The following is a 253,013-nucleotide window of genomic DNA, read 5'->3' on the forward strand; positions in this document are numbered from 1 at the left end:
CCAGCTTGAACACCTGGAAGTTCATGGTTCACGTACTGTTGAAACCTGGCTTGGAGAATTTTGAGCATTACCTTACAGAATGTGAGATGAGTGCAATTGTGTGGTAGTCTGAACATTCTTTGGCATTGCCTTTCTTTGGGATTGGAGTGAAAACTGACCCTTTCCAGTCCTGTGGTCACTTCTGAGTTTTCCAAATTTGCTGGCATATTGAGTGCAGCACTTTCACAGCATCATCTCTTAGGATTTGAACTAGCTAAAAGAGAATTCCATCACCTCCACTAGCTTTGTTCATAGTGATGCTTCCTAAGGCCCACTTGACTTCACATTTCAGGATGTATGGCTCTAGGTGAGTGATCACAGCATCATGATTATCTGGGTTGTGAAGATTTTTTTGATAGTTCTTCTGTGTATTCTTGCCACCACTTCTTAATAGCTTCTGCTTCTGTTAGATCCACACCATTTCTGTCCTTTATTGTGCCCATCTTTGCATGAAATGTTCCCTTGGTATCTCTCATTTTCTTGAAGAGATCTCTAGACTTTCCCATTCTATTGTTTTTCTCTATTTCTTTGCATTGACTGCTAGGGAAGGCTTTCTTATCTCTCCTTGCTATTCTTTGGAACTCTGCATTCAAATGGGTATATCTTTCCTTTTCTCCTTTGCTTTTAGCTTCTCTTCTTTTCTCAGCTATTTGTAAGGCCTCCTCAGACAACCATTTTGCCTTTTTGCATTTCTTTTTCTTAAGGATGGTCTTGATCCCTGCCTGCTGCATAATGTCATGAACCTCTGTCCATAGTTCTTCACTCACTCTATCAGATCTAATCCCTTGAATCTATTTGTCACTTCCACTGTATAATCGTAAGGGATTTTATTTAGGTCATATCTGAATGGTCTAGTGGTTTTCCCTTCTTTCTTCAATTTAACTCTGATTTTGGCAAAAAGGAGTTCATGGTCTGTGCCACAGCCAGCTCCTGGAATTGTTTTTGCTAACTGTATAGAACTTCTCCATCTTTGGCTACAAAGAATATAATCAATCTGATTTCAGTACTGACCATCTGGTGATGTCCATGTGTAGAGTCTTCTCTTGTATTGTTGGAAGAGGGTGTTTGCTATGACCAGTGCGTTCCCTTGACAAAACTCTATTAGCCTTTGCCCTGCTTTATTCTGTACTCCAAAGCCAAATTTGCCTGTTACTCCAGTTATTTCTTGACTTCCTACTTTTGCATTCCAGTCCCCTATAATGAAAAGGATATCTTATTTGGGTGTTTGTTCTAGAAGGTCTTGTAGGTCTTTATAGCACCGTTCAACTTCAGCTTCTTCAGCATTACTGGTCAGGGCATAGACTTAGATTACTGTGATGTTGAATGGTTTGCCTTAGAAATGACAGAGATCATTCTGTCGTTTTTGAGATTGCATCCAAGGACTGCATTTCCGACTCTTTTGATGAATATGATGGCTACTCCATTTCTTCTAAGGGATTCTTGCCCACAGTAGTTAATATAATGGTCATCTGAGTTAAATTCACCTATTTCAGTCCATTTTAGTTCACTGATTCCTAAAATATTGCCTTTCACTCTTGCCATCTCCTGTTTGACCACTTCCAATTTACTTTGATTCATGGACCTAACATTCCAGGTTCCTATGCAATATTGCCCTTTACAGCATCAGACTTTACTTCCATCTCCAGTCACATCCACAACTGGGTGTTGTTTTTGCTTTAGCTCCATCTATTCATTCTTTCTGGAGTTATTTCTCCACTCTTCTCCAACAGCATTTGGGCACCTACCAACCTGGGGAGTTCATCTTTCAGTGTCCCATCTTTTTGCCTTTTCATGGTTTTCATGGGGCTCTCAAGGCAAGAATACTGAAGTGGTTTGCCATTCCCTTCTCCAGTGGACCACGTTTTGTCAGAACTCTCCACCATGACCCGTCCATCTTGGGTGGCCCTACATGGCATGGCTCAGAGTTTCATTGAGTTAGACAAGGCCCTGGTTCATGTGATCAGATTGGTTAGGTTCCTGTGATTGTGGTTTTCAGTCTGTCTGTCCTCTGATGGAGAAAGATAAGAGGCTCATGGAAGCTTCTTAATGGGAGAGGCTGACTGAGGGGGAAATTGGGTCTTGTTCTGATGGGCAGGACCATGATCAGTAAATCTTTAATCCAATTTTCTGTTGATGGGTGGGGCTATGTTCCCTCCCTGTTATTTACCTGGGACCAAACTATGCTGGAGGTAATGAAGATAATTACAATATTAAAAAGCAGAGACATTACTTTGCCAGCAAAGGTCCATCTATTCAAGGCTATGGTTTTTCCAGTAGTCATGTATGGATGTGAGATTTGGACTATAAAGAAAGCTGAATGCTGAAGAATTGATGCTTTTGAACTGTGGTGCTGGAGAAGACTCTTGAGAGTCCCTTGGACTGCAAGGAGATCCAACCAGTCCATCCTAAAGGAGATCAGTCCTGAGTGTTCATTGGAAGGACTGATGCTCCAATACTTTGGCCACCTGATGCGAAGAGCTGACTCATTTGAAAAGACACTGATGCTAGGGAAGATTGAAGGTGGGAGAAGGGGATGACAGGATGAGCTGGTTGGATGGCATCACCAAGTCAATGAACTGAGTTTGTTAAACTCCCGGAGTTGGTGATGGACAGGGAGGCCTGGCATGCTGCAGTCCATGGGGTTGCACAGAGTCAGACACAACTGAACTACTGAACTGAACTGAATGAAGATGATGGCAGAAAGAACTTCTATCTGCTGATGTAGATGACTATCTCTGGAGTGCCGGGAGATATATTTTCATCTTGCACCCACCCCCCCACCCAGTATTTAGTTTTGATTTTTCACCCTATACAACTATAATTTTAAAAATATAAAACAACTACAACAATTAGCAAACAGACACACAAGGATGTAGTAATGGTTTTATGAAAAAATTGGCAATTGAGCTGGGTCTTATAGCTTGGGCATGGGACGAACTTACACAGAGGGGAAAAAGAAGGACTATGAATCAAATTTCCACACTTTCAAAACCAAGCACCACAAATGCCAGTGGAATCTTTCCTGTGTTATCCCAAGGCTAAGAAACAAATGCATGTTCCATTCCTTGAAACACACTATCTTACTTAGGAAGACTGTATTCCAAATGAATATGGTGTTCTGACTGAAACGTTTGCTGTCAATAATGTTTTGTTACCTTCTTGATATTAGGATGGAGAAAAAAAATATATATATATACCTAGCTGCTCTTTTTTTTGTTTTGTTTTGTTTATTTTTTTGCTTGTTTGTTTGTTTTAAACAACTTAGTCTTTTATTTGCCCAAGGCCAGCTGTTGTAGGCTCTGAGGCCCCAAGACTTCCAGAAGGGATGGGGGCCAGGGCGAGCCATCCTGCCTCCCAGGTGCTGCCTGCCCCATCCTGCTTCCTACAGGAGATGGGAGAGTAGATAAAGTGTGCCCTTGCACCATCAAGTATCTCCTCAATTTTGTGTGTGTGTTAGTCACTCAGTCATGTCCAACTCCGCGAACCCATAGACTGTAGCCCACCAGGTTCCTCTGTCCAAGGGATTCTGCAGGCAAGAGTACTGGAGTGGGTTGCCATTTCCTTCTCCAACCTAGCTGCTTTTGAATGTCCTCTCAATATGTAGTTCACCGCCCTGGGGCTTTTTCTCTGATGGAACCTCTGCCTGCTGAGCTGACTGCTGTTGCCTGATCCCCAATGTGGGAAGGGCTCTGAGGGAGACTCCTCTGTCCTGCAGGCTGCCCCGTCCTCTCCCACTGAAAGTCCAAATTAGAGGCTGTTAAGGATTCTGCAGACTCATTTCTGCTTAGTTCCCTTATAACTGTCCTACTTCTTTTCATGTGTGATTTTCATACTGTATCAGAAATTCCCGCAGGTTTCTGATATGGATATGGAGTCAACTCCGATTTCCTGTACTGAATCCGGTCTCTTCCCCCTGTTTTGGGATTCTTTGTTTTTTTCTGGTCAGTGTGTGCTGTGCTTTGTTGCTCATTCGTGTCTGACTCTTTGTGACCCCATGGACTGTAGCTGCCAGGCTACATGAAGAATCCATGGGGATTCTTCAGGCAAAAATACTGGAGTGGGTTGCCATGCTCTCCTCTAGGGGATCTTCCCAACCCAGGGATTGAACACAGGTCTTCCACACTGCAGGTGGATTCTTTACCGTCTGAGCTACCAGGTCAATTTAAGGGAGGGAATAAATGGAAAGGGGGGGATTCAACTTCTAAGGTCAAGTCACCATCTTTCCTAGATGCCAGCCTGAGTTATTAACGTCACATTATTAGACAATACTAGGAGCCTGTCAAAACTGGCCTGGTATTAATACATTTTAGGCAATTAATGTTATGGTATGTCCCGGTGGACAGGGAGGCCTGGCGTGCTATGATTCATGGGGTTGCGGAGAGTCAGACACGACTGAGCGACTGAACTGAACTGAACTGATGTATTGGAATTAAAAAAGAGAGTGTTTGGTTTGTTTAGTAGTGAAAGTCACTCAGTCATGTCCGACTCTTTGTGAACCCATGTACTATACAATCCATGGAATTCTCTAGGTCAGAATACTGGAGCGGGTAGCCTTTCCCTTCTCCAGGGGATCTTCCCAACCCAGGGATGAAACTCAGGTCTCCCACATTGCAGGCAGATCCTTTACCAGATGAGCTACAAGGGATGCCCCTTGGTTTGTTTAGACAGGATTCAGATCTTGATCCTACCAATCCCAGGCACTGAATTAATCATTTGGAGTCTCATTTTCCTTCACCTGTAAAATGGAGACTGTTAATAGCATCTACCTCATAGAACAGTAACAAGGGTAAAATGAGGTAGTGCCTCTAAAGCTTTGGCATGGTACCTGATAATCAATAACTGCTTAATAAATATTTAAAAGAAGTTTCCCCACTCTTTTCTCATTGCTAGATGTGGTAACTAAACTCAAATATTCCCACTAATGTTCAGATTTCACACCTGAATTTTTCCAAGAATGTTTCTTATTTTTTTTTTTAAGAAAGAATGGTTCATAGTCGAATCAAATTTGATCTAATCTGAAAAGCAATATAAAACCCCTAGAAGGATGCATCCGAGCTGTCTAGACAGGGCCCTATGGGCTGTTAAAGAGTCCCAAACCCTCTGCCTCTTACTTTCCTCATCTGGAAAGTAAAATTCCATTTTCACCAAAATTTCACAAAGCTGTATTTAGCCACCCTCCTGTACAGATGGAACTACACTCTCAGGTTATAGAGCTGTGGGTTTCTTTTAATAAATGAGAGGATTTGTGTCTTCCCAAGCTTGATATGTAGGGATGGAGCCGAGGATTAAAAGGGAGCCACACGATGAGGATTTAAGCAGATTTATTGCAAATCATTACTGGAGTGCACAAGTTACAGGCCCAAGATTAAGGTGAGCCTCTCTCAAGAACATTTTCTTCAGTAGTAACAGATAGGCAAAGCTTTTTTCTTTTAAATCATTCTCTAATGAGAAATGGTTTAAACTGGGAAATTTCTCTGCACAATAAATTGGACAGATTCAGAGACATGCTGGAAAGATCATTCAGTAACAGAACTAAAGCTGCTGTCCCTAACAAAATCACACCAGTTAGAATGAGAATGGGAGGTTCGCAGCACCTGACAACTAGCAAGCTTCACACAGTCATACTCGTATTAAATCCTGCTCCTGATCCCTCTGTAGTGCTGCCCCTCTGAACTCTGTTCCAGACCTTTAAATGGATTCCCATTTCTCATAGGAGAAAATAGCAAATTCTCAGGATGCCCTTCAGCCATGGGTAGACCCTGCAGTGCCTCTAACAGCCTCAACTTTGGCTCTGCCTCAGGGTAACGTGGTCCACCTGTCCATGCCTGCCCATGCCCCAGAAGAACACCTGGCCGGCGGCGTCCGTCCAGCAGCAACGCGTGCTCTGCACCCAGCTCCAGCCTACACGCCCGCAGCCTGGGGCCAGAGGCTGGTAGAAGGGCGACCGCGGACTCGCATAGGCGCAAGCACAGGACAGAAGCGATAGGGGCCCCGCCTGAGTCTCATCACTCCTGGGTCCGTGTTCCCCCTCAGCATGGCCTGGGCCCAGAGGGGCTCCCGGTGGAGTGCCAAACTGAGCGCCCAGGCCTGCAGCTCCGCTCCAGCTTCCGGCCCCGCGTGCAGCAGCACCAGGAGCTCCTCTGACACCCACGCGTCAGTGCATCCGCCCACCGCGCCGGGCAGCTTCACCTGGCCTCCACCCGTCACAAAGGCGGTGTAGCTCCAGCTCGAACTCATGCTGCAGACAGCGAGGCTGCTGCCCAGCGTCCTCAGCAACTCCGGGCTGGAAAAAGTTTTCATTCCAGTCCCAAAGAAAGGCAACGCCAAAGAATGGTCAAACTACTGCACAATTGCACTCAATCTCAGACGCTAGTTAAAGTCATGCTCAAAATTCTCCAAGCCAGGCTTCAACAGTATGTGAACTGTAAACTTCCAAATGTTCAAGCTAGATTTAGAAAAGGCAGAGGATCTAGAGATCAAATTGCCAACATCCATTGGATCATCAAAAAAGCAAGAGAGTTCCAGAAAAACATCTACTTCTGTTTTATTGACTATGCCAAAGCCTTTGTGCGGATCACAACAAACTGTGGAAAATTCTTCAAGAGATGGGAATAACAGAACACCTGACCTGGTTCCTGAGAAATCTGTATGCAGGTCAATAAGCAACAGTTAAAACTGGACATGGAACAAAAAACTGGTTCCAAATTGGGAAAGGAGTACATCAAGGCTGTTTATTGTCACCCTGCTTATTTAACTTACATGCAGAGTACATCATGAGAAGCACTGGGCTGGATGAAGAACAAGCTGGAATCAATAACCTCAGGTATACAGATGACACCACCCTTATGGTAGAAAGTGAAGAACTAAAGAGCCTCTTGATGAAAGTGAAAGATGAGAGTGAAAAAGCTGGTTTAAAGTCAACATTCAGAAAACGAAGATCATGACATCTGGTCCCATCACTTCATAGCAAATAGATGTGGAAAGAGTGGCTGACTATATTTTTGGGCTCCAAAATCACTGCAGATGGTGACTGCAGCCGTGAAGTTAAAAGACGCTTGCTCCTTAAGAAGAAAAGTTATGACCAACCTGGAGAGCTTACTAAAAAGCAGAGACATTATTTTGCTAACAAAGGTCCATCTAGTCAAAAATATGGTTTTACCAGTAGACATGTATGGATGTGAAAGTTGGACTATAAAGAAAGCTGAGTGCTGAAAAATTGATGCTTTTGAACTGTGGTGTTGGAGAAGACTCTTGAGAGTCCCTTGGACTGCAAGGAGATCCAACCAGTCCATCCTAAAGGAAATCAGTCCTGAATATTCATTAGAAGGACTGATGCTGAAGCTGAAATTCCAATCCTTTGTCCACTGATTTGAAGAACTGACTCATTTGAAAAGGCCCTGAGGCTGGGAAAGATTGAAGGCAGGAGGAGAAGGGGACCACACAGGGTGAGAAGTTTTGATGGCATCACGGACTCAATGGACATGAGTTTAAGTAAACTCCAGGAGTTGGTGATGGACAGAAAGGACTGGTGTGCTGCAGTCCATGGGGTCACAAAGAGCTGGACACAAGTGAGCGGCTGAACTGAACTGAACAGTATGCCCTGCGAGTTCCCACATGACCCAGACCCTGCTCACTTCCCTAGTGATCCTGCCCTCACTAGCTGCGTTCCAGCCACATTGTCCTCACATAGAACAGACTTCACTGCCACAGGGCCTTCGCAAATACTGTCCTTCTACTTGGAATGCTCTGCTCCTCTTCATGCCTCAGATCATAGTTCAGATATTTACAGTACCATTGGCTATCTCCATAATCTTTTAAACTGCAATCCATGGTTAATTGTGTAATTAATTTATTAGCATTATTGGTATTAATTCCTCATTAGAATAAAAATTTCATGAGGACAGGTACTGCATCTCTTGTACTGGCCATTCTCTTTATAATACTTACACAAGACAAATATACAATAAATATTCACTGACTATGTGAATGAATGGATTTGCAACCTCCATCAACACCAGAAGCTCAGACTATAAATCTCTAAGTGCAACAAATCTCTGAGCTGAATCTCATGAATCACTCGGCCCCATGAGAACTGGCTGACACAGACTTGTGCGATTATCTGTGGTACGCTCTGTGTGTACATGGATGGACAGCATAGATCTATATTCTCATCTTTTCCTCTGTTCTCACTTTCCCTGGGTTGCATTCGTGCTCCCAGGTCCTGTACCATGTAGCCCTTTGTTTCTTCATTCCCTTCTTTGTGTGTGTAATTACTGGTTGTTTTCAGTTTTCTGTCTCTCCCCCACAAGCCAGGACCTCCCTGTGATTTGGCGGCCTCCTTTGTGCCCACTGTTCATGGCGCCTAAGTTCCTTATTTGATGGCACTCAAAGGCAGGTTGGATCCCTGGATCAGAAAGACCCCTGGAGTAGGAAATGGCAATCCACTCTGGTACTCTTGCCTGGAAAACTTCCATGGACAGAGGAGCCTAGCGGACTATAGTCCATGAGGTTGCAAAGAGTCGGACGTGACTGAGCACACTGATAGGAAACTAAATTACTTTCAAAGGCTCTTACTTCTCTGTCAAGATATTTAGAAATTATTATTCCCAGAAAAATATTCAAAAGATAGATTTTCTCTCTCTCTTGCTTCATAGGTCTTAGGGCCATGAACAACAACAACAAAAAATGATATCTTTTTAAACTGTGGGATGAGTTGTAAGAACCCTGGGATGAGTGAATATTTTAAAACAATGACATAGCTGGCTATTCAAGAGGATAAAAACTTTATGACAAGGACTCTGGAAATGAAAGTTGTTTGGAAAATAACTGAAAATTTCATGTAATGTTATTGTGTCTGAGAAATCATTAAAGTAGGAACTTATTCATTCATTTGTTCAGCAATTTAATGACCATGTTTTGAGTGGCTAACATGAGCCAGGCACTGTGTTTCTATCTGGTTGTTGATAACAATGGTGTACAGGGCAGATGGGAGTTCTTCCCCCAGGAGGCATACATTCACATTGCAAGAAATAAACAGTAAATAATAAAATATACATTTCTGGCAAGTATAATGAGCCAGGATATTATGAGTTATTTATAAGCACTGAAAATCTATTTTCTCTTCCACAGCAAGGAAAGTACTGTTATTCTTCTTTGGCCATACTATTTGTACTGTCCAGTTGTTGCAATGTTTTCCAGTGTGAGTGAAGATCCCCTAGTGGGTCATGAAATTACATTTTACTACCATTTTAAATGAATAAAACAGAATAGAAAACATCAAAGATTACCTTACATATTAAAGAGAAGTACTGATTTTTGTTTCATGTATGGATGTACTGGTTCTGACATAGACTATGTCTCACAGCAGGTCACCATCTAAAATGTGTCAAAGCATGCCTTCTGGGGCCAGAATCTCAGTATTGTCCCACTCTGTATGAGGTGCTAAGGGACCATTTATGATGATGGCAAGACAGTTAGCTGGTTCCTTTGGGTGAAATAGCCACATTCAAATTCAGCCCTATTTCAAAGGACCTTTTATTTTTTTAGACTATGAATCAGAAAATACTATTTGGATACATACTCATGGAGAAATGAAAATAAGTTATCACTCAGCACAGGCAATTTTAAAAAATTACATTATGGGGGGAGAAGCATTGATACGCTTCCCTAATTATAGATATGCACCACAGGATTACTAAATTACTCAATTCATTCAGCGAGTCTTTATCGAGTATCTATCATGTTCCAGATACTGTGCTGAATAAATCATGCATGGTTCTTACTTTCATTAGGTACGTAATCTTATTCATCACTGTTTAAATTAGTGATCCTCAATCCTGGCAGCAAAATATAATCATCTGGGGAGCTTTCAAAAAGTACTGATTTTCATTCCCATAGGTTCTGGTTTAATTAGTCCAGGATAGAGATCCAAGATGAACCCTGTTTAAGCTATCCAGGTGATTCTAATGTACAGCCGGTATTGAGAACTAATGGCCAATAATGGTCAATAAGAATCTTGCAAATCTGTATATTATTTAACTTTCCTTAAGATACCTAGAACATTTTCTACCTTGTGGTAGTAAAATAAATTCTTCTTATAAAAGTAAGTGCAAATTCTCTAAAAATGTCAGCATCTATAAAACCCTCGAATTATTTTTATCACTATTCTCTGGCTAAATTCTGTTTAACAATCAAGTTTTCATTGTTTTAATCTTAAAATTTTTACTTTCATTATTGGTTTTGAACCCCATTTATGAAAACATTTCAATTCCCCATTATTAACCATTTCTCCTAAATGATTAATATTTAAGAATAAAAACTATCCTTTCATTTCCATCTTTAGCATCAGACTTCCCTGGTGGCTCAGACAGTAAAGCATCTGCCTACAATGCAGGAAACCTGGGTTCGATCCCTGGGTCGGGAAGATCCTCTGGAGAAGGAAATGGCAACCCATTCCAGTACTCTTGCCTGGAAAATCCCATGGACGGAGGAGCATGGTAGGCTACAGTCCATGGGGTTGCAAAGAGTCGGACAAGACTGAGCAACTTCACTTTCTTTAGTGTCAATAATCAAATTAAAGTTCCACGTGTATACACTTCTAGGTGAAATATTAAAATTTATAATCATTTGCATATTTGTTTCATTTTTGATAACATTTTGTCCCATTAATACATTAATTAATTTTTCATTCCTCTTCACATTGAATAGTGACTATCCGCACAGCCAAAGTTTATAAAAAACTTGAAAAAAAAATCTGCCTGATTCAAATCCCCATTTTCCCAGCATCTCTGTGCTTCATCGTTTCAATAAAAGCTTCATCCTTTTTTAAAAAGGCTATTCTCATCTCTAACACCATGTTTTGCCTTCCCTGAAGATAGGATTAAGGTATCTGATTGAAGAACTCCATTTTTTCTTAATCCCTTTTCAAATGAAAATGAGCAAGCCAACTGAAATATCAGGGAGTTTTCTGAATTTCCCACCAACTTAATCTCACTGATGATGATATTCTTACTATTCATTCCCTTCTTTGGAGACATCTAGAGATAATTTTCATCTTCTCTCTTTTCTTTATTTTATCTTTATGACTGCATGTGGGCTCTGGAAACATAGTTTCACCTTGACTTGAAATCTCCCAGCTCTGTGGTCTCAGTCCAGTAACTTAAATTCTCTATGGTTCAAGTATTAGACATAATGAATATTAAATACTCAGCACTCATTTCGGAGAAGGCAATGGCATCCCACTCTAGTACTCTTGCCTGGAAAATCCCATGGACGGAGGAGCCTGGTGGGCTGCAGTCCATGGGGTCACTAAGAGTCGGACACGACTGAGTGACTTCACTTTCACTTTTCACTTTCATGCATTGGAGAAGGAAATGGCAACCCACTCCAGTGTTCTTGCCTGGAGAATCCCAGGGACAGGGAAGCCTGGTGGACTGCTGTCTATGGGGTCTCACAGAGTCGGACACGACTGAAGTGATTTAGCAACAGCAGCACTTATTTATTATACTTTCCAGCATACAATAAATGGTAGATAGCATTAATATTGAAGTAGTAGGCTGCCCACAGTGTTAGTTGCTCAGTTGTGTCCAACTCTTTACAACCCCCTGGACTGTAGTTCACCAGGCTCCTCTGTCCATGGGATTCTCTAGGCAAGAATATTGGAATGGGTTTCCATTCCCTTCTCCAAGGCTGCCCACATTTAATATCAATCCATTATGTTGGTGTAGGACATACAGAATCCTTTCCTAGAGATAATTTCAGTCCATCTCTAGCTAGAGAAAGAAGGCTTAAACATTGGAGAATTGGTTCCGGAGGAGCACATCTGTTACAGGATCATTTGTTCATCCATTTGACAAATTTTAATCTGATCCTCTCTCTGTGCAGGTTCTGGGCTGGGAGCCAGGGCTCCAGCAGGGATTAGGACAGATATACACTCACTACTGTAGAACTTCCAGTCTTGCCAGGACACTAAAATTCCCATGTGTGTGCGCTTATGTGATATGAAAAGTTGCCTTTCAGTGCCGCGGGGGCTCTGGGACTGGGATGAGCTCCTCCCTGACAAACACAGAATCAATGATGATGATGATGATGATAACTGTGACCTGCATCTTTTATTTGAAAAGGTGAGGGCATTCTCTATTATCATCCCCTTTGGGGAATGTTAAGGTTCCTTTCCCTACTTATTGCAAGAGTATTTGGACGAAGGAATGAGGATTCTAGACCCAGTCTTCAGTTAACATGAAACCTCAGAATGTTGTAAGTGCTGCCCTGCTGACTTTGCTGAGGAACCCTCATTTCTGACAGGCTGACTAAAGAAGGGTTCCCAAACAGCTGTTTTCATCAGGAGTCATAGAATTTGCATTGCTGAATTCCCCCCCAGGTTTTTTACTATTCATCTATATAACCATTTTAAACACTTGTTTCTTGCTTTTTAAAAAAATACACTATGGCATGTTTTTAAACATTGATGCTTATTACATTTTTTCAAAAGCTTCTTTTAATTTGCTGCATGTCATTCACTCTTTCCCTTTACACTTAGACACTGCATATCCTCCTCCTTTAACTACTTTAAATGACACTATATTACTATGCTGTAACTATTTAGGCATAAATTTTTACCATCACTAATCATTCCTCAGATTTTGTATCTGCAAGGTATGTGACAAAGAACTTTACAACTCTGAAGTTTCTTAAAATTTATTCCCAAATTTCTGTCCAGAAAAGTAGTACAAGTGTATATTTCCACAAGCAGGGTTATGAGTACCAGATATATCATGTCTTAACTTGTTCTGAGTATATACTCACACATACAGAGATTCAGATTCTATCAAAACTACAGGAGGAACACATGTCTGCTGTGTCTCTAATTTTATGCTAGCATTTAGATACATTTTTCTAAATTGTGTGTTATAAATGGCAATCTTCTAAGTTTACTTTTTTCTTTTAGTTTATGATGAGCTCATTCTGAAAAGAAAGAATGAATCCCCATCCAAAACTGGTTTGGATGTCAAAACAGATAACATATTATCACATATACACACACTCACACAGACACACGCACACACCAAGAGGGAATAAAAAGGCTTATTATTTATATAATGAAGCTTCTGGAAGATCATGACTGATATTCTCAGCTAACCCCACGATGACTTGGGAGACCAAAGAAAGGACACTGGCTTAGGGTTTTTATTTTGATTAGAAGGTGAGACTGAGGTAAGGGTTTCTGTGCCTGGATAGGACTTGTGTGGTTTGAACTTTCAATAGGTGCCAAAGGAGAGAACATCCAGTCTTATCAGCTTGCCCAGGTGCGGGGCAAAAGGTCAAAGAAGAATGAAGCTTAAAAGCTGATAGCCGTCAAACATCAAAAAAAAAAAGAAAAAATCAGACATTTTATTAGTTTATTTGTTGAAATACTTTATATTCACCCTGTCCTCTTCTGCTCTTCGACTACTTGCGATGCAGTTCACACAGGAAAGCTAGGGAGATGCTTGGTTCTTTTCATTTATTTACTGGTTTCCAAGACAATGAAGTGGTTTCCTGTCATTCCCTGAAGGTGATTATTTTTTAATGCTATAAAATCATGGGTTTAAATATATTTATTGGGCTTCGATGGACATGAGTTTGAGCAAGCTCCAGGAGTTGATGATAGACAGGGAAGCCTGGCATGCTGTAGTCCATGAGGCTGCAAAGAGCTGGACACGACTGAGTGACTGAACTGAACTGAACTCATTGGCCTTCAATCCACTGTGATTTTCATCATTACTGAAACACAATCTGTCTCACCTTTAGCCAGTGGGAGCCTTGCTGAGTTCCCTGGAGAGTCCTTTTGTCATGACCCAAGTAGGATTTGGCAGCTTCCAAGCAGCCCCCTCTGGGTGTGAGACAGGCTGTCCTATGTCCATCTTAGCTTTCCTGCTCCAGATCTAGAATTTCTTTATGAAGCCCAAGTTACTCTTAGGAAAAATTGTATTTCAAGACCACAGTCTGGGTACTAACTCACTGCCATTGAGTTGGTCATTATCTCTAGGCTTTTAAAAGGTACACAGAACTAGGAAATATGTGCACACACACACATGGGCTTCATGAGTTCATTTTGCTACTTAGAATTCAACTTAAGTGAAAACATTAAAACTATTTCTGCACATGCTCTACACATTCTCCACATATTAGTTGCAGTTCTACTGTATCTGCATTGCTATGGCATGTAGCAATATACCAACCTCTCCCTAGCGCGCATTTTGTTTTACTTCTGTAGGCACCTATGTATCCAAAACTCACTGCAGGTCCTTAGATCTATTATCTCCCTAGTGGTTTGGTTTAAAAAAATGTTTATATGAAGACCACAAGGTTTTATATTATCTTTAGTCCTTTCCTGAGTCTTACCACCTCATTTCTGAGTTTTTCAAATTCTGACTGTACTGTTCCTTAATGTCTTATACCCTTTTCTTAATCACTTTAAGCTTGTTTTAAAATTTTAATAGGTTTCGATTTTACTCTATTTGAGAAAGTATCTTTCTGGTATGCTTTCATTGTCTGTAGGAATGCTGTTCTTCTTATTCTCTTTTATCTTATAATGACTTGGTATGGATTTGACTTCCATTTTTCCTGCTGCTGACTTTTGTGTGAAATTGGATTCCTGAACTTTGAGAATGAGACGTGCTTCAGGACAGCGTTTATAACTTGTCGGAGCACCCTCGTGGTTGTTCTGTAACGTTCAAAAATAGGGCAACCCACATCCTGAGGTCTCCTGGCTCCTCCCCTCCCGGGTTTTGTCTTTCCTTGTTCGTGTTGTCTCTCTCCTGTTCAGTTTTCATTTTACTCCCAGCAGTCACTCTTCAGGGTGGGACGTTGTCCTGATGGGAGCTCCAGCTGGCTGGTTTTAAGAATTCACAGGGGCTGGACTAAGGTAGCTCCCTCACACCTTTTTAATGTGGACTCAGCACTCAGCCAGTACTGGAGAAAGAAAAATACCTCTTCATTTCATCTGCTGCTCTCAAACCAGCCTCCCTTTCTTTCCAGTGAATATCTATTGACTGTTTTGGGTTTTCCTGGTCTCAATTCTATCAGATGCTGCCCTGTTGTTTCTTTCTTCCACAAAAATGCTAATAGTACGAAGATCTTGTGGCCACTGGTAACTTGTCCTTATCTGTTTGTATTTAATACCTCTTAGGTTTTAATATGGCTCTGAAAGACCAAAGTTTATCTCAAGACATAAGAAGATCCAGAGAATGTGGATCACAAAGAATGTGACATATTAAGATATAAGATGAAGACATAAGATCAGGTTTCGAAGAAATGAATGTACCACCTTCTGGCACACCTACTTATTTTACATTTAAGAACTGTCATCCCAGAAGCTGTAGATATCTACAAAAATGGCAAAATCTCACTAGGACAACCTAGAATGACAATGGCCATTATGGGGAACGTTCCAATTAAACATGATCGTTCTTTTAAGAGGGGCACTTGAAAGCAAGTTTCCCAAATCAAACAAATAGAATGGGATACCTATTTTAATTGGCATGCAAAAACTTCCAAAAGGTTTCAAAGTTTCAAAACAGCTTCACTGAAACATTCATTGCAAAAAGCTACTGAAAACTAAAGACACAAGAGGCAAGCTAAAACAAAAGACTATAAGACTGACATGGTTCCAATAACTCTCTTCCATCCTGAGACCCCATAATCCTCTACCTGAGTCACCTTTCCATGATGAAAAGGCTACAAAACTGCAAGTAAAAGTCTGCCAAGTTAGTATCCTTACATATGCCCCCATATCTGCCACTGAAGCAGGGACCCCATATGGGCCCCTCCCAGGCTATTGGGACTCTCAGGGATTCTCTGGTAAACTGCTACCAGTGACTCCCTTAAAGAGTCAAGGGTAAACCAAAATTAAAACTAGCAGTAAATCTTGCCAAATTGTGGTAGAAACTAGGGCTACCTCTCTACTTGAAACCCCACTCCCTGGAGCCTGCAGATGAGATCCCAGAAACAGTGGCAAAAATCAGTGAAAGGTGAGAAATCTTACCATGGTCAGCTCTCCAGGTTCTCTGTAGTGAGTGGCCAATTGAGAGAGAGAGACAGAATTTCAGGCTGTCACTTCCTTTACAAATTTAGACTCTTACAAATTCAGTTTCAGGGTACCCACTGGTTGTTGACCCTTTCTCTCCCAGGGACAGCTTTTTCCTTCTTGTCTGTCTTATTTTGTATCCTGAGAACTTGGATTGGCTTTCTGCCTGCCTGGGACGTGCCAATTGTTGGTTCTTGCATACACAGTCAGATCAACCATCAGTGCTGAGGGCCTCAAAATATGGCCAGACAGAAATGTGGGTTGCACTCCTTTTTCAGAGAGGGTCCTACCAACTGCTGCCAGCTGTCTGGGGAACTAAGTTTTCCTTTCTTTTGACTGTCTTTGGGGAATGGCTCTGAACCTTGGGAGTACAGTCTCCTTTTGAATCTTCTTTGGGGATGCCTCTTTGTCCAAAGGGCTGTTCAGTACTTCTAGGAATAGTTAACGTTTGTTCCGGCTGAAACCTGACAAGATATTTAAAAGGACTTTTCTAAAAAATAGCTCTATGGTCAGAAGTTGGCCATTTTGAAAGCTGATATTCAGAGCCAAATGGGAGTGTTTCTTAGGCCTTCTCCTCTACACTAAATGAAACCATGTACCCAGAGGGGAAGAAAAGCATTCCAAACCGGTCTAAGTCTAGAACACAGGAGCCAATGATCTCCCTAAGGTTAGCACCTTAGAAAAGGAACAGAGAATGACTCACAAAGAATGTGAGCCTGAGATGTTGTGACTGGTGAACACCACACAAAGATTCAGCAAAACCTCTAAGAACTCCAGAGTGTTAGCTGGGAACAGCTTAGCTGCTAAGCTAGTGCCTTAACTATTTTAATCACATCTCTCTGATAGGCCGAGAGTCTGATTGGGGGGAACTTTTATAAACAAGACAACAGGCCCCAAATGGATGCCCCACATCACCAAACCAAATCTTAAAGATACAGCTCTCCAAGAAATGCCCTTCTGAACCAATCAATCAGGAATCACCTAATCATTACCAGTTAGGTACTCTTTCCTGTAGACTCCTACCATCTCCTAAAGGAAAGTAACCTTACAGTAACCAATAGGGTTTAGTTTTATTTTTAAAATCTAATATGACTTCCTTGTTTCTGTTCCCTCTGCCTTCAGTCTTTAATTTTGTACAGCTCCTTGGAACTTTCAGTCTGCTAGCCTGGATGCTGCCTGATGCATGAATCACTGAATAAAACCAATATGATTTTTTAAATATACTCAGTTTAATTTTGTTTTTTAACAGTAAAGGATTTTCTAATCATAAAAGCAATGGAAACTGAAAAAAAATATTGATAGAGCTGCCCTTGCAAGAAGTATCCCTCTTAGATATCCAGTTATCATATTTCCATAGCATTCAGCAATGAATGATGCAGATACAACATTTCTGATACTTAGGATGAAATGACCTGAAGATGTCCTCTGTTGGCCATGGTCTTAAAATTGTGTTGGATTCAAGCTTGTACTGGCCAAAACTGATCTCGTGGTTTACAAAAAAGGTTAAAATGAAATGATCTGAATCTTGTTATGCAGGCTGATAGATGCCCTTGTTTATTAGCAAGATGCCAGATCAAGGACCATAGAATGTGGGAATCCATTTCTCTAGGTGGGTAATAGCAGGTTCCCAACTAATTCAGCCCTGAGAACGTAGGATCTATTGGGTACTTTAAGACACCTAAATACGGCATACAGCTTTAACCTAGAATGTATGCATGATGAATAGGAACTAAGATGAGTCATGGTTACTCTCATTTTGTCTAGCCTCCTAGTGGGACTACTGAACTCCAAGTTTATCACAGGCCTCACTTTATAGAAAATCAAAACAGGAAAACAAAAATATAAAATAGATTTGGGAGGTGATCATTAACACCCCGTGATTATTTTTCTTTTATCAATTCATTCAATGTCAACTTCTTGACATTTAAGGTTATCTGTATGAAGCAACAAAGGAAATAGAAAGTTAATAGGGTTCGAGCCCTTGCCAGTGGAAGATCCTACGAAACAGATGAAGCTTCTCAACATTTGTGAATAATATTTAGGAATATAACTGTTGGATAAATGGTCATTCAGCAGCATAACTGTCAAGGTGTCTGTGACTGGAGCACTGAGGTTCTGGGCAGGGGCTACAGTGAGGCACATGGGGAGCAAAATTTAAGGAGGCTCCTGGAGCTTACCCTGAATTTAAATAACCCTGAGAGTGAGTGCCTCCTTAAATTTTAGCCTTAGTACGCTGCTCACCTCAACCTTGTGCTAGCCCTGCTGGGACTGATCTTCCAGCTGCAACAGCAAATGGACTCTCTTGATACTTAATTTCACCCCTAGACCTTTTTCCATGCAAATTTACATTCCATAGCCCTCTATAAACCAAGTTGGAGTAAGCTAGTTATGTGTTAGCCTAAGGGGAAATTTCTCGCAGCCTGACAGGGCAACAGTGTGGGCTCCATCTAGCCCCTGAAGAACATCTTTTCTAAATTCAACTCCATCTCCCTTGAAAAGAGATGTTAATAGGAATTTGAACATTAGAAATAAGAAAGAGAGAAAAAAAATAACCCTATTAAGAAATGTGCCTTGATTTATAAGACCTGAAACTTATTGGGCAGGGGATATTTTGCATCAGATTGCATCAAAAAGGTGACTCCCACATGTCAAGCCTTTTTAGCCTGTAAAACAAATATCTGTTTCCAGTTTAGGGGTGGAATGTATAACTGTGACCCATACTCCCCAGGTTCTCCTGCTCTCCTAGAAGAATGAAATTGACTTCCTGAAAGAAGTTAATTTTGCTTGACTTTTTGCTTAATTTTGCTTAATTTTTCTTTCCTATTTCCTCCCTCAAAACATTTGTGGGCTCACATACAGGGTGTTTTATTTTTCACTGTTTTCCATTAATTTGGACTCTTTCATGTTGTTTGGAGTTCCCTGCCATCTGTGGGGAGGTGTGCTGACATGGCACATACTCAGAATGCCTGGCAGCTTTCAGACGAGATGGAAGAACACACCCCATCCTTTCCAACAAAGACTCGGCAGGAAGAGCTTTAGGGAAAAGGAAAAGGGATTTACTGAGCTGAGAATATGGAACAAAAGTGCAGGGTGGCTCTGCCTCTGAGCCCAGGATGGATATACAATTGCCAGGGAATCGATTTCTGTCACTTGATCCTCAATTTCATCTGAGGCCACCTTTTATCATCACCCTTCTCAGCCTTTCTTTCCCTGTCACACAGAGAGGAGAAAACAGTTATTTTCTCTGCTTCTATATTTCTTTCTTCAAGGAATGATTATCTTATTCTTCCCACTCACTACCTCTTCTCCTCATTATTCTCAGCAGGTTCAACATCAAAAACCTGTCTGAATCTGTCCCAGAACTCATTCTTTTTCTGGAGAGCGTGGTTTCACAGATACTGTCTGCTTCTGCAGCAAGCTTTGGGGCATATTTCTTCCTTCAAATAGCAGCCCGATTTGGCTACAAAACCATAATCTGCAGTATTTCTTCAACCAGGTCTTAATAATCCTAATGAGATGCCAAGTATAATTTCCTCTGTGTATCATATCAAATACTTTTACACTGTTCTCATTAGGCCTCCCACAATCTGGCCCAGTCCTCTCTCCAGCCTACATCTCCTGGTGTGCCTTTCTCAGAGCTAGGTTTCCCCAATTTCCCCTAAACACCTACCCACTCTCCCACTCAAATCATTTCCCCATTTTACACTTTCCCATTTCCATAGCTCCTAATCCCCAAATCCACCTCTCCCATGACAGCACGGTTCTATGAAATCCTAGCCATTCTCAGAGACCGGGTCAAGGTGTGCCCTCCTCGATGAAGACTTTCCCAAGCTTGCATTACGCCCTGTTGATACAGAATTCTGACTTTTGTCCTGAGATTCTTTCCAAATTCAGCTTGGAAAGGTCACAATTTTGAAAAGGGTTAGAGAAGGAGCCCTATTGCTCCTTGGGGCTAGTCCAGTGAAATGCACTTCAGAGCTAGATATTTGAAGATCAGTTTTTCATGTGGGACATGATGATATGGCCCTTAGTGATATGCACACAGAACATCAGGCCAACTCAACTGAATCTCCTATAGAGGTCAAGTGAAGAATAATTTAAATTTGACAGATATTTACTGAGTACCCTTCATCCATGCCCTGTACTAAGCACTGGGGATACAAGGCAGATGCCTACACTAGAAGACTGATAAATGGGCTAAGCAATTTGAGTTTACTTTCCTTCCTTATGATGAGTTAATGCAGTGATTCTCAAACATGGCTGTGCAGCAGAACCACCAAGGGAATATAATTTATGTATTTGCTTATTTATGCATCAGTTTTGAATTTCATTTTGTGGGAATAAATAATACATTCACTGGCTACAGAGTGAAAAGACTGAAAAAGGTACACAGGGACAAGTATCTCTTATGCCACTATTCTAGTCACCCAGTTTCCCTAATTGTGCCAATTTACTTGATATCATTGGGGAATAGCTTAACTCTGTCTGTCTCTTTCATCATAGCAAAGCTATTTAGACAGAGTGGAAAGGTGATTGGGAGTTTGGGGAGGTGCCGAGCGAGTCTGCCCAAGCCAAGCACAAACTGGGAAGCCAGGCTGCAGTGACAGAGATCAGGCCTGTGCCTACAGGATCTAGGCAAGACCAGAAAATGACCTCCTGAAGGTGCCTGGAAACAGGAGCTCCTGGTTGCTCATCTTCCTAAGTAGCCAGCTCCCCACAAAGTCTTCAAGATCTGTCCCCACTAAAGCCCTCAAAATATAGTGCCACACATTCTTCCATCCTTCTTAGACACGGGAGTGACAATGCATCTGTTATCTGTCACTGTTTGGCTATTCTGTGCTTGAACATGACATCGAGCATGATAATAGAGACTTGCAAATTACAGCCAACAAGTGCTGGCTCTTGTTGGCCGCAGATAAAATTCTCTTTTATCTAATAATAATGCAATAAAGCTGCAGTGTACAAAATCAATATACACAAATCAGTTGCATTTCTATACAATAACAATGCACTATCAGAAAGAGAAATTTAAAAAGTAATCCATACACTCTAGTACCCAAAACAGCAAAATACTAAGAAATAAATGTTATTTTACCAAGAATGTAAAATGCCTAAACACTGAAAACTGTTAAGAAATTGATGAAAGAAATTGAAGAAAATATAAATTGGTAAATAAAACATATTCCCATATTCATGGACTAGAAGAATCAACATCATTAAAATGTCCACACTACTCACCAGGGGTTGACCATCTCTTATGTCACCTGTGTTGATAAGCAGGTTCTTTACCACTGGCACCACTTGGGAAGCCTACTCAAAGCAATACAAAGATTTAACTTAATCCCTATCAAAGTCCCTGTGGTGTTGGAGAAAACTCGAGAGTTCCTTGAACTGCAAGGAGATCAAACAAGTCAATCCTAAAGGAAATCAATCCTGAATATTCATTGGTAGGACTGATGTTGAAGCTGAAATCCCAATACTTTGGCCACCTGATATGAAGAGCTGACTCATTAGAAAAGACCCTAGTGCTGGGAAAGATTGAAGTAGGAGGAGAAGGGGAAGACATAGGACAAGATGGTTGGATGTCATCACCAACTCAATGGACGTGAGCTGGAGCAAGCTCTTGGAGATGGTGAAGGATAGGGAAGCTTGGTGTGCTGCAGTCAATGGGGTCACAAAGAGTAGGACATGACTGAGTGAATGAACAAACAAAACAAATAAAATTTCCATTGATATTTTCATGGACATAGAGAAAAATATCCTAAAATTTATATGGAACCAAGAACAGACTCCAAGGAGCCAAAGTAAGTCTTGAGAAAGAACAAAGATGGAGGCATTACACTTTCTGATTTTAAGCTATATTACAAAGCTATAATAATCAAAACAGTATAGTACTGGCATAAAACAAGACATACAGACCAATGGAACAGAATAAAGAGCCCAGGAAAAAAGCCACCCATAAACTGTGAACTAATATTGAACAAGGGTGCCAAGAACATATAAAAAGAAATCTCATCAAAAAATAGTGTTGAAAAAACTGGATATCCACATACAAAAGAATGACGTTAGACCACTATCTTACACCATTCACAAAAGTTAACTTGAAATGGATTAAATATTTAAACACAGTAGTCTCCCCATCCACAGTTTTGCTTTCCGTGGTTTCAGTTACCAGTAGTTAACTGCAGTCTAAAAATATTAAGTGGAAAATTCCAGAAATAAACAACTCATAACTTCTAAACTGCATGTTATTTTGAGTAGCATGATAAAATCTCATGTTATCCCTACCTGGGATCCCCAACTGCCATCACTGTCTGCTCCTGACATCTAACCATTGACATCATCATGACTCAGTGATTCAAAAACATCTGAAGCAGATGATCCTCCTTCTGACATATTGTCAGAAGGTCAATAGTAGTCTAATACTATATCACAATGCCTACATCACTCATTTTATCTCATCACATAGGCATTTTGTCATCCTACATCATCACAAGAAGAGTATTATACAATAAGATATTTTGAGAAAGAGAAATAATATTCACATAACAATTATTCTAGTATATTGCTATAATTTTTCTAATTATTATAATTGTTATTAATCTCTTACTGTGCTTAATATATAAATTAAATTTTATTATAGACATCTATGTATAGGAAGAAACATAGCATATATAGACTTTGATACTATCTGTGGTTTTAGGCATTAACTACGGATCTTAACCTGGAGTAACAGGCAAATTTGGCCTTGGAGTATGGAATGAAGCAGGGCAAAGGCTAATAGAGTTTTGCCAAGAGAACGCACTGGTCATAGCAAACACCCTCTTCCAACAACACAAGAGAAGACTCTACACATGGACATCACCATATGGTCAACACCAAAATCAGATTGATTATAGTCTTGGCAACCAAAGATGGAGAAGCTCTATACAGTCAGCAAAAACAAGACCAGGAGTTGACTGTGGCTCAGATCATGAACTCCTTATTGCCAAATTCAGACTGAAATTGAAGAAAGAAGGGAAAACCACTAGACCATTCAGATATGACCTAAATCAAATCCCTTATGATTATACAGTGGAAGTGAGAAATAGACTTAAGGGACTAGATCTGATAGATAGAGTGCCTGATGAACTCTGGACGGAGGTTCGTGACATTGCACAGGAGACAGGGATCAAGACCATCCCCATGGAAAAGAAATGCAAAAAAGCAAAATGGCTGTCTGAGGAGGCCTTACAAATAGCTGTGAAATGAAGAGAAGCGAAAAGCAAAGGAGAAAAGGAAAGATATTACCATTTGAATGCAGAGTTCCAAAGAATATCAAGGAGAGATAAGAAAGCCTTCCTCAGTGGTCAATGCAAAGAAATAGAGGAAAACAACAGAATGGGAAAGACTAGCGATCTCGTCAAGAAAATTAGAGATACCAAGGGAACATTTATGCAAAGACGGGTTCGATAAAGGACAGAAATGGTATGGACCTAACAGAAGCAGAAGATATTAAGAAGAAGTGCAAGAATACACAGAAGAACTATACAAAAAAGATCTTCACAACCCAGATAACCATGATGGTGTGATCACTCACCCAGAGCAGGATATCCTGGAATGTGAAGTCAAGTGGGCTTCAGAAAGCATCACTACGAACAAAGCTAGTGGAGGCGATGGAATTCCAGTTGAGCTATTTCAAATCCTGAAAGATGATGCTGTGAAAGTGCTGCACTCAATATGCCAGCAAATTTGGAAAACTCAGCAGTGGCCACAGGACTGGAAAAGGTCAGTCTTCATTCCAATCCCAAAGAAAGGCAATGCCAAAGAATGCTCAAACTACCGCACAATTGCACTCATCTCACACGCTAGTAAAGTCATGCTCAAAATTCTCCAAGCCAGGCTTCAGCAATACATGAACCATGAACTTCCAGAGGTCCAAGCTGGTTTTAGAAAAGGCAGAGGAACCAGAGATCAAATTGCCAACATCCACTGGATCATGGAGAAAGCAAGAGAGTTCCAGAAAAACATCTATTTCTGCTTCATTGACTATGCCAAAGCCTTTGACTGTGTGGATCACAATAAACTGGGGAAAATTCTTAAAGAGATGGGAATAGGTCAGACCAAGTGACCTGCCTCCTAAGAAATCTGTGTGAGGTCAAGAAGCAACAGTTAGAACTGGACATGGAACAAGAGACTGGTTCCAAATAGGAAAAGGAGTATGTCAAGGCTGTATATTGTCACCCTGCTTATTTAACTAATATGCAGAGTACATCATGAGAAATGCTGGGCTGGAAGAAGCACAAGCTGGAATCAAGATTGCTGGGAGAAATATCAATAACCTCAGATATGCAGATGACACCACCCTTGTGGCAGAAAGTGAAGAGGAACTCAAAAGCCTCTTGATGAAAGTGAAAGAGGAGAGTGAAAAGGTTGGCTTGAAGCACAACATTCAGAAAACAAAGATCATGGCATCTGGTCCCTTCACTTCATGGGAAATAGATAGGGAAACAATGGAAACAGTGTCAGACTTTATTTTTTTGGGCCCCAAAATCACTGCAGATGCTGATTGCAGCCATGAAATTAAAAGACGCTTACTCCTTGAAGGGAAAGTTATGACCAACCTAGATAGCATATTAAAAAGCACAGACATTTCTTTGCCAACAAAGGTGTGTCTTGTCAAGCTGTGGTTTTTCCCGTGGTCATGTATGGATGTGAGAGTTGGACTGTGAAGAAAGCTGAGCACTGAAGAATTGATGCTTTTGAACTGTGGTGCTGGAGAAGACTCTTGAGAGTCCCTTGGACTGCAAGGAGGTCCAACCAGTCCATCCTAAAGGATATCAGTCCTGGGTGTTCACTGGAAGGACTGATGTTCAAGCTGAAACTCCAATACTTTGGTCACCTCATGCGAAGAGTTGACTCATTGGAAAAAACCCTAATGCTGGGAGGGATTGTAGGCAGGAGGAGAACGGGACGACAGAGGATGAGATGGCTGGATGGCATCACTGACTCAATGGACATGAGTTTGGGTGGACTCCGGAAGTTGGTGATGGACAGGGAGGCCTTGCGTGCTGCAATTCATGGGGTCGCAAAGAGTCGGACACTATTGAATGACTGAACTGAATGGATCTTAAAACATAGCCCTGTGAATAATGGGGAACTACTGTGTAGGACTTGAAACTGAAAAACTCAGAAGAAAATAGGGAAAAATCATCTTGACATAGGCCATGGCAATAATTTATTTGATACGACATCAAAAGCACAGGCAATGGAAAGCACACTAAACTAAAAAGCTTCTGCATAGAGCAAAATAAATAACTGACAAAATAGAAAGGTAACCCATGGAATAGGAAAAAATATATTCAAGCCATAAATCTAATAGTGGGTTAATAGCCAAAATACATAACAAACTTATACAATCCAACAGTAGACAAAGAAAATGTTTCAATATAAAAATGGGCAAAGGACCCAAGTAGACTTTTTTCCCAAAGAAGATATTCAAATGACCAATGCATACATGAAAAGATGCTCAACATCACTAATTATCAGGGAAATGGAAATCAAACCACAATGAGTTATCACCTTACATCTGTTAGAATGACTCTTATGAAAAAGACAAAAGATACATTGTTGACAAGGATGTGAAGAAAAGGGAGACTTTTGGGACTGTTGATGTGAATGTAAATTGGTATAGCCTTTATGGAAAACAGTATGAAGGTTGCTCAAAAGTTTTAAAATGAAACTATATTTGACCTGGTAGTCTCTCTTTGAGGTGTATTTCTGAAGGAAATGAAATCAGTATCTCAAGAGGTATTCGCACCTCCATGTTCATGGAAGCATTATTCACAAAGCCAACGTATAGAAACAACTTTCAGTGTCTGTTAACAGATGAATGGATAAAGAAGATGCAAACAAAGCGGGTGGGGAGAGAGGGAGAGGGAGAGAGAATGAAGTATTATTTAGCCACAAGAAAGAAGGAAGTCCACCTAAAACCAAATGGATGCATTGAGAGGACATCATGCTAAGCAAAATAAGTCAGATAGGCTAAGACAAAGATTCTGTGATCTCACTTACATGTGTAACCCCCGCCCGCCCAGCAAAAGGCAAACATACAGAAACAAAAAGTAGAGAACAGAATAAGAAGCTGGAGTTTGGGGGTAATGGGGAAATGCTTGTCAAAGGGTATAATCCTTTAGTTATAAGATGAGTGAGTTCTAGGAATCTAGTGTACAGCAGGGTGATTATAGTTAATAATAATACATACTTAAAATTTGCTGAGAAAGCAGTAAGTGCTCTCACCACACACACACAAAAAGGGTGGGAGTAGTAACTATGTGGAACAGTGGATGTGAGAATTAACCTGATTGTGGTAAGTATTTCACAAAATATGCTGCTGCTGCCAAGTCGCTTCAGTCGTGTCCGACTCTTAGCGACCCCATAGACGGCAGCCCACCAGGCTCCCCTGTCCCTGGGATTCTCCAGACAAGAACACTGGAGTGGGCTGCCATTGCCTTCTCTGTCACAAAGTATATGTATGTTAAATCATCACACTGCACACTTGAAAGTATATCATTTTATTTGTCAATTATACCTCAATAAAACTGAGGGGAAAAAAAGAATGTTTTGAAAGTTTCCTAAATAATCATCTTGCCTATTTATTCTCTAAGGTTCCAGGATTATATGGATTTATACACTGAATTTACAGCATCACAGGCCCAGGAGGGACCCCTGAGATAGTCAATCAACCCAAGACCTTTGCCTTACAAGGAGACCACTCTGAGTTCCAGGGATAGGGGACAGACTTAACCAGGTCAACAGTGGAAGTGCCATCAGCCACACCTGCCGCCTTTCCAGTCATCAGCAGGGCTCCTGCACACTCAACGGCCTCAGCACATTCTAGCCCTGTATTAGCTGCTAGAACTGCCAAAGCAAAATACCACCCGCTGGGTGGTTCTTAAGTCCACCGTCAAAGGTGTTGGCAGTGTTGATTTCCTGAAGCCTCTCTCCTTGACTTTCAAGTGACTAACTTCCTGTGGTGTTCTCACAGGATCCTTCCTCTGTGCCCTTGCACCCCTGGTATCTTTTTGCATGTGACTATTTTCTCTTAGAATAACATCTGTCGGATTGGATTAGTGCTCATTCTAATGGCCCCATTTCAACTTAATCACCCCTTTAAAGGCTCCTGGTCTGAATTCAGTCACATTCTGAGGTACTGAGTTTAGGCTTTCAACATATAAATGAGGTTCAGTTCAGTTCAGTTCAGTCGCTCAGTCGTGTCTGACTCTGCGACCCCATGAATCACAGCACGCCAGGCCTCCCTGTCCATCACCAACTCCCAGAGTTCACTCAAACTTATGTTCATCAAGTCGGTGGTGCCATCCAGCCATCTCATTCTCTGTCGTCCCTGTCTCCTCCCGCCCCCAATCACTCCCAGCATCAGAGTCTTTTCCAGTGAGTCAACTCGTCGCATGAGGTGGCCAAAGTATTGGAGTTTCAGCTTTAGCATCAGTCCTTCCAATGAACACCCAGGACTGATCTCCTTTAGAATGGACTGGTTGGATCTCCTTGCAGTCCAAGGGACTCTCAAGAGTCTTCTCCAGCACCACAGTTCAAAAGCATCAATTCTTCGGCGATCAGCTTTCTTCACAGTCCAACTCTCACACTGATACATGACCACGGGAAAAACCATATTCTTGACTAGACGGACCTTGGTTGGCAAAGTAATGTCTCTGCTTTTTAATATGCTATCTAGGTTGGTCATAACTTTCCCTTCAAGGAGTAAGCATCTTTTAATTACATGGCTGCAATCAGCATCCAAAGTGATTTTGGAGCCCCAAAAAACAAAGTCTGACACTGTTTCCACTGTTTCCCCATTTATTTCCCATGAAGTGATGGGACCAGATGCCATGATCTTTGTTTTCTGAATGTTGAGCTTCAAGCCAACCTTTTCACTCTCCTCTTTCACTATCATCAACAGGCTCTTTAGTTCCTCTTCACTTTCTGCCACAAGGGTGGTGTCATCTGCATATCTGAGGTTATTGATATTTCTCCCAGCAATCTTGATTCCAGCTTGTGCTTCTTCCAGCTCAGCGTTCCTCATGATGTACTCTGCATATAAGTTAAATAAGTAGGGGGATACAATTCAGCCCATAATGATTTCCTATGTTGGGAATGCTTCCCCCCTTCACTTAATTCCTAATCATCTTCTGGTTTTCAACTTAAAACATCACTTCCTTAAAGAAGCCCATCCTGACTGCCTCCTCAGTATCCAAAGTCAAGCTCTGTCCCCTTTTTTAGGTACATTTTTGATACCCTTTTACTTCTCTGATTGTGTATGTGTGTAGTTGCTAAGTCAGGTCCAACTCTTTGTGACCCCAGGGACAATAGCCTGCCAGGCTTCCCCAACCACAGGATTCTCCAGGCAAGGATACTGGAATGGGTTGCCATTTCCTCCTCCAGCCCTGTTACTTCTCCTTACCATTATTATTACCAAAGAAATGCCAGTGAAATCAGCCAATTTGCTTTCCCCTCCCTCCGTGAGACTTTCATCTCCCACAGGGCAGGGACCTAGCTGCTCTTAGTCACTGCTGCATCCTTAGAGCTGAGCCAGGCCCTGGCACAGGTAGCAATCCAGCAAGTATTTGCTGAATAAGCAAGTAAGTGGATAAGGCTTTAAGGAAGTAATTAAAATCACAGAACCCTCTTTGGAATTATTACTTTCAAACTATTCTTACATTTTCTCACTTTTGCTCATAATGTTTCTGCTAAAATTCTCCTGGGGCCCCAAAGACCAACTCAAACAGCCTCCCCTACTCATTCTCCTTACCCAAGCACAATCAATTCTTTCTTCCTCAGAAATCCTGCAGCACACTATTCATGCAGTTGGTCTCATGCTTAATCATGACCTACAGATATTAAGGGTATGTTGTTAACATGTTTACCTGCCCCCACACCAATCACACTTCATTTGAGCTATGATTGCTTTGAAGATAAGGACAGAGTTTCATTTAACTCTAAAACCCTAGCACACAGCATAATGCCTGGCAAAATAAAGAGCTAATGGTTTTTAGGAAGCAAGACCATGAATAAAGCCCAAGTAGCATGGATGGAGCCAGTTGTGAAGGTTGCACAGTCCTTCTTAATGGTTCCAGAATCACTAATGGGGCCCTTGGTTGCTCTGCACACCCCGCAGGCTTCATCAGGGCTGGGTGAGCTGCTGCTCCACATTTCCCAGAAACAGCTTGAGGAATTGGCTCTAGAGCAGGAAGGACTCAAATGACTGATTACATCAAGTCTTTGAGACCATTTTCCTTAAAAAAAGAAAAAGAAAGAAAGCCTGATAATTCTTTGAAACTTAATTTAAATTCTGACTGAACTAGCACTAGTTCTCTGATCTAGGATGACACTGACAGAAGCCCAAACAACTGAATCAGCCTGGAGAACAGGGAAGGGGCAGGGACCCAGGTAGTCCAGATTCCATGTAGTTTCCTGTGTTTCAGGCTCCTTACCTGTAAACACCAAGTAATCACATCTGCATCATACTTCACAGCAGCATGGGGGAGATGCAGATGAGACATTATAAGAAGAGAGCTTATGGAAAGTTAATGAGCTCTCCCAGTTGCAGAGGTTCTGGTTTAGTTTCAGAGTGGTTGGCAAGTGAAGACAAGACAATCACAGTTCCATGAAGGACACACCCAGGTTTGACAGGCAGTGATTTCCACTGTAAGAAGGATATGATCTTTTCCGTCAAAGGAGAGGTTACAAGAAATAAAGAAGTGATTCATTCTTAGAATAGTTAAACAAAAAGATACATAGCTGGCTTATAAATAAGATTCCTAAAATGGTGACTAGACGCCGATCCTTTGTTCTTTTCACTTCCTAATTCTCCTTCTCAAAAGAACGTTTTGGTGGGCTAATTTCACGGGCTTTGCCCTGGACATACACAAAAAAAAACTAAAAGCATGGGGGAAATAGTTAATATAAATAGTCCAATCAAAAACTTCTATAATATCCAGGAAGACTGGAACTCTGTGACTTAGCCTATGAGGAGCTGGAGAAGAGAATCTGCATTTTAGGAATAAAAATGTAGCAGACATACTGCTCCCTGTGTTGGCTCCCAAACCTTTGTCTGTAGCACATCCTTCTGCAGAAGTAAAGACTACCTTTCTCGATTGTCTGTTCTATTCCTGTGACACCATTTTGAGAGCATTTCCAACACCACTCCTCCAAGTATAGAGCCACTTGAAGCATTAGAGCATTCTGAAGTTTGAAGAGAACCCAGTTTTATTAAACTCAAGGACACATCCTTCTGTCTCCAGACTTAGCCTCTGATTACTTTCACCTCCTAGTGAACAGCACTCTGTCCTACACACCTTTCATTATCTCAACCTACAGATAGAGATAGGGATGAGGTAGGAAATAGCTGGGCTCCAGGCTGCACTGATGTTGAAGCTGAAACTCCAATACTTTGGCCACCTGATGCAAAGAGCTGACTCATTTGAAAAGACCCTGATGCTGGGAAAAATTGAAGGCAGGAGGAGAAGGGGATGACAGAGGATGAGATGGTTGGATGGCATCACCGACTCAGTGGACATGGGTTTGGGTGGACTCCGGGAGTTGGTGATGGACAGGGAGACCTGGTGTGCTGCAGTCCATGGGGTTGCAGAGTCACCGACTGAACTGAACTGAACTGACGCTGGACATTAACAATCCACCAGCTTCCTCCTTGCATTTCTTGAGATAAGAGCTAGGGAGGCTCCAGTTGAGGAATTCACAGCTTGCCCCCATTTGCATTTACATTTGCAAGTAACAACAAAAACGGGGTACATAGCCAGCCTCTGTCTCTTGTTAACACATCAAGGGAATAATCATGGCCAGGACCAAGAGAAGAAAAAAACCTGTCTGACTAAAAGATAAGGGAGACACTACCCATGCACAGAAAGGCTCTTTGGAGACAAAAGTCAGAGGATAATTCCAGGCCATAGTAAGTCTTGTTCCTCCCAGAATCCTTTACTTTGAGATCCATTTTGGCTAAGGTGTGCATTCACACCCCAAGGGAGGGTCCTGAGACAAATTTACCATGAGTTTGAATGAACTCCGGGAGTTAGTGATGGACAGGGAGGCCTGGCGTGCCGTGATTCATGGGGTCGCGAGAGTCAGACACGACTGAGTGACTGAACTGAACTGAACTGAACAACAGAAGGTGACTGGCCTGAGGGAAGACAAAAACCTGGAGAGCTGCCCCTTATAAAGGATTTACTCTTCCCAAAGGCACGACTCTCTCTCTCTGAGCTTGCCCATGAGCCTTTCTGCACGTACGTTTCAATAAACTTTTTACTTTACTCTTTACCTTCTGCCTCTTTGCCTGAAATTGTTCTTGACTAGGCAGGCAAGACTAAGGGGCCTTGGCCCTAACTGCTGGCCCCTGTGGTCAGGTGGTTAGGACTCCAGGTCTGGGAAACTAAGACCCTGCTTCCAGCTACTGCTCACTGCTGCTTGCTGCAAGCTGCCCCTTGCTGCTGTGCACATCTGAAATCAGGACAGCGTGCCAGTTGGTTAGATTCATAGCTCCTGAGGCCATTCATGCCAGAGTTCAAATCCCAGATTTGTGGCATGTCAGTTGTGTGATCTAGACAAAGCATATAATCTTCAGTCTCCTTTTATTAACATGATAAAATCAATAGTAGATATCTGATAGGATTGCTGGAACACTTAAATTAGATACTGCCAGCCCTGGGAGCTACAGAGGCTCTGACAAACAGTAAGTGCTCAAAAAATGAGAGCCTGCGTGTAATATTGTAAGCTCAGCTAGGGTTAAATGCTTTCTTTCCTTCTGGATTTGTTTTCTTGGTCCATTTTATCTCCTTCATTCCTTCTCCTTGGTCCTTTTTTCTCAATCAAGAGTGAACCCAATTCATCTCCTGAATGACATCTCTTATTGAACTTCCTGTCCTGGGTACTGTTGGTGTTTTACAGTCGCTAAGTCATGTCTGACTCTTTGCAACCACATGAAGTGCAGCATGCCAGGCTTCCTGTCCTTCACCATCTCCCAGAGTTTGCTCAAACTCATGTCCATTGAGACGGTGATGCCATCCAACCATTTCATCCTCTTTCGCCCTCTTCTCTTTTTGCCTTCAACCTTTCCCAGCATCAGAGTCTTTTCCAATGAGTCAGCTCTTTGCCTCAGGTGGCCAAAGTATTTGGAGCTTCAGCATCAGTCCTTCCAAAGAATATTCAGGACTGATTTCTTTTAGGATCGACTGGTTTGATCTCCTTGCAGTTCAAGGGACTCTCAAGAGTCTTCTCTAGCACCACAATTCAAAATCATCAATTCTTTGGTGCTCAGCTTTCTTTACGGTCCAAATCTCACCCACCTGACTCATCCACACATGACTACTAGAAAACATAGCTGTGACTATACAGACTTTTGTTGGCAAAGCGATGTCCTGCTTTTTAGTATGCTGCCTAGGTTTGTCATAGCACTAGCATGAGCAGTTTACATAACAGAAACATTTTTCAGACCATCTGAAGCTAAAGGATGAAGAAAACCAAATTCCCCCTTGATAGTAAAGGAACTTCATTACAGATAGCCCAGAGTTCCACCAGATGCCTACTTTTCTCTTCCTTCCACATCCAAACAGACCCAGATGCTTTTCCTTTGTAGACCATGCTCAGAAAATGAATAGTCAGGATGTAGAAGCTTTCAGCTCATAATTCTCAACAAATTCCCAAATCAAGATTCTTTCCGTTTTCTTAGGTATGCAGCATAGTTATTAGCTGCAGGATATGTAAAGGGCATGGAAAGTTACTCAAGCATTGAGTTGAGAAGTACAAATGTCAAAGGCAAAAAGGAAATTGTAAATATAGTCACAAACTTGAAAGTTCAAGCAGCAAAAACAGCTGTAGGACAAAATGTCCTTGGAAAAGATTCAGTGTAGGCTCAACGACAATGGGCATTGCTGCCTGTAAGTATCCCAGCACATGGTAGGAGGTAACAAAAGCTAAGTGAATGAAAGAATAAATGAATCGGAGACAAAACACATATTTATTTTAATGATATAACTGAAATGATGAAGTCAAAATAGTTTAAAAGTTATGCTCTCTCCTCAAACTCTTCCTTTCATGATATATGAATTCTATATCATTTACCTTTTTCATTATCTTATCAAATGCCTCTCAGATTTTAGTTGTCATGACCATTCAGATGGCTGGCCCAAGACAATACAACTGATAAGGTCTGGAGCTTTGTACACTTTATGCTGGAATGATCTCAGAATGCCTCAGTCCCCTAAAGATCATAGAAGAGCTTCAAACGCTGAAAGACAGTCTAGGCTCCCATTTCTCTATTCATCGCCACTCCCTGGTAAATGTGGAGCGCGTTCAGATGCCCCATGCCATTGTATTTCCACATAAAACCACTGGAGTCTCAAGCTTTATTCCATTAAAATTCCGCACCCATCTCACCTTGCTCTGCTCTTTCACATCTATGGCACTACCTACAAAGCCTCCTTTTTCTTGGTCCTCACAGTCTCACGTACTGAGTGTACTGAAGACACTCCACATACTGCTCTCTACTGAGCATCAACATGGCTCAGGCTATCATCGATGCTCGCCCTAAGTGTGCCGCTCCTAGAAACTGCCTCTTCCTGAAGATGACACCATTTAAATGACGAAATATACTTTACTATGAACCAAAAAAGAATATTTTCTTCCATGCATGTCAATTAACAATATCATCTTATTAGGAATTCCTGAATAGTGCAGACCATTGTAGAGGCAGTTGAGAAGTAAAACTGCCCATACCCAATAAAAGGCTGACTAGTCTGCTCATGTGAGATGAACGTTTTCTGACTAGATGATGGCACTTTCTCTCTCTCCCTCCTTCTCTCCTTCCTTCCCTCCCTGTAGGATGAGATAAGATCACAGGATTTTTTTTTTTTTTTTTGAACAGAGGAAAATTTATGCGTCGAACCTGGACTGGTCACTTATGATAATATACATGCTACAATTCCATTCTCTCCAATCATTCCACCTTCACCCTCTCCCACAGAGTCCCAAAGACTGTTCTAAATGCCTATGTCTCTTTTGCAGTCTCTTATACAGGGTTCAGGTTACCATTTTTCTAAATTCCATATATATGCGTTAATATACGGTATTGATGTTCTTCTTTCTGGCTTACTTCACTCTGTATAATTGGCTCCAATTTCATCCACCTCACTAAAACTGATTCAAATGCATTCTTTTTGATGGCTGAGAAATACTCCATTGTGTATATGTACCAAAGCTTTCTTATCCATTCATCTGCAGATGGACATCTAGGTTGCTTCCATGTCCTGGCTATTATAAACAGTGCTGCAATGAACATTGGAGTACATGTGTCTCTTTCAATTCTGGTTTCCTCGGTGTGTATGCCCAGGAGTGCGATCGCTGGATCATATGGCAGTTCTATTTCCAGTTTTCTGAGGAATCTCCACACTGTTCTCCACACTGTTGGTGGGAATGCAAACAGGATTTTTTTTTTAATATACTATACCTTCCTCTGTATATTGTCACCTTGCTTATTTAACTTATATGCAGAGTACATCATGAGGAACGCTGGACTGGAAGAAGCACAAGCTGGAATCAAGATTGCTGGGAGAAATATCAATAACCTCAGATATGCAGATGACACTACCCTTATGGCAGAAAGTGAAGAGGAACTCAAAGGCCTCTTGATGAAAGTGAAAGAGGAGAGTGAAAAGGTTGACTTGAAGCTCAACATTCAGAAAACAAAGATCATGGCATCTGGTCCCATCACTTCATGGGAAATAGATGGAAAAACAGTGGAAGCAGTGTCAGACTTTATTTTTTTGGGCTCCAAAATCACTGTGGATGCTGACTGCAGCCATGAAATTAAAAGACGCTTACTCCTTGGAAAGAAAGTTATGACCAACCTAGATAGTATATTAAAAAGCAGAGCCATTACTTTGCCAACAAAGGTCTGTCTAGTCAAGGCTATGGTTTTTCCTGTGGTCATGTATGGATGTGAGAGTTGGACTGTGAAGGAAGCTGATCGCCGAAGAATTGATGCTTTTGAACTGTGGTGTTGGAGAAGACTCTTGAGAGTCCCTTGTACTGCAAGGAGATCCAACCAGTCCATTCTAAAGGAGATCAGTCCTGGGTGTTCATTGGAAGGACTGATGCTAAAACTGAAACTCCAATACTTTGGCCACCTCATGCGAAGAGTTGACTCACTGGAAAAGACTCTGATGCTGGGAGGGATTGGGGGCAGGAGGAGACAGGGACGACAGAGAATGAATTAGATGGATGGCATCACCAACTCGATGGACATGAGTTTGAGTGAACTCTGAGTTGGTGATGGACAGGGAGGCCTGGCGTGCTGTGATTCATGGGGTCGTGGAGAGTCGGACACGACTGAGTGACTGAACTGAACTGATACCTTCCTCTGGCACTGATCGATAGGTTCTTTGCCTATTTTGCTGAGTAAATTTATGGTCATCTTGACTATGACTCTTCAAAGGAAGTGTGGAACATGGAATACCACACAGAAGAAAAAAAAAAAAGGATGATCTATTGCTACATGCAACATGCATGAATCTCATAGAGATAATGCTGAACAAAAGAAACTGGAAACCAAAGAGTACACGCTGATTTCATGGTTATAAAGCTTACGGACAAGCAAAACAAATATTAATATATAGTGACAAAAGTTAGGATGTGGTTATCTCTGAAGAGGTTATTGGCTAAAAGGAAGCACAAGAGGACTTTCTGGAGGCGCCCAAAATGTGTTGCATCTTGATCAGGATGGTGGTTACACAGATGTATACACATGGTAACATTTATTGGATCTTTCACAGAAGATTTATATGCTTAACTATATATATATATATATATACACACACATATAATGCCTCAATTAAGAAGTCAAAATAAAAAACTTTGCAACTTGATAATTAGATTACAGGGACACTACGAAATGTGACATCAATAAGATAAAATACAGAATTTAGCTTTCAGATTTGCCTTCCAGGTGGAAAATGTGCTTACTTCGGGTAGCTACCATATGCTGCAGTTATTAGACTAAATGGATGTACTTACTGTCCCTTATGGAATTAACTCTGTGGAGACTACTAAGGATTTTTTCCCTACTTAATACAGTTCAGTTCAGTTGCTTAGTCATGTCCGACTCTTTGCAACCCCATGGACTGCAGCACGCCAGGCCTCCCTGTCCCTCACCAACTCCTGGAGTTTACTCAAACTCATGTCCATTGAGTCGGTGATGCCATCCAACCATCTCATCCTCTGTCATCCCCTTCTCCTCCCACCTTCAATATTTCCCAGCATCAGGGTCTTTTCAAATGATTCAGTTCTTCACATCAGGTGGTCAGTGCAATACTGACAACATTCTCAGGGAAAACTGCATCAGGAATAAGTGAAATTTGAGGCATCTTAATTCACATTTCCTCTCAAAGAACATTATTTCTAATTTTAATTTATTTCAAACTCAAAGAAATTCTTTAATAACAAGAACTTATCCTCTGCGAATGTTGAGCAAACCTGAGAAAGAATCCATCTGGAAAAACTGCATTAGTGATAAAAATGACATTTCAATATTCAGAATGCAGTTGGCTCAAGAGGAAGGTTCCCTCTGTAACCACATGTAGGCTGTGTATTTTTCAAAGAGTTCAGCCTTTTGGAACTTCTGAAATCCATTTAGTCTGGAAATTACTAGGGTCTAGTTCAATCAAAAAACAAGCCTGGGTGGCTAAAGGGTACAAAAGCCATCATAGGAAAAAAAAAATCAATTTGGGGAGGCCTTCATAGCTCTCAGCATTGAAATCTGAAAGCTCACTTTCCATGAAAGGCAGCAGCTACTAGACGAGGACATTCCCAGACTCCCCTCTTGGACAGCGTGCCCCTCTGGGTCGCTGTTCTCAGAAGTCACAGAGTTTAGCACATTGAGACATGGACTCCTTGGCACCTTGCTTTCATGTAACATTCAGTCCAATTCAAATGAGGCTTTATGTTACTACTCACAATGGTAGGGTGATAAGAGAACTATAGACTTCAGTTCAAAATTCCCCTCTACCACATGGTAGTGTGTATGACAATTCAGCATTCAGTTTCCTCATTTATAAAGAGGAAATCATACTTTTTACAGAATTTCTGTGAACATCAACGATAAGGTAGAGTGTACCTCTCTGAAAATATTCAGTAATTTCTAGCTAGTGATGTTATTACACAAAGAGGCACAGCGAACTGTAGGAACCTCTGAGCATTGTTGAAATAAGGATGTGCAAGTACTAATTATTCAAATGGGCCAACATTCAACAACTAGTACTTGTACTACCAACAAACCACTGTAGAGGTCACAAAGAATCCACTCAAAGTCTTTCCCACAAAGAACCCACAATCATGGGGGTGAGAAAGACATGGTATTTGCTATACTTAGTACAATGCCTGGCACACAAATATGCTCAACTATATTTATTGAATGACTTCCTCTGTCATATTTCTATTTGCTATTTAATATGTTTCTGCTCTAATCTTCATTATTTCCATACTTGATATGTGTGTGTTAGTCACTCAGTTGTGTCCAACTCTTTGAAACCCCATGGACTGCCAGGCTCCTCTGTCCATGAAATTCTCCAGGCAAGTATACTGGAATAAGCCATTCTCTTCTCCAGGGTATCTTCCCGACCCAGGAAACAAACTCAGGTCTCTTTAATTGCAGGCAGATTCTTTACCATCTGAGCCACCAGGGAAGCCCTTTGAGCTTAATTTGATCTTCATTTTGTAGTTTCTCAAGATGAAAGTTTCGGTTAATAATTTGATGTCTATATTCTTTTAAAAAATACAGTGACCAGCAGCTATAATTTTCCCTATAAATATTGTTTTAACTGCAGTCTGTAAGTTTTGCTACATTGCATTTTATTTTTATTCACCTCAAAGTATTTTCTAATTTCATTTCTTCTCAGACTTGATAACTCGACTGATCTACAGTCATTCTAAATACTTGGCCTTACCATTATTAAACAACTAAATTTGGAGATTTTCAAAAAAAGTGTAGATATGTCTGAAATCTTGCCCACCTCAAGTTTTTCCAGTCCTTTTCTTAGTGATGCGTTGTTTTCCAGCCACATCTTTTACAGTATCTTATTATATAAGGAAAATAACATTTCCCTTGAGCTCAACTTTATAAGTGGCTTCCCTGGTGGCTCAGCGATAGAGAACCCACCCACCTATGCAAGAGATACAAGTTGGATCCTTGGGTCGGGAAGATCCCCTGGAGGAGAGAATGGCAACACACTCCAGTATTCTTGCCTGGGAAATCCCATGGACAAAGGAGCCTGGCAGGCTACAGTATATGGAGTCACAAAAGAGTTAGACACAACTTAGCAACTGAACAACAACGTCAGCTTTATAAACACATTACTCATTAGTTACAAGGAACAGAGCCTCTTCAAGGTTGCAGGAAAATATTTGCCAACACTCACGTCCATTTTTCTTACTGTCTCTCCTGCTAAGAAGATCCATGCTCATCTCTCTGTGCATCTCAAGGGTTTTATTACCACCTTGGCAACTTTACATGGAACAGCAGACTGGTTCCAAATAGGAAAGGGAGTGCGTCAAGGCTGTATATTGTCACCCTGCTTATTTAACTTATATGCAGAGTACATCATGAGGAACGCTGGGCTGGAAGAAGCACAAGCTGGAATCAAGATTGCTGGGAGAAATATCAATAATCTCAGATATGCAGATGACACCACCCTTATGGCAGAAAGTGAAGAGGAACTCAAAGGCCTCTTGATGAAAGTGAAAGAGGAGAGTGAAAAGGTTGACTTGAAGCTCAACATTCAGAAAACAAAAATCATGGCATCTGGTCCCATCACTTCATGGGAAATAGATGGAAAAACAGTGGAAACAGTGTCAGACTTTATTTTTTTGGGCTCCAAAATCACTGCAGATGCTGATTGCAGCCAGGAAATTAAAAGACGCTTACTCCTTGGAAGGAAAGTTATGATCAACCTTGATAATATATTAAAAAGCAGAGCCATTACTTTGCCAACAAAGGTCCGTCTAGTCAAGGCTATGGTTTTTCCCGTGGTCATGTATGGATGTGAGAGTTGGACTGTGAAGAAAGCTGATCGCCGAAGAATCGATGCTTTTAAACTGTGGTGTTGGAGAAGACTCTTGAGAGTCCCTTGTATCGCAAGGAGATCCAACCAGTCCATTCTAAGGGAGATCGGTCCTGGGTGTTCATAGGAAGGATTGATGCTAAAGCTGAAACTGCAATACTTTGGCCACCTCATGCGACGCGTTGACTCACTGGAAAAGAGTCTGATGCTGGGAAGGGTTGGGGGTGGGAGGAGAAGGGGACGACCGAGAATGAGATGGCTCGATGGCATCACCGACTCTGTGGACATGAGTTTGAGTGAACTCTGGGAGTTGGTGATGGACAGGGAGGCCTGGCGTGCTGTGATTCATGGGGTCGCAGAGAGTCAGACACGACTGAGCGACTGAACTGAACTGAACTGAACTGGCAACTATGCTCAGAGAGCAGTTTACTAGTCTCCACCAGCCCTTTAATTCAACAGGCTGTTTGCTGTGCTGTGCTTAGTTGCTCAGTTATGTCTGACTCTTTGCAACCCCACGGACTATAGCCCGCCAGGCTCCTCTATCCATGGAGATTCTCCAGGCAAGGATACTGGAGTGGGTTGCCATTTCCTTCTCCAGGGGATTTTCTCAACTCAGGGATCGAACCCAGGTCTCCCACATTGCAGGCAGATTCTTTACCGTATGAGCCACCTGGGAAGCCGAGCAGGCTGTTCACTTCCTCTTATTTCTTAGTAATCAGATTGTCAAACAAGAATTGACTTACCCTGTGCTCTTCAACCTCCTTCCCAAAAACATTCCTTCATTTTAGCATGAATCAAGTGTTGTTTCTGTGTGTTTTGTACTGTTATTCTCATTTTCTAGTATGTTGTGGATCATAAGATTTTGGCCATTCTCATCTAACATTCTTTGAATTAATTAAAAAAGAAAATTTCCAGATGACTGTATTTGTATCTCTCTGATGATAAATATCTCCAGCAGAGATGACCTGAAGGGGGTCCTGTTTTTGTACCAACCCATTGTGTGAAGCACTCAAGCACTGTGCTTGCAATTATTGAGCAGTTACAACCTATAATTGCAGAGTTATTTTGTTCTGCAAATTCTATGGGAAGATAGTAATCAGAGAAAATAGAAGAAAAGGCAGGGTATGAATTGGGAGAAAAAAAATTTAAAATACTCAAAGAACTGTATAAGCAATACAAATAAATTTTGTCTTTGAAGATGTAGTTTATCAGAACTGAAGACAAAATTTTCTCTGTCCTTTAGAAACACGCACATTTATACTAACCAGACACGACCAAATCTAAAAGGAATCCTCCTACAACTACTAAACAAATCTAAAGAGAAAAATCTGATGTGTTTTTAAAGAAAGATCCATAAATACACACACACACATAAGTCAAAGAATATATATTATATATTTTTAAAAAATAAAGATCAAAAGATAATCTCTGGATATGACCCTAATATTGATAAGGTCTCCCTCTTATTTTATCTGGCCACAAGTTACTTTCTCACTAATTAAGGATTTTTGCAATAATTTTATCCCTCCTTAGGGAATGAACAGAGCCCAGTTACCACTACATCTTGAAAGTTCCCTTCTCTCAGCTCTGTAAACCAACAGCAAATATCTTGGCTTCTGTAGATCACAGGCAGCATTCCAATTAGGGCTTAATAACAGTCATTTCCACCATAAATTTACAAATCTGTACTGAAAAAAGCATAAGAAGAAGATATTTTCCTCCAGGATATTTAAGTATAGGTCTGAAAAGCATGTTCATATATTGTAGCTGTTATTTAGTTGCTAAGGCATGTTCAACTCTTTGCAATCCCATGGACTGTAACCTGCCATAGGATTTCTTCGCGTATAAAAACCCCCTTTGTCCATGGGATTTCCCAGGCAAGAATACTGGCGTGGGTTGCCATTTCCTTCTCCAGGAGATCTTCCCAACCCAGGGATTGAACCTAAGTCTCCTGAACTGCAGGTGGATTCTTTATGTAGACCATGACTACGTGGTTTAGCATCTTCAAAAAGGCCACCCTTTACGCCTTATAAAATAGAGCTCTTAAATAGTCCATTCACATTTGATACTCTCTGTATATCTCAGGAAATGTACAGCTGTTTTTTCCCCAGCCAAACATTTATAGCAGAAGTACAGTGACATGAACAGCTCTTCCAAAATTCTTATCCTTATGATTTAGTGGAGAAGTTCTCCAACAACCACATTAAGTAGTTTGGAGCTTTCCTCACCTTTTAATTCAATGTAGAGAAAAGAGTTTTAGGCCAACCTCCACAGACTGAACATTACTTCTATTTTTTTTTAATTAAACTTTATTTTGAATTTAGATTCACATGCAGTTCTAAGAAGTAATACAGAGATCTTATCTGTATTTTACCCACATCTTGGGGAAACCAGGATCTGGACACTGACCCAGCCAAGCTAGGGAATGTTTCCATCACCATAAGGCTCCCTTTTAAGGCCACACTCATCTCCTTCCCTCTACTATTCCTAATGCCTAACTTCTATTTTGATGCTTATACAGCTGTGTATTGACTTATCCATTCATTCAATCATTTACTAAGTCAACAAATACTTATTGAATCTTTATATGCCAGGTACTGAACATAACAATAATATGCAAAAATTAGATGTGATTGAGCTTCTCAATCAAGCAGGTGAGGCAGATACTAACCAAATATAAGTCTTCAAATAAATGTAAAGCTTAAAATGTGTTAATACCACAATTAAGCAGCAAGTAGGACAAAGCCATAACAAAGATGAGAGTTAATGGGGAGGAAGACAGAGGAAGCTTCCCAGAGGAAGTACGAACTGAGGGTGAGTGGAAGTAACAGAATGGAAAGGTTGTGCTCCTGCCAAGGAAAGCAAGCCCAGGATAACTGCAACACAGCCTTCTCACCAGAGCTCCCCACTGCATTTCTGTCACTCCCAGTTTTTAGTCTCATAATGGAAAATTTTATGGACGTGATAGCAGAGCCTTAGAACAGGGACAGAGAGAGTAAACGTAAAACAGTGAAGCCCATTAAAATTTTTATTTCCAATCTCTGTGTAGGGTCTACTCTGTGAGACCAAGCTGCTGCTGCTGCTGCTGCTAAGTCACTTCAGTCGTGTCCGACTCTGTGTGACCCCACAGACGGAAGCCAACCAGGCTCCCCCATCCCTGGGATTCTCCAGGCAAGAACACTGGAGTGGGTTGCCATTTCCTTCTCCAGGGAGACCAAGCTACTATCCACCAATTTTGTTCCTGCCTCTCTTAGGGGAAAATTACCATTAGAGAACACTAGTGCTTACTGTTGAGACGTTCTCTTGCACGTCAAGTATGAGTTTCACTTGAATTTAATGGAGAAATTTAATATTTAAGAAATGTCAAGTGCCTTAAAAAAAACTTAACAGCTTTTGATCCTACATTTCCATAAGAATATGTCCTAAGGAAAAGTTCAGAAATACAAAAGAAAATTTACACATAAACTTTTTCATTCCATTGTTACTTCAGTTCAGTTCAGTCGCTCAGTCGTGTCCAACTCTTTGCGACACCATGAATCACAGCACGCCAGGCCTCCCTGTCCATCACCATCTCCCGGAGTTCAATCCAACTCATGTCCATCAAGTCGGTGATGCCATCCAGCCATCTCATTCTCTGTTGTCCCCTTCTCCTCCCACCCCCAATCCCTCCCAGCATCAGACTCTTTTCCATGAGTCAACTCGTCTCATGAGGTGGCCAAAGTATTGGAGTTTCAGCTTTAGCATCAGTCCCTCCAATGAACACCCAGGAAATACAATAGTATCCATGATAGTGTCAAACAGTAGGATACTGAATAAATTATTTATGGACTATGCATATGACATAGTATCACTGAGATTTTATAGCTATATTTCCAAAGATTTTTAAATAGCACTGAAAAATACTCATAAGTTTAACTAAAACAAGCAAATAAACAAAAAAATCTGTATACAAAACTAATTCCAGTAATGCTAAAGATAAAGCCAGCTGATGACAGAAGGGCAGTGGTTATTTCTACGTGCTGGGATCTAAAATAATTTTTATTTTCTTGTTTAGACTTTTATTTATATGTGCATTTATTTGATATTCAGAAAACAATTGATACACTATTGTATATTTTTAAGCCAGCAATATGACCTGTGGAAGGATGTATAATAGGGGTTTCAGCTTCACTTCATTTTTTTGGCCACAATCATGCAGCATGCAGAATCTCAGTTCCCTGACCAGGGATCTAACCCATGCCCCCTACATTGGGAGCATAGAGTCTTAACCACTGGACCACCAGGGAAGTCCCTAGTTTCACTTTTGACTTGAGTCATCATCATTCAGTTGCTCAGTTCAGTTCAGTGGCTCAGTCGTGTCTGACTCTTTGCGACCCCATGAATCACAGCATACCAGGCCTCCCTGTCCATCACCAAATCCCGGCGTTCACTCAAACTCATGTCCATCGAGTCGGTGATGCCATCCAGCCATCTCATTCTCTGTCGTCCCCTTCTCCTCCTGCCTTCAATCTTGGACTGCAGCATACTAGGCTTTCTTGTCCTTCACCATTTCAAAGAGCTTGCTCAAACGCATGTCCACTGAGTCAGTGATGCCATCCAACCATCTCATCCTCTGTCATCCCCTTCTCTTCCTGCCTTCAATCTTTCCCAGCATCAGGGTCTTTTCTAAAGAGTCAGTTCTTCACATCAGGTGGCCAAAATAATGAAGTTTCAGCTTCAGCATCAGTCCTTCCAATGAACACTCAGGACTGATCTCCTTTAGGATGGACTGGTTGGATCTCCTTGTAGTCCAAGGGACTCTCAAGAGTCTTCTCCAACACCACAGTTCAAAAGCATCAATTTTTCAGCACTCAGCCTTCTTTATGGTCCAACTCTCACATCCATACATGACTACTGGAAAAACGATAGCTTTGGCTAGATGGACCTTTGTTGGTAAATAAATGTCTCTGCTTTTTAATATGCTCTCTAGGTTGGTCATAGTTTTTCTTCCAAGGAGCAAGTATCTTTTTATTTCATGACTGCAGTCACCATCTGCAGTGATTTTGGAGCCCCCCAAAATAAAGTCTCTCACTGTTTCCATTCTTTCCCTATTTATTTGTCATGAAGTGATGGGACCAGATGCCATGATCTTCATTTTTTGAATGTTGAGTTTTAATCCAGCTTTTTCACTCTCCTCTTTCACTTTCATCAAGAGGCTCTTTAGTTCTTTTTCACTTTCTGCCATAAGGGTAGTGTCATCTGCATACCTGAGGTTATTGATATTTCTCCCAGCAATCTTGATTCCAGCTTGTGCTTCAACCAGCCCAGCATTTCTCATGATGTACTCTGCATATAAGTTAAATAAGCAGGGTGACAACATACAACCTTGACATACTCTTTTCCCTATTTGGAACCAGTCCATTGTTCCAAGTCCAGTTCTAACTCTTAATTCTTGACCTGCATACAGGTTTCTTAGGAGGCAAGTAAGGTGGTCTGGTATTCCCATCTCTTTGTAATTGGGGGCTTCCCAGAAGGCACTAGTGGTAAAGCAGCCACATGACAATGCAGGAGACATGGGGTCACAAAAGATTGAACACGACTGAAGTGAATTAGCATGTGCGCACACATGCAGTTTTGTGATTTTAGAATAGACAATTAACTCCTCATGGTCTCGGCTTCCTCACTCAGATGTTTGGGAAAATGCTCTGCTCTCTCACAGAATTGGGAATAAAGAAATTACAAGTAACAACGCTCCATATACATAAAAAAATGTGAAGCTTTGAAAGTAGCATCAAAGACAACATACCACTAAGTATCACAAGGTATGGAAACTAAAGACCTTCCACGAACCCTGCCTTGGATTCTTTGGCATTTGAATTGAAAAACTAGAGGGAGCACTGAAACGCAATAGGTAAATAAATAATGTGTCACTAATCATTCTTGACTTCCCAGATGACTCAGTGGTAAAGAATCCCACCTACCAATGCAGGAGAAGCAGGTTCCAACCCTGGGTCGGGAAGATCCCCTAGAGGAGGTAATGGTAGCCCACTCCAGTATTCTTGCCTGGAAGATTCCATGGGCAGAGGGACTTAGCAGGCTACCATCCATGGGGTGGCAAAGTGTCAGACACAACTGAGCATGCACACAACACCATTCCTTCACAGTTGGCTATAACGATCTCTGATCCCTCTATGTATCCCTGAGCATTCTGTCCAGTGTGAATATTCTGTTCAATGATTTAATTTATGCACATTTCATTTCTAAAGTATTTCCTTAGTAAATTTTCAAGATTCTAAGACTGTGGGGAAGAACCTTCCTCTGTTTTAAGAAGACTTGTTTCCAGCTAAATTCAAAACTTCATTTGTGCTAGAGAACCATGGCATGCACACCTCATTTCATAGGATAGCTAGAGGCTACAGACTTTTGAAGGAAATAAGTTTCAAGAATTTCACTATATATGCTTAGAAGCCATAAAAGTTCCCAACTTGTTGCTATCATTTTTTAATGAGATGACTATTAGTCCTGCTCTTCTGAGGAGTACCAGCCACATATACTTCTCCTTGCAGTCAGTCAGTCTAAGTGCTGGTGTAAAAGAGCCCCCAGGAAGCACATGTGGTGCCTGTAAGCACAGTTCTGTGGTTAGGGAGGTGGGCACCCTAGACAAATGTGTGCTCATCTGCCGATTCAATGGTAGCGTGAAAGCAGAAATCTTTAGTCAGGGGAAGAACTAGCTTCACTCTGATCTCAAACATGATAGTAAATAAGCAGACTGACCTCTTGAAATAAATGGAATTCCTCATAAGAAGAGCACAGAGGACGAGAACAGGACTTGAGGTACCCCTGTTTCTTAGCTGAGGGATGCTGGACTTCTAATCCTTTATCTGAAAATAGGAAATGACATACTTCAAAAGTTTGTTGTGTAGATAAATGAAATACAGAACATGAAAGCAATTTGTTAATTGACAAACACTAATCAGATAACAAGAGGTTGGACAAGGCCAGGGAAAGATGATTATTTTAGAATCAGAAGAGTTTGTGCCTAATTGGTCCTTTATAAGAGGATGAATTTGGGGGAGGGTTGCTGTTACAGATTGAAAATGATCACAAATCCTTTGCAGCTTCTCTCATCAAGAAATGGATTCTATTTCTCTACTCCTTGAGTGTAGACCGATCTTGTGACTTGCTTTGACCAACAAAGTATGGCTGAGGTGACAGTCTGGGATTTCTGAGCCTACCGTGCTCACAGCTTCATCCTCTCTCTCTTGTAACCCAGCATTCACAGAAAAGAGTGGAAATTACCTCCTGGCTTCCTGGAGGATGAAACCATGAGGTGAGAGACGGCCAGCCTCCCCAGCCATCCCTGGTGTCCTAGTTAAAGTCCCCAAGTGACACCAAGTGGAGCAGGAATGCCCCACCCCAGCTGAGACTGACTCTAACTTCTGAACCACAGAATCAAAGACAAACAAACAGACAATGATTGTCATTCTAAACTCATAGATTTCAGAGTGACATGTTATGTAAGGAAAACTACCTGATAACATCTTTCACTCCTCCTCTCTGACAAGAGTGGACTCTGATGTAAACATCTAATCAAGAACAATCTGTAAGAACTCAGTGATTTCCACTGATTTTTTTTGTCAAGATGATTAACAAGTCCATTGGGGGAGGAAAAACAGCTGAGGAAGTTCAGTAGAATCAGAGAGAAATAAAACTTTTTCTAAGCACAGTAATATCTCTTGTGTCTGGAGTCCAGCCCTGACAATCACATGACATTTCAGAATATAAGAGGAAACTGTTTTCATAGGAGAAAAGGTAATGCCATGAACTCCATGTTTTGGGATGTACTTTACTCACAACCAAAGCTTTCACTCTTTCTTTACACTTAGTTCTAACCAGCTTAACTTTTTGGTTTCTAAGCTGATAGAAAATTAGAAGAGTGATACAGAGTGTACGTCTAGTGGTGAGAAGTGATAAAAAACTACTCAAAATCAAGAAAGTGGGAAAGGGAGAACAACTGAAAGCTACAGACGCACCTGAGTAGCATGGGAATTAGCTCAGAGGCAGACATCTCTGGGGGCACAAGCCACAAAATTAAAAGATACTTGCTCCTTGAAGGAAAGCTATGACAAACCTAGACAGCATATTAAAAAGCAGAGACATCACTTTGCCAACAAAGGTCTGTATAGTACTCTTGCCTGAAAAATCCCATGGATGGAGGAGCCTGGTGGGCTACAGTCCATGGGGTCACGAGTCGGATTCGACTGAGCGACTTCACTTTCACTTTTCACTTTCATGCATTGGAGAAGGAAATGGCAACCCACTCCAGTATTCTCGTCTGGAGAATCCCAGGGACGGGGGAGCCTGGTGGGCTGCCGTCTATGGAGTCGCACAGAGTCGGACACGACTGAAGCGACTTTAGCAGCAGCATGGTTATTCCAGTAGTTATGTACCAATGTGAGAGCTGAACCATAAAGAAGGCTGAGCGTCAAAGAATCGATGCCTTCAAATTATGGTACTGGAGAAAACTCTTGAGTGTCCTTGGACAGAAAGAAGATCAAACCAGTCAATCCTAAAGGAAATGAACTCTGAATATTCATTGGGAGAACTAATGCTGAAGCTGAAGTTCCAATACTTTGGCTGCTGCTGCTACTGCTAAGTAGCTTCAGTCATGTCCAGCTCTGTGCAACCCCATAGACGGCAGCACACCAGGCTCCCCCATCCCTGGGATTCTCCAGGCAAGAATACTGGAGTGCATTGCCATTTCCTTCTTCAATGAATGAAAGAGAAAAGTGAAAATGAAGTCGTTCAGTTGTGTCTGACTCTTAGCGACCCCATGGACTGCAGCCTACCAGACTCTTCCATCCATGGGATTTTCCAGGCAAGAATACTAGAGTGGGGTGCCATTGCCTTCTCCGAATACTTTGGCTACCTGATGCTAAAAGCCATCCCATTGGAAAAGATCCTGATGCTGGGAAAGATTGAGGGCAGGAGGCAAAGCGGGTAATAGAGGATGAGATGGTTGGATGGCATCATTGATTCAATGGACATGAGTCTGAGCAAACTCAAGGACATAGTGAAGGACAGGGAAGTCTGGCATGTTGGAGTTCATGGGGTTGCAAAGAGTTGGACAGGACGTAGCAACTGAACAACAACGCCAAATAAATGGGTGCTGAGGGCACTGCTGCATTATAGCCTGGTGTAGAACTGTTAAATAATCAGTACATTTTAAGGAAGGTTTTCAACCAAAAAGCATAAACTCTGTTTGGATATTTAGCTGGGTGAGCCTTCAATGAGCTGACTGGCTCAGCCCACACTTCCCCGTGGGTCCAGCCAGCTTGCACTGCCCCAGAGACACTGAGCGAGCCCAGGTACCTGCTCATGCTGCCCTGCCCAAAGCTGGCTCCTGAGCTTATCTGTTTATGGACATCTTTCATTTCTTTCTTCTTCTCTGGGGAATTTCCCCTTATGTCTGGAAGCCTTCTGGAGAAGGCCCAGAAGGAATGGAAATGGTGTTTGTACAAAGGCCAAAATAAAAAATCCCTTTTTAGGTGCCCATCAATCATACAGGTTCTGAGTTTGGGTGGTTTGATTAAAAACCACAGAAACTCATTTTGGCAAACTTCAGCAGTAAGGGAATTTTCTAGAAGGTAAGGGGGACGACCGAGAATGAGATGGCTGGATGGCATCACCGACTCTGTGGACATGAGTTTGAGTGTACTCCGGGAGTTGGTGATGGACAGGGAGGCCTGGCGTGCTGTGAATTATGGGGTCGCGGAGAGTCGGACACGACTAAGCGACTGAACTGAACTGAACTGAAGGGGGACACTTGTGGGATCAAAGTATAGGATGAAGGGTGTGGCATGGAATATTCAACCACAAACTGAAGGACACGTGCCCTGGATTTACCACCACATCATGACGGCACACTGTGGAATGCAGTACTTTCCCAAAAGAAAGTAGGGCACTCTTATGAATGAATTATGCATGCAGAAAACCCCAAGCAAAAGCCCCACACGTTCAGGTTGCCATATTTAGGCCCCAACTGTGTCCAGCCTGGAATCTCAGGGTGGGTCCTGGCAGTGTCCACCTACCTCCAGGTCTGAAGATGGTGGATGACAGCAGACCCCCTCTGCTCAAAGTGCAACTCGACTGTACACCTGAAAGCCCTGTATCTGTAAAGGGACCTGATAACTTGGACTAGAAGCAGTTTTTCTGTTCTGGTCTCTATAATGCCTCTGTCCTCCTCTCCCATTGGCCCCTCCCACAGCCACTATAGAGGGTGATCAGATCAGACACTTCAGGACTGTTGCAAAGGGTCTGTCACGCAGACATCCAATCACAGTGGGAAGAAAGGCTTTTATCTCCTCGGGAGCCTTGGCACACTTAAACCTGGGGGGAGCAGCTCTGGGATGAAGGGAAACAGCTGCAACAACAGCTGGATTGACAGCAAAGCATCTGAGAAGGGTCAATGGTTTGCCTGGATTACACAGTGTAATTAAACATACTTACAGTTTAATGGAGCTCAAAACAAATCCCACCATTATTGACCCAGTATTGGGGACTTAACAGACCTTAATGAAGCTTCCCATTGCCTCTGCCAGATGGTCCTACTTTCATACTCCAAACTGATTTATTTCTCTTTCATTCTTCATACACTATCCCTCAGAAGCACTGATGGATACAGACTTTTCCAGATTAGTTAGGTTGAGCTATCCAAAGCAATGGATATAGTCCCTGTGACTTATATGTATTTAAAGAAAAATACTACATATACAAGTACATACTAAAAATCAGATATATACTAAAACATTACATGTGCTTAGCTGTTCAGTTGTGTCCGACTCTTTGTGACCTCATGGACTGTAGCCTGCCAGGCAGCTCTGTCCATGGGGATTCTCCAGGCAAGAATACTGAAGTGGGCTGCCATGCCTTCCTTTGGGGATCTTCCCAACCCAGGGATCAAACCCAGGTCTTCCTATTATATATACAGACAAATACTAAAAATACACAGACACATGCATATATAACACAATCTTCGTACTTTGGTTCTATCTTTTCGTTCTTTTGAGCTTCTGAGACTTTTACTCCAGGAAGGGCTGTAGTCAAGTTAAATATTAAAAAGGAAGAGTACAAAGGCATAAGAAGTTCATTTAACAAATGTTCACTTTAACCATGGTGTGTGAAAGCATTGCAGAGGATTTGAACAATGAACTAGACTTGTTTCTTCCATGAGGGAGCTCATGGTATAAAGTACAGAATAAGAAAAAGAAAAAAATCAAACACTGATTAGGGCACTCACTGTCCCCAAGGCACACTGCTAAATGGTTTCCTTTACATACAGCAAGGCAGCAGATGTACTAAAAACAACCTGATGAGGGAGGTAGTGCCCAGACTCCTGCCCATGATGCTATGCGGCCTCCTTACAGGCAGCAGGGTGAACAGAGCAACTCAAGAATGAAGGAAGCAACAATGAAGGGACGATGGCAGGGGGAAGGGAATACTTCCCACTGGAGCAATCAAAACAGTCTCCAAGAAAGAGCGGCAAATGGCTTGAGGGAGATTTTGAAAGGTGGAGACGGGAAGCACGAATTAGGCACAGTGAGAGGACACGCCACACACAGACAGCAGCGTGGGGTGTGGGACAAACAGTACGGTGGAGCAAGGGCAGGCAAGACTGGAAGGAGAAGTTGAGAAGAGGTTACACAGATGCTTAGGAGCTGGCTGGTGAACAAGGACTCTCCTGAGAGCAAGAGGGGTCTTCAAATGTGGAAGACCAGGATCTGAATGGAGCTGAGGGGAGACTGGCTGAACAGTGTGCATCTGACGGCCAGGCTGGGACAACCAGTGAAGGAGAGAGGCTCCAACCACGCGGGGAGAGACCCCAGGAGAGCAAGGCAGAACCAGCAGCAGAGCAGTACAGTTGACTGGCTGGAGAGGTGGGATTCCACAGTAACTGGAAGCTGAGATACTGCTAGTAATGAGAAGACAAATGAGAGAAGGGCTCCCCGGTGGCTCAGATGGTAAAGAATCCACCTGCAATGCAGGAGACCTGGGTTTGATCCCTGGGTTGGGAAGATCCCCTGGAGGAGGGCATGGCAACTCACTCCAGTATTCTTGCCTGGAGAATCTCATGGACAGAGGAGCCTGGTGGGCTTTCAAATCTTAGGGATGATGCTGTGAAAGTGCTACACTCAATATGCCAGCAAATCTGGAAAACTCAGCAGTGGCCACAGGACTGGAAAAGTTCAGTTTTCATTCCAATTCCAAAGAAAGGCAATGCCAAAGAATAATCAAACTACCGCACAACTGCACTCATCTCACATGCTAGCAAAGTAATGCTCAAAAGTCTCCAAGCCAGGCTTCAACAGTATGTGAACCAAGAACTTCCAGATGTTCAAGCTGGATGTAGGAAAGGCAGAGGAACCAGAGATCAAATTGCCAACCTCTGTTGAATCATAGAAAAAGCAAGAGAGTTCCAGAAAAACATCTGCTTCATTGACTACACCAAAGCCTTTGACTATGTAGATCAAAAAAAACTGTGGAAAATTTTTAAAGAGATGGGAATACCAGACCACCTTACCTGCTTCTTGAGAAAGGTGTATGCAGGTCAAGAAGTAGCAGTTAGAATCAGACATGGAACAACAGACTAGTTCCAAATTGGGAAAGGAGTATGTCAAGGCTGTATATTGTCATCCTGTTTATTTATATGCAGAGTACATCATGTGAAATGCCAGGCTGGATGAAGCACAAGGTGGAATCAAGACTGCCAGGAAAATATCACTAACCTCGGATATGAAGATGACACCACCCATATGGCAGAAAGTGAAGAGGAACTAAAAAGCCTCTTGATGAAGTGAAAGAGGAGAGTAAAAAAGCTGGTTTAAAACCCAATGTTCAAAAAACAAAGATCATGGCATCTAGTCCCATCATTTCATGGCAAATAGATAGGGAAAGAATGGAAACAGTGAGACTTTATTTTCTTGGGCTCCAAAATCACTGCAGATGGTGACTGCAGCCATGAAATTAAAAGATGCTTGCTCCCTGGAAGAAAAGCTATGACTAATCTAGTCAGCTTATTAAAAAGCAGAGACGTTACTTTGCTGACAAAGGTCCATTTAGTCAAGGCTATCGTTTTTCCAGTGATCATGTATGAATGTGAGAGTCGGACCATAAAGAAGGCTGAGTGCTTAAAAATTGATGCTTTTGAGCTGTGGTGCTGGAGAAGACTCTTGAGAGTCCCTTGGACCACAAGGAGAGCCAACCAGTCAATCCTAAAGGAAATCAGTCTTGAATATTCATTGGAAGTACTGATGTTGAATCTGAAGCTCCAAAACTTTGGCCACCTGATGTGAAGAATTGACTCATTAGAAAAGACCCTGATGCTGGGAAAGATGTAGGAGGAGAAGGGGTCAACAGAGGATGAGATGGTTGGATGGCATCACCGACTCAATGGACATGAACTTGAGCAAATTCCTGGAGTTGGTAATGGACAGGGAAGCCTGGTGTGCTGCGGTCCATGGGATTGCAAAGAACTGGACACGACTAAGCATGCACACACACAGGAGGAGGAATGGGTCTGGTGGGAAAGAAAACAGGTCAGGCTGGCATCCCAAGTGGAAGTGACTAGGAGCTGTTCTTTTTGCACTTGGACATGCAAGTGAGTCCTAGAAGTGCTGATGGGGGATCCATTTCAGTGAGGAGATGGCTGAAGCTGGGAGTGGGATTAAATGCCTCATGAAATTCCTGTCCTATAGTTAAAATCTACAGTCTCCAGACTTCCCTGGTGGTTCAGTGGCTAAAACTCCGTGCTCTCAATGCAGGGTGCCTGGGTTCAATCCCTGGTCAGGGAACTAGATTCTATATGCTGCAGCTAAAAGATCCACATGCGGCAACAAAATCAAAGACCTGAGTGCCACAACAAAGACTCACTGCAGCCAAACAAATAAATATATATATTTTTAAGTTCCACAGTTTGTTGCCTGCAATTCTGAAAGGCAAAGAGTTCTGAAAAACAAGCCCATTTATTTATTGACTTATTTGTAGTCCCAGGAAAGCTCAGTTGGCCACAAAAGACATGAGACTTATCATCTCTACTTATCCAACTGAGAGTAAGAAGTCATATATTGTGAAGACATATTCTTGCATTTGATCATGGTGTGCTGTCCAAGGGCCCACCAAGGAGGATATTTAATACATCATAAAGCAGATACAGTACAGATGCCCTGTTACCTTTCTAAAATCCCCCAAATTCTTAATTCCAAAGCATACCTGGCTGCAAGACTTCTAGGGAAGTGACCATGGGAATGTCACTTAGTTTCTGAAAACATCAAACAGAAATAATTATCATATCTAATTCTGAGGGCTACCTCTATGCTCAGAACACTTCTAAGTACTTTATTTTACCTTTCACAGCAATCGTCTGAAGTGGGGATCATGATCACCTCTATTCTACAGATAAAGGATCTGAGGGTCAGGCAGGTTAGCTGTAAGGAATACAGCTGATACTTATCCCTGGCAGGCTGATTTCTAAGGCTGCCCTCTGCAGCACACTGCCTCCAAGTTAATTTGTAGAAGTATTTAGAAATAAATCAATCCTTCTTTAGAGAACAGCAGGGAACCAATGCCTTTTACCCCATTTCTGCAATGATATAAGGGCATGGTTCAGCCAAGTAAGTCTCTCATTTACATTCTGGCAAATCAGAGGGAGCAATATGAAAGCACAGGCCAAGAAAGACATTTCTGTGCAGGGCTTCCAGTCCATGCACACAGTCTCTGTAGTTCTCCGTGCCAGGTGAAGAAGCTGGTGGTTGAGGCAGCAAAGTAGAGAGATAAGAGCACAGGCTCTGGGGTCAGATTGCTCTGGTTCTCCCTCCTTGTAGTTGGCGATTCTAGTCAAGTTAGCTAACCTCTTGGAGCCTCAGTTTTCTCCGTTATAAAATGGGATTAACTAAAAACTGTATCACAGAGTCACTGGATGGTTTAAGTGAGATAATTCTTACAAAGCTTTTGGCAGAGTGACAGGAGGACAGAGAATCTTCAGTAAGCTCTGAAGTTTGGTATTTGGCAAGACTCCTGCAGGGCAAAAGCTCCTTGTGGGAATTCTGACAACCAGTAAGCTTTGTGGATTTCCCTAAAGGTGAGGCAACTGTTTGCCAAGTCATCCTATTTTCTTCCAGCTTCTTTGAACATCATGCACATTAGTCCAATTTAAGGATCCTTTCCAATTCCACAGTCCGTAGACAGACTGGTTTAGGTCTACCTGTGGATAGTGTTATGGGCTTCCCTGGGTGGCTCAGATAGTAAAGAATCCGCCTGCAACGTGGGAGACCTGGGTTCGATCCCTGGGTTGGGAAGATCCCATGGAGGAGGGCATGGAAACCCACTCTAGTATTCTTGCCTGGAGAATCCCCATGGACAGAGGAGCTTGGTGGGCTACAGTCCATGTGGTCACAAAGATTTGGATATGACTGAGCGACTCAGCACAGCACAGTAGATAGTATAAGCCCTGACCTGGAAAGGTGCTTTTAGTGCTCCAGTGTTTTCTCTGACTGTGTAGGCAGTCGGACACAAGACTGTATCCACCCTAGTATTCTGGATTCAGCCCTGAGTGTGAGCTGAAGCAGGCGTGCCTGGAGCATCAGGACTAAGCCTAATGTGTACTGTCCCATTTCAAGTGGTTACCTGCATAGTCTCTGGATATGGGAGTGGAATTATATTTCTGCCCAATCTTATTCCTAAGATACATTTTAAATTGGAAAGGATGGTTGGGCTTTGTCCACATTCCATTTAGTAATGATGAGGCTCACCATATGCTTCACATATAGTAGACATGCAGTAAGAGTCAGATGGCACAAGATATGACCAATGAGCATAAAGTGTGGCTGATCCAGAATTTTTGTGCTCCACAGCCCTGGTTACCATGGTAATTCATTCCATGGATAGTGGTTGGTCAATGTTAAGTGATGCTGGGCTTTTCTGATCAGAGTACCTTGTTCTTTTCCAGGGAAAATTAATTGTCCCTGAGTTTGTTTTCCTTGTTGGGCTCTCCACTTATCTTCCAGTTTGCAGTATGGCTACTTGGCTTGTGATGCTTGGCTTGATTCTGACACAAAGAAAGGAAATAGAAGAATCCAGCAAACAGTTAATGGAATGCTTGACAAAGTAAAACTAGGGCTTATTCATGCAGCAGAGTAGCTGATAATTGCCTTTATTATTCTAGGCTAGATTGAGGTCATTGTCTGATGAAATTGGGCAATTTAAAAAATGGGAAAAAACGAACACAATTTAAGTTTATTTAGACACAACTTCTATATTTTCTTTTACTTTCTTATCAACGTTTCGCTTTTAGTAAGAGGGAAAGAGAGAGGAGATGAAGGAGAGTGGTAAATGGGGAGGCATGTATTAAGGAAAATAATCTTTGACACATTAAGTATTTCTTTCATTTAAAATGGCAAGTGATAAGAAAAAAGCAAATAAACATAGATAACTTTAAGTGAGTACAAATACACACTATTAGTTCCTGGAATCTAGCACAGTGGTGGTTTTACGACACTGTCATTTCATTGTCACATGTTACCCACCCAATTCTGGCCTCTCAGAATTCATCATTATGTACCTCTGGCACACGAAAGAGAAGGAAGGAAGGGAAGAAGGGAGGGAAGGAGGAAGGAATGAAAGAAAGAAAGAAGGGGGAAAGGGAGAAAAGAAGAGAAAAGCATGGGTCACAGCTCTTCCTACAATGAGAACTAGAATTTAGTTAAGTTATTCTCCACTACCCACTCCCCTTAATTAGTCATTCTGACTTAAGTCATTCTTAATTCCATCATCATTTTCCTGTCCTCCATTCCACTGATACTCAGGTTCAGTCGCTCAGTCGTGTCCAACTCTTTGCGCATCCATGGACTGCAGCACGCCAGGCCTCCCTGTACGTCACCAACTCCCAGAGTTCACTCAAACTCAAGTCCATCAAGTCGGTGATGCCATCCAACCATCTCATTCTCTGTCGTCCCCTTTTCCTCCTGCCTTCAATCTTTCCCAGCATAAGGGTCTTTTCAAATGAGTCAGTTCTTAGCATCAGGTGACCAAAGTTCTGGAGCTTCAGATTCAACATCAGTCCTTCCAATGAATATTCAGGACTGATTTCCTTTAGGATTGACTGGTTGGATCTCCTTGCTGTCAAAGAGACTCTCAAGAGTCTTCTCCAACACCACAATTCAAAAGCATCAATTTATATCTGAGGTTATTGATATTTCTCCTGGCAATCTTGATTCCAGCTTGTGCTTCATCCAGCCCTCAGTTTCTAATGATGTACTCTGCATATAAGTTAAATAAGCAGGGTAACAATAGACAGCCTTGATGTACTCCTTTCCTGATTTGGAACTAGTCTGCTGTTTCATGTCCACTTCTAACTGTTGCTTCTTTACCTGCATACAGATTTCTTAAGAGGCAGGTCAGGTGGTCTGGTAGTCCCATCTCTTTAAGAATTTTCCAGTTTCCTGTGATCCACACAGTCAAAGGCTTTGGCACAGTCAATAAAGCAGTAGATATTTTTCTGGAACTCTCTTGCTTTTCTGATGATCCAACGGATGTTGGCAATTTGATCTCTGGTTCCTCTGCCTTTTCTAAATCCAGCTAGAACATCTGAAAGTTCGCGGTTCATGGACTGTTGAAGCCTGGCTTGGAGAGTTTGGAGCATACTTTACTAGTGTGTGAGATGAGTGCAATTGTGCGGTAGTTTAAGCATTCTTCGGCATTGCCTTTCTTTGGGATTGGAATGAAAACTGACCCTTTACAGTCCTGTGGCCACTGCTGAGTTTACCAAATTTGCTGGCATACTGAGTACAGCACTTTCACTGCATCATCTTTTAGAATTTGAAAGAACTCAACTGGAATTCCATCACCTCCACTAGCTCTGTTCGTAGTGATGCTTCCTAAGGCCCACTTGACTTCGCATTCCAAGATGTCTGGCTCTACATGAGTGATCACAGCATCATGAGTATCTGGGTTGTGAAGATCTCTTTTGTATAGTTCTTCTGTGTATTCTTGCCACCGCTTCTTAATATCTTCTGCTTCTGTTACATCGATACCATTTCTATTCTATATTGTGCCCATCTTTGCATGAAATATTCCCTTGGTATCTCTAATTTTCTTTCCCATTCTATTGTTTTCCTCCATTTCTTTACATTGATCACTGAGGAAGGCTTTCTTATCTCTCCTTGCTATTCTTTGGAACTCTGTATTCAAATGAGCAGTGCTGGAGCTGAGGCTGTGTGGAACTGGAGTGACTATGAGGAGATACCCCATGTCCAAGGGCAGAGAAGCCCCAGCAAGATGGTAGGAGTGAAATCACATTTAGACTCAAACCCCATACCTGCTAGAGATGCTCAGAGGCCTCAAACAAACCTTGTGTGTACCAGGACCCAGAGACCCCACACAGACTGAGACGGAACTGTGTTTGGGTGTCTTCTGAGGAGGCACAGGTCAGCAGTGGACTGCTGTGGGGGCAGGGGCTCCGGGTGAAGTAGACCTGGGTGTGGCATAAGCCCTCTTGGAGGAGGTTGCCATTAACCCACCACAGAGCCACCAGAACTTATACAGGACTGGGGAAACAGACACTGGGAGGGCACCAACAAAACCTTGTGTGACCAGGACCCAGGAGAAAGGAGTGGTGATCCCACAAAGGACTGACATGGACTTGCCCGTGAGTGTCCAGGAGTCTCTGGCAGAGGCGTGGGTCAGCAGTGGCCTGCTTCAGGGTTGGGGGCACTGAGTATAGCAGTGCCTGCATAGGACCTTTTGAAAGAGGTCACAATTATCTTCATTACCTCCACCATAGTTTAACCTCAGGTCAAATAACAGGGAGGGAACACAGCCCCACCCATCAACAGAAAATTGGATTAAATATTTACTGAGCATGGCCCCACCCAACAGAACAAGACACAGTTTCCCCTCAGGCAGTCTCTCCCATCAGGAAGCTTCCATAAGCCTCTAATCCTTCTCCATCAGAGGGCAGACAGACTGAAAACCACAATCACAGAAAACTAAACAATCTGATCACATGGACCACAGCCTTGTCTAACTCAGTGAAACTATGAGCCATGCCATGTGGGGCCACCCAAGACGGACGGGTCATGGTGGAGAGTTCTGACAAAACGTAGTCCACTGGAGAAGGGAATGGCACACCACTTCAGTATTCCTGCCTTGAGAACCCCATGAATAGTATGAAAAGGCAAAAAGATAGGACACTGAAAGATGAACTCCCCAGGTCGGTAGGTGCCCAAATGCTACTGGAGAAGAGTGGAGAAATAACTTCAGAAAGAATGAAGAGATGGAGCCAAAGTGAAAACAACACACAGTTGTGGATGTGATTGGAGATGGAAGTAAGGCCAATGCTGTAAAGAGCAATATTGCATAGGAACCTGGAATATTAGGTCCATGAATCAAGGCAAGTTGGAAGTGGTCAAACAGGAGAGGGCAAGAGTGAATATTGACATTTTAGGAAGCAGAGAGCTAAAATTGACTGGAATGGATGAATTTAACTCAGATGACCATTATATCTTCTACTGTACAAGAAACCCTTAGAGGAAATGGAGTTGCCATCATAATGAACAAAAGAGTCCGAAATGCAGTACTTGGATGCAATCTCAAAAATGACAGAATAATCTCTGTTCAGTTCCAAGGCAAACCATTCAATATCACAGTAATCCAAGTCTATGCCCTGACCAGTAATGCTGAAGAAGCTGAAGTTGAACAGTTCTATGAAGACCTGCAAGATCTTCTAGAACTAACACCCCAAAAAGATGTCATTTTCATTACAGGGGACTGGAATGCAAAAGTAGGAAGTCAAGAGATACCTGGAGTAATGGGCAAATTTGGCCTTGAAGTACAGAATAAAGCAGGGAGAGTTTTGCCAAGAGAACTCACTGGTCAAAGCAAACACCCTCTTCCAACGACACAAGAGAAGACTCTACACATGGACATCACCAGATGGTCAGTGCTGAAATCCGTTTGATTATATTCTTTGCAGCCAAAGATGGAGAAGCTCTATGCAGTCAGCAAGAACAAGACCGGGAGTGGACTGTGGCTCAGATCATGAACTCCTTATTGCCAAATTCAGACTTAAATTGAAGAAAGTAGGGAAAACCACTGGACCATTCAGGTATGATCTAAATCAAATCCCTTATGACTATACAGTGGAATTGACAAATAGATTTAAGGGACTAGATCTGATAGACAGAGTGACTGAAGAACTATGGATGAAGGTTCATGAGATTGTAAAGGAGGCAGGGATCAAGACCATCCCCAAGAAAAAGAAATGCAAAAAGGCAAAATGGTTGTCTGAGGAGGCCTTACAAACAGTTATGAAAAGAAGAGAAGCGAAGGCAAAGGAGAAAAGGAAAGATATACCCACTGATATGCAAATCTTGTCAATTCTACCTCAAATATATTGAGTTGAAGAAAAAACTTTGATAGTAGCCCCTCAAGGCCAGAGTTCATGACGGATTCATTTTGTGTCTCTCAGCCATAACGCAGACCATCTCACCTAGCCAGCCATCAATACCCATGTTATTTATCTCATAAATATTTGGCGGAAGGTCAATGTACAGTTAGTCCTTTCTGTGCATTTGGAGAGGTATATCCTCCAACTGGATTTTCTAGCACCTGTGTGATCCTGGGTAAGTGCTGTCCCCTCTCTGGTCATTAGTACATTCTTCTATGATGCTCAAGGATACTAGACATCCTCCACCCCAAACTGCTGCTGGCAGCCTAGAAGCCCTGTTTTCTGTTCTTCAAAGCCTTCTGCTGTCTCTTTTATCATCAGAACTCTGTCAAAAGCAAAGGCCATAACCCAAGTCAAACTTTCTTAAGAGGAAGAAAAAGGAAATTATTTGCCATGGTAATTGGTAATTGAAAAGTTTGGAGAATGGTGCTAAGGAAAGTATAACCACAGGCTTGTCTGAATTTAAGTGTGAAAACCATATCACTGAAATCAGTCCCTCTTGGTCTCCATGTCTCTGTCTCTCTGTGCCGTTCTTCTCTGGGGCTCTTTCAGAGAGAGTTCTCTAAGTAAAGGCCAACAGGGCCACCAGCAACTCCAGGCTGAAGCAACTATGGTAGAAAAAGAATCTCTTTTCCAAACGGTCCACCCAAAGTCCCAGGCCTGACTCCCACTGGCCTGGGGAAGTCATCTGTTTACCCTTTAACCAACCACAGTGCCCTAAGGTATTTGGTCGTGTGCACATTCCCCAGGCTGGAGAGAGGATCAGCCCCATAAAATCACACGAGCTGAAAAGCAGGTTAGGTGATTCCTGAAGTGAAAGGGGTACTGGCACAGGGTAGGCACCAGAAGTTGTCTCTTACAAGGCCCTTCATGACATCACCAGCTAATGACTCCTACTGACCACAGCCTCAGTTCTTTCCTCCACCCTCAATGCCAATAATCTAAAGATAAATATTTCTAAAACAATGAACTACTCCAGCTAGTCCTAAAAAGTATGTAAAATTCCTTAGAAAAGTTACTTTTCCTAGAAGGACTGAAAGACAGGCAAGACTCTGGATTTATGAGCTATTCATCAGGCCAGTCCCCTGAACAGCTGTTTTTGAGTTCTGAGTAGACGGGTGGTGTGCTGCTCACAAACCCACTTAGTACCAAGGCGCCCATTCCCCCAGCTGCCAGGGGTCGTGTCTGCCTGACCACTCACAGCTGAGTCTCTCTGGGACTTGCCTTTGGACACATGGAGCTCCCTTATCCAAAGTTAAGTCAACATCTGGCCAGATCCACATTAAACGACAAGGCTACAAAGGTCTGGCCTTCTTGCCCCAACTCAGGACACTCTGAAGCAACTCCCACCATGACCCTGGCTCCAGAACTCATTAGGCCTTTGCCACAACGGCTTCTATTTAACTTCTCCCTCTGTCCACCCTGCCTCTCTGCTCCTACCCTGCACCCATAAGGATGTTCCCAAGAGTATTTTCCAATAATCTTCCTGCATACAGATCTCAAAGTCTGAATCCCTTTCTGGGGAATCAACCCAAAAGGCAGATTATGTAGCATCTAGAAACTTACACTATTGAAACAGAATGTTTTTGTCAGTAAAAACTCAAGTTTTGAAATCAGACAGTCCTAGTTTCAAATTTGCCACATACTAGCTGGGAGAGTTTAGGCAAGTTACTTAACCATTCTTATCTTCATATCCCCATCAGAAGAATGGTGATATTAATAACACCAGGATGGATGGGACTTTTAAGGGAGACATTTGTGTATAAAGTGCTCAGCTTAGGATCTGGCATTAAGAAGGGCACAGTGTATAGCTATTATTTTAAAACCCTCTAATGTAGTTAAATTAATATGTCTTCAATAAAGATAAATGTGCCAATGGTCAATATCTAGAGTTGGCAAAGGTTCAGTGACCAGATAGTTGCTCACACTGTTTGTGAGTCTGAAACTGAGGTCTAATTCTCTTTCTGGAGGGTAATTATATAATATATATAAAAAGCCCCTCAGTTCAGTTCAGTTCAGTCGCTCAGTCGTGTCCAACTCTCCGCGACCCCATGAATCACAGCACGCCAGGCCTCCCTGTCCATCACCAACTCCTGGAGTTCACTCAAACTCATGTCCATCGAGTTGGAGATGCCATCCATCCAATTCATTCTCTGTCATCCCCGTCTCCTCCCGCCCCCAATCCCTCCCAGCATCAGAGTCTTTTCCAGTGAGTCAACTCGTCGCATGAGGTGGCCAAAGTATTGCAGTTTCAGCTTTAGCATCAGTCCTTCCAATGAACACCCAGGACTGATCTCCCCTAGAATGGACTGGTTGGATCCCCTTGCAGTCCAAGGGACTCTCAAGAGTCTTCTCCAGCACCACAGTTCAAAAGCATCAATTCTTCGGCAGTCAGCTTTCTTCACAGTCCAACTCTCACATCCATACATGACCATGGGAAAAACCATAGCCTTGACTGGACGGATCTTGGTTGGCAAAGTAATGTCTCTGCTTTTTATATACTATCTAGGTTGGTCATAACTTTCCTTCCAAGGAGTAAGCGTCTTTTAGTTTCATGGCTGCAATCAGCATCTGCAGTGATTTTGGAGCCCAAAAAAATAAAGTCTGACACTGCTTCCACTGTTTCCCCATCTATTTCCCATGAAGTGATGGGACCAGATGCCATGATCTTTGTTTTCTGAATGTTGAGCTTCAAGCCAACCTTTTCACTCTTTCACTTTCACTTTCATCAAGAGGCTTTTGAGTTCCTCTTCACTTTCTGCCATAAGGGTGGTGTCATCTGCATATCTGAGGTTATTGATATTTCTCCCAGCAATCTTGATTCCAGCTTTTGCTTCTTCCAGCCCAGCGTTCCTCATGATGTACTCTGCATAGAAGTTAAATAAGCAGGGTGACAATATACAACCTTGACTCATTCCTTTTCCTATTTGGAACCAGCCTGTTGCTCCAGTTCTAGTCCAGTTCTAACTGTTGCTTCCTGACCTGCATACAGGTTTCTCAGGAGGCCGGTCAGGTGGTCTGGTATTCCCATCTCTTTCAGAATTTTCCACAGTTTATTGTGATCCACACAGTCAAAAGCTTTGGCATAGTCAATGAAGCAGAAATATATGTTTTTCTGGAACTCTCTTGCTTTCTCCATGATCCAGCAGATGTTGGCAATTTGATCTCTGGTGCCTCTGCCTTTTCTAAAACCTGCTTGAATATCTGGAAGTTCACGGTTCACATATTGCTGAAGCCTGGCTTGGAGAATTTTGAGCATGACTTTACTAGCGTGTGAGATGAGTGCAATTGTGAGGTAGTTAAGCCCCTAGAATGCCAATAACCTTTGACTCAGAAAGTCCATTTATAAGCATTTTCTCTAAGGAAATCATTATAGTATGACCTCAAACAGATAGTCTGGGGTATTTATATCAGTATTTCTAAACATAAATCTTGGAATTCAGTTCAGTTCAGTTCAGTTCAGTTGCTCAGTCGTGTCCGACTCTCCGCGACCCCATGAATCACAGCACGCCAGGCCTCCCTGTCCATCACCAACTCCCGGAGTTCACTCAAACTCATGTTACCTGATGTCAAATAACAGAGAACTGTTTCAATATAACATACAGTTAAAATAAAATGCAGCTATTAAAAATATGCTGTAGAAACAAAGCTAAAGATATGGAGACAAATTCACAACAATCATAAGTGAAAGAACAGCCCACAGAATAGTAGTATGTGGGATGTGAGCCCAGCTTTTAAATGCATGGAAAAAGTATGCACTCAATCTCGAAAAATCTGGAGTAAAGGCTAGATGGCTAAGATTAGAAATTCGATATGTGAGAAGTCATTCTTGAGTAGACTACTGATAATATCGTTTTTCTCCTTTGTGCTTCTCTATATGTCAAAAATTTTCTACAGTGAAGATGCATTTATTTTGTAAAATCTTTTAAAAGTGGTATTCCTTAAATGGCATTTATTGGATTAAAAAGCAAACCAAAAGTACTGATGGCTAAATGCCAGTAATTGTCTAATCTTACCAGGGGTCTAACTTCTAAAACTTTAGAGGCATTAAAAATACCAGCTAAATAAGGAAAAAAATCCTAAAGCCCAAGTTAGTTCCAAGAAATCCCTGCCAACCATAATTAATTCAGAGAAGCAATCACCAGAGCTAATGTTGTCTGTTGTAAAATACATAACTCACTCGCTCTCAATAATAGGTTACATTCAATATGCTCACCAGGACCAGAAGTTGATTGTTAAATATGTTTGCAGGGTCCATGTCACTTGGAGGCATTTATTTTCATGTACTTTCCATCGGATAGCCATTTTTCTGAATTTAAATTTAAGATTCACAGTCTGACAATAAAAACAATGATTTGAAATCAAAATCTCCCTGGAAGATCTAGGACATAGGTCCATTTAATTTAGGAAGCCAGACAATTAAGGTTACAACATACCCCTTCCCTAACCTTCCTTATGACATTAATCTTTTTTTCCCCTTCTTTTTCTCCCTCTTGGCCTCATTCTTATTTCCATGACCTTCTGTTTTCTCTACATTTCTTTCCCTCTCCTACAGCATAGCTGATCCTGGGCACAGATTTTCTCTGCTAGGGACTTTTAAGGTTGTGGAAGCCCTTCATGAGGCTGTGCAGGTTCTCAGGGAAGCTTTGGGGATAGTTAGCAACTAGATCAAATTTCATGCTCCTCTCCTTGTAGTAACCAAGAGCTCCATCGTGTACAGCTCCTTGCTTCCTCATCAAGCACTTGGGAAGCAAATTACTGAAAAATAGTGGTACGTGGTTATCCTTACACTACTCTGATACGTGCTGTGGATGGACCCTAACAACACTCTTCAAGACCCTGAGTAGCCAGGATAATATTGAGAAAGAAGAATGGAGCTGAAAAAACCATGTTCCCTGACTTCAGACTATACTACAGAGCTTTAGTAATCAAAACAGTAAGGTGCTAGCACAAAAACAGAGATCAATGAAACAGGGTAAAAAGCCCAGAAATAAACCCCCAACCTCTTTTGGTCAATTAATGCACTACAAACGAGTCAAGAGCATACAATGGAGAAGAGGCAGTCTCTTCAATAAGTGGTGCTGGAAGAACTAGACAGCTACATATAAAAGAACAAGATTAGAACACTGTCTAACACTACACACACACACACACACAAATTTTTAAAAAAACAAACTCAAAATAGATTAAAGACCTAAATGTAAGATTGAATACTATAAAACTCTTAGAGAAAAACACAAGCAGAACACTCTTTGACATATATTGTAGCAATATTTTTGGATCCATCTCCTAGAGTAATGGAAATAAAAATAAAAACAAACCGATGGGACCTAATTAAGTTTAAAAGCTTTTTGCACTGCAAAGGAAATCATAACTAAAATAACAAAGGCAACATATGGACTAGGAGAAAATATTTTCAAATGATGCAACCAACAAGGGATCAATTTCCAAAATAAACAAAGAGTTCATACAACTCAATATCAAAAAAACAAACAACCCAATCAAATATGGGCAGAAGACCTAAACAGACATTTCTCCAAAGAAGACATACAGACAGCCAATAAGCACATGCAAAGATGCTCCATATTGCTACTTATTAAAGAAATGCAAATCAAAACTACAATGAGGTATCACCTCACACCAGTCAAAATGACCATCATTAAAATGTTTAAAAATAATAAATCCTGGATAGGGTGTGGAGAAAAAGGAACTCTGCATCCAGTTCTGATGTCCCTTTTAAGCCATGAGCAAGGGATCCATGGGCTACCTCTGCTATTTCCTTGACTCGGGAGCATCCCTGGTCACAGCATAGGAAGTGGTGTTGGGGCTTGAGACTGAGATAAGCAGGAAAGAAATCTGACCCTCCAGTTTAGACATGAAAACAGCCATCAAGCTGCCTTAAAACTGGACCAAGCCAGAACACAATGGAAAGCAGAGGAGTCATGGGGCCTGAAGATCTTATTCTTTTACTAGATCAGAACCAGGGAAACAGGAGACTAATGCTTGATGAAACAATGTGGGCTGGCCAATATTATTGCCTGTGTTCCTCGGCTGGAATGAATCTTGGGGGGTGAGGGAGTGCTTATTCACAAGGCTGTTTAAATCAAGCTGTGAGTCTTTAATCCTGCTGTCATTTTTGCTGTGATTAAAATCCCAATGGGCGACATCACACGCAATTTTTGTTTTCTGGGGCAGATCAAAACATCTTAATAAAAACAGATCGCCATGCATGTCGAGTCTGGGATAAAGGCAAGGTTAAACCAATGGAAGAGAAAGGCCATAAGAACCAGGAGTGTTTAACTTAATGTGAAAATAACATAGAGAATTACATCTGTGTAGGTCCACAAACAAAAAAGGCTTGGATGTGTATTAAACTCAACAGGCAGGGGGAATATGGAAATATGGGTAAAGATTAAAGAACTTAGTAAATAGATTAGTCATTTTGTAATTAAGTTGGAATACAAATTAGAGACCAAGTACCTTTTATCTGGTTTTGTTGTGATTGATTAAAAAAAATGTAAATTTTAAATTTCTGAGAAATAATATTTTCAGTAAGGCTCCATGCTGTCATTCTGCATTTAGCTTCCTTACATGCTTATTTGCAAACACAGCTGTAGCTATGGGAAGGGAACACAATTTTGCAATTAGTATTACAACAGGCAAAATATCCACTTGGTCTTATGCAAGTTTCCCTGATTGGTAGGAGAAAATACAATCTTTTCTTCCAGTCTGTAGATCCTGTGTGTGGAGTCCTTAGAGGAGGAAGGATACAAGTCTCATTTTTGACAAAAATGTCCAGTAGAACCCTTTTACCCTACTGTTCCCAGGGGTTTAAATATTTAAATACTCACCCCCCAAATGCCTGCTTACTGACAAACCTTCTTAGTCTTCTCCTTTCTTTCTGCATCAGGTCGGAATATCGGCCAGCCTTGCAGCCTTACTCGGCCCATCACATGAGCCAGCCTGACTTTCTAAGCGTGTGCCAAGTGCATTCTTCTCTCTGGCTAGCTGGTCTCCTCCTGGCTCCCTGCACACATTTCTGCTGCTGCTGCTTCTCTCTGCTGGAATTGTCCCTCCCCTCCAGCTATCATGATAAGCACTTAAATCTCTGTAACAACCTGTCATATACGATTACTATTTCTATTTTATAGGTAAGGAAGTTGAGGTTCAGATTCATCAACCTGCTAACCCTCACAAGACGCGGAGCTGGGGTTTGAACCCAGGTCTGCTGCCTGCCAGGACATGAGCACTTAACCAACACCTCTCCTCTCATCTCTCCTGATCCTGGTGCAACATCCACGGTCTGGCTTAGGCCTCATTCGTCTTGGAGGCCTCAGGTTGGCCAGCCTGACCCATGTGGTTCTATCCATCCTGTCGATCAGAGCCACAGAGTTGAGTTCTAATCTGTTATTTGATTGCTCTGCATGTATGTGTTACATCCCCCAATTAAATTTTCAGCTCCTCATGGGAAGAGATTGCTCCTGTCAGACACACAGACACACATGGAGCTCTTAGCTGACTGATTTCCTTTCAAGTGAGGATCTAGGTATGCTCCCTGAGGGGGAAGAATACCATCTGCTCCTCCCTATTCTCTCCTGTCTTCCCCCGTGAAAATGAAAGAGTGATCTGATTGGCTCGGTTTCCAAGACTCTGACTAGGTTTTGTTCACTAGTGTGTGTGGTCTGTGTGAATTTCTGGGATGCCTTTTTTATTCTCCGTTTCTCCTTGTGGCTTAGGTGGTGAAGTAAGGCAGTGTCCACTCCCATGTGGGAGGAGACTCAGCCATCTTCTCTCTCTTTTCTTCAAACACATGGGCTTGGGTATTTTCTTCACTGGTCTCTTGTCCCACATGTCTGGCTAGAGCATAGATGGATTCTAGAATTCAGGTTTGAGTTAAATTTTGAAGAGTGCATTAGGTCTTTAGGCTAGCTGGGGTGCTCAAGACCAGCTGACTACTAGAAAGCTCTTCACTGAGTTCAAGCCCATCAGAAATAAACATAGTAAATAGTAAAGTAGTAGGTTGGGTTTCCTAGGTGGCACTGGTGGTAAAGAACCTGCCTGCCAATGTAGGAGACACAGGAGACACAATGTGGGTTCAATTCCTGGGTTGGGAAGATCCCTTGTAGTGGGAAATAGCCAACTACTCCCTGGTGGCTCAGATGGTAAAGCATCTGCCTGCAATGCAGGAGACCCGGGTTCGATTCCTGGGTCAGGAAGATCTCCTGGAGAAGGAAATGGCAACCCAATCCAGGACTCTTGCCTGGAAAATCCCATGGACGGAGGAGCCTGGTAGACTACAGTCCGTGGGGTCACTAAGAGTCGGACACGACTGAGTGATGTCACTTTCACTTTTCCAGTATCCTTGCCTGGGAAATCCCACGGACAGAGAAGTCTGGTCCTTTGGGCTACAAAGAGTTGGACATGACTGAGTGATCTGAACACACACATACACACAAAGTAGTACATTATCATCTACTTGGTGCTGTTTCCTGTATATATCCTTCTCTTAAGGACCTAGAAAGACAGAATCCAGGCTCCTTGGTTCCCTAGTCAAATACCACTTAACCGTGTCCCAGGCATCACAATCTCTGCAACAACTCTCTGCAAGTTCTTGGTTGTTCAGTCCCTCTTTTAATTCACAGGCTGTTTAAAGAAAAATTTATTAGAACTGACCTCTGTGGAAGGCGTGGTGTGCATGTTTGTGTATGTGTTCTCTTTGTAAGTGAAAGCAAAGTGATATTAAGCATACAGTTTTGTATCAGTCTGGGCCTTCCAAGAAGAAGATGCCAAGACGGAATGTGCAGGGACTGTATGAGGAAAATGCCCATGTAAAAAGCAATAGGAAAGAAGCCAGAATAGGCTGGAAGAGCATCAGACTTGTGAGGCAAGTCAGACCCTGGGGGAGAGAGTGAGAGAAAGCTGGGCAGATGTGTGTGAGATTCACGAAGGAAAGTTCAAAAACCCCATCAGGGAGTTCCTGAGACAAAGGTGACTGTCAGAAGTAGAGAGCTGCCCATGGAAAATGTGGCCTCAGTGCAAAACTATGGAGATTCTGAAAGAGTAGCATCTGAGGCCCTCAGTCAATTATGCTCCATCAAGTAAGAAAACGGTGAAAACAGTCTCATATTGTCACAGCTTACATCCGTCATCAATAACTGCTCCCTGCCTCACCCTTTCATTGCAAAACCATTCTCATTTCTTTCTTAGGTGTCTATTTTCAAGCAGCAGGAGGAAACACATCTTTGAGCAAGAAGTACTTGAAAGAAAAACAGAGTCACAGTTTATCTAGGAAGGCTTCAAGCTGAGCACACTTCAGACTGTGCAGAGCCTGTTTTCTTGAGTTCTTAGAAAAACTCCAGAGCATTATCCCTTCTTATAATGTTTCATATTCTGAAAAAAAACTAGGTTCTCATATCCCTGGTGCCTAAGCCTGACACCAAGCAATGTCTGCTATTGTTGGAAAGATGTGAGGCAGGCCAGGGACTCAAGGGCTACATCATATCTGAGGCATTCATTTTCTACACAGAAGAAGCTTCTGGGATCCTGTCACTTTGTGGGAGGACTCAAACAAACAGGATGCTGGGGTCCCCAGAACACTCTAGTGGTAAAAAGACGCAGGACACGATGGACTCTTGACTATTCCAGCACAGGGTCTTGCCAGAGCAGTGGAGAGGTTTGCTAATTTGGATAACTGTGTCAATGCCTTTTGGTTGGAACTATGAGAAAGCTGATCCTCAACAATAATGAGCTTCTTACTCCCTTGGTATAAAGCTTGGCATGGAGCTAATCTGGTCCTTGGCTAAACTCTGGCCAAGAGAAAGTGAGTGGGAGTAATGTGTGCCATTGCCAATCTAACCCTTACTTCCTATGTGTTCCTACCTCCCTCTCCATTAGCTGGAGGGCTGGAAAGGACTCTTAGAACCCAGAGGAGTGCAGTGCTGGGTCCCTAAATGATCAACCCTCTCTAATCTGCACCAGACTGCAATATGAGAAACATTACTGTCCTGTGTAAAGTCACTGGGAATTCAGAGTTATCTGTCACAGCAGCTATACTTATTCACCATTAATAACACAGCATTTCCCTTAAGAGTCTTGACCTGTTATAATCAGACTTTTCTATGTGTCAACTGGGTATGAAACAACCTAAGTGTAAAAATTCTATAATTTATAAGAATCAATCATATCTATTCCAAAATATGCTTATGTGTAAAAAGGTTCTAAGAGGGATTCCTTAAAAACAAATACTGATGTACAACTGACATACAAATTTTGGATATATTTAATATATACAATTTGATGAGTCTGGAGAGATGCATTCACTCATGAAAACATGACCACAATCAAGATAATAAATACACCCATCACTTCTATAAGTTTCCTTCTGCCTCTTTGTTTTTGTATTGTGGTATGAACACTTTGGGCTTCCCTGGTGGCTCAGTGGTAAAGAATCTGCCTACAACACATGAGATGCAGGAGACGTGGGTTTGATCCCTGGGTGGGGAAGATCCCCTGGAGGAGGGCATGGCAACCCACTCCAGAATTCCTGACTGGAGAATCCCACAGATAGAGCCTGGCGGGCTACAGTTCATAGGGTCACACGGAGTCGGACACAACTGAAGTGACTTAGCACACATGCATGAACACTTTGCATGAGATCTATCCTTTTTAACAAGTTTTTAAATGCATATACAGTGTTGTTAACCATAGGCACCGTGTTATAAAGCAGATCTCTAGAACCTGCCTAGTTGGCATAACTGAATATTTATACCCATGAATAACAACACTCCACTTCCACCATACCTTAGCCCCTGGAAGGTATCACTGTATTCTCTGTTTCTATGAGTATGACCATTATAAATATAAATGGAACCAGGGAGTATTTGCCTTCCTGTGACTGGCTTATTTCACTTAGCATAATGTCCTCCAGTTTCACCCATGTTGTCCCTTATGGCAGGATTTTCTTCTGTTTAAAGGATGAATACTATTTAATTGTATGCATAGATCAAATTTTCTTTATCCATTCATCTTGGCTATTTTAAATAATATGATAAATGGGGCTTCTTTAAATATTATATTCCCCAGGAATGCTGCATTCATTCACAGCGATTTGGAGCCATACCTATTTTCTGGAGTGAATTATCTCTGTAGCTGAGAAAGATGATAAACTTTTCTCATTTACCCAATTCTTCATCTTCTTTTTGACCAGAGCCTTCTAAACAAATGAAGTTTATGGCTTGCCAAAAACATACACATTTTCATTATTTTGTGGAGGCAGACTTACTGGGAAAGTTACTGCCGAGCTGTGAGTGAGGAAAGCTGATTTGCAACAGATGTTCAGGGCCTTTCTATCTATAAGCCCAAGAACTTCAGAACAAAGCAGAAATTGTTTTAGTGTGCAGTCACCTTTCCATAAAGCTTGTCAGAACTCAGTGGTCAGCAGATAAAACTTCCAAAGAAATCATTCAAGCCCCAGTCACTACCAGTACTTAGATTTCCAACATGGGTTCACCATTACACTGGAAAAATCTCACTTTTAACCAGGGCTCTCTAATGGGCCCAACATGAGAGAAAAACAAAGGGTAAAATCGTAACTCTAATGTTTATATTTAACTTGCTGAATGAATGACAGCTTCCAGAAGTGGAATTTCCACACATTTCTGAAAAGAAAGAACCGTAGGCATCTACAGCAGAGCATCCCAATGCAGAGCATCCCAAATACTGTCACACTCACCACAAATAGATTAGACGATCCCAAGATATCAGCCCCTTGGCTCTCTGTGGAGCTGATGTTGCAAAGACTTTTGGACCCTCCTTTTCCTCTGATTCTGAGCAGCATTATCCATTTACACCAGCATGTTTCAGGTTTTCCCTTTTTCTGTTATGGCCAAGAGATTAAAAAAAAAAATGAGGGCTCATGTGTCTATATTAGCAATTTATATCATTCATACTGAATCAGTCATGACACTTGGAGTGAAGTTGCAGAGACATCAACTTAAAATGGCTTGACTGGTAGGCAATGCATTGGCTCATGTAGCTAGAAGTCCACTTGGAACTGGTTTAATATTTAATGCAGATCTCTCTGAATTTCTCTCAGCTTTATCCTCACCATGGGGGCTAACTTTGTCCTCTGGCTGCCTGTCTTTATGGTACCAAAGTAACTGTAAGAGTTTCAGTCTTATCTGCAGCCTCAGCATCCAAAAAATGACACAGAGGGGAGGCCATCATTTCTGTTGGCTGGCTCTTCAGAGTGAGGAAATTCTTTCTCTAAGTACCGGTCAATCTCTTCTTAGTGAACTGAATTGAACCATGTTCTTCTCTCCCTGAACCAGTTTGGCTAAGTGTATGACTATTCCATTTATATTCTAATGATGCAGGAAACCTATAATTATTCAGCCTGCATAAGTGAGATACTGTGGCATCACCTGCTGTAGGCCATCCTGGACAATGATATCCACAGTCATGAGTGTGAGGTGATGATGTGATCACCCTGTAAAACGTATTTATTAGAAGTTTACATATTAAAGTATTTAAAAGTTTGGTCTACCACTTAATCATATCGTGGGACACCAGAGATACACATACCACATGCTGTCAATACTGAGCTCAACAGAAGAAGAGGCAAAGAGTGAACGGTGTTGGAGGGCGAGCCATGGAAGAACAGGAGGTGTAGCTCGTTACAGGGAAAGATGAGTCCCTTACTTTGGCTGTGCAGAAGAACTCACTGAGAAATGGTGGGAAATGAGAATTTAAAGAGCTGATGGACTGTAAAGGACCTTAAATTTCAGGCTGAAGAATTTTTGAATTATCGCATAAGAGCCTTTTTGAGCATTTCATCATGAAATGATAAAAAAAATCACTTAAAAGATATTAAATTGACAGGTCTGTGAAGGACTGTTTGGAGTGGGAAATCTTTGCAATAACAAAGGAATAAAGGTAGCAAAATTCAAAGTAAGAAAAAAGGGAAACACCAGATGGGAACATTTCAGAGAGAACTGACTCGAGTGGAGGAACATGATATGCAGCATGCAAAGAATGAACAGGCTGGAGTGATTCTAAGATTCATTAAATAGATTCTCTAACATAAGACCCCAGTGAGTCAATTAAATTCACTGAACTCGCACGTGTGCATGCATGTGTGTGTGTGTGTGTGTATACTTTGATTTAGATTTTTGGCTAGCCCAGAGTTAAGTTCCTTATCCAATAGACTCTTTTCCAACACATCTTTTCTCTAAAACAAAATTGTCAGGAGTGGGAAAGCTTGGCCTTAAAAGGATGGAATATGGTCATATCCCTCCCCACCTTCAAGAGTTCCAGCCCAGGGCCCTACCCGTGAAACTATGATTGACCTTTCATGCAGAGAGCAATCAGAGCCCTCAGAAATCTTCCTGATGCTTGCCGGGCATCTTCTTAGAGAAATGGACAAAAGGAACAGGTGCTGAAGAGAAGCTGCTGTGGGATCAGTCAACCTTGGTGCCGAATTGCATTGGCAGCCTTCCTGCTCACTTGCTATAGGATATTTACAATAATTTCCACCCTGTATTCTGGGTTCTATGAGTCCTATTTCTCCATATTGCTGGCTGCCAGCCACTACCGTCCTCTGGGAGGAGCCTTTGGCAGCTGCATCCCAGTGCGATAGTGAATAGAGGCCCAACTGGATGTGGCTGCCATGCTGGGACCACATCTGTGGTCTTGGAAGTCAGGAGCACGCCGGGGGCTATGCCTGCAATGAGGCAACTGAGCCCATGAGTGCCCCAGCCAGGTGGTGGAGAACTCAGGGTTCCAACTACTTTGTCTGAGGTGCCAAGAAACGTAGAACTATCAAAGTGACCTGGGAGGTCCTCTCCTGGAAAATATCTGCTCAACTGGCTGATGCCACTCAGGCAAAACTGAGTCTTGGCTTATAAACAACTTGGTTCTTCTTTTTATGAGACCATTTCCTATTATCTGGAGAAATATACAAACATAGACGGTCTCAAGTCTAACTTTCTGCTTTATCTTCTTCCTCGCTGCTATGATTAGAAATAAAATTCTGAGTACGAATAATAGTAATAATAAAAATATAATAACTATGAGTATATTCAGGTTCTCTCTGGGCCAGACAATGTACTAAGCACCTTAATTTAAATACATTATCGCAACACAACAATCTTATGAATTATATACTATTTTCATCCTTGTTTTACAGAAAAGAAAACAATTAGAAATGTTGAATGCTTTGCCTAATGTAACATAAAATAGGTTTCAGAACCAACATGTGAATTCAGGTTTGCCAGAGCCCAGAGCAAGAGCACTTACTGAGTACAGTACTAATACCACTGTGGGAAGTTAATCTACAAAACTCACCCTGTTTTTGCAATAGTCAAATGTATAGATTTTGTGTAGCTAAATATATTTTAATATAACTTTCGTCTCTTAAAAGTTAAGAGAAAATTGTCATATATTGCTGGTGAGAGTATAGATTGGGACAAGCACTTTGGGAAACCATTATTTATTAAGTTGAAGATTTTCATATTCTATGATCCAGCAATTCTACATCAGGATGTATGTCCAAGAAAGATGTGTGCATATGTGCATCAGGAGAAACGTACAAGAGTGTTCATGACAGCATTATTTATGATATCCCTAAACTGTACATTTCCCAGAAGTCTATCAGCAGGAGAATGGAAACATAACTGGGGTATATTCACACAGCGGAATGCCGTTCAGCAATGAAAGGTAATGAGCCCAGTTACAGACAGCGTGGATGAATGTTGTGCTTGGAATACATGTTGTATGATGCAATTCATTTAAACTCCAAACACAGACAGACTAGTTCACTGTTTACAGATTCATACTTAGGGGATCAAATTATGAAGTAGAGCAAGGAAACGATTGCCATAAAAGTCAGAAAAGTATGGAGGAGGAAGAAAGTGGTCATAATGGGTAGAGACTAGAGGAGGCTTTTGGGGTGCTGGCAATATTCTAGGGGTATTGGCTTGAGAAGATTGGCTTGCTCTATAATAATGGGTTAAAACAATATGTATATGTACAATATTCTACAATACAAATGGTTTTAAAGCAAGTTTAGAAGGAAAAGGCAAGAAAGGTGTAACTTTTAATTTCAGGCTATAATATCTTGATAAACAGCCCACTTTAAGACAAATTTTAACTGACAGAATCTGTCACCTCTGGAGTCAGTTCCACTCTCTTTCCTGATCTGAAGCTCCCCTACTCCCATTCTTTTTTAATCATTAATGCTTTTCTTATTAAAGAAATGTTTCCTTGCTCATATTGTAGGTGACTGAGCTCAGGTATTATTTCTCTGAGGAGGAAGAGACTGATTTTTCTGGTCTGCTCTTGCAGGAGTAATCATGACCTTTCTGCATCATCCTTGACTCAAGGATGCTTCTACAAAAGGAAAATAGCAAAAGCAAGGTTTATTGTTTTCACTGACACATCTAAATAAAGGTTTATCTGAACTAGTAATGCAGGCATCCATGATATTAGTAAAGACTGGACAGAGCTGGGATGGAGATGGGATAAGAGGAGGGACTGAGTTAAGTCCCAACAAATGACCAGTGCAGCCAAGCTTCTATGGCTTTCAAAGGTCTAAGTAGAGACCATATCAAGATATTCATTTCAGTTTAGTTCAGTTCAGTCGCTCAGTCATGTCCAACTCTTTGTGACCCCATGGACCGCAGCACGCCAGGCTTCCCTGTCCATCACCAACTCCCGCACAGGTCCATCGAGTCAGTGATGCCATCCTACCATCTCATCCTCTGTCGTCCCCTTCTCCTCCTGACTTCAATCTTTCCCAGCATCAGTCTTTCCCAATGAGTCAGTTCTTTGCATCAGGTGGCCAAAGTATTGGAGTTTCAGCTTTAGCATCAGTCCTTCCAATGAATATTCAGGACTGATTTCCTTTAGGATGGACTGGTTGGATCTCCTTGCAGATATTCATTTGGAAAACCCTAAATTCCCAGTTCTAAAGGACATGACTTTTAACTAAGAAGAATTCAAGACATATTAAAGTTTTTTTTTTTTTTTTGAGTTCCAAGTTCAACAACAGAGAAAAGTTGAGTGGTAGTAAGAAACCACATGTCACATTCTGAGAATGGCTGATTTATAATCCCTTTATGTTAGTCATCACCTCCACATTCATGTGCCTAATTGAACTAAATTTAGTATCACTGATCTCCGTGGTGAGGAACAGGAAGGAATGAAACTTTTGTCAAGCTCTATGTTTATCCATATTTCACTCCAAATAACAGAAGTACAAGTAGCAAACCCTGACTGAACACCTACTGTCTTTGAGGTACTTGCTCTGAGCTACCCCAACAGAGAATTTCATTTAGTCTTCACAGGAAACCTATGAAGCTTGTTCTATTATTACTTTATTTTACCAAGAACAAAACTAAGTAAGACATGGGGAAGTTCAGTAGTTTGTCTTATTTAACCCACACTACAGGTCATGTATGGATGTGAGAGTTGGACTGTGAGGAAGGCTGATCGCCGAAGAATCGATGCTTTTGAACTGTGGTGTTGGAGAAGACTCTTGAGAGTCCCTTATACTGCAAGGAGAACCAACCAGTCCATTCTAAAGGAGATCAATCCTGGATGTTCATTGGAGGGACTGATGCTAAAGCTGAAACTGCAATACTTTGGCCACCTCATGCGACGAGTTGACTCACTGGAAAAGACTCTGATGCTGGGAAAGGTTGGGGGCAGGAGGAGAAGGGGACGACGGAGAATGAGATGGCTGGATGGCATCACCGACTCTGTGGACATGACTTTGAGTGAACTCCGGGAGTTGGTGATGGACAGGGAGGCCTGGCGTGCTGTAATTCATGGGGTCGTGGAGAGTCGGACACGACTGAGCGACTGAACTGAACTGAACAGTTCTTTGGGAAAGAATGCAGTTTGCAAATTTGACTTACTCTGAGTTTTTCTTTCTTCCCTTTGCTTATCTAGATCCTACCCATCATTCAAGATCCACCTAAAATTCCACTTCCTTCAGGAACCATTCATTAATAGACTTATCCTTCCCTGAATTACTTATTGTCTCAAATTACACATCTTGACAATATTTATGACCCTGTCTTTGCTTTATCTCCCCAGTCTATAAGCTCATTGGAGACAAGCACTGTGGCACACCTGTCTGGACACTCTCTGCCCCACCTTGCCTCACTTCCCAAAGGGCAATGCTTGCAAACACAAGGAGTGGAATTTAATCATTGAGTGGAACTCAGTTGTGTAATTAAGGCATATTTTACTATTTTCTTAAGAACCAAGAGTAGAACTATAACCATACATAACAATTTCATAACTGAGGAGTCAGGTTAGTTTTTACTCTATAGAGTACTTCTGCGTTATTTAGATTTTTAAGGCAAAAGTGTTACTTATAAAACTCAAGGGACTTCTCATCCCTTGCATTCCTATACACTAATAATGAGAAAATAGAAAGAGAAATTAAGGAAACTATTCCATTCACTGTTGCAACGAAAAGAATTAAATACTTAAGAATATATCTACCTAAGGAAACAAAAGACTTGTACATAGAAAACTATAAAACACTACTGAATAATCAAAGAGGACACTAATAGATGGAGAAATATACCATGTTCATGGATTGGAAGAATAAATATTGTAAAAATGAGTATACTACCCAAAGTAATTTATACATTCAATGTAATCCCTATCAAGCTACCAACGATATTTTTCACAGAACTAGAACAAATAATCTCACAATTTGTATGGAAATACAAAAAACCTCGAATAGCCAAAGCAATCTTGAGGAAGAAAAATGGAACTGGGGGAATCAACCTGCCGGACTTCAGGCTCTACTACAAAGCCACAGTCATCAAGACAGTATGGTACTGGCATAAAGACAGAAATATAGATCAATGGAACAAAATAGAAAGCCCAGAGATAAATCCATGCACCTATGGACACCTCATCTTTGACAAAGGAGGCAAGAATATACAATGGAGAAAAGACAGTCTCTTTAACAAGTGGTGCTGGGAAAACTGGTCAGCCACTTGTAAAAGAATGAAACTAGAACACTTCCTAACACCATACACAAAAATAAACTCAAAATGGATTAAAGAGCTAAATGTAAGACCAGAAACTATAAAACTCCTAGAGGAGAACGTAGGCGAAACACTCTCCGACATAAATCACAGCAGGATCCTCCATGACCCACCTCCCAGAATATTGGAAATAAAAGCAAAAATAAACAAATGGGATCTAGTTAAAATCAAAAGCTTCTGCACTGCAAAGGAAACTATAAATAAGGTGAAAAGACAGCCTTCAGAATGGGAGAAAATAATAGCAAATGAAGCAACTGACAAAGGATTAATCTCCAAAATATACAAGCAGCTCCTGCAGCTCAATTCCAGAAAAATAAACGACCCAATCAAAAAATGGGCCAAAGAACTAAACAGACATTTCTCCAAAGAAGACATAAAGATGGCTAACAAACACATGAAAAAATGCTCAACATCCCTCATAATCAGAGAGATGCAAATCAAAACCACAATGAGATACCATTTCACACCAGTCAGAATGGCTGCTATCCAAAAGTCCACATGCAATAAATGCTGGAGAGGATGTGGAGAGAAAGGAACCCTCTTACACTGTTGGTAGGAATGCAAACTAGTACAGCCACTATGGAGAACAGTGTGGAGATTCCTCAAAAAACTGGAAATAGAACTGCCATATGATCCAGCAATCGCACTCCTGGGTATACACACCGAGGAAACCAGAATTGAAAGGGACACATGTACTCCAATGTTCATTGCAGCACTGTTTATAATAGCCAGGACATGGAAGCAACCTAGATGTCCATCTGCAGACGAATGGATAAGAAAGCTTTGGTACATATACACAATGGAGTATTATTCAGCCATTAAAAAGAATACATTTGAATCAGTTCTAATGAGGTGGATGAAACTGGAGCCTATTATACAGAGTGAAGTAAGCCAGAAAGAAAAACACCAATACAGTATACTAACGCATATATATGGAATTTAGAAAGATGCAAATGATAACCCTGTATACGAGACAGCAAAAGAGACACAGATATATAGAACAGCCTTTGGGACTCTGTGGGAGAGGGTGAGGGTGGGATGATTTGGGAGAATGGCATTGAAACACATATGTTGTCATATGTGAAACGAATCACTAGTTCAGGGTCGATGCATGTTATAGGATGCTCGGAGCTGGCATGCGGGGATGACCCAGAGGGAAGATAAAGGGAGGAGGGAGGTGGGAGGGGGGCTCAGGAGGGGGAACTCATGTACACCCGGGGCGGATTCATGTTAATGTATGGCAAAACCAACCAATATAATATTGTAAAATAATTTGCCTCCAATAAAAAATAAATTAATTACTTAAAAAAAAAAATTCAAGGGACTTCTCTAGTGGTCCAGTGGCTAAGACTCTGTGCTCCCAATGCAGGGGGCCAGGTTCTATCCTTGGTCAGGGAACTAGATCCCTCATGCCATAACTAAGAGTTCCCAAGTTGCAACTAAAGATCTCATGTGCTCCAATGAAGGTCCTGCATGCCACAATGAAGATAGAAGATCCTGGGTGCCACAACGAAGACCCAGCACAGCCAAATAAATAAAGTTTTTTAAAAACATCAACATTATTTTCAACTCTGAGCTTAAAGTTTCTGGCAGGAAGGAGTGTAGTGAGTCAGAAGAGCACGAACTTAAAGTGGAAATGTTGTTTCCCAGTCTTGGTTCTACCTTGAACAAGGTTTAAAGCTTCCCTGAGCTAGAGAGAAGGGACTGAGCACACAGACTCTAAAGTGCTGCTCCTGCTCCTTGATTGTAAGCCAAAGAATATATTTAGGTCTCAAAATTTCATTATTCATACGTGTTTTAGGTGATATAATCCCATAACTTTTTTCATATTACAAATTTATTGTAACAAATTTACAAATTTCCACTGCAGGGAATCAAGGTTTTATATATATATATATATATATATCTTAAAATATTACCCAGTAGGGGAGAAGGGATCTGTATACATATGATTATATTCTATGACGAAAATTAAAAAGTGATAAATTCCAAAGAAAAAAAAAGTTAATATGCTATGCCCCTATGACTCAGGTTACAGCCAGAGATGGGAAGTGTAGGGGATAGTACTGTGCTGTTTCTTCTGAACCAAATCATTCTGATGCAGGACAAATATGGAAAGAGTGGTTACTCTGCATCAGGTGTTCTAAGCACCTTATCAAAAGCAGTATGATATTCACTTCACACACTTTTGATGGCTACTGTCAAAAGAATAGTCTTCTCTGATGGCTCAGACAGTAAAGAATCTGCCTCTGAGGCAGGAGACACAGGTTCCATCCCTGGGTTGGGAAGATTCCCTGAAGAAGGAAATGGCAACCTACTCTAGTAGTCTTGCTTGGGAAAATCCCACGGACAGAGGAGCCTGGCAAGCTACAGTCAGCAGGGTCACAAAGAATCAGACATAACTGAGCAACTTTCACACACATCAAGAAAGAAAAAATGTTGGCAAGGATGTGAGTGATTTGAACCCTTGTGCATGTAATTTAGTACATTTTAGAGCCTTTATATTTGCTGTCAATGCTCTTCATTGTGTGCATGTGTGTGTTTGTACGTGTGTGTGTGTATGTTTCCTTCAACATTCTTAGGCAGAAATAAGATTTGTCAGGGCCTCAGAGTAAATTTGTTACTGCAATTTAGACACCAAAATTTTTTGCTAAGTTTTCTGAGAATCAAACCCAAAATGTGAATATATTAAGCCAAATTAGAATTATTTCTATTTAAAGGATATTAACAAAAAACAGCATTTGTTTCCTACAAAGGAACTGGTTCTATAGGATGTGTTATTTCTATCTGTAATATTTCCTGGCCAAATGTTTGCATTTGTTTAAAATGAGAATCTTTTTTTCTTTTTCTTTTTTCAAAATTTTTGGCTGTTGCTGGGTCTTTGCTGATGTGCAGGCTACTCTCTAGTTGTGTTGTATAGGTTTCTTACTGTGGTGGCTTCTCTTGTTGCAGAGCACAGGCTCTGGGGCACAAGGGCTCAAGCAGTTGCAGCACATGGGCTCAGGAGTTGGAGCTCCCAGGTTCTAGAGCACAGGCTCAATAGTTGGGGCACAAGGGTTTAGTTGCTCCACAGCATGTGAGATCTTCCTGGACCAAGGAACAAAACTGTGCCCCCTGCACTGGCAGGTGGATTCTTTATCACTGAGCCACCAGGGAAGTCCTTAAAATGAAAACATTGATCATCTATCAGTTACCTTCCAATACAGGTCTGAGTTTCTAACATGTAGAAGTATAAGGGATTTTATTTTTGTATATGATGTTACATGTACTCCAGTGTTCATTGGAGCACTGTTTATAATAGCCAGGACATGGAAGCAACCTAGATGTCCATCCGCAGACGAATGGATAAGAAAGCTTTGGTACATATACACAATGGAGTATTACTCAGCCATTAAAAAGAATGCATTTGAATCAGTTCTAATGAGGTGGATGAAGCTAGAGCCTATTATACAGAGTGAAGTAAGCCAGAAAGAAAAACACCAATACAGTATACTAAGGCATATATATGGAATTTAGAAAGATGGAAATGATAACCCTGTATACGAGACAGCAAAAGAGACACAGATGTATAGAACAGTCTTTGGGACTCTGTGGGAGAGGGTGAGGATGGGATGATTTGGGAGAATAGCATTGAAACATGTACATTATCATATGTGAAACGAATCGCCAGTTCAGGGTCAGTGCATGTTACAGGATGCTCGGGGCTGGTGTGCGGGGATGACCAGAGGGAGGATAAGGGGAGGAGGGAGGTGGGAGGGGAGTTCAGGAAGGGGAACTCATGTACAGCCAGGACGGATTCATGTCAATGTATGGCAAAACCAACCAATATAATATTGTAAAATAATTAGCCTCCAATAAAAAATAAGCAAAAAAAAAAGAAGTATAAGGGAAACCAGAGGTATTTTAAGGGTTTTGAAACTGTCAAAGGCTGATGTCCACATAGCACTTCTGTTTGTATTTTAAAAATTCATGGAGGGTCACCCAACAAGTGATAAAGAGAAAATGTGAATGTGTGTCCCCAATATAATTAGTCCAGAATCAATATGCTTTTTCTATTATCTTTTAAAATTGGTTTGCATAAGAGTTTCTTTTCCAAGCCAGCTCTTCTGAGGGTTTTTGTGACAGAGTGACTAGGGACATGATCTTTGCAATATTTCATTTTGTTATCTTATTATTGCATGGTGGCCCAGAGTATGGCATGAATAAAGCTGTCTTGTCATCAAAATGCATTCATTCATTTAACAAGTTCCTGAAAATAATGGAATGGTTGCTAAGCAATGGAGAAATTACACATTCCCAGGGATCTGTGCAGATTCTAAAAGCAAAAGTAGTTCTGGGAATAGGTTAATGTCTCTGGAACCCAACTAAATAAAACTGAGAAAGTGACATGTTCTACCTAACATCCAGGAAGCAGTATTTTTTTTTTTTAATATTTCCTTCTTTCTGACCCAGGTTTCCAAAGTAACAAGATAGGTAGAAAATTATCTATCAAAAAGTATTCTGTGTCCACTTATGGATTACAGTTTGCTAGCAAGCTTGTATCAATTTATTTTAAAAGAACTACTGTATGAAAATATATTAATTAGGAAATAAATTTATCTTAGATATATCAATCATACTTTAATTGCAGAATACATGCTTAATGTAGAAAACTTAACTTACAGATATATATTTTAAAAAGTACAATTTTTTTTAAAAAATAAATCATCGATCATCCAATCCTACTTTTTTTTTCTTCTCCAAATAGCCAATGTCAATATTTCAGGATATGTTTACCTGTCACTTTTATTGACATATGTAAAGTTACCATCTATTATTATTTAAAACAGTATGCACACACTGTATACATGCACTCATTCTGAAGGCTATGGACATAGCACTCTTTTTAAAACAATGTTTAAACATTTAGGTTGTTCCTACTTGATCACTCTTATAAATAACTCTTTATTATCCTGTACAAACATTTTTAAAAGTAAGTACTTTCTTCACTGTGAAAGTAATGCACGTAGAGAAGAGCCGCTGGAATGGAAATAAACACCCTGGGGATATTGAACAAGCTCTGAGTCAGGTCTAATAAGGACAAATGCTGTGAAGGGGGATTTTCCAAAGAGCAGCCAAATAGGTGAAATCATGACAATCTCTGGTGATAGGGCTTTTTGGAGAGCTCCAAACCCTTATCACCCCTCCAGTGGCTGCTAGGCTGCTGGGTTTTCAGTGTCTGCGGCTGTGAGGCTGCTGTATCAAGGTTACCGTAACAGATATGCAGAGATGGGTGGGAACAGTGCAAGGTGAACACAGAGCTTGCTGTTCTTAGTGCGATTCGGTCATCCTTCTTAATTGCTATACTGTTCTAAGTCTTTGGTTAATTTCCAGAATTTTCCACAGAAACAGAGCAATTGGATATTTACAGATGTATATTACATGATTAATTATAGTGACTGATTCATACAATTATGAAGACCTGTCAGTCCTATAACCTGCTGTATACAAGCAGGAAAACTAGGAAATCAGGTAATACAAGTTAACTTGAGTCTGAGAACCAGGGGAGTCAATGGTGTACATCTGAGCCCAGTGGCCCAAGAACTGTAACAGGAGCTACAGGGCAATGAAGTGATTCCCAGGCTGAGACCAAATGCCCGAGAACCAGCAGCATTTCTGTCCAGTAGCAGAGGATGGATGTCCAGGCTCAGGCAAAGGGAGCATATCCCCCTTTTCTCAACCATTTTGTTCTATTTTGTCCCTTAAGGGACTGGGCGATGCCCACTCACTCTGATGAGGATGGTCTTCTTTACAGGTGTACCTATTCAGATGCTAATCTCTTCCTGAAGCACCCTTATAGCTATACCCAGAATGTTTTACCACCTGTCTGGACATCTCTTATTCAAGGTGACACATAAAACTAACCATCACAGTTGTCTTAACATCCAAAATCATTTAGTGTAATACACCATATTAATAGAAAAAAGGACAATGAGGCAGAAGAGACATTTGATAAAATTCAACACCCTCTTATGATGAAAATCCTCAAAAAACTAAGAATATAAGGTAACTTCCTCAATCTGATAATTTATATCCACAAATAGCCACAGCTAACATTATAACTAATGAAAGACTGAATGCTTTTCTGCCCAGATCAGAAACAAAACAAGGATGTCTAAGTTTGCTCTCATAACTTCTATTCAACATTATACTAGAAATTTCATACAGGATAATGAGTCAAAAAACTAAATAAATAAATAAACCCTCCAGATTAGAAAGGAAGAAGTAAAACTATCTTTTTTTCAATAAGAAAAACCAAGCAACACACACACACACAACTATTACAGCTAATAAACAGGTTCAGCAAGGCTGCAGGATACAAAACCAACATTCAAAAAACAACTGTCTTTCTCTACACAGCAATGAACAATGCAAAACAAAGGTAAAAAAACGATTTCATTTATAATACCATCAAAAAAGAACAGAATATTTAGCAATAAATTTAACAAAAAAGTGTAAACAGCAAAAGAGACACAGATGTATAAAACAGTCTTTTGGACTCTGTGGGAGCGGGCGAGGGTGGGATGATTTGGGAGAATGGCATTGAACCATGTATATTATCATATGTGAAATGAATCGCCAGTCTAGGTTTGATGCATGATACAGGATGCTCGGGGCTGTGTGCTGGGTTGAACCAGAGGGATGGGATGGGGAGGGAGGTGGGAGGGGGGTTCAAGATGGGGAACACATGTACACCCGGGGCAGATTCATGCCAATGTATGGCAAAACCAATACAATATTGTAAAGTAATTAGCCTCCAATTAAAATAAATAAACTTAAAAAGAAAATTACAAACCACTGGTAAATTAAGAAGACCTAATGGAGAAAGCAAGAGAGTTCCAGAAAAACATCTATTTCTGCTTCATTGACTATGCCAAAGCCTTTGACTGTGTCGATCACAATAAACTGTGGAACATTCTGAAAGAGATGGGAATCCCAGACCACCTGACCTGCCTCTTGAGAAACCTGTATGCAGATCAGGAAGCAACAGTTAGAACTGGACATGGAACAACAGACTGGTTCCAAATAGAAAAACGAGTACATCAAGGTTGTACATTGTCACCCTGCTTATTTAACTTCTATACGGAGTACATTATGAGGAACGCTGGGCTGGAAGAAGCACAAGCTGGAATCAAGACTGCTGGGAGAAATATCAATAACCTCAGATATGCAGATGACACCACCCTTATGGCAGAAAGTGAAGAGGAACTCAAAAGCCTCTTGATGAAAGTGAAAGAGTGAAAAGGTTGGCTTGAAGCTCAACATTCAGAAAACGAAGATCATGGTATCTGGTCCCATCACTTCATGGGAAATAGATGGGGAAACAGTGGAAACAGTGTCAGACTTTATTTTTTGGGGCTCCAAAATCACTGCAGATGCTGATTGCATCCATGAAATTAAAAGATGCTTACTCCTTGGAAGGAAAGTTATGACCAGCCTCAGTTCAGTTCAGTTCAGTCGCTCAGTTGTGTCCGACTCTTAGTGACCCCATGAACCACAGCACGCCAGGCCTCCCTGTCCATCACCAACTCCTGGAGTTCAATCAAACTCATGTCCATCGAGTTGGTGATGCCATCCAGCCACCTCATTCTCTGTCGTCCCCATCTCCTCCAGCCCCCAATCGCTCCCAGCATCAGAGTCTTTTCCAGTGAGTCAACGCATCGCATGAGGTGGCCAAAGTATTGGAGTTTCAGCTTTAGCATAAGTCCTTCCAATGAACACCCAGGATTGATCTCCTCTAGAATGGATTGGTTGGATCTCCTTGAAGTCCAAGGGACTCTCAAGAGTCTTCTCCAGTGCCACAGTTCAAAAGCATCAATTCTTCGGTGATCAACCTTCTTCACAGTCCAACTCTCACACCCATACATGACCACTGGAAAAACCATAGCCTTGACTAGATGGACCTTGGTTGACAAAGAAATGTCTCTGCTTTTTAATATGCTATATAGGATGGTCATAACTTTCCTTCCAAGGAGTAAGCGTCTTTTAATTTCATGGCTGCAATCAGCATCCGCAGTGATTTTGGAGCCCAAAAAAATAAAGTCTGACACTGTTTCTACTGTTTCTCCATCTATTTCCCAAGAAGTGATGGGACCAGATACCATGATCTTTGTTTTCTGAATGTTGAGCTTCAAGCCAACCTTTTCACTCTCCTCTTTCACTTTAATCAATAGGCCTTTGAGTTCCTCTTCACTTTCTGCCATAAGGGTGGTGTCATCTGCATATCTGAGGTTACTGATATTTCTCCCAGCAATCTTGATAACATATTAAAAAGCAGAGACATTACTTTGCCAACAAAGGTCCGTCTAGTCAAGGCTATGGTTTTTCCCGTGGTCATGTATGGATGTGAGAGTTGGACTGTGAAGAAAGCTGATCGCCCAAGAATTGATGCTTTTGAACTGTGGTGTTGGAGAAGACTCTTGAGAGTCCCTTGGACTGCAAGGAAATCCAACCAGTCCATTCTAAAGGAGATCAATCCTGGGTTTTCATTGGAAGGACTTATGCTAAAGCTGAAGCTTCAATACTTTGGCCACCTCATGCGACAAGTTGACTCACTGGAAAAGAGTCTGATGCTAGGAGGGATTGGGGGTAGGAGGAAACGGGGACGACAGAGAATGAGATGGCTGGATGGCATCACCGACTCGATGGACATGAGTTTGAGTGAACTCTGGGAGTTGATGATGTACAGGGAGGCCTGGCTTGCTGTGGTTCATGGGGTCGCAAAGAGTCGGACACAACTGAGCAACTGAACTGAACTGAACTGAACTGAATAAACAAATCCAAAATCACTGTGGATGCTGATTGCAGCCATGAAATTAAAAGACGCTTATTCCTTGGAAGGAAAGTTATGACCAACCTAGATAGCATATTAAAAGCAGAGACATTACTTTGCCAACCAAGGTCCGTCTAGTCAAGGCTATGGTTTTTCCAGTGGTCATGTATGGGTGTGAGAGTTGGACTGTGAAGAAGGTTGATCACCGAAGAATTGATACTTTTGAACTGTGGCGCTGGAGAAGACTCTTGAGAGTCCCTTGGACTGCAAGGAGATCCAACCAGTCCATTCTAAAGGAGATCAATCCGGGGTGTTCATTGGAAGGACTGATGCTAAAGCTGAATCTCCAAAACTTTGGCCACCTCATGCGACGAGTTGACTCACTGGAAAAGACTCTGATGCTGGGAAGGATTGGGGGCGGGAGGAGATGGGGACGACAGAGAATTAGATGGCTGGATCGCATCACCGACTCGATGGACATGAGTTTGAGTGAAGTCCGGGAGTTGGTGATGGACAGGGAGGCCTGGCGTGCTGTGATTCATGCGGTCGCAAAGAGTCGGACACAACTGAGCGACTGAACTGAACTTAACTGAACTGAATAAACAAATAGAAAGACATCCCATGAACATGGATTGGAAAACTTAATACTGTTAAGATGGTTGTTGTGTTGTTGTTTAGTTACTCAGTCATGTCTGACTCTTTTGCAACCCCATGGATCATAACCTACCAGGCTCCTCTATCCCTGGATTTCCCAGGCAAGGATACTGGAGCTGGTTGCCATTTCCCTTTCCAGGGGGTCTTCTTGACCCAGGAATCAAACCCACGTCTCCTGCTTGGCAGGCATATTCTTTATCACTGAGCCACCTGGAAAGCCCTGTTAAGATGGTAATAGTCCCCAAGGTGATTTTCAGATTCACTATCATCCCTATCAAAATCTCACCTAGAATTTTTGCTGACACTGACAAGTTTATCCTAAAATTCACATGGAAACACAGGTGACACCCTATAGCCAAAAATTCTGGGGAAAAAATAAACAACTAAAGTTGGAGAACTCACATTTCCAGGTTTTAAAATTATTAATAGCTTACAATAATCAAGAGAGTGTGGTACTGACATAAAGATAAACATATATCTATCAATGGAATAGAATTAAGAGTCCAGAAATAAATGCATACATTTATGGTTAATTGATTTTGACAAGGTTGCTAAGATATTTCAACGGGGGAAAGTTTTTCAACAGCTGGTACTGGAACAATAGGAGATAGACATGCAAAAGAATGAGGTTAGACTCCTTCCTCACACCATACAAAAATCAATTCAAAACAGGATGATAGACCGAAGTGTAAAACTAAAAATCTTTGAAGAAAACTTATCGGTAAATCTTCGTAATCTTGGGTTATGGAAAGTGTTAGTCACTCAGTTGTGTCCAACTCTTTTGCAACCACATGGGACTATAGCCCACCAGGCTCCTCTGTCCATGGATTTCCCAAGCAAGAATACTGGAGTGAGTTTCCATTCCCTTCTCCAGGGGATCTTCCCAACCCAGAGATAGAACTTGGGTCTCCTGCATTGCAGGCAGATTCTTTACCATCTGAGCCACCAGGGAAGTCCCCTGGGTTATGAAAGCCTTTTAGATAAGACATCAAAAGCACAAGGAACTAAAGGGAAAAAAATAAGTTGCACTTTATCAAAATTAAAACTTTTATTCTTCAGAGGATATCACCAGAAAATGAAAATACAGCCCACATAATGGTGAGAAGTAGTTTCAAATCATATATCTAATAAGAGACTTGTAATCAGGATATACAAAGAAGTCTTTCAACTCAACAACAGAAAGACAAATTACCCAATTTTAAAATGGGAAAATAATCTAAACAGATATTTTTACCAAAGAAGATATACAAAAGATCAATAAGTACATGAAAAGATGTTCAACATGATTAGCTATCAGGGAAATGCAAATCAAAACCACAGTGAAAGACCACTTCACACCAATATGGCTAAAAAGCCAGATAATAACAAATGTGGTGAAGGATTTGGAGAAGTTAGAATTCTCATATATTTCTGGTGAGAATTCTAATGGTACAAGTCATTCTGGAAAACAATTCAGATGTTCCTCAAAAACTGAACATATAGTTATCATGTATGTGTGCTCAGTCATATTCAACTCTTTGAGACTCCATTGACTGCAGGCTCCTCTGTCCATGGAATTCTCCAGGCAAGAATATTGGAGTGGTTGCCATGTCCTCCTCAAGGGGAATCTTCCCAACCTAGGGGTCGAATCCATGTCTCCTGTGTCTCTGGCATTGGTAGGCAGATTCTTTACCACTGAGCCACCAGGGAAGCCTGCATAGTAAACATATTACCTAGCAACTCCACTCCTTAGTTACATACCCAAGATAATGAAAACATTTGGCCACAGAGAGACTTGCATATAAATGTTCACAGCAGTATTATTCATTCCAGCTAAAAAGGGGGAAACAACACAAATGTCCATCAACCCAATGAATGAATAAATGTTGTTCAATAGCTGAGTCATGTCCAACTCTTTGAGACCCCACAGACTGCAGCACTCCAGGCTCCCCTGTCCTTCACTCTCTCCCAGAGTTTGCTCAAGTTCATGTTCATTGAGTCAGTTATGCTTTCTAACCATCTCACCCTTTGCTGCCTCTTCTCCTTTTGCCTTCAATGAATAAATAAAATGTGGTACGTCAATACAATGGAATATTATGAAGGCTCAAAAAGGAATGAAGTACTGCTACATGCTACACTTTGAAAACATGCTAAGTGAAAGAAGCCAGACCACATATTATATGATACTATTTATAGGAAATACCAAAAATAGGCAAATCTGTAGAGACAGGAAGTATATTAGTTGTTGACAGATGCCAAGGGAAAGGGGAAATGGGCACAGGGTTTCTTTTGGGAATGATGAAAATATTTTAAGATTAGATAACAGGGTGGCCTGCTGCAGGGTCCAAAGCACTGAGTGCATCAGTGCCTGCATGGGACCTTTTGAAGGAAGTCACCATTATCTTCATTACCTCCACCATAGTACGACCTCAAGTCAAGCAACAGGGAGGGAATACAGCCCCACCCATCAACAGAAAATGGGATTAAAGATTTACTGAATATGGCCCCGCCTATCAGAACAATACCCGGTTTCCCCCTCAGTCAGTCTCTCCCATCAGGAAGTTTCCATAAGCCTCTTATCCTTATCCATCAGAGGGCAGACAGAAAACCACAATCACAGAAAACTAATCAAACTGATCCCATAGACCACAGGCTTGCCTAGCTCAATGAAACTCTGAGCCATGCCGTGTAGGGCCACCCAAGACGGACGGGTCATGGTGGAGAGTTCTGACAAAATGTGGTCCGCTGGAGAAGGGAACGGCAAACCACTTCAGTATTCTTGCCTTGAGAACCCCATGAAAACCATGAAAAGGCAAAAAGGAATGACATTGAAAGATGAACTCCCCAGGTCAAAGAAAACAATAGAATGGGAAAGACCAGAAATCTCTTCAAGAAAATTAGAGATACCAAGGGAACATTTTATGCAAAGATAAGCATAATAAAGGACAGAAATGGTAGAGGCCTAACAGAAGCAGAAGATATTAAGAAGAAGTGGCAAGAATACACAGAAGAACTATACAAAAAAAGATCTTCATGACCCAGATAACCACGATGGTGTAATCACTCACCTAGAGCCAGACATCCTGGAATGTAAAGTCAACTGGGCCTTAGGAAGCATTGCTACGAACAAAGCTATTGGAGGTGATGGAATTCCAGTTGAGCTATTTCAAATCCTGAAAGATGATGCTGTGAAAGTGCTGTACTCAACATGCCAGCGAATTTGGAAAACTCAGCAGTGGCCACAGGACTGGAAAATGTCAGTTTTCATTCCAATCCCAAAGAAAGGCAATGCCAAAGAATGCTCAAACTACTGCACAACTGCACTCATCTCACACACTAGCAAAGTAATGCTCAAAATTCTCCAAGCCAGGCTTCAACAGTACATGAACCATGAACTTGCAGATGTTCAAGATGGTTTTAGAAAAAACAGAGGAACCAGAGATCAAATTGCCAACATCTGCTGGATAATCAAAAAAGCAAGAGAGTTCCAGAAAAACATCTAATTTTGCTTTATTGATTATACCAAAACCTTTGACTGTATGGATGAAAACAAACTGTGGAAAATTCTTAAAGACAGGGATACCAGACCACCTGACCTGCTTCCTCAGAAATCTGTATGTAGGTCAAGAAGCAACAGTTAGAAACTGGATGGATGTGGAACAACAGACTGGTTCCAAATCGGGATAGGAGTATGTCAAGGCTGTATACTGTCACCCTGCTTATTTAACTTACATGCAGAGTACATCATGAGAAATGCTGGACTGGATGAAGCACAAGTTGGAATCAAGATTGCCGGGAGAAATATCAATAAGCTCAGGTATGCAGATGACCTACCGTCTTATTTGGGTTTCTCTTACCTTGGTCGTGGAAAATCTCTTCACAGCCGCTCCAGCAAAGTGCAGCCGCTGTACCTTACCTTGGACGAGGGGTATCTCCTCAAGGCCACCCCTCCTGACCTTGAACGCGGAGTAGCTCCTCTCGGCCCTCCTGCGCCCGCGCAGCCACCGCCTGTTGGACGTGGGGTAGCTCCTCTCGGCCGCCGGCCCTGGCCTCAGGCGTGGGGTAGCTCCTCACGGCCGCACCTCTTTGCGTGGTTCGTTGCGCCGGGGCCGGCGTCTCTCGCGTCGCGTCTGCGCCGCCGGGGCCGGCGTCTCTCGCGTCGCGTCTGCGCCGCCGGGGCCGGCGTCTCTCGCGTCGCGTCTGCGCCGCCGGGGCCGGCGTCTCTCGCGTCGCGTCTGCGCCGCCGGGGCCGGCGTCTCTCGCGTCGCGTCTGCGCCGCCGGGGCCGGCGTCTCTCGCGTCGCGTCTGCGCCGCCGGGGCCGGCGTCTCTCGCGTCGCGTCTGCGCCGCCGGGGCCGGCGTCTCTCGCGTCGCGTCTGCGCCGCCGGGGCCGGCGTCTCTCGCGTCGCGTCTGCGCCGCCGGGGCCGGCGTCTCTCGCGTCGCGTAAACGGTAGGTATTGCTAGGGGGCACCAGAGGGCAGACAAACTGAAATCATAATCACAGGAAACTAGCTGATCTAATCACATGGACCACAGCCGAATGTGGTCCCCTGGAGAAGGGAATGGCAAACCACTTCAGTATACTTGCCTTGAGAACCCCATGAACAGTAACAAAGGGCAAAATGATAGGATACTGAATGAGGAATTCCCCAGGTCGGTAGGTGCCCAGTATGCTACTGGAGCTCAGTGGAGAAATAACTCTAGAAGGAATAAAGGGATGGAGCAAAAGCAAAACCAATACCCAGTTGTGGATGTGACCAATGATGGAAACAAGGTCCGGTGCTGTAAAGAGCAATATTGCATAGGAACCTGGAATGTTAGGTCCATGAATCAAGGCAAATTGGATGTGGTCAAACAGGAGATGGCAAGAGTGAACGTCGACATTCTAGGAATCAGTGAATTAAAATGGACTGGAATGGGTGAATTTAACTCAGATGACCATTATGTCTACTACTGTGGGCAGGAATCCCTTAGAAGAAATGGAGTAGCCATCATGGTCAACAAAAGAGTCCGAAATGCAGTACTTGGATGCAATCTTAAAAATGACAGGATGATTTCTGTTCGTTTCCAAGGCAAACCATTCAATATTACAGTAATCCAGGCCTATGCCCCAACCAGTACTGCTGAAGAAGCCGAAGTTAATCGGTTCTATGAAGACCTACAAGACCTTTTAGAACTAACACCCAAAAAAGATGTCCTTTTCATTCTAGGGGACTGGAATGCAAAAGTAGGAAGTCAAGAAACACCTGGAGTAACTGGCAAATTTGGCCTTGGAGCACAGAATGAAGCAGGGCAAAGGCTAATAGAGTTTTGTCAAGAGAATGCACTGGTCATAGCAAACACCCTCTTCCAACAACACAAGAGAAGACTCTACACATGGACATCACCAGATGGTCAACACCGAAATCAGATTGATTATATTCTTTGCAACCAAAGATGGAGAAGCTGTATACAGTTAGCGAAAACAAGACCAGGAGCTGACTGTGGCTCAGATCATGAACTCCTTATTGCGAAGTTCAGACTTAAATTGAAGAAAGTAGGGAAAACCACTAGACCATTCAGATATGACCTCAATCAAATCCCTTATGATTATGCAGTGGAAGTGAGAAATAGATTTAACGGACTAGATCTGATAGATAGAGTGCCTGATGAACTCTGGACGGAGGTTCGTGACATTGTACAGGAGACAGGGACCAAAACCATCCCCATGGAAAAGAAATGCAAAAGAGCGAAATGGCTGTCTGAGGAGGCCTTACAAATAGCTGTAAAAAGAAGAGAGGCGAAAAGCAAAGGAGAAAAGGAAAGATACAAGCATCTGAATGCAGAGTTCCAAAGAATAGCAAGGAGAGATAAGAAAGCCTTCCTCAGTGATCAATGCAAAGAAATAGAGGAAAACAACAGAATAGGAAAAACAAGAGACCTCTTCAAGAAAATTAGAGATTCCAAGGGAACTTTTCATGCAAAGATGGGCTCGATAAAGGACAGAAATGGTATGGACCTAACAGAAGCAGAAGATATTAAGAAGAGGTGGCAGGAATACACAGAAGAACTGTACAAAAAAGATCTTCCCGACCAAGATAGTCACGATAATGTGATCACTGACCTAGAGCCAGACATCTTGGAATGTGAAGTCAAGTGGGCCTTAGAAAGCATCACTACGAACAAAGCTAGTGGAGGTGATGGAATTCCAGTTGAGCTATTTCAAGTCTTGAAAGATGATGCTGTGAAAGTGCTGCACTCAATATGCCAGCAGATTTGGAAAACTCAGCAGTGGCCACAGGACTGGAAGAGGTCAGTCTTCATTCCAATCCCAAAGAAAGGCAATGCCAAAGAATGCTCAAACTACCGCACAATTGCACTCATCTCACACGCTAGTAAAGTCATGCTCAAAATTCTCCAAGCCAGGCTTCAGCAGTATGTAAACCGTGAACTCCCAGATGTTCAAGCAGGTTTTAGAAAAGGCAGAGGCACCAGAGATCAAATTGCCAACATCCGCTGGATCATGGAGAAAGCAAGAGAGTTCCAGAAAAACATCTATTTCTGCTTCATTGACTATGCCAAAGCCTTTGACTGTGTGGATCACAATAAACTGTGGAACATTCTGAAAGAGATGGGAATCCCAGACCACCTGACCTGCCTCTTGAGAAACCTGTATGCAGGTCAGGAAGCAACAGTTAGAACCGGTCATGGAACAACAGACTGTTTCCAAATAGGAAAAGGTGTACGTCAAGGTTGTATATTGTCACCTTGCTTATTTAACTTCTATGCAGAGTACATCATGAGGAACGCTGGGCTGGAAGAAGCACAAGCTGGAATCAAGATTGCTGGGAGAAATATCAATAACCTTAGATATGCAGATGACACTACCCTTATGGCAGAAAGTGAAGAGGAACTCAAAAGCCTCTTGATGAAAGTGAAAGAGGAGAGTGAAAAGGTTGGCTTGAAGCTCAACATTCAGAAAACAAAGATCATGGCATCTGGTCCCATCACTTCATGGGAAATAGATGGAAAAACAATGGAAACAGTGTCAGACTTTGTTTTTTTGGGCTCCAAAATCACTGCAGATGCTGATTGCAGCCATGAAATTAAAAGACGCTTGCTCCTTGGCAGGAAAGTTATGACCAACCTTGATAGTATATTAAAAAGCAGAGACATTACTTTGCCGACCAAGGTCCGTCTAGTCAAGGCAATGGTTTTTCCCGTGGTCATGTATGGATGTGAGAGTTGGACTGTGAAGAAAGCTGATCGCCGAAGAATCGATGCTTTTGAACTGTGGTGTTGGAGAAGACTCTTGAGAGTCCCTTATACTGCAAGGAGATCCAACCAGTCCATTCTAAAGGAGATCAATCCTGGATGTTCATTGGAGGGACTGATGCTAAAGCTGAAACTCCAATACTTTGGCCACCTCATGAGACGAGTTGACTCACTGGAAAAGACTCTGATGCTGGGAAAGGTTGGGGGCGGGAGGAGAAGGGGACGACGGAGAATGATATGGCTGGATGGCATCACCGACTCTGTGGACATGAGTTTGAGTGTACTCCGGGAGTTGGTGATGGACAGGGAGGCCTGGCGTGCTGTGATTCATGGGGTCGCGGAGAGTCGGACACGACTGAGCGACTGAACTGAACTGAACTGATGCAGATGACACCACCCTTAAGGCAGAAAGTGAAGGAGAACTAAAGAACCTCTTGATGAAAGTGAAACAGGAGAGTGAAAAGGTTGGCTTGAAGCTCAACATTCAGAAAACAAAGATCATGGCATCTGGTCCCATCATTTCATGGGAAATAGATGGAAAAACAGTGGAAACAGTGTCAGACTTTATTTTTGGGGGCTCCAAAATCACTGCAGACACTGATTGCAGCCATGAAATTAAAAGACGCTTGCTCCTTGGAAGGAAAGTTATGACCAACCTTGATAGTATATTAAAAAGCAGAGACATGACTTTGCCAACAAAAGTCCGTCTAGTCAAGGCAATGGTTTTTCCCGTGGTCATGTATGGATGTGAGAGTTGGACTGTGAAGAAAGCTGATCGCCGAAGAATCGATGCTTTTGAACTGTGGTGTTGGAGAAGACTCTTGAGAGTCCCTTATATTGCAAGGAGATCCAACCAGTCCATTCTAAAGGAGATCAATCCTGGATGTTCATTGGAGGGACTGATGCTAAAACTGAAACTGCAATACTTTGGCCACCTCATGCGACGAGTTGACTCACTGGAAAAGACTCTGATGCTGGGAAAGGTTGGGGGTGGGAGGAGAAGGGGACGACGGAGAATGAGATGGCTGGATGGCATCACCGACTCTGTGGACATGAGTTTGAGTGTACTCCGGGAGTTGGTGATGGACAGGGAGGCCTGGCGTGCTGTGATTCATGGGGTCGCGGAGAGTCGGACACGACTGAGCGACTGAACTGAACTGAACTGATATTTCTGAACACACTTCTTATAAGATAAACTTCTAAAAGAATTGTTGGAGGAACAAGATTGAGTGTCTTTAATTACCTACATACCCAGTCACCACTAATACACAGTTAAATTACCTTGCAGAAATACTGCATCTAACTTCCTTTAATTTTAGCCATGTTTAAGAGCTCACGAGAAGGCACTGGCGACCCAATCCAGTACTCTTGCCTGGAAATTTCCATGGACGGAGCAGTCTGGTAGGCTGCAGTCCATGGGTTCGCTAAGAGTCGGATACGACTGAGTGACTTCACTTTCCATTTTCCCTATCATGTATTGGAGAAGGAAATGGCAACCCACTCCAGTGTTCTTGCCTGGAGAGTCCCAGGGCTGGGAGAGCCTGGTGGGCTGCCGTCTATGGGGTCGCACAGAGTTGGCCACGACTAAAGCGACTTAGCAGCAGCAGCTAAAGTTCACACTTCCTTTTACCTTCTACAGTCCCAAATATCATCATTCATTTTAATCTTTGCCAGTCTCATGTGAAATACTTATCTTTTAATTTGTATTTCGTTATGCAAGGTTAGAAATTCCATGTTTTTATATTCTTTGCCCATTTTTCTTTCAGGGTGATTGCTATATTCATATTGATTATTTCATTGTGAAATTTTTTAGATATAGAATAATGCAAAGGATAACAAACATCGATGTACCTGTCACTCAGGGAAATAAATGCTAACATTTTTATCATATTTGCTTCAGGATTTTTAAAGAAAAGTCTAAAGATATAACTGATGTCTCACCTGTTCCCTATATTACATTCTCGTTCCCCTTTCCTGGATGCAACCCCTATCATAAATATGGCATGAACCCAGGCCATTGTATACCTCATGTATATATGTTTTAGCGATATATAATATTTCTATATAAAACACATTATACTGTGCATAGCATTTGCAAATTTTTTCCTGTTTTAAACTAATACTGTTTTTGAGATCTACCTCTATTGATCAAATAGATGTATTTCTTCTTTTTTACTGTATCATAGTATGACATTTTATGAATATACTAGAGTTAATTTCTCCTTTCCTCTAATAAAGTACATTTGAATCTTTACCTGCTTTTGTTGAAACAAATAATTTTGTAATGAATAGTTTTCCTAGTACACATGAGCGTGAATTTCTCTACAATATATTCTCAGTAGAGTAGCTAGCTTATAGACTTTATCTTCAATTGTAGCAGTTATTGCAAAATAGCTTGTTCCAATCCACACTCGCATTTGAACAAGCAAGCCCCCTGACCTTACGGCACCTGCATTCTGGTGTGTGTCTGGAGTGGAAGGGAAGATTGCTGAGTCCTGCCTCTTTGCTGCCTTGACCACCCCTGGCACCATCAAACTTTTAAAGTATTTCATTGTGTTTTCAGTTCGTTTTCTTCTGATACCAGTAAGGTTGAGGGCCTCTTGATTTGTTTACTAGTGAATTTTTCATTAGAAAACATATCTGTTGTTTTTAAACATATGCCTTTACTATTTGGTACCATTCTAAATGAGCCAGATGCACAGAGCCAACGGTAGAAAAAAATATTTTGTAACAGGCATATGAAGTTGTCCGATGGTCATAAACCAAGAGAAATTTTTTCTGACATCTGGCCTTTTGAAATAGTAATACTTGATAAAAATAAAGAATCAAAGATTCTGATTAAGAGGACAAGTTAGGAAATTGATTTCTAAAGAGAGCAGCCTACACTTTTAGTTTTTTTTTTGATTGAGAGGATTTTTCTTTTCAATCAAATAAACCAGTCTATTCAATTCTGAAAAAGTCCATTCCAAAGGACCTTATACCTTGAAAATGCTTGCATTGTTTAGAATCAGGGAAGTTTGGCATGAGTTACCTCGGTACACTTGGGGGTGCATAGCATACTATTTAGATGATGGGTGTGCTACTGGGAGTGCTCCAGGCCCTGAATGTCTGAGAAGAGATAGGGAGGAGAAGAGTTTTCAGATAAAATATCTCAAACTCAAGTTCAGCCTGGAAAGAATTTCTCATTTGAACACTGTACAGAATTCTGCCCCAAGCCACTTAACTAGCATTCTGAGAGGATCATTAATTTTGATCCACTTCAAATAAATGGGCTAATCAGTGAGGGGGACTCAGTGCATAGCCCAGGATGCTGTCCACATCTTATCAGTTGTGACTAAAGTCGTGATTTATTAAACTGGCTTTTACATTCTGAGGAGGGATGTAGACACACCCCTACAGCTTTTAAGATTAGACACACCTTAGGGCTGAAGCAAAATTTCCTTAGAGCATGGAGTTATATCTGTTGGTCTCTTACATGTGGCTATTCCATTATAAAATAATGAATACTCTTTTCAATTTCTCAACCATCATTTTCAGGTCTCTGAGGGCACTACTTTCTGCTGTTTCTTGCTTAAAGATTTGCTCATCAGAAGCCCTGCTTAATGCTCTGTCTCTTTGCCCTGTACTGCCGAACGCCTTTCTGAGAATGCTATGCTCCAAGAGGACAGAACTCACTTCTGCTTTTATCCCCTCAAAGAACCCCAGCCAGAGAGCAGGTCATTCTGTCTCACAACCAAACCAATCAGATATTCACTGATTTTTCCCTGACCCTGGGTGTGACAGGACTGTCATGTTCTTACTCCCTGACCAGCCCAAGAACCCCAACTATTCAAACAGATGCCACCAACTGCTGGGGACATTTTTGCCATGAAGGCAGCCAACCGTCCAGGCAATGTGCCGCTAAGATCCTGAGTCCTATTGATCCTGAGTGGATGCTGCTGAAACCCCCAAATTTCCTCAGATTCCCTTACTGGTTCCACGGACCCATTCCTCAGCTTCTGTACTGTTTGCTCCTAGTGGCTCATATCTCCTAGGAATCATCATCAGAGAACTAACTATTGGTTACTGATGCTGCTTCACCTGGGTACTGAGAGCCTAAAACCCAAAGATGTCACATATTCCTGGAGTAAACCAATGACTGACTGTTGTAAGAGGATGGAAACCCAGCTCCTTTGAGGACATAAAGACTTTACTATCGCTCTGCAGGGGGATCAGGCAAGGCTCAGGCTTAACCTGAAACTGCCCCCTTGCCAGTGAGGGAAGGAGGACCCAATCAGGGGAAAATTACAGAGCACGTGCACTTTAGATTATATTCTTCACATGACAGAAATCCACCAAAGGGTTTTGAGGAGGGGAGTGGTGGGATTTACGTTTTGGAACAATCATTCAGATAGCTGGATGGAAACTAGTTTGTAGATGGCAACTTGGAAGCATGGGACCCAGCAAGAGACTCTCTGGTGACCAAGCCACCTGTCCTGAGCAAGGACACTTTTTAGCACATGAGAATAGCAGTGACAATCTATAAGAGGCTGAAATGTAAGGAATATTGCTGTTGGGGTGGGTGTCCAATTAAGTTGGCTTGCCAGATAAAATATAGGATTCCCAGGGAAATTTGAATTTCAGATAAACAATAAATAGATTTTTGGTATAAGTATGTCACTAATATTGCATGGAGGAAAATGACATGGGCCATTCTTATATTTTAAAAAATTATCCAATGCTTATCTGAAATTCAAATTTAACTGGGCACCTTGTTGTTATTTTCCATGTCTGGCAACCTACAAGTAAAGGTATCTAAATAAACAGGCCAAGTTAGCTAATAAAAAAATAATTGGAATATACAGAAATCTCTAAAATCTCAGTATTTCTTTATGGTCTGGGTCTATAGGTTAAAGTCAAAATGAAAGCATCATGTCACTGAAGTTAGAAGTAAGTTAAAATTATTCACATGCTATGCTCATGTGCATATATATAATTATTATTTGTTCTACTTCATGGAAAGACTTGGGCAGCCAAATGAAAAAAAAAATTCTTGATGATCCAGATTTTATACCATCCATATATGTTTCTATCCTGACCTTGAAAGTTTTGTCATATTTTCTTTCTCCTACGAAACTGTGCTGGGCTGAAAATGAGGGTAGTCATTTAAAGGCAATGTGTGCAAATGTGAGAATGACCCAGCAGGATAGTGTCTCACACTGTCTTGGCTGGCCAGTGTGCATGGACCTGAGATTGTGCCCAGGAATGCCCCGGGGTCCTGAGAAGATCTGACTCTGCTACAGAGCTCACTAAGCCTCTTACAAAGCAGAGTAGCACCATGGGTTTAGAGCTTGGGTTCCAGAGCCTACTAGACGGCTTTGAATCCCATTTTAGCCATTGAGAATCTATGTGGACATAAGGAAATTAAAGTTAAGTTTTCTCATCTGGGGATAAAAACAGAGCTATAGTATGATGTGGATTGGATGAGTTATTATATGAAAAAACATTTAGTATAGTGCTAGATTCATAGTAAAATCTCAACAATGTTACTTACCATAACTATCTTTAGCCATTAGAGCTTACAATATGATGGGACCTTCCTTGATATAACAGTTTAATTCTAAATGTTGCTATATACGTCTTAGGGGGTGTTTCCCAGAGGCAGATCCAACAACCAGCATTTGTGTAAAACTGATGTATTGGTAAAATATTCTCAGAAAGTGGGGAAGGGAATGTGGAAACTGGGAAGGAAAGAAGTCGGGTTAGGCTATAAATCAAACCAAGTCCCCTAGAGGGTAGTTCTGGCAGTTCCAAAGCAGAGCTCCTAAGATGGGACAGGTCACACCACAGACTTGCCCATCTCAGGTGACAAAGGGGCTGCAGAGCCCAGCTGTTGGCTAAAGAATGCCCCTAGGCATGTGTCCACAGGTCCCTGCCTGTGGGAGTTAGAGCAAGAGGGCAGCCCTTCCACTAAGAGACGCAGGTGCTGGTTATTTGGAGTGCATCAAACAATGGAGTAACATGGAGACATATACACTATGCAAAATAGATAGCTAATGGAAATTTGCTGTATGACTCAGGGAACTCAACCCAGGGCTCTGTAACAACCTAGAGGGGTGGGAGGTAGCAGAGAGGTTCAAGAGGGAAGGAACATATATAAACCTATGGCTGATTCATGTTGATTTTTGGCAGAAACCAACACAATATTGTGAAACAAGTATCCTTACCTTCAATTAAAAATAAATATTATTTTTTTAAAAAAGGTAAAGGCATCTAACGGGATATGGAAGAAGTATTAATAGCCTCCTTCCATTAAGCTTGAGGTAAAAAGCCTATATGGGAGAAGACCAAATATCTGTGGTTCTCGTCCATCTTGCTATGGTAAGCCTACTGAAAAAGGAATGGGGAGGCAGGTATAGATATTTTCTGGGATGCTAAGCAATGGAGAATTGCTTGTAAACTTTGCTTAATAAATGAATGGCCGTTATTAAAATTCAAGTATTAATATAAACATTTTTTGTGTTCATTAACTATGAGTCCAGGATGGTTGACTCACATAAGTTCTTTTTTTTTTTTTACTAACTCAACTATTACATAAATATTACATAGAAAATTATTGTTATTGAGATCCCCTCAAATGATGACTACTTCAAAAGGAGAAAGGTAAACATGTAAATAGAATAATGGCAAAAGGCCATGAACAGGTAGCTTATAAAAACAAAAAGTAAAAATGGACAATAAACATAAAATTACTGCTTAAATTCTTCAGTAACCAAAGAATTTTAACCTATGAGATACTAGTATTTACTTATCAGAACTGATAAGGATTTTTTAAGTAATAATACCTAAAATTATCAAGAATGTAGGGAAATCACTCTTACACAATACTATTATAAGTGTAAGTTGGTGTAACTTTTCTGGAGGACAATTTGACACTATATAACAAAATACATAAAAAACACAGACCCTTTGACAAAGTAATTAAACTTTAAGCAGTTTTTACAAGGAAGAAATCAATATGTATAAAAAATTGTTTCAATAACATTTACTGCAATGCAACTTAGTATATCTAAAAATTGAAAATACTACAAATGTTTACCAATGGATGGTTCAATTCAATGAACAAGTACCATAATTTAATGAACAAAGTACCATAATTAACTATGCAGTCACTTTCAAATGTTGTAAAAATATATTTGTCAACAGAAGATTTTAATCACGTATTATTAAACCAAAGAAAAATATTGTAAGACATGAACAGCATGATCCAATCTAAACAATGAAATAAATCTGAAAAGATATATATCAAAATGTTAATAACAGTTATCTTTGGATATCAAGGATGACTTTTAATTTCTTCTTTCTGCTTATCTGTAGTTTTCTAATTTTTCTACAGTAAACAAGTATTGCTGGAGTAATTAAAACAATGTTATAAAATAACAAGATACTTCCTCTCTGTACTTGGTTTAAAATGAAGAACTCTCAAAGATTGGGCAGCAATACATATTTTTCCATTGTGTTAATTTCCTGTCTGTTAAGTATATACAATGAACAGCCTTCCATGACTCCAACTGGTTGGAGGAGAGCCAAGAGTTATACAGCAAACAAAGAAATGGAAACCATCCATTCAGCCTCAGCAAGAAAACCTAGGCCTCAGAAATGATTGTATCACACTTTACATCTAGAAAACATCTTCAGGATTTACGTGAGATAAAGTAGTACCTGGAAAGCCACCCCTTTCTAGTAGTTGCTGCCCCAACAAATTTAGAACATTATCAGTGACTCCACAGTTTGAAAAACCCAGCAGAAAACCCCGTATGTGGTAGATGCTCAGGAAATATTTGGACTGCAACTTAATGACCTTCATTTTAAGAGTGACAGAATCAGACTTAAAAAGCTAAGATGATAAAATGTTTTGTATAGACCACTGGAAAGCCATAAAGTAGTCACATCAGTAAAGGTTATCTTTTTTCTAAATTCAAAAATAGTGAGACAGTTCTTGTCTGTTGCTTCTGTTGTCCAACTCACTGCTGCTTATTTCAAACAAAAACATCTTAGTGCTTTAGAAAAGCTGTAGGCTGAGAAGCAGAGGAATACAGAAGACCATGAAAGAGAAACAACAGCAAGGCATATCCCAGGGCCACATTTGAAGAGATCTATGTGATCACCTCCCTGCGCAAAGCAGACATCTTCTCATCCCCACCACTGCCCACATGGGAATGGGCAGTGTCCACTGTAAGTGGACGCTTACACGTCTGACAGTCTTCTCTGTCTGTTTCCTTTCTGTTCTTTTTTTTTTAAGGCGCTGCTGCTGCTGCGACCTTCCATCAATGCCCCAGCCAGTCTTTGTAAATTCTGTATCTAGAATGAATTAGAGCTGTATTTTGCCCACTAAGTAGTGAATTTCAAAAACAATTTCATCTCCAGCCTACATATAAATACATGCATTTCTTTGAGGAGTGTTCTGTTTACCCAGCAAGCCAGAATGGAACATGTTTAAAAAAAAAAAAAAAACACACACACACACAAAAAACTGTATTCCTTCAGGGTGGCTTAACTTACAAATCCCATCAGAAAGATATTTCTGCAAATGAGGCATAGCACTGTAACCTCCCCCCACTTTTCCATTCCAATAACCTGCAGGAGTCCATGTTGTCTATATACGGGTGTCTAATAATAAGTTTGGGTGAACTCCGGGAGTTGGTGATGGACAGGGAGGCCTGGTGTGCTGCGATTCATGGGGTTGCAAAGAGTCGGACACGACTGAGTGACTGAACTGAACTGAACTGAATAATAAGTTTTGAGATTTTAGTGATCTATTTTCAGATGGAAAAGCAAACAGATACAGACTGTATGACCACCCATGGTGTACCCCAACTGTGACCCTGTGCCAGAAATCTAGATTGGCAGCTTATGGTGACAACTCGGTACACACTCAGAATTAAATATGAGTGGACAAATGCAGATGACTTGGGAAGGACCAGCAAAACCATTACATGGGAGAGTACTTGGTAGTTCATAAAGACAATTATGGATACTATGTAACACTAGTCATAATGTCATTTGACACCTTGTTCTCCTTTCTCTCCCTCACCTTGGAGAAGGAAATGGCAACCCACTCCAGTAATCTTGCCTGGAGCATGCCATGGACAGAGGAGCCTGGCTGGCTAAAGTCCATGGGGTTGCAAGGAGTCAGGCGTGACTGAGCAACTATCACTCACTCTCCTTGTTCTGCTACTACCTTTCCTTCCCTTCCCTGGTTCAAGATGCCTGGAGTGTTTGAACAGGAATCAGAAGGGCTCAGGTAAAGAAGCCAGAGAAGGCAATGGCAGCCCACTCCAGTACTATTGTCTGGAAAATCTCACGGACAGAGGAGCCTGGTAGGCTGCAGTCCATGGGGTCACGAAGAGTCAGACACTACTGAGCAACTTCACTTTCACTTTTCACTTTCACACATTGGAGAAGGAAATGGCAATCCACTCCAGTGTTCTTGCCTGGAGAATCCCAGGGACGGCGGAGCCTGGCGGGCTGCCGTCTCGGCTCGCACAGAGTTGGACACGACTGAAGCGACTTAGCAGCAGCTGCAGATAAAGAAGTATCTTAGGATGCAAAGGTGCTTTAAAGACAGACACAAACGTTCACTCGCCCCAAGAAATTTCAGTCATGCTTTGCTCCAGTTTACCACTGCCCCTGCCTTTACTTAATGAATAGGGTTGTCTCGAATTCTCCTGTACTCAGGCAATTTTTCTTTAAGGAAGTAGACATATTTGTAAAGTCTGAATATCTGCAATGAATGTTTCACTCTCCGGTTGGATTAGTTTTTCCTGCTTCAATAAGACTATAAGTTAAGGTCTCTCATTCCATAATACATCTTATTAGCATATAAAGCATTATCAAGAATACGCAGGGACTCAGCAAACAGCAACCCCATTAAGTTAAAACAATCTTTCCCTCAATACTGTGCCTTATTTTAAGGTCCCAAAATACTTGTTCCAAAACTATGTGTTTCCTCATAGTTAGGTCCCAGGCATCCCATATTCTCTAGAAGCAAGGCAAAGATTTCTTACTTCCTTCCACCAAAACCTCAGGTACAGCTGCTGCCTGGTCAAGTTTCAACAGTACAGAGAAGTCTGATAAATACAGCTAGCAAAAAGGTGACTCTCTCCCTCACTTCCTTCAGGAAATCCACCACTCTGCCACATGTCACAGGAGTCCCTGCCTCATATATTATTTATTAAATCAGTGTGGATATCCCAGAAACTTCACCTCCCTAGAAGTAAGGAATAGAGCTTCAATGAACAGTAGTGGACCCTTTTAAAAAATATATTTATTTATTTTAATTGGAGGTTAATTACAATAATGTGGTGGGTATTGCCATACATAGACATGAATCAGCCACGGGTGTACATGTGTCCCCCCATCCTGACCCCCCTCCCCATCTCTCCGGGTTGTCCCAGAGCACCAGCTTTGAGTGCCCTGCTTCATGCATCAAACTTGCACTGGTCATCTATGTTCAGTTCAGTGGCTCAGTCGTGTCCAACTCTTTGCTACCCCATGGACTGCAGCACACCAGGCTTCCCTGTCAACATCACCAACTCCCAGAACTTGCTCAAACACATGTCCATCGAGTCGATGATGCCATTCAACCATCTCATCCTCTGTCATCCCCTTCTTCTCCTGCCTTCAATTTTTCCCAGCATCAGGGTATTTTCCAATGAGTCAGTTCTTCACATCAGGTGGCCAGAGTATTGGGGTTTCAGTTTCAGCATCAGTCCTTCCAATGAATATTCAGGAATGATTTCCTTTAGGATTGACTGGTTTGACTCCTTGCAGTCCAAGGGACTCTCAAGAGTCTTCTCCAACACCACAATTCAAAAGCATCAATTCTTTGGTGCTCAGCTTTATTTATGGTCCAACTCTCACATCTATACATGACTATTGGGAAAACCAAAGCTTTGACTAGATAGACCTTTGCCAGCAAAGTAATGTCTCTGCTTAAGCTGTCTAGGTTGGTCATAGCTTTTCTTCCAAGGAGCAAGTGTCTTTTAATTTCATGACTACAATCACCATCTGCAGTGATTTTGGAGCCCCCCCAATAAAGTCTCTCACTGTTTTCATTTTTTCCCCATCTACTTGCCATGAAGTGATGGGACCAGATGCCATGATCTTAGTTTTCTGAATGTTGGGTTTTAAACCAACATTTTCACTTTCCTTTTTGACTTTCAAGAGGCTCTTTAGTTCTTCTTTGCTTTCTGCCATAAGGGTGGTATCATCTACATATCAGGTTATTTATATTTCTCCCAGCAATCTTGATTCCAGCTTGTGCTTCATCCAGCCTAGCATTTCGCATGATGTACTCTGCATATAAGTGAAATAGCAGGGGGACAATATACAGCCATCTATGTTACATGTGGTAATATACATGTTTCAATGCTATTCTCTCAAATCGTCCCACCCCTGCCTTCTCCCACATAGTCCAAAAGTCTGTTCTTTACATCTGTGTCTCTTTTGCTGTCTTGCATAAAGGGTCGTTATTAAATCTGCTAATGATGTAATTAATCCTCTTGCCTGGGAAGAACTCTTATTTTCTACCAGAACTATTTGGCTTAATTAGAATGACTTATATCAGGAAATGTATTTTCAGTGACAGACAGAAATAAATGACACAATTAAAAGACTGAGATTTTGGACTTCCCTGGTGGTCTAGTGGTTAAGAATCTCTCTGCCATTGCAGGGGATATGAGTTTGATCCCTGGACTGGGAAGATCTGACATCCCGAGGGGCAACTAAGCCTGTACTGTAACTACTAAAGCCCACGTGCTTACAGCCTATGCTCCACAGCAATGAGAAGCCCATGTATTGCAATGAGGAGTAGTTCCCACTTGCTGCAACTAGAGAAAGCCTGTGTGTGGCAACAAAGACCCAGCACAATCAAAAGAAAACTCTGAGTTTTTTTTTAAGAAAATAATTCACTCACATATGTCAATGTAGGGGACCACAGAAAAAAGTGATGCGCTACCTAGCAGTCTGTTATGGCTCCTTGCGGCCTTAGTCCTAGTACATTTTGTTAAATTTATATATAAATATTTCTTGTTTCCTGATGCCTTTGTAAATCATAGTATATTTTTTAAATGTTCATTTGTTCATCACACGGAGAAGGCAATGGCAAGCCACTCCAGTACTCTTGCCTAGAAAATCCCATGGATGGAGGAGCCTGGTAGGCTGCAGTCTGTGGGGTCGCTAAGGGTCGGACACGACTGAGCGACTTCACTTTCACTTTTCACGTTCACACATTGGAGAAGGAAAGGCAACGCACTCCAGTGTTCTTGCCTGGAGAATCCCAGGGACGGGGGAGCCTGGTGGGCTTCCGTCTATGGGGTCACACAGAGTCAGACACGACTGAAGTGACCTAGCAGCAGTAGCAGCAGCAGCAGTACACAATTTATTGACCATACAATTTATTTTTGTGTATCAACTTTGTATCCTGTAAACTCCATGCTGTGCTGTGCTCAGTCGTGTGCAACTCCTTGTGATCCCACAGACTGTAGTCTGCCAGACTCTTCTGTCCATGAGATTTCCCAGGGAAGAACACTGGAGTGGGTTGCCAAGCCCTCTTCCACTGGGTCTTCCTGACCCAGGGAACAAATTCACATCTCTTGTGTCTCCTGAATTGACAGGCAGATTCTTCACCACTAGCACCACCTGGGAAGCCCTTGTTCAGTTCAATTCAGTTCAGTCATTCAGTCGTGTCTACCCCATGGTAGTGCAGGATGCCAGGCCTCCCTGTCCATCACGAACTCCCAGAGTTTACTCAAACTCATGTCCATTGAGTCGGTGAAGCCCTTGTAAACTCCATAAATTCACATAGTAGCTCTAAGACATTTTTGGGGGAAGGTGTTATCTACATATATATTTATATCATGTATTAATAAAGACCAGTTTATTTCCTGCTTTCCATTCAAGATGTCTTTTATGTTTCTTGCATTATTGCAGTTGACAAGAACTTCTAGTACAATGTTATACAGAAGGGACAAGAGAAAACATACCTCCCTTTTTCTCTGATAATTAGAGGGAAAATATTTAATCTTTCACCAATAGGTATAATATTATCTGTGGATTCTAGTACTTGCATTTTATCAGATTGAGCAAGTTCTTTTCTATTCCTAGTTTGCTGAGAATTTTTTAATCAGAATTTATTTTGAAATTTATCCAATACTTTTTTTGTATCTGTTTCTGTGATTAGAAACTTTTTCTTCATTTGTCTGTTAATTGATGAATAACTTATTGATTTTTGTTGTTGTTGATTCAGACTTTCATTCCTAGTAAAAAATCATCTGATCTTTGAGTCTTATTTTTTATTCATTCTGAAAACCTCTGTCTTTTAATTGATATTTATATGTCTTACATTTTATATACTTATTGATATAACTGAATTTGTTTTGTTTGTTTTACTCACTAAATTATGTATTACTCTTTGCGACCCCAAGGACTGTAGCCCACCAGGCTCCTCTGTCCATGAAATTTCCCAGGCAAGAATACTACAGTGGGTTGCCATTTAGGTCTACCATTTATAGTTTTCTGTTTGTTCCCCCTTCTTTTGTTTCTATGTTCCACATTTCTTGTCTTCTTTTGGCTTATTTTAATATTTTATTGCATAATTATCTATTAGCTATTTGACTATGTATCGGAATTATTTTTAATTTTAGCAGGGGTTTTTCAGGGATTAAATATAAACAAATTTAACTTTCAAAGTTCTACTTAGGGTTAATATTTTACCAGTTCAAGCAAAATATGGAAGCCTCCTAAACCTTATAGTTTCCTTTATCCTCTTCTTTCATCTTATGGCTATCAGATATATTACATCAAAAAAACCCACTGGACAGTATTACGTTTTCAATTTTCAAATGGCAATGTTAAAGAATTTAGGAGAAGAAAAATGATTTTCATATTTACCATTTCTGTTACTGTTCCTTCATTCTTGGAGTTCTAAGCTTCCTTCTGGGGTCTTTTTCCTTCAGTGCTTCTAGAAGAACAAAGATGTAGGAAACAAATTCTCCCATCTTTCCTCCATCTCATGATGACTTTACTTTGGATTTATTCCTGATGGATATTTTTATTGTTTATAAAATTCTGGGTCTTCGATTGTTTTCTTTCAATATTTTAAAGTTAGTCTGCTGTCTTCTTGCCTCCACGTTTTTTCTCATGCTGCTAAGTCACTTCAGTCGTGTCCGACTCTGTGCGACCCCATAGACAGCAGCCTACCAGGCTCCCCCGTCCCTGGGATTCTCCAGGCAAGAACACTGGAGTGGGTTGCCATTTCCTTCTCCAATGTGTGAAAGTGAAAAGTGAAAGTGAAGTCACTCAGTCACGTCTGACTCATAGCGATCCCATGGATTGCAGCCTACCAGGCTCCTCCATCCATGGGATTTTCTAGGCAAGAGTACTGGAGTGACTTGCCATTGCCTTCTCCGAGAAATCTGCAAATAGCTGTTTTAATTTTGATGGGTTAAAACTGGTCTTTTTGTCTTACATCTACTGTGTGCTTTTGGTATCATATCTAAAATGGCTTTGCCTAACCTAAAGCCTGGAGAAGGAAATGGTAACCCACTCCAGTATTCTTGCCTGGAGAATCCCATGGACGGAGAAGCCTGGTAGGTTATAGTCCACGGGGTCGCAAAGAGTCGGACACGACTGAGCGACGGAACGGAACGGAACCTAAAGCCACAAATACTTACTCTCATATTTCACATTAATCATTTTAGCTCTTAAATAATTTAATTTTATAATCTGTTTTGAGTTTACTTTGTATATGCTGTGAGACAGGGGTCCAACTTTGTACTTCTTCATGAGAATATTCAGCTGTTTAAGCACCATTTGTGAAACAGATTATCCTCTTCCCATTGAAACCTCTTGGTACCCTTGTCAAAAACCAGTTGATCATAACTGTGGGGGGGTCACGACAAACTTAAGAATGACTATCTTTAGGGTTATCTCCATAGGCAGTGAGATTGGCAGTGGCACAGCAACAAGTAGATAACTTTTTTAACTTTAGACTTTTGTATCATTTTTATGCATACAGTGACCTTACGTGACTTTATCATTTAAAATTTTAGTTTTTTTAACACACTACATTTGACCCACATTTTCTGAGGAGTAAAGCCAATTGCTAAATAGGCATCGTACCTCTGAGAGACATCTTTTCTAAAAGGAATTTTCCAGGCTGATTTAAAGGTATTTTAAGATTCATTTTGCATGTTCAAATCTGAAAACCTTTTATACAGCCATGCAACAACCCTTGTGTTTTCACTCTTTGGTCTAAGAACCACACTAAAGACACTAGAGGGACTGGTTGATATTCTGGTGGTAGATAAAAGTATTACTTGAAGAACCTGTTATGGTTCTCTTTGGCAGACCTCTCTGGCCTTTAGGATTTGTGTTGCCTGTTTTTATTTCTGAATTAGAATATTTTGGTTGACGCTTTTTGCTTAAGAATTGCCCAATCTCTCTCTCTCTCCTTTCATTTTACTTAATGAATTTAAAGTGATTTAATTTGTCCAGTGGTTTCCTAAGGAAATCTGGCATAATCAAATTCTTTTAATAATATCCCAGAAAGCTTCTTTTATCACCTAAGTGTAATGATGCCTTTCTTGTATTTATGGGCTGCTGGGAGCATTCAGTTAATTATATATATATATATTTTTTTTTTTTTTTTGAACAGAAGAAAATCAATATGTTTTGCCCAAAACTTTCACTCTTATTTTCTGGGCTCATAACTCTATAACCATTTATTAGTTCTTTCTTTCTTACCAGAGTGGGAGGTATAACGGTAACAATAAAATGAAGGTGATATAGAATAATTGATTTAACACATGTATATTGTTCCCCTAAATCATATCTTGTCCTCTTGGGACCAGTGGTCACTGCAGTTCTTGCTTTCAAGGAACTTAGATCACTGGGAAGACAGACATTAATTATACTATGACATAAGTAAATGTGTTTGCACAAAAGGAGGCGAGGAGTTTGAAGGAAATGAAGAATGCCGCAGAAATCTTTAGGGAAGACTTCCCTGAAGAAATGATGCCTTAGCTGAGAAGACTGATCAGAAGGAGGTGAGAGGATGAAGAAGGATAAAGGTTGTTCCAGAGAAAGAGAAATGCCTGTTCTCGCAAAGGCTCTACAGTAAGGGAGTACATACTGAAAGAACATCTTATGACTAGAACACAGAAAGGGAGGGAGGAGGTGGTATGAAATGAGGCCAAATAAATGAGCAAAGGCCATAAAATTTCCAGTCTTGCAAGATTCAAGTCCAGCTCTGCACTTTCTACCAAAATGACCAGGGCCTAACTAGTAAACCACTATGAAGTTTGCTTTCCTTATCTATAAAACAGGAATAACAATACCTCAGGAATAACAATACCTCAATGATGTTATGAGGAAGTCTAAACGAGATTATTACACAGAAATATACATGAATACTCAATAATTAACAGAATTACTAGAGGTTCTTTGTAACTGGTTTTCCTACTCTTTCTCTCTCCTCTACAATCAATCCTGCAGTCACTGATCCTCTTAAAACATTGCTAATCATATACCCACAGTGCTTAAAAAATAATCATCTTATCTCACTGTTTACAACAGGAATGGCAAATAGGCTTAACCTCAAGAACCATTCCTAAGTAAATTAGAGCATATTTCTGGGCTGAAGTTTCTGGACTCGGCAGTAAATATAACTACAGTTGACTGGTCATCTCTGCGTGGGCGCTGAACTCAACATGCAGCAGCTATGCCTCTCCTCAGAACAGAACCCAAGCACTTCCTTGATCCACCTCTTCTTCATTTTCAGCCTCCTCTCAACCACCTTCTGTCCTCTTTCCCAACTAAAAATGTACCTCAAAAAATGTACAAACTTATCCAAGAACGATGTATCCTAAAATAATGTGTTACTCCTTGCACATACTGTAAGTACCCTTCATTCCATTGCACATTGGTTCACGTTTTCCTTTGCCTGGAATATTCTTTCCAACTCAGGGATCTCTTGCTGCTGCTGCTGCTGCTAAGTCACTTCAGTAGTGTCCGACTCTGTGTGACCCCATAGACGGAAGCCCACCAGGCTCCCCTGTCCCTGGGATTCTCCAGGCAAGAACACTGGAGTGGGTTGCCATTTCCTTCTCCAATATTACCCACAAAATCCTTGAGTATCCTACTTGAGAAGTCTATGTCCCTGTTGTTCTAGATCAGGCCCCTTGAATGTATGCTGTCAGAGAAACACACCCCTTCCCTTCAGAAACTATCTTAGTTTGAAGTCACAGAGGTGGCAATGTGTTTCAGTGATCACCATCACTGTCCTTCACACTCCTATCTCACAAGACGGAACCATGACTGTTTATGCCTTCTCATCCACTTCTGTGTCTCCAGCACTAAGCACCTAGTCTGCCACAGGGGCCCAATGCAATCTTGTTAAATAGATTGATGGCCCCAAGGTACTTCCTTTCTCACATACCCTTTTGAAAATTTCTTGCCAACCAATTCAGTATCAATGTCAAATCTGAGGTGAGAAAGGAAGGAAAAAGACGAGTGAAGTACGTATTTTAAATGCCAAGAATCTCTTCGTGGTTCTCACATTTCAGTGAGTAGTGACTGCTGTATGTGGACCCTCCATGGCCCAAAGTCTTCCACTATCCTTGAAGACAATATCTGTCTAAATTCCCCACATCATCACTGGAATGCATGTGTCGAAATAATCTGGAGATCTAAAGAAAAAATTAAGATGTCTTTCTTTTTATCCTATTAGGCTTGTTTGATGTGCTCATTTGTTATATGAGAAAGACAGAGGTTTTCTCTCATTGTGACTGCTAAAGATCAAAATGAGAATTCTAGTCTGTATCCATTACTAATTCAGGATTTACATTGAGATAATTTTAGGTAGTGTATGGAGTCTATTGGTATCACTAATACCAGAGGTTTGATAAATTAAAATCTAGGAGAGAAAAGATATAGAACATACTCTTCTCGGGAGAATTCTGGTTCAGTCCCTGTGTTTGCCAACTAATAAAAGAATCTGTCTGCCAATGCAGGAGGAGCAAGAGATGCAGTTTCGATCTCTGAGTCGGGAAGATCCCCTGGAGAAGGAAATAGCAACCCACTCCAGTTTCCTACCTGGAAAAGTCCATGGACAGAAAAGCCTGACAGGCTACAGTCCATGGGGTTTCAAAGAGTTGGACACGACTAAGCACACACATGGCATGGCAATGGCAAAATCCCTCTACCAATAAATCTTGGATTTTATTGACAATAGAGTTCTAGTTCTTAGCAGAGAAAAAGCAATTGAAATAATGGTGAGGCTTTACTGGAAAGTGTACGCTGAGAATTTTTCTATTTTATACACTTAGGGTCACCTTGAGAATGACTTCCCCCAGCACTACATTTTGTATTATATGCAGGTTATTTTGAAACTGACAAGGAAATCAGAAAAGTTCCAGTCTAATAACATTTTTGTCTATAGATGAGAAAACCTGGAAGTAGTTAAATCAATATGTGAGACACTGTAAAACAGCATTTTTGAAAGAGTGTTCCTTGGAGCCTAACTTTTGCCAGATGTTAATATTTGTTTTACGAAAGAGGGAGAAAAGAATGTCACTGAATTTGTCTAGGAAATGCTGATTTAAGCGAAGTCCACCCAGTACCTACTACAGGAATTCTCAGAGTCTTTAATTTGTTTGTAGATGGTGAAAAATCTCCAAAAGAGAGAATACCTCAGTGTCACAGTTAAAACCATTTTTTATAACTGTTTCTCAGCACAGTGGTTGTTGAAAAATGTTGGGCAAGAAATGCTGCTCTATCCCAAGTATAAAGGGATTATACCAGGAGAAAGCTGAGGACTGGAAAAGCGAAAGACAGCCAAATTATTTGAGCCTCTGAACTGACTGACTAGCAAAACAAGACAAAAACAAACAGTAAAATCATTGGTTAACCCAGCAGTCTGGGACCAGGAGTCAAATACCTTTCCACGGAGGGACTTGCACCAGTTGCACTTGTTCCCCAAAAAGGACTCAGGATGGAACCCAGAGATTTGTATAATAACAGGACTCCTTAATGTCCCTTCACATGGGATGTAAAATGGAGATCAGGAGCATTTGAGGTAAATTGCATTCTCGACTTAAATCAATTCTGCCTTCGGTTACAATTGGATAATCCTGCCTTCAACTGTTGTCTAATGTATCCGTGGGCTGTTAAACAGCAAGTGCCTTTCATTTCATAGGAAATGGCTTTTAACTGTATAAAGCAATCTTTGTGGAAGTTTGTATTTCTCTTAATGCTTGTGAAGTGCTTTGGGACAGAGGTCAGTATAAAATCTGAATTTATTACTACTATTAGCAACAGTGAAAGTGTTATGAGGCCATTTATTCCGTGATTGATCCTGATAGCTGAAAAAAGCCAATTCTCCGATGTGGAATGAGAACTCAGCCTCAAATTATAAAGATTCATCTTCTCCATGTGCTCTAGCTTCCAGCTGCAGGTATAAAGAGAGGACTGAGGCTTTTGTCAACTGAGCTCTAGAGCTTGGGCTTCATACAGTTGAGAGCCACACCTCCCTAAGTGGGTGAAGCGATGGGATACAGAAATGGAGTCGCAGAACATATCCAAATCCAATGCTCATTCTAAACCATCAGAAGCAGTTTTACTTTGGTACTCAGATTTTTTTTTATCTCCATTTTATTTTATTTGTCTTCACTAGAACGATTTTAGCAAAGTTAGCTATAGGCTTTTACCAGAGTTCAGAGTAGAAAGACAAAATGTTATTCTACTGACTCACTGGAAATTAGATTTTAAAAGTTCTATTCTTCAGATCTTTTGAGTCCAGGCTGGCCATGAACCATGCACCCTGACACTGCCTTTTCTTATGCATTCTTCAGCTAAAATTCTTCCTTTTTCTCCTTGATGAAATGAATAATTTCCATTCAAATATTAGGTTGACCAAAAGTTCCTTTGGCTTTAAAGTGACAATAAAAGACATATTTTTAATCATCTTTCATTTTCACCAGAACTTTATTGAACAAGGTATTCATTTTGTTCCACTATGCTCTGTGATATTTCAGGCAACTTCATAATTTTATCTTCCCCAAATTTATCTTTTTGAGGAAAAAACTGTTCTAGGTGCCTTTTACAGTCTTCCAAGGAATTGAAATTTTTTCCATTAAAAGAATTGTTAAAGACTGAAATACACAGGAATCTGAAGGTGAAATGTATAGTGAACATGGTGGATGAATCAGAACTTCCCAGTCAAGCTGTAACAGTTTTTGCCTGGTCATCAAAGAACATGAAGTCTTGCGTTATCCTCGTGGAAGATTATGTGTTTTCTGTTGACAAATTCTGAGTGTTTTTTGTCAAGTGCTGCTTTTAATTGGTCTAATTGGGAGCAATACTAGTTGGAATTGTTTGGTTTTCCAAAAGGAGCTCATAATAGAGGACTCCCTTTCAATCCCACCATATACACAAAATCAGCTTCTTTGGATGAAGACTGGACTTTGCTGTGGTTGGTGGTAGTTCATTTTGCTTATTCCACGACCTCTTCATTCCTCATTAGTGTACAGTATACACTTTTCATCACCTGATACAATTTGTTTTAAAAGCAGAATGTTTTCATTACATTTCAGTAGAGAATCGCATGCAGAAATAGTCAAGAAGGGTTTTTTCCTCCTAACTTCTGTGGAACCCTAACATCAAAGTGATTAACATAATCAAGCTGGTACAAATAATTTTCAGCACTTGATTTGGATATTTTGAGTATGTCAGCTATCTCCTGCATGGTTTAACATGGATTGTTCTCATTTAATATCTCGATTTGATCATTATCAACTTTAACTGGTCTACTTGACCACTGAGCACTGTCCAGTGGGAAATTTCTAGCACAGAACTTCCCAAACAACTTTCAACAGGTTTGAGCAGTCCCAGCAACATCTCCAGACACTGCACAATTCTTATTTTGTATTTCACTTGCATTTTTACCTTTCTTGGAATAATAAATGATAATATGCCAAAAATGTTGCTTTTTATCTTCCATCTTCAATATGAAAATAGCTACACAAAAATTCACCAATTTCGATGTTTTTTAAAATGCACACCAATATAACAGTTGTCACAATACAATCTAATAAAATTGTTTCAAATGAAGTCAAAGACAACTAATACTACTAGACCTATCTTACTTTTCGGCCAACCCAATATGTGCCATTGAGGAGAAATAAAGAAAGACACGTCTTGCAAAAAGGTTAACTTCTAGGTGCGGTTGATGAAGAATCCACTTGCCAATGCAGGAGACACAAGAAATGTGAGATCGATCCCTGGGTTAGAAGATTCCCTGGAGTAAAAATGGCAAGCTACTCCAGTATTCTTGCCTAGAAAATTCCCTGGGCGGAGGAGCCTGGTGGGCTACAGTCCATGGGGTCACAAAGAGTTGGACATGACTGAGCATGCAGCCAATGTCTTGCATGAAAGTTGACTTCTAGCAGCCTTTAATAACTTATTTTGTTGAGCTTGTTAATTTTGTTGATAGGAATGGAAGTGTCGTTTCAGAATATATTAGCAAACATTTTAATACAAGTGTCAGTCCATGAAGTCTTATAGTTCTTCCCAGGTGTTACAAAGGGTTAAAGACACATGTTTTCCTCATTGCATTAGCTATCTCAACAAAGTCACCATCCCTGACATGGCATTACAGTAAATTATAGGAAGCAGAGTGAGGCTGGAGCTGTTCAGGAAGAGATGTTCTTAATTTGGGAGAAAACAGAACACATTAAAGCACTGCCAAGAAGATCAAGACATATCACACTGATGATGCAGGGAAGAGCAGGAATAATTAACAGCACACGGCTCCTGAGAAGATGGAAGGGAGGGAATGAAGAGTACAAGTGGAGTGGAGAGGAGGAGGGCAAAGAGGCTTGCAGATAAGGAGCCAGGCACTGCTCGACCATGCCTTCTACTTTCTTTTTAAGATAACATCATCTGCTAAGAGTATGAAGGGCACAGCAGGAAATTTAGACATCTTCTACAGATGCAAGAACTGGATGAGCCAAGACAAGTCCACATTAAAGGTCCAGGTGAAGCTGTAACCATGAATTTATAATGGAACTAACTTGCCAGATGGTATGATTTCATGACTTTTCAGATACTAGTCTAGAGAAGACAAGTGGATAGGTTACTGATCTCCAGCAGTATTCAGGATCAGGAATGTTCAGATGAGGAATGTCAACTTGTGGAAGTATGAGAAGTGAACCTAATGAAATGGAAAAGAGGGGAACAATCTCCTTTCTTGACCTTGAGAATCTGTCTCTGACTCCCCTCAGCAAGAGAAGTCTTGGTTCAGGAGTGCCAAAGCCAGAGATCCACAATGAAGAATCCCAGACTCTACTTCCCTCTAGGTGTGGATATGAGAGGGGAAATGCCTATAGCCTAGTAGGAGCTCAAAAAACAGCAACCGAATCAGTAACAAGTCTGTGATATTCTTTTTCAAAAAGCAACAGTAGACACTCAGAATTCTTTACGCTATTTAGTGTGAGCAAGGGACTATTTGTATTAACAGCATTTTACCTTTGCTGTAATACTTCTCAAAGGAATCATGCTTTTCCCCCTTTGCTGATAAAAATAAAAGGAAGGAAGAATAAAAGAACGGAAAGAGGAAAGAATGGAGGGAAGAAAGGAAGGAAGGGTGGGACAGAGGGGAGGTGAGGAGGAAAGAGGAAGGAAAAGTGAGAAGGGGAAGGGAAAGGAGAGAAAAAGAGAAGAAAAACAATTTCTGCATGTTTTGAAATATGACTGAGAAAATGACTAATAAAATGGTTAAATGAATTCTTCAGTAATTCTAAGAACTCAAACTGTCACCAATCATTATGAGTTTGGACTCATGTTCAAGTCCTGTAAAGCTCTTGCTTGGCCTCATTACTTTTCTTTATGTACTCTATTTCTTGACAATATAGCTTTTCCCACATGGTAGCCCGTACTGTGCATTAGTTTTATTTTACGTGAATTTTAAAGATTTAGAGTCACAGGAGTTTGGTGGATAGAGAATGGTCCAAAAATGAAGGTGCATTAGATCATGTAAAGGAAATTCATATTTTATTAATTATGTTTTGATATATTAGCACATGATTTTTTTTTTTTCACTGCCAGAGCAGCTCCTTTGCCCTAGCCCTGTATTAGGTATAGAATATAACAGATAGCCAGACGTTTAAGTACTTAACTATAATTCAGAATGTTGCCATTTTAAAATACAAATGTGAGTATTTTTATTCTCCTGATTAAAAGGGCATTTTGTTTTCTTTAGCATGCCTTCCTTAAGAATTATTTTGAGTTATAGTGATGAACAAATCAAGGAAAGCATTTTAAGAAGACACAGGATGCCTGTTTTAAATGGGTTATAATTGCAGTAAAAAGACTTGGCTCCACTGGATCTGTTTTGCTTTTCCTTCATCATTAGAGCTGAGTCGAGATTCTGACAACATTAAAAAACCTTGAAGGATACATTGATTTTTACTTCTTCAACTCAAATCTAAAGGCAGTTACACAACAGCCATGCATTTATGCACTTGCTATTATATTTTATTGATCTGTGGTTGATTTACAAAGTTGTGTTCCTTTCAGATATACTAATAGTGATTCAGTTTACACACACACACAGAAACACACACACCTGTACATATACAGTTGAATATATACACATACATCTTCTTTTTCATTATAGGTTATTACAAGATATTAAATATAATTCCCTGTGTTACAAGTAGGTCTTTGTTTTCTATCTATTTTATATATAGTGAAGTCACTCAGTCATGTCCAACCCTTTGTGACCCCATGGACTATAGCCTACCACCCTCCTCTGTCCATGGGATTTTCCAGGTAAGTGTACTGGAGTAGGTTGCCATTTCCTTCTCCAGAGGATCTTCCCAACCCAGGGATCGAACCTGGGTCTCCCTCTCTGTTGTAGGCAGACTCTTTACCATTTGAGCCACCAGGAAAGATTATTTTATATATAGTATATGCTAATCCCAAACTCTCAATTTATCCTTCCTTACCCTTTTGCTTTTGGTAACCCTAAGTTTGTTTTCTATGTCTGTGAGTCTACTTCTATTTTGTAAATAAGTTCACTTGTATCACTTTTTCTAGATTCCAAACATAAGTGACATCATATGATAACTGTCTTTGTCTGACTTTACTTAATATGATAATTTCTAGGTCCATCATGTTGCTACAAATGGCATTATTTCATTCTTTTTACAGCTGAGTGAAAAAGCAAAGGAATTCCAGAAAAATATCTACTTCTGCTTCACTGACTATGCTAAAGACTTTGACTGTGTGGATCACAACAAATGGTGGAAAATTCTGAAAGAGATGGGAATACCAGACCACCTGACCTGCCTCCTGAGAAATCTGTATGCAGGTCAAGAAGCAACAGTGAGAACCGGACATGGAACAACTGATTGGTTCAAAACTGGGAAAGGAGTATGAGAAGCCTATATATTATCACCCCATTTATTTAACTGATGTACAGAGTACATCATGTGAAATGCCAGACTGGATGAATCACAAGCTTGAATCAAGATTGCAGAGAGAAATATCAATGACTTCAGATATGCAATTGATACCACTCTAATAAGAGAAAGTGAAGAAGAACTAAAGAGCCTCTTGATGAGTGTGAAAAAGAAGAGTGAAAAAGTTGGCTTAAAAGTCAACATGCAAGAAACTAAGATCATGGCATCCAATCCCATCACTTCATGGCAAACAGATGGGGAAAAAGTAGAAACAGTGACAAGTTTTCTTTTCTTGGGGTCCAAAATCACTGCAGATGGTGATAGTAGCCATGAAATTAAAAGATACTTGCTCCTTGGAAGGAAAGCTATGACAACCCTAGAAAGTGAAAGTTGCTCAGTCGTGTCTGACTCTTTTGTGACCCCATGGACTATATAGTCCTGGAATTCTCCTGGCTAGAATACTGGAGTGGGTAGCCATTCCCTTCTCCAGGGGTTATGAAGATCGAACCCAGGTCTCCTGCACTGCAGGCAGATTCTTTACCAGCTGAAGCACAAGGGAAGTCCAAGCATACTGGAGAGGGTAGCCTATCCCTTCTCCAGCAGATCTTCCTGACCCAGGAATTGAACCAGAGTCTCCTGCATTGCAGGCAGATTCTTTACCAACTGAGCTATCAGGGAAGACCATGACAAACCTCGACAGCATTTTAAAAAGCAGAGATATCTTTGCTGACAAAGGTCTGTTTGGTCAAAGCTATGTTTTTTTCTAGTAGTCATGTACAGATGTGAGAGTTGGACCATAAAGAAGGTTGAATGCTAAAGAACTGATGTACTGGGGTAGACTCTTGAGAGTCCCTTAGATAGCAAGGAGATCAAACCAGTCAATCCTAAAGAAAATCAACCCTGAATATTCATTGGAAGGACTGCTGGAACTCAAGCTCAAGCTTCAATACTTTGGCCACCTGATGTGAAGAACCAACTCATTGGAAAAGATCCTGATACTGGGAAAGATTGAAGGCAAAAGGAGAAGAGGGTGAAAGAGGATAAGAAGGTTAGATAGCATCACCAACTCATCAGATATGACTTTGAGCAAACTTCAGGAGAGAGTGAAAGACAGGGAAGCCTGGTGTGCTGCAATCCATGGTGGTCACAAAAAGTCAGACACAACTTAGTGACTGAACAACAACAAATATTCACTATGGGCTTCCCAGATGGCTCAGTGGTGAAGAATCTGCCTGCCAGTGCAGGAGACACGGGAGATGTGGGTTACATCCTTGCATCAGGAAGATTCCCTGGAGGAGAAAAAGGCAAACCCAGTCCAGTATTCTTGCCTGGAGAATCCAATGAACAGAGCAGTCTGGCGGGCTGCAGTCCATGGAATTGCAAAGAGTTGGATATAATTGAGCAGCTGAGCACAATGGCACAATATTCCATTCCATATATATATATATACACACATATATATGTATGTGTGTGCACATGTGTGTATATATATATGTAATATTTATGGCTGAATAATATTCCAGTAGGGCTTTTCCAGTGGCTCAGTGGTAAAGAATCTGCCTGCCAATGCAGCAGATGAGAGTTTGACCCCCAGGTCAGGAAGATCCCTTGGAGAAGGAAATGGCAACTCACTCCAGTACTGTTGCCTGAGAAATCCCATGGACAGAGGAGCCTGGTGGGCTACAGTTCATGGGGTCATAAGAGTGGGACACAACTTAGCAACTAAACAACAATATTCCATTCCATAAACATATATATATGTAGTCACATATTCTTTATTCATCTCTTGATGGACATTTAGGTTCTTTCTATGTCTTGGTTATTGTTAATATTGCTTCCATGAACACTGGGATTCAAGTATCAAGTTAGAGTTTTCTCCACATATATGCCCAGGAATGGGATTGCTGATCATATGGTAGTTCTATTTTTACTTTTTTAAAGAACCTTCATACTGTTCTCTATGGTGGCTGTACCATTTCACATTCCCACCAACAGTGTAGGAAAGTTCCCTTTACTCCACACACTCTCCAGCATTTATTATTTATAGACTTTGATGATGACCATTCTGATGGGTGTGAGGTGATATTTCATGGCACTTTTGTTTGGCATTTGTCTAATAGTTAGCAATATTGAGTATCATTTCATATGCTTGTTGGCCATCTGCGTGTCTTCTTTGGAGAAATGTCTATTTAGCTTTTTTGCTCATTTTTTAATTAGATTTTTTTGTAGTAAGTTGTATGAGTTGTTCATATATTTGGAAATTGAATACCTTGTTGGTCACATCATTTGTAAATATTTTCTCCCATTCTGTAGGGTATCTTTTTGTTTTACACTTATGATAATATAAGATAAGATGTTAGTTTTATGAGAGTTACTGGACTTTTACAATTTATTGTACTATCAGTTCAGTTGCTCGGTCGTGTCCAACTCTTTGTGACCCCATGAATCGCAGCAAGCCAGGCCTCCTTGTCCATCACCAACTCCTGGAGTCTACCCAAACTCATGTCCATCAAGTCGGTGATGCCATCCAGCCATCTCATCCTCTGTCGTCCCCTTCTCCTCCTGCCCCCAATCCCTCCAAGTATCAGGGTCTTTTCCAATGAGTCAACTCTTCAGATGAGGTGGCCAAAGTATTGAAGTTTCAGCTTCAGCATCAGTCCTTCCAATGAACACCCAGGACTGATCTCCTATGCTGCTGCTGCTAAGTCACTTCAGTCGTGTCCAACTCTGTGTGACCCCATAGACGGAAGCCCATCAGGCTCCCCCGTCCCTGGGATTCTCCAGGCAAGAACACTGGAGTGGGTTGCCATTTCCTTCTCCTATAGTTTTTATTTATTCTAGCTAGGTAGAATGTCCTGGTATTTGAGCGCTGAGTTTCATTGGTCCCAAATGTCACTTTTATTTTTTTCTGATTATAAAAGCAATACATGCCTGTGTTTTCATCTTTTGACCAACAATAACTGTATATGTTTCATAGAGAGGAACTAACTACAGTGATTGAGAGCAAAATTCAGGAATCCAGGGAAAATGTGGTTGCAATCATGCCCCTGTCATTTATTAGGGGAGTTATTTTAAACAAACAAGTAACTTAATAGTGCCAAGATTCAGTTTCTTTATCTGTAAAAGTGAGCTAAAATATTTATCTCTTGAAATTATTGTGAAGCCTCAGTTAAAGTGTTTAGCACATGCTGAGCACTGGTGAGTGCTCAATAAATGCCCTGTCTTAGCAGGGATGGGGAGGAGCTTAGAGGAGCTTTGGCCCTTCCTTTACTAAGCTGTCTAAGGCAGGGTCTCCTTTCTTGGCTTCTCCAAGTATCTGGGATTCTCAACTGAAATAGCAGAGATGCATCTGTCTTATCAGTTCTGCAGTTTAAACCTGATGGACTCTAGACATTAAGCCACCTTTTAGACATGAATAATCCCTAATTTATTTTCCTACTTGTTATTAAAAGAGCAAAATAAAATTAGCATTGACTAGGCTGTGCCTGCTTTCCAATGCTATGCTGCTGATTTCAATTTTGATTCAATATATTGTCTCAGAAGTTCCCAATGTCACTAGAGCAAAGCTACTCCCTCCCCCGTGAAAATAATATCTTGACAAGAACACAGTATCTTGATATGCAAAGTGTTTTTCAGTTTACAAAGCATTTTCACACTATTGTATCACAGCACCATGGAAAGCCATGTGAAACCCAAGTATTAGAACCAAACTGACCAGCTCAGGATCCCAAAGCTAATGAGTGGCAGAAGCGGGTCCAATCTCAAGACTTCCAAAGATAAGTTTTCTAATTTCTTATTCACTACCTCTCTCCTCAGCCGTTCAGACTCAGGGCAACATCTTGGCCAGCAGTTCTCAGATTGGGGTTTATACAAGGATCATCTAAGTAGTCTGGGAAAATGCAGTTACACAGGTCCAAGCTTTAGAGATTCAGATTTACTAATTCTGGCATGAGGTCTGGGAATTTGCAGGTTTCATCAGCTCCCAGTTAATTCTGATATGGTGGCACACCAGGAGAAAGCTTGAATTCTTATAACTCTGTTCTCTGTCTAAGCCATGACACCACTCCTCTGAGAATGTTATCAGAGAAAACCAGACTATTTTTCAATACCCTTCACAGATACAGAGACAATGTCAGTCAGCTTAGGCTAAGTTGTGCAACAATAACAAGACTCCCAGCAGCAATGGCTTACAAAGCGAAGGCTGATTCACTGACTCACAATTATATCTCTATGAACTGGCTATGAATATACTACATTCCCCTTTCATCTGGGGACCAAGACTGATGAACAGTCTCTATGTGGGATATCATGATGTCACAGTAGAGGGAAAAGAGAGATGGCAGAATCTCATGATGGCTCTTTAAGCTTTTGCTTGGGAAGAATGTCATATGTCATTTCTGCTTACAGTTCACTGACCAAAGAAAATCAGATTCCCAAGCTTGCTGATAAGGAGTCAGGAAGTAAACTCCTCCCTTAGAAACAGGCTGGGAGCTAATAGCTCTCGTGCTTATTTTCACAATAATATAATGAATGGATCACAGGGACCTCATCTGAAGTGTTGAGTAAGTCTAACTGCCCATTTTCCTGGGCTAACTAAGATTCCTTCTTCAAACCAATTATCTGCTGACTAATCTTAATATTTTGCCACCCATAATGCCCTCCCACTTTTAATTTAACTATCCTCTTCAGGTATTATGTTCTACCATGTACTGTCTTATGGCTGAATACTTTTGATTATTTAAACATCTAGGGGTCTAAATTTCAAATTCTAAAGAAATTTATAACATTGTTAATATTCCCCCATGTTAAGAAATGTGCTTTAATATATTTAAGGATAACTCTGGGTCAGACAGTGATCCTCTGTATCTTATAATGTCTATTTCTGTTTTTACAGCATACCAGTGGCTGCTGGCCACATGCTTCAGTCAAAGGCAATTTTCCTCTCTCTGTTTAGCTCTGGTTCCCAGCCAGCAGAAAGAATAACTTTGAATCTTTCCCATTTTCGTAATAAACAGGCACTTCAAATGTTAGTGTCCTGTTCACCATTATAATTCATCTTACATTTTCCCCTTTCCCTGCACCCTCCCAGGCAGATGATGGTTGGTTCATGATAAAGTTGAAGTGTCTGTTTTGTCCCTGGGTCTACAAAGAATGAACTTTGCCAAAGTAATCTTTCTTATTTTTTCTGCTGAGTAAATAGGTGTTGGATTATATATGACTCGAATACGTCTATAGAGAATATGATCAGTAAAGCTAAGACTTACAAGGCATACCATTAAATGCACCTCACTTCAAACAGACACATTTTTTTTTAAGGCAGCTGACAAAGACTGTGTAAGAGTTTTCATGATAAGCTATATTTATTCACAATGTGATTTTCTGTCATGGGGGAATTGCAAATTGCATTTGAAATTGTGGCTCTAACCTAATAAAATACATATAATCTTTGTAAAAACCACTGTAAAATGAAAGTGAGCTCTGAAATACAAATACATATTCATTCTGGCTCTTGTTTTTTTCTTCTTTTCATCTTTCCTTTAAAAACTTAATAATATTTCCAATTATTTTATTAATGAGCTCTGATCCATCCAATCCATAAAGGTATACTGAATGTCTATTAGGTATCAGGCCCACCTCAGGACACCAGGAAGCATGTGACAAACAAAACTCAGCTCCTACCCTCTTGGAAATTACATTCTAATAAGTATACACATCACCTTTCATCTTGGTTTTTCTACCCATAATACACATTTATTTATAATATATTAAACAAACCTTTACTGAACACTTACTATGTGCTAGGCTTACTAGTTTGAAATGCTGGAGATAGAGCATTGAATAAAACCAACAAAAATCTCTACATTCTTGGAGCCTGCATTTAGTGAGAGGATATTGATAATGAAAATATGTCAGAGGTATGTAAGCACTATGGAGAAAAGTAAGAAAGGAGAGGAGAAATAAGGATTTCTAGGGAGTGCAATTTAAACAGCATGCCTGAAGTTGATGAGGAAGAGAATGATGCAAGTATCTTAGCTAAGAACAGTCCAGGGAAACATAACAGCAGGTGCAAGAGCCCTGAGGCAGGAAAAGAGCATTTCCAAAGGGCAGCAAGAAAGTTGGTGAGCTGAGTTGGTGAGTTGAGTTCTTTCTCTCAAGAAAGGTGAGAATATACACACATATAACAGGAACACGTCTAAGCTGGCTTCTATTTGTGGAATAATAAACATTGAATCATCAACTGGAATAATGCAGAAGTGGGCAGACAGCACAGGATCGAAGCTGAAAGGATCTTGCAATTATTCTTATTACCTAAAACAGATACATGATGATAAAAAGGTTAATAGAAATGACTGTGTGAAAGGTCTTCATAACCTATCTCTGAATGAATAGCACCCTTCTAAGAAAACATATTGTATCCAGATGTTGACTACAAGATGAGTAAAAACCACTATCCATTTTAATGCAGATGTTTAAAGTATTTAGATAAAGAAAAACAAGCACTCTCTGGAGCCAATCTTATGTAGTCAGTATTGAATATAGTACAATGACTCGTCTCCCTTTTTTATTTCCTTTTCACAAAGGCTATAATTCTCAGGGAGCTCTATAATTTCCTAGGTGTCTTATCCTCAATTTATTCCTATTTTTCTACATCTTTTGTAAAATAAAATAAACAGTTCTCTAGACCAACATCCTGAAAGAGAGTTGGTGGTATACCAAATGTCAAAAAAAACCCTAAATTTATATATTATAAAATCCTAAGTAAAATTTCTGACTGTAATAATTACTATAAATGATTATTTCAGTGCTGCAATTCTACATCAGTATTTTGTGTTGGTTTATAATAAACAAAACAGTCGTTGTGGTGCTATCATTATTGTTGGTAGAGGTGGTGGTAGGAATTCAAATTTTTTGTTAAATAAACTCCTTCACACTTTCCTTTTAAAAAGCTCACCACTGGAAGGATGAGGGGAAGGCACAGTTGGGAAGTTTGGGATGGACAGGTACACACTACTATATTTAAAATGGAAAACAACCAGGACCTACCGTATAGCACAGGGAACTCTGCTCAGTGTGAGGCAGCCTGGATGGGAGGGGAGTCTGGGGGAGAATGGATACATGTAGAGGTGTGGCTGAGTCCCCCTGCTGTTCACCTGAAACTATCACAACATTGCTAATTGGCTATGAAAAGTACAAGTGTCAGTCGTGTCTGAATCTTTGTGACTCCATAGACTGTAGCCCGCCAGGTTCTTCTGTCCATGGAATTCTCGAAATAAGAATACTGGAATGAGTAGCCATTTCCTTCGTCAGGGGATCTTCCTGACCCAGGGATCCAATCCAGGAATCCAGCATTGTAGGCAGATTCTTTACCATCTGAGCCACCAGGGAAGCCCCTCCCCAATACCAAATGAAAAGTTTTAAAAAATAAAAAGCCCACAACTATTAAGCATTTTAGGATGATGATTAGAGGTATACTGATAGTTCCTACAGTTTTATCGAAGTAACTAATAAAAATATTCAGTTCAGTTCAGTCGCTCAGTCGTGTCTGACTCTCCGCGACCCCATGAATCACAGCACGCCAGGCCTCCCTGTCCATCAACAACTACCGGAGTTCACTCAAACTCATGTCCACAGAGTCGGTGATGCCATCCAGCCATCTCATTCTCCGTCGTCCCCGTCTCCTCCCACCCCCAACCTTTCCCAGCATCAGAGTCTTTTCCAGTGAGTCAACTTGTGGCATGAGGTGGCCAATGTATTGCAGTTTCAGCTTTAGCATCAGTCCTTCCAATGAACACCCAGGATTGATCTCCTTTAGAATGGACTGGTTGGATCTCCTTACAGTACAAGGGACTCTCAAGAGTCTTCTCCAACATCACAGTTCAAAAGCATCAATTCTTCGGTGATCAGCTTTCTTCACAGTCCAACTCTCACATCCATACATGACAACGGAAAAAACCATAGCCTTGACTAGACGGACCTTGGTTGGCAAAGTAATGTCTCTGCTTTTTAATATACTATCAAGGTTGGTCATAACTTTCCTTCCAAGGAATAAGCGTCTTTAAATTTCATGGCTGCAATCAGCATCTGCAGTGATTTTGGAGCCCAAAAAACTGAAGTCTGACACTGTTTCCACTGTTTTTCCATCTATTTCCCATGAAGTGATGGAACCGGATGCCATGATCTTTGTTTTCTGAATGTTGAGCTTCAAGCCAACCTTTTCACTCTCCTCTTTCACTTTCATCAAGAGGCTTTTGAGTTCCTCTTCACTTTCTGCCATAAGGGTAGGGTCATCTGCATATCTGAGGTTATTGATATTTCTCCCGGCAATCTTGATTCCAGCTTGTGCTTCTTCCAGCCCAGCATTCCTCATGATGTACTCTGCATATAAGTTAAATAAGCAAGGTGACAATATACAGCCTTGACATACTCCTTTTCCTATTTGGAACCAGTCTGTTGTTCCATGTCCAGTTCTGACTGTTGCTTCCTGACCTGCATACAGGTTTCTCAAGAGGCAGGTCAGGTGGTCTGGGATTCCCATCTCTTTCAGAATGTTCCACAGTTTATTGTGATCGACACAGTCAAAGGCTTTGGCATAGTCAATGAAGCAGAAATAGATGGTTTTCTGGAACTCTCTTGCTTTCTCCATGATCCAGCGGATGTTGGCAATTTGATCTTTGGTGCCTCTGCCTTTTCTAAAACCTGCTTGAACATCTGGGAGTTCAAGATTCACATATTGCTGAAGCCTGGCTTGGAGAATTTTGAGCATGATTTTACTAGCGTGTGAGATGAGTGCAATTGTGTGGTAGTTTGAGCATTCTTTGGCATTGCCTTTCTTTGGGATTGGAATGAAGACTGACCTTTTCCAGTCCTGTGGCCACTGCTGAGTTTTCCAAATTTGCTGGCATATTGAGTGCAGCACTTTCACAGCATCATCTTTCAAGATTTGAAATAGCTCAACTGGAATTCCATCACCTCCACTAGCTTTGTTCGTAGTGATGCTTTCTAAGGCCCACTTGACTTCACATTCCAAGATGTCTGGCTCTAGGTCAGTGATCACGTTATCGTGACTATCTTGGTCATGAAGATAGGAGACCACAAAGCATTGCTTGGAAAAAACAAAAACATGTACCTTGAAAATGGACCAGAATTTGGATGCCAATACTGATACTTAGAAGCTGTTTAATGTTGGCAGTTACTCAATTCTTCTGACCCTCTGTAAAAATGAGGAAAAACATTATACCTGTCCCACAGAGCTCTACAGAGGAAAAGGGAGTCTTACCTGAAAGATGCCATACACAGTTCCTGTGCTCAATGGATGTGAGCTAATATTGCGAATAAATAACTTGGAGATATTTGCTCATTTACACAAGGGTCTGGGCAAAAGTCATATATGAGGGATATTACTTTTACCTATATCTTTTTCTGGGTCATCTTGGGTTTTTTTCTTTTGGGGGAGGAAAGGGGTCAGAGGGCAAGGAAATCCTTCAGGGTTTCACGAATAGGACATTGAGCACTGTATTAATTTCATCCTGGGCTGTTGATCATCAGAGGGAGCCACACTTTCCCAGACTTGGTTTTGTCCTCCCAGTAGGAACACATATCCACTTTGTGAAAATGAGATTTGCCCTTTGTTAATAAAATTCCACTTTATCTCAAATCAGAATTCTAAAGTGTATTAGTTTTAAAATGGTTAAATCATTTCTTCAATAGTTTAACTTCTTTTATACAGACAGTATGCGAGAGGAGAAGCATTATTAAACACTCAAAAGGGGGAGGAAAAAAAAAGGTCTCTCAAAGCAGGACTGGCTGTTTAATAAATAATCCATTGAATTCTTGCAGCCCTTTCTTTCAGATAAAAAGCAGCAGCAAGGCCTGTTAAAGAAACACATCATGGCAAAATCCACACCCAACAGAAAGTGTCTAACAGAGCAAGATGACAGCACAAAGGGCTAGGAGCAGCTCCTCTTTGTGGAGAGAACAAAGGTGTCTCCGGCAATTAGAAGCGTGTTTGTCTGCTTAACTGTGCTTGAGGGGAAGTCTGGGGAAGCCGTAGTTTTGGGGGGTGCTGTTGAGGTGCCCTTGCCCTAAGGCAGGTGGCAGGAGCATATTAGTAAAGGGAAAACATAATGATCAAATCAGCCAAGTTGGTATGGAGTGATTTTAAATACCTGACAGCATAATGGTAGTCTCATGATTTTTATTACCCAGCTGTTTTAATGTCTTATTTTTATCTGTTAGATAGATATATTCTTGTATGCTGATATTGAGATAAGCCACAATGGAAGTAAAATTCTAAAACAAATTCACCTCCTGGGGACCTTTGTTCATCTGGCAGCCAAGACTCTTACAATGTAGGACGGTTCTCCCATTTTAGAGTCTCTTGTCTCTACTTTCACATCTGCATCCTACACTCTGGCCAGACTGACAAGTTTGTGGTCTCCAAATAAGACATTTCCTCTGAGAGTTTCAGCAGCGGCTTCCCGCTCCTGGCTGGCCTCCTCCCCACCCACAAGCATCTTCTCTTACCAGGTACATGTATACCATCAAGAGGCCTTCCTCACCTCCCCACAAAGAGTTCCTTGTTCCCTGCTTTCTCCCCGGGGTACCCAGTGCCACACTCTCCTCAGAGCTCAGAACCCTGTCAGCCCATTAACTGCAGATATTTACTAATGTCTCCCCGTGAGACTGGAGATAGTCACCTCCCCGTGCCAAGATCCAGCATAACCTTGACACAGAAAGAGCCTCAGTCAATAAATCAATGTAAATGAATTAATCCATCAGTGAGTACAAATTAAAGTATAAAATCTATCTTCATAAAATAATATGAAGATTTGGGTTTGTCTTTATCCTTCCTTAAATTAGCATTAGCACCAGTGCTTTATAGAAGTAAAGCTGTTGTAGGCAGTTTGGTCTGGGCAGTTAAGGATTTGTGATACCACTATCTTTTCCCATCCTCCCCAAAAATAGACCAAGTTAGAAGTTGCTATCAAGGAAGGGTCTGTGGCAGTGAGGCCAAAGCCGACCCTCTCTTTTCTGACTAAGTTTGAAAAAACTAATTTATGAAATGGAACAGAATTCAATCTGGGGTAATTAAGTTATCCCATTTTGTTCACTGGGAAAAAAATATGTATCCAAATCTTCAATAGATTGGTGTGAAAGTATTAGTTGCCCAGTCATGTCCAACTCTTTGTGACCCCATGGACTATAGCCCACCAGGCTCCTTTGTCCATGGAATTCTCCAGGCAAGAATACTGGAGTGGGTAATCACGCCATTCCCTTCTCCAGGGGATTTTTTCAACCCAAGGATCAAACCCAGGTCTCCTGCATTTCAGGCAGATTCTTAACCATCTGAGCCACACACACACAAATAGAATTTCAGATGTAGGACTGTTAATATGAATAACTTCAGGCCAAGAGTGAGAGTCTTGAAAAATGAAGGCTAAAGGCATTCACATGGAGTTGGATGTGATTCATCTGTAGCTCTCAAGCCACAGTCCCTGAGAGCACACAGAAGCTGGTGGGGAGACATGGGACACAGAGATGAGAGGCCGGCTCAGAAACACCCTAACAAGGTGTCCTGAAACCGGGAAAGCCACCAGCTGCTCTGGTGAAGCAGAGAGACTTCCTCAACACAATCCTTCCTCACTCAGAGAAAAGTATTAGATAAGGAGCCAAGGTTAAAATAGCAGCTGTCGGACCACCCTGCTTTTCAGCTTGCCCCAGAAAACCTGGTGGTCTTGCCATTTCACATAAAAATATTTATTCAATATCTGCCCCCAAGTGGAAGCCCTGTGATGCCACAACCATGTAGCAGGAGGGGCTGTCAGTCTAGTAAGGGGAAACAGACAAATGAACAAAGTAATACAGTAATGTGTCCTGGAAAACATAGAGGGTTCAGGTTGCCATGGGCCATTAAGGAAAACTCAGATTCTTCATCAGGGTGTCTTAGAGGGTCAGGAAAGAGTCCAAAGAGGAGACAGCTCCAGAATGAAGGTTTGAGAAATGATGATGGTTGCTACAATGCAGGGCTCGGGTGGGAGCAGAGTCTGAGTGGGTGAAGGGGTACTACAGGGCAAGGTTCACTCTCCAGGAGAGAATGTTTAGGGGACTTCGAACAGTCAATGGGAATACAGCATTGAGTGTGTGAGAAGAGAACTGTTGAGCTGGGGTAGGTAGGAGGCTGGGTGGGTAGGTGAGCCTGATATTTAAGGCTTCCATGTGCCAGATTGGGTGGTCTGGCCTCTAGCCTATAGGTGATGGCAGTCCCTTAAAAGAATCAGAAAGGTGAGAGGGCTCCGAAATGAAAGAATTTCTTTATTTTTAACTCACATGTCATCCCTTGGCCCTCAGGCCCTTTTATAATAAGAATTTGAGTTAAGCAAGCACTCATGCTAAGCACCAGAAGCTTTCAACATCTATAACTCATTTCCACTCACTTGCTTCTGTCCTATCTAATCTGCTTGACACATGCTTTTAATTGTCTGAGATACCTGATTAGCTCAGCACCAAACCTGTCCCTTCCTCCATGATGGTATGGTCTCCCAACTGATCATGGAATACTAGAGAAGATTTATTTCCCTCCTTTTGCCTCAACACCTCATCACACAGCTTAAAGACAACATTGATTAAAACCTTGGCCTGATTTTCAAACTCTTGCATTTCACTAACTCTGAGTCCACCTTGTGCCATAATATACCCAAAGCCATGCACCAGGCATTTTATCCTAAGTTGCACCTGCATCAGGGTTACCTAGCCCCTACCCAGACCTCCTGGATAAAGATGAATAGGAAGTAGGTCCTGGGACTCTGCATCACAGCAAGGCCCCTAGGACCTCTAATCTCACTCATGTATGTCACCAACTGATCTAGAGTTAGGCAAACTTAAAGGAAAACATAGCCTCCTGAGTATTTTGAAAGCGACTGGCTCATGAAGGAAAAATGATTAAGGCATTTTAGGGAACTAGATGTTTACAGTTCCCCAAAATATGAAGTTCCTAATCTGAAAACATAGTAATTACTACAAAGGCCTGTGTTGTTTTGCCAAATTAAATGATCCCTTGGGGTCTCACATCTCCCTCCCTCACTAGCCTCACTTCTGATGTTGAGGTTACTGACTTCACACCTCTTCTTTCCAATGTCAGTTTCTTTCACCAGAAGTCTTGCTTGAAAGCGTCAGGAAAACACGTTGGTCTCTTATTTGCTCACTGCAAAAGTCACCTATTCAGGAGGCTGCTGTTAACTCAATCAGGTATGCTTGGCTCAGCTAACCCAGGTGGGCATTAAGGGGGGTGCTTAGGAGCTAAGGGATAGGCTACCCACCCTTGTGGCTCAGCTGGAAAAGAGTCCGCCTGCAATGCGGGTGACCTGGGTTCGATCCCTGGGCTAGGAAGATCCCCTGGAGAAGGGAAAGGCTACCCACTCCAGTATTCTGGCCTGGAGAATTCCATGGACTGTATAGTCCATGGGGTCACAAAGAGTCAGACACGAGTGTGTGACTCTCACTTAGGAGCTAAGAAAGACGGGGAGAATAAAGAACCTGAATGTTCTCAGCTCACTGAGAATGAGGAATGTGGGCAGATCCTGGGAGTTCACACAAAGAAGACACCCTGGCCAGGGGAGGATTGAGAGTATTGACCTTAAGACAGAATGTGGCATAATGGGAGTTAACAGCAAATTTAATATTGTGCAGTGTTCAAAGAAGCTTTTTTTTGTGGAATGAAAATGAAGCTATTCCACTGGATATAAAAAAAATGGCAATATTTCTGACTGTCCTTGTGTATTTTTAGCTGTCGAGATGAGATGACTATCTTATAACCATAGTTAATGCATGATTTTCAATGGTTCAGATTTTCCATGTTGCAGATTTGGGTGTGACATTTTGGGATCTCTTTGTGTTGAGGGAAGATAGATGTCTTCCTTTGTTAATGATTTAGAATAAATTTCATCTAAGTTCTAACAGATTTTGTTCTTTTCTAAAATGACAAAGGAGAAGGAAAAAAATAGGGTTAGATGGCATTTCAAAGCCATCTTGTCCAGTCCCCTTCCCCAAGTGGAAAAGGAAGCCAATTGAGCCATTTCGGACACTAATTCGTTTGGACATAAATGCCATGACATTCAAACAGAACACCCACGTCTGGGCTGCTTCAGACACCCAAATACAAGAGGTGCTAAAATGAGGGACACATGAGGCTTTGGGCATAAAACATATGTCAAGTCAAGGCATAAATTTACTGGTTTATTGATTTTAAAGAGTTCATGCTCACTTCCAAGAACTGTGGTAAAAGGACACCTTTTTGTGATCAGTCATTCCAACAGACTGATACAGTTTGGTACTGCATCTCCATACAGCACAGTGTTAGAACACTGGGAATAATTTTGTTTTGCAATTCAAAAAATGTATATGACAGATTTTTAAAGGCATTTTGAAAGGAGCAGATCTGTGTTAGATAAAAGGCACTCTCATAGTCTGCTTGTGGGAGGATAAATTGTACAAATTCATGACATTATAAACTTTATGAGGATAGAAACTGCCTCATTCACATGATTTTTCTCCAGTGTCTTTTACTGCCTGAAAATTACAGGTGCTTAGAAATATTTGCTAAATACATACATAAATCAATGGGAGTTCGGCTATAAGTTTGGACCCACCATTTAGCCTTTAGAATGCTGCTGCTGCTGCTAAGTCGCTTCAGTCGTGTCTGACTGTGCGACCCCATAGATGGCAGCCAACAGGCTCCGCCATCCCTGGGCTTCTCCAGGCAAGAGTACTGGAGTGGGTTGCCATTGCCTTCTCCTTAGAAAGCTAGTCTAAAGAAATAAACATGAATGAGATCAAAGATTCAGCTATGCAGAGTCTCATTGTGATGCTGTTAGTGATGTCCAGAAATGTATGAGGGATAAATGTAAAAATTGGGGTGGGGGTGGGAATAACGGTCCATCTGTGTAGTAGGGTGCTAGCAAGGTTATGAAAATGGTATTATATTAAAGTATCTAATGATAAAGCTGAAACTCCAATACTTTGGCCACCTCATGTGAAGAGATGACTCACTGGAAAAGACTCTGATGCTGGGAAAGGTTGGGGGTTGGAGGAAAAGGGGATGACAGAGAATGAGATGGCTGGATGGCATCACCAACTCAACGGACATGAGTTTGGGTGAACTCCAGAAGCTGGTGATGGACAGGGAGGCCTGGCGTGCTGTGATTCATGGGTTCACAAAGAGTCGGACACAACTGAGCGACTGAACTGAACTGAATGACAAAAAAGATGAAATAGGTTGATAAAAGTAGATTACCAAGTTTTAACAACTATATGATTTACCAAAAATGACTACAGCATTTATCACAGGATCCTAGAATACTTCCTCATTTTTGTTTATTCTCTACTTTCTATAAATATAATGAATATGTATTATATATATTTGTAGCAATAAAATATTTTTAAAGGTATAATATAATTTAAAATCTTCTGCCTCTCTCTAACTCTCACCTCAAAACTGCACCATGATTCCTGAAATTAATACCTCCACTTATTAAGCTATATCAGAGATCATTAATCAGTTTCTTAGTATTATTAATTTGTTCAGTTTAGAAAAAATTTCAAAGAAAGACTAAGAGTTTAAAAGGTACAAATGGACAAATGTTTTAATATTTATTAAGAAGCACTTCTGAAGTCACGTAAAAATTTTGGTGCCATTGGGAAACATAGTAACAAGCCAAAATTTAATCAAACAAAAGGAGATTTGACTGTAATTCAGAGACCTGAAGAAGGGAAGACTCTACTTTGTGTGGCATGTTCTAAGAGCATCCGCTGTGGTTAGCCAGGATCTGAAGTCCCCACCTGCAGGGGCATGATGCCTCTGGTGGAGAGATGTGGCTGTGAAAGACCACTGTTAAGATGCCTGGTGACTATGTGGGAGGATCACTGTGCTCAGACCAATGAAATAGGTGGATCAGCACCAATGGCCTTGCTTTCTTATCAGATGGCATCAAGCTCACTGTCTTAGCTTGGGGCTACCCTGGTGGCTCAGACAGTGAAGAATCTGTCTGCAATGAGGAAGACATGGGTTTGATCCCTGGGTCAGGAAGATCCCCTGGAGAAAGGAATGGCAACCTATTCCAAATTTCTGGCCTGGGAAATCCCATTGACAGAGGAGCCTGGTGGACTACAGTCCATGCAATCACAAAGAATTAGACATGACTGAATGGCTAATGCTCACTCACTGTAACTGGGTGGCTTAAACAACAAACACTTCTTTCTCACATTCTAGAGGCTTAAAAGTCCAAGGTTAAGGAGCTGGCCATTTCCATTGGTGGAGGCACTCTTCCTAAATTGTAGACAGCCACTTTCTCTCTGTGTGCTCACAGCTTTTGCTCAGGGCATGTAAAAGAAAAAGTTTTGGTGCCTCTTCTTCTTACTGCTGTTGTGTTCAATCGTTGAGTCGTATCTGATTCTTTGAGACCCCTTGGACTACAGCACACCAGGTTTCCCTGTCCTTCACTATCTCCCAGAGTTTGCTCAAACTCCTCTTGCTATAAGAGTACAAATCCCACCATGAGGGCTCCATCCTCATGACCTCATCCAATTCTATTTACCTGTCAAGGCAAAATCAACTAACACTGTCACACTAGGAGTCAGGACTTCAACTCATGAATTTAAGGGGACACAAATATTCAGATCATTGCACTAACCCTTCCTTTTGCTACTTTCTAGTCAGTTGTAGTTGAAAACACAACTTTGAAGAAGGGATAAATGAATTTTGCATAATGGGCACATAATAAAGTCTAGGATATGGAGCTGGCTGGTGCACAGCAGAGAGCAGGGAAGGAAGCATGCCACCGAGAAGGAGGTAGCTATACTGAGAACCTTGTCAGTACCAAGCATGGCTTCTCGTATCATGTGTTCCAAACCTCACATTCTTTCTAGGAGCTGGAATTATGGTTTTTATGGTCCACATTTTCCCCATGAGGAAAATAAGGCTCAAAAAGTTTTGGTCCCACAGCTAAGATATAGGTGGAACTGACTGCAGAAACTAGAGCTGGCTGACTCTGAAGCTAGTGCTCTTTCCACTTAATGTAAATCACTGGAACTAAATTTCTATGAGAGCAGGGATCTTTGTCTGAGTTGCTTACCAACGTATAGCAAGCATTTAGCACTATCCACATAGCGAGTGTTCAGAAAGTGTTTGCTAATCAAAACAAAACTACAACTGGCATGGAAACATCAACAGTCTTACATCTTTATTCTTGAGCTGAGTCTCCATAGAGGTTACAGACTGAACCCATCAAAACTGGTGGCTGTGCCAAGAGTTCAGAAATGGCAAAACATGCACATTATCAACACTGTTCACCAAAGTAATTAATTGCTAAAAGATGACCTGGCTAGGGGCTTCCCTGGTAGCTCAGCTGGTAAAGAATCCTCCTGCAATGCAGGAGACCCCAGTTCAATTCCTGGGTCAGGAAGATCTGCTAGAGAAGGGATAGGTTATCCACTCCAGTATTCTTGGGTTTCCCTGGTGGCTCAGCTGGTTAAAGAATCCGCCTGCAATGCGGGAGGTCTGGGTTCAATCCCTGGGTTGGGAAGATCCCCTGGAGAAGGGACCTGGCTAGGGAAGGATTCATTCTGGTTGGAGGGATGATTCCCTGCAGAGCCCTGACTCTGCCAGCTCTCTTGTTCCCCTGAGACTGCCCATTCAGTCTCTCACTTGCCTTCCCTACAGCTGCCCACTGGGACAGGACTGCTGCCAAGCAGAGTAAAGTCCAGGGCAAGCTGCCATCACTGCTGCAGCTGACCTTATGTCTTACTTCTTTGCAGCTGGCTTCACACTTTTTATTTCAGCCCTGTCCTTGAATATGGTTCAAGTGAAAATGGTTTAACATTTTAGTCAGTCCCTAATTCAGCACATTCTCAATTCAATTTAAACAATGCCAAACAGTATTTATAGTCATCTCGCATAAACTGCTCCTTAGAGCAACTTCATTGGAAATACTCCTCCATGCAATTTCTGTTAGAGACTTTAGGACTGTAGAAAAGACCAGAATTGACTGAATTCTCATAGATCGGTGCTTCCATGTGTGTTGAGGATAAGGCTAGACCTCTGCACCTGCATACATTTGCATTGGGCACCTAGAATCAATAACCAGAGCAAATTTTCTTTATGTTGTTTGAAAGCCAAAATACAACTCAACTGTGAACAAAGTACTTGAACTCTATAAGCTTCAATTTCTCATGCTGTCAATTAGGGCCAACATAACCTTATAAAATTCTTGTCAGTATGAAATGAAATAATGCAGTGTCTGGAGTTCTCTCATTACTGGATCCTGAGAGGACACGTGGCTTCCTCTATTACACAGCATGAGGTGGCCCCTCTGGAATTAGTACCCAAGTCTTCCAACTCTGTGTTCACATGTTATCCTGTTGTGCTGTGTTAAATCACTTCATTCATGTCCGACTCCTTGTGACCCTATGGACTGTAGCCCACCAGGTTCCTCTGTCCATGGGATTTTCCAGGCAATAACACTGGAGTGGGCTGCCATGCCCTCCTCCAGGGGATGTCCTCAACCTAGGGATCAAACCCGCAACACCCACGTCTCCTGCATTTTCCAGTGTATTCTTTACCACTTGTGCCACCTGGGAAACCCCCATTATCCAGTGGCACCTCCCCAATTTCTGATAGGAAGTAGAGCACATTTTGTATCTTATCCTGGCAATTTTCAATCTAAAAAGACAATTGAGTGGGGTTTTTTTTTTTTAAGAAAGAATAATGCATAGATTATATTTAAAATAATTTTGTTCTTTGTTTTCAGAATGTTGAAAGAGAGTTGGCCCTCCATAACCAGTTCAACCAACTGCAGATCCCAAAATATTTTAAAAAATATTCTAGGAAGCTCAAAAAATCAAAATCTGAATTTGCCATGCTCTGATAACTGATTGCAGCCATGAAATTAAAAGACGCTTACTCCTTGGAAGGAAAGTTATGACCAACCTAGATAGCATATTAAAAAGAAGAGACATTACTTTGCCAACAAAGGTCCGTCTAGTCAAGGCTATGGTTTTTCCTGTGGTCATGTATGGATGTGAGAGTTGGACTGTGAAGAAAGCTGATCGCTGAAGAATTGATGCTTTTGAACTGTGGTGCTGGAGAAGACTCTTGAGAGTCCCTTGGACTGCAAGGAGATCCAACCTGTCCATTCTAAAGGAGATCAATCCTGGGTGTTCATTGGAAGGACTGATGCTAAAGCTGAAACTCCAATACTTTGGCCACCTCATGCGACGAGTTGACTCACTGGAAAAGACTCTGATGCTGGGAAGGATTGGGGCGGGAGGAGAAGGGGACGACAGAGAATGAGATGGCTGGATGGCATCACCGACTCGATGGACATGAGTTTGAGTGAACTCCGGGAGTTGGTGATGGACAGGGAGGCCTGGCGTGCTGTGATTCATGGGGTTGCAAAGAGTCGGTTACGACTGAGCGACTGAACTGAACAGAGCTGATAACTATTTACATAGTATTTACATTGTATTTACAAGTATTTACATTGTATTAGAAATTTTAAATAATCTAGACTGATTTGAAGTAAATGGGAGAATGTGTTTAAGTTATATGCAAATACTATGTCATTTTAATAAGAGACTTGAGCATCCACAGATTTAGGCATCCTCAGTAGTTCCTGAGAAGGCAATGGCAAGCCACTCCAGTACTCTTGCCTAGAAAATCCCATGGACGGAGGAGCCTGGTAGGCTGCAGTCCATGGGGTCGCTACGAGTCAGACATGACTGAGCGACTTCACTTTCCCTTTTCACTTTCACACATTGGAGAAGGAAATGGCAACCCACTCCAGTGTTCTTGCCTGGAGAATCCCAGGGACGGGGGAGCCTGATGGGCTGCCGTCTATGGGGTCACACAGAGTCGGACACGACTGAGGTGACTTAGCAGCAGCAGCAGCAGCAGTAGTTCCTAGAACCAACCCTTTGCAGATACAAAGGAACAACTGTACTTCAGTCTCCCCCACCCCCATTTGTTGGTCATGAGCCTGGAGTATAATTATTTTTGTGTTTTTCAATACAAAGGAATAGTAACTTGTCCTTAATTCAAGTTACTATAGCAAAGTGATACAGTCATATATATATATATATATATATGAAATAACAAAAGCAGTTCCCATCTTTTGATGGGGAGCTCGTGGTTTATAGTATAAATGGCATTATTTTGAGAGAGGGATAACTTAGGTATGGCACTGGATTTTTTTCTTTTTGCAGCTTGAGGCAGGTGTAAAATAACTTAATGTAGCTTTTTGCAACTGTGTATTCTATAGTATTTTTTTCATTTGGTGAAATTTTAACTGTTAATATTTATGGCATTGTGGTTTGTACCATTTATTAAATAAAAAATTTTTAAAAAAGGAATAGTAACTTGTCCTTAATTCAGAAAGAAGATGTATAGAATTTTTTATTTTCCTATAAAAAAAAAAAGCTGTGATTTTTTTAAATTCAAAAAACTGATTCCTAAGCCTGATACTGAATTAGGGATAATTTGTGCTGCCAGATATTTTAGCAATCATTTTCATTAAATCAAAATATTACTCTAATATGCTCACAAGAAATGCCTAATAGGTAATAATAAAAAGAGTCCACTGTGGGCTATTCGGTTTTATTGGTGGTCAATTTCATTGCAGAATACCCAAATGAAGTGTCAAGCTACTTGACATTAGAAATTATCATGGAAATTCGAGGAACAAAGGAACAGGGTAAGGATGAAAGTGACTGCCAAGGATGAGCATCTGTGGAACTCTCAACATTGCTCTGGGCTTTGCTACTGGGAAAGGTGTCCCCATATCTAAAGGGTAATATGTTACATAGTCAGCAAGTAGATAGTACTCTGAGGTTGGACAGGCCTGGCTTTGCTTCTAACCAGCCCTGTGACCTTGAGCAAATGAACATTTAAATGCCAGTTTTCACACTCCTGATGGGTATTATACTGGTAGTCGCACAGGGTTACTATGATAATTAGATGAGATAATACAGGATAAAACTTAGGAAATCTGTTAGCATATGTGCTCAGTTGCTCAGTCCTGTCCAACTCTTTGCAACCCCATGAACTGTAGCCCACCAGGCTCCTCTGTCCCTGGGATTTTCCAGGTAAGAACACTGGAGTGAATTACCATTTCTTTCTCCAGTTAGCACATGGCAAGTGCTTAAGAAATGCCATATATTTATTTATTTGAAGTCTGCTTGTTTGTTTAAATATCTGCTAAATACAAGGCTGGCTACAAATCCAGCAGGCATATTCATGAAACACCTCCAATCATCCTGTCCATCCTTCCTGTTCCAGAGTCTGATCAAGGCAGACAGACTCTATGGAGTGCCACCTCTAGCGTTTGAGAGATGTGGCACCAACTTGTTTCAATTCACATTTGCTGGTAACTTATTAGCTCCAGGTTGGGGCAAGTCATTTAAAATTTGGATTTTGGGTTTCCTCATCTGTGAAAATGAGGAAAGTCTCTGAGAGATGTCATGAAGACCGATCAAAATAATACACATAAAGAACCAAGAACAGTGGTAACAAAGTTTTGTCAAGCCCTCTTGTAACCTTTGGTTAGCATTATAATAAGAGTCACACCTGTATTATTTCTTTAATGTTTTAAACTACCAAATATCATACCCAGTTTACAGGAGAGGAAATGAATGCTCAGAAAAGTTAATTTCCATATCTGAGGTCATACAGCTCATAGGCACCAGAACTAAAAACTGAACCCACTCTGTCTTACTCCAAAGGCCAGTGAACATTACCCCTTCCTTACACCACCTCTCCTGACCCCTTAAATAATATGGGTCACAATGTGATTCAGTGTATAAAACAATAGATTCATGAGGCATTTGACTGATTCTCTGAATGGCACCCTCTATGAAATTTCTTCAGTCTGAAATCAATATCAATCTTTGGACCAGGGGAGTGTGCATACCAGGACTTTCTCACTGAATCTTATCATAGTATTACGTATAAAAGATGTGTCTGTCCCTTGTTCTGGGCATGTGAAGTGTATCATTATCATATTGTATCTAACAAGTGGTCTATTCTAGACATGCTGGGAAAGGGTTTTCAGAACCTCTGGAACTGCTTTCAAAATCAGTGTGGCACCAGGATGCAACCTCCCCCCCCACCCACTCCCAACACACAACAAGGAGTAGGGACTGGCTGAACTCATCAAAAATGGTATTTGTAGGAAACAATACAATTTACTGGAACTCTGGAAATTAGCTAAATTTCCTCTAGAAATCCTTCAGCCTTTAGGGTAAACAATAAGTTGTAGGAAAATATAAAAGTAACATCCTTCTGCTGTGGAAAAATGTTATTACCTATTGCTAATGGTGGAAGAGGAACTCAAAAGCCTCTTGATGAAAGTGAAAGAGGAGAGTGAAAAGGTTGGCTTGAAGCTCAACATTCAGAAAACAAAGATCATGGCATCTGGTCCCATCACTTCATGGGAAATAGATGGAAAAACAGTGGAAACAGTGTCAGACTTTAGTTTTTTGGGCTCCAAAATCACTGCAGATGCTGATTGCAGCCATGAAATTAAAAGACGCTTACTCCTTGGAAGGAAAGTTATGACCAACCTAGATAGCATATTAAAAAGCAGAGACATTACTTTGCCAACCAAGGTCTGTCTAGTCAAGACTATGGTTTTTCCCGTGGTCATGTATGGATGTGAGAGTTGGACTGTGAGGAAAGCTCATCACCGAAGAACTGACGCTTTTGAACTGTGGTGCTGGAGAAGACTCTTGAGAGTCCCTTGGACTGCAAGGAGATCCAACCTGTCCATTCTAAAGGAGATCAATCCTGGGTGTTCATTGGAAGGACTGATGCTAAAGCTGAAACTCCAATTCTTTGGCCACCTCGTGCGACGAGTTGACTCACTGGAAAAGACTGATGCTGGGAAGGATTGCGGGGGGAGGAGAAGGGTACGACAGAGAATGAGATGGCTGGATGGCATCACCAACTCGATGGACATGAGTTTGAGTGAATTCTGGGAGTTGGTGATGGACAGGGAGGCCTGGCGTGCTGTGATTCATGGGATCGCAGAGAGTCGGACACGACTGAGTGACTGAACTGAACTGAACTGAATGGTAAATGGGAAGAGCTTACACTACCTAAAAGATGTCCCCGTGTTCTTAACTTTCTTCAGTTTGGAGCCCAGCAGTGTCTGTTTTAACCACAGGAGTTCCCCCCCCCCCCCCAGTTTTTGTACCCACTGGCAGGAAAAAGATGGAGTCCTTTGGAGAAATACTGTGCTGAAATCTTCTCTATACATTAAGCTGGAACGTTTTACTCAATCTTATAGCTCCATAAAACTTGAATTAAAAGGATGAGTACTACTTGCTCACTTCCTGATCCATCTTCCTGGAGAAGGGCAACATTCTTCCTGGTCATTTCAAAACTCTCTTGTTTTGACAGCAACCTAATTTGGAAGCAGTGACTGCAAACAGTTAAGAATTCCGCCTTAGTAGTTTTGGTCCAGCCCCACAGCCATAGCTTACTCAGGCAGCTGAGAATCCATCAAATGGAAGATTGTGAAGGGTGGCCATTAATCCCCACAGGGTTTCCTTTTCCAAAATATTTTAGTCCTGGCATTAACATCTTGGTTCAGGATACTGTATGCAGCCAACTCGAATGACCAGAAAAATCCCTGCAGGGTGGGTACACAATATCTACATTGATAAAATACTACTCCTGATAAAGATGGAGTGAAACCTTTAGAAGTTTCTAAAGGTTACCAAGTAGAAGCCACAAATTGTATGTAATTTAACAAATATCTGATGATTATCTACTAGCTCTGATACACAAAGTGTTCTTGGCCTTCCCTAATCAATAGAAATTGACTAGAGGCCAGACAAGAAATTCAGGCAAGGCTTTATTGGGACTCCTGCTGTAGCAGGGAGCAGTGAGAACAAGCAGCAGGACCCCTTACTGCCTCTCTGAATGGGGGTGAGCTGGGGTGAGGCCAAGGGTATGACCAGGGATGGCTTAGGTTATTCGGTGGTGTTAAGTATAGGAGGCATGTGCAGTATCCTGCTTTTGCTCCCAGCTTTTCAGAAGTGGCAGTTGGGTTTTTTGGCCTTTCTGTATCTTTTTCTCCAGAATCTGCCCTAACTGCACATCCGTTCCGTTCCGTTCCGTCGCTCAGTCGTGTCCGATTCTTTGCGACCCCGTGGACTGTAGCCTACCAGGCTTCTCTGTCCATGGGATTCTCCAGGCAAGAATACTGGAGTGGGTTACCGTTTCCTTCTCCAGGGGATCTTCCCGACCCAGGGATCGAACCCGGGTCTCCCATATTGGAGGCAGACGCTTTAACCTCTGAGCCACCAGGGAAGCCCACTAACTGCACATACATGTGGTTATTTCCAGTCCCATATAGCAGGGGCCCCCAACCTCTGAGACCTAAAGCTTGATGATCTGAGGTGGAGTTGATGCCATAATAATAGAAATAAAGTGTACAGTAAATGTAATGTGCTTCAGTCATCCCGAAACCACTTCACACAACTCCAGTCTGTGGAAAAATTGTCTTCCACAAAACCGCTCCCTGATGCCAAAAAGGTTGGGGACCACTGCCATAGAGTTTCTTTGCAATTTATACCTCGAGGAGACATTTGTCCAGGTGCAAGCTTTACAGCCCTGCCTGTCTCAGCTCCACATTACCTATTATATATGTGAGCACAGCACTTGAGAAAGTTACCCAAATTTCCCAATCCTCAATTTTCTCATCTATAAGATGGAGAAAATAGAGCTCCTCATAAAGTTCTGTGTGACTTAAATGAGATAATCTATGTACATAAATATTTGTAGGTGCTTAGAATAATGCTTATTGGAGAAGGAAATGGCAACCCACTCCAGTGTTCTTGCCTAGAGAATCCCAGGGATGGGGGAGCCTGGTGGGCTTCCGTCTATGGGGTCACACAGAGTCAGACAGGACCGAAGTGACTTAGCAGCAGCAGCAGCAGCAGAATAATGCTTGATACATGGAAAATGCCACACAAATGACTGTTCATTAAATAAAATGCTTTGTCTAATGACGCAGCAACTGAACAAGTGCCTGACAGATAAAAAGCATTCAGTAAACGCTTGATGCTATTTTTTTTTAATTGGAGGCTAATTACTTTACAATATTGTGGTGTAAACAATATTTACTTTACAATAAACAATGAATTTGTTTATTATTTTGCCATACATTCACATGAATCAGCCATGGGTGTACATGTGTTCCCCATCCTGAACCCCCCTCTCACCTCCCTCCCCATCCCATCCCTCAGGGTTATCCCAGTGCACCAGCCCTGGGCACCCTGTCTCATGCATCGAACCTGGACTGGCGATCTGTTTCACATATGGTGATATACATGTTTCAATGCTATTCTCTCAGATCATCTCACCCTCACCTTCTCCCACAGAGTCCAAATGTCTGTTATTCTGTGTCTCTTTTGCTGTTTCACATATAGGGTCATCATTACCATCTTTCTAAATTCCATATAAATGCATTAATACACTGTATTGGTGTTTTTATTTCTGACTTACTTTGCTCTGTATAATAGGCTCCAGTTCCATCCACCTCATTAGAACTGATTCAAATGCATTCTTTTTAATAGCTGAGTAATATTCCATTGTGTGTATGTACCACAGCTTTCTTATCCATTCATCTGCCAGTGGACATCTAGGTTGCTTCCATGTCCTGGCTATTGTAAACAGTACTGCGATGAACATTGGGGTACACGTGTCTCTTTCAGTTCTGGTTTCCTCAGTGTGTTTGCCCAGCAGTGGGATTGCTGGGTCGTATGGCAGTTCTGTTTCCAGTTTTTTAAGGAATCTCCACACTGTTCTCCACAGTGACCGTACTAGTTTGCATTTCTACTAACAGTGTAAGAGGGTTCATTTTTCTCCACACTCTCTCCAGAATTTATTGTTTGTAGACTTTTGGATCAGAAAAGGCGATGGCACCTCACTCCAGTACTCTTGCTGGAAAATCCCATGGATGGAGGTGCCTGGTGGGCTGCAGACCATGGGGTCGTGAAGAGTCGGACACGACTGAGCGACTTCACTTTCACTTTTCACTTTCATGCATTGGAGAAGGAAATGGCAACCCACTCCACTGTTCTTGCCTAGAGAATCCCAGGGACGGGGGAAACTGGTGGGCTGCCGTCTATGGGGTCGCACAGAGTCGTACATGACTGGAGCGACTTAGCAGCAGCAGCAGCAGCAGCAGACTTTTGAATAGCAGCCATTCTGACCGGCGTGAGATGGTACCTTATTGTGGTTTTGATTTGCATTTCTCTGATAATGAGTGATGTTGAGCATCTTTTCATGTTTTTGTTAGCCATCTATATGTCTTCTTTGGAGAAATGTCTGTTTAGTTCTTTGGCCCTTTTTTGATTGGGTCATTTATTTTTCTGGAATTGAGCTGAAGGAGTTGCTTGTATATTTTTGAGATTAATTCCTTATCAGTTGCTTCATTTGTTATTATTTTCTCCCATTCTGAAAACTGTCTTTTCACCATGCTTATAGTTTCCCTTGTTGTGCAAAAGTTTTTAAGTTTAATTAAATCCCATTTGTTTATTTTTGCTTTTATTTCCAATATTCTGGGAGGTGGGTCATGGAGGATCCTGCTATGATTTACATCAAAGAGTATTTTGCCTATGTTTTCCTCTAGGAGTTTTATAGTTTCTGGTCTTACATTTAGATCTTTAATCCATTTTGAGTTTATTTTTGTGTATGGTGTTAGAAAGTGTTATAGTGCCATTCTCTTACAAGTGGTTGACCAGTTTTCCCAGCACCACTTGTTAAAGAGATTGTCTTTTCTCCATTGTATATTCTTGCAAGAATATATATAAGGTATATATAAGAATATATATACTTTATATATAAGGTATATATAAGAATATATATACTTTATATATAAGGTATATATAAGAATATATATACTTTATATATAAGGTATATACAAGAATATACCTTATCATTTGTCAAAGATAAGGTGTCCATAGGTGTGTGGATTTATCTCTGGGCTTTCTGTTTTGTTCCATTGATCTATGTTTCCATCTTTGTATATCATTGTCATCATCATCATCTCAGGCACTATGTTAGGCATAATGAGTAGAAACGAAAATGAAAAACGTAGTTCTTCCACTTAAGGAGCTTCCCGTTAGTGAGGGAGTAAAACATGCAGCATATGAGAATGCATCCTGCTGGTCACTGACCTTGAAAGTAGAACCAGACTATGACAGTCCCTCCCCAATCCTGTCACAGTAATCAGCTGTGATACAATGACACCACACCTCAAATAACTAGACGCAGGAGCTGCTATAACTTTCAGACTTATGGTGATAGTGAAAGTGAAAGTCGCTCAGTGTGCCCAACTTTTTGTAACCCCATGGACTATACAGTCATGGAATTCTCTAGGCCAGAATACTGGAGTGTGTGCTGCTGCTAAGTTGCTTCAGTCGTGTCCAACTCTGTGCGACCCCATAGACAGCAGCCCACCAGGCTCCCCTGTCCCTGGGATTCTCCAGGCAAGAACACTGGAGCGGGTTGCCATTTCCATCTCCAATGCATGAAAGTGAAAATTGAAAGTGAAGTCACTCAGTCATGTCCGACTCTTAGTGACCCCATAGACTGCAGCCCACCAGGCTCCTCCGTCCATGGGATTTTCCAGGCAAGAGTACTGGAGTGCGTAGTCTTTCCCTTCTCCAGGGGATCTTCCCAACCCAGGGATCGAATCCTGGTCTCCCGCATTGCAGGCATATTCTTTACCTGCTGAGCCACAAGGGAAGTGATAAAACAATGATGATATGGTGATAATGGAAGTGCAAAACAATGGACGTGTAAGGGAAGAAAAGATTAATTCTGACCTTATCAGGAGATTCTTCAAGGAAGAGGTGGCCTTTAAGAGAGTCTTTGAAAGATGACAAGAATCGAAACACATTGTCATGCTGCGATTTCTTTCTCTGGCTATGATGAAGTTATTGGCCCTGAATTTCAGTGGACCCCCTCCCCACTGAAAACAACCATGAAACTAGACAAAATCTATGAGGCAACTGTTTAGACACTGACTGACAGTAGTGAAATTATGTGATGCACAAGGGAAGGAGAACTTATGAGATGAGTTACATGAAAGCCCTAATCATCTGCTTAGGAATGACATCCCGACCACTGCACAAGCAGAGCATGGCAGTTCCACTGAGCTGATGAGAAAGAGATCAGTTTGGGCATTCACAGCTACTGAAATCTGAACAGCAGAGTCCATACACATGGGAATTGTGCAGAAGGGCCCCTAGGAAGCATTTTGGGGAGTCTTCCACAGGCTTCAATCACCTGAAGACTGCTCTGTGATTATATAAGGTAGACAAAATGAGGCTTACTGGTTGCTACACAGTCAAAATCAGAAAAAAGATAATAGAAGTCAAGCATACTAGAGAACATTGGTCAAATCTAGCCTAACAGGACAAAATTCATTAGCGTCCCAGATATTCAGCCGAGACAAAAGAAAAGCTGAGCCTAAGAAGTAAAGACTGTATCCTAAAATAAAGTATACTCTAAACCTATCCTAACAAAGCCTAACACCAGGACCTGATAAGATCTATAAGGAAAAATAAAGTTTGGGAGCTTAGTCTTGTCAAGTTAGAGAAGCTAAGCAAACATCTCAGGATTTGCACAGATCCGTACTACATAAATCATAAAATCAAGTCTACAAGGTTGAAGGTGATCAACCAATAAATGAACTATCTAACGGAACAAAATTAACAGTCCTCAAAGGAAGATAAGACCCCAGAGTGGCTAAATGTATCATTACCCATATTCAGCATGCCACCAAGATTTACACACCCAAGACAGGCAGGTGGGTGAGGAAAAATGGTAATGTGTGACCCATACTAAATAAAGTATATATTTATACTTTATTAAAATAAACAAAATTTATTATATTAATAAATATAATAACAAAAATCATCAATAAAAATCAGCTTAAGATGTTAGATTCAGCACACAAAAATATTAAAATACACATGATTGCTATGTTTAGAGAATAGTCGTGTCTGACTCTTTGCAACCCCATGGACTGTAGCCTACCAGGCTCCTTGGTCTGCGGGATTTTCCAGGCAAGAGTACTGGAGTGGGTTGCCATTTCCTTCTCCAGGGGATCTTTCCAACCCAGGGATTGAACCCGGGTCTCCTGCATTGTAGGCAAACGCTTTACCATCTGAGCTACCAGGAAAGCCCAAATAAAATTTATTATATTAATAAATATAATAATAAAAATCATCAATAAAAATCAGCTCAAGATGTTAGATTCAGCACACAAAAATATTAAAACACACATGATTGATATGTTTAGAGAATTAAATAAAAATGTTTAAATAATTAAAGAAATACTGTCTTAATAATATCAGCTCCTGTTAGGAAACAGAATTCTTTCTTATCAGTTGGCATCAAGCACTGTTAAGAGAATCAAAAGATAAGCCACAAATTGGGAGAAAATACTTTCAAAATGTATCTGGTAAAGGACTTGTATTCCAAATACACCAAAGACTCCGAAAACTCAACAGTAAGAAAATAAATAACCAAAGTAATGGAATTCCCTGGCAGTCCAATGGTTAGGAATCTGCACTTTCACTTCTTAGGACATGGCAAGGGTATGGATTCAATCCATGGTAGGGGAATTAAGATTTCACAAGCCATGCATGTGGCACAGCCAAGAAAAGAAAAGAAAAGAAACCACCAAATGAAGAAGTAGACAAAAATTAGAACACCAAAGATACACAAATAACACAGAAGCATAAGAAATTACTAATATATTTAACATCATATGTCATTAGGGAACTGAATATTAAAACAACAGTAAGATACCACTATACACTTACTGGAGTGGCAAAAATAAAATAAGAGTAGCGCTTATTACAGTGGCAGAAATAAAATAAAAACTAAAATTAAATTTTTAAAACCTGACGATACTGATGGCTACTGAGGATATGGAGTAAAAAGAATTCTCATTCACTACCGGTGAGAAATGAAAGTGGCATAACACTTTAGAAAACACCTTGGCAGTTACTTACAAAACTAACCATAATTACCACACAATCCAGCAATTATACTTCTAAGCATTTACCAAACTGATTTGGAAATTTACATCCACACAAAAGCTGCACATGAATGTTTTTAGTAGCTTCAAACTGGAAGCAACCAAAATGTCCTTCAATAGGTAGGGACATTTTTTTGTGAATAGGTAAACAAACTGATATATCCATACAATGGAATAATACTCAACAATAAAAAGAAATGAGGGTAGCTCCCAGGCTCCCACACCTGGAAAGACTGTCTGGGAAACGAGCAGTTGCCTGGAAAAACTGTTCTCCCACCCAAGCGAGGAAGCTAGGACAGAATCCCACTGTTGGGGCTTTTGGGCTCCCCTCTGACCAGACAGGCTGCTGAGAACTGGAGGCTGTGCAGCCAGTGGCACTGAAGCTGAGAGATGCTAGCCCACAGACTGTAGAGGAAAGCCAGTGGACTATAGGTCCATTGATCAGGAAACTTGGGACATGCGTCCACTTGAGTTAAGACAAGCAAAGAGCTACCTCAGCTTTAGAGCTACTTCCCCCACTGCACCCAGGAAGGGAAGCTAATTTCTAGCCCTACTCATTGCTGAAAATATCCTCCAGTCTGCCTGACCAAGGAACCAAACACAGGAAACTGCACAGCCCACTGCACTGCCAAGCCTACTTTCAGTGGCACTTGAATGGAGAGCACAGCCCATGGCTTCCTTGAACTGCAGAGCAAAACCAGTGATCTCACCTGATCAGGGAATTCAGTGCACACCCTTATCTGATTCAGATCCCCAAATGACAAGCTATAGAAGCCCTGGGTTCTGTCCCAATGCCCTGCCAAGGCAAAGAATCTAATTCATAGTCCTACCTACCAATGAATACAGTTTCCAGTTCTAACCATGTATTAAGTCTGACCAGAGAATCCACACAACCAAAAAACCCATCCTAAAGCCTCATTTGGGAAGGGAATCATGACAGAAGTCCCATCCAATTGTTACCAGCCAGGGCACACTCCCTACTATGCCCAGTCTCAGAGCTCAGCTTCCTTGACCAAATATATACCATGAGAGCAGGTCCTACCTGCACAAGGACTTACCAGGAGACATGTCTGGAAACCCAGACTGAGTAGACTGATGAAGATCTGTCTCTGCTAAAGCGAATCTGTAAAGTCTGGAAGAGGACGAGAAAGCCAATTAGTCAAAGGTGCAGATAACAATATATGAAACCATGGATCACAGAAAAACAGGTAAATATGACATCAAAAGAAAAAAAAAACAATAAAGCTCTAAAAACTGATCACAAAAAATGAAGACATATGAATTGACATGGGTTTCCCTGGTAGCTCAGTTGGTAAAAAATCCAATTACAATGCAGGAGACCCAGGTTCAATCCCTGGATCAGGAAGATCCCCAGAGAAGGAAATGGCAACCAACACTAGTATTCTTGCCTCAGAAATCCCACGGACAGAGGAGCCTGGTGGGTTATAGTCCATGGGGCCACAAGAGTCAGACGTGACTTAGCAGCTAAACCACCACCACCACATGAACTGCAGAGAGCAAATTAAAAATAAACCTCTTAAAGAATTTAATGAATTACAAGAACATACAAACAACTAAAGAAACTTTGGAAAATAATGCATAAACAAAACAAAATGTTCAACAATATAACAGTAACCATAAAAAAAAAAAACCCTAAGAGAAATCCTAGAGTTTAAAAATACAATAAATGAACTGAAGAATTCAATGAACTTTCAAAAGCAGATTCAACCACATAGAGGAAAGAAATCAGTGACCTAGAAGATAGGACATTAGAAATTAATCAGTCAGAAGAAAGAAAAGAATGAAAAAGAGTGAAGAAAGCCTACCAGATGCATGCAACACAATGAAAAGAAACAGTATCTGCATTATGGAAATTACAGAATAAGGAAAGAAAGAGTAAGGGACAAAAAGTATATGTAAAACAATAATGCCTGAAAACTTCCCAACCTGGAAAAAGGGATGAACATCCAGATCCATGAATAGAATATAAGTAATTCATGGGGTCACAAAGAGTCGGACACGACTGAGCGACTGAACTGAACTGAACTGAAAGAAACTTAAATAAGTTAAACTTGACTAGGGCTACACCTATTATAAGGCACATTGTAATAAAATAGTCAAAAGTCAAAGACAAAGAAAAATTTTTAAAGCAGCAAGAAAAAAACAGAATTTTCACATAGGGGAACATCTTGGTTCCTCAAGAGAAACATTTCAAGCCAGGAGAGAATGGGATGACATATTCAAAAGCTTGAAAGAAAACAAGTGTCAACCAAGAATATACACATAACAAAGCTGATTTTTAGAAATGAAAGCAAAATGCTTTCCCAAACAAAAAATCTCAGGGAGTTCATAACCTCTAGACCTGCTTTATAAGATATACTTAAGAAATCTTTAAGTAGAAGTAGAAAGACATTAATTAACACCATACAAGCATAAAAAGGTAGTATAAAACTTATGGTAATAGTAAATATGCAGCCAAAGTTAGATACTGTAATTTAGTAATAGTGATACATAATTTGCCTACATCTCTAGTTTAAAAGTTTTTTTAAAAATGAACATAGAAAAAAAAACCCTAACTACAATAATCTGTTATTAGTTACACAACATAAAAATATGTAAAATTTAACAATTACCTAAGATGTGAGGGAGAAGAGAAGTAAAAATGTGAGATTTGAGAACTCTACTAAATTTTAAGTTGCTAACAGCTTAAAATAGGATGTTGTAATTTTTAGATATGTTATGTAAGCCTCATGGTAATCACAAGGGAAAAACCTATAGCAACTAAGCAAAAGAACATGATAAAGAAGTTAGAACATAATGACACCAGAAGACATCAAAACAAGAAAAAACAGTGGGATAAAAATAAGGAAAAATGGATCTATAAAACAACCAGAAATAATTTTAAAATGCCAATAGTAAGTCCTTACCTATCAATAATACTTCAAATGTAAACAGATTAAATTCTCCAACCAAAAGACAGAGAACAGTTGAATAAATTTTAAAAAAAATCAAGATCTAATACCTGGTCTACAAGAGACACACTTTAGCCTTAAAAGACAAGCATTGATTGAAAGTGAAGGACGGATAAAGTCATTTAAAAAAGGCAAAAAGAGACAAAGTAGATCATTACATAATGATGAAATGGTCAATCCATCAGTAGAGATAAATAGCTATAAACATTTGCATTCTCAATATCAAGCACCTAAATATAAAAGGAAAGTCTAATAGAACTAAAAGCACAAATAGTAATATAATCATAATTGGGGACTTAAGTATCCTACTGTCAATAATGGATAGATCACCTAGACAGAGAATGAACAAGGGACTAAGGAAGACTGGACACCACTCTAGATCACAGGTACTCAGAGAACACTCCATCCACAACAGCAGTACACACATTCTTCTCAAGTGCACAAAGAACATATTCTATGACAGACCATATGTTAGGTCACAGAACAAGTCTTAGCAAATTAAAGAAGACTGAAACAATACCAATTATCTTCTCTAACTACAGTGGCATGAAATTAGAAATCAATAACAAAAGAAAAACTGGAAAAGTCATGAACACATGGAAATCAAACAACAAATACTGTTCTGCACAACCAATGAATCAAAAAAAAAAAAGTGGGGGGATGGATTTAAAAGTTTCCTGAGATAAACGTGATAGAAACATAACAAACCAGAACTTATAGGATGTAGTAAAAGCAGTTCTGAGAGAGAAATTCATAGCACTAAATGCCTACATTAAGAAGCAAGAAAGGTCCCAAACAAATGTAACACTACATATTAAGGAACTAGAAAAAGAAGAATAAACTGAGCCCACAGTTAGCAGAAGAAAAGAAATAACAAAGATCAGAGCAGAAATAACTGAAATGGAGAACAAGAAAAAATAATAGAAAGGATTAATCAAACTGATAAGTTGGTTCTTTAAAAAGATAAATAAAATTGACAAATCCATAGCTAACTAACCAAAAAAACTGGAGAGAAACCAAATCAATAAAATTATAAATGAAATGTAGACATTACAACTTATTCTACAGAAATACAAAGGATCATGAGATTACTACAAACACTATATGTCAACAAACTGAACAACTAAGGAAAAAAATTAGAAATGTACAACTTACCAATACTGAAACAGGAAAAAAAGAAAAGAAAAATCTGAATAGAATCATTAGTAGTAAAGAGGCTGAATTAGTAATCAAAAATTTCCCAACAAAGAAAAGCCCAGGACTGGAATGGCTTCACTGGTGAATTCCAATCCCAAAGAAAGGCAATGCCAGAGAATGCTCAAACTACCACACAATTGCACTCATCTCACATGCTAGTAACATCACGCTCAAAATTCTCCAAGCCAGGCTTCAGCAATACGTGAACCGTGAACTCCCAGATGTTCAAGCTGGTTTTAGAAAAGGAAGAGGCACCAGAGATCAAATTGCCAACATCCGCTGGATCATGGAGAAAGCAAGAGAGTTCCAGAAAAACATCTATTTCTGCTTCATTGACTATGCCAAAGCCTCTGACTGTGTGGATCACAATAAACTGTGGAACATTCTGATAGAGATGGGAATACCAGACCATCTGACCTGCCTCTTGAGAAACCTGTATGCAAGTCAGGAAGCAACAGTTAGAACTGGACATAGAACAACCAACTGGTTCCAAATAGGAAAAGGAGTATGTCAAGGCTGTATATTGTCACCCTGCTTATTTAACTTATATGCAGAGTACATCATGAGGAACACTGGGCTGGATGAAGCACAAGCTGGAATCAAGAATGCCAGGAGAAATATCAATAACCTCAGATATGCAGATGATACCACCCTTATGGCAGAAAATGAAGAGGAAATAAAAAGCCTCTTGATGAAAGTAAAAGAGGAGAGTGAAAAGGTTGGTTTGAAGCTCAACATTCAGAAAACTAAGATCATGGCATCTGGTCCCATCACTTCATGGGAAATAGATGGGGAAACAGTGGAAACAGTGTCAGACTTTATTTTTTTGGGCTCCAAAATCACTGCAGATGCTAATTGCAGCCATGAAATTAAAAGACGCTTGCTCCTTGGAAGGAAAGTTATGACCAACCTAGATAGCACATTAAAAAGCAGATAAGTTACTTTGCCAACAAAAGTCCATCTAGTCAAGGCTATGGTTTTTCCAGTGGTCATGTATGGATGTGAGAGTTGGACTGTGAAGAAAGCTGATCGCCGGAGAATTGATGCTTTTGAACTGTGGTGTTGGAGAAGACTCTTGAGAGTTCCTTGGACTACAAGGAGATCCAACCAGTCCATTCTAAAGGCGATCCGTCCTGGGTGTTCATTTGAAGGACTGATGCTAAAGCTGAAACTCCAATACTTTGGTCACCTCATACGAAGAGTTGACTCACTGGAAAAGACTCTGATGCTGGGAAAGATTGGGGGCAGGAGGAGAAGGGGACGACAGAGAATGAGATGGCTGGATGGCATCACTGACTCGATGGACTTGAGTTTGAGTGAACTCTGGGAGTTGGTGATGGACAGGGAGGCCTGGCGTGCTGTGATTCATGGGGTCACAAAGAGTCAGACATGACTGAGCAACTGAACTGAACTGAAAGAAAAATTAACTTTGCTTCTCAAACTCTTTCAAAAAAATTGAAAAGAATGGAACATTACCAATTCATTTTGCATGGCCAGTATCACCCAGATACCAAAATGAGAAAATGACACTACTAGAAAGAAAACTAAACCAATATCCCTGAAGATTATAGATGTAAAAATTCTCAATAAAATACTACCAAATTCAATTCAGCAGCACATTAAAAGGATCATTCTTAATGATCAAGTGTGATTTATGAGTGGGATGTAAGGATGGTTCAAAATACATAAATCAATTCATATGAAACATTAAATTAATATATTAAAAGAAAAATCATAATCATATCAACAGATGCAGAAAAAGCATTCAACAGAATTCAACATACATAGATGATAAAAATTCTTAACACATTAAGCATCGAAGGAACATATGTCTACATAATAAAGGCCAATGTATGATAAGCCCACAGCTAACATCATACTCAATGGTGAAAGGTTAAAAGATTTTCCTCTAATATAAGGAACAAGATCAGGGTGGCCTACTCTGCCACTCCTATTCAATGCAGTACTGGAGGTAATAGCTACAGCAATTAGACAAGAAACATTATAAATTATCAGAATCAAAACAGGAGGAGAAAAATTGTCTCTATTTGCAGATGACATAATTTTATACATAGATAATCAAAGACTCAACCAAAAAAGCTGTTAGATATAAATAATCAATTCAGTAAGGTTGCAGGAAACAAAACTATCATACAAAAATCATAGTGTTTCTATGCACTAAGAATGTATTTTCTGAAAAATAATGAAATTGATTCCAGTTAAAATAGCATCAAAAATAATAAAATGCTTAGAATCAAATTTAGCAAAGCATATTGTTAATGTTACTGTATGATATACATAAAAGTTTTTAAGAGTAAATTCTAGGAATTCTCTTCATAAGGAAAATTTTTTTTCCTTTTTTCTTATTCCTTTTCTTTTTATGGTATCTATGTGCAATGACAGATGTTAACTAAAGTTATTTGGGCAATCATTTCATAATATATAAAAATCAAACCATCATGTTATAGGCCTTAAAATTATACTGTGATGTATGTCAATTGTCTCTCAATAAAACTGGAATAAAAGGAAATGAGCTATCAAGTTATGAGAAGACATGGATGAATCTTAAATGAATATTGCTAAGGGAAAAGAGCCAGTTTTTAAAGAATTCCAATTATCTGACATTCTCGATCAGACAAAACTATAGAGATGGTAAACATATCAATGGTTACATCCAAGAGGAGGAAATAGGGCTAAATAGGTAAAGAAATGGAGATTGTTTACAGTGGTGAAACTATTCTGTGTGATACTGTTACACTGAATGCATGACATTAACACATTTGTCAAAACCCATAAAACATTTCAGCATAAAGCATGAGCTTTAATGCTGTAAATTTCAAAAATTCATGTAGGAAACTGGCAGATTCCCAAGATGAAATGTTAGGAATGGATGAAATGTAGAATATGACAAGATAATTAAATGTTTTACAAATGTATGTAACAACCTCACTGAAGGGGTTAGGAGTGAGTGGCACTGACCTCATTTAAGTAACCCTTAAATGAGTAAAATCTTTAAGCATAAAGCAAAAGAAAACTATACCTAAGTACTGTGTTCCAGCTGATAAAGTTGTTCCCCAGGGAGTTCAGGTTAATAGTTATGAAACTGCTACAAAACTGTCGGTCTCTCCCATCAGGAAGCTTCCATAAGCCTCTTATCCTTTTCCATTAGAGGGCAGACAGACTGAAAACCACATCACAGAAAACTAACCAATCTGATCACATGAACCACAGCTTTGTCCAACTCAGTGAAACCATGAGCCATGCCGTGTAGGGCCACCCAAGACAGACGGGTCATGGTGGAGAGTTCTGACAAAACGTGGTCCACTGGAGAAGGGAATGACAAACCACTTCAGTATTCTTGCCTCGAAAACCCCATGAACAGTATGAAAAGGCAAAAAGATAGGACATTGAAAGATGAACACCCCAGGTCGGTAGGTATGCTACTGGAAAAGAGTGGAGAAATAACTCCAGAAAGAATGAAGAGATGGAGCCAAAGTGAAAACAATGCCCAGTTGTGGATGTGACTGGTGATGGAAGTAAAGACATTACTTTGCCTGCAAAGGTCCGTCTAGTCAAGGCTATGGTTTTTCCCGTGGTCATGTATGGATGTGAGAGTTGGACTATGAAGAAAGCTGATCGCCGAAGAATTGATGCTTTTGAACTGTGGTGCTGGAGAAGACTCTTGAGAGTCCCTTGGACTGCAAGGAGATCCAACTAGTCCATTCTAAAGGAGATCAATCCTGGGTGTTCATTGGAAGGACTGATGCTAAAGCTGAAACTCCAATACTTTGGCCACCTCATGCAACAAGTTGACTCACTGGAAAAGACTCTGATGCTGGGAAAGGTTGGGGGCGGGAGGAGCAGGGGACGACAGAGGATGAGATGGTTGGAGGGCATCACCAAATCGATGGACATGAGTTTGAGCAAGCTCCAGAAGTTGGTGATGGACAGGGAAGACTGGCATACTGCAGCCCATGGGGTCGCAAAGAGTCAGACACAACTGTGCAACTGAACTGACTGACTGACTGCTACACATGTATATTGGAACTGAACGATTAAGTAAATGGTCGGTGGATTGTGGGATAAAAGTTTCTGACTATTGGAAGTTATAGATATACAAGAAGAGTCTAGAACGTTCCATGAAGTAATGAATCAGAGTTGGAGGCCTCAGTATGAACTCATGTTTGCCTTACAGATGAGGCAAATCAGAAATATTTATAGATATGTGTATATAAACGTTACTATCCACACATAGTTTTCTTGTTCTATTAGCTGAGAGGCCCTATAAAAAACAGCATCTAGCAGCAATGAACACATCAAGCACCCAGATATCAGAATTTAATATTCTCCTTTTAAGAAACCTGTATTCTTTGGGGAAATGTCTGATTTTAGGTCTGAGGCAAGAAATACAGAAAATGAGCCTTGATCATTTTGCAGCACCAGAACATAAGGAAGTACTTTTTAAAAATAAGTACACAATGATAGAGGTATGTCAAAGGGATTTGGGGGCCAAATGAAAGAGATCCCAAAGCCCAAGACTGAATGAATCTGAGCACCAAAATAAGTAAAATAGTATTGGACTATAACCTGAAGTTAAAACAGTATCTGTAAATTTATACTGAAAAAAGGGTTCTGCACAGCAAAGGAAACTATCAGTTCAGTTCAGTGCAGTTCAGTTGCTCAGTCGTGTCCGACTCTTTGCGACCCCATGAATCACAGCACGCCAGGCCTTCCTGTCCATCACCAACTCCCGGAGTTCATTCAAATTCATGTCCACAGAGTCGGTGATACCATCCAGCCATCTCATTCTCTGTCGTCCCCTTCTCCTCCCACCCCCAACCTTTCCCAGCATCAGAGTCTTTTCCAGTGAGTCAACTCTTCGCATGAGGTGGCCAAAGTATTGCAGTTTCAGCAAGGTGAAAAGACAGCCTTCAGAATGGGAGAAAATAATAGCAAATGAAGCAACTGATAAAGGATTAATCTCCAAAATATACAAGCAGCTCCTGCAGCTCAATTCCAGAAAAATAAGTGACCCAATCAAAAAATGGGCCAAAGAACTAAACAGACATTTCTCCAAAGAAGACATAAAGATGGCTAACAAACACATGAGAAAATGCTCAACATCCCTCATAATCAGAGAAATGCAAATCAAAACAACAATGAGATACCATTTCACACCAGTCAGAATGGCTGCTATCCAAAAGTCTACAAGCAATAAATGCTGGAGAGGGTGTGGAGAGAAGGGAACCCTCTTACACTGTTGGTGGGAATGCAAACTAGTACAGCCACTATGGAGAACAGTGTGGAGATTCCTCAAAAAACTGGAAATAGAACTGCCATATGATCCAGCAATCGCACTCCTGGGCATACACACCAAGGAAACCAGAATTGAAAGAGACACATGTACTCCAATGTTCATTGCAGCACTGTTTATAACAGCCAGGACATGGAAGCAACCTAGATGTCCATCTGCAGATGAATGGATAAGAAAGCTTTGATACATATACACAATGGAGTATTTTTCAGCCAACAAAAAGAATGCATTTGAATCAGTTTTAATGAGGTGGATGAAACTGGAGCCTATTATACAGAGTGAAGTAAGCCAGAAAGAAAAACATCAATACAGTATACTAACGCATATATAGGGAATTTAGAAAGATGGTAACCTTAACCCTGTATCAGTTCAGTTCAGTCGCTCAGTCGTGTCCGACTCTCTGCGACCCCATGAATCACAGCACGCCAGGCCTCCCTGTCCATCAGCAACTCCAGAGTTCACTCAAACTCATGTCCATCGAGTCGGTGATGCCATCCAGCCATCTCATTCTCTGTCGTCCCCGTCTCCTCCCACCCCCAACCTTTCCCAGCATCAGAGTCTTTTCCAGTGAGTGAACTCGTCGCATGAGGTGGCCAAAGTATTGGAGTTTCAGCTTTAGCATCAGTCCTTCCAATGAACACCCAGGACTGATCTCTTTTAGAATGGACTGGTTGGATCTCCTTGCAGTCCAAGGGACTCTCAAGAGTCTTCTCCAACACCACAGTTCAAAAGCATCAATTCTTCGGTGATCAGCTTTCTTCACAGTCCAACTCTCACATCCATACATGACCACGGGAAAAACCATAGCCTTGACTAGACGGACCTTGGTTGGCAAAGTAATGTCTCTGCTTTTTAATATGCTATCTAGGTTGGTCATCACTTTCCTTCCAAGGAGTAAGCGTCTTTTAATTTCATGGCTGCAATCAGCATCCAAAGTGATTTTGGAGCCCAAAAAAATAAAGTCTGACACTGTTTCCACTGTTTTTCAATCTATTTCCCATGAAGTGATGGGACCAGATGTCATGATCTTCGTTTTCTGAATGTTGAGCTTCAAGCCAACCTTTTCACTCTCCTCTTTCACTTTCATCAAGAGTCTTTTGAGTTCCTCTTCACTTTCTGCCATAAGGGTAGTGTCATCTGCATATCTGAGGTTATTGATATTTCTCCTAGCAATCTTGATTCCAGCTTGTGCTTCTTCCAGCCCAGCGTTCCTCATGATGTACTCTGCATAGAAGCTAAATAAGCAAGGTGACAATATACAGCCTTGATGTACTCCTTTTCCTATTTGGAACCAGTCTGTTGTTCCATGTCCAGTTCTGACTGTTGCTTCCTGACCTGCATACAGGTTTCTCAAGAGGCAGGTCAGGTGGTCTGGTATGCCCATCTCTTTCAGAATATTCCACAGTTTATTGTGATCCACACAGTCCAAGGCTTTGGCATAGTCAATGAAGCAGAAATAGATGTTTTTCTGGAACTCTCTTGCTTTCTCCATGATCCAGCGGATGTTGGCAATTTGATCTCTGGTGCCTCTTCCTTTTCTAAAACCTGCTTGAACATCTGGGAGTTCACGGTTCACATATTGCTGAAGCCTGGCTTGGAGAATTTTGAGCATGACTTTACTAGCGTGTGAGATGAGTGCAATTGTGCGGTAGTTTGAAGAAAGTAGGGAAAACCACTAGACCATTCAGATATGACCTAAATCAAATCCCTTATGATTATACAGTGGAAGTGAGAAATAGATTTAAAGGACTAGATCTGATAGATAGAGTGCCTGATGAACTCTGGACAGAGGTTCGTGACATTGTACAGGAGACAGGGACCAAGACCATCCCCATGGAAAAGAAATGCAAAAAACCAAAATGGCTGTCTGAGGAGGCCTTACAAATAGCTGTGAAAAGAGAAGCGAAAAGCAAAGGAGAAAGGGAAAGATATAAGCAACTGAGTGCAGAGTTCCAAAGAATAGCAAGGAGAGATAAGAAAGCCTTCCTCAGTGATCAATGCAAAGAAATAGAGGAAAACAACAGACTAGGAAAAACAAGAGATCTCTTCAAGAAAATTAGAGATTCCAAGGGAACATTTCATGCAAAGAAGGGCTCGATAAAGGACAGAAATGGTATGGACCTAACAGAAGCAGAAGATATTAAGAAGAGGTAGCAAGAATACACAGAAGAACTGTACAAAAAATCTTCACGAGCAAGATAGTCACAATAACGTGATCACTGACCTAGAGCCAGACATCTTGGAATGTGAAGTCAAGTGGGCCTTAGAAAGCATCACTACGAACAAAGCTAGTGGAGGTGATGGAATTCCAGTTGAGCTATTTCAAATCTTGAAAGATGATGTTGTGAAAGTGTTGCACTCAATATGCCAGCAAATTTGGAAAACTCAGCAGTGGCCACAGGACTGGAAAAGGTCAGTGTTCATTCCAATCCCAAAGAAAGGCAATGCCAAAGAATGCTCAAACTAATCCTGTATGCGAGACTGCAAAAGAGACAAAGGTATAGAGAGCAGTCCTTGGGACTCTGTGGGAGAGGGTGAAGGTGGGATGATTTGGGAGAATGGCATTGTAGCATGTATATTATCATATGTGAAATGAATCACCAGTCCAGGTTCGACACGTGATACAGGATGCTTGGGGCTGGTGCACAGGGATGACCTGGAGGGAGGATATGGGGAAGAGGAAGGTGGGAGGGGGGTTCAAAAAAGGGAAAACATGTACACCTGGGGCGGATTCATGTCAATGTATGGCAAAACCAACCAATATATTACTGTAAGGTAATTTGCCTCCAATAAAATGAATTACAAAATTAAAATAAAATTAAAAAAAATAAAAATATAAAAAAAGGGGGGTTAAAGAAATAAACATAATGAGACACAGATCTCCTGTGCAGTATAATTCCAAATAATTCATGTGGATACTTTATCTTGAAGAAGAGGAAGCAAAGATACCTACTCCTTAAGTGTCAGCTACAATAGTGACTTCTAGGAAAAAAGAATAACTTTACAGTAGAGAAATTTGACACATACTACACACACTACCCCAGCCAGTGGAGCAAAGTCAACATCAACAGTGACAAATATGTTGATCATTGGTACACTTGGCAAAATGTGATTTTCATGGCCATTTACCTCTGTGGTCTTTCTTCCAAGAACACATTACGCTAAACTAATCATGAGAAAACATCAGACAAATGTCCATTGAGGGACATTCTATAAACTACTTAACCAATACTCATCTAGACTGTCAAAGTCATTAAAAACAAAGTAAGTCTGAAAATTGTCACAGGCAAGATTAATGAGATATGACTACTAAATATACTATGGTATTCCAATTGGATCCTGGAACTAAGGAAATCTATTTAAGTAAACAGATTTTACTCAACGATAATGAATCAAACTTATTTGTTAACTGTAACAAATTCATCCTACTAAGGTAAGATATTAATAAAAGAATAAATTAGGTGAGAGGTATATGGGAATTCTTTGTACTATCTTTGTTATACTTCTATAAATATAAAACTATTCTAAAATAAGGTATTTTTTATAAATACAATATAATTTACAACAGCATCAAAACCATGAATATTTTTGGAGTTCAAGAAAAGATATAAGACTTTTAACCTAAAATTTAAAAGTCGCTTCTGACAGAAATTGACCTATGCAATCAACATACTCCTAATAAAAATCTTAGAAGCCTTTTTAAAAATAGGAATTGCCAAGCTGACTCTAAAGTTTATATGCAAACTTAAAGAAACTAGGATTCCAAAAAATGGCAGAGAGGTCAGGCTGAAACAATGAAGGTGGCTGACCTATTTCCTACAACCTCCCCCACATGCACCCCTACCTCAACAGGGTGAATGCTCCAGCATCACATGCTTCACATTGCAAATCCATTTTAGAACAAAGGCTGCCATGACCAAGGGAAAAATATGGCCATGAAATGCTGAGGTAGCTCAAACCCTAAGCAGAATCTGAGCAGGAAAGAGATAGCCATTATTGCCTACTGTGTAGGTGACGCATCAGAGGCACTCTGGATCTTTGACTTTGGTCAGACCAAAACAATCCATGCCCCAGCCCTTCCAAACCAGCCCCTCTGGGGTGAGGGTATTGGTGCTGGGAGCAGGAACAGCATATACTTAAAACTGAATCAGCTCAAATCCAACCCTAAGAACTTCTCTTCCAGCGACTTAAGACATACCCCACCCCAAGTATGACAGTGATAGCCAGTGAGCCGAGGGAAAGCCCCTGACAGTACGTCCTATGGAAGGTATGACTTGTGTTCACATCAAATCCAGTTCTTCCGCCAAAGCCACTGGGCACAAGCAGACTGTGGAGAGATGCTCCCACATACCCTTCAAGACTTCCACAGGTAACTGCTTCATCTAATTTCATAGAAATAGAGAAAGATAAGCAAACTGAGAAGACAGAGGAATTCCTCTCAACTGAAACAGCAAGAGAAAACCACCAAAAGTGAATAAAACAGAAGTAAGCAATTTATCAAAGAATTCAGCCATTAGTAATAAGAATGCTAACTGAATTAAGAATAGATAAACAACCTGAGAAAAATAGCCAGTCAGATATAAAAAATACAATAACTGAAATTTTAATAAAACACACACTGGAAGAAATAAGCAGCAGACTAGGCATAAGAAGATGGAGAAGGCAATGGCAAGCCACTCCAGTGCTCTTGCCTAGAAAATCCCATGGATGGAGGAGCCTGGTAGGCTGCAGTCCATGGGGTCGCTAAGGGTCGGACACGACTGAGCGACTTCACTTTCACTTTTCACTTTCACACATTGGAGAAGGAAATGGCAACCCACTCCAGTGTTCTTGCCTGGAGAATCCCAGGGACGGGGGAGCCTGGTGGGCTTCCGTCTATGGGGTCACACAGAATCGGACATGACTGAAGTGACTTAGCAGCAGCAGCAGCAGACATAAGAAGAAGAAGGCATAAGAGATCTGGAAGATATTACACAGAAAATCACCCAATGAAAATAGCAAAAAAAGAGAAACAAATTAAAAAGTAAGAAGAGTTTAAGAGATCTTTGGAATAACGTCAAGTATATGAACATTCACACAGGGCTTCCAGAGGAAGAAGAGGGAGATGAAGGGGGCCCAAAAATGTATTTAATCAAACGACAGCTGAAAACTTCCCAAGCCTGAAGAAGAAAAAAGGGCATAGGAAGCACACAGGCTCCCAAACAAGATGAACCCAAACACAATCACACCAAGAGATGGTGTGATTATGATGATCTAATTATGGTTAAAATGGCAGAAGTTGATGACAAAGATAGAATTCGAAAGTGTCATGTATGAGGGAACTCCCATAAGGCTATGAATCAATTATTTAGTATAAGCTTCACAGGCTAGAAGAGTCAAATGATATATTTAAAGTGCTAAAAGGGAAAAATCCTGAAACTTAGCATACTCAGAAAGATTATCATTTAGAATTGAAGGAAAGAGAAAAGAATTCTCAGAGAAGCCAAAAATAAGGGTTCATCAATACTAAGCTAACCCAAAAAGAAATGTTAGATGGACTTCTCTAAGTCGGAAAGAAAAGCCTATAAAAAGCAGTAAATATCTTTAAAAAATAAAATTCCACTAGTAAAGGCAAATATACAGTAAAGGCTGAAGACCAACCACTTGAATAAGCTAATATGATGATGATTAAAAGACAAAAAACCCCCATAAAATCAAGAATAACTATAATAATCAGTAAGGGTATAAGTATGAATATTTAAAATATGCCATCAAAAACACAAAATGTGTGGAACCATAAAAGACCCAGAACTGCCAAAGAAATCCTGAGGAAAAAGAACAAAGCAGGAGATATAACCCTCCCAGACTTTAGATAATACTATAAAGTTACAGTAAATAAAACAATGTGGTGCTGGCACAAAAACAAACACAAAGATCAATGGGACAGGGTAGAGAGCCCAGAAATAAACCCACACACCTACAGTCAATCAATCTTCAACAATGGAGGCAAGAATATACAGTGGAAAAACCGAGTCTCTTCAGCAAGTGGTGTTCAGAAAGTTGGACAGCCACATGTAAACCAATGAAGTCAGAACACACCCTCACACCAACACAAAATAAATTCAAAACGGCTTGTGTGTTAGTCGCTCAGTCGTGTCTGACTCTTTGTGGCCCCATGGACTGTAACCTGCCAGGCTCCTCTGTCCATGGAATTCTCCAGACAAGAATACTGGAGTGCGCTGCCATTTCTTTCTCCAGGGAATCTTCCCAACCCAGGGATCAAACTCAGGTCTCCTGCACTGCAGGCACATGCTTTACCATATGAGCTTCTAGGGAAGCTGGCTTAAAGACTTAAATATAAGACACACCATCACCAAACTCCTAGAAAAGCATATAGACAAAACATTTGCTGATATAAATCGTACCAATGTTTTATTAGGTCAGCCTCCCAAGGTAATAGAAATCAAAGCAAAAATAAACAAATATAAACTAACCAAACTTACAAACTTTGTAAGATTTCAGTCCTGTGGCATTTTTGAGACTTGTTTTATGGCCCTCACATATGACTTAACTTTGGCAAATGTTTCATGTGTACTTGAAAAGAATGTGTGTTCTGCAGCTATTGAGAAATTGAATCTAAAATGAGGAAAATAATAGGCATATTTAGAATCTGGTTTATTCTACCAATAACTTGCCTGGAGTCTTTTCAAAAGTTAGTTATAATAAGCAGCTAATTCACACACAAAAAATTCAGACTTGTCTAGATTTAAAAAGACCAAAACAGTATCAGTTCAGTCACTCAGTTGTGTCTGACTTTCTGCGACCTCATGGACTGCAGTATGCCAGGCTTCCCTGTCCATCACTAACTCCCAGAGCTTGCTCAAACTCATGTCCATTGAGTCGGTGATGCCATCCAACCATCTCATCCTGTCGTCCCTTTCTCCTCCCGCCTTCAATCTTTCCCAGCATCAGGGTCTTTTCAAATGAGTAAGTTCTTCACATCAGGTGGCTAGTTTCAGCTTCAGCATCAGTCTTTCCAATGAATATTCAGGACTGAATCCTTTAGAATTGACTGGTTTGATCTCCTTGCAGTCCAAGGGATCCTCAAAAGTCTTCTCCCACACCACAGTTCAAAAGCATCAATTTTTCAGCACTCAGCTTTCTTTATGGTCCAACTCTCACATCCATACATGACTATTGGAAAAACCATAGCTTTAACTAGATGGACCTTTGTTGGCAAAGTAATGTCTCTGCTTTTTAATATGCCGTTTAGGTTGGTCATGGCTTTTCTTCCAAGGAGCAAGCGTCTTTTAATTTCATGTGCAGTCACAGTCACTATCTGCAGTGATTTTGAAGCCTAAGAAAATAAAGTCTCTCACTGTTTCTATTGTTTCCTCATCTATTTGCCATGAAGTGTTGGGACCGGATGCCATGATCTTTGTATTTGGAATGTTGAATTTTAAGCCAACTTTTTCACTCTCCTCTTTCACTTTGATCAAGAAGCTCTTTAGTTCCCCTTCACTTTCTTCTATAAGGGTGGTGTCACCTGCGTATCTGAGGTCTTTGATATTTCTCCCGGAAATCTTAATTTCAGCTTGTGCTTCATTCAGCCCTGCATTTCACATGATGTACTCTGCATATAGGTTAAATAAGCAGAGTGACAATATACAGCCTTGAAGTACTTCTTTTGTACATCAAGGCGTACAGGTCTGTTGTTCATGTCCGGTTCTAACTGTTGCTTCTTGACCTGCATACACAGTTCTGAGGAGGCAGATAAGGTGGTCTGGTATTCCCATCTCTTTAAGAATTTCCACAGTTTGTTATGATCCACACAGTCAAAGGCTTTGGCCGAATCAATAGTTTTTTCTGGAATTCTCAAACAATATAGAGTAGTATATAAATTTGAATGGATCCTGGATCAAAAAGGTTTTTTAAAAAAGACATTTTGAAAATAGTTGAAAAAACTTAAATATGGACTGAATGATATGATATTATTGAATTTTGTAGGTGTGATAATGCATTTCAGTTATGTAAGAGAATGTTTTTATTCCCTGGAGTTGGATGCTGAAGTATTTAGGGGTGATGAATTTAAGCACAATGTCTGCAACTTATTTTCAAATAGAGTATGTGTAGTAGATCAGTCCTGGGTGTCCATTGGAAAGACTGATGCTGAAGCTGAAACTCCAATACTTTGGCCACCTCATGCAATGAGTTGACTCACTGGAAAAGAGTCTGATCCTGGGAGGGATTGGGGGTGGGAGGAGACGGGGACGACAGAGAATGAGATGGCTGGATGGCATCACTGACTCGATGGACTTGAGTTTGAGTGAACTCCGGGAGTTGGTGATGGACAGGGAGGCCTAGCGTGCTGTGATTCATGGGGTCGCAAAGAGTCGGACATGACTGAGCGACTGAACTGACCTGAACTGAATAATTTCTCTGAACTTCACTCCATTTCTTTGCAAAATAGGACTAATAAATATAATAACTGACCATAAGAGTTAACTAAGGTAGCGGATATAAATCCACAGTGTCAAGTATTGAATATTTAGTAACTTATCACTACTTCTTTGAAAAAAAAAAGTGTTTTCCTACATAATGGTAATATTAATAACTGCGTTGAAAAGAGCCATGGTAACATTTTCTCAGGTGGAATGTGTGATAGATCTGTCCCCCAAAGTAGGTGTGGTAGATTTGTATTACATCAATTTAGATTAAAACTAAAGTTCGCAGAATTCCCATCCCTGAGTAATTCTGAATCATTTGGGCACTGGGAGGCATTTCACAAGAGCGGTGGTGGGTGGAAGTGAAACCACAGACATGTTCTTCATACCTAGAAGGTGAGTGCAGGGCATGAGTGCAGCCTGCTGCATGTTGGATGCTGCAGCTGATCTACTGATTCACCTCCAGCTCCTGTTACATTTCCGCCTTCATGTTTCTCTAACTCCTGGATCCAGAGATGATTGGTTCTTTGATGAAGGATGCAGGACATCTCCACCATCACAGTAGGAGCGTGGAGGCAGTGAGAGACTGCATGGGGCATTAGTCCTTTCTGCTTATCCTCATAGGTTCCAACTTTTCCATGCTTCCAGATTTCCCATCTGTCTTCTCTTTCTAATTGCCTTGTCTGCAGATTTAGGCTCTAGTACCAGAAAGAAGCGGGTGGAATAGTTTCATGTCAGCTCTTTAACTTGCTCTCCCAAATTTGACATAAGGTCAAATCCCTGATTCATCTTCTAATGTATCTAATCTGTCGTATTGCTTTTGCTTCTCTAATAGCACCTTGTCAGATGTAACAGGCAGTGAGTTTCATCAGAGACCTGCATATATCAAGCTTGATACCTCTCAGCTATTAGGACAGTTCAGTAAAAGACTACCATTTTCTGGGGTGTAAGAAGTGAGGCTTTGTGCTCAGACCTTCAAGTTCTCTTTGCTTATGGAGTGTGTGGAAATATATCTATTTACAGTTATAACTCCTTTGAATCAAACTAATTCTAAGATGGTGTTTTCAACTCCTTCAATGATTACAAGCCATAATGATAGCCTTTCCTAATGTGGTGACAAAACATCACATAATTTTGCAGATGTTGCTTACTGTGGAAATTTCTAATACAGGCATTGAATGATTTGTAGAAATCAGTGTATGTCAAACTGCCAATTTTCACATTTTGAACATACCATGTAAAAATAGTACCTTTTACAAGATAAGATATGCACTATAAATAATAATAATAATTTTTTTAAAAAAACCTGAGTGAAAATACAAGCTCAGAGAGACAGTTGGATGTCGTAGTTTAGAATGTAAAACAGTACCACACAATTTGGAGTGTTGCTTATTAGCTCTGAGCTTGCTAATTATGTGATGCTGGGTGATTACTTAGCCTGTGCTTCAGTTGCCTCATCTACTGTCCCAGGGTATGATGGGAGTGGTTCTGATAAATATGCAGTTCTTGGAGTAGTGCATGGCACAGTGTAGGCAGAAGCTTTGGTTTGGTGGGACTGATTCTCCCTTATGAAGAAGAAACTATTCGTTTTCCCATTCCATGAGGGCAGGGACCGCATCTGTCTTCCCTTGTGTTCCTTACTTGACCTGTTGAAGGTGTGTGTTGTGGTGTCCCACCCAGATCCCTCTTCAGGATGCAGGTGCTTATTCTTGTGACTCCTGGGATGTCACCTCCTGAGGCCCATGACTGAGTCTATCACTAGGAATTGCCTTGGGTCAAAGGGAGATGGTAAGATTAAGCTCCTCCCTGGGGGGGAATCCATACCCAGTGACTGGTGGGAGTGGGGTACAAAGGACAGGCTCCCTGAGTAATTTCAGGTGAGGCAACCCTGAAATGCTCCACTGGGGTCGGCTGAGTTGGAGCCTCTGTTGTGTCTACATCTTAGTTCAACGCTGCTCTTTCCTCTCTCCAGTCCTGCTGTTCTCCCTTCCTGCACAGGTGTTGTTTCCAAGAGTACTCTTGGATAATCCTACACACAGGCCTTCATTTCAAAGCCTGTTTAAAGGGGGTATAAGGAGAAAACTTTTAGGGGTAATTGATGGTGGTGGTGGTTTAGTCGCTAAATCATCTCCAACTCTTGCAGCCCCATGGGCTGTAACCTGCCTGGCTCCTCTATCCATGGATTTCCCAGGCAAGAATACTGGAGTGGGTTGCCATTTCCTTCGCCAGGGGATCTTCCTGACCCAGGGATCTAACGGCTTTTCCCGCGTCTCCTGCAAATCCTACAGGTATATTCTTTACTGACTGAGCCCCAGGGAAGCCCCTCGGAGTAATTGAAGTGTTCATTATATTGCTTTTGCTGATGGTTAAATGCAGGGAGAAGGGGGAGAACAGATATCAAAATTTGTCAAATTGTTCAATTTAAATATGTGTGGTTTATTGTATGTCACTTTTACTTCAATAAGGACAAAATCAGAGGGACAGTGGGAGAAAAAAATAAGTGCATTTTGGTCACATCTTACTAGTAGTGCTTTTCTAATGTATCGTTTACTCCTCAGTATGTTCTTACCTATGAACCTTATTGTTCACCACGTCAAATTCCTCTTCACTCCTCGTGTATTCTTATAGTCATTCATTCTCTTGAACAGACATTCTCTGAGCACCCTCCAAGCCCAGATCCTTTTCCATGAATAGGTACTTGGGATAAAAAGACAAATTAGGCACAGACTTTCTCCCCGGCATGGAGGAGACTGAACTGGAGGCAATTCCAATGTTAACTTTGGCATTCACGACCCTCCGTAGGTTGGCTTCAGCCTATGACAGCAGCAGTAGCACATATTTGTGACACAAAATATGATAGGTACAGAACAAAACAAAGAAGGAAATAATGATCACACTCCAGTGCACTTACAATTATTTACTTATTTGTCATTTTATGGTAAGTTTTCTCCCTTATCACCAAATTTTTGCAAAAATGATTTTTCACCAGGAAAATTATTTTCTTCCATGACTATGTACATTATGTTTTAACTGTTCTCTCATAAAACATCTGTTTTGGGGCTTTTGTTCTCATCATCACCCATGTTTCTTTGTCATTATTGTCAGAGATGTCTGGAAAAGTCCTTCAACAGATCCAGTGATCTGTGCCCATCTTTCAGGTTCCCTGGGCCCTTTCTGTTCCCCATGCTTCTACTGATTTGATTTGTGACGCTTCCCACATTGTCTTGAGCTTTCTTCCAGTAAATCACTTCCTTTCCTCTCTTTCTTTCTATTTTAATGGCATGATATGAAAGGAGCACAAGTGCCTGCTGGGAGCTGGGTACAGCTGTGAGGGCCAGAGGCAGGGAGAAGGAGCTGATGGCCTCAACCAGTGGCTAAAAATGTTATTCATTTGCTCTCCAGAAGTGTTCACCATCTCACTGGCAAAAGGGGATTTTCCCTGTTAGACAGACTTCTTTAGGGTCACCAGGAGACCAAACGAGATGTAATAGGATTTCTAATCTCAATCACTTTGCTGGTAGTTGATCAGCATTTTGGGTGTTCCACAACTTCATACTCATCCATAAAGGACTTCTAAAGGATTTAAAAGAAAAAATAACAAGGGCAATAGAGGGAAAAAATCATTAGTCCTTATGTTTGGTAAAAGGTATCAAATCTGAATGATCACTATAAATAGGGAAATTAGAAAAAGTTTCCTTGGGAGCCATAAACATCCAGAGAAACCAAGTATGAGAAACTGGAAGCTAATTATTTTGGCTGGCTCTTCTACTGAAATGCTGTGTTTGAACTTTAATCAGTGGTTCAGATTTGGAAAACGACACCTATGCCAGGACAGAAAACCTAAGAGAAATTCACTTTGTGATGCTGAGAAGCAAATGTTCATAAATTAATAATACCAACAGTAATAACTAAACAATATAAAATAAAGCCTAAAAACATTGCAAATATTAGATATTTCTTTGTAGTCTTTATGCATATTGCTGTGTATTATCTCATTTAATCCTCAGTCAACCCTATGAGAAAGGCACTTTCCCTTCTGTGCGGAAATAGGAGGACAGTAAGGCTGTATCTTGAGAGTCCCTTGGACTGCAAGGAGATCCAACCAGTCCATTCTAAGGAGATCAGTCCTGGGGGTTCATTGGAAGGACTGATGCTAAAGCTGAAACTCCAATACTCTGGCCACCTCATGCAACGAGTTGACTCACTGGAAAAGACTCTGATGCTGGGAGGGAGTGGGGGCGGAAGGAGAAGGGGACGACAGAGAATGAGATGGCTGGATGGCATCACCGACTCGATGGACATGAGTTTGAGTGAACTCTGGGAGTTGGTGATGGACAGAGAGGCCTGGCGTGCTGTGATTCATGGGGTCGCAAAGAGTCGGACATGACTGAGCGACTGAACTGAACTGAACGCTGTATCACTTGCAGAGGTTGCAGTGCTGGTAATGAGCTAGAATCCCCATTGGGGCCTGGTTGATTTCATAGTCTATATTGTTAACTCATTTTCTTTAATCTCATGGGAGAGACCATTCCTCTCTGACTCTCTTTCCAAGAGCTTGGCAAACTGAAAAACTTACGAGAGCTGTAGGTATGGACTTTGCAAAGTTGTCCTTTTGCTATTGATTTTTAATGTTGTTGCCTTGTAGTGAGAGAATTTGCTGTTCCATATCAATTGCTTGTTAGAAACTTCCTTTGTGGTTCAGAACATGGTCAATTTTTGTGAATTACCCATATGTACTTGAAAATAAAGTGTCTTCTATTTGTAGGGTACATTTGCTGGATCAATATTGTTTATTTTGCTGTTCAAGTCTGCCTGCTTGATCTATCAGCTTCCAAGAGAGATGAGTTGAAATACCCATGGTGATTCTTTGATCAATTTCTCATCTTAAATCTATTTAGTTTTCTTTTATATTTTGAGACTGTGTAGTTCATTTATACTGGATCTGGATTGTCCTATCTTCCTGGTAAATTTTAAATTTCATTATTAAGTAAGATCCTGTTTTATCCCTAAAGATGCATTTTGCCTTGGTGTACTTTGATATCACTACTATCATAGTATGTTTCTGTTAATATTTTCTTACTTTATCTTTCTTTACAGACTTTAAGAAATATTATAATAACAGGACTTTGTGTGTGTGGGGGGGGTGTTTGCTTGCTTCCTTTATTTCTGAAGTTTATGCAGAGCAGCAAAAAGGCAATAATAGCTAAAACATCCCAAAGGAAAAAATATGGTGGAGGGGATTGGCGTAGCAGATATCAAGATTTATTTTAAAGCTATAAATGTAATTTAATGAGTTATTGGTATATGGATATAAAAATAGGCCAATGAATCTGAATAGGAAATCCAGAAATAGACTTTATTTTCAGATAAACTGCAGTTGCAAATCAGTGGGGGAAAGGATAAGGTTTTCAATAAATGACACTAGGCTCATTTACATACTAAAATATATAATCAATTTCCTTTGTAAAATATGACAACAAATACAGATGAAAGTTTAAGCCATATAACTTTAGGAGACAATATTGCAGAATGTATTATGCCTTTAGGATAGAAAATGACTTAAAAGGTGGCAGCATCTCCAAACTAAATGGAAAAACTGTTATATTTTGCTACAATTTATAAAAGTAAAATTACTACAGTTTGCAAAAGCAAAATTAATGTTTTTGCTAATCAAAACCTGGTATAAACAAAATTAGAGAGTATTTACAATACATGTACTTGACAAAGAATTAATATCTAGAATATATAAATAACTCTTCTCAAGAACTCAGTAGGAAAATGGACAAAAGATAAACTGATATATCTCAGAAAAGGAACCTTAACCTGGCCAATAAGCATATAGAATGATGATCAGACTTCCCTGGTGTTCCAGTGGTTAAATCAGCCTGCCAATGCAGGGGACACGGGTTCGATCCCTGGTCCAGGAAGATCCCACACGTCATGGGGCAACGAAACCCATGCATCCCAACTACCGAGTCCACATGCTGCAACAGGAGAAACCGCCACGGTGAGAAACCCATGCACAGCAGCTGTAGTAGCCCCCACGCTCTGCATCTGGAGAAAGCCCACTTGCAGCAGCCAAGACCCAGAGCACCCAAAAAATAAATAAAATGATGATCAACCTTAGTAATCAAACCACTGCAAATGACTAGCACAATAAATACCATTTTATATCCATCAGTTAGTAAAAATTAAAACAATTGAAAACATCACATTTTGTAAAGAACTTACCATACTTTATAATCCAGCAATTCCACTCCTAGGCATATGCCCTAAAAAGATTTGTTTTTTTTATTTATAAGTTTGTTTCTCTTAATCAAAAAGATATATGATTGGGGAGAATGGAATTGTAGCATGTATATTATTATAAGTGACCAGTCCAGGTTCGACGCATAAATTTTCCTCTGTTCATTTCTTTGCATTTGTGCTTTTTTAATAAAATTCTTTTTTAGAAAAAAAAAAAAAACAACTCATGCAAATGGTTACTATGGTGCCTGGACAGGGAGGGCGGTTTCAATCAGTGTGCCTACCCTAACAACAGTTCTCCTGGGTTACTCTACTGCTCTCTGCCCTGGCACCCTTTCCCAATAAAATCTCTTGCCGTGTCAACAACAACAACAAAAAAGATATAAAAAGCCTGCAATTTAGAAATATTATTATTTCCCTTTTCTTTTATGCTTAGCTCTGTTATTTCCACACCAGTCTGTATGATGACTTACCACAATAAAGTCATTCTTCAAAAGCCTTAACTTATAGCAGGTATCTTGGTACATTTGAAGAACCATTTTCAGCTCTTCTAGATGGCTGAACGTAGACTTGTGAAAGGAGACCAGGAATGACAGCAGAGATATTCTTAATTTATAGTCTGTAAAATCAAGATATTAGAATGCAGTCATAAGCTTGAACATATGCCCTGCTCTCTCCTCCCCTTTATACTTTTCCTTCCCCTCCTCCCCCTTCTTCTATTTGCATTAAGATTTTTTAAAATGCAGTCTAAAATCTAAAACTGTTGGAAAAGTCTAGATCACAGAACACATTAACCTGAAAAATATGTTTAGTCTTCCTAGAGAAGTTTAGTCTTCCTAGAGAAGTATTTTTGAGACATCATTGATATAATAAACTCCTTTTCATTTGACATTTCATTCCAAATTTGGCATGTCAAATGCTGAAGCTCCCTCATTTCCCTGTGTATGCGTGCATACTGAGTCACTTTAGTTGTGCCCCCTCTTTGTGACCCTATGGACCATAGCCTGCCAGGCTTCTCTGTCCGTCGAATTCTCCAGGAAAGAATACTGGAGTGGGTTGCAATGACCCCCTCCAGGGGATCTTCCTGACCCAGGAATCGAACCTGTGTCTCTTAAATCTCCTACATTGGCAAGAGGATTCTTTACCACTAGCGCCACCTGGGAAGCCCCTCATTTCCTTATACCCAGTCTCTAATTTTTTCTCCACTGTTACTTTTTTATGGTATAATATCACTTGAAGATAAACTGGGATAAGTTAAAAATGTGTACTGTAAACCCCAAAGAAACAACTAAAACAGCAAAGCAAGAGTTAACAGCTAATAAGCCAACAAAGGAAATATAACTGTATTATGAAGAAATAATCCAAAAAATTCAGAAAAAGAAGAAAAGCAAGTAAAAAACAAAGAGGACAAACAGAAATCAAACAGCAAGATAACTAAAACCCAGTGGATTAATTATCATATTAAATGTAGCTAGTCCAATAAAGCAGAGATTGTAAGACTGAATAAAAAGCAGGGGCTGATAATACACTGCTTACAAGAAATGTAAAGACACAAATAGATTAAAAGTAAATGAATGGGGAAATACGTATCTTGGTAATAATAGTCCAAAGGAAGCTGGAATGGCAATATTAATATCAGACAAAGTGTATTTCAGAGCAATGAATATTACCATGGATAAAGGATAAAGAAGGTAATTTCATAATGATAAGTAGGTCAATACATCAAGAAGACACAACAATCCTAAATGTTTGTGTTACGCCTAACAACACAGCTTCAAAACACATGGCAAAAACTGATAAAACATCAGGAAGAATGAATAAGACATAATTATTGACAGAGATTTTAGTACTTGCACTTGAACACATAGGCAAAAATTCCTCGGTGACAGTAGTCACTAAGGAACTAAGTCAACATAATTTGACTGGTATTTATATAGCTCTTTCAATACCAAGAGCAGACACATTATTTCCAAATGCATAAAGAATATTCACCAAGATAGACTCCTGGGCCATACAATAAGTCTCAATAAATTTAGAAGGATTACAATGTGATCTCTGATAAGAATAGAATTAAATTATAAATCAGGCGGAGAATGAGATGGCTGGATGGCATCACCGACTCGATGGACATGAGTTTAAGTGAACTCCAGGAGTTGGTGATGGACAGGGAGGCCTGGCGTGCTGTGGTTCATGGGGTCGCAAAGAGTCGGACACGACTAAGCGACTGAACTGACTGACTGACTGAACATAAAGATCTACGGAAAATCCCCAAATAGTTGAAAGTTGAATAACATACTTCCAAATAACATGGATCAAAGAAGCAATTTAAAGAGAAATTTGAAAATATTTTGCAATTAATTAAAAAAAGACACTGAGAGAATTTGTGGGATGCTGCTAAACATCTGCATAAGAAAAAAGTAAACTTACAAATCAGTGATCTTAGCTACCACCTTAAAAACAAAAGCATAAAAAGAAGAGCGAATTAAAGTAAGAAGGAAGGAAGGAATAAAGTTCAAGGCAGAAATCACTGAAAGAAAACAAAAAAGAGGAATCAAAATGAAATAAAATGCATGTATTTGAAATAATCGATAGAATTAAGCCTGTAGCCAGATTAATCAGAGGAAAAGAAGGCATGTATTAATGGTATCTGGTATGAGAGAAATGACATTACTACAGGTTCTACAGCTATTAAAAGGATAATCTGGGTATGTTATTGACAAGTTTATACCTATAAACCTGACGGCTTAGATGAAATGGACAAATTTCTCAAAAGACTCAAAATATCAGCACTCACTCAATAAGAAACAATAAACTTGTATAACTCTACAAAAGATACTAAATTTTTACTTTAAAACTTTCTCATAAAGAAAAGTTAGTGCTTGGATGGCTTTCTGGTGAATTCTACCAAACATTTGGGTGTTAGTTCTAAAAGGTCTTGTAGGTCTTCATAGAACCGTTCAACTTCGGCTTCTTCAGTGTTACTGGTTGGGGCATAGGCTTGGATTACTGTGATATTGAATGGTTTGCCTTGGAAACAAACAGAGATCATTCTGTCATTTTTGAGACATCCAAGTACTGCATTTCGGACTCTTTTGTTGACCATGATGGCTACTCCATTTCTTCAAAGGGATTCCTGCCCACAGTAGTAGATATAGTGGTCATCTGAATTAAATTCACCCGTTCCAGTCCATTTTAGTTCACTGATTCCTAGAATGTCGATGTTCACTCTTGGCATCTCCTGTTTGACCACTTCCAATTTGCCTTGATTCATGGACCTAACATTCCAGGTTCCTATGCAATATTGATCTTTACATCATTGGACCTTGCTTCTATCACCAGTCACATCCACAACTGGGTATTGTTTTTGCTTTGGCTCCATCCCTTCATTCTTTCTGGAGTTATTTCTCCACTGATCTCCAGTAGCATACTGGGCACCTACCGACCTGGGGAATTCCTCATTCAGTATCCTATCATTTTGCCTTTTCATACTGTTCATGGGGTTCTCAAGGTAAGCAAACTGAAGCGGTTTGCCATTCCCTTCTCCAGTGGACCACGTTCTGTCAGGCCTCTCCAACATGACTCGCCCGTCTTGGGTGGCCCCACATGGCATCGCTTAGTTTCATTGAGTTAGACAAGGCTGTGGTCTGTGTGATCAGATTGACTAGTTTTCTGTGAAAAAGCAAGAGAGTTCCAGAAAAACATCAATTTCTGCTTCATTGACTATGCCAAAGCCTTGACTGAGTGGATCACAATAAACTGTGGAAAATTCTGAAAGAGATGGGAATCCCAGACCACCTGACCTGCCTCTTGAGAAACCTGTATGCAGGTCAGGAAGCAACAGTCAGAACTGGACATGGAACAACAGACTGGTTCCAAATAGGAAAAGGAGTATATCAAGGCTGTATATTGTCAGCCTGCTTATTTAACTTCTATGCAGAGTACATCATGAGGAACGCTGGGCTGGAAGAAGCAAAGCTGGAATCAAGATTGCCAGGAGAAATATCAATAACCTCAGATATGCAGATGACACCACCCTTATGGCAGAAAGTGAAGAGGAACTCAAAAGCCTCTTGATGAAAGTGAAAGAGGAGAGTGAAAACGTTGGCTTGAAGCTCAACATTCAGAAAACAAAGATCATGGCATCTGGTCCCATCACTTCATGGGAAATAGATGGGGAAACAGTGGAAACAGTGTCAGACTTTGTTTTTGGGGGCTCCAAAATCACTGCAGATGCTGATTCCAGCCATGAAATTAAAAGACACTTACTCCTTGGAAGGAAAGTTATGACCAACCTAGATAGCATATTAAAAAGCAGAGACATTACTTTGCCAACCAAGGTCCGTCTAGTCAAGGCTATGGTTTTTCCAGTGGTCATGTATGGATGTGAGAGTTGGACTGTGAGGAAAGCTGAACGCCAAAGAATTGATGCTTTTGAACTGTGGTGCTGGAGAAGACTCTTGAGAGTCCCTTGGACTGCAAGGAGATCCAACCAGTTCATTCTAAAGGAGGTCAGTCCTGGGTGTTCATTGGAAGGACTGATGCTAAAACTGAAACTGCAATACTTTGGCCACCTCATGAGACGAGTTGACTCACTGGAAAAGACTCTGATGCTGGGAGGAATTGGGGGTAGGAGGAGAAGGGGACGACAGAATGAGATGGCTGGATGGCATCACCAACTCGATGGACATGAGTTTGAGTGAACTCCGGGAGTTGGTGATGGACAGGGAGGCCTGGCATGCTATGATTCATGGGGTCGAAAGAGTCGGACATGACTGAATGACTGAACTGAACTGAACCAAAGAGTTAAGGGAAAAAGTTGTACTAATTTTACATGAACTCTTTGAGAAAATTGATGAGGAGGAAACACTTCTTAACTAGTCCCTGAGGCTAGCATTAATTGGTTAGCAAAGCAAGTTCTCTTATTAGAGAAAGTCACAACCTTATAAATTCATTTGTAATAGTCTAAAAATGGAAACCACCCAAATGTCTATCAACAGGCAGAAGGATAAATGTACTATGCTATATCTATCCAATGGAGTATTACTTAGCAATGAAAATTACAAACTATGGATACACACTATTGTGACTCTTGAAATAATTGCACTTGAAATAAATGCAGTTTTTACTGTACGTCATTTATGACTCAATAACAGTGTAAAAAAACAATCTGGAGAGATTATTTTCTTCCTCAATATACTCATGAAGAAATTGATGTTTAGAGGTTATGTTGCTCATTGTCACACAGGGGAAAAAAATCTAGCTTACGTGCTTTGCATATTTTAACTCAATCCTTATGTCAACTCATGAGGATGTGTTTTCTTTGTTCCATTTTACAAAAGAGAGAGAGAGAGAAAGATAGAATATAAGTAACTTGCCCATAGTCACATGATTTGCAGTTAAACTAGGCTCTGAACCCATATCCCTTAACTTCCAATGCCTGTGTCTTCTTGACATCTTTGGGCTCTAGACATGATCCCCAAGTTATTACATTTTAAAAAGAAAGAAAAATCACCACTAAACCTTGAGAATTTCTTTCCTAAAAAATGCCTTTGGCTTTAGGCGAAGAGGCATGTCTGAATCCTCCTCAACACATGATGAATGTTTATGTGGGCAAGGCTCTTTATTTGATATTCCTGAGATGGTGCACAATTTCCCACAGCCTCATTACACCTCCAGACTTTCTTTGTCATTCAGAAATGCATTTTAGAAGTGGGTCAGTGAGAGTGAGGCCTTGTTCATTTAACTTTTTAAAAGCAAATCATGTATAAACTTCACTAATTAAAAGTAACAGCTAACATTTGTTGAATGCCAGATACTCTCAGCACATATATATTTATATATATATATTTCATCCTATTGTCCTACTTCTCCTCATGATGTGTAAAAGGCAAGTATTAATATTATCTTTTTAAAAAAAAAAAATGAAGAAACTGAAGCTCAAGGACGTTAAGTCACTTTTCCAAAGTCATGCAGCAGATAAGTGGAGAAACCTGGGATAATAGTTGAATTCCACCATGTGCTTATCATCTATGCCAAACTTCCCTCTAGTATTTTGACTCTTGATTAAACTATTTCCCCTAGGTGATGTGAAATATTCATGACAGTAGATTGTGGCAACCCAAGTCATTTGATGTCTATCATTGAAAGAACTCTTGATGGCCCACAAATACCAACAGTCCTCAAATGGAACTCCACACACCTAGCAACATACTGCAGGCTCCTTAGGAGAAGGAGGTCTGGAGCATCAGTTTGATTAAGAAGAGCTATCTAGCCAGGAGAGGTGGAACATCAGTGACCCCTTTGGAATCACTGACTCTATCAATTGTTAGGATGGATTCGGGGAGCAGAGCAAATGGACATCATCTCTGTAAAAGCTTGGAGAAGGATATAAGCATCTTTCCTGTCCTCTGAGTGTACACTCCTTCAAAGTGAGTAATCTAGGTCCTCAAATTGGAGAAAGGCAAGGAAAGCTGGATTGCCTCTATCAGAATGACGGAATGCCCAGCCTCAGCTCCCTACTGCTTCTGGAACTGAAATCAACTTCTAGAACATTAAAAAAAAAAAAACACTACAATTAATGATTAATATGCAGTCAACACATAATGAAAGTATAATAAAACCATGCCAGAAAAAAATTTTAAGAGCATTAAGAGTTAATTACCAGATGTATGATAGGAAGCTGTCTTTTTCAAACTTACGTTTTGCTTTCAGTGGTGGGACACATTTTCAAACAAGATAGCACACATTTTAAAATGGATAAAATCTTTTTATTAATACAGATTGATTTTATATTTATACATTTGTACAGTCAATCAAGGGCTTCCCATGTGGCTCAGTGGTAAAGAATCTGCCTGCTCGTGCAGAAGACACAGGAGATGTGGGTTCAATCCCTGGGTTGAGAAGGTCCTCTGAAGGAGAAAATAGCAACCCACTCCAGTTGCCTGGAGGATCCCAAGGATAAAGGAGCCTGGTGGACCACAGTCCACAGAGTCACAGAGAATCAGACATGACATAGTGACCGAATAACAACACCACCACAGCCAGTCAACGTGGCCACTTTGATGAACATAAATAGTTGAAATTGGGTGTTTTGGTTGTGCTCCCAGACTCACATTTACTTCAGCCTCTTATGAACCTGGAAGCAAACCTTGGGATTTTTGACAACATCGATGCAGAATATTGTGCGATAGTTTGGAAGCAACAGGTTTTGACCAAAAGGGTTGAATGATCCTGAGACGGGAGCAGTTTTCTGTGACTGAAAATACAGAAAAAGCCTACAGCAGGAGTTGGTACTGGAATGAGTCTTGGAGGTGGGGAAGGGATTGTTGGTGAAAGGTAGGAGTATGGACTGGAGGTTCACATGGACTGTCTGCCTCTTCTCTGCCCTCTTGTACTTTGGGACCTGACATAGGTGTGTTCTGGCAGTTGGTATTGGTTGAGCAAGAGTCTGTTGTTTGTGTTCGAACCTCCTCCCCGCAGTCCCTTAGCCCCTTCAGGCCAGGGTCTGTGACTCATTCTTCTTGGTCCTGTGTTATTGTCTGTACTTTGTTAGGTGCTCAGTGTTCTTACTTAATGAATAGGCTCCCAGGTAAGGGAGAGGGTCACAAAGTATGAAGCAAGAGTTCATTTCTCCCCAGTTTCAAAAGGACATTTAAGTCAGGCCCAAGGGTGCCATCTTCCCTTAGCTAGCAAACAGTTTCTTGGAGCTGTGCTGTGAATTCACAGGGGCTCACTGGGACTCAGTTTCATTTGGGAGCAGCCTGGAAAATGAGCAACACATAGGCATGAACCACCTGCTTAGACTCTGACCATACAGACCCCCTGAAGTGGACATTTTGATCAACTGAAGTGCTGATTCTCTTTTTTGCAAATTTCTTTATAATCATCCCAGAATGTTTCACAGGCACTTTGCTCTCAACTTTTCAAGTCACTACCATATCTCATCTCATTCTCCAGATGAATACACTGAGCTCCTCCTTAGGTGCCGGATACTGGACTTGGTGCTTCAGGAACATCCAAAGGTTGGTGGTGTGGTGGGGACACAGGCAACAGAAAGGGATTAGACGATCAGCCTCATCGGTTTAACTGCAGTAGGGAGCTGTGACAAGGTACAGAATGACTAATTGCCAAGTGAATTATCCTGACAGTTGCTGCTCTGAGGCTTCAGAAGAGGAAGGCAAAAGTTGTCAGGGAATTTACAGAGCATGCAGGAACTGAAGAGGAGTGTGGGGCCTGGGAAAGCTTTAACCACTGGTGGTGCATTAGACAGGCCGATGAGAAACTTGGAAAGGCATTGCACACTCCCTACTCAACCAGCAATGGGCAAGCTGGTTTGGAAACAAACAGAAAATGAAATCTTTTTCTTAACCTGGACATTAAACGTCATCAACATCAACAATGTCAGTGAACATCTACTGAACATATAGTTCTTGTTAAACATTGAGCTAAATACAATAATTCTAATCTCAGTTCATTCCTTCAAAACTTTGTGAGGAAATAAGGACTCTGCTAGTCAATGCAGGAGCTTTGAGGAATGAGAAAATGGCAGACATCTCGTGGGAACGTGACTTGGAGTGACCAGACAACACTGTGCAGTGCACAAGTACTTAACAGTACGTGGTGGTGGAAAGAATCGTCATGTTTGCCAGTAACCAGGAGCAGGCTCCGTGCTGAGCGCTTCACACACACAATAACTTTCTTACCCCTCATAACTAACCATGAAGTCTGTGCTGTTCATCTCCCCATTCCAGGCAATTCCACTTTGTGGGGGTTGATGCCTGCACAGTAAGTTGGAGCCAATTATGAAGGGTCTTGACTGTAGGTTTGGGAAATAGGCACTTATTTGGTTGGCTTCGGAGGCTTTTACCCCAGTTACTTGGTGAATTCCTCGTAAGTTGTTCCGTTGCCTGGACTTCCGAGGCTTAGCCAGGATAGGCTTCCTGCCCCACTGACTATTCTTGCTGAGAGCCTGTCCACCCATGTCGTCTCTCTGCCTGTTCTCTCTGGAGTCCGCCCTTCGGATTCCTGCTTCTCATCATCACAGTCCCTGGCCTCACTGGGCGCCCCCACCTCAGGCTTGGGCGGTGGGCTCTTCCGTCCCTGTGCTCAGGAGCCCCACACAGGCAGGGGTAATGTCACTGCTTCGGCACCCACAGCACTAAGCACAGATCTTTGGACTAACAGCAGTTGTGTAGATATTCTTTGAGGAATCTCGTTCTCTTTGCATTTTCTCAGTTTAAAGAGTACCACCTCTTTGGTTGGTCTGGCTTATGGTACTTGTAGCTGCAAACTTTGTTTTCCTGCCTTACAAGTGTCCATGTGTATCAGAATCTTCACACACTCTTTTCCTGTTTCCTCTGATGCTCAGCTTCTCTTGTTATTTCTTGGCTGCTGTTTATCTTCCAGCACTGGCTGCCAGACTATTAAATGTAGTTTGTAGAATTGTACTTTTATTCCCTGGTTAGAATCATTGCTGGGTATCAATTGCTTTTTAGACCCTAGTCCTTCAGGCAGGAGGAATACGATTTTGGCTTCTCTCTTCCAGGCTGGCTGTACTAACCAAGCTATCTGGAGAAGAGGGGCCTTGGCACTTGGCCTAGGTAAGGCTATTGTTTTAGCTGGTCCACACTTGTGTCACCATCCTTGGGGTTATAACATTGAACTTCTTCTGTATTTACTAGTACATAGCCACTGCTCCAAGCCCTTCATAGGCTTCCCTGCCACCCTGCTTGCCCTGGCGTGTCGCCCAGGATCTCCGAAATCTCTCCCAATCCAGAAACTGAGGGTTAATGCTCATCACGGCAGAGCCCTAAGACTGGCTTCAGTTCTGAATGGCTAGTCCTGGGCCACACAGGTTGTTCAGTGTTTTGGATCTCACTCTTACTTTCTTGCCAAGGAAAGCCCAGCCTGCCTTCTATCATGGAGATTTCATTAGAAGAGAAAACTTACATTCTGGGTGAAATGGGGGCTGTCCTTCAGTAGGTACTCACTTGTTACCAGGTTCTGTGCTAAGCACTTCATCTGAAGCATTTTGTTTCATTCTCATAAAAGCCCTTGGGAGGCCCCTAATAATATTATGCCTATTTTGTGCTTGAGGAAAAAAGGATCATAGAGGTCAAGAACTTGCCAATACTGGCAAATAGCAAAACTGGGATTTGAACCCATGGCTGTCAGGCTGCCAAGTGCATGTACTGGGCTTTGAAAAATAGCCCTTATTTTAGTCCACTCAACTCAGGGTGGACCTCAAGGAAGACCTTCTTCAGTCATATCACTCCTTTTTGACTGCTTTGATTCTGGTGGGCATACTTGATGAAACGCTCCAGGTCACCTCGCACAAGGATTTGTCAGAGAGAGTCCCTCTTACTATCATCTGAGTGATACTATTCCATCTATTTGGCCAGGCTACATGTAGTAGAGTCCTTAAAATAATGTCTTCTTGTGTCTATACCACTTTGCAATATGACTTTCTGTCTTACCCATCAAGAGGTGGAGTCTGTTTCTCTACCCGTTGACTCTGGATTGACCCTGGGGCTTGCTTTGACTAAGAGGAATGTAGTAGCAGTGATGTTCTGAAATTTTGCAACCCAGACCTTTAATATGCCTTATGGCTTCCACTTTTACTTTCAAAACCCAATCATCATGTAAAGAAATCTAGGCCATCATGTTCTAGAGAGCCCACTTGAAGAGGGAGGTCACCTGGAAGGGAACTGCGGCACCCCAGCCTACTGCCAGCACCAAGCTCCCAGGCTTGAATGAGGCTTTCTTGGATTTTTGTTGCTAACTGAGTCTTCCCAGCTGATTCAGTGTGGAACAAACACAAGTTATCCACACCAAGTCCAGCCAACCCATACTGTGAACTTCAGCATGGCTGTTGTTTTAAACAAGTCTTGGAGTGGTATGTGATACAGCAGTAGATAAGCAATGCAGTATATAAGGGGAGAGGCAAATTCTATGAAAAGTCAAAGCCTAAGAAGCATTTATAATTGTTTATAACTTTTTATAAGTATAAGTAGACTTTACAACAATTCCACCATTCATTCTTGACTGATAATTAAACAATTTATTATACACAAAAAGTCATAAACACTAGGAAAATCAAAGAAGACCGTCATCTGTGAAAATTATTAAACAATTTGGTCCCAACATCTCTTTGGAGTCAACAGCTAAAAAGCCAGAATAAACGCTGTCCTTGAGAAAATCTACAAATGATTTTCTTTACTTAGACACTGTTTTGATAATTACTTAATTTCTTACTCTCTCAATGCAGTTGCAAGATGAAAACGTAAATGTTAGAACCTACAAAGTAAGGTGGATACACTTCTACCTTGTCTTCCTTGCATCAGACACTTGGACACATCATGGATCATCATACATATGTACATCATACCTCTATAACCTTTAATTCAATTCAGCAAAGGCTTATTGAACACTTGCTCTAAGTCAAGGTAGAATCATATTTGTATATTTGTATAAGCAGAGAGAGAGAGAGAGTCTGAATGAATCAGATCTATGTAGATTTCCTAAAGGCTTCCAAACGATGTACTGAGTCTCTACCTGTTCAGAACTACTAAACAGTCCTAATATGTTCTGACCTAGCTTCTGGAGTACCAGCTATTTGGTTGACTCTCCATAAATATTTGTCAAATGAATGAATGTCTGCTGCTGCTGCTGCTGCTAAGTCACTTCAGTCGTGTCCGACTCTGTGTGACCCCATAGACGGAAGCCCACCAGGCTCCCCCGTCCCTGGGATTCTCCAGGCAAGAACACCGGAGCGGGCTGCCATTTCCTTCTCCAATGTGTGAAAGTGAAAAGTGAAAGTGAAGTCGCTCAGTCGTGTCCGACCCTTAGCGACCCCACGGACTGCAGCCTACCAGGCTCCTCCGTCCATGGGATTTTCTAGGCAAGAGTACTGGAGTGGCTTGCCATTGCCTTCTCCAGAATGAATGTCTAGAGAAGTTGAAAAAAATAATTTATGAAGGAGAATGAGATGAATAATCCAGGAGCAGAGTAATCTAAGGGCATAATAATCTGTCTCTGGGTGATGGGAGCTGGCTGAGCCTTCCTCAGTCAAAAAAGTTGTTCTCTGAAGAAAGAGTTTTCATACCTTAAGATTTTCAAACACGAGGCTGGAGGGAAGCTGAGCTCAGATGGATATAGCAGCATGTGAAAATAAAGCATGATTTTTAGCTGGGATTTAGTGGGTGGTATCGTGGCTATAGGAAATGGCAGTCCTAACCTCTGTCCTAGACAGACTGCCCTTGCAATTGTAAGTCCAGTCATAGACAGCCCATTTCTAGGGGAGAATATCAGAGGAATACAGAAGTGGGCAGTGAGCATCTGGAAAATTCCTATGACTATTGCATAAAGGGATAAAGAATTGAAGAGTCATTTAGCTTTTAGAAGAGATTCATGGTAGAGTTGAGGATTATCTTTAGTATTTGAACTGCTTCCATGCGGAAGGGGCTCACCTTGCTCTGCATGAACTTAGAGGGCAGAGGAAGGACCAAAAGGCAGGAATTAATCTTTGTAAGATACATAATATAATATTAATACTAAGTGGGGAAGAAGCGCCAGATCCCAAGGCAGACTCTGTTCTGGAAAGATGTACTTCTTTTAGATGTTTTATGGCCCAAAGAAGTATAGCTTTGCAGTGAGATCAAAGGATAAAGATGTCTGAAGTGATGCTTGAAGGTAGACTGGAAGACATCCTTGCTCGTGCTCAGTCACTAAGTTGCGTCCGAATCTTTGCCATCCCATGGACTGCAGACCCCATGGGCTGGCTCTTGTGTCCATGGAATTTCCCAGGCAAGGATGCTGGAGTGGGTTGCCGTGCCCTCCTCCAGGGGATCTTTCTGACCCAGGGATCGAATCTCTGTTATCTGCATTGGCAGGCAGATTCTTTACCACTGAGCCACCTGGGAATCCTAGATGACATCCTTGTCAAGGGTATTAACAGCAGAGATTCTAGAGCCAGGTAGGCCTTCCTCAGAATCCCAGCTTTACAGCTTACTTTCCTAGACCAGTGACTGAGCCTCTCCTTGACTCTGTTTCCTTATCTATAAATGGGAGTAATAGTAGAACCTACCGCAGTGAGTTGTTTGAGGACTAAATAAGTTAATATTGGCTATCACGCAGAAATGCACCTGTACATGGTGGGCACTGTAGGACTGCCAGCCAGTGTTATTCTCCATATTCTCTCTATTTCTACAAGAGGGATGGGAAGCATAAACCTGTTAGCCAGGTTACCTTCTTTCGTTTCACAAGGGCATGATGCTTTACCAAGTTGTTCCACTTGTATCAACTAATTTGGTCCTCCCTGCAACCATTTGCTATAGAGTCAATATTGTTATCCCCAGAAGATGAGGAAATAGGGTCAAGGTCATAAGTGACTTAGCAAGTGAGGCAAGAGAGTCCTGGCTTGAGCTCAAGCCTTTTGTCTGTGTTGAGTGGTGATTCCCCTGCACCACATTACCTCCTTCTTAGTTTCCACTTGGGCAGTACACCTGGACAGCAGGCGCTTTAGGATGAATCTGAATAAATGACCCTATTTGATTTCAGAGAGCATAGTCATCTCCATACTCCAGCCAGACTCAGAGCAACAATGCACCTGTGATTTACATTGTAATATTTTCCCTTTAAAAGTAAATAATTAACTCATAAAGGAGGTTACCTCCTGGCACACACATTTTCCTTTTGCTATAAAATTTTCATGCCATGTATTTCAGCTACGTTGACTGAAAGTCAAATTATGAGCCTCAGGGCAAAGGCAATATGAGGTTTCCAAGAGCCTTCCTGAAATTATTGCCAGTTTCCCTGTATTAACTTCCATGAATTTATCTCAGTACGAGGGTGGAAATACAAAACATGAGATGACAAATATGTTCCCTGGTTTCTCACTTGCAGATCTAATGAGGTCAGAGCCACAGATGCCAGGAAAGATGCTCATTTCCTGTAACTTCCTATGTTCTCCCTCTCACTATACCTGGGCTGATAAGCCTTTGAGCTTGGTGGCTATTCTGTGGGGAAGAAGAGCCCTTCTATTTCTAGTGAAAAAACGAAGCCTCAAGCACTAGGTGTTGCTGCCTAGAAGATGCCACATTCTCATTGCTCAGATAGAGTCCCTCCTCTCACATGCATGCTCGCTTGTGTCCCACTCTTTGTGGCCCCATGTCCAGGCTCCTCTGTCCATGGAATTTCTCAGGCAGGAATACTGGAGTGGGTTGCCATTTCCTGCTCCAGGGGAACTTCCTGATGCCAGCGATTGAACCTGTGTCTCTTGGGTCTCCTGCATTGCAGGCCGATTTTTTCCCACTGCGTCATCTGGGAAGCCCCAGTGTTAGTCGCTTAGTCATGTCTGACTTTTTGCAACCACACAAACTGTAGCCCGCCAGGCTCCTCTGTCCATGGGATTCTCCAGGCAAGAATACTGGAGTGGATTGCCGTTCCCTTCTCCAGGGGAAGCTCCAAGATAGAGTTAAATGAGATAATGTATGTAAAATATCTAACAGTGTCTGATCATATAACTGCTTAGTAAAGGCTGGGGGAAAAGTGTCTCTCAGAAGAGTCAAGATGGTTTGTTCAGTTGGCTTTACCATTCAGGGAAAAAGAGCTTTGTTACTTCTGCATCACTTTTCTACACTCTAGTTGATAGTCCAATATGTTGTTTATTTTCTGAAATTCCAAACACTGTGAACAGAAATAGATGTATTATTTAGTCAACTAAAATTTATTGAGCACATGCTAAGTATTAGTGAAATAAATGAAATAACTGCTTCAGAAAAAGAACTCAGTTTGGTGTACAGTAGAACAAATTAAGAGGAGTGAGATGCTGTTTTGATGTATTTACTACTGTATCTGTTTATTTTTATTTTGGGGGGGGGGCTCCTATGGCACATTTCCTATTCAGACTAGACTTTGAGGCATTCTTTGCCTCAGGAAAGGATTTTTTTTTTGGCGGGGGGGGGGGGGTGGGGGGGGTCCTATGGCACTTCCCTATTCAAATTAGACCTTGAGGCATTCTTTGCCTCAGGGAAGGGTTTTTACAGCAGAGCACAGAAAGATAGCAATCAAGTCGCTTTTGAGTTTCAAAATTTGTTTGAAACATCAAGGCATAGACAGTAGTTTCAAAGGAAAGATTTGGGGCTTCCAAAAGCTTAGGAATTTGGGGTTCCAAACACCTTCGCCTTGAAGAGACTCAGAGGCTAGAAGATATAAAACCAATCAGAGTTTGGGATTTTTTTCCCCCCTGCCCTATAAAAGATCCATATTTTCTGGTCTAGAAGAGAATGGAAAGGAATGCAGTAGAAGTGGATACTGGTGGCATACGGGAGACTGTTCCCTTAGATGGGGTCCATGACTCTGAGGGTTGAGTTCCAGGGAGGATGGGTGAGAAAACTGCCAGTATATCCAGGTGGGTTTGGGGACAGCATGGAAGAAGGGTATCTGCACTTGATTTTCTTGGTGGAGACTGGAAAGATGACAGGACTCCTTGCGTTGTTCCTTGACACTCAAGGGTACAGGGACAGTGGAAATGGGGCCTGTGGTCTTGAGACGGCCTCTTAGGGCCCAGCATTGCATGTAGAACAGGAAAATGATCCTCTGTGCCCAGAGAGACACAGAAGGACCCCAGTAATGCTGGACTTGCAGAGGCAGATCATGGGCCAGAGCTGAGACCTCTACAGAATGGTAACAGAGGGTCAGAGGTGGGTTGAGCTTCACGTCAGCAGATGCCAGCGTGAGTTACTAATGTCAGCTGAGGTAATGATGGCAACTGAGGAGCAGATGTCGCACCCGTCTCTCTCCCTGCCCCACGGGTGCCTCACACTGTGCGAGACTCTCAGAGCCCAGACTCACGCTGGGGAAGTGGGGGGATTGGGAGTGGAGCCAAACTGCCTGAGAAAATATAAAATTAACTAACATTAACCGATGTGACAGAGATTAAGATTTGGGTGCTTGAAAGGAAATTAAGTTCAATTATCAGGAAACAGAGGAAAGGTGGGTTTTGTGTGTGTGTGTGTGCGCACAATTTAGATTGTAGACTGAGAAACTTACCTGCCACACAGGCCATTCTGATTCAGTGTGACACTGGCAATGATGGGAGAAGGATAAGGTCTAAGGAAGCTCATAAGAAGTCACCCAACCCAGCTTGGGATGGGAAGGAGGGGATGTCAGGGGAGACTTTCAGAGAGAAAGAGAGAGTGATGCTCGAATGAAAAGCAGTAGGAATAAGTTAACCCAAGAAAGGAGGCAAAGGTATTCCAGGCAGAGGAGAAAGACACACAAAGGTACAGAAGCATGAAACATAACCATTTTCTTTCTAAAATGTTACTTGTCCTGTGGAGTGAGAGTTAAAGCTATGTGTGTCAAGGACTGGAATGGTGCAAGTCTTATGGGTCACACTAATTTGGGAAGAGAAGAGGAGGAGTCTTTTGTAGATGTTTTGAAGCTTGAGTATCTGTACCCGCATACATGGAGGCCCAGGGGACAGTGAGTAACGAATATATAGACTAAACAGTCACCAACCCATGTGAGGAACTGGGCACCTTAACAAGTTACCAACCAAAAAAAAAAAAGTTATCAACCAGCATGCAATGGACGGATATCTGTTTTGCGTGCTAATTCTGTTCCAGCCTTGTGCTAGTTTCTTTGTGGTCATTAAATCACGCAACCATTGCAGCAATTCTTTGAAGTTGGATATATTATTTTCTCCATTTTCTAAGTGAAGAAACGGAGGTTCAGAGAAGCAACAAGAAGCAAAGCAACTTGTTTGAGGTCATGCGATCAGCACATGGCCTTGCTGGAATTGGAACTTGTTTTATCTGGTTTCAAATCTCTTGTTCTTAACCATAAGCCACCCAACCTTAGGGCTTCCCAGGAGAGTAAGCAAGGAGTTGGAGTGCTGGCTCTTGGGGGAGAGAAGGAGGTCCCTCAGTGGTTGTGTCTTAAGAGAAGCTGCTTATGAAGACTGCTCCTATCACTGGTGGGTTCCTCCTTGTTTTGGAGAATGATCTGATTTATCATAGACAGCAGTTCATGGCCATCACCATGGGGCTGAACCGTCCAATTCTAAACATACCAGGCTGAGGTGGCCAATGTCAGGTACTCATGCTACAGAGTGGTCCAGTACTGCCAGGAAAGCCCTAGACAGAACCCTCTCAGTGTGGACCAGCAGAAGAGCAAAGGTGTACTGCATAGGCAAGGTAGTGTGGGAGAAAGCTGAGGGTGCAAGCTAGAGTCATTCCTGTCAGCCCAGGACCCCTGCCAGGTGCAAGTGCCCTGACAGGCCCTTGTGGGCGATAGCCAGAGTCCAGGTGGCGCAGTGGTAAAGAATCCATCTGGCAATGCAGGAGGCGCAAGACATGCAGGTTCGATCCCTGGGTCAGGAAGGGCCCCTGGAGGAGAAAGTGGCAACCCACTCCAGTGTTCTTGCCTGGAGAGTCCCACGGAAGAGGAGCCTGGCAGCCTACAGTCCATGTCTACAGAGTCAGACACAGCTGAGCACACACACATACAGAGACGCTGAGGCAGACAGGCAGACATGGCACAGAGCAGCAGGATTCTAGCTGACCGCTGAGCTTGCACAGCTGGCCTGGTGTTTTCCAGGGGGAGCTTTGCTACAGTTTCTCTCTTTTGAACAGACTCATTCATTTAACTCAATTCTCTCTGAAACTCCCCACTTCAGTCTGATGAGCTCTGAAGAATTCTTTGGCAGCTTCAAGCCATCCAGGAAGACATGGGGCAGGGTCAGTGGTGGGTCAAAGAAATGAAACATTATTTAGAAGTTAGATCCACAGACTAAAGGGGAAAATGGCCTTGTAGCTCCTCAACTTGGCCAGGTCTCCTGGAGCAGGAGAAAGGAGACTTACTGATTCTAGAATCAGATGACCTGGGCCCTCTCCCCTGCTTGGCTACTCACTAGCTCTAGGGTCTTGACAAGTATTATAACTTTCTGTTTCTGCATCTGAGTTTCATATTTGTAAGGTGGGTGTATTAATAATGTTTTAGGGTTATTGTGAGGTGTATATGAGATGATGATGCGTGTCAGTTGGTCAGTTGTTCAAAATAGCTCCCTGCACACAATAACCCCTTCAATTAGCTTGCATTTCCATGTGTGATAACCACTACATTCGTTGTTATAGTTGCTGTTCTTACTGCTGATCTGTGGACAGAGCTGTGGTGTTAGGTCAAGGGATCACCTTGTCCTCTTCCCTGCCCAAGCCTCTCTGAGTTGTCCCCGGAGTCAAAGGTGGTGTTCCTCTCCCAGGGAAGGAGGCCTGGCCAGAGGAGAGCAGGCTCCAGGAGCTCAGGTTTTCTTTGAGTCACTTGGCCCTGAAGACAGGAGTGCTTCCCAGGGAGGCACTCTCCTGAGCCAGCGGCTGGAGTGGAGCAGATTGTTCCAGCAGAAATGGTGGTGTGGCTCCCACTGTCTCAGGAGCATGTCCTAACTGTTAGGCAGCGGAGTCCTGCCTGACACTCCGCCTGCCCAGCCCCAGATTTTGGGGGGACTTTGATGGAGAGACAGATCTTAGACAACCTCTTGGAGGGATAGTTCTCCAGAACTTGGTTTGGGGAATCAGGATGGCAAAAGAGCCCAGGGCGTGGGCTTCAAAGCCAGGCAGACCTGGAGTTAGCTTCTGATTTTGTCACTTATCAACTACGTGATCTAAGTGAGTTACTTTCCTTTTGGAGCTTAAGTTTCCTTAGCTGTAAATGAGATCATTTTAAACTGCCTGCCTTTTAGAGAGAATCGTTGTAAGAATAGTGCTTGACACACAGCAAGTACCAATTAAATGGTATTAATACTAAAATATATAGTAATTTAACAAATACTTATGTGATGCTTCCTATGTACCAGGCATTGTTCTAAGTACTTTGCAGATATTATCTTGTTGAATATTCTTATGAGGTAGGTAATATTATTGTTTTTGTTTTCCAGAGGTAGAAACTGGGGCACTGAGAAGTGAAATAGCTTTTTCAAAATCTCACAAATTGTGGATTCCAACTCAGGTAGTTTGGCTCCATATCAGTCTGTGAAGCCTTAGAGTTATGATGTTCTATAAAGGTCAATGACAAAGAGCCTTGAACTATTTATTAATGAACTATTAATATAATGATGCCCTCTCCCCACCTAAACAATATATTGCTAGCACTCACTATGGTGAGGTTCTGTTCCTTCTGGGACAGAATTAATCCACATTTCTAGTGACCAAATGGATGGCCCCTGCAGACCTAACTATCCCCTATCCCTGATTCCCCTCTAAGAAGCTATTGTTCTTAAGTGGATCAGAGAATAGAGGACCAAGGGATTGGTTTGTGCATTTCACTTTGTTTTCAGCCTCATTTGCTTGTGAGTTGGATGGATGCAGCCTTAAAGCCTCATTCCAACATCCCTCCCCCCGCCGCCCCAGCCTTGACCCCCTGCCATGTTTGCACCCCTGCCATACTTGCACCCCCACACATAGTTCCTCTGGGTCCAAAACAGTAAGAAAGCCCCAATATGCAGGAAAAGCCTGATTTGGTTCCAGTGACCAAGTTTCTGCTTTGTTCTTGAGCTTAATGCCCACCTCTGTGGCTGCACACCTCCCCGTACACACATTGCCCTCAGCACGGCCCTTTTCAGAGCAGTTGGAAATGATCTGCTTATGTGAGTGAAATGAGGTGGAGAATTTTTTGCAAGAAAAGCAATCACATGAGAAAACTATCTCTCTGCTCCTCTCTGGGCCAAGAAGACTCCTGCTATGGAGTTATTGGAGTCTCTGGCCTTTCTGAAATGACCCAGGGGAAAGCTTTGTTCCAGCAGCCACTTCTAGTTGGGAAATGGTGTTACATGTTTAGGGAATGGAGAAAACAGGAGACACCTGCATTTGGCATGCCAGGAAACCTCGGGGAGGGAGCTAGGTATGAGGATGGCCCCAGAAGCTCAACTACATTGAGGTTTAGAGGAATTTGGAGATGAGATGAGAGAAAGGGGGATTAATAAAAAAGAGGAGTGTGTATGGTAAACTGGATCTCTTGTGATATGGTGAGAGGCACGAGTAGAAATTAGAACTGTGTTTTAATTTTAATCGTTGAACTCGTTTCTTTGAAATCGCCACTTAATGAAACAGGGTTCCGCTTTGGGCCCAGGACTTGTTTTGGTTGCCTGTTTGTTTTTCCCTTATGCTGTGAAATTCTTGAGGGCAGGAACTGTGTTTTATCCATCTCCATATTTTTAGCCCCTAGGAGCCCAGCACAGAATAGGTGCATTTGTCGTAGGTTGAACTAGGGTGACCACCTCTTCCTGGTTTATCTGGCACCCTCCTAGAACCTTTCTTCCCATGTTCTGAAGTCCCGAGTCCCAGTAAAACTGCAATGATTGATACACTAGGCTGAATCAATAAAATCTGAACCCTAATACTGACTTGTTATCTTGCCCTTGGCTATCAAGAACTTGAGAGAATAAGTGGAATGCCTGGGAGAAATTCAGTCCCACCTCTGGTCAGACCCTCTTTTGGGGAGTGTCTTGGTGGCTGTATCAGAGGGAATATTGTCTTTTTCCTGCCTGATTCATTCTCATTGGGTGGTAAGTGTACAGAGAGTCTACCCTGCTGCCTGGCCCAGCCTGGTGGGTCTCTTTAAGGCCCTTGCTATGCTTCCCACAAACCCCAGCAGCTGTGGAGTGCTCATCATTGCTTTCTCAGCTGCAAGCTAGTAGTCTGCAAAAGCGATTCTTCTACTCTGAAAAAAACTGGATCCATCTCAGCGTGGAATAAACAAATTCTTTCTGGTATCAGGGTATTAAGAAAAATGATTACTGACTGTCCACCAATCACAGAATCTCATAGAATTGTTCTTTTCTGAGCCCAGTCTTACTCTCTCACCTCTGGGCCTTGCTGTAGGCTATCTCCCTTGTCTGGCTTTTATCCTTTTCTGCACCTGCTGAGCTGCTCTCCAGCATAACTCCCTCCAGGCAGCTCTCCCTAACTCCTTCTTCCATAACGATCAGCCCTCCTGCCCAATGCTCCCCAAAAGCCTGGGTTGTCAGTTTGTGGCCTGTGCTGTGTGTCCCCTGTACTGTGAGTCCCTGAGGCCCTGGTCTATATTGGAGGTGCTCTTCTCTAAGCCTGACCAGCCAAGGAGGTGGTAAAGGGAGCCCCAGGTGAGTGACAGGACAATTTGTGAACATGTCACCTCTCAAATCTTTGTTGAATCACCTGGAAATGATTATGATTATGATTTGAACATAAGCCTTGGCTGAACAGGTGCTGCAAATGGATCATGGAGATGTGAAAAGAGAAGGGCCAGTTTGTCAGAGGGAGCTTAGAGTCCAGAAATCTGATTACTAAGGTCAAGTGCATAGAGATGTATTATTATTATGTTTTAATACAAGTAACCAATACCTGGGGCTTCCCAGATGGCTCAGTGGGTAAAGAATCTGCCTGCAATGCAGGAAATGCAGGCAGATGCAAATTTGGTCCCCAGGTCAGGAAGATCCCTGGAGAAGGAAATGGCAACCCACTCCAATATTCTTGCCTGGGAGAATCCTATGGACAGAGGAGCCTGGTGGGCTACAGTCCATAGCGTCACAAAGAGTCGGACAGGACTGAAGTGACTAAACACACACACAGGAGATTAAAACCTCCCCTCACGTCTGTCTTCGGCTGGTCTGCTGTTATTCTTTCACTTTCTGGGGATGTAAGAAGCAAGTGGCTGCTTATGAGGTCTCTGCTTGTTCCATAAACATAAAAGGTGGTGTTACACTTTTCCTTCTCTAGGGATAAGCTAAAACCGTGACCAGCTGCCCAGCCAAGTCCTCTAGGATAGAAAATTGTCACATAGAAAAGTCTTCATGCATAAAGGAGCACTGCAGAAAAAGCCAGTAACCTGGGTCTTAGACCTGCCTCTGTACCATCCCATGTTACAGCCTTGAGTAATATTGTCTCTTTTGTGTTAATAATCATTGTGGGTGCTAGTCAGCTCATACTTTATCTCATTTGTTATAAAAAAAGAAAATGTCTTGCGAAGTAAATCCCCACACCTGGCCCCTGTCACTTTGTAGTTGATGAACCTGTGATTAAGTGACTCTCTAACCAGGGTTTGTTATAAAAGTAGGATGAGAAATTGGGTTCAAACCAAGTCCTTTTGACTGTACAGTTGAGCCCTTAACCATGACACAGTGTTTCTTTTGGCCTGTTTATCTGTTAAATGAGGTCTCTTCTATTTATGTCATTCTCAGATACATGAGGACAAACAGGCCATTCATATTTTTAGCCATACTCACAGATGGAAGCCCTGTCAGAAAAGAAAATACAACACAGGTGCCTTTTGACTTCGATGTTTCATGGAAAAAGTCTTAAGATAACATCTTTATTTCTCCCTCTAAGCACACCAAACATTTAGTTTTTGTACATGTCATTACTCTGCCTGATGAAAACAAGAGTCAGTTCTGTATTTCTGAGATGTCTTAATGAAATCACCTGAAAAGGCACTTTGCAACTGAAAAGTCAAAGTGTGTGGGAAAACAGAGCGAAATTCTTTAAAGATGATGAAAGATGACTCCCCTCCCTGAAAAGGACTGGTCTTTTGGATGAAAAAACTACTCCTCCAGTGTTTGCTGGGGATTCTCAAGGCTGTATCAATGCCAAGAATATTCCCAGGAACCGTCAGGTTGTTGATGGTATTCTACATACAAAAAAGGATTACTGTTACTCTCAAAGCCCAGTAGTGTGTGATGATTAAATCAGGGTTGATGGAGTCTGATAGGGGTTCAGATTTCAGATTCTCCGTGCTGCTAGGAATCAGCTACGTCCTTCTAGGCCATGGGGTAAATAATGTTGCTGCACGCCAAACCCTTCATCATCTGGTGAAGCCCATGAACTTATTTTCAAACATTGATTTTTAAATGATTAAAATAAAAAACTATTAGATTTCATAGTAAACCAATTATATTGGCTGTGAAACTATAAAATAATAAATTGTGGCTCCAAAATCATTGCGGATGCTGATTGCAGCCATGAAATTAAAAGACGCTTACTCCTTGGAAGGAAAGTTATGACCAACCTAGACAGCATATTAAAAAGCAGAGATATGACTTTGCCAACAAAGGTCCGTCTAGTCAAGGCTATGGTTTTTCCAGTGGTCATGTATGGATGTGAGAGTTGGACTGTGAAGAAAGCCGAGCGCCGAAGAATTGATGCTTTTGAACTGTGGTGTTGGAGAAGACTCTTGAGGGTCCCTTGGACTGCAAGGAGATCCAACCAGTCCATTCTAAAGGAGATCGATCCTGGGTGTTCATCGGAAGGACTGATGCTAAAGCTGAAACTCCAGTACTTTGGCCACCTCATGCAACAAGTTGACTCACTGGAAAAGAGTCTGATGCTGGGAAGGATTGGGGGCGGGAGGAGAAGGGGACGACAGAGAATGAGATGGCTGGATGGCACCACCGACTCGATGGACATGAGTTTGATTGAACTCCGGGAGTTGGTGATGGACAGGGAGGCCTGGCGTGCTGTGATTCATGGGATCGCAAAGAGTCAGACACGACTGAGCGACTGAACTGAACTGAACTGATACTTCTCTATTAATGCCTTAAATAGTGAGATCTAGTGATGATTCTAATAGGCACTAATTTTTACATGGGATGCACTATTGAAATATATCAGCTCTTCAGTTCAGTTCAGTTGCTCAGTCGTGTCCAACTCTTTGTGACCCCATGGACCGCAGCACCCCAGGCCTCCCTGTCCATCACCAACTCCCGGAGTTTACCCAAACTCATGTCCATTGAGTCAGTGATGCCATCCAGCCATTTCATCTCTGTCGTCCCCTTCTCCTCCTGACTTCAATCTTTCCCAGCATCAGGGTCTTTTCAAATGAGTCAGTTCTTTGCATCAGGTGGCCGAAGTATTGGAGTTTCAGCTTCAGGATCAGTCCTTCCAATGAACACCCAGGACTGATCTCCTTTAGGATGGAGTGGTTGGATCTCCTTGCAGTCCAAGGGACTCTCAAGAGTCTTCTCCAACACCACAGTTCAAAAGCATCAATTCTTCGGCGCTTAGCTTTCTTTATAGTCCATCTGTCACATCCATGCATGACCACTGGAAAAAACATAGACTGGACTAGATGGACCTTTGTTGACAAAGTAATGTCTCTGCTTTTAAATATGCTATCTAGGTTGGTCATAACTTTCCTTGTGAGGAGTAAGCATCTTTTAATTTCATGGCTGCAGTCACCAGCTGCAATGATTTTAGAACCCAAAAAATAAAGTCTGACACTGTTTCCACTGTTTCCCCATCTATTTCCCGTGAAGTGACGGACCAAATGCCATGTTCTTAGTTTTCTGAGTGTTGAGCTTTAAGCCAACTTTTTCACTCTCCTCTTTCACTTTCATCAAGAGGCTTTTTCGCTTTCTGCCATATGGGTGGTGTCATCTGCATATCTGAGGTTATTGATATTTCTCCCAGCAATCTTGATTCCAGCTTGTGCTTACTCCAGCCTAGCATTTCTCCTGATGTACTTTGCCTATAAGTTGAATAAGCAGGGTAACAATATACAACCTTGACGTACTCCTTTTCCTATTTGGAACCAGTCTGTTCTTCCATGTCCAGTTCTAACTGTTGCTTCCTGACCTTCATACAGATTTCTCAAGAGGCAGGTCAGATGGTCTGGTATTCCCATCTTCTCAGAATTTTCCACACAGTCAAAACCTTTGGCACAGTCAATGAAGCAGAAATAGATGTTTTTCTGGAACTCTCTTGCTTTCTCCATGATCCAGCAGATGTTGGCAATTTGATCTCTGGTTCTTCTGCCTTTTCTAAAACTAGCTTGAACATCTGGAAATTCACGGTTCATGTATTGTTGAAGCCTGGCTTGGAGAATTTTGAGCATTACTTTGCTAGCGTGTGAGATGAGTGCATTTGTGCAGTAGCTTAAGCATTCTTTGGCTTTGCTTTCTTTGGGACCGGAGTGAAAGCTGACCTTTTCCAGTCCCGTGGCCACTGCTGTGTTTTCCAAATTTGCTGGCATATTGAGTACAGCACTTTCACAGCATCATCTTTCAGGATTTGAAATAGCTCAACTGTAATTCCATCAACCATAATATTATATAAATATGCCTGTGTGTTCTATAGGTAAATATATTACCGTACTATCGGTTTTTCTGTGGATAGTTACCTGTGCTCACAGTTGAAAGATATGTTAAGTTTCTGTAAGAAATTAGTGAAAATGATGATGTAATTATTTTCTCTCATCCAGGTTTGTGGGCCCCATGAATGTTATACATAGGAACCTGTTCCTCTGTTCCATAGGGGTGAAAAGTCAGTAAGCTACATTTTCCAGTGATGATCTCCTTTATGTTCTTCCAATGGGAGAATGCTTGAGTACTTAGGCGCAGGCAGGGAGAAATGGACTTCTTTATCTAGAACTGGTAGCAGTGGCATCAGCCAGTGGCTGAGGCGGTCTATGAGCTCCTGAGTTAGCTATACTGGCAGCTCAAGGGTTAAGGGCCGTGGATCAAAAAAGGATGGACTCTGGGCAGGGGGTGGGGGTAGGGGTCAGTTAGTCCCTATAGTTTATCTTTGGATCATAGCATGAACCCCTTTTGCTCCTCCAGCTCTCCCAACAATGTTGTAACTTAACTCATCATATTTAATCCCTCTACTTAAACTGTCTAGAGGGGCTTCTGCATTTAGATTGAATTATGACTCAAAAAACAAACAAAAAGTACATCCCAGCTCTCTCTCTTACTAGTTCTGGTCCTCTGGTAAGTTAATGGATATAGCTGGGCCTTGTCAGTCTAGTACCTATCTCAGAGGTTTGTTGTGAATACCAAATGGTGCACGTGGAAAGATCTCTGACAGTACTAGCCTGGAGAAGGAAATGGCAACCCACTCCAGTATTCTTGCCTGGAGAATCCCATGGGGAGAGGAGCATTACTAGTGGGCTACAGTCCATGGGGTTGCAAAGAGTCAGACACAACTTAGCGACTAAACTACCACTAGCCAGGAACCTTTGACCCGATCAGCAGTATATGTGTTAGGATATTTCAGAGAAAGTAGGTTCACTGCCTGTAATTTATATGGAAATCATATCTACACTGAAGTAGCCCTTGAACATAATTAAGTAGGATCATGTGCTTGTTTAAAAGGACAGTATTAAAAATTAATAAAAAGTGTCATTAGAAAAAATAATGAAAACTGTTATCTCTGCTGTTGTTCAGTTGATTTTGCTAATCTCCAGTGTGACCCCTTGGGCAGTTAGGCTGTAACGACCATGTAATGAAGAAGTGGATAGGTACATACAGTCAATGAACCTTGGCTGATGCCAGTAAACATTGGATTCATTCCAATGTGCAGACCCCCCCTGCTCACCAACCAACACTATGCTTATGGCGTGGCTTTCCCAGGTGTCTTTGCTTGCAGAGACAGAATTGGATGGTATAAGTAACATCAACAGCAATAGCTGATATTTTTTGAGTGCTTCCTGTGTGCAAGGAATCGTTTTAATGTGTGGTTTTATATTAAACAATATCTTCACAATAATCTGATAAGGAAGAAGATATTTTTTAATATTTTATTACTGTCTGCATTTTACAGATGATGAAACAAAATGGAAGTCACACCACCAGATCCTAGAGTTTGCTGAAGCTTGGGACAGAAGTGTTCCAGTTGTTTTTGCTTTTATCCACCTGTTTGTTTTGATCTCAAATTATTTTATTCTTTTAGCATGTGTGGAAACACTAAATCACCAAATTTGACGGATGAAAGCTGATTTTGCTTTCTTGAAATATAGATTACATTTCCAGTTGGCTGCTTCAGAAATCCATTTAGTCAGTGGAATTGGTGAGTGGAAGCCCATACAGCCTATATTTTGAAATTCCCTTATCTGTAATTTCTAAAGCAAACCCAGCAGGCTTATTTTTGTCTCTAATTAAGGCTTGCTTTTATCCACTCCACATGATCACCTCTAGCCATGTCTTACTTTAGATGATGTCACCTCTTTCATGGGACAGCCGTCCATCTAAGTAGCCCAGGACCTGGTTTCTGTCACACTGCAGAGGCTTAGCTTTCTATCCAGACAGGGTTCTCAGTGACACCCTATTATGAGAAGGGGCTTAAGCCTGGTGATTCTGAAGGTGAGCAGATCAGCTCCTACCTGGTGTCCTGGTTTCCTGAAGATGCACATAATTATTGGCTGTTCACTCAGGGGCGGGCAGAGTGGGGAATTTAATGGAGCACGGATGAGTAATGATGGTGCCTACAACCAAAGCTATTCGCTACGGGCTATTTGTAAAATAGCTAGAAAACTCAACTTAATTTTCCTGTCCATTTCCAAAGGTTAGAAATGATATTGTTCCTAGCAATTTTAAGACTTGGTTAGCATGCCACGAATAAGGAGAGGATAACACTTTGGTTGCACAGTGATAGACCTGTCACGAGTAGTGCAACCTGTCCCTCATTCTTCTGAGAAGACTGGAGTGGCTTAACAGCCAGACAAGGGTGTGTAACACGGGGATGGGGCAAGAGGAGCAAAGGGGATGAAAATACCATGTCCATCTTCCTACCATGCACATGACCTAAAGAACACTCACTCTGTCTTATCATAGTAGTAGTCCCACGATAAAAGCATTGGAATTCCCAAAAGAGATTCTAAGTCCACTTCATTAAAGCAACTTCTATTCAGTAAAATTCCATGGCCACCAAATAACCCAGAGAAGCTTTCTGTGTCTATTGTAGGATTTTATCCCTGTATAGATATTTCAAATAATTTGTCCACATGGGGCAAGGGGCACACTCCTGAGAATTGGACTCAGTTTTCAGACATTCAAGTCTTTTGTCTCTGCACCTCTCTGACATGTTTTTAATGTCAGTTTGCATTTCATTGGACTGGAAATTTTCTTGTAGCTCAGTGTTAGAGACCAAGAACAAAGCAGTGGAACATTTTCTTTGGTGCTGTAGCTGCATGGGACCTCCCTGGTGGCTTAGTGGTAAAGAATCTGCTACAATTCAGGAGCCACAGGAGATGCAGGTTTGATCCCTGGGTCAGGAAGATTCCCTGGAGAAGGAAATGGCAACCCCCTCCAGTATTCTTGCCTGGTTCTGCAGGAGAACCAGAGGAGACTGGTGGGTTTCAGTCCATGGGGTCACAAAGAGTTGGACACAACTGAAGCGACTTAGCATGCACACAATATCTGCATACATCATTTTGCGGCAGCGTATGTTCATGTCAGACAAGTACATCAAATCTTTGGAGATTCTGTTATTTTTCTTTTACTTCTCATTAGTTTGTTTGCTTTGTAGGCAAATGGAACTAACAGCAAAGGTTAGTCTGAAAATACCCATTAACTTAAACCTTGTAATCAATGGGCACCTGGCAAGGAAGGACGCTGGGAAGGGAGAAGTGTAGGCCAGTTTTCAATTAAGGAGGCAGCATGGAGAATAATTAAGGAAAACAAATAAGATAGCCCACCTGCTATATCTGATTGTCATTGTGGGAGGAGCCTCTTCCTCCAGCTAAGGCCAATGTGCTGTGCTTAATCGCTCAGTCATGTCTGACTCTTGTGACCCCATGAACTGTAGCCCTCCAGGCAGCTCTGTCCATGAGGATTCTCCAGGCAAGAATACTGGAATGGGTTGCCATGCCCGCCTCCAGAGGATCTTCCCCACCCAGGGATCGAACCCAAATCTCCCACATTGCAGGCGGATTCTTTACCATCTGAGCCATCAGGAAGCCCAATTAAGGGCTCTGTTGTTATTCAAACTAGCAGTTTAAAGCGATGAATGTTTATCTCACAGGTTTTGTGGGTTAGGAATTCAGGAGCAATTTAGCTGGGTGCTTCTGGGTTGGTATCTTTCAAATCATGCTGTGGCCAGGGCAGAAATCACTGAAACTTGACTGGGGCTGGAGGTTCCTCTTCCAGGCTCATTCATGCAGCTGTTGGCCAGAAATTGCCATGGCACCGTCTCTTTCAGACTCCGCACGGCACAGCTTCCCTCACTATTCTAATCTCCGAAGTGGCACGCCGTCACTTCGTCTCTCTTCTCTTTGTGAGGAGCCAGTCACTAACTGCAACCCACGCTCAGGAGTAAGGAAGGTAAGCTTTCCTCGTTGAAAGCAGCAGCAGCAGAACACTCACGGGCGTAATTTTAAGGCCAAGATACTGCCTGTGTTTAGAGTAAACTGCAAAAATGTGAGGAGTGAATGCGTAGTAGGCGCCAAATGAGGAACAGGACAGATAGCCAGGAGAGAAGCTGTCCTGACCAGTGTGAGCACGAGGGTGAAAAGAATCAGAAGGGTCGTCAGAAGTCTGATGAGAGAGCAAGAGTCCAGACGCAGAAAGAGTTGATATCCGAAGAGGCAGAGGGCAGCTGTGATGGAGGCTCGGTCTACAGAGTGGAGGGCAGCATTGATGAAGGCCAGAGGGAGCAGCAGGTGGGTGGTGGAGGCGCGACCGGCTCTCAGGTCGGTGAGGAGCCACATTCGGGGGAAAGGGCTCCAGGGGCACAGCTTGGCTTGGCTACTCACCTGCTCTGAGGCCTGGGGAAATGATCAACTTGCCATTTTACCAGACAACTATAATTGAGTATTGTTCCTTTCAGTGGTCACACTGAATATTGTTTCCCTGAACTTTGATTCCTTCAGTTCTAAGATGCGGATGATAATCATCATGTCCCCTGAAGTATCAACTGTGAGATTAGAGCTCATGTGTGTCGAAGGCCCAGTTCCATGCCTGGCAGGAAGGGGACACTCAATAAATGGCAGCCGCTTTCATTATAGAGTTAGTCTTGGTGGGGGATGGCTGTAAAGTAATAGCCAGGAGGAGCTCAGGACCATTTAGCTTAGAAGACAAAGGACCAGATTCTTTCCTGATCATCACTCATTCACTTAAGCAGCCCCCTCCCCATCTGGGCCTCTGTTTCCCCACCTTTAAAATGAAGACATTGGCCTAGAAAAGCTCTCAATGACTCTTGAGATGCAACTGAGAAATTTAATGAAACGGAGCAGGGCCCTACTGGTATGCTGCTGCTGCTGCTAAGTCACTTCAGTCGTGTCCGGCTCTGTGTGACCCCACAGATGGAAGCCCACCAGGCTGCCCCTTCCCTGGGATTCTCCAGGCAAGAACACTGGAGTGGGTTGCCATTTCCTTCTCCAATACTTTATTTTCACCAGCAAAAGGGCGTATCTAACTGACAAAAGAAATAATGGTAATTCTAGCTCCAAACCTTGTTATGAACAGAAATATGTCTATGTGCGTGTATGTGAGTGTGCATGTGTGTGTGTGTTTCTGAATCTCTGTGTTCACCTGCACATGTCAGTGGGAGTAGGAGGGGGTGATGCGGAGTCTGTGGTCAGATAGGAGTCTCTCCAGACAATCACTGTGCTTCTGCTCAGCGCCAGGGCAGCAAGCTGGGGATTCCTCAGGGACAGACGGGGTGTCTGCCTTGTGGTACTGTTGGCTGGGGGATCCTGGCCACTGCTTCATTCTGCGCTCATTTTCTCAGTCTGGAAAATGGAGTTTCCAGAGCTTGGAAATAACTTCATGCCCATATTATAAGTGTTAATTATGTAGTCAGGAGCTGCTGGCACCAGGGGAGGTCAACATTTATTATTCCTCTTCTGGACGTCTACTAGGGAAGCCTCATCTGTTGGGTGGACTGGAGGCTGCAGTGATTGATGCAACACAGGAGCAGGGGGCAGGTGACCCTGAACTTGCATGCTGCAATTATCATTTTATGACTCCTCTACCCCCTGTCCTTCATTCAGAAGGCAACACTTGGCTCTAAGCCAAACTTTCCAATTACTCCACCAATAAATGTAGTGACATTGGCAAGAAAGGCAAAGGAAGAGGGTGTTTGCTGTGCCTTAGGTCTGATTTCCACCCTCACAGCCTATCACTCCTGTTGGTAGCTTCCTCATGGAGCATTTGAGGGAAAAATAGGAAATAATCATTTCATGGTCACACTGGAGATTGTTGATTTAAAAGAGCTAACATATGTTCCCATATGTACTTTTTTTAATTGAAAGATTATACCTCATCAGCTCATTTCCTTGTCAACCCCGGGAGGTGCTGAAGGGCACCTCGATCCATGAAAGGGGTCATATTAAATTCAAACTCAAGTTCATTTGGTTTACCAAAGAACTGGATGAAGCTGGGCCAGGAACCACACGCCCAGGACAGTGGCTCCTTCTAGTGTGAAGAACATTCTGGCTGTGCTGGGAGTTGCTTGCTTCTCTTGAAGATGTCTTCCTGATGTTTAAATATGTTTGTGAGGTTTTGTCTGTGGTGTTTCTTATTTTCCCTTTTCCCTTAGGCTTGGACTTCATGTGACATGGTACCACTGAGGCTTAAGAAATGCAAGAGATCTCTGAATGAATAGACTTCCAGTTGGGCATGTTAAGGTCGGTGGGGGCGAGGGCTTGTGAGCTCATTGTGCTGAGGTCACTCTGAGTATAGTCTTATTTATCTCTTCCTGAGGCAGCCACCATGTAAGTGGGAGTCCCCCGGAGAGTCAGTAGAAGGAAAGAATGGCTTGATTCCTGCCCCCATCTCCCGGCCAAAGGATCCTGAGGAAAGCATTGCTAACTCTTGGCAGAAGGGACATCCAGCAGTCAGCCATCTCTCTTGCAAGTGTTCTGGACTTCTCTATTAAAAAACAGCCCATTCATCCAGCATGTGTCAATGTGTCGTGTTCTGAGATAGAAATGGGCTTCCCTGGTGGCTCAGATGGTAAAGAATTTGCCTGCATTGCAGGAAATGCAGATTTGATCCCTGGGTTGGGAAGATATAGAAATGGTCACTAACAGCAAGTGGGGGGATCATTGAGCTTGACACATTTTAGATGACTACACGGGGCCGACACAGCAGCCCCATCCTCCATGCTGGTGTGTTGTGTATGAGATGTGTCCACGGAGCATGGGAGCTTAATGTCGCCTGACTGTCAGTCTCATGTCAATATGGCTGCTAGATTGGTAGGTGAATTGGCTAAAATTCCCTCTTCCTGAGGGGCTGAGGAGCCTCATGGAGAGAACACACCCTGAAGGCAGAAGGAACCATGCAGGGCAGACTTTAGAAGTCAAAGGCTTTTTCCCTCGTTCATCTCTTGGTTCAGGTCTCTGTTTGATGAATGACCACGTTCTGTGGTGAGCCAGAGATGTGTCTAAAGGAGGTGACCAAGGGGCATTGTTCTGGATCCCTATGAGAGCATACAGAGCCCTGCTGACTCCATAACCCCTGTGCCATTTTGAGCACCCCAGGAAATATTCAGAGGGTGGCAGTCACTTAGAAATGGCAGCCTGGTCTGGGCAAGGCATTGGGATCCTCAGAGGCCACAACTATGTCTAGCTACATGGCACTGCCCAGGGCGTGTGGTGGTACCCAGGGGAAGGAGAAGTGGAGGTCACAGGGTGGTTCTTGGCCCAAATCACAGAGTTCTGTGGTCTGATAGTGAGTTTTGACTCTCCCCTGTCTTTAAGCGAGCATCTTCCTAATATTTGTAACATCACCAAATCCTGTTTTTTCTCTCTTTATTATCCTAGTTTTACTGAGATATGATTAACATACAACGCTGTGTAAATTTCAAGTATGCAGCATAATGTTTGACTTATATACATCATGACATGATTACCAAATTGGGCCATCAGATTTATTATACTGTTTTTACTTAGAGACTTCAATTTACCAAAAACGACACTTTAATACCTGTTCCTGCCATCGTGTGACCTCATTTTTTTTTTTTTAACACCTAGCTGCATTTCCAGCAACCCATTTGGATTAAAGAACCTAGAAACATCCATGTTGGGATCTCTATGTGACAGCATTGAGAGTGTCATCTGAAGGCAGCAGGAAGTCTGACAGTCACTAAACTTGTTTTAGAAGGTAGAAATTCTATCATTTGTGAAGCTGAAGGCAGTTTGAACATTTCTGGATGAACACTGCAGTTTGTTTTTGGAAGTGAACCTCTGACCACCTTGGTGAGCCCCTTTCAGTTATGGAGATGTAGTGCAATAATAACCCCTCATTTTCCTGGGGGAAGCCCCACATGCAGCAGAGAGCTCAACGGAAGTGCTGCAGACTGAGATTGGAAGTGCTTTGTTCTCAGAAGGTGGCTGGGAGTGTGTCTTGTCCTCAGAGAGGTAGAGACCTATTTTATTTCATTTTAGCTTGCTCTTACCTCTTGATGTGGCCTGCTCATGCCTGTTCTTAGAAAACACAGACTTCTCACTCCAACATTTGCTCACAGAGGAAGGACAGCTCCAGCCAGAACAGGGGCAGGGACACAGACATCAATGCCTCTCCTTCTGGTGAGGAAAAGTGGTGAAGAGGACTGGGATCAGGCTTGGACAGGGCACATGGGACCCTTGGTGCAGCTCATGCTGTCCTTTCATCTAGTAGCCTGTGTGCTTAGTCGCAATCATGTCCAGCTCTTTCTGACCCCATGGACTGTAGCCTGCCAGGCTACTCTGTCCATGGTATTCTCCAGGCAAGAGTACTAGAGTGGGTTGCCATTCCCTTCGCTGGGGGATCTTTTTGACCTAGGGATTGAATCCGGTTCTCGTGCAATGCAGGCAGATTCTTTACCATCTGAACCACCAGGGAAGCCCAGTAAAAGGCTATATGTTGCCAAATATGCCTCTTATGACTATTCTGACTTTCTTTTCCAGGGTACACTTGTGGGTTTCCTCCTGAAGAAATTGTCAACCTGAGAGGTTAATTCTAGAGGAAGAAAGACGCTGATGTTAGGCGAGAGTGCGGAAGGACTTCTTTAATTTGGTGTCAGGAGAGAAGAGAGTGTTGGGGAGGTTATGGGTGTGAAGATGCTTGGAGCTTCCTACTGAAGGCAGTGAGCTGGGCTCTGCCACCTGGGACAGGCTGGAGATAGGCAAGGACCAACTGGGATAGGCATTGTGCGTGAAGTAGAGTCCATGCATCTTAGAATGACCAGCTCAAGGAGAAGAGAGTTGCCTTTCAGGAAGAAGTTTATGCTTCTGTAAACCTGTACTGTCTTGTTAACATCACAGCAGTGCTTGGGGAAGTTAGAAAGCACAGTGCTCTGCCTCTGAAGTTGGGAGGGTGTGGTGATCACTGGCCCAGACCAGGGGGAAGAGGCTGCTGTGTCTGACCAGACCAGCAGGTTTCAGAAGAAGAGGGAAGAGTTGGAGAAATAGCTGGGAGTTTGCCAGAGGGACTCACATTAAGTGGGGTTTACGTTGCAATATTTGGAGTTTGGTTTTTTTTTTTAAGATCACTTTGCTTTATAGTCATAAGTCAGTGGAGAATGTAAACTTGGTAGTTTCTGTGGGGTCCCCACAAATATCCACAACACATTGCTTCTCTTTTTAAAAATAAAAATCACATTAGTGTGAGGGATTCATGCCAGAGCCCCCAAATCCTGAACTCTGGGCAGGACCAGACCCACGAAGACTGACAGGTGTTAGGCGGAGATGTGCTGGGTCACACCTAGGCAAGTGGCCGTGAGGCAGGGGCAGACACTCTGTGTAGATGTGCACACCTTTGAGTGTCGCAGGGCTGCCTCCATGCTTCTCTGCTTTACTGCAAACCATCGTTAGTGGGGTGAGTTTGTAAAAGAGAACCCAACCATATGGTGTTATTCAAGATAGGATTTTGTGGGAAATGTAAGAGCTGGAAGGTGTGACTGTAAGAACAAGTTCATAAACATTTTGCCTTTCCAGAGAGTCAAATGTGAGGAACGAGTAAGAAAATAGAAATAATGGGTTTCTAAATTTAATCACTGAACTGAGAGCGCTGATGTCTGCTGCTTGTCTGAGAGGAGACTCCAGTTCTCTGAGACCTGGAGGAGGGCTCGGTCTTCTGTAGACCTGTTGAGAATAGGTCAGTAAGAGGTCAGGTTTGGCTTGCACCTGGTCCTCTCCAGCTGTGGTGCTCCCAGCCTGTGGCACCACAGCTCACTGGACATACTGATCTCTCACAAATTGATGTGCTTAGAGCACTGCCCTCGGCGACACATACCCTGCTGGCTTGAGTAGGCAAGGACTGGCTTCCAGGTACCCCAGTGTGACAAAGTGAAAGGCCTTCATTACTCTGGCAGTCTGGATGGATGCCTGATGTCCCTTTGTCTCTCTACAGCGCACCCTGTTGTTTCTGGGCATGGTACTTGGGCATCGTCCCAGGACGCTATACAAAACTGGGGATTCATTTTGAGGGTGTCAGGATCGCTGGGTCATTTCCCTCCGCTCAACTTTTCACATCAAACAGAAGTATTCAAATGCTGCTCATTCCCAAAAAAGAAGCTGGAAAGGGACATAAGGCAGCAATACTGTCATTTCTGCATGATTCCAAATCCAGAGCAGGGACGGGACCAACAGGACACCACAGGAGGAGCAGAAATTTCTCTGGAAACAGAGCTGTTTTATCATCAGCTTTAAGTTAAAAGTGTGTTCTGGGCGGCCCTTGGCCTTCATCTGCTAGTGTAGTATCACATTCTGGTTTACCAGTAGCTGATGTGTGATTCTGGGTGTAACAGTTATCTGTAATTGAAGTCATTATAAAACAAATCCACCCCCCCCCCACCCAACCTGCGCTGACTGAGACAGAAATCAACATCAGGAATTCTGTGTATACAGCACTCAGAACCCATAAAATATGCAAGATTAATTTGCTGAACTTCATTCGGGCTTCCAGCAGTGCTGTCACCTGGGACCAGAGAAGCAGCATATTAATTCCGAACCTCTGCTAGTTTCAGAACATCAAGAGCAGCCATCTTTGTGTAGATGTCTTCTGCAGTGCTTCTCTGCCTTTGCAGATACTTTCTGGAAAAAATCAAAACAGCTAGAATGCAAAATTCTGTTTAGCCACAGAGAGTACCCTGGTGTCTCTCCTGGCTCCCATGACTTCTTCCTTCCTTCCCATCTCAGTGACCCGCATTTCCTCCTTCAAATCCCTGAAACCACAAACTAAAAAAGAGAAAATCCTGACTTTGGTCGGCACATTGGAAAATCCCTCTTAGGTATCAAATGAAGAAAGAAGAAACAACTGATGGCCAAGCATTAGGATTTGCATCAGAAAGTAGATCTAGAACCGACTCTGACACTAACTGCCATGTCTCCTTGCACAGATTGCTGCTCTTCTTAGGCCTTAGTGCCACATTAAAATAAAAAAAAAAGAACTCTGAATTGCTAAAATTTCTTCTAGTTGTTTGATACTTTGATTTCACAAGAAAGGCTGGCTAGATGCTTTTATGTTCTACTTTCCTCTCTGTCTAGTCCAGTTTGTTAGTTTCCTTCCACAGTATTTGGCATAATAAAAATATTATTGATAACTCTCTGTCTACCTCTATTCTCTTAAGCCTTGCATATCATACTTCTTTTGTTCCTTAACTATTATTTTTTGTTTTGGTGAAGGTAGCCATCAGTTTATTATCCTTGTTCAATCCACTGTGTTATCCATGATGCTTAATCTTCCAAATTAAGGTGGTTCTATTAAGATCTAACTCTTACTGAGGAGGAAAGAAAGTTAAAAAAGAAGTTAAGAAAATAGCCAAAGCCATACAGTGACAGCAGAGATTTGAACCCAAGGCTGCCTTTTGCCAAACCCATGTTCTTGGTTACAAGGCTGTCCTAGCATCATGGGTTCTTTTGCAGATGTGCTGGGACTCCTCTTGGTGCACTGGAAATGCCAGGATTCTGAGCTATAAAACTAGGAAAGACCAGGGACCATGGTGAAAAGCCCAAAGCAGAGGATATTGTGACAGGAGAGGGCCTATCTGCCAGCCTTTCCCTTTGCACATCACCACATGTACAGAAAGAAATGCATCTTTTGTCATAATTTTAAATTCTGTATGTAAAATACATGCTCATCTGCCCCCCTTTGCAGTAGTGACTGGAGTCAGAGTGAAAAAAATAATGTAGCATTAGATTTAAAGCACGTTCTTTCTTATTCTCTTTTTAGATTGAGATTTCTGTGAGATACATATAGATTACATATACCTTTTACTCAGCTTCCTCTAATGGTAAGATGGCATCTGGTCCCATCACTTCATGGGAAATAGATGGGGTAACAGTGAAAACAGTGTCAGACTTTATTTTTTGGGGCTCCAAAATCACTGCGGATGCTGACTGCAGCCATGAAATTAAAAGACGCTTACTCCTTGGAAGGAAACTTATGACCAACCTTGATAGTATATTAAAAAGCAGAGACATTACTTTGCCAACAAAGGTCCATCTAGTCAAGGCTATGGTTTTTCCAGTGGTCATGGATGGATGTGAGAGTTGGACTGTGAAGAAAGCTGATCGCCGAAGAATTGATGCTTTTGAACTGTGGTGCTGGAGAAGACTCTTGAGAGTCCCTTGGACTACAAGGAGATCCAACCTGTCCATTCTAAAGGAGATCAATCCTGGGTGTTCATTGGAAGGACTGATGCTAAAGCTGAAACTCCAGTACTTTGGCCACCTCATGAGACGAGCTGACTCACTGGAAAAGAGTCTGATGCTGGGAAGGATTGGGGGCGGGAGGAGAAGGGGACGACAGAGAATGAGATGGCTGGATGGCATCACCGACTCTATGGACATGAGTTTGAGTGAACTCCAGGAGTTGGTGCTGGACAGGGAGGCCTGGCGTGCTGTGATTCATGGGGTCGCAAAGAATCGGATACGACTGAGCGACTGAACTGAACTGACTGAACTGAATGGTAACATCTCACACTTTAAATTTTTTTTGAAGTTCCTGAAGGTTACATTCACACACTTTACTGTGATAGGTTCAAGTAATACTGAAGTACACAGAGCAAGGCCCAAAGTTCCATTGTGAATGTTGTTCTCCTGGTCTCTCCCCTCGTCTGGGCCCTACTCTGCTTTGCTGTACCTCCTTCCTCCCCTGCACTGCTTCCTCATTGTGTTACAATGATCAAGGTCATCCTGGCATGGAATTGAATTTGGGGATTTCCGGCTGACGCATCATTTTGTTAATGGTGCATATAGATGACATCAGCAACTCTTGATCTCATCTAGTCTACTAAGAGCCTAATATCCTCTGAATTCCTTGTTTCCATGCTTTTTTACATACCCAGTCAAAAATAAATAATACATGTAATATAGATGTTTAATATCTATTCTATGTTTATTTGTATTAAACTCATGTACTAAGTATTCTATACTAAGTAGAAGACATTGATTTTATATTATTTAACACACCATCAGGCATAGTCCCTAGCATTTTATAAATATTAATTCACTTAGTTCCTGTAGTAACTCTATTCTGAGGGCACCATTATTGTTTTATTTTTTTTTCCTTTTTTTTTTTATTGGAGGCTAAGTGAAAGAGGAGAGTGAAAAGGTTGGCTTGAAGCTCAACATTCAGAAAACTAAGATCATGGCATCTGGTCCCATCACTTCATGGGAAATAGATGGAAAAACAGTGGAAACAGTGTCAGACTTTGTTTTTTTGGGCTCCAAAATCACTGCAGATGCTGATTGCAGCCATGAAATTAAAAGACGCTTGCTCCTTGGAAGAAAAGTTATGACCAACCTTGATAGTATATTAAAAAGCAGAGACATTACTTTGCCAACCAAGGTCCGTCTAGTCAAGGCAATGGTTTTTCCCGTGGTCATGTATGGATGTGAGAGTTGGACTGTGAAGAAGGCTGACCGCCGAAGAATCGATGCTTTTGAACTGTGGTGTTGGAGAAGACTCTTGAGAGTCCCTTATACTGCAAGGAGATCCAACCAGTCCATTCTAGAGGAGATCAATCCTGGATGTTCATTGGAGGGACTGATGCTGAAGCTGAAACTGCAATACTTTGGCCACCTCATGCGACGAGTTGACTCACTGGAAAAGACTCTGATGCTGGGAAAGGTTGGGGGCGGGAGGAGAAGGGGACGACGGAGAATGAGATGGCTGGATGGCATCACCGACTCTGTGGACATGAGTTTGAGTGTACTCCGGGAGTTGGTGATGGACAGGGAGCGACTGAGCGACTGAACTGAACTGAATTACTTTACAATATTGGTTGGTTTTGCCATATATTGACATGAATCTGCCCCGGGTGTACATGTGTTCCCCTTCTTGAACCCCCCTCCCACCTCCTTCCTCCCCTTATCCTCCCTCTGGGTCATCCCCGTGCACCAGCCCCGAGCATCCTGTATCATGCGTCCAACCTGGACTGGTGATTTGTTTCACATATGCTAATATACATGTTTCAATGCCATTCTCCCAAAACATCCCACCCTCGCCCTCTCCCACAGAGTCCCAAGACTGTTCTATACACCTGTGTCTCTTTTGCTATCGCGTATACAGGGTTATCCTTACCATCTTTCTAAATACCATATATATGCATTAGTATACTGTATTGGTGTTTTTCTTTCTGGCTTACTTCACTCTGTATAATAGGTTCCAGTTTCATCCACCTCATTAGAACTGATTCAAAAGCATTCTTTTTAATGGCTGAGTATTACTCCATTGTGTATATGTACCAAAGCTTTCTTATCCATTCATCTGCAGATGGACATCTAGGTTGCTTCCATGTCCTCGCTATTATAAACAGTGCTGTGATGAACATTGGAGTACATGTGTCTCTTTCAGTTCTGGTTTCCTCAGTGTGTATGCCCAGGAGTGCGATTGCTGAATCGTATGGCAGTTCTATTTCCAGTTTTTTAAGGAATCTCCACACTGTTCTCCATAGTGGCTGTACTAGTTTGCATTCCCACCAACAGTGTAAGAGAGTTCCCTTTTCTCCACACCCTCTCCAGCATTTATTGCATGTAGACTTTTGGATAGCAGCCATTCTGACTGGTATGAAATGGTACCTCATTGTGGTTTTGATTTGCATTTTTCTGATTATGAGGGATGTTGAGCATTTTCTCATGTGTTTGTTAGCCATCTGTATGTCTTTTTTGGAGAAATGTCTGTTTAGTTCTTGGCCCATTTCTTGATTGGGCCATTTATTTTTCTGGAATTGAGCTACAGGAACTGCTTGTATATTTTGGAGATTAATTCTTTGTCACTTGTTTCGTTTGCTATTATTTTCTCCCATTCTGAAGGCTGTCTTTTCACTTTGTTTATAGTTTCCTTTGCTGTGCAGAAGCTTTTAATTTTAATTAGGTCCCACTTGTTTATTTTTGCTTTTATTTCCAATATTCTGGGAGGTCGGTCTTGGAGGATCCTGCTGTGATTTATGTCGGAGAGTGTTTTGCCTGTGTTCTCCTCTAGGAGTTTTATAGTTTCTGGTCTTACATTGAGATCTTTAATCCATTTTGAGTTTATTTTTGTTTATGGTGTTAGGGAGTGTTCTGGTTTCATTCTTTTACAAGTGGTTGACCAGTTTTCCCAGCACCACTTGTTAAAGAGACTGTCTTTTCTCCATTTTATATTCTTGCTTCCTTTGTCAAAGATAAGATGTCCATAGGTGTGTGGATTTATCTCTGGGCTTTCTGTTTTTTTTCCATTGATCTATATTTCAGTCTTTATGCCAGTACCATACTGTCTTGGTAACTGTGGCTTTGTAGTAGAGCCTGAAGTCCGGCAGGTTGATTCCCCCAGTTCCATTCTTCCTCCTCAAGATTGCTTTGGCTATTCGAGGTTTTTTATATTTCCATACAAATTGTGAGATTATTTGTTCTAGCTCTGTGAAAAATACCATTGGTTGCTTGATAGGGATTTCACTGAATGTATAAATTATTTTGGGTAGTATACTCATTTTCACTATATTTATTCTTCCAATCCACGAAAACGGTATATTTCTCCATCTATTAGGGTCCTCTTTGATTTCTTTCACCAGTGTTTTATAGTTTTCTATATATGTCTTTTGTTTCTTTAGGTAGATATATCTCTCGAAGTATTTTATTCTTTTCATTGCAACAGTGAATGGAATAGTTTCCTTAATTTCTCTATTTTCTCATTGTGAGTGTATAGGAATGAAAGGGATTTCTGTGTGTTGATTTTATATCCTGCAACTTTACTGTATTCATTGATTAGCTCTAGTCGTTTTCTGGTAGAGTCTTTAGGGTTTTCTGTGTAGAGGATCATGTCATCGGCAAACAGAGTTTTACTTCTTCTTTTCCAATTTGGATTCCTTTTATGTCTTTCTCTGCTCTGATTGCTGTGGCCAAAACTTCCAGAACTATGTTGAATAGTAGTGGTAAGAGTGGGCACCCTTGTCTTGTTCCTGACTTTAGGGGAAATGCTTTTCAATTTTTCACCATTGAGGATAATGTTTGCTGTGGGTTTGATATATATATCTTTCATTATGTTGAGGTATGTTCCTTCTATTCCCACCTTCTGGAGGTTTTTTATCATAAATGGATGCTGAATTTTGTCAAAGGCTTACTCTGCATCTATTGAGATTATTATATGGTTTTTATTTTTCAGTTTGTTAATGTGGTATATATTACATTGATAGATTTGCAGATATTGAAGATCCTTGCATTCCTGGGATAAAGCCCACTTGGTCATGATGTATACTCTCCTTAATGTGTTGTTGGATTCTGATTGCTAGAATTTTGTTAAGGATTTTTGCATCTATGTTCATCAGTGATATTGGCCTGTAGTTTTCTTTTTTTGTGGGATCTTTGCCAGGTTTTGAGATTAGGGTGATGGTGGCCTCATAGAATGAGTTTGGAAGTTTACCTTACTCAGCAATTTTCTGGAAGAGGTTGAGTAGAATAGGTGTTAGCTCTTCTCTAAATTTTTGGTAGAATTCAGCTGTGAAGCTGTCTGGACCTGGGCTTTTGTTTGCTGGAAGATTTCTGATTATAGCTTCTATTTCCATGCTTGTGATCAGTCTGTTAAGATTCTCTATTTCTTCCTGGTTCAGTTTTGGAAAGTTGTACTTTTCTAAGAATTCATCCATTTCTTCCAAGTTGTCCATTTTATTGGTATATAATTGCTGATAGTATTCTCTAATGATCCGTTGTATTTCTGTGTTGTCTGTTGTGATCTCTCCATTTTCATTTCTAATTTTATTGATTTGGTTTTTCTCCCTTTGTTTCTTGATGAGTCTAGCTAACCATTATTGTTTTATAGTTGAGGTACAGAGAGGTTAGGTATCTTGTGCAAAATCACACAGCTAGTAAATGATGGGGACAGGATTCACGCCTGTCAATCTGGCTCCAGAGTCTAAACTCTTAACCACTTATGCAACTAACTTATCAATAGTCAAATAGATCACTTCTTTTTGTTCCTTTATTAATATTTACATGTTCCCTCTACATTATCTCCTTTCTTGCAGGCTGCCAGTGTATTCTAATATTTGACACCATAAGAGACAACACTCCACCCCACCCCTGGACAAATAATTAGCCTTTGTTCTGTGGCCTTGTCTTAAACTGCCATCCCATCTCTCTTTTTCCTGTGTTTGTTCTTAGCAAGCCTTGAAATGCTCTTCTGGAACTGGTGTCTCCACTTCATCATCTAACTCACTCTTGGACCCACTCCAGTCAGAGCTTCTCTCTTAACCACTCCATGGAAACTGTCTCTGTATCATCCAAACAGTCATTTCCTCTTATTGCTCCATATGTTGATGTGATTAGTTATATTAATACATTTCCTAATATGGTATCATTCTGGCACTGACATCAGTTTTCACTCTTAAACTCAGTGCTGGATTTGGTTTGCTAACATTTCATTTACAACTTTGGTTAGTATCAGATGGACGTGATATATCCTTAAAATTCAGGAACATAGGAAGGTCTTTCCAGTCCATTTAATTTCCTTGTTAATTTATAGAGGTTAGTTTTCTCATAGAAACTAGTTTTGTCTCTATGAGGTACAGCGGCTGCACTTTGCTTGAGCAGCTGAGAAGAGATATTCCACGACCAAGGTAAGAGAAACCCAAATAAGACGGTAGGTATTGGAAGGGGGCATTAGAGGGCAGACACACTGAAATCATAATCACAAAAAGCTAGTTAATCTGATCATATGGACCACAGCCCTGTCTAACTCAATGAAACTAAGCCATGCCGTGTGGGGCCACCCAAGACAGATGGGTCATGGTGGAGAGGTCTGACAGAATGTGGTCCACTGGAGAAGGGAATGGCAAACCACTTCAGTATACTTGCCTTGAGAACCCCATGAACAGTATCAAAAGGCAAAATGATAGGATAATGAATGAGGAATTCCCCAGGTCGGTAGGTGCCCAGTATGCTACTGGAGATCAGTGGAGAAATAACTCCAGAAAGAATGAAGGGATGGAGCCAAAGCAAAAACAATACCCAGTTGTGGATGTGACTGGTGATAGAAGCAAAGTCCGATGCTGTAAAGAGCAATATTGCATAGGAACCTGGAATGTTAGGTCCATGAATCAAGGCAAATTGGAAGTGGTCAAACAGGAGATGACAAGAGTGAACGTCGACATTCTAGGAATCAGTGAACTGAAATGGACTGGAATGGGTGAATTTAACTCAGATGACCATTATATCTACTACTGTGGGCAGGAATCCCTTAGAAGAAATGGAGTAGCCATCATGGTCAACAAAAGAGTCCGAAATGCAGTACTTGGATGCAGTCTTAAAAACGACAGAATGATTTCTGTTCGTTTCCAAGGCAAACCACTCAATATCACAGTAATCCAAGTCTATGCCCCAACCAGTATGCTGAAGAAGCCGAGGTTGAACGGTTCTATGAAGACCTACAAGACCTTTTAGAACTAACACCCAAAAAAGATGTCCTTTTCATTATAGGGGACTGGAATGCAAAAGCCTCTTGATGAAAGTGAAAGAGGAGAGTGAAAAGGTTGGCTTGAAGCTCAACATTCAGAAAACAAAGATCATGGCATCTGGTCCCATCACTTCATGGGAAATAGATGGGGAAACAGTGGAAACAGTGTCAAACTTTGTTTTTTTGGGCTCCAAAATCACTGCAGATATTGATTGCATCCATGAAATTAAAAGACGCTTGCTCCTTGGAAGGAAAGTTATGACCAACCTAGATAGTATATTAAAAAGCAGAGACATTACTTTGCCAACCAAGGTCCGTCTAGTCAAGGCAATGGTTTTTCCCGTGGTCATGTATGGATGTGAGAGTTGGACTGTGAAGAAGGCTGACCGCCGAAGAATCGATGCTTTTGAACTGTGGTGTTGGAGAAGACTCTTGAGAGTCCCTTATACTGCAAGGAGATCCAACCAGTCCATTCTAGAGGAGATCAATCCTGGATGTTCATTGGAGGGACTGATGCTGAAGCTGAAACTGCAATACTTTGGCCACCTCATGCGACGAGTTGACTCACTGGAAAAGACTCTGATGCTGGGAAAGGTTGGGGGCGGGAGGAGAAGGGGATGACGGAGAATGAGATGGCTGGATGGCATCACCGACTCTGTGGACATGAGTTTGAGTGTACTCCGGGAGTTGGTGAAGGACAGGGAGGCCTGGCGTGCTGTGATTCATGGGGTCGCGGAGAGTCGGACATGACTGAGCGACTGAACTGAACTGGAATGCAAAAGTAGGAAGTCAAGAAACACCTGGAGTAACAGGCAAATTTGGTCTCAGAGCACGAAATGAAGCAGGACAAAGGCTAATAGAGTTTTGCCAAGAGAACGCACTGGTCATAGCAAACACCCTCTTCCAACAACACAAGAGAAGACTCTACACATGGACATCACCAGATGGTCAACACCGAAATCAGATTGATTATATTCTTTCCAGCCAAAGACGGAGAAGCTGTATACAGTTAGCAAAAACAAGACCAGGAGCTGACTGTGGCTCAGATCATGAACTCCTTATTGCCAAATTCAGACTGAAATTGAAGAAAGTAGGGAAAACTACTAGACCATGCAGATATGACCTAAATCAAATCCCTTATGATTATACAGTGGAAGCGAGAAATAGATTTAAGGGACTAGATCTGATAGATAGAGTGCCTGATGAACTCTGGATGGAGGTTTGTGACATTGTACAGGAGACAGGGACCAAGACCATCCCCATGGAAAAGAAATACAAAAAAGCAAAATGGCTGTCTGAGGAGGCCTTACAAATAGCTGTGAAAAGAAGAGAAGCGAAAAGCAAAGGAGAAAAGGAAAGATATAAGCATCTGAATGCAGAGTTCCAAAGAATAGCAAGGAGAGATAAGAAAGCCTTCCTCAGCTATCAATGCAAAGAAATAGAGGAAAACAACAGAATAGGAAAAACAAGAGATCTTTTCAAGAAAATTAGAGATTCCAAGGGAACATTTCATGCAAAGATGGGCTCGATAAAGGACAGAAATGGTATGGACCTAACAGAAGCAGAAGATATTAAGAAGAGGTGGCAAGAATACGCAGAAGAACTGTACAAAAAAGATCTTCACGATGAAGATAATCACAATGGCATGATCATTCACCTGGAACCAGAGATCTTGGAATGTGAAGTCAAGTGGGCCTTAGAGAGCATCACGATGAACAAAGCTATTGGAGGTGATGGAATTCCAACTGAGCTATTCAAATCCTGAAAGATGATGTTGTGAAAGTGCTACACTCAATATGCCAGCAAATTTGGAAAACTCAGCAGTGGCCACAGGACTGGAAAAGGTCAGTCTTCATTTCAATCCCAAAGAAAGGCAATGCCAAAGAATGCTCAAACTACCGCACAATTGCACTCATCTCACACGCTAATAAAGTCATGTTCAAAATTCTCCAAGCCAGGCTTCAGCAATACGTGAACCGAGAACTCCCAGATGTTCAAGCAGGTTTTAGAAAAGGCAGAGACGCCAGAGATCAAATTGCCAACATCCGCTGGATCATGGAGAAAGCAAGAGAGTTCCAGGAAAACATCTATTTCTGCTTCATTGACTATGCCAAAGCCTTTGGCTTTATGGATCACAATAAACTGTGGAAAATTCTGAAAGAGATGGGCATACCAGAACACCTGACCTGCCTCTTGAGAAACCTGTATGCAGGTCAGGAAGCAACAGTTAGAACTGGACATGGAACAATAGACTGGTTCCAAATAGGAAAAGGAGTACGTCAAGGTTGTATATTGTCACCCTGCTTATTTAATTAATATGCAGAGTACCTCATGAGGAACGCTGGGCTGGAAGAAGCACAAGCTGGAATCAAGATTGCCGGGAGAAATATCAATAACCTCAGATATGCAGATGACACCACCCTTATGGCAGAAAGTGAAGAGGAATTCAAAGGCCTCTTGAGGAGAGTGAAAAGGTTGGCTTGAAGCCCAACATTCAGAAAACGAAGATCATGGCATCTCGTCCCATCACTTCATGTGAAATAGATGGAAAAACAGTGGAAACAGTGTCAGACTTTATTTTTTTGGGCTCCAAAATCACTGCAGATGCTGATTGCAGCCATGAAATTAAAAGATGATTACTCCTTGGAAGGAAAGTTATGACCAACCTTGATAGCATATTAAAAAGCAGAGACATTACTTTGCCAACCAAGGTCCATCTAGTCAAGGCTATGGTTTTTCCCGTGGTCATGTATGGATGTGAGAGTTGGACTGTGAAGAAAGCTGATCGCCGAAGAACTGATTCTTTTGAACTGTAGTACTGGAGAAGACTCTTGAGAGTCCCTTGGACTGCAAGGAGATCCAACCAGTCCATTCTAAAGGAGATCAATCCTGGGTGTTCATTGGAAGGACTGATGCTAAACCTGAAACTGCAATACTTTGGCCACCTCATGTGACGAGTTGACTCACTGGAAAAGACTCTGATGCTGGGAGGGATTTTGGGTGGGAGGAGACGGGGACTTCAGAGAATGAGATGGCTGGATGGCATCACCGACTCGATGGACATGAGTTTGAGTGAAGTCCGGGAGTTGGTGATGGACAGGGAGGCCTGGCGTGCTGTGATTCATGGGGTCGCAAAGAATCGGACACAACTGAGCCACTGAACTGAACTGATGACATTCATGTCTCTCCCCAAGGGGTGTCTTTTATTTGCCAATTGAAAGAGAAATAAACGTGCTTTCTAATTATCACTGAACAGTCACATAAGTCACTCTCTTTATACTGGGGCATGATTTAGGAAAGCTGGAATAATCTGATTGGCTTTTGCACAAGGTTGTCTTTTGAGTCCCCAGAAAATTAAAGTTGGTATAAGGAACATTGTTCAGAAAGCCAAAATATAATAATGATGATGAAGATGAAAAAAAGTTGTTTTTGTTTGTTTTTAGTTTTGTTTTTTGAAGAGGGAGAACAGTTACCATATTTTCAGAATGTAAGCTGTGCTGCTGCTGCCGCTGCTAAGTCACTTCAGTCATGTCCGACTCTGTGTGACCCCATAGACGGAAGCCCACCAGGCTTCCCCACCCCTGGGATTCTGTAGACAAGAACACTGGAGTGGGTTGCCATTTCCTTCTCCAATGTGTGAAAGCGAAAAGTGAAAGTGAAGTTGCTCAGTCATGTCCGATCCTTAGAGACCCCATGGACTGAAGCCCACCAGGCTCCTCCATCCATGGGATTTTCTAGGCAAGAGTACTGGAGTGGCTTGCCATTGCCTTCTCCAAAGCTGTGCTAGTCACTTGATTGATGAGATGTATCGTTTGTTGTTGTTGTGTCTGACTATGCAACCCTATGGGCTGTAGCTCCTCTGTTCATGGTATTTTCCAGGCAAAAATACTGGAGTGGATTGCCATTTCCTTCTCCAGGGTATCTCACTGATCCAGGAATTGAACCCATGACTCCTGTATTGGCAGGCAGATTATTTACCACTGAGCCACCAGGGGAGCCCCCATGTGTCATTTACTAGGATATAAAGTCTATGAGGGCAGGACTATGAGCATTGTACTGATGACTTCGCATTTACAACTCTATGAAGTGGGTGCTGCAGTTTTCCCTACATTACAGATGAGAAAACTGAGGTTCAGAGAGATACAGTAACTTTTCCAGGTTCATCCAGAAAGACTAGAATGGGTTGTTGGTTTTTCCCGGTGGTTCAGTGATAAAGAATTTGCCTGCCAATGCTGGAGATGCAGGTTTAATCCCTGAGTCGGGAAGATTCACTGAAGTAGGAAATGGCAACCCACTCCAGTATTCTTGCCTGAAAACTTCCATGGACAGTGGAACATGGCAGGTGGCAGTCCATGGGGTCACAAAGAGTCAGACATAACTTAATGACTGAGCACATTGGTTTTTTCCTATAAAGTCATAGCACAGTGTTTAAAAGGTACCCTCAGGTTCCTTTCAGAGAAGGCAATGGCAAGCCACTCCAGTACTGTTGCCTGGAAAATCCCATGGACAGAAGAGCCTGGTAGAATGCAGTCCATGGGGTTGCTAAGAGTCAGACGACTGAGCAATTTCACTTTCACTTTTCACTTTCACACATTGGAGAAGGAAATGGCAACCCACTCCAGTGTTCTTGCTTGGAGAATCCCAGGGACGGGGGAGCCTGGTGGGCTGCCGTCTCTGGGGTCACACAGAGTCGGACACAACTGAAGTGACTTAGCAGCAGCAGCAGGTTCCTTTATCCCCTGTCCTCCTTAAGTTCCCACTAACCCTGTCAGGCAGAGTGACCTGCAGTTCGCAGTATGAACCATTCCTATCCCTGTTTCTATGCAATGCCTTGAACCCTGCTCACCTAGCTCTCATCCACTTGCCCTCTGAGGTTTATCCAAGTATTCTCTCTTCCTTCTGTCATTCACTGCACTCCTCCCACCCGCCAGAGCTCATTTCTCTTGTGATTGTGGCCCATTAGCAAGCCTCTACATCCTTATTTGTCTCCTGTGTAAGACAGGGGACTCTCTTATTCCCCACTGGGGCCAGTGGCCCCTGGAACCTCTCAGAAGGTGTTTGTCTGGTGAATAAAGGATGAGAGTCTCCAGATGGGTCCCTCTCCAATCTGAGCCCTGTCCTTCACTGGACTGTGCTTGGTGACCTCTAATTCCCCCTCCCACCTCCAACCTGTTCCCCGCTTCCATAGTGCTGGCAAGGTTGGCTTCTATATTCTTAGACTCACAGTCTCTGAACCTCTGGCCATTTTCTGTCTCTCCAGGGAACCACTCATTCCAGAAAGCATCTTGCGTTCCTAACAAAATAAATTTACTTCACTTATTGAAGATTAAGCAGTCATATAACTCATTGAACAGGAGGCTGAGAACAGCTATAACAAAATCCAGCTGAGGCCACAGTCTCTCAGATCTGGGGGACTACAGCCCTGGAAAACGATATGAATGTCTGAAAATCCCTTCACTGTATTTTCTTGATTTTCTCTGTATTTTCTTAAAGACAAGCCACATCCAAATAATCTTTTTTTCCTCTGTGATAAATACTGTATCATTAACTTGGTCAAAATAATCTAGCTCATCCGTATTTCCAGGGGCTATCTAACTGATCAGTAAATGAGCATTTTGTTTGGAAATAAACATTTCTTTTCTGTGGAGAAATAAATGGAAAGAAATCCAGAAAAAAATATACATCCTGCTGTTAGCTCCAGAGATATATTACAATCTCTAAGAAGATTCTTATCTAGCCTATAGCAAGAATAGAAAAGAAAAAGCCTTTTTTTTTTGGTATCAATATATAAAAATAGGATAGAAATTGTGATTCTCTGCCATACGCAAATCCTGTTGTGTCTTGCTATTAATCTGCTATTAAATCCCATTTGTTTGCATGAGATTGAACAAGCAGGTCAAGATGACACAGATGCTGCAGTTGCCAATGCAGCAGAACACTGTTTTATGAAAGCAAGTGTGTTAATGTGAGAAGGACCAGTGCTTATTCCCTTGCCTGCCTCTGTAGTCATGTGTAGGTCAGGACCATGTCAGTAAGGCCCCTGACTGAATTCTCAGCCCTGAGCATTGAGCTTGGAACCTAGACAGAGTTCAATAATATATGTTGAGTGAATGAACAGCTGAGTGACCGTGTTTACTCCTCCCAGAATTCACACTGACTGATCCTTGTATATATTTTGTGTACATAATTCTTTCAGTCCTACCCATTCTTTGAGCTACAGTGCCACCATCTCCATGGCATACAAGACTCCTGTGAGCATAGAGGATGCTCCATCCTCATGCTCATGAAGCATCAGAAATGCTTCATGGAGGAAGTGCTGTTTGAGTTGGGTCTGGGTGGATTAAGAGGCAGTGAAGAGAGCCACGGCTCTCTGGGAGGAAGGAGGGGAGCTGTTGCAGGTGATGAGGGTCAAGGGAAGGGCTTCTTCCCAGAGTCCAGGAGATTAGAGCCTTGGGGATCAACAATCATCTCCCTTGAAGGCCTTTGAGAACAGAAGGGTCTCTCTGCTCCAACATGCATCAGAAACCCTGAGCTGAGAATTTCCCCCACCCTGTGAGCCAGGAGCATCCATCAGGTCTCTACTCTAATCTGCCCAGCTGGAGCTACATTCCACAAGAGCTACAAATGGCACTTGGTGTGCCCTCAGAGAGCTGTGATGAGAGCATGCAAACTGCCTTCTCCTAGAGGCCCCCACAGCAATCAGGATAGGCCCTGGTGTATTGTTGAGCTCAGTAACTATCTCTTAGATGGATGAATACTAGAATCTTGGAGGCCAGGTCATTACCACATTCCTCATCTAAAATAATCCTGGATTGTGTCTTCATTCTCTGAACTCTCAGTGGGGGGATAACTTGCAACGTTTCCATCCTCTCTAAATATTCAGACAGTGAGTGCCCAATCTGTCCTCATTTTCCTCTGAGTAGTTAAACATGCCCTACATGAGGGTTTAGCTCTTTGTCCAGCCTGCCAATAGACACTAAATAGAGTGGCTTGCTCTGCAATTGGGTCTCATTAGGATGAAGAGAGTTGATCTGGCCTTGGAGATGTAGGAGACAGATGAATTGCAAGGTTAGGTGCACAGGAATTATAATTAACTCAAAAAAAGATGAGGCAGCATGGTCATGAACAATAGTGTCCTAACCAACATGTTGTAGAAAGGCAGTCACTCCCAAGAACTTGAGGACAAGCATTGTTTTGAAATTCGTGCCAGGTGCGTTGTAGTAACAGGAAACTTGAGTGAGCTAATATTCAGAGGCATATTTCTTCCTACCAATCACAAAGCTCTGGTGCTACTTACGGTTTAATACTCTGATACATTGAATTGGCTTTTGGGGGGGGAGGATATAGTTGCTTTACAATGTTGTGTTAGTTTCTGCTGTATGAAGTAAATCAGCTGTATGCATACATATATTCCCTCCCTGTTGAATCTTCCTCCAACCTATCTAGGTCACCACAGAGCACCAAACTGAGCTCCCTAAGCTATACAGCAGTTTCCTACTAGTTATCTATTTTACATGTGTAGTGTATATATGTCAATCCCAGTCTCCCAATTCATACCACCTTCCTTCCCCTCCCTCCTCTACGTCTGTGTCTCTATTCCTACCCTGCAGATAGGTTCATCTGTGCCCTTTTTCTACCACACTGTATATGTGTTAATATACAATATGTTTTTCTCCTTCTGACTTACTTCACTGTCTATGACAGACATCCACATCTCTACAAATGAGCCAGCATTGTTCCTTTCTATGGCTGAGTAATATTCCATTCTATGTATGTGCCACATCTTCTTTGTCCATTCACCTGCTGATGGGACATTTAGGTTGCTTCCATGTCCTGGGTATTGTCAATAGCGCTGCAGTGAACATTGGGGTGCATATGACTTTTGGATTTTGATTTTCTCAGAGTGTAAGCCCAGTAGTGGGGCTTTTGTGTTATATGGTAGTTCTATTTTTAGTTTTTTGAAGAACCTCCATACTGTTCTCCATAGTGGCTATATCAACTTACATTCCCACCAAGAGTGCAAGAGCATTTTCTTTTCTCCACACCCTCTCCAGCATTTATTGTTTGTAGATTTTTTGATGATGGCCATTCTAACCAGTGTGAGGTGATACCTCGTTGTAGTTTTGATCTGCGTTTCTCTAATAATTAGTGATGTTGAACATTTTTTCATGTGCTTCTTGGCCATCTGTATGTCTTCTTTGGAGAAATGTATATTTAAGTCTTCTGCCAAATTTTCAGTAGAGGTTCTTCAAAAAACTAAAAATAGAACTACAGTGTAACATAACAGTCTCACTACTGGGCATATACCCTGAGAAAACCATAATCTAAAAAGACACATGCACCCCAAAGTTCATTGCATCATTATTTACAATAACCAGGATGTTGAAGCAACCTAGATGTCCATCAACAGATGAATGGACAAAGAAGATGTGGTACATATAGAATGGAATACTACTCAGCCTTATAAAGGAGCAACATTGGGTCATTTGTAGAGAGGTGAATGTCTCTTTTGTTGCTGTTGGGTTGTATGAGCTGTTTGTATATTTTGGAAATTAAGCCCTTTTCAGTCACATCATTTGAAAATATGCTCTCTCAATCCATAGATTGCCTTTTCATTTTGTTTATGGTTTCCTTTGCTGTACAAAAGTTTGTAAGTTTGGTTAGTTTACATTTGTTTATTTTTGCTTTTATTTCTATTACCTTGGGAGGCTGACCTAATAAAACGTTGGTACGATTTATATCAGCAAATGTTTTGTCTATATTCTCTTCTAGGAGTTTTGTGGTGGTGTGTCTTATATTTAAGTCTTTAAGCCAGCTTCCCTAGAAGCTCAGATGGTAAAGCATCTGCCTGCAGTGCAGGAGACCTGAGTTTGATCCCTGGGTTGGGAGGATTCCTTGGAGAAAGAAATGGCAGCATACTCCAGTATTCTTGTCTGGAGAATTCCATGGACAGAGGAGCCTGGCAGGCCACAGTCCATGGGGCCACAAAGAGTCAGACACAACTGAGTGACTAACACACACACACAAGCCGTTTTGAATTTATTTTGTGTTGGTGTGAGGGTGTGTTCTGACTTCATTGGTTTACATGTGGCTGTCCAACTTTCTGAACACCACTTGCTGAAGACACTCGGCTTTTCCACTGTATATTCTTGCCTGTAGGTGTGTGGGTTTATTTCTGGGCTCTCTATCCTGTCCCATTGATCTTTGTGTTTGTTTTTGTGCCAGCACCACATTGTTTTGTTTACTGTAACTTTATAGTATTATCTAAAGTCTGGGAGGGTTATATCTCCTGCTTTGTTCTTTTTCCTCAGGATTTCTTTGGCAGTTCTGGGTCTTTTATGGTTCCACACATTTTGTGTTTTTGATGGCATATTTTAAATATTCATACTTATACCCTTACTGATTATTATAGTTAGTCTTGATTTTATGGGGTTTTTTTTTGTCTTTTAATCATCATCATCATATTAGCTTATTCAAGTGGTTGGTCTTCAGCCTTTACTGTATATTTGCCTTTACTAGTGGAATTTTATTTCTTAAAGATATTTACTTCTTTTTATAGGCTTTTCTTTCTGACTTAGAGAAGTCCATCTAACATTTCTAGGGTATACAGTCAAAGCTCTGTGTTGAAGATACTTATTTTTTTCTCTGTATGATTATTATCAATCTGACATACAGTAGGTTATTTCTCACTTATATTCAAATGTAATGTCTGCCTTTTAATATTTTCTTTTTGAATATTTACAATTTTCACATGCTCAAAGTTGAAACCACATAAAAATAGTCTACTAAGAGAAATCCTACATTTATCCCTATACCCTCCACACTATCCAAAGATACACTGCAACAACATACCATTTTCATTGATACCTGGTTGATATATCCTGTTTCATTTTGGAAGAATGAGGGATTTCCTCTTCTTTTTTATGTGACAGGTAGCCTATTTTATGTACTCCGTTATATGCTGGATTTATACACAGCATCGTTATTCTTCTTCTTTGGCTACATCATATACCATTGTCTGGAGCACTATGTTTAATTCAATTACTCTCATTCAGATTGACTACAACATTTTGTTATTACAACTTATTCCTGAATGAAAACCTGACACATATGCATATTTGTGGAGGCGCTTCTCAGGACAAATTTCCAGAGCTGGAATTTCTGGTTCAAGAGGTAAATGCATATATAATTTTCTTCAGTTCAGTTCAGTTACTCAGTCGTGTCCGACTCTTTGCGACCCCATGAATCACAGCATGCCAGGCCTCCCTGTCCATCACCAACTCCCGGACTTCACTCAAACTCACGTCCATCCAGTTGGTGATGCCATCCAGCCATCTCCTTCTCTGTCGTCCCCATCTCCTCCCACCCCCAATCCCTCCCAGCATCAGAGTCTTTTCCAGTGAGTCAACTCATCGCATGAGGTGGCCAAAGTATTGGAGTTTCAGCTTTAGCATCAGTCCTTCCAGTGAACACCCAGGACTGATCTCCTTTAGAATGGACTGGTTGGATCTCCTCGCAGTCCATCTTCCATTCCGTTCTGTCGCTCAGTCGTGTCTGACTCTTTGCGACCCCGTGGACTGTAGCCTACCAGGCTTCTCCGTCCATGGGTTTCTCCAGGCAAGAATACTGGAGTGGGTTACCATTTCCTTCTCCAGGGGATCTTCCCGACCCAGGGATTGAACCCTGGTCTCCCGCATTGGAGGCAGACGCTTTAACCTCTGAGCCACCAGGGAAGCCATCTTCAGTTCAGTTCAGTCGCTCAGTCGTGTCCGACTCTCCGCGACCTCATGAATCACAGCACGCCAGGCCTCCCTGTCCATCACCAACTCCCGGAGTACACTCAAACTCATGTCCACAGAGTCAGTGATGCCATCCAGCCATCTCATTCTCCGTCGTCCCCTTCTCCTCCCACCCCCAACCTTTCCCAGCATCAGAGTCTTTTCCAGTGAGTCAACTCGTCACATGAGGTGGCCAAAGTATTGCAGTTTCAGCTTTAGCATCAGTCCCTCCAATGAACATCCAGGATTGATCTCCTTTAGAATGAACTGGTTGGATCTCCTTGCAGTCCAAGGGACTCTCAAGAGTCTTCTCCAACACCACAGTTCAAAAGCATCGATTCTTTGGCGATCAGCCTTCTTCACAGTCCAACTCTCACATCCATACATGACCACGGGAAAAACCATTGCCTTGACTAGACAGACCTTGGTTGGCAAAGTAATGTCTCTGCTTTTTAATATACTATCAAGGTTGGTCATAACTTTCCTTCCAAGGAGTAAGCGTCTTTTAATTTCATGGCTGCAATCAGCATCTGCAGTGATTTTGGAGCCCAAAAAAATAAAGTCTGACACTGTTTCCACTGTTTTTCCATCTATTTCCCATGAAATGATGGGACCAGATACCATGATCTTTGTTTTCTGAATGTTGAGCTTCAAGCCAACCTTTTCACTCTCCTCTTTCACTTTCAGCAAGAGGCCTTTGAGTTCCTCTTCACTTTCTGCCATAAGGGTAGTGTCATCTGCATATCTGAGGTTATTGATATTTCTCCCAGCAATCTTGATTCCAGCTTGTGCTTCTTCCATCCCAGCGTTCCTCATGATGTACTCTGCATATAAGTTAAATAAGCAAGGTGACAATATACAGCCTTGACGTACTCCTTTTCCTATTTGGAACCAGTCTGTTGTTCCATGTCCAGTTCTAACTGTTGCTTCCTGACCTGCATACAGGCTTCTCAAGAGGCAGGTCAGGTGGTCTGGTATTCCCATCTCTTTCAGAATGTTCCACAGTTTATTATGATCGACACAGTCAAAGGCTTTGGCATAGTCAATGAAGCAGAAATAGATGTTTTTCTGGAACTCTCTTGCTTTCTCCATGAGCCAGTGGATGTTGGCAATTTGATCTCTGGTGCCTCTGCCTTTTCTAAAACCTGCTTGAACATCTGGGAGTTCACGGTTTACATACTGCTGAAGCCTGGCTTGGAGAATTTTGAGCATGACTTTACTAGCGTGTGAGATGAGTGCAATTGTGCGGTAGTTTGAGCATTCTTTGGCATTGCCTTTCTTTGGGATTGGAATGAAGACTGACCTCTTCCAGTCCTGTGGCCACTGCTGAGTTTCCCAAATCTGCTGGCATATTGAGTGCAGCACTTTCACAGCATCATCTTTCAAGACTTGAAATAGCTCAACTGGAATTCCATCACCTCTACTAGCTTTGTTCGTAGTGATGCTTTCTAAGGCCCACTTGACTTCACATTCCAAGATGTCTGGCTCTTGGTCAGTGATCACGTTATCGTGACTATCTTGGTCGTGAAGATCTTTTTTGTACAGTTCTTTTGTGTATTCGTGCCACCTCTTCTTAATATCTTCTGCTTCTGTTAGGTCCATACCATTTCTGTCCTTTATCAAGCCCATCTTTGCAAGAAATGTTCCCTTGGAATCTCTAATTTTCTTGAAGAGGTCTCTTGTTTTTCCTAGTCTGTTGTTTTCCTCTATTTCTTTGCATTGATCGCTGAGGAAGGCTTTCTTATCTCTCCTTGCTATTCTTTGGAACTCTGCATTCAGATGCTTATATCTTTCCTTTTCTCCTTTGCTTTTCGCCTCTCCTCTTATATATCATCAAATTCCTTTGAGAGGGGTTGCTATTATTTTACATTCCCACTGGAAATGTATGAAAGTATCTGAATTTCCATAGCTTTGACAAACATGTTATCTAGATTTTGAAATATTCTACTATTCTGATAAGTGAGAAATTGCATCTCAATAAAGATCTAATTTACATTTTCTTTTGAGTAAAGTTAATATATTTTCTTGTATTTAAGGGTCATTTTATATTTTTGTGAACTGTTGAGGATTTTGTCTAGTTTATATCATATTTTGTGGGGTTTTTTTCCTTGATTTTTAAGAATTATTTGTTAGAGAAATGAGCCCTTTGACCATAGTCTTTTGATTTTTTTATTGGTCTTTTGACTTTGCATGTGGTGTTTTGCCATGCAAATTTTTTTTCATTATTTATTATTAATTAATTGATATTATCAATCTTTTATTGTTTCTAGATTTGGGACTTTAGTTTTAAATTTTCTTCACGTCCAGATCAAGATATAAATCATCTTTGTTTTCCTCTATTTTTATATGGATTCATTTTTCACATGTAGACCTGTGATCCATTTGAAATTTTTTCCGGCAATTGGTATGAGATAGAAGCAAATTTTTTTTTCCAAATGACTATTCAGTTGTCGCCAAGCCATTTATTTTAGAAGTCCATTTGAAAACAGAGGGAATCCGAGAATTATTTTATGAGTGATGGATGAGCTGAGAAGTCAAACAGGGGCAATGAAACAACTCACAGATTGGTAACCACAGGAAACCACTATCAGCCCTGTGCTAAAGTATCAAAGGGAAAAGGAAATATTCCTGAAACCCAGGGTGTACAGCTTCCAAGCAAATAACAGAAATCACAGCAGTCTGTCCAGCGAGATCTGAAGCCCTCCAAGAGCTGCCCTTGCTGCCTAAGCATGGAAACAAGCTTAAAAACACCCCTTTACTCCTGCCCTCCAATCTCCCACCAATGGTTCTGATTGGCCAAACCCAGATGGACATCAGCTAATGGGAGCTTGGGAAATGCACCCTGCAAAGTTTAGACCCCTTGTAAAATAAAACAGAGAGGGCAGAGAGGGAAGAACTGCTCTGTGCAATTCTCTGTGCAGTATAGTGCTGGCAAAGGGCCAGCACTATACTCAGTGAAAAATGTAAGAGTTCTTTATCTTTTCATTAAAATAAATTCCCAGAAGATACCATATAATTTATTAACATTTCAGCAGTAAGTACAGTAAATAAATGTAAAGACACATATATGAGTCTAAAGACAGAAATACAGTCTTAAAAGTTCAAACCATCTCTCCTAAAATTAATCTGAATCACTGAGATTTTTATTACATATAATTGACCCTCCATATCCTCTGGTACCACAATCACAGATTCAAACAACTAAGAATAGAAATACTCCAAAAGAAAATTTCAGGAAGATCCAAAAAGCAAAATTTGAATTTGTGGCATTCAGGTAAATATGTACAAGGACTTATATTGTACTTACAGCTATTTACCTAGCATTTACATTGTATTAGGCATTGTAAGTAATCTGGAGATGATTTAAAGTACATGGGAAGATATACGCAGATCATATGCAAATACTTCACTGTTTTATCTAAGGGACTTGAACATATGTGGATTTTGGTAACCATGGGTGACCTGGAACAAATCTCTTACGAGTACCAAGGGATAACTGCATGTGTTTGGAACAAAAAAAGATTGAGGAAATGAAGAGTGCGGGGATGGAACTAGAAAGATTTAAAAAATAGAAATAGTTCTATAGAAATAAGGAGCATCCAAGAGATAGAAAATGTGATAAATAAAGTAATAGCTGGAAGCAACTGAATAAAAATATTTAAATTTCATTTTAAAATAATTAAAATTGAATTTAAAAAGAAAAATTATAAGCCAGATACAATGAACACAGGGGTTTGATACTCAAAGGAGGCACAAATATCATTTTAGTCATTTAAAATTTCTCTAGGGGCTATATTTTAACATAATGCTTTTAGAAATGTGAAATTTAATGAGTCTAACAATCTATTTTATACCTCAACAAACCCATTATACTATTTATACATCCTAATCTAGCAAAATCCAAATATAACCCCAGTTTTAAAAGTCTGTTAGTTGCTGTAGAAATATTCTGATTTTTTGAAGGAATGATTTATTCTCAGAATTAGTCCAATGAGACAAGACCACTTTCTTGTAAGAAAATCAGTAATGAATCTCTGTTCAATATCCTAGAAAAATCAAGGGCTCAAAATCAAACGCTTTGCTGATTTACAATTCAGTTACTCAAGAAAGAATTCTCCTCCAGCTGTAAGGTTCACTGTGCAACTTATTTTTTCCCTTCTCTTCTTTCCTCTTGTCTCCTATTTGCCAGTGTCCTCCTCTGCACTGAGTAGCATCACCACTTTGGGGAAGGAGAATCCAAAGGGTAAATAAGTCAGCTCAAGCAAAAACGTTCTAGGACACAGGAGGATGAAATAAATAACAACAGTGTGTGAAGCACCATTAGCCATCATGGTTCTGCACACTCCCTCTCCAATGAAACCATCTTAATCCAACACCCTTAGATAATTGGTTCCAATGACTAATACATGCTCACTGATCCAGAGCCTGAGGAGTATGAGTGACAAACAATAAACCTGCTTAGGATAATGTGATTGATTGTAATTCCATTTAAAATAAATTAACAAATGGTGATGCGCTATCAAGTTAACCATGCAGCACAACTATAATTGTTAAGGCTGTTCATTTCATTACATGGTGCCCTGTCTCAGGGGAAAAAAAAAATGTTTTCTGTTCTTTGGATGAAGAATTGTTTCCCTTCGCCTGATCTCATGGTTTCCCCTGGTTACTTGGCTTTTTATTTCTCTTTGGCTTCTAGAAAACCTGGAATCTGTCTTTACCCTATGGATAGGACTCAGGGAGATATCTGCATGTTAGCTTAAATCAAGCAGTTTATGTCCCTATCCTTATTATTGTCCTATTCTTTTTCAACTGTCCCTAATTTTGCTTTGTGGTTTATTTATCCCTGTAAGTCATCTGTTGTAGGTTCTCTAGAAACAGATCAGAGATAGTATTTGGGGTTCAAGATGTTTCTTTGTAATCAATACTGGTAACAAAAAAAAGGAAGAAGTAGGATTGGGCAGAGGGAAAAGACAGGCCTGATCAAACTTTGGCCAGCCTGGAAGGGTTATGTGAAATTAGTACAGTCCTGGGCCATCCCATAATGGCTGGTATATTTCCCCTTGATTAATCACCAGAAATAGGGCCCCTTGCCCTCCACAAGGATGGGGGCTCAGGCAAGGTGGGCCTCCAAGCCAAGGCAGACTCTGATGAAGGTGAGATTATCTGTTGATTCTAATCCTTTCAGCTGGCAGCAATCCTTTCCTTAATAGGGGAGCTGGTTTTCACCCCAACCTTTTTTCTACTCCAAAATCCTACTGCACACAGGATGGAGGGAGAAGCCCCTGCAGGGGTATGGTGTACCTCTCTTCTTAAAATAAGCTTGCTGCTGCTGCTGCTGCTGCTAAGTCACTTCAGTCGTGTCCGACTCTGTGTGACCCCATAGACGGAAGCCCACCAGGCTCCCCCGTCTCTGGGATTCTCCAGGCAAGAACACTGGAGTGGGTTGCCATTTCCTTCTCCAATGTGTGAAAGTGAAAGTGAAGTCGCTCAGTCGTGTCCGACCCTTAGCGACCCCACGGACTGCAGCCTACCAGGCTCCTCCATCCATGGGATTTTCTCGGCAAGAGTACTGGAGTGGCTTGCCATTGCCTTCTCCGAAAATAAGCTTAGAAGAGAGATATTAGTGAAATAACTGCAGTGCCTAAAGTAGAAGTGGTTCTCAGGGTCCCAACAGATACTCATTATTTTCTTCTTCCACTTAATTTTTAGATTCTATTAGGCAGGGAGATAAGGGGGTGACAGAGGATGAGATGGTTGGATGGCATCACCAACTTAATGGACATGAATTTGAGCGAACTCTGGGAAATAGTGAAGGACAGGGAAGCCTGACGTGCTGCAGTCCAGGGGGTTGCAAAGAGTTGGACATGACTTAGCAACTGAATAACAGTAGTCATTGTTGGCCTAGGTGCTGACCTGTTAATATGCTTCAGACCTTCAGCCATAAAGACCCCATGCTCTTTGGCTGAGGTCACTGTACCAGCCTATTTACAGTCACAACTAAGCAAGGGAGTACTAATACAGGCCCATGTGGACCAGTTCAGTTCCACCCATACTCCTCCCCACCTCCATTGTGTAAGAGCAGCCCTATCTCCTCCAAATGATCAACCACCCTACCAAGATTAGGAGTCTTCTTGCTTTTGATACCTAACACAAGAAACTCAAAGTGCCTAAGTGAAAACTAAAATTTATGATTCATCAGTGCTCTTCCTGTGTGCCCTTGAGAAAGTATGCTCCTTGTGGAAAGCAAGACTTGTAACCTAACAGAACCCAAAAGTGTAGGGAAAAGAAACACAATGACCCTCAGCAGGTCATTGAGAGTGATGATACGTGGGGTCACTACTGTTTCAAACCCTGATTCCTGTGCTCATGTATTCCTCCTACTGGGGACATAACACCATATAAGGGTCATTAGGTCAAAGCATTGTAAAAGATGGCATCTACTCCTGTAGGGCATTCCCTCTGAGCTTCCAGTGATGTTTCAGGCTAGCTGTTTATGAGTAATGATACAGCCAGTGAATTTCATGGTCACAGACCCAATCACAAACCTTCTTTGTTGAAAAGGGAGTCCCTTGGTCTGAGGTTATGTTACACAGGATTCCCATACCAGTGAACCAGTTCAGTTCAGTTCAGTCACTCAGTCATGTCCGGCTCTGCGACCCCATGGACTGCAACACGCCAGGCCTCCCTGTCCATCACCAACTCCCGGAGGTTACTCAATCAAACCCTCTATAAGCCCTTGGACAATAGTGCTGGCTGAGGCCCAGTGGATAAGAAAAGTAAACTCATACCTAAATATATGTCCATTCCTGTGGGATGTGAAAATGAACAATTAATCCTACCAGAATAAAATGAGTTCAGCGAAGACGATCTGCCAGCAATCGTACAGATAGTCTTCTTGATTAATGGTTGTTCTCTGTTGCTGGCTGGGAAAGCCAGTGGGTAAAGAATCTGCCTGTCAGTGTAGGAGATGCAAGAACATGGGTTCAATCCCTGTGTGAGGAAGAACCCCTGGAGAAGAAAATGGCAACCCACTCCAATATTCTTGCCTGGAAATTTCCATGGGCAGAGGAGCCTGGTGGGCTGCAGTCCACAGAATCACAGAGAGTCAGACACAGCTGAGCATATGAGCTAAGGAAGGATCACTGGTGCCACAGTGTTGGGTGTCATGGGGATCTGAGCTACCTGCTCATGCTCATGTATTTTGCTTGTATCTTCTGGTCCTGATATTACTCAACCCTAGATACACCACTTTCATTTTTCAATGAATTTTCCCAGGACTCATCTGACTTTCTGACTTATGGAAATGGTAGGCTCCAACATTGGAAGAGAGGACTCATTGGAAAAGACCCTGATGCTGGGAAAGATTGAAGACAAAAGGAAAAGAGGGTGGCAGAGGATCAGATGGTTAGACAGCACCACCAATGCCACGGGCCTGAGTTTAAGCAAACTCCAGGAGAAGGTAAAGGATAGGGAAGCTTTGCATGCTTCAGTTCATGGGGTCTCAAAGAGTCAGACTCAACCTAGTGACTGAACAACAACATGATGGACAGTTCTGGACATATAGTCAATTAGTTTGGTCAAATGACCCATCTCTATCAGGACCCAGTAGCAAGCCAGAAGTTGTTTTCCTAATGGTATAAAAATTTCCACTGGAAATGGGAAGGCCATGCTCCAGAACCCCAAAGGCTTACATTATGATTGTCTCACTGGGATTTAACACAAACTATATATGACATCCTTCCCCATCAACTATAATCCCTAATTCTATTTGGTCTGCTAGAGTGTGTGGCCCAAGAGCAGGGCTATTTGCACTGCAACCTGGTCCTACTGTAGAGTTTTTTTTACCTGCTCTGGGATGTACTCAAAGCTGGCAATATTTTATGCATCCTTTATGGGGTTGCACAGAGTCGGACACGACTGAAGTGACTTAGCAGCAGCAGAGTATAGGTTGTAGCAGAATCCTCTGATATAGAATTTGCTGCCTCCAGAATCCAAAGAGACCTAGAAGTCAATATGCTTCTTTCTTTGGATAGAAGATTGTAAGGCACAGTAACTTGTTTTTACTTGAGAAGGAATGTATCAGCATGTTCTCAATTCCTGGACCCCTAAACATATTATAAACAAGGAAAACCCATAAATCTTCAAGTTTTTATCTTCAACTTTCTGGAGTAGATGTGTCTTACCAGGACCTCCAGTGTGCTGACCACCTGTGACTCATCTAGCCCAGTAAATATAATATCACCAACCCAATAAATCAATATAATGATCTTCAGTATGCTTAGGCAGTCCAGTTTACTTTGCTCTATGTTGTTATAAAGAGCAGGAAAGTTAATATAAATCCTTAAGCAAAACTAGACATATACTGTTGTCTCATCCAATGTAAATATCTGATCCTCTTTCATGATTTGGAATAGAAAACAATATATTTTCCAAAACAATGACAATGTATCTGAGGTCTATTAATTGACACCAATAAAGATACCATATCTAGTACAGTGGCTATGATTGGGATTATTATATGCTTGAACCTGCAGTATCTACAGGTATCACCCTCCCTCAGACCATGGGTTTCTGTAGGTGCTAGACTGACCAATTAAACGCAAGTATCTTGGGAGTTACACCTATGTAATTTTTAAATCCTAAGGAGTGCTATTAATCCCCACTACTTTTCTTCTCCAGGATGCCCTATTGCTTTTTTATGTTACTGTGTAGGAGGTATGAGGGATAGCCTCAAGAGCCTTCCACTTGATCTTCCCCACTGTGACAGTTCTTACCCCAAATAACTAGAACCCAATGAAGAGGTTACATGTGCCAAGTATGCCAAATTCACTTAATATTCCAAGACCAGAGAACTGGCCATCAGGTGGATTCATGGACACACTGGATCTTATTTAAGCTCTATGCTGGCCTGCACGCCACTTATCACCTGGTCATCGCATACCATTCTAACAAGCGAGCCACAGTGAGGCTTTGGGGCCCTGGGTTCTAATGTCAACTCAGACTCTGCATCTCAAAATGCCTGGACATTCCCCTTTCTCTTTTTCCTAGTGCAAAGCAATTCAAGTAAATGACCACAGGATCCTGTTGGGAAAGACTAGAGAAATCATTATCATAAAGATCCTAGGTGTTCTTTCCCACTTTTTAAATCAGTGGTTTCCGCGCCTAAAAATTGGATCAGGTTCAGGATCTAGGCAAGATCATGACCTTTAAAAAAAAAAAAGACTATTTTTCAAAGCAGTTTTAGCAGTTCATAGTAAAACTGAGCAGTAAATACAGAGTGTTCCCATATATCCTCTTCCCCCTCACATGGACCACCTCCCCAACAATCACCATGCCCAAAATGAGTGGTATATTTATTACAACTGATGAAACTACAATGGCACATCATTATCACTCAAAGTCTACAGCTTACATTAGGGTTCACTTTTGGTGTCATATATTCTATGGGTTTTGACAAATGTACAATGACAAGTATCCATCATTATAGTTTTATGAAGAATAGTTTTACTGCCCTAAAAATCTTCTGTACTATGGCTATTCATCTCTCCCTCCCTGCTAACCCCTGGCAACCACTGATCTTTTTACTGTCAATATAGCTTTGCCTTTCCAAGAACATCATATCATTAGAATTGTATGCTATATAGACTTTCCAGATCGGCTTCTTTCATTAAGTAATATACATGTAGGATCATGACTTTTTATTAAAATAACAGACTCTCAGCCTACCAGTCATCCTTTCTTGATTTTTCTACAGGTACAAACTGAATAGTATCTCAGTTAGCTACCCATTTATTTTGTTCTTATAGATACTGTTTTCTATTAAAATTTCTAAAATTTTATAGGTTATACTCTTGACTGACAATCCAGTTTTGCTGGTCATTACAATATTACAACAGTCTGGCTTAGGATGTTTAAGTAAACCTGACTCCATTGTTTCAGGGATCTATTAAGACCACTGCTATTGAGCCAAGTTCTATAACAACTATCCTACTGCTTTCAAACTGTGGTGCTAGAGAAGACTCTTGAGAGTTTCTTGGATAGCAAGGAGATCAAACGAGCCAATCCTAAAGGAAATCAACTCTGAATATTCACTGGAAGGACTGATGCTGAAGCTCCTATACTCCAATTACCTGATACAATAAGCTGACTCATTGGCAAAGACCCTGAAGCTAGAAAAGATTGAAGGCAGAGGAGAAGGGGATGACAGAGGATGAGATAGTTGGATGCCATCACTGACTCAATGGATATGAGTTTGAGAAAACTCTAGGAAATGGTGAAAGAGAGGGAAGCCTGGCACACTGCAGTTCATGGGCTCGCAGAGTCAGACGTGACTTGGTGACTAAACAATAACTATTAACCCTGACCTACAGAGAAGAATCACACTGGAAATTTTAGTAATACTGGCTGCTGCTGCTGCTGCTGCTGCTGCTGCTAAGTCACTTCAGTCGTGTCCGACTCTGTGTGACCCCATAGACGGAAGCACACCAGGCTCCCCCGTCCCTGGGATTCTCCAGGCAAGAACACTGGAGTGGGTTGCCATTTCCTTCTCCAATGTGTGAAAGTGAAAAGGGAAAGTGAAATCACTCAGTCGTGTCTGACCCTTAGCAACCCCATGGACTGCAGCCTACCAGGCTCCTCCATCCATGGGATTTTCTAGGAAAGAGTACTGGAGTGGCTTGCCATTGGAGTTCTCCTTAAAAAAGCATTTCTTATGCTCTTAGTAAAAGATGTGTGCCCCAGGTAAGTTCAATTCAGTTCAGTCGCTCAGTCATGTCTGACTCTCTGTGACCCCATGGACTGCAGCATGCCAGGCCTCCCTGTCCACTGTCAACTCCCAGAGTTTACTCAAACTCATGTCCACAGAGTCGGTGATGCCATCCAACCATCTCATCCTCTGTTGTCCCCTTCTCCTCCTGCCTTCAATCTTTCTCAACATCAGGGTCTTTTCAAATGAATCAGTTCTTCACATCGAGTGGTCAAAGTATTGGAGTTTCAGCTTCAGCATCAGTCCTTCCAAAGAATATTCAGGACTGATTTCTTTTAGGATGGACTGGTTGGATCTCTTTGCAGTCCAAGGAACTCTCAAGAGTCTTCTCCAACACCACAGTTCAAAAGCATCAATTCTTTGGTACTTGGCTTTTTTTATAGTCTAATTCTCACATCCATACATAAATACTGGAAAAATCATATCTTTGGCTAGACAGACCTTTGTTGGCAAAGTAACGTCTCTGCTTTTTAATATGCTGTCTAGGTTGGTCATAGTTTTTCTTCCAAGGAGCAAGCATCTTTTAATTTCACAGCTGCAGTCACCATCTGCAGTGATTTTGGAGTCCAAAAAAATAAAGTCTGTCACTGTTTCCATGGTTCCCCATCTATTTGCCATGAAGTGATGGGACTGGATGCCATGATCTTAGTTTTCTGAATGTTGAGTTTTAGGCCAACTTTTTCACTCTCCTTTTCCACTTTCATCAAGAGGCTCTTTAGTTCTTCACTTTCTGCCATAAGGGTGGTGTCATCTGCATATCTGAGGTTATTGATATTTCTCCCTAACCATAACCTAACCTAAGGTCCCAGGAACTTAATCATCATGAGCCTTCTATGGAAACCATAATTCCAGCATTGCCACATCTACAAGCTTTTTATTTCCCTTCTCCATCCTCTGCATGGAAATTTTCATTTCATCTTTGGGTATTGTGAGCCATTGCTTTTTTCATGTTTCCAGGGACCAGCCTAGCAGGTACTTCATACCATCTCCTGGATCCTTGCCAGAATGTTAAATTCTATAATGAAAGAGTCAGTAAACTCTTTACTACCCAATTTTTATTTCAGTTCCCCTTGATCAAGTACCCTAACAAGGAAATCCCACATTGTATCAGTTCATCACCACTAAACCAGCATTAGAAGAAATGCTAAAAGGTCTTCTTTGAGTAGAAAATAAAAGGCCACGATTAGAAATAAGAATATATATAAGAGAAAACTTCACTGGTAAAAGCAAATATATAGTAAAGGCATGGATCCACCACTTTAAAAAGTTAGATTAAAGGTAAAAAGACAAAAATAGAAAAATCAATTCTGGCTACAACAAGGAATTAAAGGATACACAAAATAAAAAGATGGAAATATTACATCAAAAACATAAAGAGAAGGAAGTGAAAATGTACTGCTTTTACAATGCCTTAAAATTTAAGTTACTATCAGCTTAAAATAGCAATCTATACAAGTCTATACATATGAAACACAAACCAAAAATTTATAATGGATACACAAAAAATAAAGAGAAAGGCATCCAAACACAACACTATAGAATCCATCATACAACAAAGGAAAAAATCAAGAGAAGACAGGAACAAAGAAGAATGACAAAAACAACTAGAAAACAGTTAACAAAATGGCAGTAAGAGCATACCTGTCAATAACTCTAAATGTTATTTAATTAGTATAATAAATGGTTAACTCCTCCAATAAAAGACAGAGAGCAGCTGAATGAATAAAAAAAATAAGACCCAACTATATACCACCTACAAGAAACACTTCAGATATAAAAACAAAGAGACTAAAAGTAGAGGAACGAAAAAAGATACCCTATGCAAATAGAAAAGAAAGCTAGAAATACTCCTATCAGACAAAACAGACTTTAAAACAAAGACTATAACTGAAGACAAAGAAGGGCATTACATAATGATATAGAGGTCAATCCACCGAGAGGATATAACATCTGTAAACATCTATAAGCCCAGAGGAAAAGCATCTAAATAAACAAATATTAATTGAAATACAGGGAGAAAGAAACAGCAATACAATAATTGTAGGGAACTTTAATATGCCTCTTACATCATTGAACAGATCATTCAGACAGAAAATCAATAAAGAAACATTGGCTTTAGATGACACATTAGATCAGATGAACTTAATAGATATATGCAGAACATTCATCCTAAAGCAGCAGGATACACATTTTTTTCAAGTGCACATGGAAGTTTCATCATGAAACATCACATGATAAGCCACAAAATGATTCTCAATAAATTTAGGAAGACTGAGATTACATCAAGCATATTTTTAGGTTACAGCAGCATGAAACTGGAGAAGGCGATGGCACCCCACTCCAGTACTCTTGCCTGGAAAATCCCATGGATGGAGGAGCCTGGTGGGCTGCAGACCATGGGGTCGCAAAGAGTCGGACACAACTGAGCGACTTCACTTTCACTTTTCACTTTCATGCGTTGGAGAAGGAAATGGCAACCCACTCCAGTGTTCTTGCCTGGAGAATCCCAGGGATGGGGGAGCCTGGTGGGCTGCCATCTATGGGGTCGCACAGAGTCGGACACGATTGGAGCGACTTAGCAGCAGCAGCAGCATGAAACTAGAAATCAACTACAAGAAGAAAACTAGAAAAAACACAAATGTGGAGACTGAACAACACGTTATTGAACAATCAATGGATCAATGAAGAAATCAAAGAGGAAATAAAAAAAATACTTTGAGACAAATGAAAATACAACTTTCCAAAATCTATAGTATGCAGGAAAAGCAGTTCTATGAGGGAAGTTCACAGTGGTAAAAGTTTACCTTGAGAAATAAGAAAACACATAAACAATATAACTATGTTTTTTTAAAAAAAATAGAAAAGAACAAGCAAAAATGAAAGCTAGTACAAGGAAAGAAATAATAAAGATCAAAGCAGAAATAAATGCCATTGAGACTAGAAAACAACAGAAAAAGATCAATGAAAGTAAGACTTGATTCTTTGAAAAGATATACAAAATTGACAAATCATTAGCCAGACTTACTAAGAATTAAGAGAGACTAGTTGAGAGTCCCTTGGACTATAAGGAAATCCAACCAGTCCATTCTAAAGGAGATCAGTCCTGGGTGTTCATTGGAAGGACTGATGCTAAACCTGAAACTCCAATACTTTGGCTACCTCATGCGAAGAGTTGACTCAATGGAAAAGACTCTGATGCTGGGAGGGATTGGGGGCAGGAGGAGAAGGGGACGACAGAGAATGAGATGGCTAGATGGCATCACCGACTCAATGGAGGTGAGTTTGAGTGAACTCGGGAGTTGGTGATAGACAGGGAGGCCTGGCATGCTGTGATTCATGGGGTTGCAAAGAATCGGACACGACTGAGCGACTGAACTGAACTGAACTGAGGGAGAAGGCAATGGCACCCCACTCCAGTACTCTTGCCTGGAAAATCCCATGGGAAGAGCCTGGTAGGCTGCAGTCCATGGGGTCATTTAGAGTCAGACACGGCTGAGCAGCTTCACTTTCACTTTTCACCTTCATGCATTGGAGAAGGAAATGGCAACCCACTCCAGTGTTCTTGCCTGGAGAATCCCAGGGATGGGAGAGCCTGGTGGGCTGCTGTCTATGGGGTCACACAGAGTTGGACACGACTGAAGTGACTTAGCAGCAGCAGAAGCAGCAGCAGCAGGGACTCAGGTAGCCTGGGTTCATGCCCCGGTCAGGGAACTAGATCCCACATGGTGCAATTAAGACCCAGTTCAGCCAAATTATTTAATTAATTAATTCTTTTTAAAAATAAGAGACTAAATAAACTATATCAGAAATGAAAGAGGAGAAATTACAACCGACATCACAAAAATACAAAAAAAAAATAATCACATGAGAACATCATGAATGATTATATGCCAACGCCAACAAATTATACAACCTAGATGAAACATAAATTTCTAGAAATACATAATTTTCCATTAAGAAATGGAAATTCTGAATATATGAGTTACTTGTAACAAAATTGAATCAGTAATAAAAAACTCACAAAAAATCCCTTCAGACAGCTCCACAGGTGAATATACCAATCATTTATACCAGACTTAATACCTCTCCTTCTCAAGTTATTCCCCCAAAAAAACTGGAGGAGGAAGACCTCCAAATTCATTTCAAGAGATCAACATTACCGCAAAAACAAAATTAGATGAAGACATCAAAAAAAAAAAAGAAAATTATAGACCTATATACCTGATGAACATAAATGCAACAACTGTCAAAAATATTAACATACCAAATTCAAAACTACATAAAAATAAACTATGACTAAATGGAATTCATTCTAGGGCTTTAAGGATGGTTTAACATCCATAAACCAATCAATATAACATTAACAGAGGATAAAAATCATATGCTCATCTCAACAGATGCAGAAAAAGCACTTGACAAAATTCAACATTTGTGTATGATAAAAACCCAACAAAGTGGATGTAGAGGGAAATACCTCAACATAATAAAGGCAATATATGGCAAACTCACAACTAACATCATATTCAATGGTGAAAAGCTGAAAACTTTTCCCCTAAGTTCAGTAATAAAATAAGGATGCCCACTTTTACTACTTCTATTTAACAAAGTTTTGGAAATCCTAGACGCAGCAGTTAGGCAGAACAAAAGAGATGAAAGTCATCCAAATTGGAAAGGAAGAAGCAAAATTGTCATTTGCAGATAACACAATACTGTATACAGAAACCTCCAAAGACTCCATGAAAACACTGTAAGAACTAATAAATAAATTCAGTAAAGTTTCAGGATACAAAATATATAGAAATTTGTTGCATTCCTATAAACTAATAATGAACTATCAGAAAGAGAAATGAAGAAAACAATCCCATTTACAACTATATCAAAAGGAATAAAGTTCCTAGGAATATAGTTAACCAAGGAGGAGAAAGACCATTACTCTGAAAACTATGACACTGAGGAAGGAAATTGAAACTAACACAAACAAATTGAAAAATATACATATTCATGCATTGGAAGAATCAATATCATTAAAATGCCCATACTACCCAAAGCAAGCTACAGATAACAATGCAATCTCTATCAAAATAGCAATGGTGTTTTTCATAGAACTAGAACAAATAATCCCAAAATTTGTATGGAATCACAAAAGACTCCAAATAGCCACAGCAATCTTGAGAAAGAAGTATTACACTCCTAGACTTGAAATTATACTACAAAGTCACAGTAACCAAAAGAATACAATACAGCACAAAAACAGATACAAAGATGAATGAAATAGAATAGAGAGTTCAGAAATAAACCCATGCTCATATAGTCAATTAGTCTACGAAAGAGGCAATAATATACAATGGGGAAAAGACAGTTTTTTCAATAAATGGTGTTGGAAGACTGGGCAGTAATTTCCAAATTAATGAAACTACCACTTTCTTACACCATATACAAAAGTGAACTCAAAATAGATTAATAACTTAAAAATAAGACCTGAAACCATAAAACTGCTAGAATAAAACATAGGCAATAACCTCTTTGGCATCAATCTTAGTAATATTTTTTGGATATGTCTCCTCAGACAAGAACAGCAAAACTAAAAATAAACAGATAGAAGTACAGTAAACCAAAAATCTTTTACAGAGTGAAAGAAACCACCAACAAAATGAAAAGGCAAGCTACTAAATGGAAAGGATGCTCAACATCACTAGTCACCAGGGAAATGAAAATAAAAATCAACTCATACCTGCTAGAATAGATACTATCGAAAAGACAAGAAACATCAAGTTTTAGTGAGGATGTCATACACTGTTGGTCACAATGTAAACTAGTGCAGCCATTATGGAAAGTAGTAGAGAGTTTCCTTTAAAAAAAAAAAGAAAGAAAACTAAAAATGAACTACCATATGGTTCAGCAAGTCCACTTCTGAAAATTTATCCAAAGAAAAACACTACTTTCAAAAGATATATGTACCCCTATGTTCATTGAAGCACTATTTACAATAGTCAAGAATATGAAAGTATTCTGCCATCAATAAATGAAAATGATATATATATATGTGTGTGTGTGTGTGTGTTTATATATGTATATATATATGTTGGATATTTACTCAGCCATCAAAAAGAATGAAAACTTGCCGTTTGCAACAACATGAGGAGACCAGCGGGTTATTAGGTGAAATAAGACAGAAAGGAAGACAAATAGCATATGATTTCCCTTATGTGGAATTCAAAACAAACAAACAAACAAAACAGACTCATAGACACAAAGTGCTGATTGTCAGAGAGGATGGGGATAGAGGAATGGGTGAAATGGGTGAAGAGGATTGAGAGATACAAACTTCGAGCTATAAAGTAAGTCACAGGGATATAATGTACAGCACAGGGAAAATAGTCAAGAACCATGTATCGGGTTTGTATGGTGATGAATGGTAACTGGACTTTCTGTGGTGACCTTTTATGTAAAAATACTGAATCACTATGTTGTACAGCTGAAACTACTATAATATTGTATGTTAATTATAACTCAAAAATATTTTTTTAAAAAAGATTGAAAGCTGACATATGCTGAGCTCTGACTCTCTGCCAGGCAATGCTATAAGCACTTTATGTGAGATCTCTCATTTTATCTTCATTGTAACTCAGTGAGGGGCTGTTATTACTTCATTTTATAGGTGATAAAACTAAGTGACACATTGAAGAATAGAATACCTGGAATTGAAACATAAGTTTGACAAGAAGTGCTATTAGTCTACTATGAGCCTAAGAAAAATCAAAGTTCAAGATCTTGTTCAGAAATCTATCATCTTCTGAACTTTTGCTGCGGATAGTAAAAATCTAATTATTTCTGCATTTTACATATTGGAATACTTTGATATGTATGTAACTTTTTTCAGATTACAAGTATTTATCCATTGAACCAAATGTTGTATATAATATCCTCCAGAAGTGATAAAAACTACCTAATAATGTGAATACTGAAGGCTGGATTCTTCATAAAACATCATTTTATCCTATCACTTTTGAAGAGCTGACTCTGACCTATCTTCAATTTATTTATCTATAAAATAATTAGTTCATTTCCTCCATATATATGGCTGTTGTATTGTTATTGGCACATTTCTTAAAATATGGTTTGTTCTTTTATGAGCTCATCATGAGTGGAAACAACATAGTTCATGTCAGAATTTCTCTTGGTTATTTATTAAAAACAGAATATAATAAGAATTCATCTCTATCATTATTGACTGAAAACCACAAACTAGTAGTCTTCAAAAAACATTCTAAAATTAAGAATACTTTATTCTGTATTGCTTCACTAATCATGATGATGAGGAGCCCAATCAAAGACATATGATCAGTGTCACAGCTAATCTAACTCTGGGGTTGTATAAGACACTTTTGTTGGCTTCACATATTTTTTCCCACAGTTCAGTGTAATACTAAATAGCTCTTAACTCATTAACACTTTATTCAAAATGAATTAAATGTATTTGTTGATTTTAATTAAAAATAAAATTCCCTTGTCCTTCAAGACTGTAAAATTTTTAAAGAGAAAGTCTTAATGTTGAGGAAATTTCAATAGTATTTCATTCAATAAACCACAATCATTAACAAGGAAGAGTTTGTGAAGAGGCTTATAGGAATCAAATTAGTTTCTTGTGAAGCTTTTTAGAGTTTTAACTAGATCATTACTTTAAATTCTCTGGAACAAGGAGGGAGGAAGAACATTCAAACTTACTATGCATCTCTTAAATGCACACATTTGGAAAAAAGCATTGTTACCCATTTTCACCCACCATTTACATATGAGAAGACTGAGATTCAGTGAGGTTAAGTATTATGCTGAAGGTCACACAGTTAATAAGTGAATCAAAATTCCAGGGTCTTTTCCCACATACCATGTTAAATGCAGAGAAAACGCTAGTAGCACATTAATGAACCAATGTAACTGATTTGCATATAAACCTAGAATTGGCAAAATATATTAAAGCCAACTCTTTAATCCTAAGTATTTAGACTGTTAGTTGTCAACCATGAGTTGGTTTCAGAGAATAAGTACTCTGATTTACTGTTCAGTGACCAAGGTAGATCTTGGGACTAATCTTGGTATTTCTCTTACACAGGTAATATTTCAATTAAGGAGGTTTCTCTCCAATGAGGCCATCAAAATACCTTAGTGTTTAAGAATCATAGATCATTTGCTAACACAGCAACTGGTGACAATGGGGACCGTGGGGAAATCGGTTTTGCATTAGGAATTTCCCTTCAAAAAGTGGAAAGCTACAAATGAAAGCTAACCCTTTTTAACTATTTTTACTAGCATCAGACTTGATCTATGTCACTGACCTCTTTCTGAAGCTAGACAATGCTAAAAGATCATGAAACAAAAAGTTAAAGTTAGAAAATGAATTGCTCACAGAAGACAAAGTGGAGTGTGACCTTAAAGCTCATTAAAGTAAACTAATTCTGTTATTCTTAAGGTTCCTCTAGTTTTAGTTTTCTTTTCAACTCCTTCCCTCTGTAAACACACATAGACACAACAGGTAGAAAACCAGTTCATTCCTCATTTTTCATTTAACAGATGAATATTCTACTTCAGGAGCCAGAATCTGCTACCTTATATAATTGAAAGGTGTGTGTGTGTGTGTGTGTGTGTGTGTGTGTGTGTGTGTGTGTGTGTTATGCACCGCTCTGGAGCTTGAGTGGGGGCATGCAGAAATCCTAAGGAGCTGTGGTAGGAAGGCAGAGTTGCTACCTCCCTTTCAAAGCTGCTGGGAGTGGGGGTGGGGACTAAAACAACCCATCACCACACCGCATGCCTGTCTCACACACGGATCCTTCTCCGTCATGTTCCGTGGGAAATTTCCCCCAGACTAGGAAAAGAACAGTAAAGCGGGTCTGCCACGGAAGGCGAGTTTTCACTATTGCAACACAAAGGATAGTGGAGTGCGCTTTCACATCCTCACAACTTCACTCACTCGACCGGCTTCATACTTCAGCACCACGGAGAGTGGCATCTATTCGGCTACCACCCATGGGGAGCCAGATTCCCGCGACTCAACACCGGATTCCGGTCATCTAGAGAAGGGACAAGCCTGCGTATTTCACCCTCAATGTAAGCAGCTATGATGATTCTTTCATAATGATTTTTCCAGTAGAGATTGTCTTCTCGCTGAAATATGGAATTAAACTTTTATTTATTACTCCTCTCCCTCTTGTGCATTGCTTGTGGTTTTAGATGTTAATCCGGATTTACAGTCTTTATTATTTGCTAGGTTAGTAGAGATTTTTTTTTTCTTTTACTTTTCATTGAAAGTCTAAGTTTACAAAGCCTTTTAGAAATAGGCAACTCATCCTGGTATCCTGGTCCTTTTATGCTAGTGTGCAGTTTTATTACCAGAAGAGAGCATGTGTGTTGTCTCATCTCCTCCTACTTCACTACTGACAGTTTTTTAATTTGATATTTTTTGGTGGTTGTAGTTATCTTAATATAAATGCAGGGGTAAGAGGAAAAAGAAGATGCATTCTAATAAGCTGCCACTATTAAAGAACTACAGGTGGGAAGAAGGAGATTAGTATTTTTCTTTCCTCTTTTTGTTGAAAATGTGTACTTTAGATATCCATCTAAATATAACGAATATGCTTTTAATAAAAGAGATGTAATCTGGCAGGGCTTTGACACAAGATTTGAGACTCTGGAACACAGCATCTCCCTCTTTAAGTCTGAAGTCGCATAATAAATTCACTGAAGTATGATTGAGTAGACATAACCAGGATGCTACTGCCATTAATTGTGATTTAAAGGCTTAATGGATTTAGGGTAGATTTGAAAGAGGCAATAATGATTGACCCTGTCTGGAGACACTCAGTGAATTTTTGCCTCAGAATGCCACCTGCTGGTAGGTACTATTTCTGAACCACACATCAGATTTATGAATGAATTCATAATAAATCCAGAATATTCACTATGGATGTGATTCAAACTCTCTATGATCTTTTAAACAATAGCATTGATTAAATTATTCAACAATTTACCAAGGTTCTATGTCATGATTAGAAGTTTAAAAAATTTTTATTTCTAAATACTCTTGCTCCTAAGCTTAGGGGCATATAAACTAGCTAATTCCTTTAGGCAGTAATTAACCCAGAAAAATTCAAAACTATGTGAAGCCTCATTGAGACTAATTACACATGCATGTGGTACCCTGGATGGAGGATTTCTTGCTTAGGAAAAGCAATCAACACTGCCCACTCCAAGATGAATATTCAGCATGTTACTTTTCTCAGCATTGCATTTCATGATTTAAGGGCTTCTTCTAATTTTTGCGGTACTAGATGTTTATTTTAGACTCTTTTGTCACAGAGGTCAATAAACAATCAAAAGGTTATACACATATCTATTTTATTCCAAGACAAATCTTTGGAAGGAAAAAAGTACATAACTATTAGAACTTATTGTTTCAGCTCTACTTGGTGCTATACACAATGAGATATCTGTTTCACAACTCCCTAATTCCTAGTATACCAATAACAAAATAAAAAGAAAAATCAAAGAAGCATACACAAAGCACTGGTTACACTTGAACAGCTAATATATAAGGTAGTTTGACAATACTGAGAATAACTGCTTTTCTAAATGATGTTATTTGGTGAAAATTGCTGATAAAATCATTTATTAACATTCAAGAACACTGGATAATGTTTTCACTCCAAGATTCAATGGGAGAAAAAAAAATCCCACATTAGCTTAAGTGTTTAGAAAGTATATCTCAATATAATGTATTGTAATGATAGTTCAGCTGGTAAAGAATCCGCCTGCAATGCGGGAAACCTGGGTTCGATCCCTGGGTTGAGAAGATCCCCTGGAGGAGGAAAAGGTTACCCACTCTAATATTCTGGCCTGAAGAATTCTATGGACTGTATAGTCCATGAGGTCTCAAAGAGTTGGACACGACTGAGTGACTTTCACTTTGTACTTTGTATACTATTGAGCAGCATAAGGACCTGATTGGCAAGGTATATGAATTCATTCTTCTGTGAATAAAAAAGATATTCACTATTCAATATACATTCATGGAGTAAATAGTGAATATCTTTTTTACTTCAAAACATATGTGTTGCACAAATTATTTTCACTAGCTTAGGTAGGAATTTGCATGCTTTGGATCCACAATTATTATAATTGTATTAAACTAAAATAGTTAATATTATGCAATTATTACTAAGCACTGTAATTTATATGTACTACTTCACTTCAACTTTAATAAAAAGAAGATGATACTTAGAAATAAATTGCATGCCTTTGGAAATAAATTAAATGTTTTAGGAGTATTTTGAAGATGTGGGAATGCCTCAGTTACCCATAAGACTTAATACACCCTCTGATATTAGCAGTCTCACCTTGCAACTTCTGGGTCATTATTTATAGTGGAGCTAACTGGAAACTAGTTTTCCTTTGGAACTCATACTTTATTTTAAAAGTTGTCAGTTACAAATGGGAAATAGTAGTTAAAGGATTATGTAGCTCCTGTATTTATAAGGAAGAGGATACTAGTAAACATTAACACCTCTGTTTTATTGGCCTTCCTTAATAACCAACCCAAATTTAAGTATTTAAGAATTAAGGCATTTGATCATGCATCATATACCAAGCATGAGGGGTACTGGGTACCAGGTACACATACCATATAAACAAGTAATTCCCCTGCCCTCACGGATCCTGCACTCTAGTGGGAAATTGTACAGTCTAAGGAAACAGGGAAAAAAAAAAGGAGTAAGAGGGATGGCAGTGACATACCAGCTAAAAGCACATGCTTTGAAATCAGACAGATCAGACTCTTAACAATAGCCTACACTCACAAATTATGTAGCCTCACCTCACAAGTTGTGTAGGCAAAAGTGGTTATTTTACCTGAGCTTCACTTTATCATCTGTTAAATGGGAATGACAATAGCAAGTATATCATATAGTTTATGAGGGTTTAAAGTGATAATGCATGTAAAGTTCTCAGCATGATGCCTGCAATGTGGTTAATGTGTAACAGATGTTAATCATTACAATTAGTTATTAAGGAAAATAGCCAACCTTATCATATGATTGGTGCAAATTTAAAACAGTTCATATAAAGCAGTTAACACAGTGTCTGGCACATAGCAAATGTATAATATATGTTAAGTCAAGCTATTTTATAGTCATTTAGAAAAATAGTTAAGCTTTACATATCAGTGTAGAGTAAAATGTCAGCCAATATATAATCATTTACTTAAGCGTACTGATATATAAAGTGCATATCATTATTTTGATGGTCATTTGTATAAGGCTTTATAGCATCCAGGGCATCTGAATCACATTTTTCATCATGACTTTCATCTTGAGGCCATAGAAGGTAGATTTTAATACTTCTTTTCTATTGGTAAGAGAACTGAGGTTTAGGAGAAAACTTGAAATCACTTGACTATTTCATCACTGTTGCTTTGAACTAAAACTCACAACACGTACACTTTAGAGGATGCACAGACCAGAGCCAGGTTTTCCTGGATAAATGACCTGACTCCAGGATATTGTTTGGTGCTACGTTTAGTTGTGGAATGTTATAGACTGAATTGTTTTCAGGCTTGGATAATTTCTATAAAGACCTATGATGCATGTAGCAATTTTACAAAAATCTCTAAAAAGACATTTTGATTAAGCACGGCCTTTGATTCATCAGTAATTAACCATAGTCCTTGTCTTCAAAAGGCTCTGCGGTCATGCTCTTTTGCAGAGGGACTTAGGGTATGGAATTCATACTTTTTAAGGATCACTGACATCTGGCTTCCTTCAGATTGGCTGAGGCATCTGTAAGAGCAGCTTGATAAAAATAGCAACCAAGGGATCAAGAGGGAGTTTAATAATCAGTCCTCCTTTCAAATATTGTTTTGTTTCCACTGAAATCCTCCTTCTCAATGACATCAAATGTCAATGTATGCATTTATGGAAAATGAAAAAGATACACAGTATCTTAATTGAGGTATTTGATGAATTTGATCACTTGTTATCTCAATAATATATGCAAATAAAAAGGCATTTGCATTCAAAGTTCATTTTTAAGAAAAATATTAAAGAAAGGGCAATCAAATGCTAACTGCATTTTAAAGAGAATCATTTTGCTCAGTTGACAAGATTCTGAGTCCAGCAGAGCAACACATCTGATTCATGAGTGTGAGCTTTGGCCACCAGCTATTGTGGATCAAATGACTTTATCTTTCTGACATATCATTTCTGTGGATTCTTTCCAACCCATGTGAAAAATATGGCTAAAGCCTGATTATCTATAAGGTCAAGATTAAACGGCAAGGATCCAATGTCTAAATATTTTCATAGGTATATAAATGCTTAAATGGGGGGAAATGAGGTTGGTAAAAGGGCTTCCCTGATGGTTCAGTGAGTAAAGAATCCGCCTATATAGGAGCCACAGGAGATGCAGGCTCAGTCCCTAGGTCAGGAAGATCCTCTGGAGAAGAAAATAGCAACCTGCTCCAGTATTCTTGCCTGAAAAATCCCATGTTCAGAGGATGCTCGTAGGCTACAATCCAAAGGGTCACAAATAGTCGGACATGACTAAACACACAGGCACACATACAAAAAAAAGGTTACAAACTTTCAGTTACAAGATGAAAAAGGTCTGAATATCTAATATAAAAAACATGGTAACTATAGTTGATAACACTGTATTATATAATTGAAATTTGCTGAGAATAGAATGTAAATGTTCTAACCAAAACATATATACCAAATCACCTCAATGTATAAATACCTTACAATTCTATCAATTATACTTTAATAAAGCTGGAAAAAATAAAACAAATGTTTCAAAAGCATCATTAGACTATAAGTTGGAGCTAATAAGGACTCCCAATGAGGTTAAAAGGCCTCCATCAATATGAGAATCAATTCACAGAGCTCCAGGGTCTGCTATGAAAACCTTATGCTGAGAGCAATTTCATGGAGTAGCCTGTCCCACTATATGCCTGTCTGCAAACATGATTTGAAGGGCCATAACGTTTCATCAGTGTCAGATTCTGTAAAAAGAGGAGCAGAACTGACAATTCTTTGAGCATCCAAATGTGTCTCAAAGCTGAGGGATTTAAGGATGGGAAAGAGAGGCTTGTTTATTTCTTACTACATCTGAGTGTCTGCTTTCAAGGTCATTCAGAAAAATGCATGTCAAATGAAGAGGACATTTTAACTAGCCACACTTATTTTTTTTCTTTGATAAAACATGATTAATATAGAAACACCAGGGTTTATATAATGCACTGCTCTTGTGCAGAAATTATTTGCCCTCAGGTTTCGTCCTTTTGCTTCATCTACCTCAGGTTCTCCAACTAAAAATGAAAATGTTAATACCTTGCTTTTTATGTTTGTTTGTTTGTTTAAGGAGGGGGATTAACAAATGATGCTTCAACATTCTTTAGGTTTGTAGGCATCCACACGGACTCTGAATTCAGATTGGGTACTTCTGTGTTCCTTGTGAGATGTTTCTCTGCTCTGACCTGGTTCAGTATCATTACATTTCCTTTGAATTAATCTCTCTGTGGCTTGTTGCTGTGTAACAGTTGTGTATTCTTGGTACTCATGATCTTGCTGCCTGACCTATTCTCCCACCTGAGCA

The 253,013-nt window shown here is 41.1% G+C and overlaps 1 pseudogene; it reads right to left on the reverse strand.

Annotated features, from left to right (window-relative positions):
* Nucleotides 1-4,307: 4,307 nt before the first annotated feature.
* LOC148777080 (RCC1 domain-containing protein 1 pseudogene) lies at nt 4,308-182,213 on the reverse strand (annotated as a pseudogene).
* Nucleotides 182,214-253,013: the final 70,800 nt, after the last annotated feature.

The sequence above is a fragment of the Moschus berezovskii genome, chromosome 8 (genome assembly GCF_049115385.1).
Source record: "Moschus berezovskii isolate FMDL1 chromosome 8, NW_MosBer_1.0, whole genome shotgun sequence".
NCBI classification, from domain to species: Eukaryota; Metazoa; Chordata; class Mammalia; order Artiodactyla; family Moschidae; genus Moschus; species Moschus berezovskii.